This window comes from Bactrocera neohumeralis, chromosome 3 (assembly GCF_024586455.1).
Source record: "Bactrocera neohumeralis isolate Rockhampton chromosome 3, APGP_CSIRO_Bneo_wtdbg2-racon-allhic-juicebox.fasta_v2, whole genome shotgun sequence".
Lineage (NCBI taxonomy): Eukaryota > Metazoa > Arthropoda > Insecta > Diptera > Tephritidae > Bactrocera > Bactrocera neohumeralis.
In genome coordinates this window covers 53,375,180-53,634,127 of record NC_065920.1, presented here as the reverse complement: position 1 = coordinate 53,634,127, position 258,948 = coordinate 53,375,180, and the positions used below count along the sequence as shown (strand labels likewise).

Below are 258,948 nucleotides of genomic sequence, written 5' to 3'. Positions count from 1 at the left end.
GTAGAAGCAGATTTAATGCCCTTGGATCCATGTACGTGGACAGGGATCATACCGCCTCCATCGCGCACAGCAAGCTCCTGCAATTGTTCAGAGCTCTGCACCTTTGTGACCATAAGTGATATAGGAGAGGGTACTAATAGACCATAGGTCGCAGTGCAAAATTTCAATTAATATCTATCTTTCTATCTATACCATATTCTCTTCCAAGGCTTCAATCATATCTGTCTTATCTGCTTAGACAAGCGACTCCAAATAGCCCCAGAATTAATACACTTTAACATTGTCCAAATTCGGATACGCAATACTCATTAGCATTCCCCATTGACTGTAACATTATGGCCGGCTACATTTTTGATACGATGAAACCGAATCATTATATCTTTTTTTTTTTGTAATAAATTTGCACGACTTGCAAACTTTTTGCCGAAGTAAGTATTATGAAATGGCAATCAAAGTCCTCTCTCGACGAACAAAAACCAAACTCTATAAGTCACTCATAACTCCCGTCCTGCTATATGGTGCAGAGGCTTGGACGATGCTTGGACGATGACAACAACTGATGAGTTGGCCACGGCGAATATCGCATTCGATGGAACGATGAGCTGTATGAGATATATGACGACATTAACATAGTTCAGCGAATTGAAAGACAGCGGCTACACTGGCTAGGTCATGTTGTCCGAATGGACGAAAACACTTCAGTTCTGAAAGTATTCGACGCAGTACCCGCCGAGGGAAGCAGAGGATGAGGAAGACCTCCACTCTGTTGGAAGGACCAGCTGGAGAAGGACTTGGCTACGCTTGGAATATCCAATTGGCGCCACGTAGCGAAAAGAAGAAACAATTGGCTGTTGTTAACTCGGCTATAATCGCGTAAGCGGTGTCTACGCCAATTAAGAAGAAGAAGAAGAATCAAAGTTGGTTTTATACTCTAGTAATATCTGTCAAAAATACCAACTTCGAAAAGAGTATTGCCTGATTGAAAACAAGATGTTTAAAAACACACTTGTCGTTTTTTTCAAAATTCTCAGTCTACATACTTACTATGTTCGGGAGAACTAATTACCAATTCAAGCATTGATAGACGATATCCAATATATTTTATATTACAAAACTGTTTGATTTTACTTATTTCTATGAAAATATATTTTTCTTATGATCTTCAATGGAAGATGGGAAGTCCAATATTTTAGGAAAGTTTTATTTCGAAATACTTATTTCTAGATTAGAATGATTTACTACAAAAACGAATACTAAATAAATTAACTTAAATTATTAATTATAAACGGTTAAACTTAACTATATATTCATATATCCGCTAATATCACGTGAAACATTTCTTATTGGTTCCAAATAAAATTCGATACTCTGGCTGAATAACTTGTTTGATAAGCTTATTCGTGGCTGGCACAAAGCTGAGACGTGGCGAATTTTTGTCAAAATATTTAATGCCTGGTGAATGCACCAAAAAAGCCGGATGTAACACAAAGTAGTCATATTTCAGCAAGCACATAGCGTAGCCCTGTAAAAAATGATTTAAAATATGTAAATATATTTTTTAGTAAATTTACGAAACATTTCTGAGTATAGCAAATGGTTTATTGGACGAAGTTTATAAATATGAAGTCAAGATTAAATAACGTGAAAAAACCATAGTTATTATGATCCTTTTAATAGAAACATATTAGTCTTCTTGGTCCCTTATTTAAGAGAGATCCAAAAAATTTACAGAATAATGCCCACAATTTCAGAGAACCACGACCGTTGGTATACGACTCACATAGACCCAGCACTCTGATAAATGCCTGTATCCTACTGGGTGCTATAGAGGTGATGTGATCGCTATTTCTTAACTACGCCGCACCAATATGGTCGCCTGAATGCAGTGAAACACAGACGAGGAAGCTACAAATATATCATAACACTGCACTTCGGACTACGACAGGATGTCTCTTGTTGTCTCCCATCCAACACCTATACAGTGAGCCTATATGTTCCCAGTTAAGGAGTATAATGAACTCCTCTCCAAACAGTTTCTGCTGGGATGCTTTCACAAAAATCATCCCTGCAGTCAACTACTTGAAGCAGAACCGCCTCCTAGGAGCGTCAAGAGGTTCTTCCTTAACTAAGTTCACGCCATAAAACAATGCGCCGAGCAGACATGGCTCGCAACAAACTTCAGACATGCACTGACTGCCATTCATCGGGCAGGCATTAACACCTTCACCGACTTTCTTTCAGTAAATGGTGTACTTGGCGTCAAACCACCACCCATTGCAGACGAAGGGCTCGAGTTGCTGCGAGAATCGAGAGTGACCCTTGCGCAACTTCGTTCTGGATACTGACGCAGGTTAAACTTCTACTTATACAGAATAGACCCTGGCATATCAAACATTTGTCCAGCGTTCATTGAAACACCACATGACTCTAGCCACCTCTTTATGTTTTAAACCTAGTATGTTTGTGACCACCTATTAGCAATTTTATTTGGTGCATTCCTGAGTGTTGTTGACAATACTTTTCCTTACACACACATCCTCTTTTATGGTATGGGAACCAATCGCAATGCAAGTTTCGGGTTCTAATGTTCTAGTAGCGACTGCAGAGCAGGAAAGCTCATCAGTCAGTTCAATCCCAGCTACTCTTATGTGAACTGACATTCAGTTGATGTGCACTTGGTAGGTTACGCATGGACTCCGTTACTACTTACTGGGTAGCTTTAAACTTCTTTGTCAAGTTTACCTTTTCGATAATGCTGTGCCTCGGGAGAATAACCAATGGTGTCTCTTCCATACCCTTTTGCTGTCATTTGAAGCATTGTAGTTTTAGCTGTCTACTTGATTATCAAGTACAGTAGTAGTTCAAACACGTATGCGTTGAACTCACGCCCAGACTCGGATAAGTCTTTACAGTTTCGATAGTATTAATACCAAAATTTTTCGATGCCAATTCCCTGCTTTATATATAACAGTCGGAGAGCAGTAAGAGTGCATCATTCAGATCTTTCAAATTATCAAAGGCAGCCCAGTGCAGAACAATTGAAAACCGCACGACTCAAGTTTTTGTTATAGTGTCCCATTTTTGTTTTTAAAACCTAAAACTATCAAAGCCCGCAAAGATGAAGCTAAGCTATGGTGTAGCGTTTGGTTTTTTAAAGAAAGCATAGAGTTGGTCCAGAGCTATTAAATCCCACACAGACGAAACCAACAACTAAAACGGTAAAAAATGTCCTTCTTCATAGAAATACTTTTTATTCTTCCTGAAATCCAAAACATTATGTTGCGTTCTAGTCCTCTAAATAACAACATAAGAACTCTTAAATTACATGGTGTGAAGATTTCTAGTTTTAAAATCGTATGTTGTTGTTTTGTTTTAGCGGCAGAAGATGACAGTCCTGCGGGTCCATTGCAGTTTCGTAGACCCGACTGTCGGGAGAACGGTTTTCAAATCGTATCCTTATCTTTGCTTTCAAACCCCGTTAAAAATTGTCTGGTCTTCACGAAACAGATAAAAAACAAAACTTTGGATATTCAACGCGACGTTTCGAATAGGTTTTACCAGAAACGTCTTACAATAAGAAGCTTGCCATAAAAAAAAATATTACACTAATTTTTCAAAACAATTTCAATAAACCTAACTCATCTTCTAAATAATTTCATATCACATAGTAGATCTGAGTTTTCCTGTTTGTCACAGTTAGATTCCTAGTCATATGATTCGTGATTACCACTCTATAGCTCTGAAAATTTGTAAGCTCATAACATGAACTTGTCTACAAAATTTCAATGAAAGATATTTGAAGAACTCACCTGTATCCGCTTATTCGACTGTCCCTCCCACGTGACACGCTCATCGAATATTGGTTCCTGATTATCACTAATGTAGAATGGCTCCCAATAATGGAATTTACCTTCACGTTTTGTTACCGAAAAGAGCGACAACTCATTGGTATCCGAGGCATTAACCCATTCATTATGTTTCGGCACTAAATGGCAATTCTTACAGATTTTCGAATGAAATGGTATCGCTTTATGTGTTCGTAACATTTCAACTAATTGTGTTTTGGTTTCAGGTACTTGACTATCCTTAGTTACTTCGAAAACAGGTATGGTGAAGACACTGTGAAATTGAGATAAAAAGTAAGTATTTTTATAGCACTTCTTTTGAATAAGTACCATTCATTAGCAATAAGCTTACCGCAGTTCTTTATTATCCAAATACACACTACGATTCCGCTCCACCATCTCGAGAAATAATCGCGGCAAATCCGGCATTGGATACAATTCAATATCTGATGCAAATATAAAATATGTATTGACCGATTTACGTGCAATATTGCGTCCAACATTTATTGGATAAGTCATATTGTGCTCCGTTTTATACATTGTATTGCGATCGACATCCATATAAGGCGGCACTGCCTCACAGTCATATGGCCATAAGAGCGCCTCTTTTTCGGTCAATGGTGCATATTCAGGCATATCCGTTGGTGGGAAATATATATGAAAGGTGACATAATCACGTATATATTGACTCTCACGCAGACAATTACGCACAAATTGTATGGAACTTAGTGTGGCATTGAAATCATAACCCGGCGAGAATATGGCGAAGCTGATTGGGGCTTGCCAACTGTGGAAAGAAATGAAAATTTAATATAATAAATATGGGCAGATCTTACGGCATCAGATTTGAATAATATTGTGTATCTACTTTGGAATACAATTAAAGAAATATTTCACTTATTCGCACAGCCATGGAGAATAAGTCGTTGATGGTCGAGAGGTTTGTTTTTGGACATTATCTAACCTTTTCCTAGCTGAGCGCTAAGTATTTTGAGATGCACAAAAACTATCTCCTTTCGCATTTAGTTCTTTTTAAAACTTACACTTAATATCAAGATCTTGGAAATCGCTTAGATATGGGTTCAAGTTTGTGGATGATCTTCAGAACCAACTCAGTGGTAGGAAGTTCTTTAGGTTAGGTTAATCTGGTGGGGCAATAAGCCACGCATAGGCCAGTTTGGTCCAGATGGAGTTCAGTTGCTAAGTCCAAGAGGAGTAGTCACATTTAGAATGTCTGCGCTTGACGCGAATTTTAAGAGACTCTTGGAACCTCTGAACACTTTCCATTGACTATCGGTAGATGGATTTCCGTACGCCTGTCTGCCATACTACTGCACCGTAGAGCCGAATCGATCTTACAATAGCTGTGTAGCACAAGTAGCACAAGTGCCCCCACGTTGTACCGAGCATCTTCCTACACGCATATAAAGTATTGCTAGCTTTTCTCACTGTTGTGCTTCCACAGCTTACTGTCCAAGACTACCCAGGTACTTGATGCGGTCATTGTGAAAGAGAAGTGTGTCCCAATTATCGAAAGAAACATCCATAGAGGAATTTTGTGGTTTCTTGTGAACACCAATAGATCCGTTTTCTCCGGGTTCAACCCCAGACCACCTTATGATGCCCAATTCTCGACTGCATTTAGAGTAGTGGTCATAATACTGCTAATGGTCTGTTGAAACCTACCCGTTATTAAGATGGCAATGTCGTACGCATATGAAACTATATTAGAGGCTTTGGCTGCCAAGTTTTTTAGCAGTTTATTCAGCACTAATGTTCATAAAAGCGGATATGACATTCTAGCGTCATTCCATTCTGCTCTTATTCGTCTAGAGGTCAAAAGACTTCTGATCCAACGTTGTATAGCAGGATAAACACCTATTGACTGGAACTGTTCAAAATAGATTCCGTAAAGACGTTGTTGAATGCTCCATGAATGCCTAGGATTGCTCCAAGAGCGTATTCTTATATTCAAGAGCCATGGATTGCAGTTTTACTGATCTGTCCAATGTCCAATGAGCGGATTGGATACAAATGAATGTGAATGGGACATAAGAGAGTTCAGAAAATGTGAGTCTATAAAATTTAAACTTTGGTGTGGATCAAAATTAGTACGTATTACTTTAAGGCTGAATATTTTAGCCTTAAACCCATTTCATAAGAGGAAAGTATAGATCATAAATATGCATGGAAACTTGATTTAAATCCAAGAGAAAAGAATGTTTGGTATTTACATGTGGTAGAAGTCCGACTAAAAACATGAAAAGTATGAAAGCAAGAATGAAAACTTGACTTTAGCCTAAAAGAAATATATGTTTGAGTCATATATTAGAAAAATTATCGACCAAACAGAGGAAAAGGTAATTGATTTCAAATGTTTAACCTTTTAAGTATACATATAGGTAGGTATACCCAGCTTCATAACCAAGCCACTACACTTACCGTTCCGTTAAGAATGGCAAACTATCGAAGAACGTGTAATCACCATTCGTAGTCAATGTAATTGTGTCGGCACAACCAACCGATGTGCTAATCGTGCCACGTATATAATTGCGCAACAGCCAATAATTTCCATATTGTATCTTCTCCAACCTCAACTGCCGATCGTTGCATTTTAGTAATTTCTTCAAACGTTGTCCCAATGTCGGTGGTGCTTCGGTTAATATTTTCACTTCGCGACTGTCCTTCGGTTCAATTAATTTACGCCGTTGCAATTCTTTCTCGAAAAGTTCATCGCCGAAAAAAACTTCAACAGGAGCAGGTACGGCTTCTTCGACATTAATGTTTCTCATATCTTTTGATATGACGCCCTCTTGTATGGCAACGCTGGCACGAAAAGCATGTTGCATAAATACGAAGAACCCACAAAGGATGATCAGGGAGAGTATTAGCACGGGAAAGTCACGTTTTAGCATTTTGGCATAGGTGCTGATGTATAGCATTGAAGGTGGTTTTGCAGCGTTATACAATTTTTAACCGCTATTCTAGTTTTTTGAGCATTACACCTATAATTAATATAGAAATTTATGAAAAATTATTTTTTTTTTTAAAGAGTAAAGTGTTCAATTATGGATATAATATTTATCTAATAGAAAATGAATACTAAAAAATAATTTTCTATATATGCATACATAGAGTTGCCATTTGTTAGTTAGAATTTAAAATTGTATTATATGAGAATTATTATCCGATTTCGTCCATTTTCGCACTGCAACATAAGATTATCAAAAGAATGTTTCGTACCAAATGTAGTCGAAATCGATCGGTCGGTTTTTAAAATATGTGATATCACCTTAAAGTGGGTGATGCAGCACCCATCGTCCAATTTTTACCCCAGCTCTAATAAAACCTTTTTATACCATCTCGGGTGTGAAATGGTATATCTCTGTCGTGTTTAGTTATTGATTTATCGCGCTTTTAGTAGTTTTCAACAGTACCGTTATATGGGGAGTGGACGTGGTTATTTTCCAATTTCAACAATTTTTACCGTGTCGGTTAGGGTGCTTAAGGGATTTATCCTGAGTGAATTTTGCTATTGTAGCTTTTGTTTAGCTTTAGCCTACAGGTGCTTCTACCCACTGCGATCCTCTGTACCAAATTCGAGTTCTATAACTTATTTTAGTGCTTAGTTACGGCTCTTTATTTGTTTGCGGTGAATGACGTTTTGTGGGCTTGGCAGTGGTCTGATTACACACATTTACGAACTCTCCCTTACTTTTTTGAATGAATTTGTGCACCAATTTTCATCAAGATATTTTCATTTTTACTCAAGTTACAGTTCGCACTAACGAATGTATAGATAGAACGTCTTATTAAACTGATCATTTACTATACTTATATATATAACCCTATATTTACTTGTATCTCGCTTCGTTTTAGGTGATACATACAATCGTAGGTGAGAAAAACTATTATACTCTGTTGCAACATATTGCAAGAGTATGAAAACTAACTATGTATTGTCAAATAATAAGGATATAATTTATTAAATTTGTGACTAGTTACTATTTGCAACACAGTCCCTTCTTCTTCTTCTTCTTTACTGGCAGAGAAACCGCTTATAGCCGAGTTTAACAACAACGCGCCAGTTATTTCTTCTTTTCGCAAAGTGGCAAGAGATATTCTGCATTGAATTTCGAGGCTGACGTTGCTGTTGGTGTTCATCCAAAGATAGACGAAATTATCTACAACTTCTAAGTTATGAATGTCAACAGTGACGTCAGAGACTAGTCGGGAGTCCGACGACTGTTTGTTTGATGACAGGAGATATTTCGTCCTGCCCTCGTTCACCACCAAACCCAATTGCTTCGCTGCCTTACCCATTCTAAAGAAAGCAGAACTACAGGATCCATCACTCGAAGTGTAACCAATTAAGAAAGCCAAAAAATCCCGTTTGGAAAATTATTTTTATTTATTACGATGACTTAGATTCTCGTATGAACGGTCGGTCAAGTAAACCCTATCGTTTTGAGAGTTTACGAATTGCTCAATTGGAAAAATTTTTTCGTCAGAAAACACAATGTTCGGAATTTGACCGCTTTCGGCCAAGCGAAGCAACTGTCTTACTTGTTGCTGCTTTGGTGTGAGATCATGGGCCTTTTGGGACTTGTAAGGCTTGACCTTGAGCTCATTTTCAATATGCGTCGGATTCTGCGGGCTGATATTTTCAGTTCTTTAACCATTTGATTGGCACTTCGTCGTGGATTTCGCTCAAGTCGCTTCTTCACTTTCCGAACCATCTCACGTGACGTTGCAGTCTTTTGATTACCACCTCCATGGCGTTTTGCGATGCTACCAGTATCATTGTAACGAGTGATGGTGCGATAAACAAAAACTTTATTCACATTAAGGTGTTTGAGCTCACTAACAATTGCTGGCTGTGATTTTCCAGCTAAATATAAAGCAATCACACTAATACGTTTGAATTCCATCGCTGATCACTTTTTTTGCGTTCTCTTTTGGCAAAACGCTTTTGTACACTTGTAAACAATACTCCGAAGTGTCATTCAGCAAATTTATAAACAGCTGATTCCAGTGCGTCAGCTGCGCGAACGGCCTGAAGTTGATCACACTTTGAGTGCCGGACCCTGTAATAAAATCTAAGTTTTCAAATATAATTGAAGAGCGTTGCGAGCTTACAAACTTATTAAATACCGGGAGGTATAAAATTATATAAAGAATTTTTTATTTTGGGGGAAACAATTTAGTTACAATATGGAAACAGTATTATAGTGTTGCCATAAATCTGAAATTTATTCTGTTAATAAAATTATGTTAAAGACCGCAACTTAAAAGTGAATATTTAAGAATATTCGTTTCAAAATGGTCTAAAGCATTGCAAACAAAATTGTATACCCTGAACAGGGTATAGAAAGTTCGTTTATAACACCCAAAAGCAAACATTAAAGACCCTATAAAAGAAATTTGGCAATTAAAAACTTAACAATCTATATAAATAAAAATGAATACCAAAAATGTATGTACGCGCATAACTCAATAACGCCTGGACCAATTTGGCCAATTCTTTTTCTTAAATGTTTGTTGAAGTTCAAAGATGGTTTTTACGGCGAGAAAAATTCGAATAATTTCCGGAAAACCCCTAAAAACAGCCTTTTTCTTTTCCCCATACAAACGTTATACATACATACATATATGTACATACATATAAAAATGAATGTTTGTTTGTTAGTAACACTAAGAGAACGGTTGAACCAATCTTAATGAAATTTTTAAAAGTTGTTTGTTGTGGATCGGGAAAGGTTTAGAAACAAAATACCTTATACTTTTCATGAGGAGAAGTCGGAAAATTGGACAATTCCACAAAGTAACATTTTCCATACACATTTTTTTCAATTTTTGTTTGTTTTGTTTTTCAATATTTTGATTTGTAAATTATTTGAATCGTTCAATTGCGGTCGCTTGCTTTTTTATTCCGGCTATCCAAAGGAAAAATTATTGAAAATTATTCAGTGAAAACTTTATGTATGTTTGAGACGATGTGATCAATTACAGATTGAAATTTGTTACGAAGCCACGAAGAAGTCGCGCTAATATTGGTCGGCGTTATTTTTGCCCTCAACGTATGGCAGCCCAAGGAAAGGCAAGAAGTATTCCCAAAATGCGATGACATACATACGTGCGGAATTATTGATCGCGGTCAATCAGCTAGCGATCGTAACGATATCACAGCACGACTTTTTAAACAATAGCTGCAATGTTTGATGATTTTTATCTTGAAGCAACCTATGGTATATATGGTGCTGTTAGATGCTGAATGTATTCTGTTCAGTAGCAGAAAAGAGTTTGCCGCACGCACACATTCTTCTTTGGATGCGGATGGTGATTACACCAGATCAAATTGATGAAATCATTTCAGCGGATATTCCTGATTCAGAGATAGAACCAGAATTATACGAAGTGGTGAAAACCAATATGGTTCATGGACCTTGCGAACCTTACAATCCCACTTTGGTTTGTATGTCTGACAATAAATGCACGAAACACTACTCATGTGCTTTTCTTTCGGAAACGGAAATGGGAAATGATGGATATTCACCAGACGACAATGGCAGAATATTTAGCATTTAGAGGCGTAAATATCGACGTTAACAACACATCGAAGTTGACAACACATGGGTCGTACCATATTCGCCCCTTTTGTCTAATTCACATTCAAAACTCATGTCAATATTGCAGATTGGTGAAATCGATCAAATACGCTTGCAAGTACGTCACCAAAGAAAGCAACATAGCGGTTATTGGCCTTGAACGATATGAGATCAGCAGTATCAAATGGGTCGATATGTGAACTGCAATAAAGCGCTTTATAGGATATTTACTTTTACAATTCATGAAAGTTTTCCGACTGTTCTGCGTCTCGCGGTTCAACTTCATTTAAGTCATCGCGTATTGTGAATGGTACAGTGTGTGCAACTTTTTGAGAAGCATGCCAGCAGTTGAATTTGCTGGAACATGATAATCACTGGAAACAGATGAAGGACAATGCGATAGTTACTTCGCATGCCACTGAAGTTCGCATACTTTTCGCGAAGATCATTTCGACATATCAGCCTTCAAATTCGCGTTAATTATGGGATACGAAAAAATGACACTGCCGATGACATTTTACATTGTATTCGCTAAGAATTGGAAATGGGCAAATTTCGGTTGATACTTTACCAGTGGTTTGATATCAATTTCACCACCCTTTTGTCAATTCACTTCAACGGAAGATGTACTCATCACGAATGTTTATCCGAACATTGGCCAAATTATCGTAACTGCGATAGCTTGAGTGCACGAGCAATTTTAGCAGACAAAATTACCGATGTTAATGACTTAAACTGGAAGATTCAAAGTCAAATTCTGGGAGGTTTGCGCTCATATTAATCGATCGATCGTCTTGACAAGGAAGACGAAACCGTAAATTATCGAGTGGAATTTCCAAATTCTTTGGAGAGGCTTGGTATGCCCCAGCATTATTTGCGTCTTAAAGTTGGATCTGTCATTATTATATTTCACAATCTTCATGCGCCGAAACTGTGTAATGGAACCCGACTGATTATGATGCAGTTATCGAATACAAGGGACAGCCATTTCAGTTCAAACGTATTCAATTTCCAGGGAAAATAGCCTTTGCGTTGACAATCAACAGGACACAAGGAAATCGGGAAATGCTATGTTTTTCACACGGCCAGATATATGTGGCGTGTTGACGAGTTGGAAACCCATATTCTCTGTATATTTACGCACCAGAACAGAAATCAAAAAATTGTTTATTAAGCTACGCTACATTAAAAAAAAATGTAGAAAAATCGAAAATAAATCATTTTCGACAGAATATAATTTCAACTTTTTTTTCATTTCAAAACACATAATTTCACGCAGGACAACGGCTGCGGGGTCAGCTAGTATTTAATAAAATAAAATACAAATTTTCATTAAAAAATTAATAAATTTAACTGATTTTCTTTTCCTCACATGTAACTAGTTTGCAATTAGTTCGTCGCTCATACATACCATGCTGTTTCGCAGTGTATCGTAAGTCGTGGATTCATAATAAAACTCAACTCTTGCTTGCATGGTATTGAGCAATGAAATTAATATAAGTTTTTATTTACTGCTTCGAGCTACTGTTGGCAATTAAACGAAAGATAAGTAACATTCGCTCGTGTGCAGTTTATCAACGAGTGAGCATGGGCGCTGTCACAAAAATATGTACCTATTATTTCCTATAACGGTACAATGTAATGCAACATTAGGTGGCGGTCATTGCCGCTGATAAATATTGAAAATTACTTTGAATAATTTTTTTCCATGCACACATTTTTATACCCTGTTGTGACAGATTTTCTTAACTTGAAAGTAGAAAAGTTAGCGAAAACACGCAAGGAAGATATGGGTTAATTATATTAATATATGATGTTGGTGCCAAAATGTCAAACATAAGATAAGATCTGCAGACGAAGTTTAATGATATAGAAATGTTTGAAAATGCTTAATATTTTTGCTTAATAAAGGGTGACCCATTTCGAGGTTCTTCACTTTTTTTAAGAAATAACACGAAAAATCTTTCTTTGGCATTTACTTTTTTAAGATTATCTCTTTCAAATGTTGGCCGTGGCTATGTCTCAGATGGTCTCGTTCCGTTAGAGACGGAATTGGCTAACCGTGCGATTCTGTACTGTGATACAGTATCAAGTCTAAATTTGAGATTTTAAGTTAGAGACAATTTTTGAGACTTGAGACGATTTTGCTATTCTGTAAGTGACAGTCACAAAATCTATTAAATTTCATTATTCAGAGATGTTTTTATACTTGAATGAAAATAAATATGTAAATAAATATTTCTATAACATAGTCAAAAAACATAATTATCAATAAAAATAAAAATATATGTTCACTTTGTTTCATAATATTTACGAAGTTTATGTAAAATTGATTTATTTTTAACCCTTTCGTGTTTGAGTTGCTTACAAAATATAAAAAAACGACAATCGATTAATATCTATGATGATCTCTATTCAGTACATTCAAAATGACAGAAAAAGTTCTTTTTAGCTTTTTGAAGATTATCTCAAATTTGAGGCAATATTTTGAGTCTAACTCTAGAGACTGTTTAGTGAATAGTAACTAGTCACAAATTGAGACTTTACCTCAAAATGCCTCAAATAGAGACTAGAAACTGGTTACCGAATCCCGCTATAAATCGACTTAACTCGACTCCCTCAGCATTTATATGTATACTTTATAGAGACTCCGACATATTCGTTTGCGTAATACTAATATAATAATGCAGGGAAAAGAATATGAAATGTCTATTTAAGATAGACAACGTCTTTTCCGCACTGTCAGAAGAACAAATAGTAGGTATTACTTAATTTTTTTTTAATTTCTTAAAGCTTAACGTATAATCCCAATGTCGGCGATAGCTCGTAAAATAGGCTTACCAAATCTTAGTTATGTTGGATAAGAGTGTACAATTCTGGTACTTAAATAAAGCGATAATAATTTAATTTACCACTGAATTCGCAGAAAAAATTATTAACCGCGTTGAATGTTCGTTTACTAATCATTTAAAAGAGAATACTGCTAACCATACATATTATAAGCTACAATAACAGTTAATCTTTTAAAGCGTGATTAACAATGTTGCTCTCTAGCTATCACAAGTACCATAAGTGTACATATCTACATACATATACAAGAATAGCTCTCTCTGCAATACAAATGACGATAACTGAATTAGATATTTATAACTTTTCTGGTATGAAGACTAAATACGAGTTCATGTACAAGTTTTCACATTTTGTTCTTAACATTTTGACTTTTTAGAAAATAAAATAGAATAAATCGCTTAGTAATGGAACAGAGCATCGAAGACTTGAAAAATCTCATCATTTCAGTTGATTTTATTACGGAATAGTCAGCAGGTAGGCCGCAACCTTACTCGTCTCGAAGGTTTGACAGGTTTGAGCTTGACAATAAGGTGAAATCAGACAACTATCATGGAGGGGCACAAAGCATCCTGTGAAGGTAGAAATTTTATGATGTTCTCACCACAGTACGGAACGGAGCCGTACCATTTTGGTTAATAGGTTAATATGTCGGGTGTGAAGCGTGTCAGAAACGACTTCGCAGCTGAGGACCTTACACTCATCAAAGGCATCATTACTGCTGACGAGACCTAGGTTTATGAATATGATGTGGAAACTGTCCAAAAATCTAACTAATCTAATCTAATCTAAATAAAAAATTGGCTGAAGACACTGACGGCCTTTTCCTTCTGGCCGCGGCTTTTAACAAGTATATAGAAAATTGGATTAAGCCTTGGCAAGCTTTTATTGGCTCAGCACCCTATTTTGAAGGCTATAATATAGATTTGAATTGAAATAATAATACAGTTGAACTTCCATAATTCGAACTTCAATAACTCTAAGTTCTCTAAACTCCAACTATTAAATTGGCACCAAAATTTAGAAGCCAAATTACATACACACTTTCTTCCATAACTCAAACTTTCTTAACTCGAATCTATTTATCTCTTCAAACATTAATAGTTATTACAGATTATATTGAAGTAGAGGCTGAGATTTGCTCAGTCGGACTTATAACACATGATATTGTAGAACCGAATATTTCAGGCCTAACTAATATGACTTCTAGCACCATGGAAAACGATGAGGATTCTGAAGAAGAAATTTTTCAACTATCATCCAAAAATGATGTAAAGCAATTATTTGCAATTTTAAATTCCTTTATAATTACGAGTATTAATAGAACCGGTGAACACCACAAAGCACTAAACAGATTGAATGTCTTTTCACCGAAACCAACAAGCAAAAAATATATGTTGAGCCAAAAATTTCAATACACTACTGTGGGCAAAAAGTAGTAAGACTTTTAAATTTACATTTCCTATGAAAATCCATTCGTCAAAAAATTTTTTATAAGTGGGTGTGAGTGTCAGTGACAAATGTGTTTAGTATAGTACGATTGTCTTTCTGAAGTACATAAAGTACAATCGGCGATTTTTACGATGAGTGAGATTATTCAATAAAGAAGTTCCATTAAATTTTGTGTGTGGAATCAAGTTTCTGGTGTCGAAAAGTGCAGCATGTTGGAAAGGTCTTCGATGATAATTGTTTGCGGCGAGCCAGTGCTTTTGATTGGTACAAATTATTCAAAGAGGGTCTACAAGTAGAACTCGTTAACGACGAACAACGTCCAGGACGGCTAACAACATCAACTGATGATCAACACGTCAATAAAATAACTGAATTGGTGCTTAAGAATCGACGATTAACAGTCAGAGAACGTACTGGCATCGTTGGAATATCGGAAGGATCAGTGAAAACCACTTTGACAGATCATTAGGGGCTAAAAAGGATGAAATCACGATTGGTAGCAAAAAATTAAATTTTTTCGAAAAACAGCGTCGAGATAACGTCTGTGAAAAAATGCTTTACTACTAGAATGCCATGAAACATATTTTTACTGGCGAAGAGTCTTGGATCTATGGTGAGCCGTACCCGAAAAAACCACGTCAAAGTAGGTCAAAACTCAAGGTTATACTGACAGTTTTCTTCGAATATCGAGGTGTAGTGCAATCCGAATTCCTTCCGTTCGGCCAAACTGTCAACAAGGAATACTATTTGATTGTAATGCGTCATTTGCTAGCACGGCTGAGCTATTCGTGAAAAGAGGCCGGATTTTAGGGCCGACAACTCTAGGTTTTTTCACCTCGATAATGCACTATCGCATACTGCATTGATTCTTCGTGAGTTTTCGCCAAATTTCAACCAATATTGTGCCGCTACCATCTTTTTTGTATAACTTAGGTCCATGTGACTTCTGGCTACTTAGCACGAACGCTCCGGGGAAATGTAAATAGCTACGCGCATTGAAGGCTTTTCCGGATATTGACTTTATAACTGTTTTGAGCATTGGAAAAAACGTTGACACAAGTGTATTGGGAAGCAAAACAAAACACTTTATGCGAAGTAAATAATAAAACTGTGTTTATTTCTATATTTTACATTTTTTTGTAAAATTTTGTTTTGATGAAAACTTCAATAACTCAAAGGCTTTTGTGAATTTCGGTAATTTAAGTTAAGGAATCCGAGTTAAATTTGACCAGATGGTACAAAACGGTCGCACAAAAAAATGCATCATATCACCATTCACCTAGTCCAAAACCAACCGCCTTTTATTGAAAAACCTATTTTGGCTTATAACCGAAACTCCTTACGTATAGTGACTCTGCTAAAAAGATTTTATAAAAGTGCACAATTTGACTTCTATTGAATTTGTTGAGTAGATAAGGTAGGTGTTTCTTTGAGTTCTCCAGAACTGTATCACATTAGCTCTTTAACAACACCATAATCGTGGCCACTGCGTTATCTTTAACTACGTCAGTAAACAAATTTGCCGCACCAGTGAAACAATGGCTTCACAGTAGACCCTCGAAGCATCGTTGCATGACCGAAAACTCTACTAAACCCTTTTTTTGTGTAATGCTTCTTCGAAAAGTGTGAATATTTTCGGATACTTGCTCTATATGTCTCTCCACGAATACAATTGTGATGAAGTCTGAATTCTTCTTTATTTCTGAAAGATTGCTCCGCATGCCACCCTGTATCTTTATACGTTGTTCTTTCTTAGAAGTCAATGAGCATAAATTTGTGTGTTATACAATCGGACTTCTTTATATGGTTTGATTTGAAAATTACTTGCAGAAAGTTGGAAGGCAAAACTGGCGGTTCTTTATGAAAATTATTTACAGTCACTCAACACCAATTCACAATTATCGCTGTATTTTATGACGTGACTGGCTCGAGTGGCCTTTATCATATGTGTTGTTAAGTTATGACGAAATTTTCGAAAACAGGAAATAATACTTTACCAATAGACGATTTTCACTTTCACTTCATTCAAAAAAAAAAATATATCATAGAAATTTGAGACGATGACTTGAAAACCATCGCATGAAATATCAAGAAACTACGAATTAGACAAGGCTCTCTAGTTTGTGGCGCGATCTCTTCATTATGCTCTCAAAAATATACAAGTTGAAAGTTTCAAATTTCAAATTTCACCGATATTTATTTTTCACAGTTATAAAATTTTGATATTTACACTTGTAAGATTTTCATTGGCATTAAATACTTTACTTGTGGGTTTCTGGTATCTGGACACAACTTGAACACATTCGATCAAATCATATAAATATATATGTAACATATATAGTACTTATGTATCGTCACCTAAAATGCAAAATAACGTAACATCACGTTTCATAAGTTTACAGGCGAAGGAAAAAAATATAGTCGAAACCACCAATATTGAAACAAAATTTGAGTTTTGGTTATAAAATGGTTATATATTGGTTATCGTACACTCATATTGAAACAAAATTTGAGTTTTGGTTATAAAATGGTTATATATTGGTTATTATATCTGAAAACGATTCTCAATTTTTTTTGTTGATACGTTGTTTTGCATTTTAGGTATTACATACATATATATAATTTTAACACGATATTAATATTTTTATTAGTGAAATTTCCCGGTCTACCGTTAAGCGTGCGAACAGTTCACGGCAACTTCCGCGCTCATACTGTAGGCAGAGGATCAGCACACCAGCGTTCTATGGTCATTAATATACAATCAGCTCGGTAATCGGAAGTTGAGTTAAGTACATACACACTCATGTTCAGCGCGATAGTGATAAAATAAGGAGCTCTCTAAATTATCGCGCACTGCGTTGGACATTTAAGAAGAATTTAAATACACAGTGAGTACATGTGTGTATGAGTTTATATTTTTAGATAAAAATTTCACACTAACTATGAATACATACATATGTGGGATTGCTTATTTTGTTCCCGTTAGTTTTGTGTGTTTTTGACGATTTTCTGCTTTTAATTTGTGGATAGCAACAGCTACATATGTACATATAGATGAAGAAATCTTGCCTACACTCAGCGATATAAAATTCACCATACCCAACCAAAACTATAAATATACTCTAACTAGCACTAACTTACAGACGTCGCCAGCGGTCAAATCTAACGAATATGGCGAATAAGCAACAGTTCGTAGCTTAAGTTGTAAGCCGGAACACATTTTCTATACACAATCGATCCAATAACAGACCAATCTGACCTAACAGAGCCCTGTGAACGCTTAGTCCTTCTATGGTTAGTCGATGTGGCAACGGAGAATGGACATCTACTTAACTCTCAATTTGTCCTGGATTTTCTAACAATCGATCCAAAGAAACCTAACAATATGAACGTATTTTGATGGTTTTATTTATTATCATCTTCAATCTAGACCTTTTTGGCCAATACAACAATTCGTATTTTAACAAATATTTTTCAAAATAACTTACATTTATAAGCCTCGGCTGTGATGATCTACAGCATCTTCAACAAAATTTTGGTTTTTCTGTCAGTTCCGGCTCATTTTTGGGGTGCCATTGGTTAGATTGTTGGACAGTTTCGACGTCATATTCAAAAACTCACATTTCCCCTTTTAATAATGCGTTTGATAAATTTTGGGTACTCAGCTGTTTTGCCAAGCATCTCTTTTGCGACCTCTATTCGACGGCGTTTTTCGCAAAAAACCGACTTTTTGGTACGAGTGTATCATTGAAAGGTACATACCTAAAACACCAAACAAAATGATGGAGTCGACCTATAAGAGGTGTTCCGATCTTCTACTAACTCTCAGGTACCAACACGACGATTTTCGAGCACTGTTTCTTTAACTTTTCCGATGCTATCCTCATTGAAAGAGGTAGAAAGATGGACGACTTGCCCGAGTCAAGTTTTAGTTGACATCACGAACTTTACTGAATGTTTTTGTTCTTGTATAAGCAGAAAAAATACCTGAATAAGTTTGAAGGTATGCTGCCGAGTTGACAGATGGACGAATAAAAATTCGGGTCCATTCCGATTACGTAGACCCGACTGTCGTGCGAACGCCATCAAGTATCGAGCTTCACTGAATGCTTTATTTCACTTCACTACTTTTTCTCGTTATAGAGTATTATACTCAAAAAACTTCCGCAACATTTTTAACGATTCCGACAAACGGTTCGCGTCGCAAATAGACACCTGCGAAGCACACTCTAATTGTCATATGGAGTTCAAACTTGGAAGAATATTTTTATCACTTCAGTTTGCGCGCGAAGTTTAAATGGACAAGACCAAGTCAAATTTGATCTGATGGTATATCTGAGTCCTTTAAAACTGTGGTCTTCACCTTTCCGGGCAATAGGATAGTCTTAACATTTTTCGGAGTAGGTTAAAGTTCACTATTTCGATTTAACAGGCTCGAGCAGGTCCGCCGTCTTTGCTGCGTACCGCTGAATACAAACAGATTCGCCGGGTAAAGTCCACTATTTTGACTTAACATTTTCCGAAGCAGGACCCCATTGTGAAGTCCGCTGTTACATCTGTTCCATGGTCTTTGGCGCGTATCACTGAATGCAAGCAAGTTCGCCGAGTGAAATTCACTATTTCAACTTAAAATTTTCCCCAGAATGTTCGCCGAGTCAAGTCTACTGTTATGACTGTTCCTTGGTCGTTAGTGCATACCAGTGAATACGAGCTTCATTGATAAACATTTTGCCTTTCTTTAAGCAATCGATGTATGTACAAGTATATCCCACTTTGTGAATTCCAAAAAAACGGCAACCATCACACTTCCAGTCGATGGTACAATCTTCGCGTTCGCCGAAGACGTCAACTATAACAACTGTTCCTTGGTCTTCAGTGCATACCAGTAAATACAAGCTTCATTGATGGTTATTAAACGAGACATATTCTCATTCAATTTGCCAAATAGTTTCATACTAATTATTAATAATAAGTACTTTTGACATGTTTTCGGAGAAACCGGCCGATAGAACAATCTACGCCTTTTTGGTGACAGGTTTGTCGAATAAAGTCCACAATTACGACTTTTCCTTCATATCTGGTGCATAGCAGTGGATACACGCTTTGCCGACAGTCATGATGGGTGGCAGAAACTCCTTCTGTTAGCAATATTTGAATATTAAATATTACACTGAGGAACTCAATTGAAACTAGTTAAGTAAGTTTTTGAGAAACTCTACTCCTTTTTCAATAATAATAATCGTATTATTGACTGATATTTGTTTTTAATATAATAATTTTTTTACTCGCCAACACGCCTGTTTACTCACGCCGTTAAAACAAAACAGAGGCTCCGATTCGGCTGATATTTCGACAGTAAATTTCTCTTGCGATAAAGTTGCAGACATTGTCTATGGCTAAATATTTATTGAACCTCGGGACACCTAAAGCATGTCCCGCCTACTCAAAAAAATAACGCGAATTAACATTTCAATGGATAACTCAAAAACTAGATCGATTTATTTACACCTTCAATTGTATAGCGTTATTTATTGGTCTGATTATTTTAGATTTATGATTCTTCAACATCCCAGATAATGGTAAACAAAGCAATACTTAATGATAAGATACGAACTTGAGCATGTGGTCATACAGCATAGCAAAACAATTACACTATTAACTAGTTACGCTCAATCGATTGCGCGATATAAGGTCGAGATAAGAATGGCACATATCAACAACAACATTAAATACGAGTATTGTCATCATGCCTTATCATAATAGTTGTAAGGTTGTAATAATACAACCAAACTCAAATACTATGTAAAGTAAGCTGTATATCTCTGCAGCAAGGTAAGAAATTAGCGTAAGCTGTCTGCTTTTAACCAAAGTTTTTAGAATAACGAATCGAACAAGCAAGTGGTACAAATAAAATCGATTAGAATAATATGTAGACTAAAACTTTAAATAACATAAAAGAGCTTGATAGCAACATTTAAAACAAGAAATAAAATACCAAGGAATTGGTCTAAGCAACGATTACTACTACCAGTAGGACAAGTAGCACAAGCACACAGCTGAAATTATAAGGCTTTGGTTACTGTAAAATATATGCTGTTCATATATGGGGGCGAGGCAAAAATATGAAAATATATAGAAAATAAATGCATGACAATGTCAACCAGTAGTAAATGGCAATTATTCACGTTATTTCGGCTGAGCCACCGAGAACCAGATGGTAAATTTGTTGCTGTAATCATTTTACAACAAAGCGGCGGGGGCCGATGGATTGCCGGCCTAGCTATTCAAACACGGCGGCGAAGAACTGATAAGGGGCATGCATCAGCTTCTTTGTAAAATATGGTCGGACGAAAGCATGCCCAGCGATTGGAATTAAAGTGTGCTATGCCCAATCCATAAAAAGTGAGACTCCACAATCTGCGCCAACTACCGTGGGATAAGCCTCCTCAACATCGCATATAAGGTTCTATCGAGCATATTGTGTGAAAGATTAAAGCCCAACGTCAACAAACTGATTGGACCTTACAACCGGCCAGATATTCACCATGCGTCAAATCTTGGAAAAGAACCGTGAAAGAAAGAATCGACACACACCACCTCTTCGTCAATTTCAAAGATGATATTGATATCATCGGCTTTAACACGCCGCGCCATTAGTTCTGCTTTCTCCAGACTGGACATGGAATCAAAGCAAATGGGTCTGGCAGTGAACGAGGACAAGACGACTTGGCGCTCACGTCACTGTTGACAGTCATAACTTTGAAGTCGTAGATAATTTCGTCTATCTTGGAACCAGCGTAAGCACCACCAACAATGTCAGCCTGGAAATCCAACGCAGGATAACTCTTGCCAACAGGTGCTACTGCGTACTGAGTAGGCAATTTAGAAGCAAAGTCCTCTCTCGACGACAAAAACCAAACTCTATAAGTCACTCATAATTCCCGTCCTGCTATATGGTGCAGAGGTCTGGACGATGACAACAACTGATGAGTCGACGTTGCGAGTTTTCGAGAGAAAGTTCTGCGAAAGATTTATGGTCCTTTGCGCGTTGGCCACAGCGAATATCGCAATTCACGAATTATGACGAAATTGACATAGTTCAGCGAATTAAAAGACAGCGGCTACGCTGGCTAGGTTATATTGTCCGAATTGACGGAAACACTCCAGCTCTGAAAGTATTCGACGCTGTACTCGCCGGGGGAAGCAGAGGAAGTGGAAGACCTCCACTCCGTTGGAAGGACCAAGTGGAGAAGGACCTGGCCTCGCTTGGAATATCCAATTGGCGCCACGTAGCGAAAATAAGAAACGACACAGTCACAGTACAATGGTCCCTTGCCAGTGTCGAGAATATTGCTGCCGCTAGCGCATCAATTGAGAATGCTAACATCCTTACAAGATAAAACTGACGTAAGAACTGTAGCCGCTTGACCACCAGAATCGTCGTTTGTTCGCGAATTGGGCTGAGCAAAAACTTGAAAATGACCCGGATTTTCATCGAAAAATCATCTTCAGCGATGAGACGCATTTCTGGCTGAACGGCTTCGACAAAAAGCAAAATACGCGTTATTGTTCAGGCAACAATCCACACGTACTCCATGAGTCACCATTGTATCCCGAAAAAATTATGGTTTGGTGCGGTTTATGAGCCCGTGGCGTTATTGTCCCGTACTTCTCCGTGATGATCAAGACCGACACGATACTGTGAATGGGATTCGCTACGGCTCAATGATAACAGAATATTTTTGACCTGAATTGAATGATATGGACTTGGACAATATGTGGTTCCAACAGGACGGCGCCACAAACCACACAGCGAAAGTCACAATCGATTTATTGAGAACCAAGTTTGGTGAACGTGTTATCTCACGAAATGGCCCAGTCAATTGGCCGCCTCGGTTGAGCGATATGACGCCGTTAGACTATTTCTCGTGGGGCTACGTCAAGTCTATGGTCTATGTCAACAAGCCAGAGACGATTGATGAACTTCGTACGAATATCGAACGTGAAATCACAGCAGTATCGGCTGATTTATGCTTGAAAATCGTCGAAAATTGAGTTCAGCGTCTGGACTTCTGCAAGCGTGGCCGTGTTAGCTATGCAAAAGAAATCGTATATTGGTCAATATGTGGAGGTATTTTAGTGAAACTCAGAGAAAATTTTTTTCTTGTGAAATAATTGTTTTTTTTTTTCTTTTGGGTCTCTACTAAGTTCACGGTCACGCTCTCATAAAAACAATAGGAAGTTTATAGTCTGTCTGTTATTTAGAGGTCAGAAATTTTTTGAAGACGTATGTATGTCGCGCACTGTGCTTTCATTTGTTGGTACATACTATATGCCTAAGTAATATGATCGTTGCATTCATTGCACTCGTCAGCGCTTATTAAAATTTGAAATTTTAATAGACGTTTCTATCTCAATATGGTACACACTGCGCTAAAATAATATGCTGAACTGCAATGATTAACTGTAATACACACATATGTGTGTGCGTGCGTCTATTTGTACCAGGTTTAGGCGAGACAGCGCAAATATGTCATCATACAAGTTTCAAGTGTATTAATTATAATTTTAAAATAGATGGCATCTACGCCCACCTTCTAAATAACGGTATATTTAGCAACTGTTAAAATGTGTAAGGGTGTTCTTGCTATAAAGTGAATATGTAGACGAAAAATTTTTATTACGAACATTTTGAAATGTTGATTTATGAGCAAGAAAACTGAGAAATATTGTCATCATCATGGAATGAAAAAATTCACTTACCATATAACCACACTTTCACTTTCATTATTATGGGGAGAAAACTAGTGAAATATCACACAAACTTTGCCAAGATTATGGAGCAGATCAATTGAAAAGTCGTTCGTTTTTTGTTTACCGTAGTTCCCTTCAAGGCTGATACATTGCTCATAGCGACTCTGCAACTTTTCGATACCATTTTCGTAGCACGATTTGTCTTTTGGTTCAAAATAAGTGTCACTTTCGGTGATCACCTCTACATTCGTCGAAAATCTCCTCGCAGCGAACATTATTTTAGGATCTAGGAACAGAAAATAGTCGCTGGTAGTATCTGGAGAATACGGTGGATGCGGATGCAACTTGTAGCCTAAATTAGGTATATTTGTCATATATTTCTCTGACTTTCTTTTTCTTCAATGCCGTTTTTCGGCGATTTCATTCTTCAAACGATTTAATAAAGCTGTGATACTCATTATTAATGATCCTTCCTTTTTCAGGGTAGTCAATAAAAATTATTCCATGCGCATCCTAAAATGCATACGACATAACCTTGCCAACCTACTGATGCGTTTTTTCACGCTTTGGAGTGGGTTCATCGTGTGCAGTCCTCTCAGACGACTGTCGATTGAATTTCGGAGTGACATGATGTAGCCATGTTTCATCCATTTTCACATATCGATGAAAACAACTCTAGCTTTATACGCTTGAACATCTCCAAAGACTTCCGAATCATCAACTCATCGTTGTTTTTGGTCGCGCGGAATCCACTTTAAATAGAGCTTTGTCATACCTTATGCTCAGAGTCCAAGTAATGTTGATCAATCCAAGCCTTGGCTGTAATAGTATAATATTTCTCCCCCAAAGAGGAATACTTTTTCAACACACGAAATTCCTTTTGTCTATTCCGACAGTCAGTCCACAGTTGAAATGCAGGCATGGGTTAGTTTATAGCTTTTTACCATGAAAAAAAAAATAAACAACAAACACGGAATCGTTTTAGATTTAGCAAAATTATTTTGGTGTGTCTACTTTATCGCAAAGGAAGGGTTTTGAGTGGCAAAAAGCATTCAGTGAAAACATGTCTAATGCGAGCCGTTCATTCACGTCTGTTAATGACGAAAAAATTAATTTTGTCATTTTAATCTCTATCGGACTACCAAAATCAACCAGCGGAACATTTACATAGATATAAGGAAGGTCTAAGGAATAATTACGGGAGGATACTGAAAACAACCATAGACCGGATAGTTAGGCGGCACAGACACATCAACTACTCTTACTTCCTGAATCTTTCGCAAAAACAATGTCTAGTAGAGGTCACAAAAGAGAAGCTTGGCAACGTATGACGAGCTGGTGGCGAGACGTGGATTTATGAATATGTCGTCGAAACTGTGCAACAATCTAGAGAATGCCGCTCCAAAAATACGTAAAAAACTAAAATTAATTTGAAGACATTGAAGGCCATTCCTGTGGAGACTCATAATAAATATATGTTCATGTTACTGGAACAAGCGTACTTACAATAAAAACTTATTTTATAAGCACCTATTTTGAAGGCGATAATAAAGGTTTGTGTTTGTGAAAATGTAGTTTTCTTGTCAGTTTGATGGTAGATAAGGGATCCCTTCACATTTCTGCTGTTTTAGCGATCTATGATTCAACATTGTTCAAGGTTTGATTTAAATCTAAAATCATTTTAAGTAAAGAGAATAATTGGTGATCAAAAAGTGTCCAACTACGCTTGTTAGTACCTCAGAGATTGCAAACAAAAGCTCAAATGAAGTTATCTTCGGTTGTACGTAATAAAAACTACAAGAGAAGATCTTGAAAATAGGTTTATTTTAATACTTGATTTCATTATAGTTGGGTAATAATCTTATTTAGGTCAATACAAATGAAGGGGTATGATCTATTCGGGTTGTGATCTGTGTGGATTGTGAGTAAAACCTAAACTTAAGCTTTAAGTGTTTTTAAATCAAGTATCTCTTTGAGAATATTAACCAATCTAGAACTTAACTAGACACATTTCATTTAGGAGATTTTAAAAAATTTTCTGAATTTTTTGTCTATAGTTTTATAAAAAATAATAATATTAAATGAGATATTAGCTTTATTGTTAGATATGGGTAGATTTCATTGCTGATTCCTTCGATCAAGCACCCACAAGGACAAAACCAAAAACTCCTCTATACCTGTATTATCAAAGGACTCTCATGTAACCGCAAAGGACTCCGAGTCTGTTACAAATCTCTTGAGCATGTTGATTTCAAATCTATCAATTTACCCGAAGGAGCTAAAATAGCTAGACATCGCCACTTCCACACATCGCATCAATCAATGGATTTATTGAGAAAACAATTCGATAAGCCGATAATTTCACGTTTTGCGCCGGTCGATTGGCCACCAAGATCAAGTGATTTCACACTGCTAGACTTTTTTCTGTGGGGATATGTAACTGTAATATTTCTAAAGCCTATTTTGGAGCAAAATATGAGGAGTGTCATCCGTCATTTACCAGTCGAAATGCTCGAACAAGTCGTCGAAAATTGAACTCAACGGATGGACCATCTGGGACGTGCCCGCGGCGAACATTTGAAGGATATAATCTTAAAGAAATAAATGCCAAAGAATGTTCTTTCGAATGTTAATAAACATTATGCAATACATTTGAAGTTTTTTGTTCTTTCTTTGAAAAGATACGGGACCTAGAAATTGATCACCCTTTATTCCGCAAACTTAGAAGCATTCCCTCGTAACTCATGCGACTTATTTCCAAGAGAAACCTTCAGAAAATATCAAAATTGTTCAAGCAATTGTTTCATTTTTATACCCTGAACAGGGTATATTAAGTTTGTCACGATGTTTGTAACACCCAGAAAGAAGCGTCGGAGACCCTATAAAGTATATATATATAAATACTCAGTATAGCTGAGTCGATTTAACCATGTCCGTCCGTTTGTCTGTCCGTCTGTTCGTCTGTATATATACGAACTAGTCCCTCAGTTTTTAAGATATCCTTTTGAAATTTTGTAAACGTCATTTTCTCTTCAAGAAGCTGCTCATTTGTCGGAACGGCCGATATCGGATCACTGTAACATATAGCTACCATACAAACTAAACGATCGGAATCAAGTTCTTGTATGGAAAACTTTCACATTTGACAATGTATCTTCACCAAATTTGGTATAGATTATTTTCTAAGGCAACAATGTAATCTCCGAAAAAATTGTCCAGATCGGCTTACTATAGCATATAGCTTCCATACAAACTGAAAACATAGTTACTAAAAGAAATGCACCTGTGAAGGGTATATTAGCTTCGGTGCAGCCGAAGTTAACGTTTTTTCTTGTTTTTTCTAACTTTTCTGACCTAAATTAAATAAAATGCGTGTGTTTTATTAGCAAACAGAGTAAAAACAAGTAAGGAAGGGCTAAGTTTAGGTGCAATCTAATATTTCTAAAAATTGTGAAAACATATCGATTGGTTCGTGCCATTCGATTTTAGCCAATGCTTTGGGTGCGAGTCGGATTTCGACGAAGTTTCTGCCAAATTTTGCTAACCTTCGACCAAAATCAGCGCAACATTAAAGATATGTTGCTTCAGAAGACGTTGGATTTAGTCCGCGACAACCGAGATCTGCTCCAGAGGGTCATAACTGCCGACGGATCCTGAGTTTATAGTTATAACGTTGACAAAGCGTAATCTTTCCTATAGAAACTGCCAAATGACTCAAAAAAGCGCGCTAAGTTAGGTCGAATATGCGGGTTTTGCTAAATGTTTTCATCGATTGCTGGGGAGCGTGCATCATGAGTTGTTGCCACATTGTCGAAAAGTTCCGATTTGTGGAAGATCAAAAATTGGCTAAGCTCCACTAATTTTGTGTGCGAAATTAAATTTCTGGTGTAGAAACAGAATGAAATGTCAGAATGTTTTGGTAATAATTGTTTGACGCGAGTAAGGGTTTTAATTAACATAAATTATTCAAAGAGCGTTCAGAACGCGTTGGCGACCAACCAGTACGGCCATCAGCATCACCCGATGATCAACACGTCAAAAAAATAAAGGAGTTGGTACTTGAGAATCGCCGATTAACAGTCAGAGATCTTACTGGCATCGTTGGTCTAAGAAAGTATAAACAGGATTAGTTCCAAAATTACTCAATTTTTTCGGAAAACAGCTTCGCGTTAACGTCTGTGAAACAATGCTTTCCGACTGTCATGTATTATTACTGGCGATGAGTGTTGGATCTATGCTTAACTCGTAAATACTTAGATAATCAGTCGACCGAATACCGTAGCAAAGGTGAGGGGAAGCCGAAAAAAACACGTCAAAGTTCTTCGATTATCGAGGAGTGGTGCACTCCAAATTCCTTCTGACCGACCAGACTGCCAACAAGGAATACCATTTGAGTGTAATGTGTTGTTTGCGCAAAGCTATTCGTAAAAAGAGGCCGGACTTATGGGCCGACAACTCTTGTTTTTACACCACGATAATCCACCATCGCATATTGCATTCATTCTTCGTGAGTTTTTTTGCCAAATTTTCAAAATAATTATATCGTGCCGCAACCACCGTAATCCTCTGATTTAACTCCTTGTGACTTTTGGCTATTCAGCAAACTCAAACGACCGTTCCGGGTAAACCTTTGTGAGTCCAGTACGCACATTAAAGGAACCACGAAAAATTTGACCATTTTTAAATGAGGGCTATCACAGCTTGATTAACAGATATCCAGAATTCCACCGTCTAGTCATCCTATTCATTTTCGTATTATACTATATAACTTCATTCTAAGCCGATTAGTTAGGTGAACAAGACTATTATACATTGTGGCAATATATTGCCAGTGTATAAAAATATCGCATAGGTGTCCAAAAGCAACAATTAGTAGTAACATCCGCAAAACTTTATCGCTTGCTGTTTGAAGTAAAAAGTAGTAACTTAATTTCATTTACAAGAGCATGTCTTAGAGATTAAAAAGTTAAAAAAAGTGACTAAAACGAGCTGGTATTTCGGGTGTGTCAGTACTAATCTATAAAAGTGCGACACTTTCTAACTAAGGCAAACAGTTCGGAGTAAATCACATAAGCGATTGCATCATCTCCAGTGAGTCAGCGAGAAAATATTTCAGTTTCCACAAAATGTTTCGTGTTTACAAATACTTTGGAAAACAAGCGTTCTTCGCCATTATAACGGTTCAATTGCTTGCATTGTCGCATGCAAGAGTGATCAGCCAGTGTAGCTCCGAAGCAGTAGGATTTCAGACGAATACCGACGCAACATGCAACACACAATATCCTTACATTTACTGTAACGGAGCAAGTTCGACCTATTGTACGCTTGAACTGTGCTCAGAAGAAAACGAGTGTAACAGTGAAGCTGTTGCTGAAGTACCATCTGCTCCTGTAGCAGCTATAACACCCCCGACAATTGCCCCAGCACCGGCAACAACTACACCGACCCCGGCTCAGGCGATATCATCACCAACAACTACACCGACACCGGCTCAACCGATAACACCACCAACAATTGCACCGGCACCAGCTCAACCGATAACACCAGCAACAGTTGCCCCAGGATCTGTTCCAGCGATAACACCAGCGACAGTTTCACCGTCACCGGCTCAACCGATAACACCAGCAACAGTTGCACCGGCTCAACCGATTGCACCGGCACCGGCTCAACCGATAACACCAGCAACTGTTGCACCGGGATCTGTTCCAGCGATAACACCAGCGACAGTTTCACCGTCACCGGCTCAACCGATAACACCAGCAACAGTTGCACCGGCTCAACCGATTACACCAGCAACAGTTGCATCGTCACCGGCTCAACCGATAACACCAGCGACAGTTGCACCGTCACCGGCTCAACCGATAACACCAGCAACAGTTGCACCGGCTCAACCGATTACACCAGCAACAGTTGCACCAGTGCCGGTTCAAACTACGACCGAAACTACGGCTACCATTAGAGAAAAATGCACAGTTAACAAGAAATTTTCTGTACCCTACTTTGGCAGTTGCCGTTATTTTTACCATTGCGTTAATGGCTACTTTGGAATTGGTGATTGCGGTTTCTACTTGTACTTCGATGTCAACGAAAGCAAATGTAAGATTAGAACACAAACGAGCTGTCAGTAGAAGAGTCAATCTGGGAACATAAATTGAACTGCGGTCTATTCATAATAAAAGTTCTATAAAAACTAATTCGAAAACCATAAACAAATTTTGAACGTACGGATCTCGTACGGATCGCTGATAAAAAAAGAAAATAAAAATTGAAAATTATTGAAGTTCTCCGACTCTCTTTATTGCTAACTTTCATAGCCAACTCGCCAGTGACAAAGTTTCCTGGATTCTCTTTATCTATAAGTAAACGTAGACACCGCCTTCGCGGTTATAGCCGAGTTTACAACAGCGCGAGATTCCAAGTGTAGTCAGGTCCTTCTCCATCTGGTAGTAGAGGTCTGCCTCTTCCTATGCTTCCCCCGACAGGTACTGCTTCGAATACTCTCAAAGCTGGAGTGTTTTCATACAACAGGACAACATGACCTAACCAGCTCAGCCTCTGTCTCTTGATTCGCTGAACTATGTCAATTAGCCGTATATCTCGTTCTATGGACTGCGATATTCGCTGTTGCCAATGCGTAAAGGACGATAAATCTTCAGCAAAACCTTTCTCTCGCACACATAAGGCCGACTCATCAGTTGATGTCATTGTCTATGCCTCTGCACATATGGCAGGACGGGAATAATGAGGGACTTGTAGAGTTTGGCATTTGTTCGTCGAGAGAGGACTTTACTTCTCAATTACCTACTCATTTCAAAGCAGCAACTGTTGGCTAGAGGGATTCTGCGTTGAATTGCATGGCTGATATTGTTGTTGATGATGAAGCTAGTTCCAAGATAGACGAAATTTCTACTTTAATGTTAATGTCAACAGCGAAGTGCGCGCCAAGTTGTGAATGCAAATACTGTTTGTTTGATGACAGGAGATATTTCCTGTTGTCCTCGTCCACAACCAGACCCATTCGTTTCGCTTCCTTATCCAGTCTGGAGAAATCCGAACTAACGCCGCGGTTTTTGAGGCCAATGTTATCAACATCATCGCCGTATGCCAAAGGTGTACACTCTTATAGAATATTGTAGCTTCTCTATTTAGCTCTGCAGCACATATTGTTGTAAGAAGAGAAAATCTCAGTTGACGTCAAACACAACGTATTCTTTCCAACAGAAACAATATAGAAATATTTCAAGATCCATAGCATAAAATCTTTACGCTTCCTAGAGTTCCTTACAGCGGCGAACGGTTGAAAAATTGAACAGGTCCTGAAACACTAACAACTCACGGCGAGCCACAAATTACTATGGGTATTTGGAGCTTTCAATTTTAGAAATGACTGAACTAAAACGTAAGGTCGGGTTTATAATAGGGCACTTATTTTTGAAATCCCACATTCAGAATCTTTGTTATGTAAAATCGACAGATACAGAGCATACGCGGAGAAAAATGAGACGCTAGAATATTGCCTTTCCGAATGTCCAGCCATCATTCAGTTAAGAAAGAATATATTCCGTGACAATGTACCAAATCCAAAGAGATTAAGCAGCGAGGAAATACTGAGAAGTGTCGTAATATCAATCGAGTAAGAGCACAGTGGTCGTAATGATGTTCTAATTGCAGCCGCTTGCGATCTCGCCTTTTTGCGGTCTGCCCTTTCAGCCAACCAAGTCCCTCGAGAATAACAATGTAATCTCCATATGACCCACAGTCGCTCAAACTCAAAATCTGTTATTATTAGTTAGTGGTTTTGTGGTATAACAACTTGAGCTCAAATTGAAAGGTGAATTTTGTCCATTTCATTTCCTTCAAAGTAATCCCTCCCGCTGCAATACACTTATGCCAACGAATTTTCCAGTCATCATAGCACTTGGAAAAATCCTCCGTCGTGATGGCCATCAGAGCCTTCTTCGATTCAGCTTTTATATCTTCAATTGAGTCAAAGTGGTGTCCTCGGAGTGGTCTTGTGAATTTGCTGAATAGCCAGAAGGTACACGGAGGAAAATTAGGCGAATGCGGTGGTTACTGCACGATATTAGTTGAAAATGTGGCGATATGATCACTAATAATCAATGCAGTGTGAGATGGTGCATTATCGCACTTCTTTGTTCAATAAATTCAGACATAGTAAAAATCGAAGAATTCACTTTTAGAGCCTCTCAAAACGACGCATATCTCAAAGTAAATTAATATTTTGACGTGAAATTTAGCTTAGATGTCACTAAGAGCACTACCAACCTACAGAAAAAAAATTTTCTTTCAATTTGATCATAGTAGTATATCTCCTGACATCCATTCTCGCTTCTATGGAGTGCGAACTTATTTCTCTAGTATCTCCAGACCATTGTGTTCAACGGCGACTAATGGTTGATTCAACATTCTTTGAGCCGGGCCAAACCATACGACAATTTGAAAAAAGGTATTCATGGGAATCTATACTCTTGACGGTTCCTCTAAATAATATCCACTATTGTAGCTCAAAAAAAACGGTTTCAGAAAGTCATGACCTATCTTTGCATGTTACTTTTTCTAACTGTCTGATGACGAGATGAAAAAAAAAAAAATTCGATGACTTTTCTTGCATACGGTTGCTATCATTACGAACACAACTGTGCTCGAATAAATACTCGTCAGCAGATAACTATTTGTCAATTGATCTCAATTGAAAATAAATATTACAATACACCTTCATGCTAGCAAAAGCGATAACAGACTTCTTGCTTAACCCAGTTACAAATACTCACTTCTAAGATATTGAGACAAAGCACGCTTATCAAAAAGAAATTAAATCATACTGACATAAAAATTAGTCTTTACCTGCAGGAAAGAGGGCGAACTGATATGTACTCAACCTCGCTAACCGATCGCAAAAGAAAGTACTTATAGTACATTCTTTTAGACTATCGCAAAATGGGACTACCGTAGTTTTTTTCCATTACAAGTGTGTTCAAAAGAAATAAAAACAAACGAGGTATATTCAAAAAAGTGATCGAGTATCTTCAGAAAGTTTTTATTTATACGAATATCTACTTTGTTCCCTTCCTTCAAGTATTGCACTTCTGCCAGCGTTTTTTCCAATCAAAACACTTAAAAAAGTGATCGCTCTTCCTTCGAAGCAGTTTTTATCTCCTCAGTGACGTCCTTTCAAGGGTCATTAATGTGTTGTTTTTGGGCAAATATTCGCGCACAAGCAACGATGCGGGAACAGGATAGTTATCATGGTACAAAAGCCAATTTTTATTCTTCCACAAATCCAGGTGTATAACTTGCTGGTCCTTTATCACCATACCATACGACCTTTTGGCAAAAACGCATTATGTACGACGCTTCTATCAATACAAGGGAATAAAACTTTTAGCAAAACCTTCTCATTCGAACTAAATAACTTGACGCGCTCCTTTCGGTTTTGGCTTGAGCAATATCAACGTGACTCTGTTTTTGGTCGAAAGTGAGAAATTTTCGGAGAAATTTTGCGGAAACTCGACTTATGCCCAAATCATTGAGTACAATCAAATGACACGTGCCAATCGATATGTTTAGTTCCTCATCACCTTCTCTAATGGTAATTGGATACCCAATCTATTGTCTTCACATCATTCTATTGTCTTCAATACTATTGTATTCACATCACTCATGTTTTAGTCTTTTCTTGACTACTCGACACCTCGACCTTCTGAGAACACTTTGCAACACTGATAAAAGTTTATTTTGGCTTTACCATTAGCCACATTGAACATTCGCGTTGCGTCCGTGCATTTAATTTTATTTTTGATACAAAATTTATATAACCCGAACAACAGGCTTATCCGCGATACCATACCATCACAGTGTTTGACGCTGCTTAAGCGCAACCTGAAGGTGTTTCAGCATCGTTTCGTGGCCTTCAACAAAACTTGAATCCATGAAACAATCGGAACTATGGAATTCACCTACTGTCTGCTTTGCAGAAGGCGAAGGCTGTCTTATAGGCATAAAAGAAGTTTAACACCCTTTTCTAGACTCTACTGATTCGAAGAATTGGGTTGATTGGACTTGGATTTTCAGATTAAAGGCCCAGTTTGGATGACATGGAGAAGGAAAAAAACTTCAAAAGACCCTACTGGTACCACGCATTGCGTTGATTGGACTTCGAATTGCAGAAATTCTTGTCCGGTTTGGTGGAAAGTAAGTGCTCTTCCACCATGACATCCCATTGACTCACACCCTGTTACCACAGCCATCATATTTTTCAGGTTTAGACCCATGCGACTTCTTTTTTTTTCGAATTTAAAAAAGAACACTCGTCAGTCAGAAATTGTAGTCAACTGAGAATAACCACCTTGCCTCGCCTACGTTTCATACCTTCAGTAAACACATTTCTCAGACAGGTGGAATAAGTTGGAGCTTCTTTGAATCAAGTGTATCGAGCTATAAGCAGACTTCTCCATAATTTTCCATAATTTTTCTCTTATAGATTAAATACTTTTTGAACGAACCTCGTTCCTATATATGTATATGGGCATTTCGGGGGTTCTTACCAGATTTCGAATGAAATGAAATCACATTCCATTAAAATGCATCATCAGAGTAATCAACTACCTAGATACCAAAATGTTGCCAAGCTATCTTTCATTGATTAGAAATGCGTAAGCGCCCTTGGGCACCCAACGAGCTCTTTAGTTCGCTCATATAAAAGCGTCACACTGAACGAAAAAATATAGTCAAACCATAAACGAATCAGTGAACGTGCATCGTTGGAATGAATTAAAGCAAAAAAATGCTATTATCATTTATATATAACTTTACCGTTATAACTTTAATCGCGCTACAATTTGTTGCACCGTTACAGGCGAGAATTATAAGCGATTGCGACAGCGTTGCATTGGAAACAACGGAATATATTTCAAATTCAAATACAGCATGCAGTTCCCGTTATCCATATATTTATTGTGATGGTGAGGCGTCGGCTTACTGTACACAGGATGAATGTTTGGAAGATTACCAGTGTGAAAACGAAGATTTAAGTGAATTATCAGAAGAGGATCAGGTGTCAGCCACAACCGCTGAGCCCACAGTAATAATAACGGAGGGTACGGCCACAACACCCAAAGCAACAACAATAGTAACAACTACTAACATGCAAAGTACAACTAGTAGCGGACAGCAAACAACGGAGGTGACAACAACAACAGCGAAAACAACAGCAACTACTATAAATATCTCAACCACAACAAAACCCCAACTCACGAGTACAACAACAATAGATGTACAAAATATCAAAAGTCTTTGCCGTGCGGGTGTCTTCGCGAATTATGCTTATCCAAGGAATTGCCGCTACTACTATCGTTGCACTAACGGTTATTTCTTACTACAGGAGTGTGGCTTTTTAATGTTCTTCGATGCGTACGATGGTTACTGTAAGAGCGCCAAAGAGGCGCGCTGTGTAGGCCGGTTGATTAGCGTATAATTTTGATTCTAATAACAGGTGTGACTAGCGCCCTTGAAAAAGATCTAACTGTTATGAAAGACGTAAGGAAAGAAGGAGCGAATTTCTTACTTTCTAGATTTATTAAACATGCCTTTGAGTGTATAAAAGAGGGTACTGGTTTACGAAGTTGGATAGTTTGTTTGGTAATAAATTATTTATTGGGAAAACTTAAAATTTTTACTTTCAATTCATTGACTCTAATCGTATTATTCAAAGTATTTGTCAATTTGAAGCTATAACATTTTCTCATCTTCTTTCTAGCAGTTTGCCGATTCCATCCCAAAAGAACCGCCGCGCTTGGCGGCCAAGAATGAATCAAGCCAATTTTTGGCACCTTCTTTTAATGTGAGCCATACTGGAAGTCAGAAGGAGCAAGATCTGCGTAATAAAGCGGGTGAGGAAAACTTGACAGCGCTGTTTACCCAACTAGTTTTCAACCGATCTCGCAACATGAGACCGAGCGTGGGGTGATGGAAAATTATTGTCTCATGTCTAGTCGCGAATTTCGGTTGTTTTTCGGCAATCGCTCGCTTCAATTAGATGTGTTGTCATCGGTAGTGTTTCCCATTAATAGTTTCAGCCGGTCCGAGTGTGTCCAGAGGGAATGTGAAGCATCTGTGATCAGAAATTGTGAACCCTTGTTGCACATGAAGAGAGAGAGGTGTCGACGGCGTGGTCTTTGGCAATCTTACTCAGAATAAAAACTGTTCTTTGATACCGGTTATTCCTCACTTGGTTCAGAGACTTCTTCCTTTTCTATCGCTGATTTGCTCCTGGAGCAGCCAATATACTTTGGTTGGTATTTACAGCTGCTTTCGAGGTGGAAGGTTCCATATTTATACTTTACTTTCAGCGCACCATGGAGTACTCTTATTTCTCTAGTAGCTGGAGGCGAGGAGGATGTCTTCGTCGGACTCCGTTATGGGTCCTGGCGTTTTGTTCTCTGTTGTCGTAATCGTTGTCCCTGGCAAAGCGTAAGTCGTCAATATGTTAGAAGTTGTTGTTGTTTTACATTTTTATTTTTTGTGTTTATTCTGTTCCCACGAGTCACCCGGAAGGGGTTGGTTACTGGTCGCAGAGGCATTAGAATACCTCCGTCCTTCTTCAGGCATCGCATTCACGATCAGCTTTCGATTACCTGATCATCCAGCCATTAGCGCGGATACCTCGACCTCTTGGTATTGGTACGGATGTCTTTACACTTCCACAAACAGGTGATGACCGTAAAATCATCCACATTGAAATCCTAATTATGGGAACTATGAGGCATCCCTCTTAGTTCGTAGTAGGAATGTAAATTTCCATTTGGGTTGCGCCTATTACTATTACTTAAGCCCCTTCAACACGGCTAGGCTATTAACGCTGAAGGACATTAACTACAGTCCGATTGGTAATACCGAAAATGTTTTCATGCGAAGTTAGCTGTAAATTGCGGAGATAATATACTCCAAGTGGAATATACTTGTATAATCCAAATTTTAGCATCCCAAAAGACATGTATGTAAATTGTCCTAATATGATTCCCCATCAACCAAAACCCAAAAACTTTAAATAACCTAAAATAAGCTAAATAATGAATGTTTTTTGTCTTTTCGAAAGCTGTTATGTGATTTAAACTCACTTTGGTTTATCATTTCACAATGAACAGACTTGCTTCAGAGCAACGCTTGCAAACTGTTTTTTTCATAGTTTTAACACTTTCTTATCCGCTTAAGCTTCTCGCTTAAGCTTCTCGTTCTCCCTCTGTTGCAATTCTTAAATTATACCCGAACTCAACTCCTCTCCGCTACAAGGCCTAATTTCACCTTAATCAGGGAAAAAAACGCAATTTGAATAACTTCTGTACGTCATCGAATAGTTTATCAATGAATCTTCGTCATACAACAATACTTGAAATAAAGTCTCACAGAAACAAGCTATTACAGTTATGTACTTATCTTGACACTAATTACACCAATTTTCATATTTTTATACACATCCTAAGTGGTCTTTCTACAAGCTATTTCTGTCATTATATTTTGATTGATGAGTTTTTAATGTACCCGAAGGTAAACAAGTGCATTAACTATTAGTATTTATCTTAATGACTTTGTTCGCATACCTTTTAAGATAAGCTGTATGTAATATGGCAATTTAAAAACCCTTTAATTCATTAAGATGACCATAGCTTGAAACCACGAAAATCAAAACGTTTTTTCTCTTCTGTACTTATACTCTCGGAGAAAGCTTTCAACTGCTTGCTGTTAAGATTTCCACTTCGGAAATGGTAAGCGAGACCTTAATCGTCCATGAGTTACATCATCCATGAGACCATCAGTAATTGTACGGGCTTCTGTGACAGACTCCATCATGGGAACCGTATCAGCTAACGAAAAGAAAAGTGGAAACAAAGAAGCTAAAAAGCCTCCCACATTACTCTCGTAATCCCCATCGCATTTGCCGCCCATCTTGGTGCACATGCACTGAACGCATGATAAAAAGGTCTTATCGATCTCGTCTTATTCCAGAAATACATTACCTCGTACTTCAATTGTCGAGTGTTTAGTCGGCGTAAGCAATGATAATTCAGTTCTTAGAAAAAAATTTATTCAATCAACGCATATTGTTTCCAATAAAAACTTGGGTAATATACCACTGAGTACCTACTATATATGTACTATATGCTTATCAAATATGTACAATAGCCATTAAACTTCAATTAAACTGCGTACTAGCCATTTAATCTGTTGAACATTAAGGAGCGGAATATTTGCGAGCTAATACAGTATAATCCGAATATAACGACCTCGCTTACAGCGTCCGACCGCTTTTAGCGACGTAAACGCAACTTAAAGTTTGGTTTTAGTACAAATTTTTGAAAAAACATTGCTTAAAGCGTCACCGTTTTTAGCGACATACCGGCTTTAGCGACGTAATTTCACGAAATTTTAAGATAAGTTTACTGGTTATAACGACGACGCATGCTTTTTTATTAAGAATGAATGTCGCCGATCAGTTGCGGAATCAATAACGGTAAAGTACGGTACAATGTTTTTATGTCTTTCGCTAGTACTTATGTACATATGTATTTCGTAAATTTTTGTAGATCAGTCTCGTCTTCAATGTATAAATGTCAGTTAGTTAGTTATTTTTTCGCGGTCAGACAATAAGAAGATGCGCCGCAATGAGTGCTCTGAAGAGAAAATGTTTTTCTATTGAAGAAAAAGCTGCAATTATATCGCTTAGAAGCTGGAGAATCAAATGCACTTCTTGCAAAAGAGTTCGGTGTTAGTCATTCCATAATATCCACAATCAAGAAAAATAAAAGCAAAATTGAACCTCTATTCAATGAAAATTTTCTTAAAATTAAACGTGTGAGAGTTTCGAGTCAAGATGATGAAGATAAAGCATTATTGCAGTGGTTTAAAGTGCAGCGTAACAAGGGTATACCTATAAATGGGCCTATACTACAAGAACAAACAAATGATTTTGCTAAGAAGCTTAACATTTCTGGATTCGAATGCTTAACAAGTTGGATCAGCTGATTCAAAGTAAGACACAATATTGTTGCAGGCAAAGTTGCTGGTGAATCTCTGTCAGTCCAAAAGAGTGATGTGAGCGACTGGTTAGAAAAAGTTTGGCCAAATTTGAAAGCCCAATTTAGCGATGATGAGATTTTTAACGCTGATAAAGCGGGATTATTTTATAAGTTGACACCAAATCAAAAATGTTTAGGCGGAAAGCTGTCGAAAGAAAGACTAACTGTGCTAATTGCAGCAAACATGAGTGGTACAATAAAAAGAAAATTGCTTGTAATTGGAAAGTCAAAGCGTCCAAGATGTTTCAAAAACGTACGGTCGTTACCTGTCGATTATGTTAGTAATAGCAGAGCCTGGATGACATCTGATATTTTTACGAAATGGGTGCGTGATTGGGATCGTAAACTCAAGAAAACGAAAAAAAATCCTACTTTTGGTTGATAATTGTCCAGCTCACCCTAAAATCGATGACTTGAGAAGCATTACTCTAGTTTTTCTACCACCGTATACTACATCCATATTGCAACCTATGGATCAAGGAGTAATTCGTGCGTTTAAATCATATTTTCGAAAATTCCTTGTTCTAAAACTAATCAACGATCACGATAACAATAAAAATAACAAGGTTGGGCAAGTGAAGATTACAATACTTGATACCATTCTTATGATGTATGATGCTTGGAACAAGGTTTCTGAAATAACGATTTCCAACTGTTTCAAGCATGCTGGATTTTCTATCGCGAATGTAGGCGTTATCCGCACCTCAATATCATCTGATTTTGATGATGAAGATGATGTTCCGCTCTCAGTTTGGGCAAGTGCTTTTGAAAGTAGCCTACCCATATCAACAGAAGAAATCGAGGAATTTTCTAGTATTGACAATAATCTTGCAATATGTGGAGAACTAACCGATGAAGCAATTGTGCAAAATGTAATTGTCGACAAGAGTCATAGTGATGACAGCGCTGATGAAAATGACCAGATTTCTTCATCTCCAAGCGTATCTGAAGCTCTAAGATCTGCAGAAATTTTAAATCAATTTGTACATACTAATTTCGTTCATGAATCTGCAAAAAATATGATGTCTATTCTTCATAATGCTGTACGCGATTCTTATTTTCACCATAACAAGAAAAAACAAGGAAAAATTACAGACTTTTTGAAGTAAATTTGTATAATTGTACATATGTATATTACTATGTACGAGTACATATGTTGATAATATGTATGTATACATAATTTGAATTGGAATAAATTTTATTTTTACTGAAAACGGTTTTTTAATAGCAAAAAAAAAAAAATATTCCAGCGTACTACAGTTAGTATGAAAACACTAGGGGAAGCGTAAAAGCAAAAAAAAAAAAATCTCTAAATTCGTTTTGAACGTCGACCGGTTACAACGACGTATTTTCATCGGTCCCTTGAATGTCGTTATAACCGGATTCTACTGTATCTATGAATTATCGCGTGAAAAGTTATGAGAAGACTTGTTATACCACCCAGAAGGAAACATCGGAGACCCTATAATATGTATAATTTATATATTTGATTGATTGATATACTATTTGATGATTCGCGAGACGAACTGAGATTAAGCGATATCCATCGGTTCCTCTGAATGTACTGAGAACAAGTCCCTTAGTTTTTGAAATGTCCATATGAATTTTTGCACACGTCTTCTCTACATAAGAAACTGCCATACAAGCTGACCGATCTTGTATGGTAAACTTTATTCTTCGACAAGATGTCTTCACGAAATTTGGTATGGGTCCAAAGAAATTGCGGAGATTGGACCTCTATAGGCTATAGCTGCAATAGAAATAATCGAAACCTAGACCTTGTAGGGAAAATTTGTTTATTTAACAAGTTATCTTTAAGGATCGCACGAGATATCCACTATAGCATAAAGCTGATATTAAAACTAGGCTATCCAAATCAAGCTAAAGATCTTTTTATACACATGTATGCCATAAAAAATGTACCTACAAAGGGTATTATAGCTTCGATACAGCAGAATAATGTTTCTTTTTCATTTTTTTTTAAGAAAGAAGAGAAACGCAAGCGAAGAATGGTGACCTAGTTTCAGCCCGGCAAGTAAGAACCTAAGAAAAAAGTCAAAATTTAGAACATAAAGCATAATACTACAACAATAATTTAGCCAAAAGAAAATGTAATCACTGGTACAGTTAACTGAGAAAGGTAGAGTCTAGGGAGTCAATGATATCCTTTTCACCCAAGTAGTTCATAATAGAACTGGAAAAGATAAATCACATTTCCGAGATAGTGACAAGATTGATGAATTATATGGGAAAGGTAGAACTGTGTGAGCTTTATAGCTGTGAAGTTAAATGAGAAAAATTTTCAGGTTTTGAAACGAAAGAAACATTTTATAAACATCGATGAAATCACCGTTCCAGTATGAACAGAGGTGAGACAGCTGGTGAGGCATTATACTATCCATTTACTCTTAAAAGTAATAGTAAAGTAATATTTTTAGATTAAACTATTCATGATTCCTAACTGTTTATGGCTTTATTGGTAACAATAAAATAATTGATATTCTGATAATAGTGAAGCTATTCTAACATTGGTTTTTTATTTTATTTTAATAGACTTCTTATCTTCTTATCAATACTACCTTATTTTTTTAACTTTAACTATTAAGTGTATGCGTGTACATAGATATGTAACTGGTGATCCAAGTAGAGATACTTTTTCAATAAGTTTTTTTAACAGATTACGTCTGAGACATGCTTTTTTTCAGTATTTTTGGCATTCCATCGTGAAAACACTTACGCCTAAACAACGTTTACAAATCGTTCAACTTTTTTTCCGAAAATTCACCTTCTGCAAAATTCGCGTTTCGGTCAACTTATTTTCAGCATAATCGACCGATTAGACTACGTCCAACAGGCAGTAAACACGAAGACGAAGTTGATTCGACGCCGCTCGCGGCAACTCAAACTGATGTATACTTGTAGAACGTCTTGGAGCATTTTACGTCGAGATCTTAAATTGAAAGCATACAAACTGCAGCTTGTATAAGAACTTAAGCCGCTAAACCTTCCCAAGCGACATCGCTTCGCTTTATAGTCTTTTGAAAAGTTCCAAAAAGATTCGACTTGTTTAAAGCAAATTTTGTTCAGCGATGAACCTCATTTTTGGCTCAATGGGTATGTAAACAAACACAATTGCCGCATTTGGGACGAAGAACAACCTGAAAAGATTCAAGAGCTACCATTTCATCCAGAAAAAAATAATGGTTTGGTGTGGTTTGTAGGCTGGTAGAAACATCGGTCCATATTTTTTTCAAAAATGATGCAGATGAGAATGTAACCGACAAGAAGACGACGCCACTTCCCACACACGGCATCAATCAATGAATATATTGAAAGAACACTACTATGAGCAGATAATTTCACGTTTTGGTCCGGTCGATTGGTCATCAAGATCGTGTGATATCACACCATTAGACTTTTTCCTGTGAGGATATGTAAAGTCTAAAGTCTATGTGAACAATTCTGCTTCGATTCAGGGCTTGGAGCAAAACATCACGCGCTTCATTCACCAATCGAAATGCTCGAACGATTCATCGAAAATTGGACTCAACGGTTGAACCATCTGAGACGTAGTCGCGGCGAATATTTGAAGGAGATAATTTTCAAAAAATAAATGCCAAAGAACATTATTTCGAATGAAAAGAAACATTCCTCATTATATTTGAAGCTTATGTGTGGTTTCTTTATGAAAGTAGGAAACATCGAAAGAGATCACCATTTAAATTTTCTGGTATTTTACATTTTTTTGGCGAGAACTCTTTGGTAGGTAGGTAGAGTAGCTAACTGACGATGTAACGAGGCCTTTAGAGAGTTCATTCTGAAGCCACCTGGGCTAAAATTCCTTACTCCCCGTACCATCCCGTGCTTCTGATGTAGTTCATCAGTGCAAAAAGTTTTGCACCCTCGCCAAGATACCCTAAATAAACCCTAAAATATGATGTTAGTTTCACCAAGAGATCAAGACCCTAAGAGTCTTCAGTGATCTCAAAGCCGCTTAGCTATCAGTATATGTACATATATTCCTTGTTGTGAGCGCACTCCAAGTCAGAACAAGAAGGCTTTCTTTAATTGGTATGATTTCCACTTGCGATTTTACTATCTGATTTTGCTTAAAAGACATCATCTTCCACTCGATTATCTAGTTTGGACCCATCCGCATAGATACTAGCCCTGAGTCTCTGTTCACCTCGCCTCTGTCCCACTTTTCTCTGGACCGAATTTATGTTCAATTCTATAGGATTACGAAAATGTCTTATTGTTATTTTAGAATGCCCCTTATTACAGGCGACTGATACGGAGGATTACTTCAGTCTAAGGGCTGAATTCGCTGCCAGTTGCTTACAGAACAAATCTGTTCGCAGTAAGTGAAAAATAACGCTTAGTTCCTGACTAGGCGTTGTTCTAAGAGTTCCACTGATGCATATACTGACTGCTCTTTATACATACTCGTATACTTTCCATACACTTTACAGCGTATTTCTTTTTCATAATATTATATATCATATATCAACTTACAAGCTCTGTGTAGTGTCAATAAAGTCAGCTCTGATGTAATTCAGGGTAATTTCTGTTTTAGTTTCCAAGCAAACGAATGACGTCATTAGGCAAAAAGATGTTTGTGAAATGAAGGTTTATAAATCATTCAATAAATTTGTGATTCTGAAGTGGTCTGAGTGTCCGGTCTAGAATTACCTGGATAGTATAATGTTGTAGTCAAGGACATCTGTTGACATTATCCAACAATTTCCATCCCTTTAAGTGGAAAAATTGTAAATAATTGATGTTCTTTAAAAGAAAGTCTTCCAGCTATATTGTAATGATAATTCGAACAAACTTTTTGCTATAATTAGGATCCATTAGGTCCAAAGATTTAAGTGTAAACGCCTTGCAGTAGAGATCACATCTATAACGTCGAACACATGTAATAAGTGTAGGGCACTCTTCATGCAAATGCGTGCAGAATTGATGTAGTATGTAGGTGACAGCAATACGAATACATGGATACCGCTTACGGAGGGTTTTGTTACGGTTTTTGGTTCTTTAAGAAAACATGCATACTACGGTTTGAGGTTGGTTCTCAGAACCCCTGCATTGTTTATACAACTGATTAAATACTATAGGTTCTGATCGACCTTCTCCACCATAGTTTGAAATATAATCCATATCAAGCAGTACTGTCCTCTCAGAAGTATTAACTTATTTCGTGGCGTGCTGCTCTGCTAATGGTGCTGGGAACTTTATACATTGAATTTGAATGTGTGACTTTGGTGCGAACAGTGTGGATTATCAAAAGTTTAAGACTGTTCAGTACTGTTGAAAGGAAATATTGAGTAACTATTCATGCATAGCAGATTTCCATAAGTACAAACTATTACTGAGACCATCAAATTGTTTATCTGTAATTGTTTTTTAAGCGGATGAAAACATTCCCAAATAATTGTATGAATGCTACCAAGTTGATCGTCTTTGGTCCGATAAAAAACCGTCACCGTCTCAGGGACGAAGGTCTTAGAAGTTGAACGGAACTGTTTTCTCTCAAGGGAGTTGATGGATCGGCGGATTCAGAGAGATACTATTACTTATGGGGGTATTATGGTCTAGAAACATGAATTTCAGTGGAAGGCAATTAATAACTTTTACTATCCATTTTTTTTATTAGTTATTTGTTAATTTTAGAGGAGTACAGAAAAAAATTAAAACTAAAAAAAGTAAAAAATTTCAAAAATTATGAGCTGACGAAGTGGGGGGTCTCTAAAAATTCCACGTGACCATACCCATGATTTCAATCCTCCTAGTTATTTGAAACCAAAAAAAAAAGATTATTAATCTAGAATAATGTCGCAATGGTCGGAACTACGGAAAAGTGGGAAAAAATTTTTTTCACAAAATGGCGACTGCCTGAAAAAAAAAGTTTTTTTGGATCACTTTTTCTGACTATTTCGAATTTTTTAAAAATAATAAAAATAAAAATTTGGGGATGGAGCTAGTTCCAACCATAGACAAGTCTATAAAGAGACTCTATAAAAATTTCAAGTAAATCGGTCCAGTAGAACCTGAGAATCCGTGGGTATCGTTCCGAAAAAGTCAGTTTTGAGAAAAACGCGTTTAAAGTTTTGCGTAAAGTCTTTTGTTCGATTAGTTGCGGACGAACCAATTTGGATGCCGGGTCAGAAAAATGCCTATATCTCTGAAAATGACTTGAATTTTTAAAAATCCTCTTGTACACATATTCTTGAATAGTTAAACTTTGAAAATATAAAATAAATCGATTTTTTTTAATTTCTAGACCAGAATACCACCTTATGCAATTACTACATAAGTACTACTTGAGGAAGGTAAGTGAGCTGCTTTCATAACATTACCGTCCTTGAAATCTCTCGAAACGGAACTTGTTTCTCTTAGCGGCACCGTTGTCTTAGCGGATATAGCACAGATATTATCTCGGAAGAAACTGCGTACTTGTTGGGAAGTGGGCTGTGTTGATTGCAATCCTCAAACGACCAACTGTCCTCCGACCATGCTGTTGCATTCAGACTAAGGGCTTGAGTATGTCATTGCTGCAGAATGTTGATGAGAAGGATATCTAGGGAAGATGAGGTTTCTAGTTGATAGGATCAGGTGTAGATGACAAGACCGTTGCGACAATAACTCTAACGGTCGGGTGACTTACGAGTACATGTTTGTTCAGTGACAAACTGTGAAGTCTTAGATGTTAGCGGTGTGATCTCCACTAATGCCGAACAGCTATAGTGCTTGTACTACCACGGAGAGCAGGAGCCCTTGGTAGTAGAACGTACACTTTATCAGCTGAATGTGGAGGATTGACTTCCAAAACTTTCTGATACGCTGTTTACGGAGATCAGGAGAATTTCTGCGAAAAAGCTAAAGATCGGTTTGAAATTTTCAGACATGCTTACGAGATAGATTTCATACGGGAACAAAAAATTTTCAAAAAACATTCATCCACCTGGCAGCCTGGTTCTTTAAGTTCCTTCAAAAGGTCGTTCACCACTCAAAAAAAAAAAGCGAAAGGACTTCCTTGTTAGGTGTACCTATTTACTTTCCGTCCATAGATGATACGTTTGAGGTTAGCTTCGACCTCAAACTTATTAGGAGCTCCAAAAATAGTATCCGCCGTACGTTGTTAAGGGCCCTCTTGAAAACAAGGAAAGTTCTTACAAGTATTTCTGAATAAGTAACTGATAAAAATTTCTTCATATTATTTTCGTAAATTCTCGATTATAGCCAAATTATTTATTAAATAAAGTATGAGTAAAGTCTAAAATTACGATTAATTGATATTTTTGGCGCGCTAAGATCGCCTACTAAGCAGACAGTGCATGATCTAACAGCTGCTGCACAGATGTGGGCAGCCAGTTTTTCATGCTGGCATCGCTGAGCATACAAACATTGCGATCTATGTAACAGTACAGCTTGCCCACACGGTAAACCTGCAAAAACAGAGTATTATTATAAGCATGCAACAACAAAAATTACCAAACCAACACACCTGCTTGCCCAACTCCCGACGACCTGGCAGCGGCGCAAAGAGTATGCCGCGTTCGGCGCACTTCTGTGAGACCAACTCTTTGAACTCCAATTGCGCCGGCGGCACCATCTGCATATCCAACATTGTGGGTGGTGGTGGCGGCGGTGGCGTCGACGTCAATATGGGTGTTGGTATGGACGACAGTGTGGGCGGGGCTAGAACGTCGGTAGCGCGATGCATCATTTCAAGCGCGCGACGCAAATGTTCCTTGATGGCGGGTTCACGTAAGATCTCCTCCGGAGAACATACTCTTCCAGCCGGTGTACCAGCGTGAGATTTCCGCAAAGTCGGGCGATTGATTTAGCCACAACACCAACACTTGCATCCATTTCGGAAAGAAATATTTATCGAGTAATTGCGCCATTTGTGGCGTGGGCACAAGTTCATGCCACTCCCATACTTGATTCCAGAGTTCCAGCTGTTGTTGCAGCGGATTTATAATGAACTCGTTGAGTACCAATTGCAGTTTGGGTATAATGTGTTGCGAGAGAAAGCGTTGCATTTCGACGTCGTTGAAAGCGCCCTTCCATGGTGTGAGCATGGCGCGTGCGGAACGATCTTGTGGCATCCACGCTTGCAGAGCGGCGGCCAATTTTTCGCGTATGGTTGGAAATATGAATTCCTCCATTTTATGGCCGAGTATATTGTTCCAGGGTAGTATCCAAATGTGTATGGGGACGGTATCGGTGAGTGGATCCCAATCGCGTACGCCGTTACTGAGTTGCGGCAACACCAACTGCTCGAGCACGGAATCGAGTACCCATGTGGGAAATAGGGGTGCCCAACAGTCGAGTAGCGCAGCCATGGGTTGATGCAATTTTGGATTCCAGGAGGCGGCGCATGCGCGGAAACTCGGTATAACGCCAGCCCAGACGAGTGATGAGTACGGATCGAAAATGTTACGCGACTCATTTTGTGGTTCAGCATTCGACTCCAGTATGCCACGCCACTTTTTAATGAGTTCCACATGTTGTGTGGGCTGCTCGATGGGCTTCCAATTCTCCAGCGTAATCTTCACGAGTGGCGCAATAACCCCTGCTGCTAAATCGCCTAAAGCGAACTCTTTGTACTCGGCAGCGTAGTCGTGCTGTAGCGTGACGAAAATTTGCTCTGCGCGCTGTAGTGTCATATCATTGCAGCTTGTTAGTTCTTCGACAAGTTTTAGCGCTTGTTCGAGCGTGTCTATGTGATTTTTTTCCAGGTGTACGATTTCTTCAAGATTTTTGCGCTCATGCTCTAGTGCTTCCTGCCGATCAGTGGCCTCACGTTCTGCCTTATCGAGCGAAATTATATCCTGTTCACACATATTCACGATCAGCTGTAGATTGTGCATCAATTCGGGCAAGGCAAATGTGCTGCCTTTCTTGGCGGTAATGCTACTGCTAGCCACAGCTTGTTCTAGGTCGTAGAGTTCTTCTTCGGCAACTTTTGCTTGTCCCAGCGCATGATAGCCGCTCAGCACACGCTTCTCAGGTCCAGTCATGTCGATGACGGGAACATTGCCAATCTTTTTGCTGCAAAAAATATATATATTGAAAAAATCTTTTAAATCTTTAAATTGCTCACAACTTACCTTATTTTTTCTGATAACATGAAATTACCCTTTTTGCCCTTTTCAATCACCTCTTCAACGGAGCGATAATAATAACGCTTGCTCTTGTCTTGACGCGTGTCACCGCTCTTCTTCCATTTATTAAGCTTCTCTTTGAACTCTTTTGCTTCACGCACGTCTTCATCCTCCTTTACCACAGGCTATAAAATTTAATTATATAAAAATAATGTCGATTTCTTACACATAAAAACACAAAAACCACGCTCACCCCTTTACCACCCACACTGGCTGCCGCCTCTGGTCCGTACGCGCCGATTGCACCACGTCCCTTACGCACATGTGCCTGCACCGGTTGTGATATACCCTGCAGATCTTTACCCAAACCTTTACCTGGTTTATAACCCATTTGCAGCAGCAATTTAGCGCCAATACCGCGTGTATGCTGTTCCCAAGCGCCAACATTTGGATTTCCCATTTGCCGCGCATTATTACTACGCTGTTGTCTGCCAATTTCAGCGCGCTGCTTTTGTGAGCGTTCATCATCATCCGAAGTGGTTGCTGAATCACTGGTATCACCATCAGCAGCCTCCACTTGTTTTGGTTTGCGTCCGAAAGAGGGACGCGCATTTGCTTCATCACTTTCCTCATCGGTTATTTGCTGTTCAGCAGTATCTTTCTCAGCTTTTTTATTTTTCTTGCCCGCTTGTTGTATGCCACCTGCGACAAAACTAACTGGTGCGGTGTAATCTTTTGATTTGCTACCACCACCGCCGCCACCAAGACCGGCACGGCCACGTCGTCCACGACGACTGGACTCTTCTGCGCTATCATTGTCACTGTCATCGGCCCAAATGCCTAAAAGGTAATTATATTTTTATAAAGTAGTTTTGTTAACTTTTGATTTAGAACACTCTATATAATTTTACCATAAATTTGTTGATTTTTCGACAGATTCCGCCGGCGACCGGGATTGAACTCATTGTCCAAATCGTAATCTGTTATTTCAAAGCGTTCATATTCATTATCCGACATGGCGCTGGTGGTTTAATTTTTTTGTTATAATTTTTAAAGAAACTTGACTGCAATTTTTAAAAGAAAACCCGAAAAACAATCAGATGTTAAACAAATGTGAAATCGGAGATTTGTTACTGGAACAGCTGATCGTTGCATTCGCAACAGTGTCCGTCAAACTGTTTACAATAAGGGTTGCTGTGTTACGTATTATAAGAAATGAATTATTGCTAACTTTTTTAGTTTTTAATATATATGTATATAATGGATCATTGTTTGAGAAAAATATTTTCTTTATTAAAAAAATTGAATATTTAAATCTAATTTTTGATATCAAACATTTTGAGTAAATAAGAAATGTAAGTATATTTAAGTACTGTTTTTCTTTTTTAATAAAAAATACTTTCATATTAAAAACTTAAAGAAAGGGTATAAAACAGGAGGGTTTGTATATTTCTTGAGTGTAAATGAATGAAAAGAAAGAGATAAGCCGTTGTAGTATTTTACTAAAATAACTGTTCTTTTCACAACATAACAAATTAAATTTTAAAACAATTCCTTTTTTTATTTTTTTTTTCCAGAGTGACATTTTTTATTTTCATAATTATATATTCCATATTTAGGATAAAAAATTTTTTTACGAGTAAATATTCTTTGTTTTTAAATATTTTCCAATCCTGCACTTCAGATTTAAGACTTGTTCCAAATTGTTTTCAATCCTGTGTGTTTGACAAAATTATTCTTATATTTTTCAATTCGGTATTTGATATTAAAAATTAAAAAAATAAAACTTAAAACAACCGAATTAAAAATCAGAAAAAAAATTAAGATTTTTTTAATTTTTAATTCGGAGTAAAAATTTCAAAGCGGTTCTTAATTAAAATTTTCGAAATAAAAAAATAAAAAAATTAATTCAAAATTAGTTTTCTATAATTAAATAATTCTTTTATTTTTTTCATTTACTTTTTTTATTTTTTTTTTTGGAAAATTATATTATTTTCTGAAATTTATCAGAAATATTTCGCTGCATAAAATTTTCACTAAAAAAACAATTTTCTTGCAGAAAACGTGTGCTGCTTCACAGTCGTACTTAATTTATATTTATTTGTTAAATATTTTTTAACCTCAAAAAATTACCTTGCTGCTTATTTACATGCATACTCCTATCTGTTTCACATTATATACCCCAAACCATATATGTTTTTATCGCGTATGCTCTAACGTAATTACAATAAATAAGCAATTAAGTGTATTAAAAATAGTAATATGAATTTGTTATTGTATTTAAACAGAAATATTTTTTTCTCATCTTTGCCATTTACATCCATCCATGCTCACAACCACCACTCAACCGCTTGAATCGCACATGCGCTCTGCTTATTCCGGTCTCATACAACCCTGTTTGTGCGATGAATGCAATTCTTTGCCGTTTCTGTTTTGTCTTCATTCGGTGTTTGACGTGAGCGCACGAGTTGTTGCAATTTTTAGCGAATAGCGGAAGATACGGTTCTTTTACAAATCCATTGCACAAAATAATGTGTAATATTCCGGCAACTAAAATAAAGTTTTAAAATTAATTATATAAATTATCAGAACGCTTTGTTTATTAATCTAAAAAGTATTTATTGTTGTGTTAAAAGCAAAGCGCCAAGTGACAAGACATTCAGTTAAATTTCTCCAAATATTCTTGTAAGAAACGCGTGCTGCTTCACAGTCGAACGTAAACGGCGCAACTTGAAATCGAAAGGTGTTGTATATGTGCGTGTGCTTATGTGCTGGCAGAAGAAAGATAGGAAGGAGATAAACAAAAAAGTGCATTTTATATGAATGGCAATTAAATAAATACGAGCAAGTATAAAAACAAAACATATAAAAACACGTGCTATTCACCGAACACAACAAATTTTAAGTTGGAACCGCCAAGAAATTGAATTTCTTTAGCAATTTGTGGAAACATTTGGACGACTCAATAACAACATATTAATTAATAACACATATTCACCTGTTTGTCGTAATTTTTGACGTGTAAAAGTATACAAAAATGGTGCAGGTGAGTAATTTTGGAAATAAAAAAAAAAATCGTTTTATAACAAATTATAAATGTAGAAGGTGAAAACACATATTTTATGTGCAAAAAATTAGTTTGAAATGGATTTACAACTCGGTGTTATATATAGAATTTAAAATATTTATTTAAACTAAAAATGTGTGTGAAACAGGAAAAATTTAAAACATTAATATTCAAGAATTTTTCTACTTGGATATAATATTAAACTGAATTAACAAATGTACTTGTAGTTGTTTAATAAACAACTTTTAAAATTTTGAATTTTATGTGGTCTTCAATAGGAGATATGTTATACATGTGCGATTTCTTATAACTGCTTATACATATAATTAGTGGACTCATAACTTGCCATAAATCATCGTAAAATCATAAAATCATAAATTTTTACATTTGTTTAAACAATTTTATTTTGTATTAAATACAAAATAAATTTACGCAATTACAATTCTCAACGCTATGTTTTCGGTTTGTTATAACTTTATGAAACTATATGATACCCCTCAATAATTAAAAAAAAATTTATTATCCGTTGCATTCTGCAATTTGATTGAAATAATACAGAGGCCAAGTCAACCTTAAAAAAATAAATTTAAATTTTTCGTAAACGTACAAAAATTTGAAAAACTGTTAGCGAAAGGTGTTATATTGTTTTAAGAATATTTGGAAATGTTATATTGTAGAAGGAGTGTTCTAAAAATTGACCTATTATAAAATTTCCAGTATATTCTACAATTAATTCGCTATAAATTTTCAAAGGTTTTTCGTTGGTTGGCTGATTTTTTTCTCAGATCCAATTCGAATTGGAAAGTAAAGTTGGGATTTCTAGTCTTTTTGGTTGTTAAGTATAGACCAGGGTAGATTACTTTTGATAGCATAAAAACCTTAATAACATGAAATCCATTGGCAAAGCAAGATAAAATTACAAAAATTAAAAGAGAATTAATTTACGGAAGATCTGTGGTCGGGAAGAAGAAAGGGAGGTGCGTGGTTGAATTTTTAAAAGTTACAAACGGTTTATCTCGACTTCCGACAAAACTACGATTTCTACGCGAAAAAGTTATATGGCAAAGTTGCGACTAATTAAGAGATTTAGTACTTTTGTATGAATATCTTTTCTACATAACCTCAAAATGTATGTAAAACATTAATAACAAAGTTTTTGTGTTTTATTTGTTTCAATTATAACTTCCCTTTCATGAAATTCGGGATAAACTAAACTTTTTATGTCCAAATCATTCATTTTTTTTTATCTTCAATTTTTATCTTATCACTTAATATCGACAAAAAAACTTAATTTTAAACTTAAAATTCTCAAAAGCGTTAGTTAATGTTAGTTTATGAAAAAGTCGTTAGACTTCTTTTCGTATTTTTGATGGTGCAAAAAATATACTTTACTATGGAAGGTTTGCTCAGCGAATGCCAAAGAAGATCTCAATAAACGAATAAGCCTGTTTTGTTTTACATCTGCTTCTAATATAACTATAATAGTTAGATGAAATTATAGCTTTGTTTTGGGCTTCAACTTACAATGATTTTTTTTCACTTCTTATTAATTTTAAAGACCTGCACTGGCCAATCAGAATTTCGAAGTCAAATAAAAATTTTTCTTGGACAAAGTCTAGGCATTTCTTCCAATAAAATATATTGGATAGGTAACTTAAGAAAATTTACTCAAATACGATATATTTGTTAAATGATATTATTGAAGTCTTAACGCCATCATCGGAGATCATAGTGCTGCTTCGGAAAATTATATTACCAAATTTAGTGAAGATAACTCGTTAAATAAAAGAGTTCTCAATAAAAAGACTTGGTTTTAAATGATCAGTTTGTATGGCAGCATTATCTTAGAGTGATTCAATCTAAACAATCTCTTCGGAGATTGTACCTTTGTTTTGGATAATAAACCCTTTCAAAATTCGTGAAGATATATTGTGAAATAATCGAATTTCCATACAAGGACATGATTTTCATCATTTAGTTTGTATGGTATCTACATATGTACATACATACATATGTGCTAAAGTAATCAAACCTGAAAATTTTTTTCGAAGATTACACCATGGCTTCGAAGAATAATCCGTTACAGGTTTCTTGAAAGTATCCTGTCAAATAAAAAAGTTTTCCATACAAGAGTTTGATTTCGGCTGAACAGTTTGTATGGCAGCTACATACATACATATATCGAATAGCGGTTCGATTTGAAAATTTTATTTGGATACTGCAGTGTTGGCTTAAATAAAAATTTTGCGAAATTTCGTAAAGATATCTAGTCAATTAAAAAAGTGTTCTATACAAACACTTCATCGGAGCATTCGGTTTGTATGGCAGCTATGTGCTATAGTAGTCGGATCTGAACAATTTCTTGGGAGACTATAACTTTACCTTGAATAACAATTCATGCGAAATTTCGTGATGATATTTCGTTCAATAAAAAGGTTTTCCATACAAGAACTTTTTTTGATCGTACACTTTGTATGGCAGCTATATGCTATTGTGGTCTGATATCGCCTTTTTGGACAAATGAGCAGCTTCTTGTGAGAAAATGAACGTGTGCAAAATTTCAGATCGGCATATCGAAAATTAATAACATATTTTCTATAGTAAAAGTCAACTACCTTAAATATAATCCACCTAATCATATCAAAATAAAATAGTTCAACAAAATCTTCTTTCCACTAATAAAAAGCCAGTAATTGAAGCCTATACTGGTTACATAACAAAGCAGAACCCTCAATCTAATACAGATTATTTGCTATTTACGCACTTTGTCCGCGTGAAAAAAACAAAAAAAAAAATTAATATAATGCAACAAATTTGTTACATTGCAGGCATACATGTATGTATGTGCTTGCAAACATATGTATGTATACTCCCTACAGCCATGTGCAATATCGAAACTTTTATTAGCAGACAGAGTCCACTTTGGCGGAGTGCGCACCCATTCATTCAACCCCGACTTGGCTAATTTGTCTGACTTGCTGCTACATATAGCATTAGAAGCATTTTTCATATTTATAAATATGCATTCGAGATTTTTTTTCTAGAATTTTCATCATTTCCATAGCGCTTTTAATTGCGTAAAGGGAAAATTTACACATACAAATATACAAATTTCCGCGTGTCCCAAACGAGAATTTCTCATTTGCATATATCACAGCACACTGTTTTATATACATATAAGTACATATATTTCTATATAAACATACATACATACATACATATATTTATGCGTCATTTCTGCTTGGGGGTTGCAACCCCATGCTGTTTTTATTGTGTGCATATGACTTTAAAAATCATAAAGCTGCCGCAACTATCCCGTATTGGAATATTGATGACACCACCATCTGCTCACCAACACCGACAACAACACCTTCTCGCTTTTCCAAACGCATTGCGTGAAAGTAAAAACTGCCCATACACACTTGCATGCATACATACATACGTAAATCCATACCCGTTTGCATTTCATTTCTATTTTTATGCTCGTGCTTGCCCTTGTATGTGCGCAGATTGAATGAAACATCATTCTATTGCGTGCATTTTCCACGTTTACTGCTGGGCGTTGTTTTTTTTTGCAAAACTGTTTTTCTAAGCAGCTCATTTGATTCTCCCTATCGCAACGCAGCAAAGCGTAGCGTGGCTCCTGCTCGGACCGATACGTTTTAGTTCAATTTACTCCTTTCCTTGTGCGTACTAATAGAGTTGCCACGTCGCGTAAGACAGCTTTTAGGCATTGACTGTTATTTATTAAATCACATTTAAGTTTTTCCATAAATAAAATATCTTAAATATTTTTATTAAAAACATTAAAAATACCCTTCACAGATACAAAAATTTTGCATATAAAAACTTGATGTTGATAATTCAGTTTGCATGGTAGCTCTATATTTGGTTGTCAAATATCTACCTTCCGTTTTTTTCTCTTTATTCATTGCTTTGTAAAAAGTGTTACAGTGTTCGGATTTAGTTCTAATATGCGCCGTTTTGTTCGATAATCTGTTTCCATCTAGACGGCAACTTCATAACACCCTCCTCATAGAAGCCCACCTCCTTATTTGCGAAGAACTCGGACAGCCACTTTTCACAAGCCTCTTTTGAGTTCAACTTTACAACCAACAAGGGCGTTCGCCATGGACAGGAACAGGTGGTAATCACTTGGCGCTATGTCCGGGCTATCTGGTGGTTGCAATAAAACCTCACATCCGAGCTCCCGTAGCTTTTGACGAGTCATCAACGAAGTGTGTGGTCTGGCGTTGTCCTTGTGGAATACTACACCCTACCTGTTGGCCAATTCTGGACGCTTCTGGTCGATCGCCTGCTTCAAGCGGCCCAGTTGTTCGCAGTAGATGGTAGAATTAAGCGTCTGGCTATATGGGAGCAGCTCATAGTGGCTGATTCTCTTCCAATCCCTCCAAAAACACAGCCTGGCCGTCAATCCCGGCTTGGCCACTGTTTGGGACAATTCACCGGCCTTCGACCACGACCGTTTTCGCTTGATATTGTCATATGTGATCCATTTTTCGTCGCCAGTCACCATAGGCTTCAAAAATCGGTTGAGTTCGCTCCGTTTTAGCAGCAAATCGCAGGCGTTGATTCGGCCCAGAAGGGTTTTTTGCGTCAAATCATGCGGCACCCAAACATGAAGCTTTTTGTGTATCCAGCCTTCTGCCGATGGTTTAAAATGGTTTGGTGACTAACTCCCATCTTCTGGGCGATGTCACAAGATGCCACATGCCGGTCTAGCTCGATGTTTTCCATGATTTGATCGTATTCGTCGTCACAGGTCATCATCACAAAATTAAGTTGGCATTGTTATCAGTTAAAAAAATTTATTTCTCTTAGAAAAAAATTAAATTTATTTTGTTTTAAGTTTTTTTCCTTTAGATATTTTGTACACATCTTTATTTTCAGTTTTTGAATTTATTTTTTATTAAAAAAAAAAATCTGTTTTAATTGTTTTCTTAATATTAATTTTTTTTTTAAATTAATTTAAAAAAATCTTGTTTTAATTGTTATCTTAATATTTTACATTTTTTTTTTTAATTTTTGTTTAAAATTTTTTAAATATATTTTATTTTTAATTTTTTGTTTGATATTTTTAAATTTTTTGTTTAATACTTTTTTCTTTTCCTTCTGAATTTATTTGTTGCTTTTCTCAATGAGTAGTCTTTTTATTTTATTTTACTATGATATAAAGTTTAATTTTTTTAATTAAAAATAAACAAACTAAAGATATACATAAATACTATGTACATATGTATGTATATATACTTTAATAAAATTAAATGTGTTAATAAAATGTTTCTTGCAATAAAAAAATCTTTGTTTTGAGTTAAAAAAATTAGCCTCATAGGAAAAATTTAAATTACAATAAAACATTTAAAAAATTATTAGTCTTTTTTTTATTTTAGTTTTTTTTTTATTTCAGATTTTTAGTATACATTTTTATTTTCAGTATTTAAGAAAAATGGTTGTAATTTTTTTATTTAAATTTTTTAAAAGTATTTTTTTGTATTCAAAATTTGGAATTTTATTTTGTTTTGTTCTAATTAAAAATTTATAATTTTATTAATTCATTAAAAATTTAGATTTTTAATGTTTTTAATCAAATATTTGGAAGATTTTTTTAAATAAAACCTTTAGAATTTTTTTTTATTAAAAATGTACATATTTTTGAAAATGTTATCCGATATATTTTTTAATATTTTCTTTTACATATTTGTTTTAATATATTTTTTATTTCAATTTTTTTTATATTTTCTTATTTTGTTGTAAATTTTAACTAATGTATAATTTAATTTTTTAAATGAAAAATTTGGAATATTTTTTGTTTGATTAAAAATTTTATTTGAAATTTTAATATTTTAAGTTTCCTAATTAAAAATTTAGTTTTTATTTTTTTTATTTTCATTAAAAATTAAATTTGTTAAAAATTAAAAAAAATTTAAACTAAATTAAAAATTTTTTTAATTAAAAAATTTTTAACTTTTTTTTTAAACAAAATTTCTTTTTATGATTTTTATTTTTTTCTGTTAAATTTGTTTAATTCAAATGATTTTTTCTTTTAAATCATCAAAATTGAATTTTTTTTTTGGCTAAAAATTCAAAATTTGTTTAATTAAAAATTAATATATTATACATTTTTTCTATTAAAAATTTAAAATTAAATTCGTTTTTGGTCAAAAATTTTAAATTTTTTCACTACAAATTTAGATTTTATTATGTTTTTAATCAAATAATTGGAAGATGTTTTTTTTAAATAAAACCTTTAGAAGTTTTTTTAATTAAAAATGTACATATTTTTGAAAATGTTATCCGATATATTTTTTAATATTTTCTTTTACATATTTTTTTTTTATTATAATGTATTTTTATATTTTTATTTATATAGATTTTTTAATTTTTTTTTATACTTTCTTATTTTGTTGTGACTTTTAACTATTATTGTTTTTCATTTTAATGTTCCTCTTTGAATTTTTAAAACACTCTTTCCTTCAATTATTCCACCATTTGGTAACCCTACTTACACGCACTATTTGTTGTTGCACGATTCTTACGCCACGCTGCTGAAGAGCATTGATATTTGCTGCAATTTCTGCCGTTTTATTTCTTGAGTATTTGCGTGCGCTTGTGTACACACAAGTGAGCATGTGTATGTATGCCGTAACTTTGTATGCCTGAGTCTTCCTGTGCGTGCGTTTTTCCAATTGCGTAAATTTCTACTTGAAACCTTTCAATACACTGCTCCTCTGCCTTACGTGCGCTCCCTTTGCTAGTGCTTTGCTTTGTGTGCGTGGCTTGTTTTTATCCATATGTTTTCTAACATTTTTCCCAGCCAAGCAATGCCGTACGCAGCACGCACGCATGAAATCAACGCACACACGCGCCATTTCCAATTGGATGCCATTATGCATCGTTGACCTACCACCATGAGCAGCAAAGCGAGGCACAAAACAGTAATGGCAATAGCAATAGCAACTACAGCTCCAACTCCGGCTAAATAGATGGCAGGCACAAGTCAACCAGACATTCTGGGACGCGTAGGCCGTACGCCATAAACCAAGGCGAGCCGCATACTCGCATATAAGCAAGGCAATTCAAGTGTCCGCCATACCACCTTTATCTAGCCGCTTGGTATGCGCTAGTACGGCAATGCGCGCAACCTTATCGTGATGCTCCTACGAGTAATGTCCTTTTACTTGTTCTTCTTCTCGCTGTTGTTGTTGTTGTTGTTTATTACTGCAATGCTGTTTGTCCGCCTCCTCGGTGTCAAAGTCGCCATCGCCATCGTCGTGGTCGTCGTTGTAGTCGGCAACGTCTCGCTGATAGTTCGAACTTGCTTGCTAGAAGATAAGCAACAAAACTACCATACAACTGAGCATTAGGCACAACCCTTTCGTAGACTACCGCATATAGTACATACGTACATCGACAAGTATACACCGCTAGCTCGCTTGCCATTGTCTTCTCATGTGCCCAAGCAGCACTTCAACTGCACTACACTCTGGTTTCGGCTGCAGTTAATTCGATTTTTGCATTTGCGTTCGCCCAGTTTCCTGTCTTCCCCAAAAGAGCGTTGCTTCTTCTTTTCTTTTTCGCCATTTTTCCCCCCAGTGCTGCGTCCTCTCCTCGGCTACTTACCTCTCATGCATAGTTATAGTAGCAGCTATCTACGTATAGGCAACAACGCACGCCTAAGCTAACCACATTTCCCAACTAAGTAATATTCTCACTTATATAGCGGTAGTCTACCTACTTGCATTATACTTTGTGTAGACGAAATTACACCAACAACTACCGCAACTATCTAAAACTTCCGATGTTTGATTTTTCCTTTTTTTTCGGTTGCTTATTTCCAGCTCATATTTGTCCGTAACAAGCAAACGAAAAGTTCAAACATAATGCGTTTAAGCGTCGCTTCGCTATGCGTCTACCCTTGCTGGCGTTCATTGGATATTCGTTCTTCGTTGACTCTTAGTTAGCCGGTAGTTTGACCGGATGTTAGGCGGAAATTTTCGTGTAGCCACAAAGACTTCAATTTGTTAGTGGCTGCTTTACTTATTATTAGTTACTTGTAGTACTTTGCCTGTTATGCGCGCGAGTGTGAGCTCGTAAAAAGGCAAGGGAGTCGTGTGAGCGAGGTTTTTTTTTACTGCTTGGCATCACTGAAGGGAGGTAATTTGTCTTGCTTGTTCGCGTAATTTTATAGCTGATTTATCACAGATAAGTCTGAGTCATATATCTTATTCTCAGTTTCAGCTGTTGTTTTTGTTGTTGTTGTTGTAACTGCAGAATTCTGCCGAGTTGACAGTCCCTGGCCGAATAAAAAATCCGGGTCCGTTCCGGTTACGTAGACCCGACTGTCGTGGGGACGAGTCAGAGTCGTAGAGCTTTCTTATATACCAAAAGTTTTTGAGAAAACTTATCTTCTTTATCTCTATTTCTTTCTTGGTTTTATTGTCCCTATTTCTCTCTATCATCCCCTCTAGTGTTATCTTATCTCCCTTGCTGTATCGATATCAATTTCTCACTATCTTTCTCTTCGTCTATATTTACCACTTTCTATCTCCCTTCCCCTTTATCAGCGTTTATCTCTCTCAATCTCCGTCTCACCCTAACTTTGTGTCTGTCTCCCTCTCTCTTTCTCCATTTATCTCTTTCTCCCTATTCCTCATCCTACACCTTTCTTAATCTTGCTCCTCAGTCTCCAAATGCCTCTTTCTCTCTCACCTTTCTCCCAATATTCCTTTCTCTCTCCTTCTTCTCTCCTGCACATCTATCTTTCACTTGCTCAGGATCAGTTCTCCTATTTTTTTCTTCAAAATCTTCATCCTGCTCTCTCTTTGTGTTTGTCTCCCTTTCTCTATCTCCTTTTATTTCTCTCTTTCCTTTACATTACTCTCTTTCACTCTATTCCTCTCTTTCTCTCCTCAATCACCAAACGCCTTCCTCTCTATCTCTCAGCTCTCTCTCAATATACCTTTCTCTCTCTTTCTTTCTTCCTATGAAATTATCTCTGTCACTTCTCAGGATCAGTTTGTGTGGTTTTTATCCAAGATAATGTAGATTAACTCACTAGTTGCTCTCAGAAAAGTAGACCTGATCCATGTTTTCGGAAAAGATATGTCAAATACTCGCTTCAGTAGCGTTGAGACTGTCTCAGTCAATCTAATTTCATTCATATTCTTCGATAGCAACTCTTTAGTTGGTTTGGCAATGCCAGTTATGATACATAATATTTAAAAATGCATGTTTCTAGGAGCGAATGTAGACAGCGGCAGCTGGATATAATATATATGAACTCTTGAGTAAAGAAAGCTTCGAAAAGTTACTTTTTTTTCCACAATTTCTTTCACATTACTCTTCGTACAACTTTAATTTTAATGGTTGCTATTGATGGATATATCTCAATAACAGATTCGATGTCTATCTTTTAAAAAAGTATGCTTAAGTACCAAACAAGTTATATCGATTTATTCGTAAATCTAGTTTCTATTGCCTCTTCCAATGCAATTTTCCGTAAAAACATCTACCACCTCCACGCAGTTTTGGGGTTGAAGCCGAAATCGTCATCGAATCTCGACAATTCAAAATAGGTTACAAAGACAATAATGATTATTATTTGTTAAATGTGGTTGGTTTTGAAAACTCCATACCAAATCCGCGGATACTTTTCTAGTATAGCTTGTAAATCTTCAAGTTGTCGTAGCGGCAAAAAATGTTCCTGTAATTATTGTACCGTAAAGGAATGGTAAAAGCTACTTGTATGTGATGCTTTTGTTAGAAAACACTGAGAAAGGCTTAAGAATTAGTGGACAAAATTTGTCAACCCACCAGTACAGTTGATATCGGGTTAAAGTTTTGTAACACATCTCCGAATGGTATCATTTTTATATCAGTACCCGAAAATGTGCCAGTTTAGCGCCTTTCAAATTGAAACCATTGAAAGTGAATGCACTCTGATTTGATGGTTATGCGTTTCTCATCAATTTCAACTCAAGAAGAATAACTTATAAGTTGAAAGCCTTAAGATGACTTAGGCTCTCGCTAAATTCGTGTCAAAAGGATGGTAAAAAAATGTCCAAAAACAATCACAATGTGATCATATCCTCACACCTAGTTTGAAAATGTCTGAGTCTTGGATCTATGCTTACGACACGGAAACACCTTCAATCGGCCGAATATCGTGACAAGGGTGAGCCGAAGCCGAAAACACCACATCAAAGCAAGTCAAAAATCAAGGTTGTGTTGACAGTTTTCTTCGATTATCGAGGTGTGGTGCTTTCCTTCCTTCCTTCCGGCTTAACTGTCAACAAGGAATACTATTGGAGTCTTATGCGTCGTTTGCGTGAAGCTGTTAGTAAAAAGAGGCCGGAATTATGGGCCGACACCGTCGTTTAGTCGCTTTGATGCTTCCCGAGTTTTTCGCCAAATTTTCGGCCAATATCGTGCTGCAACCACCGTATTCGCCTAATTGAGCTCCGTGTGACTTCTGGCTATTCAGCAAACTCAAACGACTGCTCCGGGGAAACCGTTTTGAGTCTATCGAACCCATTAAACGCGAATCGCTACGAGCATTGAAGACTATTCCTATGGAATTTAACAACAGTTTTAAGGATTGGAAAAAACGTTGGCACAAGTGTATTGAGGCCAAAGGGGATTACTTTGAGGGCGACGACATAGATTTTAAAGAATATATGAGGAATTTCAAAATTATGAACAAAGTCTTACTATTTTTTGCTCATAGTATAAAAAATATATTTTCTGATTCGGTTAAAAATTTTAGTAATTTATGTATAGTTTTTTGAGGGCATAATAGACTTTAGGTCGCGGGGCATTCCTCATCTATTTTTCTCATATATAGTTTTCCTCTGAAAATTGGCTCCCAACCGTTTTTTCGTCGAATTTCCATCTACAGTAGCGGAATCCTCAACAGGTTTCACTAATAGCCTGAACTTTCGGTCATCGGTGTAATCAATATTTCGTCCAAAACACATAACCTCTTTTAACAGCTTTATCTGCTACTAAAGTTGCACAATGTTCATGAAAAACAATTAGTAACCCCAATCAAGAGGTGTATCGATTTTGAAGTGGTCTGCTTGTTAAGATGTACTAACTCCAATAAAGCACTTTAAAGTTCGTAAAAAAGCAACAACAAAATTAGAATAGCTAAACCCGAGCATGGCTTGCCAGGATTTGTCTTTCGTTTTTGTAATTTTTTTTGTTTCTTATAAAATGTGTGTGTGGATGTTGGTCACAACAACCAGCAACACGCCACAGGAGAAAAAAGAAATCATAACAACAGCGAATATGTGTGCTCCAAATAACGGAATCAAACAAGAAACATAGAAATTCAAATTGAAGGAAACTGCACGTAACGAGGTGAACGCTGACGACTACGACGACGGCGACGACCACTATGGGACCCAATAGATAGCTGGGATAGAAAGATAGGCATTAAAGGGTTACGCGGTAACAGGATGAAAAACGAGCTATAAAACAATAAAGTAAAACCAACAACAACACAAACACACCGAGCCAACATAAGCAAGGAGTGGCGGAGAAGGATGACGAGCGAGCCGCACAACAAAGGCGAATGCCAAACAAACAGAAAAATCAAAAGCAAAAAAGTAGAAATGGAGAAACGTGGAAACGTAGAAATTGGGGGAAAACTTACCTCAAATGCAAAACAAGCCACGTCAATGACAAACGCACACACACACACTCGCATATTAATAACCATACATGCAAAGAAGTATATATATATATGTATGTATATGTAGAAGCACATGTGAGTCGACACGAGTATTTGTTGTGCACTGCGAGTGAAGTTGTATGCAGTTAGGAAGCGAACGTTAGGCAAAGCATCGAATTGAAACCATAACCATGGGCACGTAATTCGCAAAAGTGTAGCTTGTACGGCAAGGCTGCCTGTGTGGATGTGGCAGGAATAGCTGAAATGTTCGAAGCACAGCAAAATCGCAGTGAAACGACGAGCAGCATAGTGCGATGCGTTGCGGGGTCATGTGTGTGTGTCCAGCACATAAGCGCTGGATAGCCGTGCAGCTAGCAATCGAATCGAATTTTTGTATTGAGTGCGTGCAATGCACGCACAGTGTGTTTTGTGCGCAGCCAAATTTAGTATTTGAAAATTTTAAGAATGAAATGCTTTGGTAAATAGTTAAAATAGAAGAAAAACAGCCTTCAAGTTGATTTAAGCTGACCTAAAACGAAACAAAAATCGTTTATAAAGATTTTGTTTTTGATCTGGCAGTTTGTATAGCAGCTATATGCTATAGTAGTCCGATCTGAACAATTTTAGCGGATATTGTAGAGTTGCCTTGGACAATGCTCCATGTCAAATTTCGTGAAGATATCTTGCCAAATAGAAAAGTTTTCTATATAAGGACTTGTTTTCGGCCGGTCAGTTTGCATGGAAGCTAATGCCATGGCAGTCCGATCTAAATGATTTCCTCTGAGATCATACCCTTGCCTTAGATAATAATCATTGCCACATTCGTCAAGATATCTCATCAAATAAATTCTGATAAAAAAAAAAGCAACTACTTGAGGTGAAAATTACATGTGCAAAATTTCAGATCGATATGTCCAAAACAGTAAAATTGGCAAAAGTTCACATATATACATACAGACAGTCTTGGCTATATTGCCTCAGCTCGTATTTCTTATCTTGTACGTATATATACATATGTATATGTATACCTTATAATGCCTAATCCATTTCGAGGTTCCCTACTTTTTCAAAGAAAAAACACGGAAACTTTAAATTTAATAGAGAATGTTTACGATCAAAGAACATTGGAATTTATTTTTTGAAGATTACCTCTTTCAAATGTTGGTCGCGGCTACGTCTCAGATGGTCCATCATCCGTTGAGTCCAGTTTTCGAATGACATCCATGTTGTTTTGCTCCAAGGCCTGAATCAAAACGAGATTGTCCACATATACTTTACATATCACCACAGGAAAATGTCTAACGGTGTGATATCACACGATCTTGATCGCCAATCGACCGGCCCTAACGTGAAATTATATGCTGACCCAACTGTTCTCTCAATGAATCCATTGATTGATGCGATGTGTGGGAAAGTGTCTTGTTGAAACCAAATGTCGCCGAGATCACGAACTTCAATTTCAGGCATCAAATAGTCGGTTATTATGGCGCGATAACGGTCGCCATTGACGGTTACATTCATTCATTCCACCGGTTCACAAACCTCATTAACCCATTGGTTTTTTTTGGATGAGTTGGCAACTGTTGAATCTCTTTAACGCTCTTCTTTGAAAAAAGTACATCTTCTGGGTGATCCACTGTTATAATCATTGTCTGATCGATTATATTATCATCTGATCACTGTCTCATTCAACATCTGATATTTACGTAATTGTTTGTATGATCATCTGATCATTTATGATTGACGTGTGGTTCAGGCGTAAGTCTTTCCACGAATGAATCAAAAATAACAGGACCACTTGTCACGACTCACGCGCGATCCGTCAAAAAAGGCTATTGAAAAAAGTACATCTTGGATCACCTGTTATAATCATTGTCTGATTGAAAAGTGATAATCCTATCATTGTCTGATCGATTATATAATCATAATCATCTAATCATTTATGATTGATCATAAGATCATCTGATCTTATTGGTTATGTTATTATCTGATCTTTACATAATTGATTATATGATAATTTGATCATTGATGATTGATCATGTGATGATCTGATCTTTAGCTAATTGATAATTTTCATTTCATTTTTACCTAATTGATTATGTGATCAGCAGATCGTTGTCTCAATGGTTATGTGTTCGTCTGATCTTTACCTAATTCATTATATGAACGTCTGATCATTGTCTGGTTGATTACATGATCATCTTATCATTTTTTGATAGAGTAGGAGATCATCTGATCTTTACCTAATTTAGTTTATGATAATCTCATCATTGTTTGATTGGTTATATGATTAAGAGAAATTTGTCTGCTTGATCTTGAATCGATTTAATCACTTTTTCAACAAATTTGATTCTACGATGTTTAGTAACCTATGACAAATCGACCACAAAGTTAAAATTTATTAAAAATATATTTATTTTGAAAATTGAAATATCTCTTCTTTTTTTTAACAAAATCGCCACACTGTACCAGGTCATCATCATTACCAATGGCGATATACACGCGCGCGCGCCACAGTCATTGCTGTCTCTGTCGGTTACTTTGTTATTGTCCTCATGCGAAACGTAGAAGTGGCATTCATATGCAATACAAATTTGTTATGGAGCTGAGCGCGTACAAATGCAAATACAAAAAAATAACGAAATGGTGGCAGCACCGTCATTGACAAGCTGACGCCGAAGAACGCCGCCTGCAACTGATGGCAAAGCATTTGAAGAAGCACTGTGGCCGTGGGGGGTAGGTGGTCGCAGTTTTATACGAACAGCTGTATAAGCTAACGATAACGTTACCAACAAGAAACTGCCACAACAATAACAACAACTAAGCATAACAACAAAAATACGCAACGAAGCGTAACGATTTTCGTGCAGTATTGAATTTTGAATGTTCGATTGGCAATAAATGAACGCGAGCGCACGCGAAGCGGTCGCTCACGCTTGCTGCTTTAGCTGGCGATTGTTAGAACTAACTCATATGGTCGGCATTCATATGTATATACATGTGTGTGTGTGGGTGGCAAATGATGCTGTGATGGCTTTTCTACTACATCCATGTGGTGGACTTACATGTGTGTGTAAAAGTACTAGCTTTTATGTCATCTCGTACACTTGTAGATTTATATGTGTGTGAGTGCAATACTTCTTCATATACGTATACATATATGTATGTGTGTGTTAGTGTATGTTAGAGTACGCAACATGTACGCCAATGTGTACACTGCACTCGAAGCGTTGATGCTGCCCACAACGAAAAATCGTTGCGTCACTTCAATGACAACAACAATAACTGCAACACACAAAAATGTTAGCACACAAAAATCTCGTTCGATGACTGCCACATAGCCGCACATACACATAGCTACACACAAATAACAAAGCCAAACATAAATGTTGGATTATGTTGTTTTCCTATTGGTATGTATGTATGTAAATGTCTCTGTCCACACAACAACAATTTATATTAAATATTATTGTTGCCACTTGACTGCAAAACAAAAAAAAAAATATTATAATAACAATAAAAAACTAAAAAAAAGTTAAAACCACAGAAAGTTATGTTCTTCTCCACATAACGTGTTCATAAATAAAGCCCAAGGTTGCCTAATTAACATCAATTTTTTTTTGTTCGAAATCAAGACTCAGTACAACAACTTTTGTATTATTTCTTAAAAATTTATTATATTGGGATATTATTCACTTATAAGTATTTAGCGAAGAGAACAGAAACAATTCCCATAATCCCATAACGACAAGATGAAATCGTTGTGCGGTCGAACTACTTTTAGAGTTGCCATGTTTGGTTTTCGCAAAATGTCTAAAATCTGTTTTAGGATTGTTTTTGAAGTGCTCAAACCCAATGTATAATTTTTTTGTGTTTTTTTGTTTCGGGGTTGCCAAGTTTTTCTTCCAGTAAATTCGTAAAAAATTGAATTAGTTCACCTCGAACCCACTATTTCACCCACCTAAGAATAACCACATGTAACTTAATGGTTCAAAATAAGTAATTTTACCACGGTGGACACATTTTATGGGGTTGCCATCTTTTGTTTCAAAAAAGTCTGCAACCAATTTTTATAAGCTTAATGTCGAAGTTTCATTTAATTTGAAGGTTTTTTTTATAGGGTTGCCATGTGCTTCTACCAACCGAGTCGTAAGAAATTGTTCTTAGCATAGTTTATAAAGCATAGAACTCATTGTTTCACCTTCCTAAGGATACCCACTAGTTATTTAATGGCTCAAAACAATTATTTTTCACGATCGACACACTTTATAGGGTTGCTACATTTTGTTTCAAAAAGGTCCGCAACCTATTTTTGTAAGCTTAATATCGCATACCTCAAACCCTTTGATACATATAAAGCCTCGAACTCACTTCTTTATAGGGTTACCATCTTTTTTCCAAAAAAAAATCGATAAAAGATTTGTCTAAAGATTCTAAGTATAAAAATGGCCTAAGAATGGCACCAATTACTTCACCGCGACCGACTTACTTTATAGGGTTGCCACCTTTTCTTTTCAAAAAAGTCCGTAGAAGATTTGTCTACAGATTCTAAGTAAAAAATTGACCTAAGCATGGTTTCCACCTTTCTAAGAACACACACGAATTATCTAATGGCTCAAAATAATAATATTCCCACGATTACTTCATAGTGTTGTCATATTTTGTTTCAAAAAAGTCGGTAGAAAATATTTCTAAGCTTGATCTGTAATGTCCCAAACCCATTGCTTCACTATGGCTAAACTTTTTATAGGGTTGCCATGCTTGTTCCCTTGTCAAGTCTGCTTCATGTACTGCTGAAAAATTTCATCTAGTATTTGAGGAATGATCAGAGAATACCGATCCTGTTTTGTCTACTAAAACGATCCGAGCACTCCAGAGTTTCCAAAGCCTGATCGTCAAATTCGATTGCCTTATGGCGCACAAGGTTTACAGTGTAAATGTCCACAATATAAATCTACCTTTCTTCAGCTACAATGAGTGGTAGACAATTTGGAGCTGTAATATCTTTATGTACTTTCTCAAAGTTGTTTCAGTTAACATTCCACTGTCTTCGTTGCAACCTACTTTCTTTCGTTTGTCTGCGCAGTTTTCTCAGCATAGGTACTTTTGTTCTTTTTAGCGAAACGAATTAGCTTTCGTATTCTACTGGTTTCTAGTTCTGCTTTTTGCATTAATTTTGCTCAGTTTTTCTTATGGATCTACATTTAGCTATCCTATCCACCTAAAAGACTTGATATCTGTCCAATCAATCAAAGGGTGGATAGATAATGAAAATTAAAACATTTAAATTAAAGACAAAAAAATAAGATTTAATTTCCAACACAACCTGATTTGGGTGTGTGACTTCGCTAAAATAAATAAATGCTCCTAATTGTAGGTTAATATATTTCAGTTTCTTTATTTATTGTTGCTCATATTCGAAAAAAATTTTAATACCTTTTAGTAAGAAAACTTGTAAAAATATTCACAGCACAATTATGTGGCAGCATCTTTTACGCCAGCGCCTAAAATGCTGCAACATCTTCGAGCGATTGGCACACAGCATTAAACCTACCGTAATACATATGCAAAGTCTAAAAAAATCATCGTCATCGTCATCTGCCCACATATTCAAAATCAATACAGGCCATAACTGGGGTCACTTGCAGTTGCAACGTCGACGCTGGCATTCAGTTAACATTGCAAGCATAGTTTTATGTCACTCGCCAAAACTTTTTCCTATTTTCTTGTGCGCGCTTGTTAGCCGTATGTGTGTATGGTTGTTGTAGCTAACACATGTGTAGGCATGAAACTGTGCGGGAGATATATGTGTGTGCGTCTGTGTGTGTTCGTGCATGTATGCCACAATTGCACGCCTAAATGACCAAACGACGAGCAACTTTTAGCCAAAAAATCGAATCAAGCAAAATTTTGCAACTCTTCCATCTCCCCTTCACCGCTCTACGCGATTTTCTCACCGACCTTTGCAATACGCAACTTCCTTCGGCCCTTGTCTGCTGAGGTCTGAGTGTCATTGTTGCAACTGCTGACTGCCGGCGCCCACCCACAACTATATGCCAAAGCATTTTTTGTTGTTGTTGCCATTGTTGTTGAGTGTGGCGTAGAGTGCGCTTAATCATATATTACTTGTAGCGTCCAGCTGATGGCGCACAAATTGCCAAAGAAGTCGGCTGGCCGGCTGCTGAGGCACAAGGTAGGCGATCAAGTCAATTGAGGCGCCGCTATGCAAGCTGGCATATTTGTGTGTGTGTGTGTGTGTGTATGTGGGGGGCAGAAAATGGTACATAAATGCGTGTGTGTGTGTTCGGAAGTGCGTAACGGTACTGTAGTGTGGGTTTTACATCTGCCACCTGCGAGCGCTGCTGCGTCTGGTGGGGGCGAGTTCAGCAGGAATGAGACATTTATGCAACCTGCAACGAAAGCTGCTGGTCAAATGCTCGTTATGGCCAAATAGCCACATACAGTTACATACATATGTATGTACATGTACATATATACTCTCACATAGGCGCGCACGCATTGCGTAGGCAAAGTCCGTACACATACATATGTATACATGCGTATGTATGTTTGTTGTTATTGCTGTTGCCATAGCTTTTGCTCTCATACCTTGCTGTATATTCGCACTCATTGTACTTGCTCTTGTTGTTGTTTTGCGCTTGTTGCGATGCGTATGCATTGCGTAACTGCCAGCCTCTCCCCCTTTTCTCCCTCATAACGGCAATGGAACATATTTTGTTGTTGTTTCAGCTGCAACTGCCGCTGCCGCCCTGTGGGGCATATGCAAGCGTGCCTATGTATGCATGCACCGTTATGCTGGTATATGCATTTTGCATGTAGCGTTATCAATATGTGTCTATGTATGCATGTAGTTGCATGCGTATGTGTGCATGTGCGTTATGCGTATGTGTTTTTGCTTTTGGCCGCAATTGGAGTGAGCAGGCGCCAATTGGAAAGAGAAAAAATACTTTATGGCCGTTGTAGGCACATTGCGTAAGTGCGTGCGCCTGAAAGTAGGCACAATTTGTACATAAACTATGTCGTTTGCATATGTATTGCTGCTGACCAGTTGGCACAGTGGCGCAACATTGACACAAATAACGCATGAAAATCATTTTTTTTTATTTTGAATTTTTTTAATTACCTATATTAATTAATTATTTGTGGAAAATATTAAATAAAATTAAATATTATTGAAATATAAAACAAAAGAAAAAAAACACAAAAAAAAATAAAAAACAAAAAAATAAAAATTAAAAAAATTACAATTTCTATTAACTCGCTAAAAAAGTTTTTGTTATAAAATAATATATTTAAATATAAATGAAAATAATTTTTAAAATCGCACATTTTTTATATAATTTCAGTAAATTTAAAATCATACAAATTTATATTTTTTTTAATAAAATTATTTTTTTAGAATATTTCTTATATTAAAAATAACAAAATTTGTTAAATGAAATCGACGAATAATGTTATTAAACTTACATTGAAGTTGTTTAAGAAGTGTAATTGTAGAAGTTTGAGTTCAATTTAAGGGGTCAATAGGGCAATCTGGCCTGTTCTTTTGAAATTTTTTTTTCATAGAAATTTTTATTCTACAATAGAACTTTTTTCACAAATATATGTATAAACAAATTTTTTCGGAATTTTTTGATGACATTTGTCCGAGAAATGGCTGGGTGAATGAGATGCGTTTATTCACTGGCGGACACGATTTCTCATGTTTGGATTATCTGAAACACAAAAACCCAATTTCTTCTTAAAAAGTACGTGAATGGTTATCGTCCCTACTAGAATCCTGAAAAACTGTTGATAAATAAAAAAGTAATTAATGTTTTTTTTTCTAATTTTTCCCCATGTTTTTTTACAAAAATTTTATCATAACATTGTCAATAAATTATAAAAAATATAAAGATGATAGCCAGGCGTTTTGTGAACATTTAAAAAAAAATTAAGCAAATCGGTTGAGTAGTTCGGCCGGAATCATGTCCGCTAGTTTAAAAAAGTGTGTTTTGAGAAAAACGCGTTTAAAGTTTGAGGTGTGCACTCCGAGCGCTCCGAACGTCGAGCGGTATTATTATTTTTGGGTCTTCTTCTAAAGTGGTTTTCTACATTAATTCGAAGGGTATAAAGAAAGAGAAAATGCAAAAAAAAAATTTTTTTTTAAAAGATTACCCTACTGACCCCTTAATCGGAAGTAGACGTCTAGTGGGTCTTGTCTTTTCAGTCTGCTGTATTGTTTACTGTTGTCCAAAAAAAAAATCAAAAATAATTTTTATAACCTCCAAAATTTATGAACTCGACAATATTGTTTAACCTTTTTTATTTCTCTGACAAAATTTTCGCTTGATTTCTGAACTACTTTAATGAGTTTGAGCATAATTTGATCAACTACAAAGAAATAAATGACGATCTGAGTCCATTTAGCAATTACGTCTGTCTGTATCCGCGAAATAGCTCCCAGTTTTTGCGATATCGATCTGAAGTTTTGCCGACAACCTTTTCTCTCCAAGAAGCTGTTCATTTGTCGGAATCGCCAATATCGAACCACTATAGCATATAGCTGTCATACAAACTTTACTACCGGAATTAAGCTCTTGTATGGAAATTATTTTTATTTAAAGTGATATCTGCATCAATTTCGCATAGAATATTATCCAAAGCATCGCTACAATCTCTGAAGAAATTGTTCAGATCGGATCACTAAAACATATAGCTGCCATACAAATTGACTGAACTCAATTGAGATAATGATATCTTTTTACTACTTTAAGTGATAAGAAACGCAGCTGTGAAGGATAATATAACTTCTATGCAGCCAAAGTTAATGTATTTCTTGTTTAAATCTGAATTTCGATAATAAATATTTTTTGCGTATTTCATTTTAGTTTTAATTTTTTGTTCGAATTTCAAGAAAAAAATTATAATTATTATTTGTCAATAAATAATTTCGTTGCGCTTAAGTTTTTACTACATCTTACAGTATATTTATAATTTATTAATTTTTTCTCTCACTTAATGAGTTTAAATATTATTAACTACATTTTTGTACTAAAATAATCAGCTAACATATTTTCGCGCCCTCAATTATGCAACATTAAATCACAGTCGTAACCTCTAGCCAGGCACACACACAACACTGCAACCAATTTTAGAAAAAAATATGAACAGGAACCATTTATGCAGTCGTACATAGCAACAGTATGCACCCAGCCACTTCATTATATGCCACACCAAGGCATTTTCGGTAAATATGTAAATGTTTATATATGTGTGTGTGTTCGCGCAAGTACATTAATGTGCATCGAACGTTCTACAATGGCGGCATAGAGCTAGAGCAAAAGTTGTGCCTTCTAGCTGCTAATAAATCTATTGTGAAGCGCAGTTGTTATTTTTTATTGTATTAATTTCCACATTATATTTATGTTGCCAAAGGCTGTTGACTAACTTTAGCGCTAATCGAAGAGGCAAAATTAGTTTATTGACTATTCAGCCTCTCTTTTTATATAAATAGACATGTATTTACTATACAAACAGTATATAAATATGTAAAAAAAAACGTTAACTTTAGCTGCAACGAAGCTATATCCTACACAGATGCATTTCTTATAACATAAAAGGTGTAAAAATATCATTATCTCGATTTTGATCGGTCAGTTTGTATGACAGCTATATGTTATAATGATCCGATCTGAACAATATGTTCGGAGATTATAGTGCTGCTTCGGAGAATTATCAATGCCAACTTTTGTGAATATATCTCGCCAGATAAAAAAGGTGTTCTTACAATGACTTGATTTTGATCGGTCAGTTTGTATGACAGCTATATGTTATAATGATCCGATCTGAACAATATGTTCGGAGATTATAGTCATTAATCGGAAAATTGTTTATGCCAAATTTTGTGAAAATATCTCGTCAAATAAACAAGTCCTTCATACAATGACTTGATTTTGATCGGTCAGTTTGTATGACAGATATATGTTATAATGGTCCGATCTGAACAATATGTTCGGAGATTATAGTGCTGCTTCGGGAAATTATCTATGCCAAATGTTCTGAAGATATCTCGCCAAATAAACAAGTTGTTCATACAGTGACTTGATTTTGTTCGGTCAGTTTATATGACAGCTATCTGTAATAATGCTCAGATCTGAACAAAAAGTTTGAAGATTATAGTGCTGCTTCGGAAAATTATCTATGCCAAATTTGGTGAAGATATCTCGCCAAATAAAAAAGTTTTCCCTACAATGAATTAATTTTGATCGATCAATTTGTATGGCAGCTATATGTTGTAGTTGTACGATAGCAGCGGTTTTGACAAATGAACAGCTTATTGAGAAGAAAAGAACGTGTGCAAAATTTCAGATCGATATCTCGAAAACTGAGAGACTAGTTCGTGAATATACAGAGAGTAAGACGGTCCTGTCTAAATCGACTCAGTTCGTCACGCTAATCATTTATATATAGAGCATAGGGTCTCCGACGTTGATTTGCAGGTGTTATAGACTTCGTGGCAAAGATAACATACCCTGTTCAGAGCATAAATATTTTCATATAAACATATTTTCTAAATCGTTAGACATGAGGCATGTGTTTATGCTGTGTGCTTTGTGGCCTTCAGCTGATATCAAAATTGACAGCTATTTAATAGAGACCAAAGGCCGACAGCCTTGCCAAAAGACAAACCACATACATATGTACACTAATATTCCTTCATATAATAGCTATACATATCGATATTAGTTTATATGTCACTAAGCAGTTACAAGCCCACTTCTCCTGCATTTCTCTGCTGCAGCCAAATAATGTTTGATACTCTCCACATTCTGCTCTCTTTTCAGTATTATTTCACATTCTATTGTGCTCCCAAATATCTCTACTACTCAACTGCCCTGTGTACCATAGCACAAGGTGGCTTAGTTGCATATATTCTCATTTGTATTTACTCTAGTTATTCAGTTGCCCACATAAGCAGACATCTATGTTCAGCTACAAAATGTTTGTTTGTGTGTTTGCGCATGTTTGACGACTTCCTTTTTCCTTATTTGCCTGACTTTGGCAACACTTCGACACTTTTGACTTCCAGCTTTGAGTTGTAGAAAGTGTTTTGGAAATATTTGAAACTGTTTACTTAGCTAAATATTGGAGTTAGGAGTACTCAGATGTCTACGTATGTATAAGTAAGTGAATAAAAAATTTATTCAATTCTACTCATTCAATTTGTTTTGCTAATGATTATCTTACGATGTTTGCATAGCAGTTCTTGGATTGGATTACGGTAAGGGGTTGCACTTGTAACTCAGGAAAACGCGTTTTTTTTAATTTTGAACAGCTTTTTTGTGGGAAGTAGTACCTGTTGACCTGAGAAACGGACGTGTGCAAATTTTCAGATCGATATCTAGAAAACTAAGAGACTTCTCCTTTGTTGACACCGCTTATACGGTTTTAGCCGAGTTTACAACAGCACGCCAGTCGTTCTTCCTTTTTCCTTTTTTGGCACCAATTGGAGATTCCAAGTGTAGCCACTTCCGTCTTCAACTGGGCTTTCTAACGCAGTGGAGGACTTTCTCTTCCTCTGCTTTTCCCGGCGGGTACTGCATCTAATACTCTCATCGTTCCATAAATAAATCACCATAAATCTTCCGCAGAACCTTTCTCTCGAAAACTCGTAACGCCGACTCCAATCAGATGTTGTTATCGTCCATGCCCCTGAACCATATAACAGGACGGGGATGATGAGTAGAGTTTGGTCTTAGTTCGTCGACAGAGGATTTTACCATACAATTGCCTATTCAGTCCAAAGTAGCACCTGTTGGCAAGAGTTTTAAATCCGTTTTTAAAGGTCTCGCCGTTCACCGATATTGGTCTTGTTCCATTGTGGGAACATCGGTCATTGTCTAGCACTGAAAGTATGGCTGCCGATGCCGATGCTACTTTAAAGAGCCGATAAACTATCCTAGGGTCCCATCTCAGTCTACGATTACAACGTATAGCTTCGAAGTGCAGCCTTCTTTAGCGAAGTGGCCATTCACGTCAGCAGCAGAGCAGACGCTACTTAGAGATTCTCGCCCTGCGGTTACGGGATTAGAATTTACCCGTTGTAAGGCATGCCTGTCGTAAAAGGCCACTAAAATCCATATGCACTATGTCTTTCTTTCTGGGCTTGCCTTGAAATGTCAGCATAGTCTATGCCAGAAATAGTGCTATAATACTCAGCTTGAAATGATATTATAGACTTCAGATCTATAAATGAAATTCCTAATATAAAGACATTTGACGTTCAAGCGACAAATGTCACCAGTCAGTGAGATGTGGGCGCTCAACTGGTAGTAGCAAAAGCTACAAGGTGTTACCAGAGACTTTAACCTGGTACCACGGGGAGCAGTAAGTCCTTGGAGTTTACTCCAATCTGCTCATTGTGTTTGGCCCTTTGTGGAAATTCGGGGTGGCTGTGGTTGAAACCTAAAGGCAGGTGGGGTTAAAAAACCCAATATGGAGTCGCACTGCGGCCGGCTGGCGGACCCAAAGTATGGTAGAGTTTTTAAATACGTGCAAAATGCATTTATACTTCAAAGAAAGAAGCGTGAGGTGAGGTGAGGTAATCATAACAATTGTTGTGACCTAGAGATCCACTGAACATTTTCTCCTAGGAAGGTTCATCTTGTCGCAATCATAAGAATTCTTACTGGACATTGTCCAACACAGATTCATGTATTCATGCAGTAAGACTACAATTCTTATTGGACGCACATTGGCAAATTGTCAAAGTTGTATGGAAAAAGGTAAAATGGAAACAAACATGCATCTCCTCCAATGCCAAGTTTTGCAATACTGATGTTCAAACATCTCGGCAGTCAAGTCTTCGGTGAAGCAGCAGAGATAGCAATTGATATTATGTGCCTCAGCTAATTTGTGATATTGTCAAAGGACTTTCTCGATTTATGAGAGTTTTTATGGTCAATACCTAAGAATTTGGGGTATCACAATGGAACGGACAGCTGGAAGCTGGAGCTGGAGGAAGGACATCCAACATTAATCATCAAAAATGAAAGAAAGATTTTTCAAACAAGATGCTTGTTGTTTGATCTCTTTTTCTTAAGAAAAAGGTGACATTAGAAGGAGGAAGTAGTGTTCAAACTATAATAAAAAAAGATTTTTCGATGTCTTTCATAAGTAGTAGTGTTCAAACTATAAGCATGTTTGTCAGGTAGTCTTAGCATGTTTGATAACATTTCCATTACTTTTGTTACAGATTATGTGACAGTTGTAAGGTAGAAAGTAAGGTTTTTGAGCGCAAATTCGAGTTTTAAAAATAAGTGTTTAGAATATTGAAGTACTTAGAACTGAAATGTCAAACACATGTGTTTACTTAAACTATTCTGACAGTTATCCCTCTAGGAAATCCAGTGCTGTGTCATACACATGTGCATATGTGCTTACTTTGACAACAATTTTGACAGCTATTTGTTTAGGAAATCATATGCTTCTGAAATGCATCAAATGTCAAACACGTATGCTTGCTTTGACAGCTCTTCTGAGACAACTATTTTGACTACTATCCTTTTAGGTAAGCCTTACTTCTAAACACCACCAAATGTCAAAAAGTCTGCTTACCTTGACAGCTGTTTTGACAACAATTTTCTTTAGGAAATCATATGCTTCTAAACAGCTTTAAATGTCAAACACATATGCTTACTTAGACAACTATTTTGACTGTTATACCTCTAGGAAATCTTATGGTTCTAAAAAGCATCAAATGTCAAACATATGTGCTTGCTTTGACAGCTCTTTTGAGGTGTATTTCTTTAAGAAATCGTATACTTCTGAAAGTCTTTACTTTGACAGCTATTTTCACAAAGGAAATTTGCTTTTTAAAAGCCTTAAAGGTCAAACTCATCTGTTTGCTTTGACAGCTCTTCTGACACAACCATTTTGACAACTATCCATTTAGCAAAGCCTTACCTCTAAACACCACCAAATGTCAAAAAGTCTGTTTACTTTAGGAAATCATATGCTTCTAAAAAGCTTTAAATGTCAAACATATGTGCTTGCTTTGACAGCTCTTCTGAGGTGTATTTCTTTAAGAAATCGTATACTTCTGAAAATCTTTACTTTGACAGCTATTTTCACAACTATCCTTTTAGGAAATCATTTGCTTTTTAAAAACCTTAAATGTCAAACTCATCTGCTTGCTTTGACAACTCTTCTGACTCAACTATTTTGACGACTATCCATTTAGCAAAGCCTTACCTCTAAACACCACCAAATGTCGAACAAATCTGCTTACTTTGACAGCTTTTCTGAGATACAAGTATATTCCTCTAGGAAATCCTATACTTTTAAAAATGCTTACTTTGGCAGCTCTTCTGAGATGTTTTCCTCTGGGAAATCCTATACTTCTAAAAGTGCTTACTTTGACAGCTAATCTGACAGCTATTTCCCTAAGTAATTCCACATTTCTGAAAACTATAAATTGTCAAATATATGTGCTTACTTTGACAGCTCTGACAGGCTCATATTTCTAAAACCCACCATATATTTCAGTCCGAATGGAATATGAACTATTGGATATTATAATAAAATGCTATATGTACAAGTATACCATAATTGTAGTACGTGCTGTCAGTAGAGTGTTTGTAGTGTTTTTCGATGTCATACTAACTATATACCTTCCGCTGAATCTGGTTTCGATATTAATATTTTTTTTTTTTTGATGTCATGAAGTTATATATACTTATGAAAAAGGGACATGCATACTGACTCTTCCCTCCTTATTATTGGCTATTAATGCATTATCTGACTGGTCAACTGTGGCCTCGTAAGTACGCCCGTTACATATAGTTTTGGGCGTCACCACCTGCAACATTGGCATCCGATTCGTTGTTATATTTAAAATATTTTACACATTTTGTAATATTTTTTTTTTTACATTTTTGGACTGCATTTTCATGCGACACGGCCAATATTGCGTACGCATTTTAATTTCAACAATTTTTGTGTTCCCTTTTTTTGGCTACAAACGCCGTTATTCCGTTATTATGTATGCACTTACATATACTATATTGGGTTCAATTTAACTGTGTAAACATGCATTTATATACAGCCATACTGGTGTGTGTTAAACTGTATGCATTTTACTGCACTTGGCCCCACCTCTTCCACCCCACACCACTGTGCGCAACTGGCAGCGCCACTTCATTGGCATTAATTTGCTGCATTTAAACATTTTATTTTCGACTTTTATGCGCTGTGTATATGAAAATGATTTTTATTTTCGCTTTTTGTTGGTCACGTGCAGCCGAAAAAGCCTGCGCTTCGTTTTTTGGTAATTTTTAATGTGCCGCCATGTTTCATGTGATTTTATTTTTTCGTTTTATTTCATTGCTGTGTATTAATTTTTATTTTTATTTTCATTTATTTTATAATGAAATTGTTAACATGCGGTCGTTTGTACATATGTATGTGCATATGCATATACTACATACATATATACTGCCATGCTTATTTACTTATGTGCTTTATGTCCATGCTTGTCCATCCTGTCGCTGCTGCCATCGCTTTCCGCATTCCCATTCGTCGCTTTGCAGCCTCCGCCTCTTTTTCGCTTAACATTTGTATTTGCAGCTGCTTTTTTTTTTGCAATTTTTTTCGTATCTTTTTTTGGCGCGCAGTGTATATATGTATGTGTGTGTGCTGCTTTAAATTAAAAATTGCATTGTTGCAAATATTTATATTTTTCCCGCAACGCAGCGCACAAATGAGTGCATTCGTAATAATAATTACTTGACTCTTTTTCTATCTGTTTCCTGTGTGTGCTTTAGTCGACGCTCTTGTTGTTGTTGTTTACTTTTCTTTCAAAGGCCAATTCGGCTTGCAACCTTTTTTGTGCGCGCGTATTTTTATGCATTCATCTGAAATTGTAATTAAGCGCTTAAAAATGTAATAAAATGCGCTTGTTATATTGTCTGGTGTTTGTGTTGTTATTGTATTTTGCTGACTTACTATTTTTTTTTACTATTTTTTGGCATGCCAAGCCTGCATCCATTGCAGAATTATGAGTTGTTTTATTGGTTGGCGTAAGCTTTATGCTGCTGTTTGTGCTACGCCCGTTATTTGCCGCAGTTTTTGTGAATCCCTGGAATTTTTTTATATTGTGAGGTTAAATCCGGCTTTTCCATACATTGTATCTTGTCAAACTCACTTTTTTTTTTTTTTTTGAGGAATTCGTACCTACAATTTATATTCATCAATATTTATTTTGTCGCCTTCAAAGTAATCCCCATTAGTTGTAATACCATATTTTTCCAGTTCTCGAAACACTTTTCACAAGCAATTTTTGGAATGGTCTTCAGCTCCTTCAGAGAATTTTGTTTTATCTCTTCGATCGACTGAAAACGGCTTCCATGGAGTGGCAATTTCAGTTTGGGAAACAAGAAAAAATCACACGAAGCCAAATCTGTTGAATACGGTGGTTGATCGATGGTATTCATTGCCTTAAATTCGGTCACAATCGTACTATTTTTGAAAAAAAATCAGCTTTATCGCGACGAATAGAGAAACAACGCGTTTCATACCCAAAATATCCACCAAAATCATTCGAATGGACTCCCGAGAGATGTCGAGCTCTTTTGCCATCTCTCTAACACTTGCCTGACGATTTTCAAGAAGTTTTTAATTTTCTAATATTTTCATCAGTTGGTCTTCCAGTAAGAGGTATGTATGTACGTCTCCAACGATCTCTCGACCGTCGTTGAAGACATTGTACCACTCGTAGGCTTGTGTTTTTGATAAAACTGAATCAAAAAACCTTTTCCAACATTCCTAACGATTCCGCACAGGAAATTTGGTTAGAAATACAAATTCTTTGTTTGATAGCAGCTGTTGTAAACACACTGGTTGACAGATCGCGCTCATATTTGGCTTAGTAATTAAGGACTGTCATACCAACTTAGCAAAATACATGTTTTGAAAACTCAGTTGCCAGAGAAATTTAAATTACTATTGCCGCGTACTTTTTTGTCACAACGTATATATATAATATATTCGGATTTATATTTTGCTGATTTTATGATAGTACGCCCTACGTTCTTCTCTAATTATTCCCGGACTCTTATTTGGGCGATCTAACTCTATTTTTATCTTTTCTCCAACAAACACTATAAAAATATAACTCCCGCCTTGTGGAAATTTGCCGTTCCTTAGTTAAGATTCAATATCACTCATCAATTATTCTTTTAGTTATGGCTCCAGTATTATTTTGCACATCACCGTTTTTTTTGCTAATTCCTTAAAAACAGAACTTCTCAAGTTTATACTCCTCGCTTCCTCACTCTGTCCCTAACTCTTGAGTTCTTAAGCCCAAATAACATCCATCGTTTCTCCTAAATCTTATCTTTCTGAGTTCTCAAGTTGACATCCACCGCTTTTCTTCACTCTTTCTCCAAATCTCGAGTTCTGAAGTTTATATGCATCGCTTCACCTCTAACTCCTGAGTTCTCAGGCTAATATCCATCGCTTCTTCTCACTATTTCTCAGACTTTTGAGTTCTCGGTTTTCAAAATTTACTGCTTGACACAAACCAATGAAAAGATCGATAGCTGTGCTATCTATCACTATACGTATAGGCTATCTTGTTCCTGAAGAAGAATGATATGTGCTTTATTAATTGCATATATTAATTAAAGAGAAGTTTATAACTCAGGCAAATTAATTTTCAATGGAAAGCTTTTCAAACCCTCCCAATTTTATTTTCTTAAATTTTTTTTAATTGTTTAGTATTAAGGGGGTATTCTAGTCTAGAAATACTATTTAACGGCATTTTTAAAGTCCAATAAAAAAAAAACTAAGAACATTTTTACCATCCAATTTTTTATCAGATATTTATTGATATTTTAAGAATACAACAAAAAAATTAAAAAAAAAATTTTTGTGATAATTTGGGGGTTGAAATAAGGGTGAGCCCTTCCTGACACGATTCCAACACTTTGGGTGATCTGAAAAAAAAAATTTTAATCAGTACAAATGCCGCTATCGTCTGAACTAGGATAAATAAATTTTTTTTTTTATGTAAATGGCGACTGTTTGAATTTTTTGCCCGTTTTTTGGCAAAGATCAAAATTTTTTAAAAATAGTAAAAATCAAATTTTTTTAATAATCCTAGTTCCAACCACGCTGCGTCACTAAAATAGCTATAAGTTGGTAAATAATAAGAATTTTAAAAATTCCTTTGGGGAATATATTCTTAAAGGTCCAGTCTTTAAGAATATGCAATTCATTTATGTAGGTCCTGTCTTACAAATTTCTTCTTTCTTCAACACATCCCTGGAGTTTAGTTTTATTTATTTTATAAACAAAGGCGAGATTTCGATCTCTCAAATATTATTTGGAACAGCGGGGTAACCATGAAAGTTCGAGTACTTGTCAACGTCACCAGGATATATTTAGCAAAATTGGATATAATCTGAAAAAGGGGCAACGACTTAAAAATATTTTTTTATAAAATTATCCTCAAAATGTATATTTTTCTAGTGTGAAATTTGCTTTATCGAAATATTCCCTTTTGAGGGCGGAAATAATTCTGTTTCTCAATTATAAATCACTAATGCAAAATTTTAGTTCTTCGAAACACATTTACAAGTATGTATAGTCGTACAAAACGTCTTAAAATTGTATAGTGGGAGTATTCGTTCAAAACGAGAGCTCACCACAAAAATTTAAGAATCTTGAGAATAATGCAGCTGCAAATATGTGACCTGGTCTACGAAAAGGGGGCTTAGGTGTCAAAAAAAAGGAGAACAATTAATGAGATAACGAGAAACTGACGATTATTTTTAACAGCTTTTCCCAGAAAACTAGTTTTCGCACCTAAGCCCCCTTTTCGTAGATCAGGTCACATATATCGAATTAAAGAAATAACCTTTTTCAACATATGGGCTCGAAAAATGCAACACTGAGTAATAAAACTATCTTCGAAATGTGTATTGTTCATGTTCGTGTTTTCGATTTCGAATGTTTCATGCCAAAAAAGCACTTTTTAACATATCGACTCAAAAAAATACAACTTGACAAAAAAAATAATCTCTTTTTTTGAGTTCGAATTTTCGATATTGATATTTTTTAATCTTTTTAACACGAAAAATTTATTTTTTGACTAAATTTGTCTAAAAAAATATTTTCGAAAAAGGTCTTTTGGAGTTCGGTTTTAAATTTTGATTTTTTTTAAATCTTTTTAACACGAAAAATTCTTTTTTTTTTTGTTTATGTATAACATTTTAAAGTCTTTCAAAGAAAAGCTTTCTAATAGTTAAGAATTTCTTAGAATAAATAGTCTTGTGATGAAATTTTGCCTAATCTGTTCGTTTAAATATTGAAATATTGCTTTGCTTTATTAATACATTGCTCTGCTTCACATTGAGATTATTACTACTATTATAAAAATATATCGACTCGAAAAATGCAATGCTGAGCAATACAATTTTCATCGAAAAGTGTATTTTTCGACTTCGAATTTACGGTTACAAATTTTATTTCTGCCAAAATAATATGTTAACATATGGGATTGAAAAATGCAATGCTGGGTAGTAAAACTGTCTTCGAAAAGTAAATTTTTCGAGTTCGAATTCCATTTTTTTCTCTATCAACACTTTTAAAACGTTCGAAGAAAGTTTTTTATCTATTCTTCGTGAATATATCGACTAAGCATGCATTGCTAAGCAATAAAATTTTCATCGAAAAGTGTATTTTTCGACTTCGAATTTACGGCTATAAATTTTATTTCTGCCCAATTAACATTTTAACATATGAGCTCCAAAAATGCTATGCTGGGTAGTAAAACTGTCTACGAAAATAAATTTTTCGAGTTCGAATTTACGGCTACAAATTTTATTTCTGCCAAAATAATATGTTAACATATGGGCTCGAACAATGAAAGCTAGGTAGTAAAACAGTCTTCGAAAAGTAAATTTTTTCGAATTTGAATTTTTGAGTTCGATTTTTTTTTTACCAAATAACTCTTTTAAGACAAAAAATGCTTTTTCATAAAAGGTATACAACTTTTCATACGTTCGAAGAAAATTTTCTTACTTATTCTTCGTAGATATAATATTTATTATACAGCCAAAAATGTTCTACAATATTTCCTGTTGAATATTGAAGCTGCATTAGCTTAAAGTTTAACTAGTCCCAGCGGTTCTGCTTTAAATTAAATTGAAATCGTTGTACAAGTATGTTCATATGTGACCTTGACTCAATTTGATTTCCCAAAAGCAACCTTGACCTTTTTCAAAGTATGTGCACAACTCCAACACTTCCTTGTTTGTAATATTTATAAATACAAATACCACACAACCATAAGCATTTGAAAACCCAACAACACCATACACTGCCTTTCCCAACTTATGGGAATTCTAACTAATCACCTTACAGACATGACTGAATAAAATTATACCGACTATGCCGGCATTTTGTATACTAAATAGCAAATAACACAGCAACAACAAATGCAATAATAAAATGCCGGCGAAAACAAAAAATTACGCACAGACCATTTGCTTTTGAGAAAATTCGCAAAAAGGGCAAGATACTGCCAACGCACACACAGACACACACCCACACGACCTTCGTCAACACAACGACCTTGGGTGCAATTATTACACCAAATAACATGCTTGCGTGCTTCAGATATACATACATATATGTATGCACAACTGTGAATGTGTGGTCAAGAGGCCAGTGAACCTTAAACAAAAGGTAGCCATCAACTTAAGCATTTAAGTAATATTTAGTACAAAAAACATTTCGACCGCATTCAAGCAGGTTTTGACCTTGCTGGACTTTTGTGACTTGAACTCTGTGCTTATTTTTGTTGAATTTGCATTTAACTTACAGCCAGCGCTTGACCTTCATTAAATGTGAAATGTTGTCAAAAATGGGTGTTTTAAATGGCGTTGCATACGCACAGGCGCACACACAGCGTTATATCGTTTTCTGCTGGAATTTTGGGTGTACAGACATACATATATACATATATTTATATGTACTTATTATACAGCACTCGCTCTCTAGCTAAGCTATTAAAATGTTAGTGCAAAGTTTGTTGCATACTTTCGGGCATAGACACACGCACTTACCGCCAAGCTTGCTGCCTTTGGTTTGCTTTCCTTTTGTGTGTTTTGCATACGTGCGAAAGTAAAGTTGTTTTTAAAATTTTCTATGCATGTTTTATTGCTTTACAACATATTGCACATTCACACACACATACACCCTTACTGCTATGCACATGTACTCGCTTGCTTGCACACAATTGCTTGGTAGACAATTTTCCTGATATAAATGTATATATTATATTTGTTGTACATACATTTGCATTTTTGACTCACACACGCACACCAGATGCGTATGTGTGTGTGTGTGTGTAACACCGAAAATTTCTACTCCTAAAAGTCATGTCAAACTCGTGCATTGTTGCTGTTCAGTGGCCGGTCGTGCGGTCAGTCGGTGGTCACTTGGCTAAACTTGACCTAGAAAAAACTTTATCTATCTAAAAATTTATATATGTATGTATCTATGTATATACATTGTATAGACACGTCTGTGTGCGGGCACTCACGCATAGTCTAACACTTACACACAGCCTTCCACAAAATACATATGCTATGCATTCGTTGTGCATGTGCACTTGCCATGCGTAGAAATGCATACCGGTTGCTTTAATGAAGTACCGTTTCACCTTCGAAAACTTTGTGTGCTCACATGCTTTGCATATCAACTGGAAACTTTTCCTAACTTTTTCGTTAGTTTAGTTGTGAGGTCAGTGTACTGTGCTTGTAGTAATAAAATTTAGTGTTGTCGTTGTATGTTGGTATGATGGTGCGTAGGTGTTGCCGTTTGTTCTTATTTTTGTTTATTTTAAATTTTAATCTCCTGCACTCCTTTCGGTTTCGTTGACAAACGAACACACTAACACATATGTCAATATTAACACTTGCTGCTTAAAATTACAAGCTTGTCGATTTAAATTTGACCTCAACTGAAATATATATTTTATTGACGAAAGTTATGACTGGCTTTGTGCTTTCAAAGTGGTTAAACAGTTTCTCATGTATACATATTTAAAATGGTAGCACATAAGTTCACTCTGAGTGTGCCTTATACTATTAAGTTATGAAGTGGTTTCCAAATTGCTATTATAGCCATACATAGCAAACATTTAGTGGCGAAAACTTAGCATACATTTAGCAGCAATATATAATATGTTCTAAATAAAGAGAATTTTGTTAGTTCATTGTGTTCGAAATACTCTTAAAGTTAGACTGGACTCTACAAAGCCAATGATAGTTAAATGACGAAAAAGACACTTGTTTTCGGTATGAAGCGGGTATTATAGAAGTGTTAAGAGGTCCGCATAATGTTGAGTTGTTAAAACTGATATTTTTGCTCACCATTTTCTCATTCATTTATTCATTTTTAAAGCCCATCCAAAATAAAATATAAATATATATTTTTTTTCATAATGTTGTGCGTCCTGGTGGAAGTAGAGGAGGAAAAAATGCCGTTGTCACGATTTTTGCCCTTGAAGATATTAAAAAAAAAAACAAGAAAAAACGTTAACTTCGGCTGCACCGAAGCTAATATACCCTTCACAGGTGCATTTCTTTTAGTAACTATTTGTCCAGTTTGTATGGAAGCTATATGCTATAGTAATCCGAACTGAACAATTTTTCCGAAAATTATGTTATTATCTTAAGTAGTAATCCATGTCTGAACAATTTCTTCGGAGATTACATTGTTGCCTTAGAAAATAAGCTGTACCAAATTTCGCGAAGATATCACGTCAAATGCGAAAGTTTTCCATACAAGAACTTGACTCCGATCGTTTAGTTTGTATGGCAGCTACATATATATGTTATAGTGGTCCGATATCGACAGTTCCGATAAATGAGCAGCTTCTTGAAGAGAAAATGACGTTTGCAAAATTTCAACACATTATCTTAAAAACTGAGGGAATAGCTCGTATATAAGTTAAAAAACGTTTAGTTATTTTTACTAAAAAAAATGTTTTCTGGGAGCTATGCTCCTTTATTGAATCCCGCTTAAGAACTATAATTTACAATTATCTATACTTAACTCTAGACCTATGTTTGCCGCTGCAACGGGTACGGAGTTTGCTGACGCTGCGCTTCCCACAGGTTGCCACTACACGTGTCGCACTCTCAGCGATTTAGTGGTGTCATATTCTATTACTTTGTATCATATGATATTAATGCATCATATGATACTTTTTGAATGTAATGAGGTGCTAACTTATATACAGACAGACGAACATGGCTAAATCGACTCAGCTCAACATACTGATCATTTATATACAAGGTCTGTTGCAAAAGAAACAGGACTGTTAAAAAAAAAACAACAAAAAATTAATATTTTTCAAAAGTTATATTTTTTTATTCAAAGTAGATTCTTTGTGCTTCGATACATCGTTTAGCCCGGTCAATTAGCATTTCAAATGGGTGTTTAAGGTAATTTTTCGGAATGCTCTTGAGAATATCGGTCGTCGCCTTTTGGATAGCTGAAATGTCCTGAAACCAGTGTCCTTTCATGGGCAAATTAAGTTTTCCAAATAGGTAAAAATCACAGGGTGCCAGATCAGGTGAGTAGGGTGAGTGACTAATGGTTAATATGGAGTTTTTTGTCAAAAAATCAGTGACAAGCGTCGACCGATGACACGGCGGATTATCGTGCAACAGGCGCCAGGACCCTGTCTCACGGTATTGTGGTCGAGCACGACGAATGCGTGACAAAAGACGCTTCATAACACCAAGGTAAAACACAGCATTAATCGTTTGGCCAGGTGGGACGAACTCTCGGTGTACAATACCCTCGGAATCGTAAAAACAAATCAGCATTGTCTTTATTTTTGACTTCTGAAGACGACCACGACCTTCTTGGAATCGCTTAAACCACTCATGCACGTTACTACGGAATAGGCATTGATCACCATAAACTTTTTTCATCATTTGAAATGTTTCAGTAAACGTTTTCCCAAGTTTAAAACAAAATTTAATATTTGCTCTCTGTTCAAAATGCATTTTACGACCGATGACCAAAAGCTGCTGTCACTTTTTGATCGATAACATCGATTGTAGTTATCCAATTGTCTTAAAATTTTTACGAAATGTCAACAAGAGATCAAACTTTTTATTTCATATATCCACCAATAGGTGGCGCCACCAGAAACAGTTATATTTAAAAAGTTCTGTTTCTTTTGCGACAGACCTTGTATATACTTTATAGGGTCTCCGACGCTTCCTTCTGAGTGTTACAAACTTCGTGGCAAACTTAATAGATATACACTGTTCAGGGTATAAAAATAACTGACTTTTGATTACAAATGTCATTGTCGTCTCAACCACTAAAACAGAAACAAAATTTTTTTTTTTTTGGTTTAAAGGGTTATATACAATTAGAATTTTGAAAAATCGTTTTTTTTTTGTTTTTAATTTTATTTCCTTAATGTACATATATTTATGAATATACACAGAAAATTTCATATCGTTCCGGTGAATATTTTCAAAGTTAAGTTCAAAATGGTGTTATCAAAGTCGGTGACCAACATTACTCGAAAACTGTTAAACCGATTAGTCTTAAATTTAAAAGTTTTCTCAGGAAAAATTATGTAATATGCGCTTTTTTCGGTCTTCTAACCATATACAACCCCTTAAATGGCAGCACTAAAAACAGTCTTTTTTACAACATTTTTTAACTGTCGAAGTTTCGAATTATTACAAACTATAAATTTTCAATTTTTGTTGGTTCATACGATTGAGAGATATTAAAAAGTATTCATGCCAAATTTCAAGTAAATCGACTGATCAGAACTTAAGGTATCGTGACGTGGTATCGAAAAAACCATTTCAAAGATACTTCTTGCGCTCAAACCGGTATGGTGTCAACGACACTTAAATGGCTATAACAATTGAAATTATTAAAGTTGATATACATATATTTTATTTTTATATTTTTTTGATGTACAATTGAGTTGAAATAATTTGAATTTTGGAAAAACGCTCAGGGAGATACATATTTTTGAATATCTACTCTAAACTATTTCAAATTTCTAGACTAGAATACCTCCTTATAGCAAATATAAAGGAGCCTAATTAATTCCTTCATACAAAATAATCGCCACTGCTTTATGAAACTTATAAGTGAAGACCCGAGTAATACCTCAGTAACATATTACAAAGTTGCCCAAGTGAACCGTCATAATTTAAATTGAAGAATCACCATCAATGTCTCTTCAGAGAAAAAATGGCAATATTTGCTAGGACTTCTTTTTGTATGTTCTAGAAATTTAGCTCCAAGTGATAAAAAAAAACAGTTCAGAGCATTTTTATATATCGATGTCACCAAGAGACAGTCACTGCTTACAGACTTTATTGTCAATTGATGAAAACCCGACTGGAAAATTAAGTGTATATATGTACAAAGGTCATAACATATGTAACTAGGGTAAGTGTAAAAATGTTCACAAGAAGAGAGGTACTAAAAAATACAGAGTTGATTAAAACAACAAAGGCAATGATGGCAAAAAACAGCCAGTCCAAAAATTATCGGCGGCTGTTAGTCTGCCCGTTTTCACTACACACACGAATGCGATTATGAAAAGAAAGCGCAAATCGTCAACATTTAGGAAAAAGCAATGAAAAGTTGATAATTACAAGTAAATTGAGCGACCTTACCTAAATTAGATTTATGAAATAGAATTTTTGGATATCTGAATATATAAAAAATAATAGGATTTTAACTGGATATCTAAGTTACTCGATTGAATCCATGTCATCAGTTTATATACTCAAACAATCTCAGTTCAATACATTAGAATCTGGTTCTACTGCTGTCGAACGTGCTATTTGACGACGTTCTACGACTCCCATTAGAAAAGATGGTCCAAATTATCGGGTACGCTGATGGTATTGCGGTAACGGTGGTAGGAAAGGAAATCAGGTGGATAGACTTTAAGGATGAAAAGCTGGCTCACTGCGAAAGAGCTCCAATTAGAAGCTCATAAAATGGAAGTAGTGCTAATTACAGGCAGGAAAAAAGTAGAAGATGTTACACTTAATATCAATGGCTATAATATACATAACTACTCTGCAGTCACATTGAGAAAGCATGTGAAAAAGCGACACGAATAACCGTCGCCCTATCGAGGATGATGGCTAATATTGAAGGACCAAGCCAGGGCAAGCGAGCACTCTTGGCCGAAGTCAGCCAGTCAATACTAATGTATGCAGCGCCCATATAGAGACCAGCAATGCTGATTAATACATACGTAAAGAATGCAAGCTCTCGGACGCGGTTATTTGTGGATTGCGCACGGTGTCGGACGAGGCACCACAATGGCATTAGGTCTCAAAAGAGTTTACAAAAAATCCAGAGGCATTGAAAGAAGACTTATAACAGTAGAGTGAAACGAAGAAAGGCAGAAAAGTATATCTGAGTGGCAGAGGCGCTGGGACATGGCAGAAAAAGAAAGGTGGACGTACAAACTAATCGTTAAGGTGCAAGCATGGGTGGAGAGAAAGCACGGCGAAACTGATGACTATAAATACGGTCACGAATCAATGAACGTGTGACTTCAGAGAATATTGTGTAACACATGTTACAATAGTAACTCGTGTGGAATAAAGTGAAGAATTGATCCGCAATCTCCAGTAACTGAGAAAAAACGAAAGGCAACCAAGTAGCGAAAACAGAGGAATTAGAGAAGTGTAGTCCAGAAAGGTGCCCATGAAGAGGCAATCTTGGCTGAGCATGGTCTTGCGAAGAAATGTTTATGGATCAGTGAACTATAGTCGGAGTTAGGGTTAAGTACGTAGGTGTACTGTTACGCAAGTTCGGCATGGTAGTTCCTTACTAGGCGTGGTTCCGAAAAGGGTGTACTCTTAGCGTATCTATGGAAGATTCCCCCTTCGAAACCAAAACGAAAAAAACACCCTCAAATAACTTAGTCCTCAAATTTAAAAAGATCTGAGAAGATTACAATCTTTTTTAATGTATTTAATAATCACAGCAAATAAGACATTTCAAATATATATAAAAAATTACCACGTCATCTATATGAACCAGAATCTTAAATTCTCTCAGCTTTACACTACTTGTGGCGCACATTTCACACCACTACAAACACCATTACTACTACATGCCAGCAGACAGCCGCTAGACTAACCGACGTTATTAAATAAAGAAGCTGAAAATAAACAGAGAACACAAAAAAATAAGTAAAAAATAAGAAAAAGAAATTAATAGAGAAAAACTTTTACTTTCATTGCGAATAAGTTGCGCTAAAAATAGTGGCACAAAACCGGCAAGAAGCATAAGAAGAAGAAATAATTGCAATAAAATGTAAAAAAGTGAACGAATATCCACTCAAGCACTAACACAAACGCCAGTTATGCCGGCAACTAACTTATTTACACTTGTCTGCACACCACGTGACATACTTTCCGTCACTTGGCAGCGCCGCAGAAAATTTTCGAGCGCATTTCTTATGCCACACCAAGCCACCACCTGCCACATACTTACATATATATACATTGCAGTTGCTGTTGTTGCCGTACCCCCACACAGCGTCGCAGTTTCTCTATTAGTTGTTGTTTTAGTTGTAATCCTTGAAACCGCATAGTGTCTTCTGCCAAGCGCACCGCCTTCTTTGCCAGCTGCGCGCTGACACAGTTTGGTGTTTGCCATTTCTTTTTGGCACTGCTCGCCACCAGCTACAACACCACAAGCGCCTTCTGCTGGATGCGCGCCACTCGACGCTGCAGTCTTTCGTGCATTAATTCTCCGGCTTTTTATTTCAAAACTATTTCTTTTATATATCCATATATAGTGGTATAAGCAGATATATACATATATATTTGTATGGCATTACATGACAACACACTATCTTGCCACACCTACTTGCTTTCATGCCACAATTGTAGTACAGGCACTCTCTAACTGCGCTCAGCTGCCTGCCTGCGCTGCTCCTCCAACTGTCTGTCTGCTGTCTGCCTTTGCTGCTACTTAAACTTTTATTGCCACCAACAAGTGTTTTTCTTTCCTTCCAACACTTTTTTTTTAAATTTTTTTTTTGTTGCTTCTACACTCACTTATTCTTCGTCGCTTGCTTTGGCTGTGGTTGTGTCGGTCCGTGGTGTCCGTGGTTGTCTCTCTTGTCGTCGTCGTTGAATTTCACACATTTTTCTAGCCAACTGCTGGCGCTTTCTGTGCGCTTGGTCCATGGACGCCAAGCCAACTCGTGCTTGCTCCTTTTCGCCGTTACAACATTTGCTCCTCCATTCATTCTTCGCTTCTTCATTCATTCATGCATTTATTTATACAAGTTATTCTAGTTATTCTTGCTTGTAAAAAACGCTATTTTTTTATTTCTGCTCCTTTGTATCTTTACGCGCTTGGCGATCTCTGCAGCTAAGTGAATGAAAGTAAATACCCACACACAGCCACAGATATACATATATTATATAACTGTTAGTCTATGTCTTCGCTGCAACATAAGCTTTTGCATATTTATTTGCAAGCTTTTTTATTTTATCCTTTTTATTTGCCGCTTCTGACTGTCTCTCGACACTCTTAAGTTTGCCATTGCCGCAGCCAGCCACGGCAGCTGCTGTTGCCTGCTTGTCTGCCGGCGCTGTCTGCTATTTCCGAAGTGTGTCAGCACTTTCTTCTGCTTTGTTTTTATGAATATAATTTTAATGTACTAGCTGTCTCGTTGAGTCTATCTATGTATATACATATATGCATGTATGTGTGTCTTGCTTATCGCATCCTTGTCCTTGAACCTTGACGCCTTGCCTTGCCTTGACTTGCTTCCGCGTTCGTTACTCTCACTTATATAGATATAATATATATGTATATACTGTATATTTCACACAAAGTCTGTATCTATTGCTTGCTTAAAATGAGCATAATTTATATCAACGCTATGATTGCTTCCTTGTCTGCATTACTGTTATCGATTTCTTATTTTTATTTATCCAGCATTTGGCCTTATTTTGATGAAATTCATAACTGTGTGATTAATTTCTGTGTTATTTTTATTTTATATTTAAGAAGATTACCTTGACTCAGTTCTTTAATCTTTCAGTCCAACTCTTGCAACCATGCAAACCATAACATTACCCCCACGCTCTACCCAATATTCTTGACTCTTCATTGATCTATTTGATCATTCGACAAATTTATTATTTTTGTAGTGAACACAATGTTTTTCAAAACAATACGGTTTGTTTCATTCATTTCATTTAGCAAACGCCGACATTTTTCTTTTATTAACCTTATATATGTATGGTGACGCGCGATCGTCTATGATAACCAGCACTCTTCAACAAATTCCTTACTGTTTGGGGATTTATTTTTTTGTGTACATTTCAAAAATGTATAAGCATATGTATCTGAGCATTTTAGAAAAAAGATTTATTTTAAGTTGATCGGCTGTTAATAGCAGCCATTTCTATTTCACAGGAAAACACAACTTATACTTGGAAATAAAAATAACTCCATATAATCGCTAGACATTAATCCTATTCAAAATATCTGAACTTTTTGGATATTCGAAAACATCGAATTTCATCAAAATAAGGCCAAAAAGCTGGATCATGGATGGGCAAAATAAATAATATAGTAACGATGTCTAACACTAATAGCAACAAAATGGCCAAAAACCGTTAAAAGTATTGTAATTACTTTTTTTTATGTAAACAATCATAAGTTGAACTTTTTTGAATTTGGCGATTTTACTCACGAGAATTTTTGTTAAAAACGGATATATTTAATGCTAAATATATATATGCGACAAATTGTCGAAATAGAACTAGGTGTATGTAAACTTTATTGGTCGGTGTATAATATTTCACACAAAGTCTGTATCTATTGCTTGCTTGGCGCCACAACGCTAGTCGCTTCCTTGTCTGCATATTATTCTTATTTATTTATCATAACTGTGTGTCTGTGTTTTATATTTGAAGATTACCTTGACTCAGTTCTTTAATCTTTCAGTTCCTTTTTGCTCGCCTATTCTTGGCTATTTGCATGACATTATTCTTGTAGTCGCTTAACAAATGATTTAACTTGCTTTCATTCATTTCATTGTGGTGTCGTTGGCTTTTAAGGTCGTGAAGTAGGTTGATATCAGTAAAAATAAATACTTGCGATAATCTGGATAGTGTTGAAATACTACCGTGAGCAAAAAATAGTAAGATAAGAAATAACGAATACGGTGCTGCACGATATTAGTTTCGGCGAAAAACTCCGATGGAAATGCATTATGCGACGTTGCATCTTCGCGGTGTAAAAATCAAGTGTTGTCGGCTTACCACGAACTCTGTTAACCTCTTGCTGAGTTTAGCCGATTCACCTCGATATTCGAAGAAAACTGTCAACATAACCTTTATTTTTGATCTGCTATGGAGTGGTTCTTCCGGCTTCGGTTCACATTGATCGTCTGTTTCCGGGTCGTAAGCATATATCCTAGACTCTTCGTCAGTAATAATACGTTTCATGACATTCTGGTGGTCAAAAAGACAGACGTTAACGCGACGCTGTTTTTCAAAAAAATTGAGTAATTTTGGAACCAATTGTGCTTTCAGGTTTCGTAGACCTAAATGATCTTTCAAAATGGTTTGCAGTGATCCTTCCGACATTCCAACGATGCCAATAAGATCTCTGATTGTTAATCATCGATTTCAAAATAAATATCTCACGAAAAATAAGTTTTTTTCTTTCAAGTGGTGGGTGGGTTATGAATTTTTTTTTTTTTTTTTTTTTTTGAAATTAATGGAGGTTGAGCTAAGTGATTTATTTGACACCAAAAATTCAACCAATAGTCCTAACCTTTCCAATCCTAAATATACATATGCTTCAATAATTGAAAATTTTATAAACGGTTCAAAACAGTATTAAATATCAGTATACTATGTGTACAACTGAAATAGCTGAATATCCATTTCATTTTTTTTTTTATTTTTTGCATATTTTTATAGTATAACCGTTCAAAAATATCTCCCTAAGAGGATTTTTCGAAATTCAAATTATTTTCCGAGTTACAGCGCATTTTGTGACTCCGACTGCGCGCGACTAGTTCTCAAACTTTAAACTCGTTTTTCTCATAACTACTTTTCTAGAAACGGTGTGCATGATATCTCAAGTTCTACTTAACCGATTCACATGAAATTTTACACAGAGCTTTCTTATACATTATAGTATCGCACTACGAAGAGATTTCGAAAGATTTTTTTTTTTTTTTAATTCCGAACCACAAAAACACGGAAAGTACGAAACTACACTTTTACTCTTCACGGATTTCGCATAAATTTTCATCTTAGGTCACGGAAAGGATTTATATCCTGCACACCAGGACAAGCCATTGTTTCATCAGTCTCTACTTCGCCGTCCTGCAGTTTTTTAAAATTAAATTTTTTTTCTTATATTATTTATGTTTTGTATTCTTAGAATATCAATAAAAAGCATGTAAAAAAATGGATAGTCAAAATAATTTTTAATTTTTTTTTATCGCATCAAAAAAATAGCTGAAATTCGGGCTTCTAAACCAGAATACACCCTTAAAACTATATTTATATATTACGAATAAGTCAAATAATATTTTATAAATGTTAAATAACATAATTATTTTCTTTATTTTTAGGTAAGTGCATAGAATCATTAACCATATATACATATCTACATATCTCCAACATTACGATGACAACCATAAATTATGATATATTGTAAGTACTTAGTGTGTACGAGTATAAAGAAATATTGAGCGAATCACATCGAATTCCCGTAAGTAAATGATGGCTCGGTTATAACCGGGTAAGCGGTGTCTACGCCAATAAAGAAGAAATAATCGCTTTATGTACACAGAAACTATTTCCTTCATTTCCTTAAATTGGCTTGTTGCATGCAAGGCATTATTTAAAAACGTTGTGAAGTTAGCTGCCTTTTCCGACATTTTTTGGACATATTCGCAATAGTTGAGTTCTTCTCTATTTTCCTTTACAACATTTTGATTCAAAGCGGATATTTTTCCACTCAATTTGTGTTGTTGAAGAAGAGTACAAAACCGGTATATACCATAAACTCTCATAAGTAAGGCAAAAATGTTTAACAGATGTAAAAAAAAAGTTTGATACTTGATTCTTTTTTAGAAAAGTTTAGATAAAATTCAGATATTAGCTGTTTGAGTCAAAAATTTTAGAATTCCAATTTCTTCTCAATATTCATCCTTACTCAGAAAACATATGTATGAGTTTTAAAGTTTTACAAGCTTTTCAGAGCTCTTTGCCTTGGTCTCCTAAGTAACATATTTCGAAGACAACATTTTTCGTAGAATGCGTTTAAATAAATAAACTATTACAACCTCATATCAGGAGATATAAATATAAACAAATTTAACTAAGATGAATAAAAATATATCTAAATTATTTTAGAAATCCAAGTTGTTCACACAACTTAGATAAATTTCCAAAAAAGGTAATAGAAAATATATGCTCTTTTTTTGAATTTTTCACAACATTTTTATTTAAGTTATTTTAATTTTTTTTTTTTTTAAATATTACACTGAATTTGCTTGCTACAAAACAATTTTTTCTGAAAACATATTAAATTTTTAATAAAGTCTTTTAGTTGAGATTTTTGTATACTGATTCATTTTACTTCCGTTGTTTCAACTTCATAATAAATGCTTCTTTATTAATTTTTTGTATGTAAATTGCTTAGACTCACTGTTCAAGGCAATTGCCCCGCAAAACTTCGAAAAATAATTATTTACAAAGTTCAAGTACTTCATGTAAGGTGTGGCTTGCAGTTGATCTGCTGCATTGTATTTACTTCAAGTTTTTCTTTTGCTTGGTTTGATAAATCCAACATTGTTTTCGCCGAAGTCAAGTTCAACGCAACGAGTCAAGTTCATCATCAAGCAAGACAATGAAGATTTGTGAAAAAGTGTTAAGCATAACTCAGCGAACGTAGCATAAAATTATGTATTATTTTGTAATAAACACATTTAATTTAATATCTTATACCCTAAGCAGCGTATATTAAGTTTGCCGCAAAGTTTTTATCCCCAGCAGGAAACGTCGGGGACTGACCGTTCAAACTGAAGTTATTGTATGGAAAACTTTTATATTTGAAAAGGTCTCTTAACGAAATTTGACGCGGTCTATGGTTTAAGTCATTTTTAGAATTTTCGAACATATTGATCAGATCGTACCGCTTTAGTATATAGCTGCCATACAAACTGACCAATTAAAATTAAATCCTTGTATAGAAAACTTTTTTATTTGTAAAGAGATCTTTATAAAATTTGTCATGGATAGTTGTTCAAGGCATTGCTACAACCTCCGAGGAAATTGTTCAGATCAGACCACTATAGCATATAGCTGCCATACAAACTGAATGACGAAAATCAAATACTTGTATGGAAAACTTTTTTATTAGACAAGATATATTCACGAAATCTGGTATGCATTATTGTCCAAGGCAACGGTGCAATCTACCAACAAATTGTTCAGATCGGACTAGTATAGCATATAGCTGCCATACAAACTGACCTACCAAAATCAAGATAAAGGTCTTTTTATACCCTTTAACTATATGAAATGCGCCTGTGAGGGGTATTAAAGTTTCGGTGCAATCGAATTTAACGTTTTTGTTATTGTTTTTATGAAATTTAATTTTTTTTATCTAACGTTTTTATGCTCTTGCAACCAGTTGCTACAGAGTATTTTAGTTTTGTTCGCCTAAAGGTTGTACGTATAACCTAAAACTGATCGAGATAGGTTTAGAGTTAAATATATAAATGATCAGGGTGACGAGGAAAGTTGAAATCCAGTTGACTGTCTGTCTGTCCGTCCGTCCGTCCGTGCAAGCTGTAACTTGAGTAAAAATTGAGATATTTCGATGTAACTTGGTGTATGGGTTTCTTAGTACAAAAAAACGAAAAAAAAATCAAATAATCGGACCACTTCTACGCCCACAAATCGCCATTAACCGAAAACATATAAAATGCCATAACTAAGCACTAAATTAAGATATAAAGCTGTAATTTGGTACAAAGCATCTCAGTAACAAGGTGCACTTGTGGGAAATTTTGTTTTGAAAAAGTGTTCGTAGCCCCTCCGTCTAACAAGTTTAATATACATATCTCCTAAACCATATCTTATAAGAACTTCTACAAACAGTGTGGGTGGAATCGGAGGATATCCCCTCTCACTCCCTATATAACGGTACTGTTAAAAACTACTAAAAGTGCGATAATTCAATAACTAAATACACCAGAGACATTAAATTTCAACTTCGAAATGGTATTAGAAATTAATATTGGACAACGGGCACGTGGCACCGCCCACTCTTTGGTGAAATCCCATATCTCGGGACCCGTCCAACCGATTTCGACAAAATTTTGTACGTGGCATTCCTTTCATGTTCTTACCTCACATTGTGAAAATAGACAAAATCAGACAACAATCACGCCTACTTCCCATATAGCACAATTTTAAATTCCATTTGATTCGTTCAGTTTCCAGTACACAAACCAAGAAGCAATTAATATAACGGCATAAAACTTTGCACGAATAATGTCTTCAGTGTGTGCCAACTTATAACCAAAAATTGTTTAAATCCAATAAAAACTGTTCAAGACCCTAGACACCGAATATTTAGGCCCCATTAACTATAGTTGACTTTTGATCGAAAATGTCGGTCAATGTGTGATATATATAAGTATAAATGAAATGAGGGGATAATCCTTCTCTTATTATGGTATGACTGTATGTCAAAAATGGTTTGAATCGGACCAATACTTCTCTTAACCCCCATATACTTAATACAAAGATTTTCGAACTTCGTGGTGACTTTGTAACGCATATATTGGCCGATATGTGAGTTATCTCAATGAAAATGTGAGAACGTGTTTTACACATGACAGTTTATCTTTGTGCCTAAAATAGATAAATTTAAGCTAAAACCGGGCCTAGCCCCTATATAACTAATATCAGGATTTTCGAACATCCAGCTGACTTTACTCTATATGATTGGTTTTACACTTTAAAGTATTTCCCTGGCTTTGATTCTTGCAAGTTGCAAGAGTATAAAATGTTCGGTTGCACCCGAACTTAGCGCTTCCTTACTTGTTTTTTTTATTATTTTTATGCTATATACTTCCTTTTAATCTAACAAAATATATTTATTGTTTATTTGCGATTTTATGTTTTATCTGACATTTTGATGTATTGCACTGTTATGTATAAAATGAGTGCAAACAAAAACATCTAAAGCACATGCTTTGCCTCGTGTTCGCATATTCCAGCGCTTGCTAAGTACCGTCCATTAAGAGAGACTTTAAGTAACTACTTAAACAATTGTTTGCGCAAAAAAAGCCGTCTAAATGTGTCTGAAATTGAAATGAATTGAAGCTCAAATACTTGCTGGAGTTAATGTCAGCGCACAAACGCACATACATACATATGTATATGCATACCCACATACATAGATGGCCAGCACAAAGGCACCCGTAAGAGTTGCCCCAACATCTTTTGTGCGGCTACTTACTCCATTAAAGTGCTGTGTAGTCAACTGTTGAACGGAATGAGTTGCTTGAATTGAGTGTAATTGATAAGTGTATACACCCACATACTACAAACATATCGTACATATGGTTTTCTACACATAATTAAATCAACACATAGTTGTGGCTACACACATAACTCGATAAAAAGATAGCTGTTACACTTATATATGTATATACATATATATATATATGTTTGCATATACACATATGTTTACATAGTAGCGCAATTCCATTTGTTAACAAGACTTAAGTGCTTTTAATGTGGTTAGTGTGGCGTATGTATTGTTTACTGGCCACTACACTTATGCTTTTATATTATAATTTGTTTGCTTTTATTTATTTGTGTGTTTATACTTCGTGTAGTTTCCCGCTACTCAATTGCTGATTACTCCAACATGTTGCAATTTAACTTGACAACCATAATTATGCTCATTTATTATAAAGTATGCGAAAAATGCCATAAAAAATTTTAATGTTTTAAATTTATGCTTTAATTGAAATTATGCGCGAATTTCTGTAAGGGTGAGGGAGAGCTTATAAAGTCTACGCGCAGTTAACTATATGCAGAAATTTATTGCTATATGTTATAACTGAATATGTATAAAAACAAAAAATCTGCTGCTTCATATTTTTATTATTTTCAATACGTTTTTATTTTCCAATTTCGTTAATAAATTTTGTTTTGGAAATTTTTTGTATACTTTACTTCACCATGTGATCAAATTTGACCCGGACTGAAAAAAGTAACTTTAGCGAATAACTTCTAATTGCAGTTTAAGTTAAAGTTTTTTTCGACTTGTTTAAAAATTTTTTGTATACTTAACTTCACCATGTGATCAAATTTGACCCGGACTGAAAAAAGTGACTTTAGCGAATAATTTCTAAATGCAGTTTAAGTTAAAGTTTTTTCCACTTTTTTTCTGCTCACAAATTCGGTCGTATAGAACGAATTTCACGTTTTTTTCCACGTAGTGGCCTTACAACCGCAAAGTAGTATTCCATATTCCATTTAATTCCATGGAATGATTACATGGTAAGCCACATCACGATAATCTATGAAAACGATGAGCATCATCTTGATTTTCGACTGATTCAGACGTGTTTTTTGGACTACGGCTCATTTTAGGAGCGTCATTCAATGGATTTTTGAACAATTTCGACATCATATTCTTAAACCCACGTATCGGTACCAATTTCTTGAATGTAGAGTTCTCCTCTACTTCGTCTAGCATTTTTTTTTTGTGCTCCACTCTTGCGGGGATATTTTTATACTCTCGCAACAAAGTTGCTAAGGAGAGTATTATAGTTTTGTTCACATAACGGTTGTTTGTAAGTCCTAAAACTAAAAGAGTCAGATATAGGGTTATATATATCAAAGTGATCAGGGTGACGAGTAGAGTTGAAATCCGGATGTCTGTCTGTCCGTCCGTCCGTGCAAGCTGTAACTTGAGTAAAAATTAAGATATCATGATGAAACTTGGTAACCGTATTTCTTGGCTCCATAAGAAGGTTAAGTTCGAAGATGGGCAAAATCGGCCCTGCCACGCCCACAAAATGTATGTACATAAATGGCGAAAACCGAAAACCTATAAAGTGTCATAACTAAGCCATAAATAAAGATATTAAAATGAAATTTGGCACAAAGGATCGCATTAGGGAGGGGCATATTTGGACGTCATTTTTTGGGAAAAGTGGGCGTGGCCGCCCCCTACTAAGTTTTTTGTACATATCTCGGAAACTACTATAGCTATGTCAACCAAACTCTATAGAGTCGTTTTCTTCAGGTATTTCCATATACAGTTCAAAAATGGAAGAAATCGGATAATAACCACGCCCACCTCCCATACAAAGGTTATGTTCAAAATCACTAAAAGTGCGTTAACCGACTAACAAAAAACGTCAGAAACACTAAATTTTACGGAAGAAGTGGCAGAAGGAAGCTGCCCCCAGGCTTTTTTTAAAAATTGAAAATGGGCGTGGCGCCGCCCACTTATGGACCAAGAAGCATATCTCAGGAACTACTAGACCGATTTCAATGAAATTCGGTATATAATGTTTTCTTAACACCCTGATGACATGTACGAAATATGGCTGAAATCGGTTCACAACCACGCCTTCTTCCAATATAAAGCTATTTTTGAATTCCATCTGATGCCTTCTTTGTATAATACGAGTATAAACATTAGGAACCAATGATGATAGCGGAATAAAACTTTACACAAATACGGTATTTGAAAAATATGTAAATGACGGATAGTAAAATCTCGATTATCACTTTATCATGCGATAGTATAAAATGTTCGGTGACACCCGAACTTAGCACTTCCTTACTTGTTTTCATTAAGAGAGGTGAATCGACGAGTCACGTGAGATAGGTTGTATGTTTTTAAGCCGTCACCACAGTAATATGATGCGCAATGATCCCATTCGTGACTTCCTATCCTTAACGGTGGAAATTCGCGGCTGGTCAGCGTGCCTTTTATAGGTCAAAGGGTTAGGGGTTTGAATATACATATGCACCATACACTTAGAATCGGTCACATCTGAGTTATACTTGATAACACCAGTCTACTGAAGTTTAACAGTGATATCACAAGATTAGCTTGAAGAAAAATTCATTTGAAATATCTCAATTTTCTTTTTAAGTTCAATTTGTATATACAGTACATCTATACTACATGGATATTCCGGAAATTTTTTTCTTGAACAATGAAAGTTTTTGGATGATAGTTTGCCCAACGTTAGTTTCTAAGAGTTGGAGAGGCTCGAGATCTCAACAAACAATCGAAGCAGTATGATTATAACTGCTTTGTTTGCGCAATCAGGAGGAAAAACCTTTCCCTGGCAGAAGTATACTATAGACATGTATGTATAAGTATCATCAAAAAGATCGAAATTGAGATTCCTATTGCTTACGAGTCACTACATCAGATTACATATATGTAGCATAAAATTTTCAGCTTCCGTTTTCAGATATAACCAATATATAACCATTTTATAACCAAAACTCACATTTTATATGAAAATGATATTACGTTATTTTGCATTTTAGCTGACGATATAATCATTTACAGTCCAAAAAGCCTGTCCTAAAAAAGTTCGAAAGTTGAAGTATCCTCCAATCTGTATATCAGATATATGTATGTACATATGTATTGTAAGCAACTTTGTCAATAGCAAGAGAAAAATCACAATCCGCGGCGCTAGACTTTTTATATCCTCCTTCCTTTCTAACGCGCAGAAGTATTCGAAGTATTTCAGCGAATTTTCAAGCTACCAATGCCGGTGTGGAGACATCGCTCATTGCCTGCGCTGCAAGTGACATTTTTGCTATTAGACTGCAATCCCTCGCAGTTGGTCCTTAATAACAAATCGGTGCTTTCGGTTGACAAAGAATGTGCGCACATTCCTTATGTGCTCGCAAACACGCAGTAAGAAACTAATTAGAAGGCAGTCTAGAACTGCATGTGCTACACAAACGTGTGCAACATTGGTATATGCAGGTATATAAGCGGTTTTATATAGTTTTATATATGTATTAAGGTTAGTCACTGCACTTAGTCGCTGTATATATGTATAACCACAAGCCAGCAATGAATACGAAAACTGTCGAAATCATTAAGATGGGCATTAAGAAGCATGCACACAGCCACTAATTTCATGCATATGTATATAGTAGCTACATACATAAATATGTATATACTTATATACATACATACATACATGTATGTAGAAGTACTTTTGTTGGCATACCTCACATACATCAGCTTCGAGACAGCCTAAAATATTGCTGCGTTGTGCCTGTAAGGAAGACTGAAATCAGTAGATATTTATTGTCAGTTGTTTTCGTGTACATGCAACCCTTTATATACCGTTATTAAGCGTTGCATAACCACAAATACATGCAGGCATGCAGTCTCTAAAAGTCTCGTGCACGAAATTTGTGTTGGCTTGCTGAGCGGCTACTGTTTACAAACATACATATGTACGCGCCTATAGAACAAATCCACATTTGAGGTTATGTAAGTTTAGCTGCACTTTCCATACTTCCGTTGCGCTATTTACTATCAATACATCTTATACTTGTTGTTTACTGCACTCTTGCCAGTAAGAGATCGATGTGCTCAGCTGCTGCTGTTACTGCTTACCACTTTCTCTACCTTCTCATGCTGCGCTGCTTTGCATAGGCTTGCTTATATGCTTTGCTGAGAGTGGAGTTGCCCCCTTAAAGTCTTCTCTAACCTGCTGTAAGCTTCATTGCTTTATTTCTTGTATATTGTTTACTGTTTCTGTGTGCTGCTTATTGGGCGCCAGTTCTCTAACACACACATTCTCTCTATGTCCTGCTTGTTGTCGTACAGGGCGTATGTGCAACTTTATTATTACTTGCACAGGGTTTGTTAAGTAGCTTGTAGCACCCAGAAGTAAACGTCGAAGAGCCTATAAAGTATATTTATGAATGATCAGCGTGATGAGCTAAGTCGCTTTTGTTGGAATTGCCGTTATCGGACCACTATAACATATAGCAAAACCAAATGAAGTTCTTGTATGGAAAATTTTTGTATTTTACGAGATATCGTCACGACATTTGGCATGTACGATTATCGAAGGCAGCTCTAAAATGTCTGAAAAAAAATTTATATAGGACCACTGTGTCAAATAGTTGTCATGCAAGCTGACCGTTTTAAAATAAATTATTGTATGAAAAACTTTCTTAATTCACAAGATACCTTCACGAAATTTGACATGCATTATTATCCAAGTCAAAGGTAAATGTCCGAAGAAATTGTTCAAATCGGACCGCTGTGCGATACAGCTGCCATATAAACGGACCGTTTAAAAACAAATGTTTGTATGCAAAACTTTCTTATTTTGCCAGATATATTCAAAACAAAATTTGGCGAAGAAATTGTTATATTATTATCCAAGTTCAAAAATATAATGATATCTTCCGAAATTTGAAGAATTATTTGTTCAGATCGGACCACTTTACGATATAGCTGCCATACAAACTAATCGATTAAAACAAAGCCCCTGTAAGAAAAACTGTTTTATTTGACAATATATTTTCATGAAATTTTGTTTACATTATTATACAAGACAACGCTACAATATGTGAAGAAATTGTTCAGATCGGACTACTGTACGATATAGCTGCCATACAAACAGATCGATCCATACCAGGTTATGGTATGAAAAACTGTTTTATTTGACAAGATATCTTCACGAAATTTAGCAGTGAATATTGTACAAGGTAGCACCATAATATCCGATAAAATTTTGGTGATCGGACCACTATATCATATAGCCACCATACAAACAGATCGATGCATATAGTTCTTGTACGAAAAACTGATTCATTTAACAAGATATTTTCATACCATACAATCTGTCCGATCAAAATCAATACAAAGAAATTATTTTATATCCTTTTATGCTATAAGAAATGCACCTGCGAATGGTATTATAGCTTCTCTACAGCCGAAATAAACGTTTCTGCTTGTTTGTGCCATAATATCAAGTCTTCACACACAAGTAAATGCCATTATTTGCAACATTAAATATTTAGCAAACAAACACGCTCCCACAAATATATTTATAGCAACAATAATTTACTGTATTGCCATCCTCTGTTCACCTCGGCTGGCTTAAGTCACTGGCCAACATACAAATCCGACTGTTTGTTTGCCAGATTTTCAATTCTCTGATTTTCTATAGTCAATTGGTGTATGTGTGGCCAGCCATATATGTATGTATGTATATGTTTAGTTGTGTATCTCAATATATACATGGATGTTTGTATATATGTTTGTGTGTGGGTGTTTTTGTGCCCATGGCGGCCTTCGAATTTTAGCAAAGTCCTCTTGCAGTCATCTATCGACCCTCACACACATACAAACACACGAACATGCATCGATATGTATGTCCAGGCGTCTGTTTGCCTGCTTGTCTGTCCATTGCACCCATCGTCTGGCAGTTGCTGCCACTTTACCTTTCACCAACGCAATGCCGGCTGGCCTGCCTTTCCTTTTGGCTACCAGAAAGCTGCTGCTCCCTACGAAAGAATGCCATAAGATTTAGTTATAAAACTAGAGCAATAGGTTAATATACATATGTATGTATGTATGTTTAATGCACTTGCATACATTTACCGTAATCATTTATTTTCTATGCGCACACACACAACGCAATTATATATATATATTTGTATGCCGGCAATATACACATACATATGTGTTAATGAATAACTACGCAGATGTGCGTTTGTGAGTGCACTGGTGTGCTGGCATGCTGCAAATCTTCACATTCATCTGTTTGTCTGTATGTGTGTGTTTGCGTGCACAAAATTCACACTTGCACTTGAGTTTCTCGACAACTGTCTGCAAAACTTTATATGTGCGTGTATGCTCGTTCTTGTTTGTGTTTGTATGTGTGCCTTCTGCAACCTTGAAAGTTGTATAATAAAATTAAAAGAACGAAAATAGCAAAACCACTCACAAACTTTTAGTTCAACGTCTACATATAAATATATGTATGTCTCTATATATAGTATGCATATTGCCGGCATGCACATTTATAATATACTCCCGCTTGTGTGTGTGCTTTTGTATAATATATGTATGCCAGCATAAGTTTGTTTATCGTTGCCAAAGTTTAACACTTGGCACATTTTCTCTATTGCCGGGTTTTTATGCAGACGGCGTGTCTGCAAAGTTTCAATTGCCTTGCACTACTTCACTCGTCACCCCCCGCTGTCTTTCCCAACGCCCACACACACATACACACACACACAACTACTACACCTCATTTAGTTTTCTTGCACTTCGGGCTACTTTTGCACTACTTGGCCTTTTTTGTGCGGCAAAGTCACTTCCGTTTGTTGATATTTATTTTCGTTGACCCAATATAAAGCCAGAAATATTTAATGGTTTACCAGTTTAAGGTGTGTTAACTAGTTTGTGGGTTTTGAGGCACTTTAATACTTTCGTTTTTGTTGCCTGTGTGAATGTAGAGGCGTCTTATATATATTGAATGTTGTGCCTGGTGTATTTTAAGTAGTTCTATTTTCATATTCACGTCAATTCATGAATTTTATTCGACTCTAACTAATACCCAAACTGATGTGAGCAGATTTGTAAAATAAATTTGTTAAGGAAAAATCGGAAATATAGACTTTTCGCAGCCATAAATTCCCAGTATACATCAACAGATCTTCTGTTTCGACATACTAGCACTTCTTTTTTTTTTTTGTTTTATAGCAGGAGGACGCATCGCAAGCCGGAGTGCGGAACTTTAATTCGCTAAGCCTAACCTACTTCCATCTCGTGTCTCTCCCACATAAACACTGGACTAAGTATTACTTCATGGGAGAGAAAAAGACTTTAAGTCTCATCTATCATAAGGACTGACTAACGCCTATTCTGTTGTAAATGCCTTAATCTTATCGTCATTAGACCTACCGCTTCGCTGACAGCTTTGCATTTTATAGAGGACTCGCACATAAATGCAGTAAAATTTTCCACCGTTAGACTAGCTGCAAGTGTGCTTTTTACTTTACATGGCCACTGAGTATTTGGGTTAGAAGATTGTATTTATTTTGAAAATTCTTTATTTATTCTTCCACATCAATTTCATCCCTTTCAAAGTAATCCCCTCCCGATGCAATGCACTTATGCCAACGGATTTTCCAATCTTCGAAACACTGGTTGTAGTCACTTTCCGGGATGGCCTTCAGTTCCGTCTTCGCTGCGGCTTGAATCTCCTTTATCGTATAAAAACGGTGTCCCCGGAGCGGTCTTTTGAGCTTGGTGAACAGCCAGAAGTCGCACGGCGCCAGATCAGGTGAATACGGTGGTTGCGGAACAATATGGGTTGAGTTTTTGGAGAAATGATCACGAATTACGAGGGCAGTATGGGATGGTGCATTATTGTGGTGTAAAAACCCTTTTCCACAATTCCGGCCTTTAGGCGGAAGCTTTACGCAGCAATACAGGTCCCTATGTTGTCTATCTATCAACGAATGTATGTCCGGAATCAGTCTGTGGGTCCGCTGTCCTTTGCATGAAGTTATCCATCGTTGTTTTAGTTTTGCTCCTCTCTTTTTGCTGCTATAGACATCTCTGATAAGTTGTATATTCGCACGAATTCGTTTTCCTTGGATGTCAATCGGCGCCATACTGGCTAGCACTACGTTAATTGGTTTAGCATAAGAGTTTATGTCTAGCCCCTGTATCCAATTGGAACCGCATACAGTATAACTGATCTCATTACTTTAGCTATTAAAAATCAATGCCTGGAACGCACACAGCCTCTGTTTGCCATATTTTCCAAGTGCTCCTTAAATTTAAGTCTTCTGTCCACTATTACACCAAGGTACGTCAACCGTGGCTGTGAAGTAATTTCACATTTTCCTATGGGAAGCGATAATTTTCTTCAATTTTCCTGGAGCTTTTGAGCAATACTTCTGTTTTCTGCTCAGCCAGCTCTCTAGACTTATGGTTGCGAACCATCGACGCAAATCATTTATGCAGTCATTTCATTTGATCAGGCGGTCATCCAGATGTTTAGCCACATTTTTATTCCTTTTATCTGATCTCCAGCAGGAGCTCCGCAAAAAGATGTCTGGCGTTGAGGACGGGATTTTCATCTAATTAACGTATAGAGCAAACAATAACAAATTATATGTCTCATCAATATTAATAGAATACAACTCTTATAAATATTGTATCATATCCTTAGCTAATACCATGTTCCCACAGGCCCTTAATCACGAGATGGTATAATTTTTATCATAATATATAACTCTTCGTTTATCAAAGTCACAAACCTGGCTATTTATCTTAGTTTCACTTCATGCTGTTTTTTCAAGTTCTTATTCAGGTTTATTTGATGTGCATTTGCTTCTCAAAACTACTTACATATATATAATTTTTATGAAATTAATTCATAATGCATTAGGAAAGACAATACAGATATATAGTATGTCCAAAATAGTATATTATGTATTGAGAACTGGCTTAGTTTCGCTAAAGTGTTATTTGGAGATTTAAAAATATTGTAATTTTTTGTTTTTTAAGAAATATACATTTATTATTTTATACTTGTAGCGCTTGAAAGAGCTTTGAGACAAAATTATGAGTTTTTGTGTTTACTCAACATAGTCCCCTTATAGGGCAATAGCGACTTTGCAAGTTTTCGATACCATTTTTGTAGTACGATTTGTTCTTTGCTTCAAAAAAGGCCACAGTTTTCGCGATCACCTTTTCATTCGACGAAAATTTCTTCCCAGCGAGCATCCTTTTGAGATCTGAGAACAGGAAATAATTGATGAGTACTAGACCTGGAGAATACGGTAGACGCGCAAGCAATTCGAAGCCAAATTCATGAATTTTTACCATCATTTTCACTGGCTTGTGACACAGTGCAAGGGTTTGGTGAAACAGATCTTTCTTTTTTTTCAAATGCGGCCGTCTTTTTTTATCGATTTCGTCCCTCAAATGGTCCAATAGTGCTATGTAGTAGTGGCTATTGGTGGTCCTTCAATAAAAATTATTCCACGCGCATCTCAAAATGTCATAACCTTGCCAGCCCACTGTTGCGTTCTTTCACGCTTTGGAGCGGATTCATCGTATGTAGTCCACTCGGCTGACTATCGAATGTACTTCGGAGCGGCAAAATGGAGCCACGTTTCATCTATAGTTTACTTATTGACTCAAAAACTCGGATTTATTACGCTTGCACATCTCTAAACGATGCTTCGAATCATCAAATTGTCGTTGGTTTTAGTCAAAAGTGATCGCGCGGCACCCACTTTGCACAGAGCTTTCTGAAAAAATCATGAATGATGTGATGTACGTGTCCAGTTGATATCTTTAGAGTACCTGCTGTCTGAACTTATCTTACCAATCCTTGATGGTTAATTTTTCAGGGGCAGCGTAGAAACTGTTTTTGCTTCAACTGCATTTTTCCTTTCGAAAAGCAATATTTTATCAAATTTACATTCTCTCCTCAAAAAGCAATATTTTTTTTTACAATAACAAAAGTTACTTCATTCAAAATGATATAATTCGCAATCTAATGATCCGACAGCTGTCAAATAAAACTTTTACCGAAACGATTCAATTGATGAAACAAGTTTATGGCGATGATTGCTTATCCCGTAGCAGAGTGCATGAGTGGTTTCAACGTTTTCAAAGACATAAATGACGATTAACATGTGGGCCAATCAAAATCCGTGATCACCGGAAATTCCATCGAAACTGTGCGTGAATTCATCAAAACTCAGCCGAAATCGTTATTGAAATTCATGGAAATCATTGAAATTCATGGAAATTTAACGCATTTTGATCGAACATTTGGGCTTACGAAAGGCGTGTGCACCTGACTGACGACCAAAAATTGTTCAGAATCCAACATTCGAAGGACGATTATTTGACCAAAAATCACATTTTAACCATTAACCACTACCCGTATTCACCTAATATGGCACCGTGTGACTTCTTCCTTTTCGGAAAAATGCATTTGCCCATGAAAGGAAAGCGTTATGCAGACGTAGAGGCCATTCAAAAGGCTTGCACCGGCATACTGGCGGCCATACCGGCCAACGAGCTAAAACACTCGTTCGACATGCTTTTGGACCTTGCAAAAAGCTGTATTGAAGCAGAAGGAGACTAATTTGAATAAAATAAATTAATTTTGCCGAAAAAACCATTTGTTCTGTTTTTTTAAGTCATGTTTATTTTGGAACGCAATTTGTATATACATATATACATACATAAATTTAACTAAAGTTGCATTCATTCAGAAACGGCAACTATACAGTTTTCTGGACTTTGAGTTCCCAAAATTCATCTAATTCCATTAAGAAATAATTTATTTTATTTTTTTCTTGTATAAACTTTAGCTTTTATTTCCAAAAATAAAATATTAAAACAACAAAAGTAAATATTTTGATCGTTAAAATCCGGTAGCAAGGTAAATTACAAGTCATTCAATCACTTTGAACCGCCTGTAGTAATTTTGAACTTTTGCAGCGATTTTTTTTATTATTTTTCTTCGAATTTATTTGTCTCAAAATATTATTTACAGTAACTCATAATCTGTATGTAAGACCGCGTGAACCTCAAGTTCAAGAGCATGAAAGCGAATTTCATTGCACCTTGTTAAGGTGTGTTCATACGTTTGCGCGTCTCTGTGGTGTGTGTTTGTTTGTGTGTGTGACAGTGATGTGAAGTGTTTGTGCTCGGTCAACAAAACCTAAATGAAACGAAGTTCTAAGCGAGCGCCAGGCGTCGTTAACATGACATTTATGCCATTTAAAGTGCCACACTAAATTTACTTAACTTTTTTGTAGCAAACTTTTTGGTTGTTGTACCGCAATAAACACAGCGAGTAATTAAGCGTTGTAAGGACAGTGGATTGAACTTGCTTACGCACACTTTGGGGGTCTACAAATACGTATGAATATTTAAATTTTTTTTGTTTTCTACTTTGTACTATTCTGTTACTATTTTTATCCGCTGTGTTGTTGTACAATGTATTGAAGCTAAGATTTATTGCTATATCGCTGATCTTTCAGTGCAAATATGGGAAAAAATATAAAAATTTAAAAACAAAGGTACTTAAATGCCTCGCATTTTAACTAAAGTAATTTTTGAGTTTATTTAGCCATTTCATTTATTCAACGCGCGAGAAAGCGTTAAGAAGTCTCGTACCGGGTTGAATGAAGCAGTTGCGTTTACGAAGTTCTTCAAAAGCGGAAAGGCAAGCCTTTATTTTTTAGTGATGTGAAGAAAACTTTTTAAAGGACTAACCAAAATTAAAACAATTTTTAAAAATATACAAAAAACCCGATTTTTAGAAAATAATTAAAAAAAAAAATTAAAAAAAAATTTAGTTTTAAAAAATATTTCGAAAAAAGCAACATAAAAAATCGAGTTTTAAAAAATATTTCGAAAAATAAAATAAAATTGAAACATCTGAGTTTTAAAAAATATTTCGAAAAAAACAAAATAAAAAATCTAAAGGTTTATATGAAATCTTTTAAAAAATTTAAGGACTAAAAAATATAACGTTTTCTAAAAATATATCGAAAGACTACAGTTATTTAACAAAATAACAACAAAAATTATTAAAAAAATATTTTGAATTACTACACTTATAATATCTTATAAATAAAAATTCAAAAAAAAATAAAAAAAATTATCAAACAAAAAAATTCTTTTAAAAACTAAATGTATTATTACGCGTAATAAAATTGGTATAAAAATGAAAAACTAATATTGGAAAAAAGTTTTTAATATTCGAAGAAAGTTAAAAGTTGATTAAAAATAATTAAATTACTACACTTATGTTTTAAATAATAACTAAAAAACAATTTCGGTTAAAAACTAAATTTATTATAACTCAAAAGAAACTTACTACAAAAATAATAAAATCTAAAAGAAATTTAATATTCGAAAAAAAGTTTTCAATATTCGAAAAAAAATTTAATATTCGAAAACAAAAAACATAATTAAAAAGTTTTCAATATTCGAAAAAAACATTTTAATATAATATTCGAAAAAAAACATGATTAAAAATTAAAAAAAAAAACTCGAAGAAACTTATTATTTTTATTCGAAAAATTATTATTATTCGAAAAAAATGGACTAGAAAAAATTAAACTAAATTAATTTTAAATTAAAACTAAAAAAAATTCTAAATAATACAATTTCGCTTAAAAACAAAATTTATTATTTATTGACCGAAAGAAATTTTCTTTAAAAAATTTGAAAACAAATTTGGAAAAAAAAATTAAAAAATCTTCGAAAATTGCTTAAAAGTATGCAATAAAAGCATACAGTATACTTTCAAAGACTGTGTTCAAAAACATCTCAATACAAGTGAAAAATAAAACCAAACACTTTCGTTTTCCACCAAAAAATTGGCGAAATTGAAACAACATATTGCCAAAAATATATTCAAACTAATATTTAAGTGATAAAAGGAAGATATTTATTAAGAAAAACTGGCCAAATTAAAAACAAATAAAAAAATCTACAAAAAAGTTGTCAAAAATCGGTTTTATGCTCCCGATAACAGTAATATACCAACTGATCAAGTTTGTTCCGGACTGATTGAAATTTTTTTTAAATAAATTTCTATTTTATATTCTATTATCGCCTTTTGTTTGTGCCAATACCAGCATGCCAACCTAAATGACCTAAATTGCCTTCAGTGAATGAGTTTTAATGGTTTCATGGAGTCAACGCGTTCGCGAAACGAATTTTTCAGTTTCGAAATCAGAAAAAAAAATTCGCAGGTGATCTGTTGAATACGGTGGATGAGCGATGATTCACATTTCGTGTTTGAAAAGTCAGTGATGAATGTGTGTTCATGGTGAAAGATCCATAAATTATCTATCCACAAATCCAATCTTTTACGACGAATTGCTTCATGTAGAGGTCACAAAACGTTCAACTAGTATTACTTATTGACAGTTTGCCAATGTTAATTTATAGTGAACCACACCACTGCAATCAAAGAAAACAATGAGCATGACCTTAATATTTGACCGACAATGACTGATTTCGCTTTCGGCTCATTTTTGTAGCACCATCCGCTAGATTGTTTAGCGTCTTATTCATAAATCCACGTCTCGTCGCCAGAAATAATGCGTTTGATGAATATAGGGTCCTCAGCTGCGGCAAGTATATTTTTTTGCGACCTATACTCGACGTCGTTTTTGCAAGAGATTGAGGTCTTTTGGTACCAGTCTTGCATTGACACGCTTCATACCAAAAACGTTAACCAAAGTGTTACAGCGATCCAAAAGAGATGTTGAGGACATCCTCTAACTCTCTGATGCCAACACGAAGATTATCAAGCATTGTTTCTGAAACTTTTTCGTTATCGTCATTAACAGAGGTGCAAGTTGTGGTTGTGATAGAGTAGACTCCCCAAAACACTTCACAACATTTTGAACGATTCCGAAGCCGTGATTCTATTGAGAACACAAGCAAAATCGTTGTTAATTTTTTTTTGTTTTTCATGGTAAAAATCGCCAGACAAGCTTTCCGCATTCACAAACAAACACATATCTGGTACTGGATATTTATAACCTATCTGGCGGGATGCTCAACTTGGTTATTCTTTTCCTATCTGTTTCTTGTCAAACAGAGCAGAGAGAGTTCTAAGATTTCATGCCAGCATTTTATGACCAAATTAGTCTCTTGCAATTAAGTCCAGGTGCATTATAATCCTTTGGCTGCCCTTGTAGACTCTCTATTGAGGGATCAAGAGTCTTGAAAGTATTCAATTTGAATTTCTAGTTAGTTATATGGCTTGAAAAGTTTGGGCTTAGTGTATTGGCAATTGGTCTCAATCATGTTCTCAAGTCCTCATTGATCAGTCGCAGATTTCTGTGGCTTTCACAAATTGGTACTAATATTATTCCTGATTAAAAAGTATTTCCTTTGGGGCCTTTGCTTTCAAATTTTACCGATTTTTGACAATTTCTTGTGGAGAGAAAAAAAAAGCAAACAACTTATATAATATACTTTGTATTCTACCGCAGATAGATCTAACTGCATTTTGTATTTCTTAAAGGAACCCCATTCAATAGAAGAATATGTCAACGCTTCTACGCATGTCACCCACTCAGGTGATATTGCTGCTACTCTGCCTCTTTTGCCTGCAACACACAACACAAAGTTGGGAATTTTTTCGTCGTCTCCGACAAAAGAAAGCCGATAAATTTTGGGCACGCCTAATTGGACAGAAGACTGTGGATGATGTGCATGAAGCGTTCAATGGCAACTTGCTCATTACGGATTTGGATCGCAACATGCGTCACCTTTTCGTCAACATACGACGCTACGGCATGGAACGCGCCGATATGGATCAAGTATTTGCAAAGAATCGTGCTGAGGGCAAAATGCAACCCGTCATACCGCCAACGGAACCCTTTCCTTGTGATCTCAGCTATGCGCGCTCCACATTTCCACCCACCTCGGTGCATGAGCTGCGGCCGGGTGATATCGATGTGATTGCATCCGTCGGCGATTCGCTATCCGCTGGCAATGGCATTATGTCCGATCGTGTGCTGCATATATTAAATGAATTTCGTGCATTCTCCTTTTCGGGTGGCGGTTATGGCGATTGGCGCAGCTATCTGACACTACCGAATATTTTACGTGTCTTCAATCCGAATCTCTACGGTTATTCGACGGAAAATGAATTGACAGTGGATAGCACATCACGTCTGAATATCGCCGAACCGATGATCATGTCACGCGATCTGCCGTTTCAAGCGCGTGTACTCATCGATCGCATGCGTCAGGATCCCAATGTTGATATGGAGAATCATTGGAAATTACTCACCATATTTGTGGGCAACAATGACGTTTGCTCGGACATGTGTCATCATGACAATGCGACAGAGTTTGTACGCAGTCATGAACTCGATATGCGTCGTACGCTCACCTTGCTGCGCGACAACGTGCCACGACTGCTGATCAATCTGGTGCCGGTACCGAATATGGTTATCACCATCTATCCAATGAAAGATGTGCCGTTTGGTTGCTTTGCTGTACATCATCTCGGCTGTCATTGTATATTCAGTCACGCTGTCGGCGAAAAGGAACTACACGAAGCTTACGATCGCATAACACGCTGGCACGAAGCCGATCAGTATATTGTTCAGTTGCAAGAATTCCAAACAAATGATTTTGCCGTTGTCTATCAACCGTTTACGGCGCATGTGCCGCCACCAAGACTTAATAATGGTGAAATAGATTACCGTTATTTTGCTAGCGATTGCTTCCACTTTAGCCAGTTGGGTCATGCCGCCATGGCGAATACACTGTGGAATAACATGTTGCAACCAGTGGGTCAAAAGCAAGCGAATATGGTGCCGCCGTTCAGTCATTTTGAGTGTCCCACCGACCAGCGGCCCTACATTGCCACCTTTTACAATAGTTGGGAGCGGAAGTGAGCCTTGAAGTTCCTTGTTAATATTTTGTTGTCTTAATTTGTTTGTGCACAAAATTATACAAATTATTTTAAAATTTAAACACTGTAGTTTAAGTAAAATACTGTTTCATACTAAGTAATGGTGTATATATAATAAAAAAAAAATAAAAGTTGTTGGAAATTTTTGCTGTGTTTTTGTACTATTTTGATAGATATATTTGGGTAGCACCAACAATAATTTTTGTTTGAGCCAACTTATTCTGAGTGAACTCATATGAGTTGAAAACATTTAGGCCTTGGTCCAATTGGATTACCATTTTTTTCCCAAAATCTTTCATACTAAAACATTTTAAGGTTTCTCTTCACATGACGATGTTTCAGTATATTCGTGTGCCTGACTGCTACGCCTTTGACTTTCCAATACAATATCTTTGGATTAAGAAAAACTCCCCTGGAACTCTTTTTCGTAAGCATAAACCGAATAATTTATCTTCTACTGTCAAAAATAAACGCTAACCTTACAAAACTGGAAATCCCTTCCTTAGATTTTCGCGATTTTTGTAGGGGAAGTATGTATCGAATCGGTTGCTTATCATTTTGTCATGGTGGTAGTAAATTTCTAGATGAAAGGCGTTATTAGCGAGGTAAAATGTACCAATGTCCCAGAAAGTTTTCCTCTACAAAAAATAGTTTTGTCCTCACTTTCTTTCAAATGAAAAAATACTAATGGCAGAACCATGTATATAGATATAGTTTGTTGGTTCATAACGGTGGGGTTGACAAAAGCGCTTCAGGCATAAATATTATTTATATCCAGAAGAGCAAAACTTTCTTCATGGTATTAGAAAGAATATGACATATTCTTTATGTAATATTTAAACCAGCTCTGAATAGTTACTTATTAGAAGTTACATATTAGTTAGCGACCAGAATAACTTCCCAACTCCAATAAGCCCCAAAAGCTTTATTTAACTAAAAAAAGCTCAAAAGTTCAAACCAACAGTTTACGAGTATCATCTCAAATTTGAACGGGGTGATGAAAAAGCTCACCTATCAGAAGGATCACGTTCAGCATATAGCTCTTATAAAAATAATTGAAAGCTTTAGATGTGTATCTCCTCAAAAAGAACTGTTTTTCTTTCTTGACTATGTCGCTATTCAAATAAAATCTAAAATATAGAACTTGACTTAAAAAGCTTAATTTAAGTAAGAAATCTCAGAAGATTTTGGAATGCTTAAATGAAGATATCGCGAAGTGCTTCTCAAATTTGAAAAGAAAGAAGGAAAAGCTGAACTATCTGAGAAAAAATCAATTATAGTGGCAGTATATACCAGTAGTTCCTCTAAAAAGATGAAAATGCTCCTCTGGTCTATACAAGTTTTGTTTTTCTCCTGCTTTTATCGCCATTAAAATAAACTTCAAACGAGAGAATCAAGTTTAAAAAGCTTATAATTAAGAAAGCTGAAAAACTTTTCGAAAGCTTTATTCAGGATTTTACAAGGAATATCTGAAATTTAAAAAGAAAGAAGGAAAAGCTGTACTATCTCAGAAAAAATCAATTATAATGTTAGCATACAGCGCCTCCAAAAAAAGTAAAAGCTCAGCATGTTTCTCTATTCTGTAAAGTTTTTCTTCTTGCTTATGTCGCCATTAATATAAAAAAAAGAGAGAACCAGATGTTTCTCTGGCTTAATGTAATTCTTTTCTTTTTACTGGCGTAAAATAGACAAATGTAATTAGAAAAAAGCTAAAAAGCTGAAATCTGAAAAGGTTCATTCAAGGTTTTGAGGAATATTTCAATTTTGAAAACAAAAAGAAAAACCTCATTCTATTTAGAAAATACCATTAATAGTGTCAGTATAAATAATCAAAATAATGTCAATATGATAATTTTTGGGACAAAATTTTTTTTGGACTTACACAAAATTATCTGCATTTATACAAGAGCAAACTAAACTTTAAACTGATTAACAAATTGCTTAGGAATATACAATAATAGCAAATAAAATGGTTGGGACTAAAATAATTTTGGGACATAAAGAGCAGTATATTATTTAGTCTCGAATCTCAAATATCGTAATCAAAATAATAAAATTTGTGCTGGTCTATATTGGTTTTGTATATTAATTTTATAAATTAGATAAAAACTGTTTTTTTTTGTGTCAAATAAAGTTTTGGGACAAAGATAAAACGATTGACTCCGGCTATATACAAGCGCAAACCAAGGTTTCAAATGGTAAACAGTTGGTAAGAGAATATCAAATTTTAGAAAAAAAGTTAAAAATTTGGGACATCAAAGTCAATAAACTTTTTAGAACAAATTTTTAAAATATATTATTTTATTTACTTGTATACTATTTGACAATTTATCAATAATATTTGTAACAAAATTATTTTTCGGACACGGGAATATTGTCCCAAATTTACACGTACCATTTACACTGGTCTACAGTGGTTTTGTTTCTGCTTTGTAAGATTTGCTTTTGTTTTATTTTATAATTAAGAGGATAAATTTATAATGTTTTTTTTTATTTACACAATTTTATTTACTAATTTCGAATAAGATTTTTTTTTTGGGACAAAGACAATAGATATAATTATCGTTAAAAAAATGTGTAAAATTTTTTTTTATATATTTTGTAAGGATGTGTAAAACAGTGAACACTAATATTATATTTTGAGTTTAAAATTTTTTTATGCCAAGCTTTTTGGGACAAATATATATTCTAAAGTTTTTATGTTAATAATTGCGTGATCTAGCTTAAATTTTATAAACTTTTTGTATTTACACCATTTATTTTGTACTAATTTGGGACAAAATCTTTTTTGGGACACACAATAAATTTGTGATAAATGATTTTCTAAAAGAAATGGTCTGTAAAATTTATTTTAATTTATTTTGTGAGAACACATAAAATGGTGAACAAAAAATTACAAATTTTGTGTCTAGAATGTTTCTTATTTGAAGCTTTTGGAAAAAATATATATTTGGAAATTTTTATACTGAAAAATTATATTTTTTTTTGTATTTGAGATACAATTTTATTATTATTTTTTCTTTTTACATAAATTTTTTTTTACTAATATGGGACAAAACTTTTTTTGGGACACATACAACAAATTGATTATAAATGGTTTTCTATAAAATATGCATCGAAATTTGTTTTTTTAATATTTGAGCTTAAAAATTTTGCTTGTTCGTATTTTTTGGGACAAAAATAATTTTGTATTTGTTGAGTTTGAAACTTGTGTTTGTTTGCGTAATTGAGCTTAAATTTTATAAATATTTGTACTTGCACCATTTTTTTACTAATTTGGGACAAAAATTTTTTTTGGGACACCAACAATTAATTGATGATACATTTTTTTGTACTTATTGTGTTCAAAAATTAAACTTTTTGCGCAATCGAGCTTAGTTTTTAAAAGTGTTTTGAACTTCCACAATTTCTTTACTTATTTGGCTAAGAAAAATTTTTTGAGACACAGACAATCGTTATAATCTTCGAAAAAAAATATGCAGCAAACGTACAAACCTCACCAGAAATTATATATTTTTTTACATATTTCTTATTTTTGCAAAATTAAGCTTAAAACCAAATTTGTTCATATTTCTACCCCCTTTCCCATAAATCCATCACACAGCGTGCATTTACAAACTCAATATTTAATAACCCACACCTTGGCATAATTGTCAACAACACCCACTTTGATTTTAATTTAAAATGTTTTCCATACTTCCCAATTTTACGGTTTTATTTTGTTTTAAATTTTTAATTAAACGAAATAAATTATAAAAAAGAACTGCTTATAATGCAGAAAAATAATATGCATGGCAACGGCGCAAACGAGGCTGTTGGGTTGGCGGCCAAAAATTTGAGGAGAGAGAGATCGTGGGGGTAAACGCGGGCTGTTGGCGGCCGCTGCTAGATATGATGGCAGTGGCGACTGCTGACAACGCCGTCCGGCAACCGGACAACCGGACCCGCCCCAATAAGTACATACACATATGCAGCTATGATTTAAATAAAAAATCATAAAAATTGCGCAATACTTTTTTTGTGTCTTCGTTTTTTTCGGCGGTAAAGCTTAAAATTAAGGGCGAATGGCATATAAAAAATCAGAAATCCGAAATCCTTGTCATGATTGCGCACAGATAGATGTACCAAAATCAGTCGGCGAATACAACAATGCACGCCCACTTTGTATGTATTATATATACATACATACATATGCCAAATACTCTATGTGTGTGCGCTGAATATGGAGGCCATATTTATGCTTGTACTCACTCGACGCGATTGCATGATTAAGGGGTCAAAGCGACAGCAGCATGGGCCAGATTTTTCATGATGCCATTTTAAATATGTAGCTGTGTATGTGCTTGTGCGTTTGTATGCATATAGCGCTGTTAGTTTGTATGTATAATTGTGTCTCTGCGCTTGTTATATGCTCATGCTGAGTGTATGCATATGTCACAACGTGTGCTCGTGCGCTGAATAAATCACAAAAAAATTGAAATAAAAAAATTTCACCAAAAAAAGGTATTTAAAAAATGTTGCATGTAACGGGGCAGAAAAAAATGAAAAACGAAAATAAAATCATATTAAAAATGCAACGCCACGCTGAAATGAATACACAGCGAAAGTAAAAAAAAATATTAATAACAACAAGAAAAACGTTAACTACAGTTGCAGCAAAGCTATAATACCCTTCACAGCTGCATTTTTTATTGCTTAAGGGGTACAAAAAGGTCTTAAACTTGATTTTAATCGGTCAGTTTATATGGCAGCTATATGCTATACTAGTCCGATCTGAACGATTTCTTTGGGGTTTATAGCGATGCTTTCCATAATATTGTGAGCCAAATTTCGTGGCGATATCTTGTCAAATAAAACAGTTTTCCATACAATGATTTGAGTTTGCGCGCTCAGTTTGTATGGCTGCTATATGCTATACTAGTCCGATCTAAAAAATGTCTTCGGATATTATAGAGTTCTTTAAGATAAACACCTATGCCGCATTTCGTGATGATATCTTTTCAAATAAAAAAGTTTTCCATACAAGGATTTGAGTTTGATGGTTCAGTTTGTATGACAGCTATATGCTATACTAGTTCGATCTGAACATTTTTTTCAGAGATTGTAGCGATGCTTTAAATATTAATATATGCCAAATTTCGTGACGATACCTTCTCAAATAAAAAAGTTTTCCCTATAAGGATTTCAGTTTGATCGTTCAGTTTGTATGGCAGCTATATGTTATAGTGGTCCGATCTTAATAATTTCTGCAGAGGTAGTACCGTTTCGGCAGGCAATAATTCGTGAAAATTTTCTGGTAGATACCTCGTCAACTAAGAAAGTTGCCCATGCAAAGATCTGATTCCGATCGTACAGTTTGTATGACAGCTATATGCTATAGTGGCCCGATATTGGCGGTTCTGATAAATGAGCAGCTCCTTGGTGGAAAAAGGACGTGTGCAAAATTTCAGTTTGATATCTCAAAAACTAAGGGATAGTTCTATATACAGAAGGACATGGAAAAAAGTCCCTCGGGATATTTTAAAGGATCTGCGAAGTTTCCTTTTGGGTCTTACAAACATCTATATACCCTTAATATACCCTGTTCTGGGTATATTAATAAAAATAAAAGTATTAAATTACAATCACACATACATATAGACCACATGTATGTATGTATGGCGCTAAAAAAGGACACACAGCGCAAATATTATTGTGCAATAAATGTGAGCGACAGCAGTGGGGCGCGTACCGCGTTGAGGCAGCGCGGGCAGGTTAAGTGGCAAAAACAAATGGCAAGAGTGAGAGCAATGTATGGACAGAGCGAGCTATGATGACGCGACCATAGCAGGTGGTTGGAGGGTGTGGCAGGCGGTACGCTGATTACGCGATGCTGGCGCGTACGGGGTTCCGAACACTGCGCAGGAGGTGGAACAGGTGGTAGAAGTGTGACAGCTGATAGAAGGGGTATAGTTGATAGAGTAAACGGCAGTTGATACAGCGGATGGCAGCTAGCAGAGTAAGTGCTGGTGGAGCGGATGTAGAGAGGTGTGGCACAGGCGACGGTTACATTATGAAGTGTCCGAAAAAAGGGCGATTGCGCGCGCCAGTTTCCAAATGACAACAGCAACAAGAACAATAATAAATAAGCGTAGCAACAACAACTACAACAGCAAAAAAATGACAATTGCAGCAGCGAAAGCCATTGGAAAAAATGGAATAATAAAGTTAAGAGGGTGCATTTTTTCGCGCTTGTTAACCAGGCGCGCGCACAAACACACATGCATACAAACACAAGTATGCATGTCGAAAAATATAGCTGTATGTGTGTGCGCGCATGCATATTAAAATAACGCCAATGCATGTACACTGGCTCGCGCTCAGCATACGCCACCATATATGCATGCATATGTGCGCGCAAATAAACCACAACAACAACAACGGCGAAAAATTGTATATTTGCGCGCAAAAAACGTTAAATCCCGTAAAAATCGACAAAACTGTCCTGCATGTGTCCCAGGCTAGCATGACCAAACCGTAACGAAATATTTTACGCTGAAATGGAGCGACGGCAAACAACCTGCATATGACTGTAACAATAATATCAAAAAATAATGAAAATTGCAAAAAATAAACAACAACAAATAAACAAGGAAATATATATGTATGTACTATGAAAAGCTAGAAAAAGGTGCAGTTGGCGCGTTACAATTGTCGGTGCATACTTTTGGGGGCAATAATTTTTCACACACACCCAGTTTTATTTTGCACAACGAGGCAACAAGGCCGCCGCTGTGATGAAATACCACTGTTGCTAGCATTTATATATGTATGAAAATATATATAGAAAAAATATACAAATGTATGTATGTGTAAGTAAAAAATTATATAAGCTTATATTATGGTAGTTATATGTAGTAGTATAAGCTTATAAATTTTTGATCGCGCTTTTTTCGAAACTGCACTTTTCGAATCGGGCGATTTTCCCGAACGTTCCGAAGAATATAACAGCAAGCTAATTTACTGAGAAAAATAAATTTACTGCAACAAAAATAAAACAATTAAGGATAATTTAAAATTCGAGAAAAATCATAAAAATTGGTTCAGCCCAGATGGATAGTGCAATGATAGCGGACGCAATGTTCGGCATTCGAAAGGCAAAAAAATGCATTCGCGGTTTACAAAAAAGACCGTTGAACATATTGGCAGCAACATATTGCTCTGATGCTGCTTTTCAAGGTGTGGTTTATGACTAATATATCGTATTACAGACATGAATAGATTCCAATATAAAGATACCTTGGTGAACACAATGCTGCAAAATGTTAAGGAAAGTATGACAGTAATAGGAACATTTCGACACGACAACGATCCTAAACATACATCGAAGTTGGTAAGAGATTGGTTCCAGCACAACGGTGTGAGTACCACTAATTGGCCAACTCAGTCCCCCAACTTGAATCCAATTAAAAACCTTTGAGGGGAGTTGAAACAAACGTTTGGTAGGCAATCATTCCCAAATATGGTAGAGTTATGGAAATTGGTAGAAAAAACCTGGTATGAAACTTCAATTGATACGTGCCGCAAACCTCATCACCTTCTTATCTCCATCTATACTAGATACTGATCAAAGCAGTAATCAAAAATCAAATGCGGTACGAGAAAACTGAAAGTACATTTACAATACTTTTACTCAGTCACAGATAACTGACTAAATATTTTGCCTAGCCATTTTTATTATTTTAATTCCGTAACAACTTAAGCGTATGGCTGTCAAACAAAATCAAGTCATTGTATGATAAAGGTTTTCATTTGAGGAATTATTTTTTGACGAAATTTTGAATAGGTTTTTGTCGAAGGCAACGTTGAAATCTCCGAAGAAATCGGATCACAAAAGCATATACAAGGTCTGTCGCAAAAGAAACAGGACTGTTAGAAAAACAGCAACAAATTAATATTTTTCAAAAGTTATATTTTTTTATTCAAAGTATTTTCCTTGTGCTTCGATACAGCGTTTAGCCCGGTCAATTAGCATTTCAAATGAGTGTTTAAGGTCATTTTTCGGAATGTTCTTGAGAATATCGGTCGTCGCCTTTTGGATAGCTGAAATGTCCTGAAACCAGTGTCCTTTCATGGGCAAATGAAGTTTTCCAAATAGGTAAAAATCACTGGGTGCCAGATCAGGTGAGTAGGGTGAGTGATTAATGGTTAATATGGAGTTTTTGTCAAAAATCAGTGACAAGCGTCGACCGATGACACGGCGCATTATTGTGCAACAGGTGCCAGGACCCTGCCTCACGGTATTGTGGTCGAGCACGACGAATGCGTGACAAAAGACGCTTCATAACACCAAGGTAAAACACAGCATTAATCGTTTGGCCAGGTGGGACGAACTCTCGGTGTACAATAACCTCGGAATCGTAAAAACAAATCAGCATTGTCTTTATTTTTGACTTCTGAAGACGACCGACTTCTGATCGTCACAGAGGTCCTCACGACCTTCTTGGAATCGCTTAAACCACTCATGCACATTACTACGGGATAGGCACTGATCACCATAAACTTTTTTCATCATTTGAAATGTTTCAGTAAACGTTTTCCCCAAGTTTAAAACAAAATTTAATATTTGCTCTTTGTTCAAAATGCATTTTACGACCGATGACCAAAAGCTGCTGTCACTTTTTGATCGATAACATCGATTGTAGTTATCCAATTGTCTTAAAATTTTTACGAAATAACAACAAGAGATCAAACTTTTTATTTCATATACCCACCAATAGGTGGCGCCACCAGAAACAGTTATATTTAAAAAGTTCTGTTTCTTTTGCGACAGACCTTGTATGTAGGTTAGGTTTGGTTAGATAGCTAATCTAGAGAGATCGCACGTGAACTGCTATACATAGTCCTTTGTGAAGCCATAGAAATGAGAAAATCCTGTATTGGAACTTATAAATTAGCAAAACGCTTAGTAGCCAATACAAATTTACACAGTCGTTGTTTTCTTTCCCGCCAGTTCGGTGGAATGTCTGAAGGTATGCGCTCCCAATTATTTAAATCCTGACCACCCAAACGCAGGACAGTCTAGAAGGAAGTGTTGAGTTGTTTCCATTTCATCTTCCATACGATTTCAGGAGATTTAAGGTCAGCTTTACAGCAGGGACGCCAATAGTGCAATGGTCCGTTAAGAGCACCGCAACTAAGAAGAGGCTAGCCTTACTGAGGGTAAAGAGATTACTAAATCTCTTGCGATCGATCTTGGGCCAGAAGGCTTTTGCGACTGCATAAGTAGCGATGGTGGCACAGCGTTGGCCAAGCTTCTGCGAAGCCCAGCTATCCAGTAATAGAACACTAGAGAGCTCCCGACAGTAAACCCCTCCACCAACCTTCCCCCAAAGCTTTGACCCATCCGTAAAGAAGCTCACTGCCCCTCTCCGCCAACGGCTACTTTCCATCCATAGTTTCCTCGTCGGTATATGGGCAGAGAAGGAGTTCGGTATGGCGACTCCATGATATAGATGATCCTGTATGCAGTCAAAGTGTGTGAGGATATCGGAGTGTTCTTTTAATATCCCAGATTCCCTGAATCGAATAGCCACTTTCGCGGCCATAGACCTTTCTGCGATGTCCACGGGCATTATGTTCAAAATTCCGTTAAGTGCCATGGTTGGAGTGGAACTTAGTGCAATGGCTCCTCTACAGCAGTATAAGGCAATCGAAGCCTTTTTGTCTATTTCTTCGATATTTGGCTTCCATGAAAGCTTCCTATGCAGGATGAACCCTAGATATTTCACTGTATCCGCCGGTTGCAGATGGATATCTCCCATTTGCGGCAGCGGTGCTATCGGGATGTTATATCTTCTAGTAAATAGAGTTAAGATACTGAGATACCCTTGCGTCAACTCGTACACGGTACTCAGAAACTTTCCTTTGACCATAAGTGCTAAATCGCATGCATAGGCAATTACCCGGCAGCCACGATCCTTAAGTTTTTTTTAAGCAGGTCGTTAACGATCAGGATCCATAGAAGAGGAGAACATCACCTTGTGGGGTTCCCCTACTCACATTTTGTCTTGGAAATGTGTTGCACCATTCCGTTTCAATCACTATGTCGCACAGAAGATTGAATATGAGGTGTTTGATTAAACCCCAAACCGTCCAGAACAGTTACAACTGCTTTCGGCAGGACGTTATTGAAAGCTCCCTCAATATCAAGAAAGGTCCCAACAGCGAATTCCTTAACCCCAATAGCTTCCTCAAGCTTTGACACGATAGTATACTGTCCATTGACTTTCCGCTACAAAAAGCATGTTTCGCTCCTGATAAATGGTTCCTCGGAATGCACCTTCTTCTTGTAGATAAATCCATCAGTCTCACCAGAGTTTTTAGTAAGAAGGAAGAAAGGTTGATGAGCCTGAAGTCCTTGGCCCTGCCAGGTTTCGAGATGAACGTAACTCTGACTCGTCTCCAAGAGCATATATGTATGTAATTGTCACATGTACTAGACGGTTTGCATCAGAATGTTAAAAAAATATCTTTTTTGCGCCCAAATAACTTTTTAATCTGGTCTGATAAGGAAAAATCATTTCATTTTGTGCTAAACCCCACCATAAATGGCCAAAATTAGGCATTGTTTGAGGACTCTAGGCTAGCATAACCCCTTGAAGCTAAAAGCTGCTGTAAAGTAGAATACCATATTTACATACATACATATATGTATGTATATACCAAATGTACATAAAATACACATATAAGCCATACGACTCTCCCATCTGAAAATAATCATAAAAAACAATTAACCAACAACATTAATAGTGCGAGCGGCGACTACTGTACTCCAGCCGAATGACAGCAAATCGACGGCCTAGAAAAATACGTGCTCATATAAAATTTAAATCCAACACATGTACAGCATACAACAATTTCATACATAAACACATACATATGTATACATATACCGCTATAGTTGCGCGAATTCATATCGCGCGCAACTGTTTTCATATCCGTATCCGCTTGACTGACATATGAGTACTACCTACAAACCATATACATACAAATGCATATATACTATATGGTGTGCCTGGTGCTGGTAGGTGCGTGGTGTGGTGTGGTGCGGTGTGTTGATGAAATGAAATGACAGTTGGTTGGCGAAAAAATCACAACTCGTGCGCTAGTGTAGCCGCTTTTTGCTTTTTTTTTTTTGCCGCATTGTTAATTTTATGTTTGGTGTTGTTGTTTTTGTTATTGCCAGGGTTTTCGTAACATCCAACAGCCTCTCCCATCAGCAGCAGCAATGTGTATACTGTCATCAGCCATCATTGCACCAACAAAACCATCATTCAGTCTGTTTGCTGAAGCTAAGTGGGTGGTGCGTTGGGTTGAATGCAATTTTTATAACCAATCTATCAAACTATATACGCCCATTTTTCGCAATTTACGTCCCTATGTACCTATGTAAATTGCTGTGTGGGCAGTTTTTCGATATGAAAACGCCATAAAAATATTAAAATGAAGCAGTTACTTGGAAAGGAAATGTGAGTTGGAATTCGGAAAAAAAGTTTCTTTTTACTAAAAAAAAAAATGATTTTAGCTGAATTTTCAAGACTATTGTTGTATATTTTTGGCGAGACCGCCACGCAAAGTAAAGACTAAATTGGTTGAATTTATTAGATTCTTCTTCTTTAGGCGTAGACACCGCTTCTGCGGTTATAGCCGAGTTTACAACAGCACGCCAGTCGTTCTTCCTTTTCGCTGTTTGGCACCAATTGAAGATTCCAAGTGTAGCCAGGTCCTTCTCCACATATTCTTTCTAACGGAGTGGAGGTCTTTCTCTTCCTCTGCTTCCCCCGCCGGGTACTGCGTCGAATACTCTCAGAACTGGAGTCTTTTCATCCATACGGACAACATAAAATAGCCAGCGTAGCCGCTGTCTCTTAATTCGCTGAACTGTGTCAATTTCGTTGTATATCTCGTACAGCTCATCGCTCCATCGACTACGGTATTCGCCGTTGCCACTGCGAAAAGGACCATAAATCTTCCTCAGAAGCTTTCTCTCGAAAACTCGTAACTTCGACTCATCAGATGTTGTCATCGTCCATGCCTCTGCACCATATATCAGGACGGGGATGATGAGCGACTTGTAGAATTTGGCCTTCGTTCGTCTAGAGAGGACTTTAATTCTCAATTGCCTACTCAGTCCGAAGTAGCACCTGCTGGCAAGAGTTGGATTTCGGGACTGACATTGTTATTGATGTTAATAATGGTTCCAAGATAGACGAAATTAGTCTACGTTTTCGAATGTTATGACCGTCAGCAGTATAGGAGTAAAGTCGCGGGACCCATTTGCTTCGCTTACTCATCCAGTCTAGAGAAAGCGGAACTAAGAGCGTGGTTGTTGAGGCCAATGTTATCAATGTCATCAGCGTACGCCAGCAGCTGTAGACTCTTATAAAAGATGGTACTTTCTCTATTTAGCTCTACAGCTCGCATTATTTTCTCAAAGAGTAGATTAAAGAAGTCGCCATCACCTCGTGCTCAGCAGGTTGGAGAAGTATTATCTCCATAATTTTAGTATGCTTTGAGCATCAGTCACTAGATCACCTCCTTGGGCTCTACAAGACTATGCTCCGGTTTTGAAAACTTCTGTTAGTCGCCGCATCTTTTCGTAGAATTTTCGATATTAGGCCGTCGGAGCGTACGCACGTCTGAAAGACTCGAGACATGTCTTCCATCTATCACAACATGATCCATCTGGATGGTGGCTTTTCGACCCGGAGATAACTAGGTAGCTTAGTGAATTTTCTTATGCTGGAATCTAGTACTACAGATAACAATCGTAATCCTTAATGCGTTGGCCATGGTCGTCATCGAAAGGGGAGTCTCTCGTCCGAGGCTCTTGTTTCCTATTCAGTGGGTTTTTTACATTACGAAACCCAGCGCACAACCCTGGGGAGGTATGGTTCGCCTTATCATTTTAGCTCGCGTTCAAATCGATGTCCTTTGGCTTCCCAGAGGATACTTGGTCTCAGACCAGAAGTCTTATGCTGCTAGAGCCATATGTAAAAGTGAGTGGGAGACGGAACTATAAGGCAACTAGCGCTATATTCCCAAGAGATCATGACATTTGCTGCCTGCACTGAATAATATTGAATTGGTTCAAGTTTCGTTTGAGAAATACCAGATTTTATAAGAACTGCAGCCCCTTCTCTTGCATTACCACTGGCATGGTTAGATTTGATTAGCTCGTAACCGGAGATTTTGAAATATGACCTAAATTGGTTTTTTGCCACAAGAAGTACACCAATTATGTTGGTTTTGATATACATAAGTTAGCATTTCATACGAAAATTCTTAATCTTGATTTACTGTTACAGGACCATAAACACTATTTTCATTTTCAACCGCCTAGCCTGCATTCTTACCATAAAGGAGCTACTCCGCAAGGAAGAAAGAGTGGGCAGGGAAGAGCACTGGCAACAAACACGTGTATGAGACATGCCAAGTTGCTAATTGGAGCATACAACTTGAGTAGGTGCAAAGTTGTAATAAACCTCCCCAGGAACAAACTCAGGCTACTGGTCGCATGGTATATGCAAGCCGGCCATTGCTAACTGCCGGCTGGGGAAACCCGGAACTGATCGACTGCACAGCAGTCCGGTGATGTTTTCGGATAGCGATCGCATAGCCTCATTAGCACCCGGAAGTCTATTGAACTTTATCAATGCGCTGGGGTTAGGTGAGTCTATGTGAGTCAGGAGAGGGCACAATAGACCAAAGGTCGCGGTGAATTCCTCATCTTTCAATCAATCATCAATCAATTCTCGCCTTTGTCGAAGAAAAACTGTAAATTATGCCGCATTTTCTCGTTGCTCCATCTTTGACGCGTGCTCAGACAATAGTGAGCCAAGTAATCACAAAACTGTCGATTTTTTTACCAGAATCTCTATATGATTGTACTGCCTTATCGCTTTGTATTAGCACTTTGCCGCTCAATATTTGTTCGCTATTTGCCTAACGCGCTTAAAAGGCATACAAGCAACTAAAAGTATAATTGCAAACAAAAATAATTGAAATCATTTTAAAAAATGTCATTTGGATTTGTTGGCACTTGTACCACGCAGTGCCGTCAAACTTTAGATTGTTTGTGTGTGTGTTTACATAGGCATGTGTGTAGGTGGGTGTGTGCGCCATTTTCATAAAATGTAATTCAATTTTTCCTTTTTTCTTTTGTTTGTTTTATTCGCTTACTTTCCAATTGTCGAGTGGCGCGCTATTGAGCCATAGAATACGCCGTCATTCATGCGCCTACTCAACCAAACATATGCATACTTGCCATATATAAATAATATACGATATTTATGTAGGTATGACTATATCCGCAGCGATCTAACAATATACAAACAACAAAATACATACAAGCTGGCATTTAGCGAGTTGCGAATAGCGAGTTATGTATGCAGTCATGCTCCTCATTTCACAAACTTTATACGACATTCATCACCGACACACCACCCCACCCACGCCTACCGGTGGCCGTCAGCGCCCGCCGCCACCGCCACCGCCGCCGCAACTAAACAACTGTCATTTTTTCCGTGTATCTATTCGCGTTCTGTTTACTTGCGTATTGTTCTGTCAATATAACAAAGCAAATACAAGTATGAGTAAGCAAGCAAACACACACACACACACATGCACTCGCCTGTATACACAGCGCCTTCATGTATGCTTGTATAACGTAAAAGGCTCTCATCCGCCACTTCACATTCGCATTCATGTTGTTATAAGCGCACAATATATATATTTTTGTTGTTTTTGTTATTGCAATGATACATATTTTTTATGAGATTGTGTATTTTTTGAAAAATCTCGTTTTGTCGCCGCTTTGTTTGCAACTGCCAAAAGCGTTTGCTCGGCTGGCAGGCAGACAAACAGTTAGACAGCCTGACTGACAGCCTTGCCAACCAGCTTGACTGCGCGCACCGTTAGTTTATACATACATACATATATCCGTCTGTTCGACTATGCGTTTATCTGAAAGTTGCAATTGCCTGCGGTCCATGCGCTCCCCATTGACTTTGTTTAGCCGGAAGCTGGCAAAAAGGTGGGCGTAAAGCGCGCAGATCCTGTTAGCGTGTTGTTGACAAACATGTTGAATCGGCGTGCAAATGTAAAAGTTTTCTATGCTCCGCACACACACACACACACCCACACACACATTGTATATACAAATATATATTTTGAGTGGGTTTGGCGGCGTGTTAAAGATTTTTGCTGGTATTTGACAGTTGCTGATGTCCCGTAACGAGCGGCTCAGGCCACACTTCAAATGTAACGCATATCCATCTACATAGTATCTAAGTGTTGTTGTTTATTTGGCGCTTTTTCTTAAACCCAAATATTTTTTTATTTTTGGTTATTATTTCGTTTTTTTTTTACGGTCATGCTGGTTCTTGAGACTATGCAAACAATACAAATACTCGTATATAGTTTCGCAATTAACCTTTATAAAAATGAAATAAAATATTTTCGAATGTTAGCGGAGGCATAAAATGTAAAAACTCAGACTTTTGCTTGCACAATTAATAGCTTTGAGGCTTGCTTAAAGAGAAGGGTGGTCAATACAAAGCTAGTAGTGAATCAAATTTCCCTTCATAGACGCAAGTTGTATACCTATTTTTTACCATAAGCAGCTTCAGTGACCATTTTGTGGACATTATTGAAGACTCTAAAAAATTTGCCTTCACAAATCATCGTTTTTCTGCCCGAAACACTGCATAATTACCCTTTTAACCTCACATATTGAGTTTTCTGCACACTTCTGACGTAAAAAGTAGTTCTTCTTCTTTGGCACTATAGCCGTGGCTCGGTCTGGGTCGAGAACACAAAACTTCGCCGGTTGCCTCTATCCTTTTCGAGGTCACGCCAGTTGTACATCTTAAGTGCAGACAGGTTGCTATGCACTTGGTCCTTCTATTGGATGCGTGTGTGCCCGTGCTTCCGTTGTCCACCCATCGATCTCTAGTCGCTGTCATTGCAGCACCATCTTCCATGCGAACATTATGACTTAACCAGCGCATTCGTTGAATGTACTTAATTATATTCATGTCACCTTAAACTGTTCGTAGTTCCATCTTTGTCGATACTCTGCGCTCACGCGGACGGCACTAAAGATCTTGCGAAGAAGAGTTCTCTCGTATGCTCCAAATGATTTCTCTTCTCGGGTCGTCATCGTACATGTTTCTGCACGGTAGTTCTATGAAGCCCAAAATGGTCTGTAAACAGCGTGAGATAGGAGTTTCTAGCAAATTTCACTTAAAAGACCACTCTAGATTGTCCCGTAATTGGCTGAGCTCTGATAAAAAAGCATGGTCTCTTTAGGTTTACCTTATGTTGCTGTCATCTTTCTACCGCTGCCGGCGGTCCTTCTCTGCTTTCATACCCGTAAGGGCGATGTAGGGTAGAAAGAAGTCTCTGGAGCAGAGAGATATTGAACTTCTTCACGGAGAGGTTAAGGATTGGAGGGAAGGTTTGCGGAGGTATCTACTATGTTAATATCCTGTTAACTATCCTTAAACAGTAGCTTCAGTCTATCAGACCATTGTAGCTATTTTTCAAATCGGGATTACTGGCATCGAAGTGGAACTACTGTTCCGGAGTTAAGGAGCAGGTCATAGCAGAACGGTAAGCAACTGCATTGCTGCTTAGTTCGACTGGGAACGAGTCACAGCTCCGCTGTTCTTATAGTGTCAACATGGAAAGATTAAACATCTTACCGGACTCCAGTTGCCATATTTCTGAAATCAATTGAATTCCACACCTTTAGCTGGCAAAAATATAAAGTAATCGCCTAGGAAGATTTCTAATGGGTATAAAGCGTTCTGTCAACACGCTATACTCGGATCAACCTAATGAGTGTTCTACATGCTTTACCTTTTAGCTGAACGAAAAAATTAAAGTCATAGAAGAGTAACGTTTGTGTAATTGTTATGATGGAATTTCCAAAACCTTAACGAAACATACTAAAACATAGTATTGTCTTGGAAGTAGCTGGATCCCCACAGTCATATTGCGTTCTAAAACTATGGACCTATGAACCACGCGTGCGCTTAACAGTCGTTGGTTGAGGACCAGCCACTGCGCGATGCTTCTGGCCTTGAGTAGATCGTAAGCGAACTGCTGAGCTACTTGCTCTTAGTAAAGTTCATCTTGTCGATCTCAAGCTGTCAAAGTTGTTTGGAAAAAGGTGAGCTGGAAATAGCAGTCACTTTCTGCTCGATTGTCCAGCTTTTGAAAGGCTGAATTTGAAACATCTCCGCAGTCATACCTTCGGCGAACCAGAAGACATACCCGAAACTGACATTATCCGACTAATGACTCATCAAATCGATGTTTTGAGTGCTCAAATCTGCATTTGCTTCAGTCGATGTGTGAGATGTGTACTAGGATCGTGGTAGAGAGATCCGTCTTCGGCGGTTGGGTTTCCTGATTTCTTAAACGATAACTGGCAAGCAAATGATTGTATACCACTCAAAATTTACAGTTCAGCATTGTTCCAGTGGTATGGTTGTGACATGTCCAGGTTTTCAAAACAAAAAAAAAAAACAATCATTAGCCTGGAAGAGTTTCGTGCGCGAACAACTTTTGTTGGATTCGGCTCATCTTGAAACATCCATACAGTCGACTGCGGTTTACTTTCGTAGATGTGTTTCGGAGCACCGCTATCGTATTTTTTAACTTTTTTCTCGACCAATCGACACGAGCCTTTTTTGAGCGATTGACAAATTGTGTGGGATCCAATGTGAATACATTTTTTGACAGTCAAATGGTCATGCTCGTTCCATTAATGTCTAAAGTTGTCTCTATCTCTCGATATATCACATGACTTAAAATATCAGTTTGAACACAGCATCAATAGTTTCTGGAACAACAATTCCTTTCATGGAACAAACTCTGCTGATTTTAAACCGAAATTCGTCTCTGAGTGATTTACCACCTTGATTGTAGTTTCTATGTCAAAAATTGAATGAAAGTTCATCTGTGCACATTGGATGAGTTAATCCACGTCGAAAATTATAAAAAATAACCGCGTGGAAATGTTCGCAGTTTAATTCAATTTTTTGGTCGAGAAGAATATTTTAAGTTACTGTAAAAAACAAAACGTTCTGAGTATGCATACCATCAAAAATGTCAAACTTGACGAAAAAATTGTGAGTTTCCAGATTGCAACACTAGTGTTGCCAAATCCTGAAATATAAAAGGCAACCTATCGACCTCTTAACTTGGGATTGAGTCAAACCTCAAACACCTAATTTGCAGTCATCTATGCGACAGAGTGATTGAAACGGAATGAGGAAACGCACGTGCTCGACGAAATGTTAGTAGAGAAGCCCCACAAGGTGAAATTGTCTCTCCTCTTCTATGGATCCTGGTCGTTAATGACCTACTTAAAAAACTTGAAGATCGTAGACATTGCCAGAAGGTGTATGGCTGCGAAAGTTGTCACCAGACTCAGAGAGTCTGTGTTCTTAAAAGAACAAGTGTCTTAACACTCGGAAATTCTCACCCACTTTGACTTCACTCCGGATCACTTGGATTATGGAGTCGCCAAACCGAACTCTGGCGGCTCCTTCTCTACCCATATACCGGCGAGGTAGTTGTAGGTGGGAAGAAGCCATTGGAGGAGAGGGGCAGGAGCTTCTTTACGGATGGGTTAAAGCTTGGTGGAGCGGTGCCAAGCCACAGCGGAGTCGCAGGAAATTGTAAAGCTGAGAAAAGGCACCCTAGAATCGCTATCGGTAGAATAGGAGATGGTCAGTGCTCCCATATCTTCTTGTATTTTACCGGTACATGCGTAGTTGGCGTCCACGCAGTAAGGCTGGGAATCTTACCAGGGTTCATCTGCAGAAGACTGTATAGAAGAAGATGAGGCTAGCCTCTCCCTAGTTTTCGGACTTTTAACGGGTCAAATCCTACCAGACGCCATCTTCAGAAAGTGAGGTGGAAACAACTCAACACTTCCTTCTTGACTTCCCGCGTTTGGCTGCTAAGCGTTTCGCGCATAACCTTTTATAAGTTCGGAAATTAAACGAGTTCTATCGATTTTCTATGGGCTCACGAATGACTACGCTAGTGCACGTAACTAACCTAACCTATACAAAAAATTTAATCTGAAAACTTCAACTCAATTTTAAACCTACAATAAAATACTTTAAACTCAAATCTTAAATTTGCATAAAATCCATTAGCATGAACCACATTCTGCTTTTAAATACTAGCCCTTAAATTACAACATGTGGTGCGAGCGGGGCTTTACATTAAATTGTAACATATTCAAGCTTTAAGCTATCAATATTTCGTACGGCTGTCTTTGCATGGGCCGAAATTTTGACGCATGTACATATGCCTTTCTGATGAACGGCTAACAGTATGTAGTATACATACATATACTACATATGTATGTAAGTAGGTATAGAGGTACCGAAATAAAAACCAGGTAGCAGGCTAATGTTTGCAACTTCAATTTCCAGAACACATTTTCCTGTTTGCAGCTATACAAGTATATATCTTTATTTTCTCTTTTTGAGCGCTGCCAACTGCCTCGACCCGTTCCACTTTGTGCTCGAATGTTTTTTGTTCAATATCGAACGTCGCTTGGCTCTACAAAAACTAGCAAAGAGTTAGATAGCAGAATATACACGCTTACACATACACATACACATATACAACCATACAAGTGCGTATATTTATGAATTTGTGCCTCTACGGCTACACATCATTGCTGTGATGCGCTTGCCGATGATGATGATGATGGTGATGACTATGAGGGGTTTGGGTCACCAGCCACTCATATATGCCCGCCTACGTTGCGATTTCTCGTACATTTGCAGGATTTGTTCCATGAATGGAGCACCTGAACGCAATAACGGCGTAACTGCACACGTACACACACACATACATATTCCTTAGTCATTTGTAGTTTGGTTTGAGTTTGATATGTTGAAATGTTGCGCCTACACCAGTACATTATATGTATGTATGTAAGCACATCATACTCGTACACATGTGCTCCGTCGGGCATTTCATCATCCATCAATTCAATTCTTTTGAATTTTCTCGTTGATGCGTGTAACTTATTGTCTAGTTTATTTCAATATGCTTTTTTAGGCTGAATTACACAAAAAAGAATTAGTGTTTTAGTGCAGTCTTCGTGTTGAAGTCCAATCATGTTTGATATAAAAAACAATTAGTTTTCCAGGTATTTGAGCATAGCTTTAAATTTTGTCTCATACTTTATATTTTCAAAGGAACTGGGTTTACGTGGCTGGGTCCAAACCCAGCGCACAACCTTAGGGAGGGATGTTTCGCTTGCTCACTTTAGTTCGCCTTCAAACGGATGTTTTTTGGCTACTCAAAAGCTACTTGGTCTAAGGACGGAAACTGCTTGAGCATTTAAAAAAATACATATATCTGACAATTGAATGGTAAGGTTAAGAGATCGGTCTTACTTAACACGTTCTACCCGGCGTGGACCACCGGTGGTTCACAGGCAAATTCATTTATCCGGCGGCGTGGACCGTGGAAATACATAAAATAGATTGGGGAATTATATATTTATATTTATTGTAGCCATTTTCGGCATATATAAAATTTATATTTTATAGCTCTTTCTCAAACAAAACAATTAGAAAAGTGCCGTTATACGAACAATTTGACATCTTGTGCAAACAATGTATAGAAACATAGATAAAACGCGCCGGGTAGAACGTGTTAAACAACTTTGAACGGTACCTAAAACTCTTATATATTTCGTCATAAGACCCTCAGAAATTGGCAAAGAGCTTTGTTCAGGTCGCTAAAGTCAGTTTCCGCTATACCTTAGCCGAAAGGAAGACCTCCATGTTGCAAAAGCTGGCCAATGAAGAAGAAAGTACCTAGATTATTCCAATTCACCTTCTTCCATACATATTCGACAACTTGCGTCCGACAACGTTTTTAGCCTTCAGCGTATATAAGAACTTGACTCTTGTCTCTTAGCTTTTTTTTATCAGAATTTGGTCAAGTGGTTACCGCTTTTGAAAGACCAGAAGTATTGTGCATCCGTTTTCTATTACAGATGTCCTTATCTCGACAGTATCTAGCAAAATCTTGGTTTTCAATTGGTCAATCGTAAATGGGTTATGATCGTAGCTCATAGTATTTATGTACCCTGAATGTCAATGTGATATCTGTGTATACTACGGCAGCGATAGCTCTCTCCATCTAGAAGTTTACTTATAAAACCTAGCCATTAAGCATATATCACTGTTGATTCCCAAATGTTCCAATCAAAGGGTTTTTAGCTCACTAAAGCTAGTACTGCTTTCGGCATAAATTAAACTTATGGAAGGCTGTTATGTATGAATTCAAGCTTCGCTTGTACGAGACTCGGGTCAAAACCGTATCGAATTCGAATTGGCTTCCAGATGATGACTGCTAACTCGTCAGCGTTGACGTTTTAAGACGTCAACTCGAAACAAAACAATATTTGGTGAAATATGAGAAGAAAAGCTGAAATCTTCACACTTTAATTTCATTCCAAAACGTTACGTCTTTCCGCGATTCGAGCGCTGGTCGTGTTTTCTCTCCTTACATAGCTTCGTGGGAGACAGGAAGGGAAAAAGTCGGTAAAAAAGAGGGACGGTGAGCTTTTTTACGGATAGATCCTAGTTTACGGGGTGGATTGGTGGAAGTAGTCATTGGACAGTAGAGGCGGTCAGCTTGTTCGCGGACGTACTTCCACTTTGGTCGGTTGGTGGAGGAGCATACTGTTGAGTGCTATCAATCTCGAATCAGGTTTTCTGACCATTTCAACGTTTTCCACGTGTAATTTTGCCGGATGCCAGCTGCATGAAAGAGGATTAGATAATATAATCTTAACACTTCCTTGTCAATTGTCCCTCTTACGATTTTGGACATCCAGGTAAAATAGCGCAATTAGAAAAAATTTCTGATTCGAGATTCTTTTATCTGGATTCATAAAGAATTGTACTGCTATCAAGATTGATTCCCCGCCATTCTCGAGTGAGCAGATTTGTGACAGGTTCAAGCGCTTTGTTGTTTGTAGTTAATATCCAGTTAGCAGTTATTTAATGGCTACTCAAAGTGCTCGATTTAGCCAATCTAAGTTTGATTCCCTAACCTAACCAAAGCTGCGATCTTTCGAATACTGTTAGGAACTTCAAGCTAATTTCATGCTTTCAAAGCCTTCGAAAACTTGCTATACATTCCATGCATCTGCTTGTTTTCCATGTATACCTGACACTGAATATTTGCTCGTCAGTTTTGTTTGTTCATACTTTCAACGGGGCAACTATTCCTTTGAAAGTATGGACTACACCTGAAAGAACTTTACTGACTATCAGCGCTTCCTAACTTATACTAATTGTCTTAAACTTCTCAATGTCAAATTTACGGCTTGTTTTGACTAAAACAAAACTGCAATATGCATTGGAAAAGAAATTTAAATTCCAGCGTTTCCCAAACTATAAAAAAATCCTATTTCTTCAAAAATTGTTTGCCCGATAGTTCTGTTTGTTCGTAATAGTTGCCGCGTTGAAAGTATGGACTATACCTAAAAAAACTTCACTGACTTCCAGCGCTTCCCAAACTTTCCTAAGTCTCTTAAACTTCGCGATGTCAAATTTAAAGCTTGTTTGGATTAAAGCAAACCTCGTACATAAATTTTAAATTCTCAAAAGCCTACCACCGAATTCATGTTCACATTTACCGTCATATCCATTCAATTTCCCATTCATCCATTAGCTCGTCAGCACACCTGCCAAAGTAAGCCAACATCACTCCAGCTTTTTTTTCAAACAAAATTTACTAATTTCTCCAGCGTGCATATTTGCTTTTAAATTTGAATAACACTTTTTCCTCAAAAAGCATTTTTTCCGCACTCTTCAATTTCTTCCAAAGCGTATTTTCTTTGAACAACACTCCGCGCCTTTCTCTCTCCTTTCTGCTGCAGCTCTTTAAAATCGTTGGCATTTCCATTAGAAAAGATTTCTGTGTCTTAAAAGCTACGCACTTGTTTTTGCAGATCTCCGCTGCTTTGCTGTCTTTCATTAGTTTCCTGTGAGGTTTTTGCTTCCTGTCGAAACTTTTTTTTTGTATTTTTTCATTACTTTGCCAGCCGCCTTCATCAGCATCGTCGTGTTTTTCTTCAGCGCTTGCAGCAACGTCTTCTTCAATTCTACGCACTGTCATTGCCATTGATCCTTTCATGAAATGCTGGCACTTTTTCTGCTGGTTTAATTTTCTTTTAGTCTCTCTCGCTCTCTTCTTCTTCTCATTTACTTACTTTGACAGAAAGGCGTGTGCACGCACGTGTTTTACTCTTTCTTACATAATTTTTTGTTGTCACCATTTTTTTTTATTAAATTTTATACCCTACTCGATTTTTGTGACATCGCTCTAAAATTTCGTTCACGAAATTTGACATGGATTTTTCTCCCAGGCAACGCTACAGGTTCTGAACAAATTTTCCAGATTGGACTGCTATAACCTGGAGATGTCATAAAAACTGAAGGATCAAAATTAAATTCTTATATGAAAAACTTTTTTCGTTAACGAAATATCTTCACGACACTAAGCACCGTTACAATATCCGAAACAAATTTTTTTGATCGGACAGTTAAAGCATAAAGCTGTCATACTACTGACAGCTCAAAATCAAGTTCTTCTATGGAAAACTTTTGTATTTGACGAGATGTATACACGAAATTATGCATAGATTAGTTTCTAAGGTAACCCTATAACATCTGAAGAAATTTTCCAGATCGGACCACTATAGCATATAGCTGCCATACAAACTGATCTTTCAGAATCAAGTTTTTGTATAAAAAAGTGTTTTATTAAACGAGATATTTACACGAAATTCTGCATAGATTAGTTTCTAAGGTAACCCTATAACATCTGAAGTAATTTTCCAGATCGGACCACTATAGCATATAGCTGCCATACAAACTGATCGTTCAGAATCAAGTTTTTGTATAAAAAAGTTTTTTATTAAACGAGATATCTACACGAAATTCTGCATAGATTAGTTTCTAAGGTAACCCTATAACATCTGAAGAAATTTTCCAGATCGGACCACTATAGCATATAGCTGCCATACAAACTGGCCGCTCAAAATTAAATTTCTCTATGAAAAAGTTTTTTATTTGACGAGATATCTATACGAAATGTGGCATGGATTATTATCTAAGGCAGCTCTACAATATCCGTAGAAAACTTTCGGATCGAACCACTATATCATATAGCTGGCATACAAACTGAGCGTTCAAAAACAAGTTCTTGTATGGAAACTTCATATTTTGTGAAGGGTATTCTAACTTCGTTACAAATGTAGTTAACGTTTTTTCTTGTTTTTCCATTTTTTGTGTCTTCTGCACTCATTCTACTTTGACCATCTCGTATTCATCATTTTCATTATTGAATTTTTTAGCCTACACTTTGTATATGACGCATGTTGTCCAATCTCCACTCATGCCATACTTCAACGCATATCATAACAATTCCACTCAGCTCGGCCGTCTGCTTATTGCCTTAACGCAGGGGGTTGCCACCTTTTCAAACTGTCAATTATTTTGTTTTTTTTTGTTTGCTTTTAATATTTTTTTCTTTTAATTCTTTTTCTTCGCTTTTTGCTCATCACCATTTCCCGTTCATAGTATTTTTCTAGTTTTTCAGAAATTATTTTCCATTTGCATGTGTTTCACTTTAGTTGCGTCTCATATAACTCATATGTGATGGTATATGTAGTTAGTTCCTAGATGTATGCTTTAGCTTCGTACGTCTTCCACACCATCTACTCCCTGTTGTCCAATTGCATAGTATTTTATAAAAATGTTGTAGTTGTAATTTTTTATATATCCACGTTTATTCGGCAGCTAACGAATTTTTCGTGCAGTTTTGTGTTCCATTTGAGTTTTTTTTCGACACTTTTGCGCTTATTTTCGTTCTTCATTTGAAAAACGCAAAAAACATTTTGGCAACCCCCCGACAACGTGCGCGCGCGTTGACTCTCCCCCAGCTGGCTCACTGTCATATATTCGCTTGTTCTAAGCTTTAGCTGGGGATTTATATATGAGTTTTTGTTTTTGTTACTGTTGTTTTTGTGTTTGTGCGCTGCTTTCGCAATCTACTGGGGGCATTTTGCTGATGTCGTGATTTTTTTTGCGCTTGTTCACCTTGCTCTCACCGCAGCACTTTAACCCGCTCTCTCCAATGCATGCGTGTATGCATGTGTGTATTGCTATTGTTGTTATGTTTGCTAGGATTTCGCATTTTTTGCATTTTCTTTGGCGACCACTGACTACTATGCTATTAGTTGTTATTGTTGTTGTTGTTGCCGCTGTTTGTTATAATATATTTCCATGGCGTTATTTTTGCCAACCCATTTTTCCATTTCCTTGTTTGTTTTCCGTGCTTTTTTTCCTTGCTGGCGTTCGTTAGCTGCCGTTCACGCTCGCTGTCCGGTTTTCGGATGAAATTCCATTTGTATTTTTTCAATATTAATTTTTTTTCTGCCATTCTACACCTTTTACTTACCCGTTATTGCACGTTTGCTCAGCTCGGCATTGCCTTTTATGCCCCCACCCCCACCCTCTTCTTTGGTCTATGCTGAATTTGCTGAAATTGTAATGGGATTTCCGCCACTGCTCCACTGGCTCTGCCGCTTTACCGCCTGCTGCCTGCCGCCTGCCTATTGCGTGCCGTTACTTTTTTCGCTTAGCCGTACCGTTACGCACATTTCCTTTGACGGGACATCAGCAGCAATTTTCCGGTAATATGCTTTTCTTACCCGGCTAATGTGTATATTTAATTTATGAAATTTATATGATCCTTATCAGCAACATGTCCCGCCATAAGCATGGTTGTTGTGCATATGTCCTGCTTATACGCTGTTTTTTAATATCATTTCCGGTTAGCATTTATTTGCGCTTTGTATTCCTACTTTTCACACATCGCTTCGCACGCAAGTAATGCAACAAATATCGCGCACTTTTTTTCGGCTTCACTTGTTGTTCTGGTTTCTAATTTAATTTATCTTTTCATACCCTGCACGGAGTATATAAAGCTATCAACGAACTAGTCGCGCAGTTTTTGAGATATTGAACTGAAATTTTGCACACCTTCTTTTCTCCACAAGCAGCCGCTTATTTGTCGGAATCGCAGATATCGGATCACTGTAGCATATAGTTGACATACAAACTGAACGATCGGAATTAATTCCTTGTATGGAAAACTTTTTTATTTAACGAGATTTCATCATGAAATTTGGCATGAATTATTTTCCAAGAAAAAGCTTCAATATCTGTTGAAATTTTCCAGATCAGCCTATTATATCATATAGCCGCCATACAAACTGAACAATCAAAATCGAGTTCTTGTATAGAAAACTCTTTTATTTCAGGAGATATTTTCACGAAATTTGGCATAGATTAATGTCCAAGGCAAGGCTTCAATCTTGGAAGAAATTGTTCCGATCAGACTATTAAAGCTTATAGCTGTCATATAAGCTCGACGATCGAAATGGAGTACTTGTATGGCAAACTTTTCTATTTGACGTGATATCTTCATGAGATTTGGCTTGAATTAATATCCTATACAAAGTTGTAATCTCCAAAGAAATTGTTTAGATAGGACCACTATAGCATATAGCCGCCATACAAACTGATTAATCAAAATCAAGTCCCTATATAGACAACTTTTTTATTCGACGAGATATCTTCACGAAATTTGACAGGGATTATTGTTAAAAGAAAAGCTACAAACTCTGAATAAATTGTTCAAATCGGACCTCTATAGCATATAGCCGCCATATAAGCTTAACGTTCAAAATCAAGTCCTTGTATGGAAAACTTTTTTATTTTACGAGATATCCGCCCAAAAATCTGGTTAGTTTATTGTACAAAGTAACGGTACAATCCTACGCACAAATTTTCCAGATCGGACCACTATAGCATATAGTTGCCATATGAACTTAATGTGAAAATCAAAATGTTTGTAATAAATAAATAATTTTGTGTTTTTTGTTTTTTTTTTGTGAAGGGTATTATTGCAACGGTACAATCGTAGTAAATGCCCTTCCTTATTTTTTTACTTGTTTTTGTTTTATTAATTTTTTTTTAATTTTTTTATATATTTTTTTATTTTTATCCATTTTTAATTTCACTTTTTTCTGGTTTTATCACTGTTTGTATGTTAATGTCTATTAAAAAGGCTTTAGCGGCCCACATAAGTATATTAGCTTCGGCCAGCGGTATTTCAATTGTTTTAAGTATGCTTCAACATCCATTTGTCGGGGTTTACTGCCGCATAAAAGTTTTCTATTTCGGGTAGATTTTAAATATTCATGATTGTGGTTTCGGCATGAGTGACTTTTTTAATTATCCTGTGGCTTCAATTGAATGCACATATGCCTTAGATAATAAGAGTTTCTAATTAAATATTACTGATGCTGCTGAGTAGTTTTCCAAATCTGTCAGTCTAACAGTAATGCTTTTTTTTTGGTTTTCAAAACACTCAGTGTCATTTATGAATTTTGGATTAGTAAATCGTGTCTTTGGTATTTTCCAAATTAAAAATTAAAAATAATAAAAATAACACTAGAACAATGAGGTCCATAACAGGTGATAATATTCCGTCATTTCATTTAAGAAATTTATAATTTACTTTTTTTTAGTTTGCAATAGTTGAGTAAAAGAACCAGCGCGTAACGCTAATAAAAGATCTAAGCACTATTCCAGTTTGATATATTTTTGTGAGCTTCAAGGCTTCCGTGACCACTGCTTATCACATCGCAGCTCTTGCAACTCTAATTTTGTCCCCTTCGTATTCATATCCTTCCATGATTCAGTTTCCCTCCACACGATTATTCATACGCTTAAGTGTCTTGGATAGGCAATTCCTGCACATCAGTGTACCATGACACCATTCAACATAATTATAAATGTTTAAAATACTGGCTGCAATCGAAAAAAAGGCAAGCACTTCCGTACTAACCTCTACTCATCCAATATCATTTATGATAAAGATTCTATTGGCAGTGGGAGATTAAAATAGAGTGATCACAGTTGCCACAACTCACACTTCCACCGTTTCACACTAAAGTAGTAGTAGTGACCACTTCAAGGAACTGCAAGGACTCTGCGTATCCGCACAGTATTCCGCAAGGACTTTCAGAAAACTAAATATTGTTAGGTACAAAAATACTTACATATATTACTCCCCATCATACCTGACCATCCTGCGACTCTTGCATCATCGTATCGACCAATGATTGTTTAAGGAAAGTCATAGGGATCATCTCAATAGTTATCGATACAACCAGACCGTCTATTTTTTAATAAAAACAACTTTTCCTTTCTAAAAATAATCGCTTCGATTTTACCGCGCCTCAAGTTGCCGAAAAAGAATTCTTGTGCGATAGTTGATTAAAAACATATCCCGAGATCCTTTATTTGAAAGCTGAGTGGTAATGATGGATGGGCTTGTTATTCCATTTAATTCTAAAGGATACAGTTTTCTCTCTTTGCCTTAGAATACTGTAAAAAAGTTCATGACTTTTCAACCAAGAGTTCTTAAGTTAATGGTCTCAAAGCACCGCTAAATCTGCAAATCGTATTATCCAATACAAAAAGTAAATATTTTTTTTCTTTTGATAAAACCTTGTTAACTGATATGAAATCACCGGAAATTCTTATTAAGTTTTAAAGGAAATCTGACCCAGCATACCAACGGTTCTTGTACTGGTTTTGTCGTAACACTTCCAGCAAACATGACGTACGCCGTTCAGGAATAACACAAGAGTCATTAACATCAGAAAACTTCGCGAGTTCGAGGATTGAAAAAGCGTTGAGCGCAATGGATGCCGCGATTTTGATTATTGAATGAAAATACAAAGACTGTTCGTATTTCAAAGGTCAGCCAGGCCGTAACCGTAATAAAGTGTTCATACTCGTATTTGTATCAAAACTGAAACATGGTTGCATCGTTAGATACCTGATCAATCCAATCAACAGGCCGGTTATTGGTTGTTGCTGCGTGAAAACTGTCCAAACGGAAAACACACAAGCAGTCGGCCGGAAAGGAAAGGCTTTAGCCAGAGCATTTGCTTAGATTCTTCTGGAGGCACAGAATTAATCTTATCAACAAGCCTTTTTTGACATGGTCAGCGATAGGCCTATTTCTCAAAGTGTAAACAAGCAAAATTAGTCGTAAATGACCAATGGCTTTTTGTCTGAATGCGAAACGAGTGCCATCGCTCACCGCTTTCGCCAGATTTGGCTCCCTGTGCCTTTTTTACTGAACCGTAACTGAAAAATCCGTTTCGAGAAACACGACATGAGTCCATTGAAAGTAATTAGCTGAAGGCACAGAAGGCCATCCCTACCCAAGGTTATAACAAGTAACGGGTGATCCAAGAAGAGGTACTTTCTTCAATAGCCTTTTTTTGACAGCTTTGTAAATTTTGTTCAGCGATGAGGCCTATTTCTCAAAGTGGACTGTAAACAAGCAAAATTGCTGCATTTGGGAAGAAGAGCCACCTGAAGAGATTCAAGAGCTGCCATTTCATTCAGAAAAAAACAATGGTTTGGTGTAGTTTATGGACCGGTGGAATCATCAGTACATAGTTCTTCGAAAATGATGCCGGTGAGAACGTAACCGTCAATGGCGACCATTATCGCAACATGATAACCGACTATTTGATGACTGAAATTAAAGCTCGTGAACTCACCGACATTTGGTTTCAACAAGACGGCGCCACTTACCACACATCGCATCAATCAATGGATTTATTGAGAGAACACTTCGATGAGCAGATAATTTCACGTTCTCGGCCGGTATACTTATATATGAACACCTCAGTGATTTGGTGAGATGCGCCCCATTGTCAGTTTTGCTACTTAGAAGTTTTGACTTTATCATTGATAAATTTTTACGTATTTCGATACAAAATATACTCGTTTGATGCCAATACAAAAGGAACCCTCTATTCGCTAGCTAACATCGAAACTCACATGATTTTTGACTAAAAGTAAATATTACAGTTTTAATTTTCAAGAATTATTATTATTACTTGGCATATAAAGCGCTGTCTATGTCAATAAAGAAGCAGAAGACTTACCATATAAAGACAAATTCCCATCAGTCGCCAGCTTTCCAGCCTTACCATTTTATACCGTTACATTTTCCATAATTAATTCCATACATTGTTTATACATCCATTTCGCCACTCAATTCTACTTAATCCTGTCCAAAAATTTCTGGTTATCACTGCTATTTACAATAATCCAAATATCTCCACAGCCAATCGATAACCTTTTTAGCCAGCTTGTTGAGGCAGTAGACAAAGCTGTCGCCCCTGTCGTCCTTGCCACCCCTGTCGTCCTTGCCGCAAATGTATTTAAATACAATACATATTTTCCAATTTCCATTTACACACGGCCATTCTGTAGAAAGCCAGTCCGCAGCGCTGAAAGAGAAAATAAATCGCGCTTTTCGATGCCAGCAGCTTGTTGGACACATTGATCGCCGCCATTTTTTTTTTTTTAGTTATTATACATCGTTTATATCTCGTTATTTGTATGCCAAAGCGAAATCCAATTCAGGCTCGCATGCCGACTGAAACGGCTGACCGCCTATCTGCTTGCCTGACTACACGCCGGTCCAACAAACTGATTAACCAAACCACTCAACTGCAGTCGCGTGTGGATGTATAGTAAACGCGGCGGAGGGCGCTGCTAACTGTTGATGCTAGCTAGCAATCCATGACATTTGTCGTACATTTGCATGTGCCGACTACTCTTACGGTGTCGATGCAGGATGCAGGGGGGTTAGAATATGTAGAAACAGCGGCAGTTATACGCGCCAACAAATAAACGTTAGGTCGTTTGGTTGAGAGATCAACTGAAGTGGCAAGCTAAACCAACCAATATACCACCACCCAACCATAAAATTCCATACGCGACGACTGAGCTGCCAGCTCCATACTCACACCTCGACCGTGAAGAAACCTGAACTCAAGTGGAATGCCGCGGAATTGGACTGCTGAGTGGACACAACGGCGGCCACGGCAGACGAATTGTCTGGCTCGACTGTTAACGAACGGCGCTGAACTTGTTTCATGCGGCATGAATACGTAGCGCGACTACTAGCCTACCCCAATACCAGAGTCGTCGGGGGTTTCCATTTCATTTCTTTGCTTTATTTATTTTCAGTTTTTTGTTGTTGTAAACTTTTTTTTTTTTTGTTCCGTTGCTTTGTATTATTGCTGCAAGCTGGCAGCCGCGCATACTACTAACCACCCGTCAAATTCATTTCCATTAAATATCGCCAACAGGCTCTCTTCCTTCTCCTTCCACGCCTATCAGTTTCGCGCCCCCATCATCGTCACCACAAAATCGCCTATGACGACCACCATCGTATTCGCGACCTCGACAATGGTTCGCGCGCATATCTGTCGCGTCAGTGCTAACAAAAACAAGTGCAACAACAATACTTTGCGCAAAAGCTGCACAACTTTGGTCGCCGCTAGTCGCGCATCCCCTACCATGTTTTTCTTTCGCCCATGCCAAATACTCCTTCGCGGAATTATCGGGTGGCAATGGCGACAAACCGGCATCAACATCGATGGCGCGTCAACAAACAGCCGCATCGGCGTCGTGTCTCGCGCGCATTCCATTACCCCTACTAACCCCATTTTGTGTTCGTACTCAAAGAAGAAGCAGCAACAAGAAATAAATAAGTAAAACCAAAAAAAAAAATCAACGTGTACAACAACAGCAACATCAAAAAAATGTTAGTTTGAGCCTCTACTCGTACAACGGTTGTTGCTTGCTTGTCGAGCTGTGCGCCACTTCTTCCAACGTTTTTGCGCTCGCACGGTCTTTGCCTTATGAATGAACCTCTTTAAATTGCCTTGTGTAAGCGATTCAGCGTCCACTTGTGGTGCCTACCCGCATGGCACCTCTGCAGTTGCTTTGCCATTTTGCGTTTACAATCCTTTTTTTTATTTATCCCATCAAATGGTACTTCTTTTTTTCTATTTCCGGTTACGTTGGATTATCCACCGTGGTTTATTCTGATTGTTGGGTATGAGGGAGGTAACTTAAAGAAACCTTCTAGTCTTTAAGAAATGCCACTATTGTTTTTAAACAACGCGTGATTCTACGAAGAAAGGAATATATTTATTTCAATTTCTAACGAGTTTCCCCACCAGACCTCGTTAGACAGATTTTAGTACAGTAGAAAATATTATAATTCAGTTTTCGTCGTTGAACTCAAGAAAATATTCCTCTTGCAGTCTCTACGATTCTAAAAAGATGACATTGAGCAGATTATGTGTGCTCCGAACTAAGCAAGCTCTCACTAGGCCTCGTCCGAGATTTGTAGTACAGTAGAGATTATAATTCGGCTTTCATGGTTAAGCTCGATATTCCCCTTGCAGTCTCTAATGTATAATGAATTCAGTTACAACAATACTTTCTTATTTTGGTATTGTTAAGAAGTCAGTTTTGTTATATAGCTTACTGCCTGTGATACTGTTGTGGTAACCGATGACAACTGTTGTTTAACGAACAGTTCTCGCCTGTTGAATCAAATGTCTAATCAATATATCTTCATACAAAAAATTCGTCGTCGGCTACTTTTGCTTTAGACTTGGTGAACCTACCTTAGAACACATATTTACTATTTGCATATATTTTGCAGAACATTCGAAGGAAAAAGGTTCGATAAAAGCTCTTATCCTTTTGCGGCGGCGTCTTTGATATAGGATGACGAAAGTTGATTCTTGATGTCATCAAATGATGATCAAATATGGCTTTTGAACTCTGAAGAGTGATAACAAGTTCGGAAGTTGCCATTGTAACTGCTATTTGATAAGCTTGTTTTTATAGTTTTCAATTTGGTTACAGTCCATTTGAATTCTCTACTCATTGACTATCATAACTCTTAGATTAAGCTGATATTCGTGAAGTCGCGAATGATACCAATTAGATTACAAGAAACTTCAGTTCGTTGAGATACTCAGAGCTCCGCAACAAAAGATCGTCGCATATTGACAAAGCGCTTTGAGCCCGAGGAGATATGACTATTTACCGATCCAAATACTTGTAGCGTGAGATCGTCGATAAAACAGACAGTGAACAGGTAGATCCGGCTAAATTCCGGTAACGTAGAACTGGCTGTCACGGGAATCGGTAAGGGTATGGCTACCGGGATGCTCAAAACTCTTACGACTGCAGGATTGGCCCGCGATGATGTTTCACCACCCTTGTCACAGTTAAACAGATTTTTCAAACTCTTTGATATAAAGTTATAAGTGGGTCTAATAATTATCATCAACTTTTCTAATGCTTATAGTATAGCTTAGCAAGATTAACAAGTGTACAAAAGCGTTTGGAGTTCAAACGTAATAGTGTGATTTCTTTATATTTAGCTGGAAAACCACAGCCAGCAATTGTTCGTGAGCTCAAACACATTAATGTGAATAAAGTTTTTGTTTATCGCACCATCACTCGTTACAATGATACTGCTGGCATCGCAAAACGCCATGGAGGCGCTCATCAAAAGACTGCAACGTCACGTGAGATGGATCGGAAAGTGAAGAAGCGACTTGAGCGAAATCCGCGACGAAGTGCCAAATCAAATGGCTAAAGAACTGAAAATATCCGACCGCAGCATCCGACGCATATTGAAAAATGAGCTCAAGGTCAAGCCTTACAAGTTCCAAAAGGCCAATGATCTCACATCGAAGCAGCAATAAGTAAGACTTGAGAGAGCGAAGCAGTTGCTTCGCTTGGCTGAAAGCGGTCAAATTCCGAACATTATTATTATCATTTATTCTCTCTGGGCCATTTTGAAGAGCAAGGTTCGAAGTAAAAAATACACCAGTCTCGAGATGCTGAAGAAAGCCATTGTGCGTGAGTGGGCCAAAATACCGGCAAGTTACATTCGGACAGCTTGCGATTCGTTTTTTGACCGTCTCAAGGCAATAGTTAAGACAAAAGGTGGTCATATCGAGCAAAAGTGAATTGGTTCTGAATTTATGATTATTTGTATTTATTTTTCTTGAAGCTCTGTAGTTATTCTGTTCGCCTATATGCTTGCGATTCATGAAAAATCTCGCCGATTATATATATATATATTTTTTTTTTACAATACATCTCTTCCTCGCTTCCAATTCCCATTCGTAATCACTCTACGCCTTTTCGCTTGTCCAAATAGTATTGCTTGCTCGTTCGCTGCATTAAACGCTTTAACTCGTAATTGAGAATTAGTTTTTCCACGCTTAATGCATCGTTTTTTTTGTCTTCGCATATTTTCGTGTGGCCCCTGCACACCACATTTCGCTCTACACACACATTAGCTGGAGACTTTCTCCATTTCCTTTCTATTTGATTATTTCGCTTTTGCCGCAGCATTGCAATGCGCCTCGTCTAACGCGGTGACAGCTTTACTTTGTCCGCCGCCGCAGTGCCGCTTTTGAGCGAAAGTAACGCGGTTATAAGGGTATAGGTAGTCGCCTACGGCCAGTCATATATGAGCGATTTAGAAAAAATAGCAAACACCACTAAGCGCGACTTCAGCGAAAAATAGAAAAACAGAGAAAACGAACGAAAATTAAATCTTGCAAAAAACTCCATTCGGTGGGGTGGCGAAATCAAATCGCGCTGCCGTCAAAGTGCCATATTTTTTCTCTGTGTTGTGCATTTTCATTTCTTTTGCTGTATAGTTTGCTGCCCGCCAGCACATTGTCGTTAGCGCTCAAAAAGCGCCACATTCACTTTCTCAAACCCATTTGTTTGCCCAACAACCCCCATATAGTGGTTGTGTGTGTGCGCAGCTATCCGCCAGCCAGCACCTACTTTTATTGTTGTTATTGGCATTGTGCTGTGCTGACTTTGCTCCTACTTGCCATCCAGCGCGCAGTGTTGCCACTTTCAATATAAGCATGCTGATTTCGCCTTCATTTATATGCTGCGTTTTTATCCCCTTTCCTTCATTCCTTTTTTCTCTACTTGCGCAACATGTTGCACTGGGTATGTTAGTTGTATAACCTAACGGGGTTTCGTATTAAAGGGCTATAAATATTTTTCAAAATCACCAGCATGTTGTGAACAATTGATTTCTCGTTGCCTGTTTGCCTAGAGATAACTTGACCTCTGAAACTCGGTATACAGAAAATGTTAAATGAGCGAAATCGGGGACCTTGTGTTACTTAAGACTTTATTTAACACCTCTTAAATTTTGTAATCTTTCAGGAAAAGGCAAGTGCTTATCTTGAATTTGTTTCTCAAATTGTTTCGGCTAACAGCGTGTGAACCTAACTATATCTCTTTAACCTATACCTTCAAAAAAACATGCAATACATCCACTCCAACGTATCCCTCACCATGGTTCTAAAAGTTTAGTCTAGTAATGCATCAATAACAAAGTCTATATCACTATTTCGTATTTACTGAAAATGTTTGAAAACTCTAACCAATCCGTTTAGAATCGATATATTGATATATATCGTAGATATATTTGTACTTCCTTCAGTCTATTTCATAATTTACATATTTATTAATAAAAAATTCACTTTTCACAAGTCACGTGACTGTTCTAAACTAAATGTGGAGCATTCTAAATGTTTTATCTGCTATCGACATGTTATGAAAATAATCACAATCGTACCAAAACCACGCCTAATTTACATACAAAGCCATTTTGAGTCCCCACAAACTTATTTGGCCATTATATCGATAACTACAGAGAGATATTGAAACAAAACTTACCAAAAGTATTATTTCAGACTTGTGACCAAAAGTGGACATTACCGAGATGTACTTTTCCTTAAGGAATTTTATCGAATGTAATATACAGTTGGCTTAGTATCTTATATATGGGTCAGTATGTGAAATATCTCAATAAAATTATTTAAAGAATGTTTTGATTTAACATGTTGGACTTGGTACTGATAATGAAGCTTAGTATAGTATATATTTATATTTAACATACATATTGGACTTGGTACTGATAATGAAGGAAGTCGGTAAATATATTCCCCTAGTGCAATTATACCACTTACAAAGTTCTCAATCGTTTCGATTGACTTCATGACTCGTAAAACGGTTTTATAACTCAGATTTTGATAAAATTGGGGAAAATGCTATGCTTAATCTAATATGAGTTGGTACCAAAAATGGGTGAAACAGCACCGTTTGTTTAGCTTTTTTATATATATCAAATATAATGATCACCGTTCGGCTGATTGGTTCTATACCTTATATATGAGTTAGATATGGCCCACCTTTACAAAATTAGGTAGCAATGTAATGTGACTTAACATTGAAAATCGGTGAAATTGAGTCATTTATAGTCTCCTTTCCTATACATTTATCATATACGATGATCACCGTTTGGCTCTAAGCCTTATAGTACATATATAGATTGATAAACGAGAAATGCACCGCGACCTTGGGTCTATTGTTCTGGTGTTTCAAGTCTCAGAAACGGCAATTTACGCAAGAAGCTAGGCCCATGTTGTATAAGTGCTTTCTTAGCTGGCAGTGGCCAGTATAGAACGCGACAAGTAGTCTGAATTTGTCCCTAGGAAGGTTAATTACATATTTGCTGCTGAGGTTGTAACCCTCCATTAACAACTTGGCATGTCGCATGCCTTGGAGTTGTTGTCTACTCCTTTTTCTTTGCGGTGCAGCTCTTTTTATGGTATAGGGACCCACCGCGACGAAGGGTTCAGGTCCAGTTCATTCCCAGCTATATCTTTGTGACCGGGCACTCAAATGAGCTGATTTTGGTTACATTGCGCTAGGCTTTTCAGCCGTTTTCTACATTCCTGCACCAGTAGCGATCTGTTCTCATAGACAAAGATTGCTTTAAGTGGCCGCTATCGCTAAGTAATGGTATACGTTCGTTGCGATAGTTGCTTTGGAGGTTTATCTCTATGCACCGACTTATGGCAAAGAGTTCTGCTTAAAAATTGGTCGGAAAACTTCCCTTAGGTTTGGATAATTTGGTGCGTGGTCCTGCGACTCCTGTACCAATTCCCTCCGACCTTTTCGAGCCGTCAATGTACCACTTGATTGTACTATTCCTAAGCAGTAGCTCGAGAGTAGAATCATTCCATTTAACTTTGCTGCTAAGGGTAGCCTTGAACTTGTTAGTGAAGTTTACCCTTTTGGTAATGCTGCCCCTTGGAAGAAGAACCAATGATATTACAACATTTAACTCTTTCATCCGCTAGGACGAGATTACCTTACTACTGCTATACCCTTTTGCTGTCATTTGTAGATGGTTTAAATCGGCCCATATAAGTATTTATCTAAATTTTTAGCCAAAATAAAGATGTTGGTCTGTCAGATGTGTGGTGATATCAAAGCTTTATGAAAATAGGAGACAAAGCTTCGGTCACCTCGAAGGGGTTTATACTGAAAATGGGTGAAAAAGGTTAAGCTATAGACCTATTTCACCCCTTTTTATACCAAGTAAACACATCTTCGTCGATCCGATTGGCTTTGTGTCTTTGGGATATATCTCAATATTATTATGTGAGTGGGTTTCTCTAAGCATATTGTGGTTTGGACCCGAAGATGTATGACAACGGTGCTTCTATTCCGCTAGACCTCATATGATGATTATATGGCTTTATTTCCGGTCAGATCCCTTTGAAGACAATGGCTCGGATAGTAACTAAGATATTTTAGAGAAATTAAATAAGTATGGCATCACTTGATAACAAAAAATTTAAGTAATCGGTCCTGCATTTCGCCTAGTAAAAATACTACAAAATCTGTAACTTGAATGAATTTTTGTTGAAATTTCGAAATAATTCCCAATTCCAGAACTATAAAAGTTTTTGTTGGTAACTATTTTTTGATTACACCCGAATCCAACCTCTCCTTATGCTGATTTTTTACTACTTCACTTACACCACCCTTCCAAGAATCCACTAGGTGGCATGCTTTAGCCGCGATACGCTACTTGTCAGCTACTTTACTTGTTGGTCGCCTGATTTGTTGGTCAGCAGTGGTGGCGGCGACGCTCATTTTGCCATACTAATAACAACACGTACAACAAAAACATGCGCAAACACCTTCTTTTGCATTTCTTTTTCGTCGCTTTGTTACGCTTTTAAGCTTGTGGCTTTTTAACGTGCATATCCACACTCACACATACTTATACACATAACCGACTAGTCTTCAGGCCATTCGCGCCTCTCAAACTCAGCCAAACCTCAACTCAGCCTGCGCCCGTGCCACAGCCATTTAATAACGAAAGCATGTTCGGCACGCCAAAAGGAACGCCGTTAGCCGCAGTATCCCTGTCGAATTATGCGACAATATGTTGCACGGCGTTGTTGCACAATATCCTGCGCTGCTGGTTTTGAGTGATTTTTTCGACATATTTTCAAATTTAGCGCTTGGTTTTGTTGCTTCTGATTTTTCGTTGTGTTTATACCCTGTACAGGATGTGGTGAGTTTGCCACCAAGTTTATAGTACCCAGTAGGTAGTCTCGGAGGCCCTAAAAAATACGTATGTACGAATATACATTAACTATCAGCGTGACCGGCAAAGTCGATTTATCCAAGTCCACCTGTCCGTCTGGATACATACACGCAAACAAGTGCTTCAATTTTTGAGATACCGTTTTGAAATCTTGCACACCTTTTTTACTCCCTAAGAAATCGCTTATTTCCTGGAACCGTCGATATTGAGTCACTATAGCATATAGCTGCCATAAAAACTGAACGATCGCCATCAAGTTCTTGTATGGAGAACTCTTTTTATTTGCAACGATATCGTGACAAAATTTGCCATAGTTTATTTTTGAAGGTAACGGTACAAACGCGGAAAGAAATTTTTCAGATCGAACCACTATAGCATATAGCTGTCATACAAACTGACCGAGAAAAAAGCAAGTTCTTGTATGAAAGCTTTTGTATTCGTGAACGGTATTCACATTTCGGTTGTGGCGTTTTTTCTTGTTGTTGTTTTTATAGTTGCGCATATTGCTTTCACTGCAAGTGATGTCCTTTCTTGCTAACGAACTTCTTTTGTTGCTTTCGTTTCCGTTTTCGTTAACTTTCCGGCTCTCGAAAAGTGCCACTTCAGTGCTAAATTGCAACCGACCGCGTGCGCTTGTGCGTTTACGTTGTTTGTGTGTACGCCAATCGCCGCTAAAGTTGTTGCCAAAGCAGCTGTAGGCACTTTTATCGTGCGTCCATTTGGCTTTCTGCACTTCCTTGACGTTTTCATCGCCTTTGATTAGTCGGTCGTGCGGAAGATATGCACGCGCATGCAAATGTATGTGTGTGTGTGTGTGTGTGTGCGTCGCCGTATCGTGTTGGCTGCAGTTTATTAGTTGCAAATCTCATACGAGTCAATGCCGCTACTTGGCTTGACTACGGCCTCACAAACAAACACACACACATACAAACAGTGCCGCATTGACGAACTTAGCGCGACTGCAGCAAACTCCATATATGTTTGTCCAGTCGTCCGTGTGTTCGTCAGCCATTGCTGTGCACCACACTCAATTAGTCCAAATCAAATTGTTCGCAGTCGCTGTATTGCTATATCGTATATAACTATATATGTAAGTGTGTGTGTGGCACCCTAATGTTGCTGCTGCAACATCATATGGCTGCAATCAGCAACGTGTATGTTGAGCCATAACGCAATAACGTGCGACGCGCTTTCATTGCTGCTCAACCATACGCATCCACACACACACTCTCCTTCTCCCGCACACACATGCTCACTTGCATACTTGCAGGCGCGTTACAACATTGCAGCACTCTTTGGCTCATGCATATGGCCACGTTAACCTCATCAGTCACAGTCTGATTTGTTAAAATGTTGTTTGCCTTGGCTGATGTGTATTTTGCTATTCAAAACAAATCAAAACATGCCAGCAAAAAGAAGTATAGAAAAATGTCAACTGGTAAATCGGTTTAAAGCGTGCTTTTTTACGCTGCCATCGCAGCGCGTGACCAATTCTCAACTGCTGGAATATTTTTCTGCTTCTTTTTCTTGATTTGTTGTTTTTTTTTTTTTGATTTTGCTATGGCATGCCTCAAATCACATTTAACTTCTTGCTGCAACGTCAATCATCCGTGTTATCCGTTGGTTGCCATACATATACACATTGACATGAGTACTCTCATATGTAAATGTATATACGTGTTTGTTTTTTGCTTTAAGAAATCTAATGCTTAAAGCCTTTTGAGGCATTTCATATACAAAAAAAGCATTTGGTCTATCACTTAAGTCTTTAACAAAGATAGTGAAGGATTGATACTGACTTAGAAGTCAGAAAAAGCATTTTTTAAGAGACATTTTATTTCATTATTAAAGAGATGGTTCGTCTGAAGAAAGCGATCTCCCTGAAGCGGCCAGCTTTGGCCAATAGAAGGGAAATTGTCTTCCATTAGGCCAACACTTGGCCATACACATCGATAGTGGCTCGCCGCAGCACCACTACCTTGGTTGGGAGAATCTCATGCAATTGTTATAACAAGTCAGATTAAATCCCACAAACTAATCGAACAAAGCATTGCATAGCCCAAGGTTCACAAAATTTACTATTTTTCAAGATTAAATCCCACAAAAAAAGCATTGCATATGTGATCCAAACTCTCATTATTATTATGTTCAGTGATTTTAGCCCAAGGTTTACAAAATTTACTATTTTTCAAGATTAAATCCCACAAAAACTATTGAACTAAGCAAAAACTCAAAAACGTTCCTTTCGAAAAGAAATCTGCGCAAATCATTATAAGATTTAACAAAAATCGAAAGTGGAAAATAATTTTCGGTGAATTTTTTAGTTCAAGATTTTTACAAGAGTACCTGGCTACACTTCGAATCTCCAACTGGCCAAGAGCGAAAAGGAATAATGACTGGCGCGCTGTAGGATAGGGTTATTTACATCTTTCTTCTTCTTTATTGGCGGAGTTACCGCTTACGCGAATATAACCGAGTTTACAACAGCGCGCCAGTCGCTCTTCCTTTTCGCTGTTTGGCGCCAATTGCACGTTGTAAGTGTAGTCAGGTCCTGCTCCACCTGATATGTCCAACGGAGTGGAGGTCTTCCTCTTCCTTTACTTCCCCCAACGGGTACTGCGTCGATTATTGTCAGAGCTGGAGTGGTTTCATCCATGCGGACCACATGTCCTAGCCAGTTTAGCCGCAGTCTCTTAATTTGCCGAACTATGTCAATGTCGTCGTATGAGTTATACAGTTCATCATTTCATCGACTGCAGTATTCGCCCTTGGCAATGCGCAAAGAACCATAAATCTTCCGCAGAACCTTTTTCTTGAAAACTCTCAACACCGACTCATCAGCTGTTGCCATCGTCCAAGCTTCTGTACTCACGGGGATGATGAGTATCTTGTAGAATTTGTTCTTTGTTGGTCGAAAGAGAACTTTACTTCTCAATTGCCTACTCAGTCCTAAGTAGCACCTGTTTGCAAAAGTTATTCTGCGTTGGATTTCGAGGCTGACATTGTTGTTAATACTGGTTCCAATATGGACGAAATTATCTATGGCTTCAAAGTTATGACTGTCAACAGTGACGTGGGAACCAAGTCACGAATGCGACGACTGTTTATTTGATTGTAGAAGATATTTCATCTTGCTCTCGTTGACCTATTTGCTTCGCTTCTTTGTCCAACCTGGCGTGAGCAGAACTAACGGCGCGGTTGTTGAGGCCGTCACTGTATTATATCGATGTCTTCGGCGTACGCCAGCAAAGAACTCGAAGTTGCTATAAACACGTGCGAAACCGACCTCAAAATAAAAACAGAAAGAAGTTCGAGAACGCGTAAGCAATTGCAAAGATCTTCAAATACAACCGAATTGACGAATACTTTGTATTTTTTACGGTTATTTTGCTTCTTACAACGAAATCCATTTTGGTTGAAGTTTTAAGCTTGCGGAAGTTTGGTCGTTGGGTTAGATTATGTTAGCCTGGCATGCCAATAAGCCACGCATGGACCAGCTTTTCCAAATAGAGTGCCGTTAGATAGTTCATGAGAAGTAGAGATTCGATAGGATGTCAGCGCTTGAAGTGAATTTCAATAAATTCTGCCGCTTTGTACATGACTTTTGTAGTTTTGTATCCCGGGAGATCATTCCATTGTGTTTTCGCCTTCCTTGCCATACTCTTGTCCAGATCGTCGTAAAGACAATGCATGGGTTCGCCAATGCCGGTCACGTTTTCAGTTGACAGCCGTTAGGATTTAGAAATCGATTGTTCAAAGGTGATGTTTTATCCTTCTGAGGTTATAAAATAAAAATATAAAGAAATTGTTATTAAATATTTTATAATAAATAATATAATATTATTACCATTTTCTAGTTATATGTTTCTAATCAAAAATGTATTTTTATTTTTCTTTTACAGGTAAGTCCATTTTGATCGTAATGGAATGCTTGACGGCGTGTGATAATCTGGAGTGCAAATGCTTGTTTGGATTGCGAGATGTTTTTCTTACACGCAGGTATTTATAAGACTGATCCCTGTTGATTAGGGTATAATATAATAAAATAAAAAAATAATATATAAAATAAAAAAAGGAAAATATGTCGGCAGTCGCTTTGATGTTATGGTTGTGTTAATGCCACTAAAAAACATCTGGATTTTTTAACCTTAATGACCTAATGGAATTTTTTAGTCGCTGGCATCGGGCGTGAAAAACCTTCTCACAACAGACCCGTTAGTCGCTTAAATGGCCACAGATGGCACGAGTAGTTCGGCCAATGATTTAATTGCCATATTTATTTTTTTAAAAGTAAAAAATGTATTGATTATTTTCAATCGCTTCTTGCTTATTCCTTTTGCTTAAAAAATGATAGAACCGATCAAAAATAAGTTCTCGATTACTTTCGATGTTTAATAGTCAAAAATTAATCGATTATTTGCAATATTTTTGTTGTCGCTTCGTCCTTATCTATAAAAAAGCGGATGTGTAGTGTTACATATATTAACAGCCTTAAATACATTTGATTGTCATAAATAAGTTATCGATTATTTTCGGTGTTTTAGTTATCATTTCGTACTTATCTATAAAAAATCGGACGTCTTGTTTAGTAATCGCTTCTTCCTTATCATTAAAAAATAAATAGAACCAACCCAAAATAAGTTATCTATTATTTTCGATGTTTAATAGTAAAAAATTTATCGATTATTTTAGTTGTATTATAGTCCATCCATGAGTAGTGTTATATTAAAAGCTTAAAATACATTTTATTGTCAAAAATAAGTTTTCGATGTTGTAGTTATCGTTTCGTATACATCTATAAAAAATCGAACGACTACTGTTATATTATATGTCTAATACACATTTGTTTGGCAAACAGTTATCGATTATTTTCGACATTTTACATATCGATTCGTGGTTGTTTACATATTAATCAGTACAATATTGCGCTTAACTATTAAGACTCTACGTACATATGTATGTATGTGATTGTCAAAATGTTATCGATTATTTTCGATATTATATTTATCGATTTGTGTTTATCTACAAGAAATCGATTGAATATTATATTTAAGAACTTATACACAAAAACATATGTATGTCAAAATAATGTTATCGATTATTTTCGATATATTAATCGATATATCGATATATAAATCGATTGAAACTATATTAAAAGGCTCTATGTAAATATATACATATGTGATTTTCAAAATAAAGTTATCGATTATATTAATCGATTTGTGTTTATCTGCAAAAAATCGATAGAATATTATATTAAAAGACTCTATATGCATATTTGTTGGTCAAAAAAATGTTATCGATTATTTTCGATAATATACTTTTTATCTGGCCGAGATGTTTAAATTATTTATTAGTACCTATTGTGAAAATCAAATTTTCCTCTTAACTGTCTAAATCATTTGTTTGAATGCTTTGTGCCGGCTCACAATCTGAAGAAAATCTCAAAAACTAGAATGATAGCTACCTCGCAGTTAGACCATTTACTGTTTTCACTTTGGATTTGGCAACATTTAGTAGCTGTAATCATACTATTGTATTTGTGGTCTTACTTTGACAATAAAAAATTACAACAACAAAAATAAATTCAAGGTATCTAAATTTTAATTCTATCGGCTTTATTTTAAAATATCTGCTTATATGAAACATCGTTAATTCTTAAAAATACACACGCTTGCAAATCTTCCATTAGCATTAACAAAAAAACATAACCGAAAATACATTCGGTTGAAAAAACACAACACCAAAGCGATTTTAAGTGCTCGTAAGCATCGACCACATTCAGCACTCTTGGCCAAAATGGCAATTATTGGCTGCCATTTGTCGTAGAACCGCTGGGTGGCACGTACCATACAAAGCAAAAACAAAAACGTCAATGACAATATGGGCACAATAAATTTTGCCAACCAACGAACCAAACAATAATGCTTTTTTCATTTCATCGGCGAATAGCCGCCTCTGCATACGCACACATACATACATGTGTGGCAAAGATATTTCTGCCATATTAGCAGGCAAAAGAGTATATATGTATGTATTGGATAAATATATTATATACTCACTTATTGCCTGTCATAAATAATTTAAAATTTTGCTGAGCTCGTAAAGTGACAAAAAGGAAATATTAAAAATTTGTAAAAAATTGTATAAATAGGCAACCCTTCATGTGTCCCCATCGCAGAATCGAATAAAGAGCGAATAAGTATAATAATGTACAAAAAAAAAATACATATTTGGCGCTTCCACTACCGTTTGTTAGGTAGCTGGGTAGGACATTTTGATGCATTATTCGTAAAACCTTCACAGAATCTCGTTTTATTGACGTGTTCAAACTATTTGGTATCGTCATGGAAACTATTTATCTCCGTTCTACTTTTTCTAGATAGACATTCCAAGATTTTCTACCTGATGGGTTTCAAGAATTCTACGTCGTATTTATGATAGAACTGGACACTCACAGAGAAAGTGTAAAAGCGTTTCCTTAGTCCTTTCGAGTTTTCAGCTGTGACAAATATTGTTAGTTTCTAACGCATGTCCTCCAAATAGCCAATGTCACGTTATGATCTTAAGTCTTGTCTTGTCATATTTTGGACATACATATCTGTAAAAGAGAGGCTTGGAAGGTACCTGAGATCACAAATTAAGGACTAACCGTTATCGACTTAAGGGGGTATTCTGGTTTAGAAGCCCGAGTTTTAGGTATTTTTTTTTTACGCAATAACGAACGGTTATAAAAATCGATTTTTTCGAATTTCTAAACCATTCAAATGTCGAAAAGTTATCGATTATTTGAAATATAATATTGCCTCATGTTTATCTAACCAAAAAACCCGTAAATTATTATAATAAAATACTTATATTTATTTGATTGCCTGAAAGATGTTATCGATTATTTTCTATATTATACTTATTGCGGCATTTATTGGGCTATTTTAGTTATTGCTTCATGCTTATCTGCAAAAAATTGCATAGCTAGTATAATCCTTAAAGTCTGGTACACATTTGTTTGTGAAAAAGTTATCGATTATTTTCGATATTTTATACATCGACTTTTGCAGATTTATAAAAAATGTTTTGACTTCTGTAGTAAAAGATTTTTGCAGCATATGTGATTGTCAAAATGTTATCGATTATTTTCCATATATTATACATCGATTTGTGCTTATCGATTATTTTCGATATATTATACATTGCTGTGCACTAATCTATAAAAAATAGTTTGGCTATTATATGAAACGACTTGTTCAACATGAGTGACTCAAAAGGTTATCGATTATTTTCTATGTTATGCTACACTTATCGCCCGTGCTTATCGATAAAATCGATACTCTATTATATTAAAACTCATATGCATGTCAAATTAACACCAATATTAGTATATACAGTTATATAAAATACTTCAATACACCAACAACAACATTTTCCATTAGTTCGATGTTTGCTTGTTCAGCTACGGCGAAAACAGAAAACATTCGCTACAAAAATTGCGATTAAATTACGCAATCATTATTATTTTTTAATTTCAAAGTGGTGGCTGTGGCGCACAACAACCAAAGCGGTAACTCAACAACAGCGCGGGGGTAAAGTTTCTACATACTCAAACATATTTATAACAAATCAACAATGGAAAACATATAAATGTTTTTGTTGATATGGTTGCTGCTGCTGTTACTCCCATTGTTGTTGTTTTTGAAATTTTTGCTGTTTTTGTTACTTTTATACGCTTGCAACATGTTGCTATAGAGTACAATAGTAGCCAAAACTAAGCGAGATGGATACAGGTTTATATTTATATAAATGATCACGATGACGAGACGAGTTGAAATCCGGGTGATTGTCTGTCTGTCCGTCCGTGCAAGCTATAACTTGAGTAAAAATTGAGATATCTCGTTGAAACTTCGTGTGCGCGTTCCTCGAGAAAAAATTACGAGTTCGTAGATGGGCGTAATCGGACCATTGCCACGCCCACAAAACGACATTTACCGAAAACCCTACCGATTTCAACCAAATTTGGTTTTTTCGTATTCCTCTGACATTTTTATGTTACAGTGTGGAAATGGGCGAAATCGGACTACTGCCATGCCTACTTCCCATATAACACAATTTTAATTTCCATCCGATTGTTTCCTTTCGAGTATACAATTCAAGAAGCTATTGTTATAACGGGACGTTCCTGGCTTTAACCCTTGCAAGTTGCAAGGATATTAAATGTTTGGTTATACCCGAACTGAGCGCGTACTTACTTGTTGGTTTTGTTTTTGTTGTTTTAGACGCGAAATGCGACCGAATGAACATTTTATTTTAAATACACGCCACCACAAACATGTCCGCTTTTCACCCGATAGCTCAAGCGAACCATCGAAACTGTTCAATCCATGCATGCATGGGTACCCAGCCTGGGATTCTATGGGTTGGGAGGGGATCGCGAGTTTGTTGCTATACCGTTATGTGCGGCAGTTACCAGCTGCCACAGCATATGAGTATGCCATAGCGCCAATCAGAAATGAAACTGAAAATGAATCGATTGCAAACAACGTTAACGAAAGCCCAAAAATACAACAACAACCAACTGAATTGAACGCGAGAGAGAATGAGGAAGGCATACACAAAAAAAAAATGAAATAAATGAGAAAAAATTGCAAACATGAAATGCGCGACAATGTGCAACTATGTATGAGGCGGCACACACACACACACGCACAGTCACTTGACAGCCTGCCTGCCTATGCCCACAGTATGCATGCATGACTTCGGTGACACACGCACACACACACACACGAACACATATCGTCATGTATTTGATGCTGATATTGATGTGGCAGCCGCGGCATAGCGGAAATGGCTTTGAGCCGAAAATGTTGCAACCACCGCGAAATTCAGAGTAGCCTCCCAGGCGCCCAACTACCTGCAATTACCCCCCCGCCAGTGCCGGCATTGATGCTTAGCCCACATACAAAATTGTGTATTTATATGCCGCGACTCACGGCTTTTTAAGGCAGGCAGCAGTCGGGGGGACTGGACCGTTATAACTGCGCGGCTGTCGCATTTAAAATTGCAAAACCGAAATTTCGCGCGAAGCCTATGCGTATAACTGCATATAAATGTTTATGTATGTGTGCTGTTATACCCAGAGCAGGGTATATGAAATTTGCCATTAAGTTTGTCCCATAAGGAATGTCGAAGACCCTTAAAAGTATGAATGATCAGCATAACGAGCTGAGCGCACTAGTCCCTTAGTTTTTGAGGTGTCGATCTAAACTTTTGAATATGTTCTTTTCTCCACAAGACGCTGTTTATTTGTCGGAAATGCCGATATCGTACCGATATAGTATATAGCTAACATACAAACTGACCGATAAAAAGAATATCCATGTATAAAAAACTTTTTTATTTGTCGAGATATTGTCACAAAATTTCGCAAGGATTTTTATCCAAAAGAGCACTACAATCCTCGAAAAAATTATTCCGATCGGACCACTATAGCATACAAACTGAGCAATCAAAATCATACCTGGTAGAGAAAACTTATTATTTGTCGAGATAACTCCTGAAATTTCGCACGGATTATAGACAAACTTTTACAATTTGAACAAAATCATATACCATACAAACTCACCCACCAAAATCATATACTTCAGGGGAAAACTTATTCATTTGTCGAGATAACTTCATGAAATTTCGCACGGATTATAATACAAGACAAGGCTACAATCATTGAACAAATCATTCAGATCGGACCACTATAGCATATAGCTACCATACAAACTCACCGACCAAAATCATATACTTCAAGGGAAAACTTATTCATTTGTCGAAATAACTTCACGGAATCAAAGTAAAATTTTTATATGGAAACTTTTGTATTTGTAAAGGGTATCATAGCTTCGGTGCAAGCGAAGTTAACGTGTTTTCTCTTGTTATGCACTGAAATAAAGGCATGCATGCATAGATTTGCCTATTTGCTTATATATGCAGGCGCTGCTGCATGTGCCTGTGTGTGTATTTTTAGCAATTTGTATGCTGCACCCACCGCCCACTTCATCTCTTCACACATACACCATACTGAAACTTCAAATTTCTATTTATTTGCTTAGCTATGTGTCTGTGTGTGCGTGTGAAAGAGCGCATCGTGCGCGCAAATGAATTTTTATTATGTTTGACGGCGCAAATTCACTAAAAATATATACACATATATATACTAAAAATATGTACATATGCTTGTACACATACATGCCATATATGTAGGTGCTTTGTATGTATTAGTCGAGTTTTATATTCGCGCATAACCAATATACATAAATTGGCGCTTTATGCATTTGCCGCTTGTATGCCACAAGGCGCGGTTTAACTGCACTTTCACACACACACACACACACAATCATACCCATTGGCAGCAAATCATGCACTGCCGTTGCGCCGCTCCCTCCGTCAGCGCATTGCAAATATTTGCTTCATTGCATTGCGCAAACTTTATGGCACTGTTTTGTAGGTATTTTAATATGAATGGATTCATGATTTTTTAACTAGGCACTGGCAAATATTTCTGATTTGTTTTTGTTGTTCTATGTTCATACATTTTTTTTTACCTTCGACTGAACTCGCTCTCTAACTTTGTAGGTATAATAAAATGTTGACGATAACGAAGTTATACTCGCTGTGATGGGCTTGTGAATCGAGAGGCTTCAATGTGGAGCCAACCAGCTGCTCCTATAGTAGCTTGGAGCCCAGCTAGAGAGCCCAAATTCGATATACATAACAGAACCCTCCGTACGGGAGTGAGAATAGCAAGTATATATTATTTGATCCGATCTGACAAAAAGCAAAATCTTTTTGAGATCCTCTGTGCTCTTTCTGATGCCAACAAGACAATTTTTAAGCACTGTTCGCGTTGGAGTAGACTTCCCAAAACCCTTCTAATTCCATTTGAAACACAAAATTTCAAGCAAAATCGTTGTTATATTATTTTTCTCTACTAAAAATCGTCAAACAAACTTTGAAATTTGGCAAATGGAACATAGAAAAGGTTGTTTTAGAACTTTCCTTGTGTTTGTTGACGTGCGTTTCTGCGGCACAGAGGCGGATGCGTATCTTCGCTAAAACAAGATAATGGTTCGAGTCTATGCTATTCCGATATAATTGGTGCTTTTTCGATCTGGAGACAGCCAGATAGCTTGATGAATTTTCCTTTACTGAAATCTAGTACTACATATAACCATATTTCGGGGCCCCGCGAAGTCAATCAACTTCAACCCATTTAGGGATGTTTCATCGTGGAGGCTGAATTTACCGCCCGTTGTGCCAAAGATACCTTCTTTGCCCTGGCATTAAAGTCGCCAAACACGACATCGTGACGGGGGCAGCTCTTATAGGTGTGCTCCAAGTGTTCATAGAAGGCATCTTTATTCACATCGTCCTTTTCTTCCGTCGGGGCGTCGGCGCAAATCAGCGATATGTTGAAGAACTTCGCTTTGATGCGCATTGTGGGCAGACGTTCATCCACCGGGGTGAATGCCAGAACTCGGCGACTGAGTCTTTCTCTCACCACGAATCCCACACAGAATTTGCGAGCCTTTATATGGCCACCGTAGTAAATGCCACAAGGACCTACTCGTCTTTGTCCTTGTCCCGTCCATCGCATTTCTTTGACGGCAGTGATGTCAGCCTTTACTTTAACGAGGACATCAAACAGCATTTTTTTTTGTTTTTTCAAACATTAATCGGCCGATACTGCTGCAATTTCATGTTCGATATTCGTACGAAGTTCATTAATCGTCGCTGGCTTGTTGGCATAGATCATAGACTTGAAGTAGCTCCACAGGAAAGAGTCTAACGGCGTCAAATCGCACGACCGAGGCGGTCAATTGACTGGGCCATTTCGTGAGATAACACGTTCACCAAACTTGGTTTTCAATAAATCGATTGTGACATTCGCTATGTGGCTTGAGGCGCCCTTCTCTTGGATCTACGTACTGTCCAAGTAAATATCATGCAATTCGGGCCAAAAATATTCGGTTATCATTGAGCGGTAGCGATTTCCATTCACAGTAACGTGCCGGTCTTGATCATCACAGAAGAAGTACGGCCCAATGACGCCACCGGCCTATAAACCGCACCAAACCGTAATATTTTCGGCATTCAATAGTGACTCATGGAGTATGTGTTGAGGCCACAGACTCCAAATTTCGTTAGTAAATTTTAATAATTTCGACCCATCGTTGGATTGTATATTTTTCCATGATAAAGTGGCAAACCTTACTGAAGAGAAATGTGAAAAGAGCAGAAAAAAAGGCGTCGTTTACTGTTCCTATCGGTCTATTTTTTTGTACCGTCCCTATAAAAAAGCCCTGTATTATGCTATGATACTCTAATTCTGGTCAAACATTCTATATTCAATGCTATTTTCTATCTTTTTGGCACTTTTCAGCCACTTTTTTCTAAAAATCTTGGCCAGGCCATTAATGTGTCAAAAGGAAAATTGATGAGCTAAAGAAAATGAAAATTGTTTTTGCTTTTGCTTTAGCATCTTCTTAGAATGACATTGAGATTTTCGAAATATTGCGAAGTCAAAATCAGAGCACAAAGTTAAGAGTAATAGGAATGATGAGTGCAAAAGACGTACATGTTAAATGAAAAAAGCGAAGAATTAAGGCCGTAAAGCAAAAAACGAACGACATTCAAGCAGCGAATGCGTCACAAAAGGATAGGAAGCAAGCAAAAAACAAAAAGTAAAAATTCATTGGATTTCAAAAGAAACAAAGCAAATTGTGTGATAACAAAGTTAATTACATTTTTTTTCTGTTGCCACTGCAGCATAACTGTAATCAACATGCAATGCATTTAGCTCCAGAGCATTCGTAATGTATGACCTCAACTACGCAAAAAGGGTGAGTAGGAAAGATGATACTTGTACATGAAGAAACGAAAGTGGCACAGTTATTGGAATGGTCAGGGTGAAATAAACCCAAACTTTCATTGAGAACATATAATTTTGAAATATATTATTTCTTCGAAATGTATACACTTTTCTTGTTAATACATTTTTTTACCACTTTTTGTTGCTTTACTATTCGTTCCAATGGAAGGATGTTCATTATTAGTTTGCCTTGTTTTTTGCTTTCATCAGTGTATAAAAGGTAAATAAGGTTTCACTAGGAACTACTACGAGCAAAAACTAGTAAGAGATTGTTCATAGTTTTAAAATTAATCAATTTATTCTTCAAAATCTCTGTCGTCCCATTTAAAGTAATCCTCGAAACAGTTGTTAAAGACAATTTCCAAGAATAGCCTTCAATGCGCATAGCGAGTCCCGTTTAATGTCTTCAACTATCTCAAGTCAGTTTCCCCGGAGCGGTCGTTTGAGTCTGCTGAATAGCCAGAAGTCACACGGCGCTAACTCAGACGAATACGGTAGTTGCGGCACGATATTGGTTGAAAATTTGACAAAAAGCTCATCAATGCAGAAACGTTTCATTAATGTGGTGCAAAAACCAAGTCTTGTCGACCCATAATTCCGACATCTTTTTACGAATAGCTTCGCGCAATCGACGCATAACACTCAAATAGTATACCTTGTTAACAGTTTGGCCGGTCGGAAAAAATTCGTAGTGCAGCACACCTCGATAATCGAAGAAAACTGTGAACATAAACTTGACTTTTGACATTCTGGTAGTCGGAAATCATTGTTTCACTGAGGTTAATGCGCCGCTGTTTTTCAAAAAAATTTAGGAACTTTGGAATGATTGGCTTTCACTTTTCGCAGGCCCAAACGGTCTTTCAAAATGGTTTTCACTGATCTTTCCGATATTCCAACGATGCCGGTAAGATCTTTGGCTGGTAATCGTCTATTCTCAGACACCGATTCTCGTCTGTCTTTGAATAATTTATACCAATTAAAAGCACTTGCTCGCGACAAGGAAATATCACCGAAGGCCTTTTCCAACATATCACAGTAGAGATAGAGTAAAGATAGAGACAGGGTCTTATAGAAAAATAATATAATGAAGGTGTAATCTATTAAAGATCGATCCTGATAGATATAAAGTTTGATAGAGATATAAATATTCCGATATAAACAGAGTATGAGAGAGATAGATTGTGATATACAAAAAAAGAGCCTGATGGAGACGAAGTCTAATAGATACAGATTGTGATATTAACATAATCTGATAGAGCTAAAGTATGATTGAAAAAGAGTCTGATAGAGATAAAGTCTGATAGCTACAGAGTCTGACTTAAACCATATGATATGAAACTGAGTATGATATAAATAGAGAATAGATCAGATGGAGTATACCAGAGATAAAAATGGATTTTGGTAGAAATAGCGTCCGATAGGGACAGAGATAGTTATAATATGATAGCAACAGAGTGTTTTAGAGGTAAACTGTGATAGAAATAAAGTCTGATAAAAACTCAGATATATTCGTACATGTAGATGTAGAGTGTGAAAGAAAATAGCCTTATAGAGAGAGAATCACGATATCGAGCTAAAGGCCGAAACAACATTTTTGGTCCTATGTGGGGTTTGCCATAGACTCACTTGTTAATTTTAAAAATATTACACCATCTATTATCATCGCCATATACTCGTATTGCACATAATAGAGTTAACTAGATTTTTAGTCCTTAACAATGCTTAGAACGCTTTGAACTTTATATGTGTATTGGAGCGATACCACAGAAAGGTATTTCTAAAATTCTATCTCCTTCAGTAAGTAGATATGCTATTAAAAGTTCTCACATGTACACTGACAGTTACTCTCACATTAATTAAACTTCTTAGTAAGTTTCCGAGATATGTTAAAAAAATAGTATGGCCACGTACATCGTTTGAAAAAGAAAGAGTCCAAAGAAGAGAGTTTCACTAATGTCGATCCTTTGTGCCAAATTTCATTTTAATATCTTTATTTATGGCTTAGTTATGACACTTTCCAGAAGAAATAGGTTTTCGGTTTTCGCCATTTTAATGGGCATAATGAGTGAGCAGTTGCCCATCTGGACTCGAACTTAACCTCCGAACAATCACTCAGTTTTTCTTATGGAGCCAAGAAATACGTGTACCAACTGTTCATTTAATCATGATACCTCAAAAGTTTGTCATGAACCAAGTCTACAGCTTCCAAATGGACGGACGGACAGACAGATTTTTGAAATTTTTTTTTTTCAACTATTTGAAAACTCGTCACCCTATATCACTTAGCTGCCATATAAATGACCGCTGAAAATTAAGACAAGAATATTTTTATACCATTTTATGCTATATATAAAAGGCACCAAAGAAATGTAGATTCCCTGCAGCCAAAATTAACGCGCTTCTTGTTGCATTTTTTCAATGTTTCTGCCTATCTTAGAGCAACGGCTGCAATTATAGCTTTTTTTTGTAACTAAAAAAGAAGTTGCGTGCTAGTTTCCTTACGAATCACACACACACCTACAGTTTATTTTATTACTGCATGTACACAGATCAACAAACGTACACCTTTTGGCAAATTATATAAAAGTTGTTTGATTTTTTATCAGTTACAAAAAAACGCGGCTAGAAATAGGCAACTAATCGAGTACTGCGCGCAATAGACACAGACGTACGTGCACATATATATATATACAAACACATAAATTTCCATAGGTATATGTGAATTTTAGCTAATATCTATACATATAAGCATACATACATACATACAGACCCTATTGAGTGCCTCATAAAGAATTTCGTTTGTGCGTGCACTTACATGTAAGCGACCAGCCTTTATTCTGTTTTTTGTTGTTGCTTTTGTTTGCTTTTTAGTTGTTTGTGTTTGTCCATTTCCTTTTCAGCAAACTTATTATCTGCTCTTTGGCCAGCTGATCTGTCGACCTGTTCGTTTTTGTGTTGTTTTCTGGTTGCTGCAACGTTCGAAGGCAGAAATTCTCACATAAAATTTTGAGGCAGCAAACGCTGGAGGAAAGTGAGCCTCTGTGTGTTACTAATATATGGAACTCTAAAAATGAGCGCGGGAGAGGGAGAAGGGCAAAGTGGAACTGGGAAGTGTCTTGCTGTGCGATTCTTATTCTATTTTCACAAACTTGCCGACCAAATTGGCTTGCTACGAGCGCACGTGCCAGCAATACGTGTGCTTTTTGGTGCACACACATCCAAAGGCAGGCACTTGGGTTCTCGCTGCTCTGCTTTAGGCTTACTTTAGCAACTCCTTTGACGTTGTTCTTGTCCATTTCCGTTAACTTTTTTCGTACTTCACTTGCATTTGTTTGATGTATTTGTAGTTACTATCGATAAATATTTGTGTATGTATGTATGTGTTTGTGTGTGCGTATGTGTGTACAGCTGCTACACCAACATCTTCCTCAACTAACTGCTGGTCGCCTCGCTTCTTACGCGCCGCCGTCACAGCTTACTAATCATGAAGCATAACAACCAAAAAAGCAACAAAAGCAATAACAACAACAATAAGTATAACAAAAACGATGACAACAACAACAACTATGACATAAACAATACAACAACAAGCATAACAAAAACATCTTTAACAACAACAACAACAACAAGCTTAACAAAAACAATTACAACAGCAAGTATAACAAAACAATTACAACAACAGCAAGCATAACAAAAACAATAACAACAACAAAACAAGCATAACAAAAACAATAACAGAAACAAAAGAAGCATTACAAACACAATAACAACAACAACAATACTAACAACATCATCAGCAACAACAATAACTATAACAACAACATGTGTATGCTTTTCTTGCTATTTATATCACGCTCGTAATCAACTTCGTGCTCCAACAGCAACAACAACAACAACAGCTTGACTGCAACATGACAATTCAATTTCAGTGCTGTCTATGCGGCAACTTTCGAAATTTCTTTGACTCATTTCCGTTTTGCGTACGTCTCTGTAGACAGCAAATAAAGTAAGCAACGCAAACAAAAATTAATAAAAACAAGTGAAAAAAACTCTCAAACGGTCTTCCATAAATTGTCAAAAATATCAGAAATACTCGGAAAGTGTCATTGTGTTGCATAACAAAAATTGCACTATGAAAAATTTGCATTCTCCTTCACCTCATTCTAATGTTCAACAGCGCAGGCAGTCCTTAGCGCGCCCGGCAGCACAGCTTGACTTTGTGTGCCACCTTACAATGCCAACATGCCACCATTTCGTTGGGTCTCGCTACTAACACGCAACAAAATTGGTGGTTTGTGCCAAAAAAAACGTCACTTCCTTCTTAATTTTTTTTGTTTTTTTTTATTTCTGCTTCTTTTTGCTGTCATATTTCCAAGCATATGCCTAAAAGCATAACTAGCCAATTGAACGGCATCGGTTATGGCCAAACTCTGCACAGTTGTAACCAGTTTCCCGTATAAATACACACACATACTTACAAATGTCTTTCTATGCCTTTCCACGTAAGCCTTTGTGCCGTTATATGTTTTGCAATCCTTTCAATATGCCACTGTTATACTGATCTGTTATTGTGCTTATGCCCAAGTCCAAGTGTCAATATTGAATTTGATATGCGCTTCATGAATATGCAATGACATGCGAGAGATATGAAAAGCAACAAAAACAAAAATTGCCAAAAAAAACAGGGTTTTTAAATTTTCACACTTAAAACCAAATTTTTAGTTACTAAAATTTAATATTTTGTTTCTAAAATTAATTTTTTTTTTCCAAATTTCATTTTTGGTTTTTTTTTTTAATTTAAGCTTTAGTTCAATTGTTTAAATTTGTGAGCAGCAAAGGTCTTTAATGCTCAGCTTTGAAATGACTACTTAAAGGTCAGTGTTGACGGAAGAGAACTCGCCTTCTTCACTTCTATGAATTTTAACCCAATTACAATATACATATATATATGTATAACTAAAATATATATATAACTGTATACATATATCTGAGCAAAAAAATCATTAAATTTTGCCTAAAATTTAAGATTTTATTTAGCATATTTAGAATGATCCGATTTTTGGTCAATTATGAACCGTTTTGTTCGATAAAGTATAGCAATATTGAAGGTAATTATATAACGCCACTCTCATAAAAACCCTCATCCCTAACGTCGAAAAACTGGAATTGTCTAGCTTCTCAAGCTTCTTTTGAGAGGAATTTGTCATCAGCAATACATATTCGCCATAGACAAGAGCAGGTAGTAATCACGTGGTGTCAGATTCGAACTATAAGACATAAGCACTTCACTATCGATGTGTCTGGACTGGCGTTATGCTGATGGAAAGCAACTACTCTTCTATTGACCAAAGTTGGCCGCTTCTAGACGATTGCTTCCCTCAGGCAGTACATTGGTTGTCTAAATTAAAAATATAATCGAAGGGGAGCAGCCCATAATAAATGAATCCTTGACAAACCAACCTAGCACATTGAAAACCATTCCTGTCCGTCAATCATAGCATGGCCAACGTTTGCGTCGGTTCACCACGATTTTGTCATACGCCACTTTTCATCAATAGTAACTGTATGCTTGAGTAATGGAGCCATATATTTTTTTTTGCTATTCAGCAGCGATTTGCGGATAAAAGCTCGGGCCATGAGATCTTTTTTGCGGTAACTCCTCGACACTCGAGTCTCATTTATATTCAAACGGTTCCAGCAACTGATTTTTTATATAATGTTCGGTTCACAGGCAATCGAAATGGTGCTTTCGCGATGGTTGGACTCGACGATTTCCATTATTTTATCGATATTTTCGACAATTGGCTTCCAGAGCCCGGTGCATCTTTCACATCAAAATACAGGTACGGATTCGATAAAACCAAAATTGCATAATTTTAAACATTATTCATTTTTTTTAACCGCCTGGCTTTCGTTTTCACCTTTACTGAAACAGAAACTGTAAAATATGATATATTTTTTCTTTGCTGGTGTTCATCTTTGATGCGTACGCAAACGATACTGAGTCAAGCAAGCACAAAACTGTCTCAAAAGGCTGTCTCCTGTCCTGTCCTTTCTCCTCCTGTCTTTCTAATGCTATGTCGCTGTAATACAACGCGAGATAATTACAAAACGTTGTCTAGGTGAAACATGATGGTCTCATTTGGTCATCGTTATAAGATGTGGCATTGAAGTTTTCTCATTATGGGTGATTCTTATTTGAATTCAGCCTACAAATAAAAGCTCAAGTGCAATCTTGACCGCATTTCAAAGCCGAACATAAAATGGATTGGCTAACTGCAGCTTTTCAACTCTGAAAAATGGCGAATCGAACGTGCAACTATTATGAATCATATAAACTCACTAACTGAATTGTTAGAGATTTGACATCAAGCGGTTATGTTACTTCACTGTCGCTCTTGTTCTGAATTCAACCATGTCTTGGTGTTTCTTTCATTTTTGTGAATTCAGAAAAGAAAGCAAAGATTATTGAGAGCTACGGTAAAAATTGGCAAATCAATGACACTTATTTGTTTATACAATTTGTGGTGGAGATATGCTGCAAAACCCAGTATCCAAAAATAAAGAAATTGATAAATAATAGCAAAACAAGAGTGAAAGATTGCTATATAATATAATTATTTTAATGAAATTATAAATAAAAAATAAGTATACCGTTAACTAACGTTCTGTTCGATAAATTATTATGTTGAGCTGATATAGTATAGAGCTAGGTAGATTTTCTTTGAACCTAGAGAACAGTCTAAGAGAATCAACATCTGTTATACTGCGCTTTCTTCTTAAATTTTACATTTCTCCCAGTTACTTTTCTGATTCACTATTCTCCAAAGTTTGGCGAATCCACAACATCTAAAATATACAGAATATAGTCGCCTCTGTCTCTCTCTCTCTCTCTCACACACACACACGAACTTTTTTGTATTATTTCTAATTGATTTTTCAATTATTTCAAAACATAAGTATGCAATTAGGACAAATCTTTATGAATTTTCTTACTAGTAGCAAATATTTATTTTTTCAGATGCTTGTACGCAATCTATCTTAAGTGAGAGATATTTGAAATGACATTCGAGTCTCGAAGAGTGTATTATATATTTATTTGCTATATAGAGGGCTGTTAGCATTCGCTCAGCTTTGTATCAACTTACAAGTCTGAAAATTTATTTTTTTGTGAATTTTTTTTTTTTTGGTAACGCATTTTGTATAGTAAAAAAATAAAAGGGAACATTATATTAACAGACCTTAATTTACTTTAATTATCGGCGATTAATTTTTAAACTTTTGGATCCTCTTGATTCCGTAGCCTCTCGCCAGGAAGTACACTTAAAAATGTTCTCTAAAGATTGAAGACTTTTCTGCTTAAAAATATTTGCCATTTTTGAAGTTCATCACCCCCTTAAGTGGATTATATCGCCCCACAACCCGTGTAGAAACTGCATTTAATCCTCATCGGAGACACAAAAGTTGTTTAAATAACTGCAAAGCCCGTCAATGATATGAAACATGCACATTAGGTGCGAAAAAATTAACTTGAAAATAATTTCAAGTATTAAAATAAAATATTTATATGCGCACATAACGGTATGCACAATGCTGTGGTATTAAGAGCTAGTGTGAAAAACCTTAAATGCAATTATGTATGAAAATCTATTTTAAAATCAGTCAAACATAAGTGTACCACGCTTGAAAAAGCCAATACAATAACATATAGTATATGTACTATATGTGGATGTGTAAATCGGATTAACGGCATGAATTTCCACTCGAACGGTATTTAATAGTAAAAATGCGTTAACATGAAAATGGGATTTGCACACCAAAAAAACGGCAGCTATTAACTGCAAGTGAAAAAAAATTTAAAAAAATTCAAGTTAGGGTTAAGAGCTATTTGAGGCATAATGGCGGCTATTTGCCGATGTGTAAACATATTGCATGGTAATATGCGGGTAGAAAAAGTTGTAAAGGTTAAATTTTATTTTTTATGCGCAAATAAATTAAACTTTTTGTGGAAAGTTATTTAAAAAGTTATTATTATTGTGTGGCATAAAGTAGGTATAAAAAGCTTTTGTTAAAAAATAGAGAGGAAATAATTTGTAATTTTTTCATGAAGAAATAAGTTAACGCTTTTATAAAAAGTTTAGTTAAAAAAGTAGCTTATAATTAATTTTTCTATGAAAATATAAATTAAGGTTTTTATAAAAAAAAAATGTTGGTTTTTATCATATGGAGAAAAGTAGCTTTAAAAAGTTTTAGTTACAAAATGAAAATATAAATTAAAATTTTTATAAAAAATTTTCGTTATTATTGTATTAAAAAAATTAGGTATAAGCAGCCATAGTTACAAAATAGAGAGCTTAAATTTAACTTTGTTACATAAAAAATAAATTATAAAAAAAATTTTAGATAAGCTCCCTGTAACTCCCTTTGTCATTTTTTTTATGAAAATATAAAATGAAGTTTTTATAAACAATTATTGTAATTATTGTCTAGGAAAAAGTGGCTTTAAAAAGGGAAAGAAAAAATTTAATATTTTATCAGACAAAAAAAAAAAATAGATTTTGTATAAAAAATCCAGTTAAATAAAAGAGAGCTTAAATTTAAATATTTACTAGTTTTTTCCATAAAAAAATTTCAAAACTGTTTCGAATTTAATTTTTCATAAATATATTTTTATTTCATTATAAAAACGTTTACATATCTACACACAAAAATAATTTTTTATAAAAAAATTTATTTTTATTTTTTGCTTAATATTTAAATTTATTAAATATTTATAATAAAATTTAAATTTATTAAATATTTACAATAATATTTAAAGTTTTTTATACAATAAATTTCACAATTTTTTCAAACTTAATTTTTCATGAATATGTTTTTTATTTCAATATAAAAAATTTACATATCTAAAAAATAAATAATCAATAAATATTTTTTAAAAAATTTTTTAATAAATTTTTTTTTAATTTTTTCTCAATAAAAAAAATATTTAATGTTTTTTTTTCAAAATTGATATTTCAATTTTTTTTTAAATTATAAATAACACATGTATGTATCTTCGCGTTAAATAAGCTCAAATTTTCTTTTTTTACCAATACATTTAAATATTTACTATTATCTTTATAAAAAACATTTCACAATTTTTTCGATTGTCAAACAATGGAAAGCTGAAATTATATTTTTTTTTTTATTTTTCTAATAAAAAAATATTTGAATTTTTTTTTTCTAATTTAGTTTTTTATAAATTTTTTTTTTCAATGTAAACTTCATATCTACATATATATGTACGTCAAATACAATAAAATTTATTATAAAAAAAAATTGTGTCAAATAATGGAGAGCTTTTTATTTATAACATAAACATTTGCTTGTTTTTTTTTATAAAAAAAATTCCAATTCTTTCGAATTAAATATTTTATGAATTTTTTTTATTATAAATTTCTTATCAGGACGTCAAATAAAAAAAAAGTCTTATAAAAAAAGTTTAGTCAAACAATGGAGAGCTCTAAAATTAATTTTTTATTACTTTTTGCAAGAAAAATTTTTACATTACTTTAAATTTATTTTTTCATGAAATTTTTTCAAAAAAATATTACCAAACTTTATTGAAATATATTTCTCTCATTCATTTATTATTTGTTTGTGCATTGTATTTGCTTATATTGTTCATATTTGTATTAATAATCACATACGAGAGTTTTACAGTTCACGCCGCCTAAAAGTATGCAACATTTAAAATGAAATTGTAAAAGTACTAGTACGTTGCAATAAAAAATGCTTAAAAAAGCAACATAGGATATGTGTATATACTACTACATATATACATATATACCAGTAATATATATACATATGTATGCTTATACTTACACATGTACATCTATACATGTGTATGTACAGCACTATAGCATACTCTAGGTTCGAAAAAATCGCGAGCTACTAGCAAACATGTAAACAAAATGGCAAAGAAAAAAATTACAACAAAAACATATACACGTGTATATAGCGAGTTGTTGGAATTGGCGACGTTAGCGCGATTGCGAAATTCGCGGATTTTTTCGCGCTACAACAACAGCTGTGCAGCAACAACAATGAGACATTAAAATTTCACTATGCAAGCGAACAGACTGAAATACAGTCTAAGCTATAGCCTCCTAGCCGACGGGCAGGGGCATTGTAAAGCAGCAGCATAAACATACACAAGCCCATATATACAATAGCTTTGTATGTATAACTGTGTATATGTGTTTGTGCCTATATTAAAGAGTTTGAAAAAATGCCGTCGAATATTGTTAGGTGCTGCGCGCCGTAGTTAGGGTCCGCGGTAGTAAGTGATGGCAGAGGGAGGAGGTGAAAAAGCTACACAAACATGCTCTTTCAGGCGCACAACGGCTATGCAGTGGAACGTAGTATCGCAGGCACATACACATATACCATGCATACTTGTATGTATGTACCCCTCTATTCTTTGTGTGTGTGTCGGTGTATGCGTTTAGCATTTGAAATGACATAAAAGTTGCAATATACAAACGTTTGCTGTTTTTGATTCACGTTTTTTTTTGTGCCCAGTTTACTATGCATCATTTTTTATGCGCGATTCTGCGGCACAGTGCAACGAAGTATGCAAACTCGAATGCTATAGTTTGAAAATATTTTCTAGAAACAGCATACAGGGTTGCTCGGCTATATTCTTTGAATGAAACTTATTTAATTTTTATATATCTATTATAATATTTCCTGTTAAAAGCTGTATTACGGCGCACACCTAGTGTGAAATTTTCATATTTCTATAGTTGATACCATTTGAGAGTAACATACTAAAATTCTAAATCGATATCGCAAATAGTTTTTGATTTACAGCCTTCTAAAGTGTAGTCGCTCAGTTCAATCAGCTCCGTACACTTACACACTCGCACACATCAATTAATTGTCGCACTAAACATTTATTCATATATTTAATCCAGTTTAGAGCTGATAAAACCTTCTGTTTCGTACTAATATAGTTAAATTTTATTTAAAATGAATTGGTGTTGCCACACTTCGGATTAAATTTACGCAAAGTATCCGTCTTTAAACTCATATATAGTACTACATATTATGTTTTTAGATATTGCACGAAATTGATTTTACATAGCTTCAATAAATTATTGGTGAAATTATTTTATATAATAAAAAGATGGCAACTCTGCACTGACAAAATTATAATTTTATATATTTATACCCTGAACAGGGTATATTAAGTTTGTCACGAAGTTTGTAACACCCAGAAAGAAGAATCGGAGACCCTATAAATGTATATAAAAGTTGTGGATGAAAAGTCTTGCCTTATTTTCTTGTTGGAGTTTGAAAGCGATTCCAAGAAGGTCGTGAGGACCTCGTGAGTTATAAAGCGTCGTCTTCGTCGCAAAAATAAAGAAAATGCTATGATTTGGAAAACTCGATTTAAGCAAAAAGTCGTGTCTGATTGATTGTCGTTTCTTTTAAGTCGTTCGTGAGTTATAGCGTCGCAAACATGGAGCAAAATGAAGAGAAAATTCGGCATATTTTACAGTACTACTACGATGAAGGCAAAAATGCATCTCAAGCCGCCAATAAAATTTGTGGAGTTTATGGACCCGATACAGTTTCCTTTTCCACCGCACAACGATGGTTTCAATTTTCGTTCTGGTGTACCGTGGTCGAAGATGCGCCACGCATCGGTCAAGATTGCGAGTCATCAAAATTCATTTCAATTTCAATAAAAAAAAAAAATTCAATAAAAATACCGCAATACTTTTTGACAACCCATTATATAAATGATCAGTATGTCGAGCTGAGTCGATTTAGCCATGTCCGTCTGCCTGTCCGTCTGTCAGTCTGTATATATACGAACTAGTCCTTCAGTTTTTAAGATATCGTTTTGAAATTTTGCAAACGTCATTTTCTCTTCAAGAAGCTGCTCATTTGTCGGAACTGTCGATATCGGACCACTATAACATATAGCTGCCATACAAACTGAATGATCGGAATCAAATGCTTGTATGGAAAACTTTCACATTTGACAAGATATATTCACGAAATTTGGTATATGTTATTTTCTAAGGCAACAATGTAATCTCCAAAGAAACTGTTCAGATCGGATTACTATAGCATATAGCTTCCATACAAACTGAACACATAGTTACTAAAAGAAATGCATCTGTGAAGGGTATATTAGCTTCGTTGCAGCCGAAGTTAACGTTTTTTCTTGTTTTAATATCAGAACAATTAAATGAGAAAATGACCTTAACATAATATATTTTAATGCAATTATGTTTGTAAAATATTTATAGTTGCAATAAGATAAATGAAAGAAATTAAGAATTAATAATTATAGTGCTTCAAAATTAACTAAAGATTTTCCACGCAATTTTTGTTTTTTTTTTTTGTTTTTATATTTATTTTATTCAAAACCAATTATCAATATTATATTACGCCATTTCATATTATTTTCGACGGTGCCAAGCAAGTACATATTTTATACATAAGAAAAAATAACTGATATCCCTGATGTAAAATTTGTATTAAGCCAAATTAGTATTTTTATATTCTATATACCAACCTAATAATCCAATATAATCAATTTTCTAATCATTGTCTCCTAAATATATGCTTTCGCCTATGTAGTATAGTTTTTTTGCCTGTTTCATTAATTTACAATATAAATCCACTTCTCAACAATTATATCGTCATTTCTGGTTGGATATTACTTTAGGTGCGAAACAAGTCCTTGCTAAGAGAACGGACTAATATAGGTTATATCCACTTGCCAAAAAAGCACACAGTGAGCGTTTTTTGTGAATTTTTTGAAAAACTTTGATTTTTGTACTTTTATAATTATATGTATAATTTTTTTTATCCCTTTAGCCAACCTTTAGTGTGACCTCTGAAAAAGTTATCTGGCGGTGAAAAAAGTTTTTTTCAAATTGAACTTTCCAAAAAATATTTACTCAATACATTCTTTGCCTGATAAAAATCCAGGTCCGTTCCGGTTACATAGGCCCGACTGTCGTGGGAACGGACTGGTAATGCTCAAAGCACATGTTAAAATTTTGATTTTTGACAAAATGTGGGCTTTCCACAAAAAAAGTGGTTTTGCTGCGAAAATTTTACACTTCAGGGTGGTTTCAAAAAATTCTTCTTCTAACAACCATTGGCTGACAAATATATATATATATATTAGGGTGCGTCATTCTGTGTCAACCTTTTTTTTTCAACTGAAAAACAGGCTAAAAACTTTCGAAAATGTGAAAAAAAAGAAAGTCTTAATATTAATATTTAAGAGGTGCCTCTTTCAAATTTTCTATTTTCCATATAAATAACATGGAAAAAAATCATTTTTTTTGTGGTGGTTATTGTGCGGAAGTTATTATATGTGCACGCGATGGCTGCCAGTAGGGAATGTAAACTCGATTCCGATTCTACTCGAGAATCGATTTTTCTCGTAAAATAATCGATTTTTCGAATGTCAAGAATCGATTCTTAATCGACTTCGACTACTGAAGATCGAATCCGAAAAATCGATTATTTTACGAGAAAACGCATTTAAAGTTTTGAAAGCGGCAGAGCAACGCTCGGAGACATCCTTACAAATACACTTATATTTTCTAAATTATTTGCCTGATCAACTTCAAGTTATACAAATGTACATTCGATATACATATATAAAAAATCAAATTTCAGAAATTTATTTATAGTTATAATACCTTGAGGGAAGTCTAAGAAATAGCCTCTTGAGTTAGTCGTATGGTTATCCTCAAAGAATTTGCCTTTCCTCATAAAGTTTCATAATTATTTAATAAATAACTAATATATTTATGCTTTGATAGATATACATACATATGTAAAAGTATGTGTAGCTGTCATTTTAGTCGTTCCACGTGATCACTCAGAATCTTTGGTTGATCGATAGATAAGCGCTACTGTGTTTATGAAAGCTTTCAATCAAAAATCCCCAGTAGCTGACAGATGGTGTTGACTTTATTTCTGCAAATACAAGTCCTTATGGACCGTCTCTCTCTCCGGAATAAGTTCATGATGCACCAAACCACACAAATCAAAACAATGAGCATCTCCTTGATTTATGAGCGGTTTTGTCGTTGGTTTTTTGGTTTCGGCTTGTTCTTTCATCCATTCCGATGATTGTTGACTTGTTTGCATGTCAAATGTATAAACCAATGTCTCATCGGCAGCTATAATGCTATCATAAATGTGGGATGGGAATTCGCATGATCAAGCATGTTTACAAAGACCTGTTTACGGTACTCTTTTTGGAAAAAAAAATTCAACTTAATCGGGAGGAGTCGAGCAAAAACGTGTTTCATGACCAAAATATCAATCAAAATCATTCGAACGAACTCGCGAGAGATTTCGAGCTCTCTTTCCATCTCTCTCACATTTGCCTGACAATTTTCGAGTAGCATATCCTTCACTTTTTTAATATTTTCATCAGTTGAAGAGGTCGAAAGATTTCTCGACCGTCTTTGAAGGGTTTATCTTAGGGGTATCGAGAGGCCGATGAAGACATGCTTCGTTCTGGACGACGGTGATTCAGTTTTACCAAAAACACAAGCCTACGAGTAACATTGGTAAAACTTAATCACCGTCGTCCAGAACGAAGCATGTCTTCATCGGTCTTTCGACCGTCTTTGAAGGCTTTGTGTCACTCGTAAGCCTTTTCCAAAATTCGATTCCTAAAATTCTTCTAATAAGATTTGAAATGTCTTATAATATTTATTGAATAACGTCTTATGCTCTTTGACGCGCTCAGTTTGAAGCTAACGGTTCTGTTGAGGAAATATCAAAATGTACATCTCAAATGCATAGAGGGATTGGCACAACAGTGCCTTATGATATATATGCATATATAGTATAGTTATGTATATGCTACATATGTATATGGCATAAGCATATCCAAATTGATTAACTATATTTATTTATTCATTTTTCCGCTGCTTTATCGCTCAGTGTATATAAGCGCACCCGTTAAATCCCATTATCACTCGGCAAATCATAACACTGTACACAGCGCTGGGTTTTGGATTACGAATACGTGTTTTCCCATCTCTCTGCGCTTTGTTGCAATTCGTTTTCCAGCGTTCTATGTGCATATATACACATATTGTTTTTTTCCCGCTATTTACTCGGCTATATTTACATACACACGACTGTGTTTGTGTGTGAGAGCATACATTTCAGCAAAAAATAGTTGGAGGAAAAAAATATTTTTTATAAAAATTGGATTTTTAGAAAATGAATACAATGGCGTGGCGGTGTGGGGTGCAGGAAAACATGGCTGCTAGCTTGTATTTGATGTGGTAAATAAAATATCACAGATATCCGGCTACGCGAGCACAAAATTGATGGTACACTGTTAGAGACATATACAAATATATAGAGATAGAAATATATATATGTGTATATATACAATTCAAAACTATATAAAAAAGTATATATATTTATTTATATATACACATATGCAGTATTGCACATGTAAATGCACACAGCAATACTAACACATCAACTTTTTTCTATACATTTTTATAGCAAGTCACAGGGCTTATAACAGGAAACAGTGGAATGCGCTCATATTTAATGCCATTTAGAATGCAACTCACTTATTTACAAATAAAAAACTCGAACACTTAGACATATGTATAGACGCACGCCGTTTTAGCGCAATAACAAAGCGAAGTATCGTTGACGATTGCAACAAGCAGAATTGCTGCCTAGCCGCTCATGTAACATAGACAGTAGTTTTCGGTATAAGCATTTTTTGAGTTGCAAATAAATTTGAAAGAAAACACTTTTCAAATATTCCTTTGATGGCGGAAATGCCAAAAATAAATGCATACATAAAAGTAGAAAACTGCATTTTGCACAGTTCTAATTAAATTTTAGCGCAGCAAGCTAACACTAAGTGAATTACAGGCAATTTAATTTTGTTAAATTTTGCATAGATTTGATTATTTGCGCGAAAAAGGTGTTTCATTCAAACATATTTTATAAGTTTCTAGAAGAGAACCTCAGAAAAAATTATTGACAACTTTTTAAAAGGTTATACTACTATGAGCAACAAATAGTAAGGTTCTGTTTATAATTTTAAAAGTCTTAATTTATTCTTAAAAATCTATGTCGTCCCCCTATTCAAAGTAATCCCCTTGGTCCCAATACACTCGTGCCAACGTTTTTTCTAATACTCGAAACAGTTTTTAAAGTTAATTTCCGTAATAGCCTTCAATGCGCGTAGCGATTCATGTTTAATGCCTTCTATTGACTCAAAACGATTTTCCCCGAAACGATCGTTTGAGTTTGCTGAATAGCCAGAAGTCACACGAAGCGAAATCAAGCGAATACGGTGATTGCAGAACAATATTGGTTGAAAATTTGGTGAGAAACTCACAAAGAATCAATGCAGTATGCGACGGTGCATCATCGTGGTACAAAAACCAAGAGTTATCGGCCCATAATTCCGGCCTCGTTTTACAAATAGCTTCGCGCAAACGACGCATAAAACTCGAATAGTATTACTTTTTGACCGCTTGGCCGGTCAGACGGGCTTCTAGTTGCACCATACCTCTATAATCGAAGAAAACTGCAAACATAACATTGATTTTTGGCCTAATGGTCTTTTCGGCTTCAACCCACCTTTGCCACGATATTCCGGCGATTGATCGTCTTTTTCTTAGACTCATCGCCAGGCCAAAATGATCTTTCAAAATGGTTTTGACTGATCCCTCCGATATTACAACGATGTCAGTAATATTCGAAATCGTTTACTGCAAATCGCCGATTCTCAAACACCATTGTTATTTTTTTGGCGTGTTAGTCATCTGTTGTTGTTGATGGCCGTCCTGGAAGAGGTTCGCCATCAACACGTCCTCGACTCTCTTTGAGTAAACACTTGCTGGCGAAAAACAATTAACAACATTCTGAACTTTTCGGCACCATAAACACGATTCCGCACACAAAATTTAATGGAAACTTTATTATTGAATAAATTCACTCATCGTAAAAAGTATTTCACAAAGAGAAGCGTCTGCTAAGCACTAATGATTATTTTAATATGACATTTGGCGCAGATGTAACTCACAGTCATACCAACCTAGACAAAAAAAATTTCGACGGATGAGTTTTTGCACGGAATTTCAATCCAAAAGTCTTACTTTTTTTTGCCCACAGTATTACTTTTTAAGGGGATCACAAAAATTTCGTTTTTCTGATTTATAAGTGAATATAACCCCTTAAGGCAGAACTTGAAGTAATAATACATATGTAGATGATATACATATGTATCATATTTTCCATGAGTGTTACCCACTGAGATTTAATTTTTTTTTTTTTGAGTAGCTTACAGTATCGAGAGCGCAAGTAAAAACTGCATTGAAGGTCAAGAGCTCGCAAAAGTTTAAAAAGAATTTTGTTCGAAATTGACCGTTTTAGCATTAGAGAGGCAAAGGTACTGCACTCTCGCTCGTGGTATTTTGATTGAATAATCGCCAAAGTAAGTAAAGTATAGGGTGTTATTTTAAATACATATGTGGTTTTCAAGAAGAACGCATATAATTTAGTGTTATGACGAACAAATCAGCTTCATTATAAAGATAAGGGTTTGCCATTATGCATTAAAAATGATTTCGGGCAATGACTGCCGCTGCTAGTTCGAATAAATTCCCGCTGCGATGCCCAATTTTCGGCTAATCATCGTCCAGGGCTTAGCTGCATCAGCAAACGACTACAGAAAACGCCTTAAAAAATAATAAAGAGGTGTTAAATAGCATAACCTTGGCACTCGCTACTGTCCGAAGACGCGCGTAAATGCGCACAACAAAAGTTTCCTTCAACACAATTATTGGTCGCTAGCTGCATAGCCAACTTCATGAAAACAAAGGTCGTCCACATCAACATTCTCTAAATTCGGGCACGAAGAACTGTAACATTATAACCGACTTGATTTTTGAAGACATGTGGTTCAATGATTGCCTCTGCCTATAAAGCACATTAAACACTGACTTTTTGAGGTTGTAACCAACCAAAAGTGAGCTTCATCGCTGAACAAAATTTTCTTATGAAAATCGAGATCGGCGGCCATCTCGTTTTAAGCACATTCTTCGAACGTCCGCCACGCTTGATGGGTCGCTCGTATTAAATTTCTAGACTAGTTGGTTTTGTAAGCCCGCAAACCAAGATCCATCCGCAATATCTGCCATAAAGTGGTGGGTGAGCTTATTCGGGTCTTCTTCAATACACTACGCCACAGCAGCAATAGCATTTTCAGTGCGCACTGTACGAAGTCTCTGAGAAATAGCGCTGACAGAGTTTTATACTCTTGAAACATGTTGCTATAGAGTTTTTTATTTTTTTTCACCTAACGGTTGTTTGTATCCCCTAAAACTAATCGAGACAGATATAGGATTATGTATATACACATTTAAATGGTCAGTATGACGAGAGAAGTTGAAATATATCGATCCATCCGCGCTTTCAATCGATAACTTGCATAAAAATTGAGATAGCTTTGAAACTTGGTACACATATTCCTTGACACCCAGGTGGGTTAGTATTACAGATTGATTTACCAAGGTAAGAGATTTTTGATTATGTCACAAAATCAAAAAATCTTGTTAAATTTTTCTATCGTAGACAAATTGGCAAGATGTTGAATTTGTCAACTACGATGAACAGAATGGCGATGTAAGCCAATAAAAGGTTACTACTCGGTCGCGATACTACTAACCAGCCAGTTCAGAGTTTTCGAAAACTGTCGACCACGCAGTGAGTTAAGATTTGCAGTAATAGTTTAATTTAATACCCAATAAGTAGATGGCGCTAACAACAAAAACAAACTTTTGACAATTATTAGATTTATATTGGGTTGTAAAAATACGGCAAGACTTTTCAGAAATTTTCTGAAAGCGCATAATAGTTATAGTTTTATATCGGGTCGCTGATAACTTTTAAAAAAAAAAGCTGCAAAATCTCATCGGTTCGAAACTAACACGTGTTTGATTGATTGTCGTTTCTTTTAAGTCGTTCGTGAGTTATAGTGGTCGCAAACATGGAGCAAAATAAAGAGAAAATACTGGCTTATACTTTAGACTTACGTAGCCCCACAAAAACTAGATAAAGGCGTTAAAAATGCATCTTGGTGGCCAACTTACGGGTCCAATAGAAATTTGTGAAGTTTTTATGGACCCGATACAGTTTCCATTTCCACCGCACAACGATGATTTCAACGTTTTCGTTCTGGTGTAGAGGTGGTCGAAGATGCGCCATCGCTCCGGAAGGCCTGTCGTCGAAAATAGCGATAAAATCGCTGAATTGGTCGAAAGAGACCGACATATGCATGGGCAGTTCTTGAAGCATCGGTTCTTCAAGAGCTGGCAATTTTGCATGAGCCTCATCAAAACTTCATTGAACAAAATTTGTCGATAAAAAAAAAACATTCTGATTTTGGTAATAAAAAATGATTTGCCGCAAGACTTTTTTGACAACCCAATATTCTGTCAATTTACTCCAGAATTTTTCTCAAAGCAACAACAAAACATGTTATATATGTATTTAACAGAGTAATAGGTAGTAGGCTCAGACCTGTAGAAATATGACTTTTGTATTCGTTTCTACTCTTGATATGGTTTCGAAAATATGGACTAAATATGTGTAAAGAAGGTGTCAATGTGTTTCAATGATTAAATCTATACTTCTATGAGCTACAGTAAATTTTTTGTAACTATAGGAAATTTAATGAGTAATTTTTATACTGTCTTCTATGACGATTAAACTATTATTTCATATCATTAGACTTTTATAGCTTGTCCTTGTCATCCTCAAACGATTTTAGTACACAAAATTTCCATTTGAAGTTTTATGAAGTGTGGTTTTTATTCCAACATAACGCATTTTTATACCTTAAACAGAGTGTTTTGAGTTTGTAACAGTCATAAGAAAACGTGCGAGACCCCAAAAAGTACAAATATGTTCAACATGACTACCTAAGTCGATTTAACCATGACCGTATGTATGTCTGTGAACACACGACCTCTGTAGGACCTCAGTTTGTGAGATATCGATCTGAAATTTTGTATACATTTTTTTCTTGACAGGAAGCTGCTCGTTTGTCGGAATCGCTGATATCGGACCACTATAGCATTTGGTTGTCATACAAACTGACTGAATAAAATTAAGTCCGTATATGAAAAACTGTTTTATTTGTCAAGATATCTTCACGAAATTTGGCATAGATACTTCTCCAAGGCAAAGCTACAATCTGCAAAGAAATTTTTTGGATCCGACCACTATAACATATAGCCGGCATACAAACTCAGCGGTCAAAGCCAAGCTTTCATATGACAAATTTAGTTATTTCACAAGTTATCTTTCAAAAATAAAACCTCTGTACAAATCGTTCAGATCGGACTACTTTAGTATATAGCTGCCATACAAACTCACCGATCAAAATCAAGTCTGTATATGAAAAACTTTTTTATTTGTCAAGATATTTTCACGAAATTTGGCATAAATAATTGTCCAAGGCAAAGTCACAATCTCCAAAGAAATTATACGATCCGGCCACTATAATATATAGCTGCCATACAAACTCAGCCGTCAAAGTCAAGCATTTATATGAAAAACTTTTTTATTTGATAAGTTATCTTCCAGAAATTTGGCATAGATAAATGTCCAAAGCAAAGCTTAAATTTCCAAAGAAATTGTTGCGATCGAGCCACTATAGCATATAGCTGCCATACAAACTCACCGATCAAAATCAAGTCTGTATATGAAAAACTTTGTTATTTCACAAGTTATCTTCCAAAAATTCGGCATTGATTGACAGTACAATCTCAAATTGTTCAAGACAAAGATCGTTTTATACATTTTTATGCTATAAAAAATGCACTTTTATAGGGTATTATAGCTGCGGCCTAGTCGAAATTAACGTTATTTTATATTTGAGTAGTTTGCAGTTTCATATTCTTAAAAAATTGCCTTAGCGCTAGAGGCAAATTCTCTCATATATTATGTATATATCTATATTGAATGCCCAATCATGCCATACTAAAATATTAATTAACCAAATCTCATTAGTAGCCAACGAATCAGCGTTTAACAGTAAATATTTGATTTATTATAAAACTGCAAACCAACCTACCAGACCCACATACCGCCACACAATGGCATGCTGCATGCATTGGACAGGTAGCCAATGTGTTGCAGCAACTAGTCTGTGCGCCAGCAATCCGACATTTCAATTAACAACTTATCTATTTGCGTAAAATACTGAAATTGTGCCTGCGAGGCAAACACGCATAAATAAACTAACTAATTCATGGCAAGTCCGTTACATAGCACACGCGCATGCAACACAAGCGGCGGCAGTGAACCGTGGCATAAGCGCAAACTAAAAACAAAAAAAGCTTACGCATTGTGGTCACATTTTTTGATTTCATTAATGCAACGAAAATTAATACCGCGCATAAATGCACACGCACACGCGTCGTCACATACATAAACACACATATTAGTTTAGCATACATGTAGGCGTTAGGCCATTGTTAGTGCTGTCGAGCCTGCCAACAGCCTGCGGCGACATTTTGCGCTGTCTATAGCTGCTTGTATGTGTGTGTCTACGTGCACCTTCCGCTACAACTTATTGCGCCAATCAGCCACTACACACACACCCACACCCACACGCTTTTGGCGGCGCCAACAACACCTTCAGCGCCGTCAGTCGCTACATTGCAACTCTTCCTGCCAGCGCTTTGCTTGCTTCCTAGCAATTTCCGCTACACGTACGCGTTTACCTATGTCGCTATCGCCATTCGAAACAATTTCGCTGCCACCCACGCACCGCCATCTTGCCACACGCGCTGTTTCTGTATTTATATATCTCGCTGTGTGCGTGTGTTTGTGTGTTGATTGGCTGGCAGCCGTTTGCGGTAGGTTTTGTTCGTGCCAAGCGGCCGTGTGTACTGCTGCTTGTTGTTGTTGTTGGTTATTAGGAGGCAAAAATTCAATGCTCGACCGCAACTGACGGCGGCGGCTCTGGTGACAGGCAGCTACAGCAGCAGCGGCGGCCCTGCCAGCGCCTGGCAGGCTTGTTAGTATTTGTTGTTCAAATGTATCGTGGCTCCCTGAACATTTACGCGTATGCACATAATTTTATTTTCGCGCCTACTTTTCATGCTTCACAATCGCCTGCTGTTGACCACCGTTGCTTGTGGCCGCTCAAAGCGGCTCAACTGCGTAGGGCGGGTGATTTTGTTCTAGGTGTAGCATAATAGAAAAATATTTAAGTTAAAGTTTAGTGTATGAAATCACTTTGTGCCTTCGGTGCCTCAATTTCGTCTGTTGCATAACGCAGAGTCAGCTTTCGAAAATATATGCGGGGAAAAGTAGCCTAGTGGCAGCACTGAAGTTAGAAATAAAAATATTTACAATAAAATTTTAGAAAATGTTTATAAACATGAACATTAACTAAAATGTCAATACTTTTAGATGTCAAAACAAATGATGCATGAGTTGTGTCATGAATCAAAAGACACTTGAGGGGTTATATTTTTGTGAATTTCAATAGTCGATTACTTTTTTAAGTTTATAGAATCTACGAGGTGTGTTCAAAAAGTATCGCGAATTTTGTGTTTTTTCAAAAATTATTTATTTATTCATGAATATCTATTTTGTCCCCTTCAAAATTAATCCCCATGAGATATTATACACTTGTGCCAACGGTTTTTCCAATCTTCGAAGCACTTCAAAAAATCATTTTTTTATCTTCTTCAGCTCCTCCTTCGATGCCGCCTTTATCTCGTCAAGAGAAGCGTAACGTCGTCCTTTCATGGGCCTCTTCAGTTTAGGAAACAAGAAAAAGTCACAGGGGGCCAGATCTGGGGAATACGGTGGCTGCGGCATCATTAGTGTGTTGTTTTTGGCCAAAAAGTCGCGCAAAAGCAACGATGTGTGAGCAGGGGCGTTATCGTGGTGCAAAAGCCGATTTTTGCTCTTCCACAAATCCGGGCGTTTCTGGCGGATTGCTTCGCGCAAATTGCGCATAACTTGCAGGTAAAATTCCTTATTGACCGTTCTTCCCTGTGGCAAGAACTCATGATGCACCACGCCCCTGCAATCGAAGAAAACTGTCAGCAAAACTTTCACATTCGACCGAACGGGCGTCCGGCACGCTCTTCGTCGTTCACATCTTCTCGGCCTTCTGAGAACATTTTGTACCACCGATAAACGTTGCTTCGGTCCAAGGTAGTTTCTCCGTATGCCACAGTCAACATTGGGAATGCATCCGCGCACTTAATTTCGTTTTTCACACAAAATTTGATACAGGTTCTTTGATCCATTTTTTTGAATAGGTAAAAATCGAAGACGATCCAAAACACGTGCTGCTTTGCTTGCATGAACATTCAAACTGACCGAGCTTGTCGGCATAAGTGAGAGACATGAGTACCAACATAACGCCACAAAAAAATCGAAATTCGAATATTCGTAAATTCAAAATTCGCGATAATATTTGAACACACCTCGTATATAAAGTTTTTTTTTCAATAGAGACGCTACAAAAGTAGACCGATAGGAACAGCAAACGACGCCATATTTTTTCCGCTCTTTTGACATTTCTCTTCAGTAAGGTTTGCCATTTCATCATGGTAAGATATATTATACAACAACGAGTCGATATTATTAAAATTTACTACCGAAATTCGGTGTCAGTGGCTTCAACTTTAAGAGCGCTACGTCCAATTAATGGTCGTCATAATCGTCCTGTCAGATCAATAATTGAGCGTCTATGTAGTGAAAAAATTTTAATCCACACGCACAGTACAATATGTCCCAGGCCAGTGAGAACAAGAAGTGCACGTAGAGTCGAGTATATTGCTGCCGCTACCGCATCAATTGAGAAAGACACAAATCAATCTCTCACACTCTCAAGCGTTGGGCATCTCTGTGACGTTGCTGTGGCGAATTCTGTACTAAATCCTTATCAGATAAAATTAACGGAAGGACTGAAGTCGCTTGACCACCAGAATCGTGGTATATGTATATGTTCGTGAATTGGGCTGAGCAACAAGTTGAAAATGATTCAGATTTTCATCGAAAAAACATCTTCAGTGATTAGGCTCATTTCTGGCTGAATGGCTTCGTCAATAAGCAAAATATGCGTTATTGGTCAGGCAACAATCCACATGTACTCTATGAGTCACCATTGCATCCCGAAAAAATTACGGTTTGGTGTACTTCTTCCGTGATGATCAAGACTGGCACGTTACTATGTATGCTATCGAATGTACTTTCACAGTAATTTACAGGTACTTTTGTAGCGTTCTTATTGTAAAATCCGTTGGTTTCGTTAGTATAAGAGCCTATTTATGAGGGGCCAGCAAGTGTTCTCAGAAACGTCGATACCGATGGATTCCACATGTTCACACGACCTTCTTAGAAATATTTTCTTGGTAATGATTGAAGGAATGTGATTTTTGTTAATCATTTAGATTTTATGAGCCACTCTCTTTGCACCAAATTTTTTCACAAAAAACTACTTTTTTTTTGGGAAGTCACCATTTTGCCGGAAATAAAATGTTTGGCCAGCCCTTCGATTATTATCTGTATTCATCTATAGTTATAATACATTTTTGGGTATTTGATTTTGAGCTAATTATAAGCAGAGCAATCTTCCTTACCGCCCCACTCATCTTTATTCGGTGGACTTCTTGGAGATCGAAAACGGAAACAAGAAAATCCAAAATTTTTCAAAATTAATCGCAAATTATTAAAGTACATTTAATTCTGTAAGTGAACATCTTTATTAATTATTTTAATTATAAATCTGACCCCTTCGAAAAAAATCGGAAAAATCCACTTTTTCTGGTTGAAAGTATAACCTCTCCTACCTGTTTTTTAATGGCAGATACTCGTTTTTGTAAAAAACGTTTATGCCTAAGTACTTGCCGTTGCCTCCGTGACGATAAAATAATTTCATAATGCCATTCTTATAGAAACGCTCATTAGCTTCTCTTGATGCGATCAGCAAAATCATTAACAGGTAACAGTTATTGACTGCTACACTTTATGTAATGGGTTGTCAAAAAAGTCTTGTGGTATTTTTATCGAATTTTTGTTTTTTTTTTTATTTTTGATAACTCATGCCCAGCTCTTGACCGATGCTACGGCTGCTACTATGCCGGTCTCGTTCGACCAATTCAGCGATTTTATCGCAATTTTCGACGACAGGCCTTCGGAGCGTGGCGCATCTTGGACCACCTCTACACCAGAACGAAAACGTTGAAACCATCGTTGTGCGGTGGAAATGGAAACTGTATCGGGTCCATAAACTGCACAAATTTTATTGGCGGCTTGAGATGCATTTTTGCCTTTATCGTAGTAGTACTGTAAAATATGCCGTATTTTCTCTTTATTTTGCTCCATGTTTGCGACGCTATAACTCACGAACGACTTAAAAGAAACGACAATCAATCAAACACGTGTTAGCGCGTGAAATGAGCTTTCCAAAAAGGTATAGCATGACCCGATGCGACGAATAAAACTAGAACTACGTGCTTTCAGCGCCAACTAGCGAAAATACCGCAAGACTTTTTTGACAACCTATTATAACAGTTGAAAAAATGCAACAAACATATCGAACTCCAAGCTTCTGGCTATTGACTATCTATGTGTGTGGCCTTTCAATTTTCATCAGCTCTAACTATCACCTTCAGAAATTGATCTATTTTGTTGCGATTCAGCAGCGATTCGCTGAGGGAAACCCCGTCCATCAGGATTCTTTTTACTGGTTCTACTTTAGTTTTGGGCTGTATAGTCGAAGAGGCCGACAACACCGATCGTCGTTTTCCTCGGACTCCGATTCCTCCTTTTTAGCTTCTTTCATCTCTTTGTGTCCAGCCTTATTTCAATGGTTCCAAACTGTATCTTGTCTAATGTTTACCACCTCCAATATCGACACAGTGCTTGGATGACAAATGGCGCTCCAGAGGCATCAATTACTGTTACGGAATCGACGAAACAAAAATTACTCTAAGAAAAACTGTTAAATATGGCGTATAATGCTTTGCTGGCGGCCATCTTTGACGCTTGCTAAAAAATACCGAGTCAAGCAATCACAAAATAATCTGAGAACATTTTCTAGTACGAAAACTTACCTTTCTAGCTGTGACTATATTTCCTTGCTGTTTGGAAGTATGCCTTTGGAAATGTCTATAATCTTTGTTGCCGCAACTTGAACTGAACTCAGGCAATGTTCTTCAACCCCGGCTACGTCTCAGATGGTCCATCCGTTGAGTCCAATTTTCGATGACTCGTTTGAGCATTTCGATTGGTAGCCGGCGAATGACACGCGTGATGTTTTGCTCCAATGCCTGAATTAAAGCGGAATTGTTCGCATAGACTTTAGACTTTACATATCCCTACAAGAAAAGATCTTACGGTATGATATCATACGATCTTTGCAGCCAATCGGCCGGCCCAAAACAGGATATTATCTGCTCACCGAAGTGTTCTTTTAATAAATCCATTTATTGGTGCGTTGTGTGGAAAACGACATCGTCTTAATGAAACCAAATGTCGCCAAGATCACGAGCTTCAATTTCAGGCATCAAATAGTCGGTTATCATGGCGCGATAACGGTCGCCATTGACGATTACGCTCTCGCCGGCAGCATTTTTGAAGAAATATGAATCGATGATTCCAACGGCTCACAAACCACACCAAACCATTGTGTTTTCTGGATGAAATGGCAGCTCTTGAATTTCTTCAGGTGGCTCTTCGTCCCAAATGCTTCAATTTTGCTTGTTTATATTCCCATTGAGCCAGAAACGAACATCTTCGCTGAGCAAAATTTTGCACAAAAACGTCGGATCCTCTTTGAACTTTTCAGGGGCTCATAGAGCGAAGTTATATCGCTTGGGAAGGTCGAGCGGCTTCTGTTCTTGCACAAGCTGTATTTGCTACGGTCGAATATTATCCAATAATGTATGCTGAGTCCCAAGATGGGTGATAGTGTTGCGAATAGTACGCTCAGTGGGCCGACTATGTTGACTATAAGCTGAGCAAAGCGCGCGAAACACACAATTTGCAGAACATGAATTTTCGTAGTAAAGTTGAGCGATTTGTAAACGTTGTTCAGGCGTAGATCTTTCCACGACGAAATGCCAAACAATACTGAACAAAAACAACATAACAGCTTTACATGATTCAGGCGTGATTTGTCAAGAAAAGGTTCTCGAAAAAAGTACCTCTACTTGGATCAGCCGTTATTTCGATTTGAAGACTAACTTTGAAGGATGGTAGAATTGCTTTTTTACTCAAAACTGAAGTTCTCGAAAAACAAAAATAATTTCGTCCAATAACCAGGCTATCATATTCGGAAAAAACAAAAGAATCTTCAAACTATCTTCATATTCGCGCTCTGCAAGGACATAAAGCTCTAATTAGGGTTTATAGAGTTTTTTCCAAAGCCTTTTTAGATCATTACTGTAACAACATGTTAAACCAAGAATGATTATTTTATGAAATTGGAACAATATCCAAAAACAAACAAAAAAAAACCAAAAAAAGAATTAATATAAAACATAAGAAATTCGTTTCTTGATCTTTTGTATGCAAATAAAACATATACCACATATTTTCTCTAACTGTGCCATCTGTAGCTGTGGCTGTGGCAGGTGCTCCGAGCTCAACAACAGCCACAAAAATACTTCCACAACGAATTTCGAGCAAAACTCCAAAAAAAAACTCACCGAAAAAACAAGCATATAAGAAAAAATCGCCAAAACGCCTATAAGTATGCCACCATTTTTGTCCCACTAACAGTTAGCCGTGCACAAAACAGCTCAAATGTGCCCAAAGGAACGCACACTGACACCCATGGGCGCCTCTGTGTACACAGAAACTACGCAACAACGCGCGCGCGCTCCCGCTACCCGGTCCACCATTTCATACGCCATGCCACATGCACTTTGCCAGTCCGCGAGTAAGCATCCCACATGCCACTGCGCTGCTGCATGTATACGCAACTGTATATATGTGTGTATGTGTCACATGTAGTGTATTAGTGTCCACCTAAATTTGCGAAAATTGTGCGTACGACGCAAAAACGCAGCATTCTCTGCTAACTACCTCCGCACACACACACACACCAACACATTTTTACTACTCATGTACATAAGCGTGTGTGTGTATGCGCTGCACGCACTTTTGCTCGCTCTTCGCCGCTCCACAATTTGCAATTTACAAAGCCTACTCCTTGCGACCAGCGCATATTCCAAAAATTTGTCCTGCCGGAGTGTTCGACAATCGTTTTATGTACTACTTTTACCGTTAATATGAGTGCGTGTGTGCGCGTGTGTGAGTATATGCGTTTACATACGTGCTTCCACTCTCGCTACAATCGCTAATGTTTATTGCGTACTTGCAGTTGTTGTTATTGTTATTGTTACTGTTGATGCGTGCACTTGATGTTGTTTCCCTTTCTAGTCGTCAGTCGCATTTCACTGGTATATAGAACCAAATTATGGCGCTCGACGCGTTTGTTTGTCCTCCCAATATGCATACAGTCTCCAACTGTCCGCTCTAAATTGAGTAGTGTTCGGGTTATATGGCATGTTTATATGCTAGATATACTTACAGTAGTTTCTGTATACGCTCTTCATATGTACCTACTCTATCTATTTACTTCTTTTATATATGTGCGTACATAAGGAAATACTCAAAGCGGCAATTGAAATAAGTGTAAATTTCTTTGCAAGTATTTAAAGTAAATCGCTTGGGTATTCAATGGGTATCTTAATCAAGGTCACCTCAAAACAGCTCTGTGCACTGATCAGTAAAAAATGGTAACATGATTTATTATACACAAGTCTGCCTTTGAACCAACTTAGAGTAGTCAATTCAATGTGAGAAGGATCAGTTAAAAATACCACAACAAGGCGTAAATACCGAACAAAGCTTAGCGTACCGTAATGTATGGTTATTAAGATACTATATAGGATATTGCTCCACTAAATTTGGAATCCTATATTTCTGTTTCGCCTAGGTTAAAAAAATCTTTGGACGATTGTCTATTAAGAATCATAGTGTTTTACTTGTAGTTCTGTATTTACTTGCAGTGGTAAATCTTGTTAACCAGTGGTGTATCTGGTTTCAATTAGAGTACAACACCAAAAACAAAAAAATAAATAATTGTGGCGAGAACTTATCGGTGACGTTTTTAGATATGATCCATTACTAAGAGTCCTTTACTTTTCACATTTGCTTTTGGAAATGATTTTTATTTAAAAGGCTGTCTCCTCAGATAAGATAGATATTAAATGGTTCTGATGATTTTTTTTACCTACTGACACTATTTCTGAGTATAAGTTTGAATTACCGCTATGAATAAGTAGTGGGTTACAGCATGCCTACAAACGACAGACAACATTTTGTCTACGAAATATTGAACGTCCAGCAAACTACGAATATTTAAGTATCAAAGCTGTATGATACATACATTTTCGGCAATTGTGCTGAATTTCACTCCATTCAATCACGCTTCCTATCCTCATGGAAGATGACCCAATTATCCCTACTGCGACGACAGACATCCAGAATGTTAATGTTGTTTCCGTGCGAGGTCCCGTGCTAATCACACTTCTATCCCCACTTAAGTAAGCTGACATGCTGCTCAGATACTTGAATAGTCTGTTTGCCACATCCACTTCCTTGCTGACGTCGCCTGCTTACTACTGGAGCTTTTTAACGTTGCCTCAGCCCCACTTACCCAAGCAGTCGGTAGCTTTCTGCTGACTGTCTTACCATACCTAGTCGGTAACAGCGTTTTCAAAAATAAGTTTTATCGCTGCCTTTGGTGTAGGACAATTTCGTCGTCTCAGGCAGTGACTCACCAGGGTTACTGTCCCTCAAGTTTGGTTGCGACCTACTTCAACACACATCCCTTTCGTTTTTTGTTGTTTTTACTGTTCATATAAATTGAGTCAGAACCGCTATCCATCTCCCGGAAAGTTGTCGCCTTTAACGGTTCCAAGGTGATCTCTGTTAAGAGACCAAGGCGAAGGTTGATGTACGCCCCAATGCGGCAATGCGTTCAGAGTCGACAAGCGCAAAGAGGGAGTCGTCTCAACCAACACCTACCCCAGTCGTCTCAACCAACGGGACGACGGAAGATAAACGCACTTCGAGCCGTGCCAAAGTTTTAACGGGATGGCGGCAGTCTCGGCAATAACCCGCCAGGCGTTTCTTTAAGGTATGACTCCCACATACTCAGGTGACGCAATAACTTGAACACCTGAACAGAGTTCAACCATATTCAAGAATGCAGCAATCCTGTAATCATAATCCGAGATCAAGATGCGGATGTTTATTACTTGCAACATTTTACTACTTCGCCATGAAGTTTGCTTAAAAGGTAAATTTGTAGACCCTATAAAATATATGTATGTATAAATGATCAGCATGATGAGCCGAGCCGATTTAGCCATATCTGTCTGTCTGTATATACGCGCATTAGTCCCTCAGTTTTTGAGATATCGATCTGAAATTTTGTACACGTCCATTTCTTCCCAAGAAGCTGCTCATTTATCGGAACCGCCCATATCAGATCACTATAGCATATAGCTGCCATACAAACTGAACGATCGGAAAAAGTTCTTGTATGGAAAACTTTTGCATTTGACAAGATATATTCACGAAATTTGGTATGGATTATTTTCTAAGGCAACAATGTAATATCCGAAAAAATTTTTCAGATCGGTTAACTATAGCATATAGCTGCCATACAAACTGAAAAATCAGAATCAAGTACTTGTATGAAAAACTTTTTTATTTACCGAGATATCTTCACGAAATTTGGTATAGATTATTTTCTAAGGCAACAATGTAATATCCAAAAAAATTGTTCAGATCGGTTAACTATAGCATACAGCTGCCATACAAACTGAAAAATCAGAATCAAGTACTTGTATGGAAAACTTTTTCATTTACCGAGATATCTTCACGAAATTTTGTATAGATTATTTTCTAAGGCAACAATGTAATCTCCGAAAAAATTGTTCAGATCGGTTAACTATAGCATACAGCTGCCATACAAACTGAAAAATCAGAATCAAGTACTTGTATGGAAAACTTTTTCATTTACCGAGATATCTTCACAAAATTTGACGTGGACTATTGCTGAAGACAGTGCTACAATATGTGAAGAAATTTTCCAGATGGGACTACTATATCATATAGCCGCCATACAAACTGAACAATCAAAATCAAGTTTTTGTGTGGAAACACTTTTTTGTGAAGAGTATTTTAACATCGATGCAACCGAATTTAACGTTTTTGTTGTTTATATATTTTTTTGTACCACCTTATCCATAGAACTTAAAAAAGTTCAATCTTAATTAGATGGAGCTGCTAACTTTAGCAGTATAGTACTTAATTTGTAGTCAAACTATGCTCAGTAATTCAGTGATTTTCGCACAAGTACAGCCCAGTTATATATATATATATATATATATGTGTGTGTGTGTGTGTTCTGATTTGTTTTTTGGTGTGCTTGTGCTTCGTTTATTTCATTGCCGCTCCGAAAACTGCCCATTGCAAATCGTATGAAGAGTTCGAACTACAACAACTACACCTTACATGTGCATAGTTGCTAGTAGCGTGCCAATACTGGCATATACATATATGTATGTACATATAGTGTATACAACCACTAGTGTGCATGTGTATGACGAGTGGTGGCTACATTTACCTACTGAAGCGCCGACGAAGCCACCAAATACATAATCTCCAATCAATATTCCGGCTATTTGGAAATGTATCCCGTATGAATATTTGCAATCTCTTTGCATGGGTGTTGTAATGTTGTTGTTGTGTTTATTTGCCTATGACACAAGTAGCCATAACAATAACAACTACAATAATAATACAAATTATTGAACGAAAAGCAAAGTTCAGCACTAAAAAATAACAAAACACATAAGCATATATCCATACAAACGCCATATACTATATAAGTACATATGTAGAGTGTGCGTAGATATATGTATATGTTTAGCTGCATATAGGCGCGTTGGCGATGCTGCGCCCTAAACCGATTTCGCGGTTTTAAACGCGTTCGCGGTTGTATAGGAAAAGCGTAGGGTGATGTAGACTAACTAATATTGTTGTTGTTGCTGTTTTATGCGAAAATTTGCTTTGTTGTTGTAATTCGGGCCGTTTTAACCACAGTCGTCATATATCAAACGCTATGTGTACATATACATAGGTGTAGTTATCGTCAAATAATTACTTTGTAACACTGAAGGACGGTCGGGTTGGGGTGTTACTTTAAGGTGATCCTTCCAAAATCAAAATCGCACAATATTAAGTCGAAACATTTTTGAAAAGTCATATAATAGAATTATGTTTCTGAAGCCGGGACCGGTTAGAGTCTATATGAACTGTGTACGAAATAATAGCAGTGGCATAATCAAGGGATTCAAATGAAGCAAAAATACTTTGTGTAAATAATACTGCTTTAGGGTGAACCTTAAAAAATCTAAATCGAGCGATATGTATTAAGCTGAACAGTTTTAGAAAACAACATTTTATATGGTTTCTCCTTCTGATAGAACTATGATCCTTGTCTAAGCATTGATTATTTAGGATCAACATTTAAAAAATCGGGTCTACTATATAAAAAGATATTATATATAAATATTTTCCTGTTCCGAGACCGCTTATATTTAAATCAGATCTTCCCAACTAAATAAAGTTTAACGAAAAATATTTTTTTTTTATTTAATACCACCTTAATGCACATACACCCACTCACAGGTAATTATGCTGCTTCCGCAGCTGCAAAGCAAGTGCATCCGTGCTTTGAAACAAGTTCTGTGTAGTTCAGTTTACTGTACTAAATAAGCGCCTAGTTGTATACTCCACTACCAAATCCTTTCTCTCACTCTGTCTTCAATTGCTGGCAGATTTTGTGAGCGCGCCAATATATCGATGATGACAACAACAAAGGCAAAAAGCAAACACAACGTCATATTCGATGGCAGTTATTTCCACGCTGTGTTGCTTTCTGCCATTTTTAGCTGCTTGGCATCGCTCTGTACGCTGCGCTGTTGGTGACAACTGCGTTGGCCAGCAAAATACCGTTATTTTTGCTGTTGTTGCTGTAACTATTGATAACTATATGCTGTGACTATGGCTGGCAGTATTATCGTCGCTTTTAATTTAGGCACAAGGTTCCCAATATTTCTAGACCGAGCTTAAGCAAAGTGACCTAAATTTCAGTGTTCTTAAGATTCCAAACGTGAGGTAGGAAAAACAAATTGCTTTCTGCAACAAGTTCTAAGAAATAATTCAAAAATAGATTTGTCACAATTTTTCAAGCTGGAATCCGTAAATTTTCTTCAAACAGCCAGGGCCAGCCATGTCACTGAACTTTAGAGCAGAAATCTTACAAAAAAAAACTTCTTCACTTGCTTCGTTTGCTATAATTTTATTTGTCTAAGTCACCCTTTTAACATAGCGGCTAGTTGTGTTATACGGAGGGTAGACAGATCCTGATCTGCCATAAATAATTTAATGAGTTTGTACAATAAAATCCTAGAAAATATTTCGAAAATAGATTTGTCATAAATAATTTTAACCTGAAAATAATTTTATTCAAAGGAACAGGAATCTGATAAAATACTTTCTAGATGGTTTTCTAATATTTTTTTTTTGTCTGATCCACTCATTGAGCGGAGTGATTAGTTGTTTTATCTCAAGGGTCCGAAGTTCTTGCTGTGACTATGGCATTATTTTTCATATTTATGTTAGGTTAAGCTAACGCTGTTGGACTTCTTCGTTGAAGCTACAACTATCCTCCGATTTGATGGCAAGGTTCTCATGACCAATTTCATTTCAATCGTTAGAATTTGACAGATTAAGCAGATCTCTGTGATATTTTAGTTCTTTGGAATTATTTCAATCTTTCTTTTGGTCGTATGCTTTATGAAAATGGGCCCTAAATTACATACATATATATAACTCTCTAGATCGTTTTTAAATATTGCCCATTTTTAATTTAATTTTCAATCTCAGAAATTAAATCCAAAAAGCGGTTGAAGAAAGGATTTGCTTAAGGAATATATATCAGTTTGGGTTTATTGTACCTTTATTTCTCCGTCGCTCCGATTTTCTCAGTTTTCTATATTTATGTTGCTCTCTCTCAATTCCTGCCTTGTTTTTGTACTTTTTTGTCACTTATTCTTTTATGTTTGAGCAGTCAACATTTCTGACTTTTATTTTTAGAAGCAAAATCAAAATGCTGAAGAAGAAAAAGTGTATTGTTTCTTGTTTTCTTTCTTACTGTATCTCGCGCTCTTTATGTTTTCCTCTCCTCTCTTTCTCTCTCTCTCTCTCTCTCTCTCTTTCTCTGAAGAAACGATTTGTTCAAAGAGCATATATCAGATTGGGTTTATTTGTCTTTATCTATATCTGTGTTGGTATTTCTTTATCCCATCCTTCAATTTAGACTGTTATAATCACTTATTCTTGTATGTTTTAAGAAGTCCACCGTTTCTGACTTTAGTTTTAGAAAGGAACACAACGTGTTTTGAAGGAATAAATATATTGTTTCTTGCCTTCTTCTTACCTGTATCTCTCTTCCATTATATTTTCCTCTCTATCTCTCCCTGCTGAAGATAATTTCTTTGTTTAAAGAGCATATATCAGTTTCGGTTAATTGTCTATATCCATATCTGTCTTCTTTTTTCTTTATCCCTGCCTTCAGTTTATACTGTTATAAACACGTTCTTGTATGTTTTAAGCAGTCCACCTGACTTAAGTTTTAGAACGAAGACAAAGTGTTTTGGAAAAGTAAGTGTATTATTTCTTGTCTGCTTTTTACTTCTATTCCTCTCCCTTTAATTATTTCTATCTCTTTCGTAATCCACGAATCTACATACATATGTATCTCTCTCTCTAAGAGGGCACAATAGACCCTAGGTCGCGGTGCAATCCTCATTAATTTATCTATCTCTCTCTCTTTGTCTCTCTTTTTAGCTCATAATATCTCTCTCGCTCTCTTTATAATCCATAACATCCGCTCTCTCTCTCTTTCTTATCCGTGAATCTACATATCTCTCTTTCCCATTATCTCTTCCATGAATCTTCCTATCTATTTCATTATCTATCCTCTCTCTTTGCAATCCATAATATCTCTCTCTCTCTCTTTGTTTTCCATGAATCAACATATCTCTATTTTTACCTTTATCTTTTCCATGAATCTAAATATCTCTCTCTCCATCTGCCTTCTATTACTCTCTCTACACGAATAATCTTGTAAAGTTTAGATATCTAAAATAACCTAAAAACTGATTTTACCGCAATTTGAGTTTGACTATTTTGTTAATTTCTTCTCTTTCTGACAGTAATTATCAACAAATCGCAAACCTTGGCAACTCTGTTTTATTTTAGCTATGTGGCAACTCTGTTTCTCACATACATATGAGTATGTGGTTGTATGCATCTCGTTGCAAACGCGCTTCCATTGTGCTTGTATTCACCAACCGCGACACCAAACTCACCAAAGCAAACTGATATCTACGCCTCATTCACACGCACACAAACACACTCATACGCACATACATAAATAAACTCTCGCACACACACAGCGCGTTGCCCAGATTTACGCGTTTCGCATTGTCTTCACGGGTGGCAGGTGCTACAAATTCGCTAGTTGTTATTATTGCGTATAGTGTACAGGCCGTTGTTATTGTAGTGGCATTGCAATGCTGCAGCGTTGCGGCCGCCACAGCCAACAACTGACCGCCGATCGGTTATCACCCTCTATTGTGTTAGTGTTGAGAGTTCAAAATCGTCGCTGACTCCACATTTCTATTTCACACATGCATTTATTGTCCACAATTTTTCGCTTTATGCCTCCCACCACTCGACTCGTCGCCCTATTTTATGCTCGCTGGTATATAAGCGCATGCACACACACACATATATAAATCACAAATACATATACGCATGTATCTCGTACTCCTCTCCCATCTCTAGCGGCGTAGTTGTGTGCACACGCTGCTCCGCTTCGCATTAATTCGGCAATTTTTCCTCTGATCCATGCCAATCGATTATTTCTGGGTAATAACATCGACGCTTGGGACGCACCAACTAATGGCATGTCGGTTCGCTAAGCGTATTTATTAGTCTGTGCCCCATGTACATATGCCTATAGCACATATGCATGTTGTTGTTGTTGCCACATTTGCATACTATGTGTGTTAAATGCATAACGGCGCATTGGTTGGTAGTTGTCAAGCCAAAACAAAAATAACACATATGTGACAAACAAGTTTTTTGCTGCGAAAAAAGCGCAATTGTAACCTCTTCACTGCAATTCATATGTCATAATCTGTAAATGCGAGTAACACGGCGCATTTACAGTTCGCTGCTGTGACTTCTAAGCTTACCTGATGTACCCACCTAAGCCGCTGTGATTTTAGACGCGTTGCACAGATTTGCCGTGTCATCTATCTGTCTATCATTTGTTTGTCATTGCGTGGGCACATTGTTTTTGTGTTGTCATGAAATAGTTGTAATGATATCAGAATTGAAATATTCGCATAATAATAATAGATTAAATCAACCAGCGAATAAATGACTTTAAATTAAATCAATTGATTTAGAAATTAATAAAAATGTAGCATAAGTACATGTTTTGACGCAAAAATGTAAAGTAACATAGCATAGCGCAGCTTGAAAAGCACCATATAACATAAAAAATAAAATAATATTACATAACGTAGGATAACATAGAAAACATAGAATAACACAAAATTACATTACACAGCATAACATAGAATATCATAATATAACATAGAAACAAATGCATAGCACAACATTCCAAAACATAGCATAATCGACAATTCATAACGTATCATAACATTATGTATATAAGTGAGGATAATATAATATAGAATAATACAAATTAACATTACATAGCTTAATGTAATACAGCAAAACATATCTTATCACAAAATGACAAAACCCGACATTACTTAACATAACATAGAAAAACATAGAATAGCATAATCTAACATAGAAAAGCATAGAATAGCAAAATATAACTTAGAAACAAATAGTTTGTCACAACATAGAAAATATAGAATAATACAAATTAACATTACATAGCTTAATGTAACACAGCAAAACATATCTTATCACAAAATGACAAAACCCGACTTTACTTAACATAACATAGAGAAACATAGAATAGCATAATCTAACAAAAAAAGGATAGAATAGCAAAATATAACTTAGAAACAAATAGTTTGTCACAACATAGAAAATATAGAATAATACAAATTAACATTACATAGCTTAACGTAACACAGCAAAACATATCTTATCACAAAATGACAAAGCCCGGCATTACTTAACATAACATAGAAAAACATAGAATAGCATAATCTAACATAGAAAAACATAGAATGACAAAATATAACTTAGAAACAAATAGTTTGTCACAACATTTCAAAACATAGCGTAATATAAGACAGAAACAGATAGCATAGCACAACATTCCATAAAATAAAAAAAATAAAAACAAAAGCACAACACAACTTTACATAACATAGTATAATATAACGTCTTGTGTTCTAACATAACACAGCATAACATAACACTTAGCCAATTCAGCATAAGATAGCATGTTATAGTAGCGCATAATTTGACATAGGAAAACATAACATAGCAAGCGTTAACATAACGTGTTGTGTCCTGACATAACCTAGTATAGCATATAGTGTTGCAGCCCAAAAGAGAGTAATTTTTAAAAATTTAAATATATGTATACTGATCAACCTGAATGAACTGAGCGCCTACACTTCAAAAAGCTGTAACTCAAAAAGTATTTAAGATATCGATTTATTCTGAAGGTATAGTTTATCAAAATATAATTTTTCAAAAAAATTTTCGCTGCGTGTGCTCCTCATGACCGAACAAATATTAAAATTAAAGCTGAGTTTGAGAGGCAACAGTTTATATCAACTATTGGTAACAGGAATGATACAGTTAACAACAGTTATATAGGGATTCAATTTCCCTACAAGTCTGTACTACTTTTTTGAGTAACAAAAAGTTCCCAGTTACCTCACTTATTATCCGAGATGCATATAATCCGAATTTGGTGTTGTGAAGAGTTGGCGCAGATATGTATCGGGTGATTTTTTAAGAGCTTGATAACTTTTTTTAAAAAAACGCATAAAATTTGCAAAATCTCATCGGTTCTTTATTTGAAACGTTAGATTGGTTCATGACATTTACTTTTTGAAGATAATTTCATTTAAATGTTGACCGCGGCTGCGTCTTAGGTGGTTTTTCGAGCATTTCGGCCGGAATAGCCCGAATTTCTTCGGAAATGTTGTCTTCCAAAGCTGGAATAGTTGCTGGCTTATTTCTGTAGACTTTAGACTTGACGTAGCCCCACAAAAATAGTCTAAAGGCGTTAAATCGCATGATCTTGGCGCAACTTACGGGTCCATTTCTTGAGATGAATTGTTCTCCGAAGTTTTTTCAAAATGGCCATAGAATTATTTAAGTGGCATGTAGCGCCATCTTTTGAAACCACATGTCAACCAAGTTCAGTTCTTCCATTTTTGGCAACAAAAAGTTTGTTAGCATCGAACGATAGCGATCGCCATTCACCGTAACGTTGCGTCCAACAGCATCTTTGCAAAAATACGGTCCAATGATTCCACCAGCGTACAAACCACACCAAACAGTGCATTTTTCGGGATGCATGGGCAGTTGGCCACCAAGATCATGCGATTTAACGCCTTTAGACTATTTTTTGTGGGGCTACGTCAAGTCTAAAGTCTACAGAAATAAGCCAGCAACTATTCCAGCTTTGGAAGACAACATTTCCGAAAAAGTTGCCCAAAATTGGACTTTCCGAATGGACCACCTAAGACGCAGCCGCGGTCAACATTTAAATGAAATTATCTTCAAAAAGTAAATGTCATGAACCAATCTAACGTTTCAAATAAAGAACCGATGAGATTTTGCAAATTTTATGCGTTTTTTTTTTAAAAAGTTATCAAGCTCTTAAAAAATCACCCGATATATACATTTTGTTTATTTAGACTTGAGCTTTTGGGTAACGAGATGCCTATGAATATAGACAAAAGCTTATGTCGATAATGTGACTAAAGCCAAACAACTAGCCATATAGCGATCGTTATGCCTATAGATCCTTGCTACTTTTAGGAAGAAACAAAACTTCTCAGTTACGGGATTTAATGACCACGATGTGTATATATTTTTATATGTTTCTTAAGGGGTCAGTAGGGTAGTCTTTTTTCAAAAATTTTTTTTTTTTGCATTTTCTGTTCCCTTATACCCTTAGAATTAATGTAGAAACCCACTTTACCATTGGAAAGTTTCGAAAAAGGCCCAAAAATAATAATACCACTCGACGTTCGGAGCGCTCGGAGTGCACACTTCAAACATTAAACGCGTTTTTCTCAAAACACACTTTCTTAAACTGGCGGACATGAATGACTCCGGTGGAACTACTCAACCGATTTGCTTAATTTTTTTTTTAAATGTTCAGAAAACGCCTGGCTATCATCCCTACTAGATTCATAATTTTTTATAATTTATTGACAATGTTATGACAAAATTTATGTAAAAAAATGGGGAAAAATTAAAAAAACAAAAAACGTTAATTACTTGTTTTATTTATCGACATTTTTTTCGTGATTCTGAGACGATAACCATTCACGTACTTTTTAAGAAAAAATTGGGTTTTTGTGTTTCAGATGATCCAAACATGAGAAATCGTGTACGCCAATGAAAAAACGCTTCTCATTCACCCAGCCATTTCTCCGACAGATGTCATTACAAAATTCCGAAAAAATTTATGTATACACTCCACGATATACTTCATGATATGTGAAAAAAGTTCTATTGTAGAATAAAAATTTCTATGAAAAAAAAAAAAAAAACAGGCCAGATTACCCTACTGACCCCTTAAACAATTTTGCTCATTTAAACTTCAGACTATAGATAACAAGGCTTAGGCATATAAATATGACATCGAAACAAGTAGAAATCCAAGGAAGCAAAAAGTTAGGTCAAAATCGCTCGCAAATCAAGACGCTTTCTTCTACTACCTTGGTGTGACTCACCATGAACTTAGTTATTTTATGTTGATATAAGGTTTTTAAATTATAAAATTATTTTTGTTGTGGAACCGGAAAAGTTTGAAGCAATTAATAAGTACACATAATGTCTTCAAATTACTTTTCGTTTCTGCGAAGAGGAACACGTGTACTCCGTATTTTTTCTTGATTACATTGCACTCACTAAGAAAAGCTGAAAAGTCCTTTGTTCCCATTCTCATTTTGCGTTGGATGCGTAACCGAACTCTGCCATTCTACAAATATAAATGATTAAATTTGCTTGGTCTTAAGGAGACGCCGTGAAGAGAGCGCAGTGCAAATATGAATTTCTGTATTGTTGAGGATCATAGTTTATTTGTTACTAATTTCTGACCAGGATGTTTCCCTTTTATTGATAAGCTACAGTTGCATTTTGTTAAATTGATATTATGAAAGTATTTGAAATATTAAACACCAATACGCAGACTGTATTTAAATCTGTACTACGAATAACCATGAAATATATAAACCCGGACGCTTCTCTCTCTTCATCCCAAAGCGCATGCTTTAATCTATTGCCAAAGTGAAGTACCTTGATTTTATCCTTGATAGAAAGCTTTCATGCAGTCAATCATCGAGGAAAAACTAAGGAAGGTATCGGTTACCTTGCATTGCTTCCTTCTGTATGCTCAGAACCCAAAAAATGTAAGTTCTCTTACTATTAATAGCATCAAGTTACTTCATTATCAGACACGTTTGGGTTCCTGATTATAGAAAAAACATTGAAAACTGCAAAGTCATAGAGGTGTTAAAATAGGTCATCCTTTCCCCGCTCACGTCGGAATGGGAACGTGCTAGGTCTCCGTTGTCATCTAGTGATCCAGCGCTTGACTTGTAGGCCTCACGTGAGCTTAGCATGCGTTGGTGAACCACCAGCTCTTGTGCGACTGCGAGATCCTAATGGCCTACGGTAGGTTAATCTTGCCGCAATCGTAGGTTTTTGTACTGGACATTTCCCAATAGGCATTCGGAGAATAATGGTTAAAAATCATCTTATTGTCAAAGTTGTATTTAGGAATGCGTGCTGGAAATATACAGGTACGTTCATCTCCTTGGTCCAGCTTTTGCAAAACTTAGAATAAATCATCTCAGCAGTCATATTTTCGTTATACCCGGAGAAAGAACGATACTGATATTAGCAGGCTCAACTTATTTGTAATAGCCTCAAAGCATTTTGTCGATTTATGTAGGTCTTTATGGTCAATAAATAGGTGTTATAGGTATTACAACGGACCCTCATCGTTCGAAGCTATGTACATAAGTGGTGTTAGTAACAAGGTTCAACTTTAAACCAAACCTAACCTACTTGTATAATAAAAGGAAATATATTCATTACATAAAATAAAAATATTTAAAAATCATTTTAGAAAGAATATAAATAAAATGAATTTTATGCAATAATAATCTTAAAGCAAAGGTATTTTTTTCTTAAAGCAGTTAAAAACAAAAAAACAAATTAGTAAAAAATCCTTTGAAAACTAAAGTATTACGATGGATTTTCGATCGAAATTAAAAACAAAAAATTAAAATTTTACTAAAAACTAAAAAAAAAAAATTGGGTTATATTAGAAAAAAAAAATTAAATATATAAAAAAATAAAAAAATTGAATTATTAAAAAATAAAAAATGGATATATTAAGAAATAAAAAAAAATTGGATATACATATTAACAATTAAAAAAAAATTAGAATATATTAAAAAATAAAAAATGAAAATATCCTTCGGAAAAATTTAACACAAAAAAGCTATTTTCCAATAAACGTAAAGATATATCAAAATGATTTTCAAAATAGAAAACAAAAATAGCACAAGTACAAAAGTGCAACTAATAGTATTACAAATGAGTACCTACTATAATTAAAAATAATTTTTATAAAAATTAAATTTTTTTTTTTTTTCATAAAAAAATAATAATTAAAAAATAGTCGATATGTTTTTGAAAACTTTTGTATTACAAATAACTTACAATCAAATGTACCATAATAGAAATAAAATCTCAAAAAATATTGAAGATGTTTTAAAAATAACTATCTCTTGGGAAAACTTGAACACGAAACAGCTATTATCCACCAAAAACCAAAAAAATAAGAAAATAATGAAAAAGTATTTTTCAGCTGCTGAAATCAAGTTCCACCAGTTGTTGCTGCGCATTAATGTCAAATTATGCTGACCGCTGACAGCATACCTTTGTAGGAAGCCAAAAAAAAAAAACAACAACATAAAACAAAGAACATTTTGACTTGATTGCCACGCTACGTGTAATTGCTTTTAAATTATTTTGTAACACAAATTTGGACAACCGCACCAATACATATACATGTATACATAAGTATGTACATTTGCGCTACCGAAGAATGCAATTAGTCGTTAATTTGAAAGACAGCGAAAACTGCAGCGATATCATTAATAAAATATGCATTTGTGTTTATCCATGTGTGTGTGCGTGTATAATTTCCATGCAACGCCAATAAATATGCAATAATGACAATTGGATTTTTGGCAAATAACAATGACAGCGACAACAAACGACAATGAGTATGACTGTGACAACGAAAACAACAACAGCTGTGAAAAAATCTACATTACTCGGACATGTATATGTGTGAGTGTGTGTATAATGGTTAATCGCAGTCGTACAACGGTATACGGGTGTGGCAAACACAAAAGCAAAGTCATCAGCGCTGCCGTTCGCCGTTGCCGTCGCCGCCGCCTACACTTCAAAGTGTCATTAAATGCACCGCAGAGATTTGGCTGAAAATAATAAAATTCGCGCAGTGCTTTCAAACGCGCACGCAAACGCACGCATAGCAACTGCAAACGACTAGCTAACGCCTACATGCACGACATGACAGCAACAACGACCTGCAAACAACAACAATACGCTGCAATGCAGAAATTAACAATTCATGTTGTTGTTGTTTTTCTATGTTTTTGTTGTTGTTGTTAATTTTGTTTCTGCTGTTTTCACTGTTGTTGTTGTTAACGTTGTCGTTATTTTTTATTGCTGTTGTATTCAGTTGTTGTTGTAATTTTTAATGTAGTTGTTGTAATTTCTATTGTTGTTGTAAATTCTAATGCTGTTTTTTGATGCATTTGCTATTTTCGATGTTTTCGTTGTTTTTATTTTTGTTGTTGTTTTTATTATTGTTGTTGTTTTTAATGTTTTTGTTGTTATTACTGCCAACATCGTTGTTGTTTCCATGCAATGTGCATTGTACGTGTTTTTCCCGGCGAAAAATCAACGTTGAAAGGTAGGCACACCCCATCGTTGGCAGGAAAAAAATCATAAATTGCATTAATATTTTATTCACGCATAAATAAGAGGAATAATCTCGTTGCTAAAAATCCACTAATAATACAAACATAAAATAACACCGCAATTGCAAACGCGTTCGCATTTGGTTAACCCATGCGCCTGCATTATGCAGCACAGACACATGCCTTCCTCGCCCTCTATATCTCGCTCTCACACTCTCTTAACATTCCGCTACTTTATTTCTCCCTCTCTCTTTCACGCGCATTTCGCGTTAATTTCGTTTTGTACTGGTTTATGCATATTGCCATATTTACATTTCACGTATACGCGCTAATGCACACTTTCCACTGCCTACTTTTAGGCGCTCCGGCGGATATGTCCACTAGCTGCTGTTTTGTTGTTCTGTTATTTTTTGCTGACAATTTAGCACTCGTTGGCGTTGCGTTGGCGACAACATTGTTAACGGCACTTCGTTGCGTTGGTGTGCACTCATTTGGTGTTGCTGAAAATGCAACAGCAACAGCAACAACAAAAATAATAGAAATAACCACTAACGCGTATTACGTCTAGCAATGCATTTGAAATTGCAATTATTTCGACGACTTGATTTCGTCCCGCACTGCATACTATATGAAGCTGTGCTATAGCTGCACAGTGGGTGGTTTTGTTGCGAAATGGAGTCAAAAGTAGAAATGTGGTTTGAGCTAATGCGAATGTATGTATGTGGGTGTTTGTGTTTAGAAAATTGTGGATAGAATATGAGGTGTTTTGTAGCTATATTTTTACACAAAATTTTTAGAAATTTTTTAAAAGTCCCTAATATTAAATATCTATTTTATTTTAATGAAAATAATTATTTCTGTGATAATGCCGAATGAAGCAGACAAAAAAAAAATTTATTTCAAAGTTTTTTAATCAAAATATTATCATCTTTAACCTAGGCTCCTGAGCCAATAACAGCTTGTCACAATTTTCCATATTATCGGTCTAAGCCTCAGCTGGGATGGCCTTCAGCACTGTCAGCGGATTTTGCTTTTTTCGATTTCGGCTCAATTTTGATGCGCCATTCAATATATTGCTAGACAGTTGCGACATCATATGTGACCTGGTCTACGAAAAGGGAGCTAACGTGCGAAAACTAGTTTTCTGGGAAAAGCTGTTAAAAATAATCGTCAGTTTCTCGTTATCTCATTAATTGTTCTCCTTTTTTTTGACACCTAAGCCCCCTTTCCGTAGACTCATTCATTCATTCATAAAACTCATCTGCAATTTTGCGTTTGATGAATGTATGTTAAGGTACTCAGCTACGTTGTCAAGCATCTCATTTGCAACCCTCTACTTAACATTTTGGAAAAGATTCAAGTATTTTAGTACGACTTCTACTTTGTCGCACTTCGTATTATAAATATTAGTTCGATTAGAGATTTTGAAAGAGTAACGGAGGTATCAGTTGCCTTATACTATTTCGTTCTTGGTATACGCTCAAGAGTCCAAAAAATGCAAACTCACACTATTACCAGTACTATTACTACTGCATTATGAGATTTGTTTGGGTGCCTGGTCATAGAAAAATCATTGAAAACCACAAAGCCGATGAGGTAATAAGAGAGGTCACCCTTGCCTCGTTCCAAACGGAGTCGGAAGGTGCTGGATCTTCGTTGTCCTCTTTTTGTTCTAGCGCTTGACTTAGGCACCTCTTATAAGCTTAGCTTACGTTAGTCAGCCACCAGCTCTTGCGCGACTGCGAGATTTTATAGCCTAGAATATCCACTCAACTAAATACTTGCCTTAGCAAGAACACCTTGCTGCAATCGTAGGTATTTTTACAGTGCATTTCCTTTTTCGCAAAAGATCCAGGTCAACATTGACACCCTTTATACCCTAAATAATCACCAGAATAGAACCCTAACTAATAACCAAAATGTGTTGAGTCAATCCATTAGAGATTTTTAGATCCTTTGTTATCTTCTTGATGTCAACACGATAATTTTCAAGCACTGTTTCTTTGACTTTTTTGATATTATCGTCCTTAACAGAGGTGTGCGACCCACAGTAAAAGTTAAGTGAGATAAGTTTGCGGAGACTTCACGACCTTCACTGAACGCTTTGTGCCACTGAAATACTTTTATTCGTGATAGAATGGACTCCACAAAACATTTTGAACGATTCAGGAGCCATGTTTTCATTGGAAACACAAAATTTCAAGCAACCTCGTTGTCTGTTTTTTTTTTTTTTCATCTTAAATATCGCCATAAAACTTTTCTCGTTAGAAACAATCAGTTGCCAAATACACATTAATTGCCATATCAAGATCAAACTTCACATTAAAGTGGTTGTAACATTCTGGAAAAAAGTTGAGTTATGTCAGTTTGGGCTCAGGCACACTTAAGTCTTAGAAAAGTGTGTATTATGATTAGAATACTAGAGCTTAGGTTTACTTTGGTTTCACAATACAACTCATGCTCTTTAGCTGGTGATAGTTTTATTCGCAATACTAGACTCATATATTTAGCGGTTTCACATAGTCTCATAAAATTATATGTTATAGCGAGCCGAAAACATAGCGTTGAGAATTGTAATTGGGTTGTGAGTCCCTTAATTGATTATATTGATAGTGAAAGATATCGAAACCCTTTTCTGTACGACACCTTGTATACGATGTGCTTGTGATCAGTTGATGCCTTTAAAAATGTTAATATTGTTGCTCCTGGAAGACTTATCAGCTTTAGGCAAATATCTTTTGGAATAATAAAATGAGTACTTGTTAAGCAGATAAAAAAAGTATAGTAATTATATTCGACCTTTTAAAAGCAGTTTTTGTATTTATCCAAATGTCTGTCAGAGTCATACGTCGTTTTTTGGTAAGTCAGAAAAGTTGTCAAATTTATGGTATTAACCTCTTATAATCATATCAGTTCCTACCTGGTTCCGGTGAAAAATAGAAGATGTTACTTTGATGTTCGCTTTTGTTTCTTCCCCATTTGTTTTTCTTTGCTCTCTTTGTGTTTTTAATGCTCATTCAGATAGATCAATTAGCTGAATCAATTAAGACTCAAATTAACTAAACGGGTTTGATATTCAAATGTTTTCCATTGAACAATTGGCATCATCAGACAGCTGTCAGGTTCTAAAAGTGCTTAGGTAAAAAGAAGTGGTGTAAATAAAATTATTAAAATTAAATTATTGTCAGATTAGCATTAAATTATTATCAGGTTACAACGAACAATTGAAAATTTACAGTCAATTCAACAGAGTTTTAGGTTGTAATTTCTTAGGTTGTAAAACACGCTTGAATTGACTGGAAATTGTCAATTGTTTGTCGCAATCATTTCTGTAAAAAATAAGAAAGTAGAAATACAAAAAAATATTGTTCCGCTGTCATTTATTATTATACTCTGAACATATTTGTAACAACGTCGGCATCCTATAATGCAAAAATGATCAGCGTGATGAGTTGAGTTGTTTTAGCCGTTGGTCTGTATATACGCGCACTGGTCCTACAGATTTTGAAATATCGATCCGAAATTTTGCACACGTCCTTCTCACTTCAAGACGCTACTCATTTGTCAGAACCACCGATATCGGATCACTATAGCATATAGCTCCCACACAAACTGAACGATCAAAATTAAGTTCTTATATGGAAAATTTTTTATTTGCCAAGATATCTTCACGAAATTTCGTACGGATAATTTTTCGATGCAACGCTACAATCTCTGAATATATTGTTCGGATCGGATCACTATAACATATAGCTGCCATACAAACTGAACGACCAAAATTTAGTGCTTGTATGAAAAAAATGTGTATTTGACAAGATATCTTCATGAAATTTGGTACGGATAAATGTTTAATACAAGGCTACAATCTCCGAATATATTGTTCGGATCGGACCACTATAACATATAGCTGCCATACAAACTGAACGATCAAAATTAAGTTGTTCTATGAAAACAATGTTTATTTGAAGACATATCTTCACGAAATTTGGCACATATTATAGTCCATACATCTACACAATCTTCAAAGAAATTTTTCAGAACGGACTACTATAGCTTATTCAGGCTGCTGGGTCAATTAAATTAAGATAATGATTTTTTTATGAGTTTCATTATATGCCTTATAAAATATGACTGTGAGGGGTTTTATAGCTACGATGCCGCCGCTGTTAATATGTTAGCTTGTTTTTTGTTTCTATTTTACAACAACTCTCCGCAAATATCGACTATCCACTCATAACGCCTAAAACGAGACACTTCAAGTTGGGACTTCTAGATCAATTGAGCGTTTGGAATGATTTTGGCATAATTTATGCATTGAACAAATCAAGAGCTCTTCTCCCTAGTTAACAAAATGCCCGCAATATAAATTCACCTATATGGTTTTGCGAATTATTATTAATTTAAGTGAGGTTTTATAAATTTTGGTTGACAGTACTTTGGTTGATTTGTACTTTATTGTCACAAAATTAGTTAATTTATATATAAATAAAATTTAAATTTAAATAAATAACTTCTAATCATATATACAAACTATGCATAAAATTAGAGAACAACTTCCAGTTTAGTTTAGGTTAGAATTTCGAAGCTCATACCCGCGACGTATAGCTGAAGCCCGTGCTTTGTGATACCCTAAACTCCTAGGTATGGATCAAGAGACGCTCAGCTATCAATTAATTACATTAAATTGCAATAAATTTCAAACTTAATCAATAGCAATACAAACGCAATTCGAAAACCTTAATGCGCGTCCTTTGACCTTATACAGTATCTGCAGCCCTAACGCAAATAACGAAAAATTCCGCGACTGCAATTACTGTCGTCATTAAATATGTATGCGTGCATTTGTTGTTTTGTTTTTGGTTTATTTCGTTTCGACAATTCGCACAAAATCGGACTTCTACGCATTGCATACGCGGATTCAATTGTTGTTGTTATTGAGCGCGCCGCTCCCAAATGCGAGCAAGCCTACGCCCTAACACCCATCGCTTGGAGTGCATTTGCACACACATACTCGCCGGCGCGCATGCATGTGAGTGTATGCATTTACAACAATGCATATGTTGTTGTACTTAGATGTGTATTTATTTGCATAAATGCTGCTGCTAAAATATGCGTGTGTTTAATTTAAAATGCACTTAAATTACAGCGCTCACTCGTGCGCTGCGCCTTTGCCTATGCTTCGTTCACCCTTCGCTCACACTGCTTGGGCTAGTGGCTGACACTGGCTTATGCATTTGAAGTGCTCACGCGTATTTGCATGTGTTGGTTTATCAAAAATGTCTGCTATTTATTTATTCATGCGCGTTTTTTTGTTGTTGTTGTTGTGCTTGGATTGTTAGATTTAATACCCAATATCATTGTGTATTTAGTTGTTGGCAACTTTTCACTTCATTGACAATCAAAAAAAAAATTAAATTAATTGCATACAATTTTCGCTTCGTGTGAGCTTCACCTCTCAAATATGATTGAGTTAGGCATTAATGTCTGTTAAACATCTATTAATTTGGAAATTAATGCCATTAATTTACATAACTTGTTGGTGCATTGTGCTGGAAACTATTTGCTGGTTATCGGCTTAACGATTTGGAGAGATTTGAAATTATTAAACCGAAAAAAATAACCGAAGTTATAATATGATATAACTATAACTTCGCTGGTGCATTTTCTGCAGCATAAAATAGTATAAAAAGTCTTTTTCTAGATTTCGATCAATCAGTATGTACAACAACTATGATAATGCTTTTGCAGTCTAATCTGAAAAATTTGTGCGGAGATTGTAGCTATGCTTTCATAATAATCTTTGTCAAATTTTGTGAAATATGAATTTCAAGGACTTGACCTTAATCAGTTTGTATGGCAGCTATATGCTATAGATATTCGATAAGAACAAGATTTTCGAAGATTATAGTGTTACCTTGGGCAGTAATCTATGCCAAATTTCTCAAAAAAATATTGTCAAATATAAAAGTTTTCCACATAACCTTGATTTTTATTCATCAGTTTGTATGACAGCTATATGCTATAGTGGTCCTATATCGGCAGTTCCGATAATTTAGCAGTTTCTTGGTGATCAAAAGAAGTCTGCAAAGTCTCTGACCGATATCTCGTTAACTGACTGAGTAGTTTGTTGGTATACGTGCAGACGGACGAACATGGTCTCCGACGTTTCCAATTAATTTATCCTGTTCAGGGTATAAATATAATACTTTTCAAAGCTTTAACATTTAGTAGAATATAACAACTTTGAAGCCATTCTTGTTAAAAGCTCATATCTAAACGAAAACTTATTTTTTTATATTTTTTATGCTAGAAACACACTGAAGTTATAAGGGACCAGTCTTTTGTAATAAAACGTTTTTTTATAGCTTTCGTTATAACTGGCGAAATAGCGGAAACGCAAAAAAATGGCTAATCCTTTCAAGATCCGTCGAAGTCTACTGCATGACCAGAATGTTGATATTTTTTTTTAAACAAAATCAAACAACCAATAAAGGTTGGTATCAAAGCAAATTGGTTCATTATATCTGTCCGCAAATGGGTTGGAAAGTACTTTTGTAAATGACAATTTTTTTTAAATAGACTATATAAAACTGCGCACCGGGAAACTATTCAGTTTCAAATCATCGAAATTCTCTGAACTTTTTGACGTCAGAAAAAAAATGACATCGACTTCTTCTTCTTCAAAAAATGGCGTAGACTTCCAACCGCTTACGCGATTATAGCCGATTATTTTAACAAAGCGCGCCAGTCGTTTCTTTTTTTCCTATTTTTGGCGCCAATTGGATATTCAAAAAAAAAATAGTCCAGGTTATGGCTATTTGAAACTATCCATTTTTTGATCCTTCCAACGTTGGACAAAAAATTTTGAAAAAATTCTGAAAAATGTTTTTCCCCCGGCGGGTCTTCTTGCATGGATAATACTTTCAGCAAAATTTAAAGGGGCGTTGGAGTGTTCATCCATCCGGGCAACATGATTTGACAATGTTTTTAAATGAACTAAAAAAAATCGTACAGCTCATCGTTCCATCGAATGGGATATTCGCCGTGGCCATCAAAGGTTATATAAATCTTTCGCTGAATTTTTTTCTCGAAAACTCGTAACGTCGACTCATCGTTTTTGTTGTCATCGAGTTGCCTTCTGCACCATATAGCAGGACGGGAATTATGAGCGACAAGAGTTTAGCTTTTATTCGTCGAGCGAGGACTTTATTGTTTTTCAATTGCCTAAAATCAGTCCGAAGTAGCACCTTTGGCATGAGCAATCCTGCGTTGGATTTCCAGGCTGACATTGTTGGTGGTGTTAAAATGGTTCCTAAATCAACGAAATTATCTACAACTTCACCTCTTAGTTTATGACTGTCATCTTAGTGATATATTTTATATAATTGACTGTTTGTTTGTGACAGGAGAATTTTTTTTCGTTATGCCAGACCCATTTTCTGTGCTTTTTCCAGCCTCAAATAAAGTGATATTTGATATCATCGGCATCAAAAAAAAACTTTCTAAGTTCTCCCAAAAGATCAAGTCGCCTTGTCTGAAACTCGTTTGGTATCGAAATATGAAAAGGTCCTTAAAAACAAAATCGCACGGATTGCTTTTGGTTTACTCAACGTCATTTTACACAGCCGTAGATATGATTTTGTATACCAAATTCATATATTCGGGCATAAACTTCCGGTATTTTTTGAAAGCAGCTTTGAAATCGACGAAGAGGTGGTGTGTGTCGAATTCGTTCATTTTCAAGATTTGGCGCATGGTGAATATCTGGTTGGTTGTTGATTTTCCAGGTTTAAAGACACACTGATAAGGTCCAATCAGTTTGTTGACGGTGGGCTTTAATCTTTCACACAATACGCTCGATAGCACCCTATTGACATCGACTGTTCTCCCATATCTCTAGACCAATACCTCAAAAGTAGGCTACCTCTGTAATGAAGCGGATAAAAGTGCTCTCTATTGCAAAATTTTTGTTCTAATAACTTTTAATTTCCTTGGAAAGCGAGGACTGGTCTTGAAGCATATTTCTCACTCAGCTTCATTCGGCTTACAACTTTTGCGATGAACTTGTAATATCATAAGAGCTTATATACAAAAAAAATTACCTTTAGCCACCAACCTCAATACTTTAATGAAGCTTTGTGCGGTTAGTTTGTTTGTTCATAGTTTAGATCTTGTAAGCACATCAAAGATATTAAATTCAATGCCTCATATCAAGGGTTATAAAAAAGTGGTTCCGAACACCAACTTATTCACATTTAATCACATACGTAAGTTGCCTTTTATATTCCGGGATTAGAGAACAAAAAAAAAGATTTATTCATCAGAAATCGCTTTATTGTTTTTCAAAATAGTCTCTATTAAATTCTATAGCATACACTTTTTGCATGCGTTTGAACCAATTGTCGAAGCACTTTTGCCACACTGATTGAGGTATGTCCAAAACATGCGTTCCAAAGGCATCAACTGCCTCCTCAGGTGTCGAAAAACGTTGACCTCTTAGTTTATTTCATATTTCATCTTAGTTTATATCATCGATAAACACTGGCTCTTGATGGAGCTTCATTGTAAAAATTTTAATTAAGTCCATCTATGGCCTCTTGCTAAGTTATTCCACATCGAAAGTGGTAAAAAATAATTGCGCAGAAGTCTTTGAGATCTAATTCCATTTTTGGGTCGAAAGGAATATTTTAAGTGACTGTAAATAACATAAATAGCGCTCGTATGTCAAAACTTTCTAAGTATGCACACCAAAAAAAATTTCGCGAATAGTTTACATTTTTTGCTCGAGAAGAATATTTTAAGTTACCAAGAATGAAAGTTGTGAGTTTGCAGATTGCAATACTAATATTGCCAAATCCCGAAATATAAAAGGCAACCTAAAAAACAAAAACAAAATCGCAAAAGAAATTGCTTTTAGTTTAAACGATTCTTACATTTAGATTCGTTCAAAGATATGATTTTGTATACCTTCAAGAAGAAAGATGTTTCTTTATATATTAGGTTGTCAAAAAAGTCTTGCGGTATTTTCGCTAGTTGGCGCTGAAAGCGCGTAGTTCTAGTTTTATTCGTCGCATCGGGTCATGCTATACCTTTTTGGAAAGTTCATTTCACGCGCTAACACCTGTTTGATTGATTGTCGTTTCTTTTAAGTCGTTCGTGAGTTATAGCGTCGCAAACATGGAGCAAAATAAAGAGAAAATACGGCATATTTTACAGTACTACTACGATAAAGGCAAAAATGCATCTCAAGCCGCCAATAAAATTTGTGCAGTTTATGGACCCGATACAGTTTCCATTTCCACCGCACAACGATGGTTTCAACGTTTTCGTTTTGGTGTAGAGGTGGTCCAAGATGCGCAACGCTCCGGAAATTGCGATAAATCGCTGAATTGGTCGAAAGAGACCGGCATAGTAGCAGCCGTAGCATCGGTCAAGAGCTGGGCATGAGCCATCCAAAATTCATTTCAATTTCAATAAAAATAAAAAAAAAGTCAATAAAAATACCGCAAGACTTTTTTGACAACCCATTATATATGTATATATATGTTTTCGCTCCATAATTTTCTGTACAATTTGCAAGTATTAATAAACCAAAAAAAAAATCGTATTAGAAATATTAATAATTTAATTCCACATAGAGTAATAAAAACTAACGTAATTAAAAACTTTGCACCAACAAACCCAACAAAAACATTTGAAATCGGCAAATACATTAATTATGTAATTAATAGTATTTCGCTGAGAATAACAAATTTTGCTGCCATTTTTCTACATTAAAAATAAAGCTTATAAATGCATAGGCATTTGCATAATGCAACCAATAATTCAATATTTTCAAATGTAATTACATGCCGTGCCCATAGATGCAGCACACAAAGACAGCGCTTGGCTGTGTAGTGTGCTTTGCGGCGCCTGCGGGTTGAATTCGTTTATTTGTTGCTGCATATGTTTTCCAATTACAATAGTATGCTTGGTTTATTGCGCATATTTGTTTTTATTAATTAATTAGTATTTGTTAATTTAGCATCTATTGCCGCGGGCATAAATGAACCATAGATTGCATTTCAGCTGCAATGCGGTAGTCGCAATTACAGGGTGCGAGAGCATACGATTTGTAGTGGGTGCAGGCATTGTACACAGCTTATGTAGAGGTGATTATGTTAGAATGACAATATTTTGTTAGTTAGCGGATTTTAGTATTTATAACGATTTGTTTAGTGGTTCCAAGTTCAAGCTTTGTTCTGCTCACATAACCCTTTTCTAGTAGATGTCATTCCATTTTGTGCTATAGTTCTAGTAAAATATATATCAAAAAAATTATGATGATACACAAACATTTATGCTACATACTCTATGGATTCATATTAAAGGGTGATCAATTTCGAGGTGCTCGACTTTTTATAGAAAAAACACAACAAACTTCAAATTTAATGGGGAATGCTTGTTATTCGAAAGAACATTCTTGAGCCAGAAATGGGACCCAGCGCTGAACAAAATTTGGCTCGAAAAGGTCAGATGGAACCTTGGAACTTTTCCAGAGCTCGTAGAGCGACGTGATGACGCTTAGGAAGGTCGAGCGGCTTCAGTTCTTTCATTTAAGATCTCGGCGTAAAATCTACCGAGTCATTCCATTCGGCAGTCCGAATTGCTGCGAACTGCGCCGAATCAAATCTTTACGGTCTTCGTGCATACTCTCAGTTACGGCTGTTATATTTCCTCACTGTGTGCTGAACGTGAACTCATGCGTAATCTGTCAAAAAAAGGCTATTGAAAAAAGTAACTCTACTTGGTTCACCCGTTATATTAAAAACAATATTTAAGAAAGTGTCTTCTACCGAGTTACTAACAATATTTTATCACTTAATCAATTTTAAACTAATTTATTTACCAGCACTACATTTTGTCACACCCTGTATGTGGATATGAAAAATATTTATAATGAGAAAAAGATATGTGAATATTTGTACTACCAAACTGCTAATACAATTTTCTCTTCGAAATAATTTTTTAAGTAATATATTTAACATCACCCTGTATGTGAATAGTAACAATATTTTTAATAAAAAAAAATATACATAAATGTCTACTACCCGTCTACTATTATTGTAATTCTCATCGAAATAATTTTTCAACCAATATAAAAGTTCACATAAGCACATTTTACCTCACCCTGTATGCGACTATGACAAATATTTATATTGGAAAAGATATATGTACTATATGTATATTCTACTACCAATCTACTTTCACTTCGTTTTCGCCGATATTAATTTCCAACAAATGTATTTTCTGTAACTACATTTGGCATCACCCTGTATGTGACTATGAAATTGAAAACAAAAAAATTGAATTTCTATCAATACAGTATCATATCTTTCTCATCAAAAAATTGGTCAACCAATATGTTTGCCATAACTACATTTTGCCTCACCCTGTTTGCGACTCTGACAAATATTTTTATTGAAAAAGATATATATATTCTACTACCAGTCTATTTTCATTTCTTTTTTTCCGATATTAATTTACAATTTTTTTCCATAAGTACATTTTGCCTCACCCTGTAAATTAAAAAAAAAAAAAAAAATATTTTTATTGGGACATTTTTTATTGAAACATATTCTATTGACAATATACTTTCATTTCCTTTTCACCGTTATTAATTGTCAATAAATTTATTTTTCAAAACTATATTTTACCTCACCCTGTATACAACTATGACAAGTATTTATATTGAAAAAAATTATATTTCTATGCTACCAATCTACTATCCTTTCTTTCTCATCAAAATTATTTTACAACCAATATGTTTTCCATAACTACATTTTGCCTCACCCTGTAACTTCAAAAAATATTTATGTTGAAAAAAATTTATTAACGTTTTTACTACCAAAATCATTCTCATCGAATTAAAGAATATTTTCAACTAATTTATATTCCTTAACAACATTTTGCCTCACCCTGTATGTAAATTTGAAATTATTTATATTGAAAAAGATATACATATGCGTATATATTCCATTACCAATCTAATATAATTTCTTTTTCAATTTTCCAACTAATTTATTTTCCATAACTACATTTTGCCTCACCCTGTATGCGTCTAAAACGTTACTGTTGTGCAGCTTAATATTATTATTGTATAAAATTCTTATGCTGTTTGTAGTGTGGGTGCAATTATATGACTAACTGTATTTATTTATGTATTTAAATGCATTTATACAGAATCATTAAACATACACACACACACACACATACGCGCATATTTACAAATTAAAGTCGATAAATAAGTAAATAGTATAAAATATGCTATTATTTATTTATATGCCTGTGAGTGCGCACCGAGCGATTGTGCGTTGAAAGTACTTTATTTCACTTAACAATTCTAATTACATTTTTGTGCACGCACACAGGCACAAACACACGCACACACTCCCATACTCTTGCGCATCCACTCAACTATGCACTCAAAATTATATGCGCCCCGGCACAAGTGCATTTAAATATTGACAAATGTACCGCACATCCGTTTGTGCCACATATGTACACACCAAAATGCAATTGTGTGCGTGTGCAGTTGGAGCGCGCCTATAAATATGCAATGCCGCTAACAACTGCAGGCAACTGCATACAATCATATTTTTGTATATGTGTGTGAGTTCGTTGTTTGTGTTTTACATGCGTGTGTGTGTGTGTTTTTGCGCATCTAATGCAGCTTTTTGTCGCCACCATGCTCCCGCCACTGACACGCTGATTTGCTGCAAGTTGCTTTGTAACAAACAATAAATGTACTTAGCAAACTAATTATGAATGTATTAGTTCGATGTAGATTTTTCCCTACGCCATTTTATACTTACTTTGCACGCATCTAATGTATAATTCATTTGTTGGCGCTCGTGTTGCCCTGCTAAAGTGCGCAATGGAAATGTGTGCGTATGCATGCCACACGCCGCTAAAATATATTGCTACTTTTTATATATTTTATTTCGTTTCACTTTGGCTTTGATTTTGGCATTCGTGTACGGGAAATTTAATTTCCAATATAGTTAATGCGCTCAAATGCACGCAGCGATTGGTACAGTGGGCACTACATAGTACAAAAAATACATTTTTATCTTTCTACTTTTTTTCCTCAATTTTTCTTTGGATATATTTTTTTTTAAATATACAAACCTTGTAAAACTTTAGATGAAATATGAAAATTGGTTTCGAAGCCTTTAACACCCAAGTGGAGGGAGGATGGTGTCATGTGTAGAAGTTCACGCAAGTGAGGAAAGTTCTCTGATCGCCATTCACTTGGGAGTGGCCAGAAACGCATATGACTCAAGCAGAAACGGTCTTTGACCAATTATTATGAACATCCGTTCGAAGGCGAGCTAAATGAGAAGGTATATTAAGGGTTGTGCGCTGGGTTTGGGACCCGCCACGTAAAAAGCTCACCCCAATGAAAAACTACCAACAGCCTCGGCCACGTAGCGAAAAGAAGAAACGACTGGCGCGCTGTTGTTAACTCGGCTATAATCGCGTAAGCGGTGTCTACGCCAATTAACATGAAGAAGAAGGAGGGTTGGAAAATCCAATGAAGCATGTACAAATAGTTCTGCCATAAGTTCTGTTACAAATTCAGGTTGTTATATAAATTAAACTATTATAAAGAGCGATACATTTCGAGGTTCCCTACCTTTTTAAAGGAAAAGCACAGAAACTTCAGATTTAATGGAGAATGTTTATTATCTATCTAAAAAACAAATTTTGGCATTTATTTTTTGAAGATTTTCTCCTTCAAATATTGACCGCGGCTACGTCTCGTATGGTCCATCCATTGAGTCTATTTCGACTGGTAACTGGCAAATGACACGCGTGATGTTTGACTCCAAGACTTGAGTTGAAGCGGAATTGTCCGTATAGACCACAGACTTTATATATCCCCACAAGAAAAAGTCTAACGGTGTAATATCGCACGATCTTGGTGGTCAATCGACCGGCGCAAAACGTGAAATTATCTGCTCACCGAAGTGTTCTCTCAATAAATCCATTGATCGATTCTATATGTGGGAAGTGGCGCCGTCTTGTTGAAACCAAATGTCGCCGAGATCATGAGCTTAAATTTCCGGCATTTAATAGTCGGTTATCATGGCACGGTAACGGTCACCATTGAAGGTTACGATCTCACCGGCATCATTTTTGAAGAAATATGGACCGACGATTCAACAGGTCACAAACCACACCAAACCGTTGTTTTTCTGCATGAAATGATAGCTTTTGGAATCTCTTCAGGTTGCTCTTCATCCGAATTGTGGCAATTTTGCTTATTTACATACCCATTGAGCCAGAATTGGGCCTCATCGCTGAACAAATTTGGCTCGAAATGTTCGAATCTTCTTGGAACTTTTCAAGAGCCCATAGAGCGAAGCGATTTCGGAAGGTCGAGCGACTTCAGTTCTGGCACAAGCAGCTCGAGTACCCTCTCAGCTATGCTGCTATATTTTTTTCACTGCGTGCTGGACATGGTCAATAATTAATTCTGGGTCTCAAGGTGGGTGTTGCGAATAGTATGTTTAGTAGGCCGATTAGGTTGAGCATAAGTTGAACAAAACGCGCAAACACATTCTGAATGAACATGAATTTTCGTAATAAAGTTGAACGATTTGAAAACGTTGTGCAGGCGTTAGTCTTTTCACGATGAAATTACCCATATAATACTATTTCAAATTCCATTTCATTATTTAACTTTCCAGTGTACAAATCAACAACAATTAATATAACGAGATACAATTTGCACGAATAATGCTTTTGAAGTAGGCCACCATATGACCAAGAATTGTCCAAATCGAACAAAAACTTTTTAAGTCCTTTCTTTTTCGGTTATGGCCAAGTTTACATTAGCGCGCCAGTTTCTTCTCCACCTGGTTTTTTCAACAAGTGTATAATTCCATAGGGATGCGGTACTCGCCGTTGTCAATGCGCAAAGAACCATAAATCTTCCGCAGTACCTTTCTCTCGAAAACTCGTGACTCATCAGATGTGGTCATCATCCATGCCTCTGCAACTGCCTCTTGTACAATTTGATCTGTGTTCGACGAGAGAGGACTATACTTCTCAATTGCCTACTCAGTGCAAAGTAGCACCAGTTGATAAGAGTTATTCTGCGTTGGATTTCGATACTGACGTTGTTGTTGGTGTTAATAATGCTCCCATAGCTCGAACATTTGAATTGACAATAGCAGTCAAATTTCATACAAATTTCATTCCATAACTCCAACTCTCTCTCTTTTTTTGTGTGTTCTGGTGATTCGAGTTGGCGAAGTTCAACTGTATATACATATAAGTGCTTTGATTCCGTTTCTCTGGTGGACGTTTTGCGCCTTAAGATAGTTTTCTGGCTTTGATTCTGCAAGTTGCATGAGTATAAAATGTTCTGCTGCACCCGTACATAGCGCTTCCTTACTTGTTTTTTGTTAATTTTAATAAGCGTAATTTACTAAATATCAGTATTTTCCATATTTGCTCGAAAATAGATATTTTTAATATTGCTGAAAGCTTCTCATAATTTTTTCTATTGACAGTAAGACATTAAAAAGTTATTTCATGCATTAATAATAAATAAAAAGTTTACTAAAAAACTATTTTATTTTGTTATTTTTTCACAAAACCCAATTAAATGTGCGCCAAATTTATTATATTTTTAAATGTGTAGTAATTTATTATTTTTATTATATTTTTAAATGTGTAGTAATTTATTTATTGTATGCTGCATTTAATAAGCTTAAAATAGTTTTTCAGTGGTTTTAATAATAAATTAAAGCAATTTTTTGATAAATAGTTTATTATGCGTGCTATGAATATGCTGATTAATATTTTTCCATAACGATGAGCCACGGATATATTTTAATAAATAGCAAAGCGCACAAATACGCATAAAACCGCAGGAATTTTTTTAATAAATATGCCATTTCATTTATTTTTATAAATATTAATGTGGAATTTTTTTGGTAAATATTTCTTTTGAAATTTATATGATAAATATTTCCTTTGTTTTTTTTTTTTGGAAATTAAATTTGGTAATTTTTATAAATATTTCTTTTGACATTTTTTTAATAGATATTTATTTGAATTTTTTTTAATAAATATTTTGATTAAATTTTTTTCACAAAACCCATTTGAATGCTTGCAAAAATTAATCTGCCGTTGATAAATGGCGATAATATTTAATTAGGAAAATTGCGCGCAGCCAAATGAAGCGCGCAGCGCTAATAAGCAACCGATTTAATTAGTATGTGCGATATTTTTGAAATTTATTTAATAAATATATTTTTTTTATTAATTTGTGTGGTTTTAGCGATTTGCGATTTATTTCATATACATATACATTATGACAAAAAAGCACCCGGAAATTTAAAAAAATCTGATTTTCTAAGTTGGTAAGACTGTCCTTAATTACTATGCCAAATATGAACGCGATACACCTCATTAGTGCATTGAGATTTTTACATTGAATAAAGATATCCAACAATAAATTTGTCTCTAACTTTATATTTTTAAACAAATTTCGTCTGCCGAATCATTGTGAATGTTACAAAAGGCTTACGGTGATTCAGTTTTATCAGAAATACAAGCCTACGAGTGGTACAGAGCCTTCAAACACGGTCGAGAGATCGTTGAAGGCATGCCTCGTTGTGAACGACCTTCGACCCCAACAATCAACTGATGAAAATAATAAAAGAGTGACGGATATGATTTTTGAAAATCGTTATAAAAGTGTTATGGAGATGGAAAGAGAGCTCGACATATCTCGCGAGGCCGTTCGTATGATTTTGGTGGATATTTTGGGTATGAAACGCGTTCTTGCTCGACTCGTCCCGATAAAGCTGAATTTTTTTTTTCAAAAAGAGTACCGTAAACAGGTCTCTTTGGACATGCTTGATCGTGCGAATTCCGATCCCACATTCATGGAGAGCATTATGACTGATGATGAGACATGGGTTTATGAGTTTGCCACACAAACAAGTACACAATCAGCGGAATGGAAGAAAAAAAAGAGCCGAAACCAATAAAAGCAAGCCAAAGCCAATCAAAACTCAAGATGATGCTCATTCTTTTTTTTCGATATTCATGGTTCGGTGCATCATGAATTTGTTGCGGTGGAGCAGATGGTCATTAAGGAGTTCTATTTTCTACTATCGATCAATCACCGTATTCACCAGATTTGGTTCCGTGTAATTTTTTCCTGTTCCCTAAACTGAAACTGCCTCTTCGTGGAACCCGTTTTCAGTCGATCGAAGAGATAAAACAAAATTCGCAGAATGAGCTGACGGCCATGTTGTTGTTGTAACGGTTACATAGTCTCCGTTAGATGGTACGGATTACATAAATTTTCGTCGAGATCATCCAACGGTAGGCCCAGAAAACGTTCTGTTTCGACGGAGTCGGACCATAGTGAGAGGAGTGTCAGATGTGTAGGGTTAGCAGGGCATGCAAAGAGGTGTGGTTAGTGTCATGCGGGGACTCATTGCATGCTGGGCATATGTTTAATATGTCAGGTCGATTCTGGATAAGTAGAGCTTAATCTGCTACAATATCCATAACAAAAGTGCGCAAAGGTTACTCTCGATTCTCGCAGCAACTAAAGCTCTTCGTCTGTAATGGGTAGTGATTTGACCCAAGTACGGCATGCACTGAGAGAGAGTCGGTGAAGGTGTTAATGGCTACACCGTGAATGGCGGTCAGTGCATGTCTGAAGTTTATTGCGTCCGAAGTCTGGTCGGCGTATTGTTTTATGTCGTCGACGTAGTTGAGAAAGGACCTCTTGATGCTCCTAGAAGGCGGTTCCGCTACAAGCAGGTTACGTTTTCTGCGAAAACACCCCACCTGGGAGCATACGGGCCTCACTGTGCAGGTGTTCGATGGGAGACCTCAAGAGGCAACCAGTTGTAGTCCGAAATACAGTGTTCTGACATGTCTGTAGCTTCCGTCTGCGTTTCATCCAGGTGACCATATTGGTGCAGCGTATGCCGGTCGATTGCCTTGTATGCTGCCAACAAGGTTTTAATTCCCACTACAGCCGTGTAAACATGGAGTTCACTAACGCCGAAATTCGCGCAATTTTAAAGTTTTCCTTCGTTAAACGCAAATCCGCTAGAGAAACGTTTCGTGAGATTAATGGTTTTTCGGTGGATGGTACTCTATCACTTCGAACTGCGGAGGAATGTTTTCGACGATTCAGAGCGGGCAAAAACGATGCCATGAATAAGCCAGCCGGCGGTAGACCTGTGACGACAAATACCGATCAAATCATGAAAAGCATCGAATTAGACCGGCATGTGGCATCTCGTGACATCGCCCAGAAGATGAGAGTTAGTCACCAAACCATTTTAAACCATCTGCAGAAGGCTGGATACACAAAAAAGCTTGATGTTTGGGTGCCGCATGATTTGACGCAAAAAAAACCTTCTGGACCGAATCAACGCCTGCAATATGCTGCTGAAACGGAACGAACTCGACCCATTTTTGCAGCGGATGGTGACAATATCAAGTGAAAACGGTCGTGGTCGAGGGCCGGTGAATCGTCCCAAACAGCAGCCAAGCCGGAATTGACGGTCAGGAAGGTTTTGCTTTGTGTTCGGTGTGATTGGAAGGGAATCATACCCTATAAACTGCTCCCATATGGCCAGACGCTTTCTTCCACCATCTTCTGCGAACAACTGGACCGCTTGAAGCAGGCGATCGACCAGAAGCGTCCAGAATTGGCCAACAGGAAGGGTGTAGTGTTCCACCAGGACAACGCCACACCACACACTTCGTTGATGACTCGTCAGAAGCTACGGCAGCTCGGATGGGAGGTTTTATCGCATCCACCAACTTGTATAGCCCGGACATCAAGCGCCACCTGTGTACACGAACACCTGTAAAGTTGAACTCACACGAGGCTTGTGAAAAGTGGCTGTCCGCGTTCTTCGCAAATAAGGAGGGGAGCTTCTACGAGGGGGGTATTATGAAGTTGCCGTCTAGATGGAAACAGATTATCGAACGAAACGGCGCATATTTGAACTAAATCCGATCACTGTAACACTATTATAAAGCATTGAATAAAGAGCAAAAAAGCGAAAGGGAGTTATTAACAACCTTATAAGTAAATGCATTCCATCTGGTAGGAATTGCTTTAAGTGCGACAAAATAAAGATTGATGAATAATTAAATATTTTGCGTTTTATTTAAAATTTTCCAGTTCTTTTTTGGGCCCAATGTATAATTATACCCTGAAGTTTAAGTTTGTCACGAAGTTTGTAACACCCAGAAAGAAAGGTCGGAGACCCTATAAAGTACATATATATATAAATGATCTGTATGTCGAGCTGAGTCGATTTAGCCATGTCCGTCTGTCTGTATATATACGAACTAGTCCCGCAGTTTTTAACATATCATTTTGAAATTTTGCAAACGCCATTTTCGCTTCAAGAAGATTATAAGACTATAACATATAGCTGCCATACAAACTGATCGGAATCAAGTTCTTGTATCGAAACCTTTTGCATTTGACAAGATATATTCACGAAATTTGGTATAGATTATTTTCTAAGGCAACAATGTAATCTGCGAAGAAATTGTTCAGATCGGTTAACTATAGCATATAGCTTCCATACAAACTGAACACATAGTTACTAACAGAAATGCACCTGTGAAGGGTATTTAGCTTCAGTGCAACCGAAGTTAACGTTTTTTCTTTTAATTTATGTGTTTTTAGCGATTTTATTTATGTATTTTTTTGTTGTATTTGGTGTGCTATTTGCAATTTAATTAATTTATATTTATTTTTTCGGTATTTTGTGTGGTTTTTGCATTTAATACAATGGCGATATTGTTGTTGCATTTTTTTGTTAGCTTAATTTTGTGCAATGTTGCATTTATGCATAATTTTATAATTATTTGCTGCTAATCTAATGGCCTTTGCGATGCGTAAATTCCAATGAATTATTGTGCAATAATCGGAGACAAAAAAACTGCTGAAAATAAGCCGAAAAAATGCAATATAATACAAGCGTGTATGTACGTGCTTGTATGTGTGTGTGAATCTGCATTTGGCAATATAATACAAGCGTGTATGTATGTGTGTGTGAATCTGCATGTATGCAGAATATTTTGCGTTAATTGCATTGCGCTGGCAAAATTTGCATAAAACATGAAATGAAATAATTCAAGTGAAAATAAAAACCAGCAAAACCGCATAAATAATAAACAATTTTATTTGCATTTGCATTTTATTATTTTTTTTTTTTTGTTTTCAACACAAAATTTGAAGCTGTTAGTGCTGGCAATTGGCGCTCGAGCGCCGCAACGCGTATTATGCATTTGAGTGCGGTTTATTAATATTTATTGGTGGAAAAAAGAAATTTTTGGCGAAAAATAAATGTGTGGATATGTGTGTGTGTGTGTGTACATACGTATGAGTTTGTGTGTATATGCGATTTTGCATACCAAAAACCTTATTAGGCAGTTAAATACACATTTCGGATAGGAATTAATTTTGCCGTGTTGCCATGGCAACCAACAGCCCAACCAACCAACCAACCAGCCAATAATGCAAAAAACAACAATAATCAAAGTATTTAATGGAAATGCATATTATTAAAATATAAGCAAATTTTTTTTTGCGCGCTGTAATAATAAATTAAAATATATAAGTCTATATAAATATAAAATCATGCAAAATATGCACAATGACAGCGCGGTGCGGACAGTGGCAAATGCATGCGCTGCAAATAGTGGTTAATGCTGTATTATTATTACCAAGCGTTGTTGTTGGTGTTGCTGGTGTTGTTTGCTGTAGCACTTTGTCTGGCGAATCGTAATGCACGCGGAAAAAACCGCAACATTTACAAAATGCAATAATTAAATGCCACCAATAAAATATGCAAATGAGTTGTTTGAGTGGAGGCCGCGAAATGCAGGCGAAAAATAGCGGAGCATACGTTTAGGCGCACAAGTGTACGAGCGGGCGCGCGCGCGAATGTATAATTTGATGCAATTGCAGCAAACCACTAGACGCCTGAGCGGACAGCGGGCACACACACACACGCATACATGCATAAAACACACACACACACACACACATACGCACAAATTGAAATGGAGTGTGTTGGCTTTGGTTGCTAATGCATTTGAAAGCACCGCCGCGCACGCACGTATACACACACTCACTCACACATATGTATGCCCACAAACAGGCTCGAAAATGTCAGAATCACTTCGGGCTGTGTTGATTTGTGGCATTCCGTGTTGTTGCTTTTGTTGTTTGCATCACTAAAGCGCTTTTATGATTTGCTGCGCGCAACATAATTCACACACACACACTCAGGCATAGGCGCTGCCTAACCATTGCGGCCTGCAATTGTGCTATAAAATGCTTGTAGCTAAATTGCTAAAAAAAAATTTGCATATTAAAGGCGTGCGGTGGCGCATGCAAAATGTTGGTGCGCGTACAATCGAGTGTGAGGTAGACATATTAATTAATAGAAATTACAATTTTTCCATACAAAAAGAAAAATACATGGAAAACAAGTAAGGCAGGGCTAAGTTCGGTTGCTACCGAACTTTTTATACTCTTGGAACTTGGAGGAATCAAAGCCAGAGAAATACCTTAATGTGTAAAACGTCAACCAGAGGATCTGAATAAGCAATTACCTTTGTATACAGTAAAACAGTACAGTCCTGACTCGAATTGCCACAATCCACAAAAAAGCTTCGAATTAGAAAAACTTTGAGTTATGCAAGATAATTTGTATGAAATTTTACTTCTATCGTCAATTCAAGAGTTCGAGTTATGGAGAACTTCGAGTTTAAGAACATTACCGACATATTCGACAAAAGATTTGTTAGTTACGCGATAATCATTATATCGTCACCTGAAATGCAAGACAACGCTGACGATTCACTACATCATACAGGGTCCGGCGCTCGAAGTGTATTGTACCAATTAAAAAAGCCATAAATTCGGTTTGGAAAAATATTTTTATTTATTTTAAAGTACAAAATGTGTGAAAATAATCATAAATTCAGGACCAATTCACTTTTGCTGGATATGACAACCTTTTGCCTTAACTATGGCCTTGAAACTGTCAAAACACGAATCGCAAGCTGCCCGAAAGTAACTTTCCGGTATTCTGGCCCACTCACGGACAATGGCTTTCTTTAGCATCTCGAGACTGGTGTATTTTTTACTTCGGACCTTGCTCTCCAAATAATCTATTGGATTTGCATGTGGTGAATTCGAAAGTCATTGTGTGGTCGTAATGAAGTTCGGAACGTTATTTTTCAGCCATTCTTGGTTCATTCGCGCTTTGTGAGACGGTGCTGAGTCTTGTTGAAACGTCCATGGTTTGTGACCGAAATGTTTGTTTGCCCACGGCTTCAAAGCAGCCTCCAGAACACTTTCCCGATAATATCTCGCATTTACTTTGATGCCAGGCTCTATGAAAGCAATTGGAGAGCGCCCATCTGCGGTGGCAGCGGCCCAAACCATTATTTGTGGCGGATGCTGCCTCCTGGTGGCCAACCGATGACTTAGATTCTCGTATGAACGGTTGGTCAAGTAAACCCTATCGTTTTGAGAGTTTACGAATTGCTCAGTTGGAAAAATTTTTTCGTCAGAAAACACAATGCTCAGAATTTGACCGCTTTCGGCCAAGCGTAGCAACTGCTTCGCCCTCTCAAGTCTTACTTGTTGCTGCTTCGGTGTGAGATCATGGGCCTTTTGGAACTTGTAAGGCTTGACCTTGAGCTCATTTTTCAATATGCGTCGGATGCTGCGGTCGGATATTTTCAGTTCTTTAGCCATTTGATTGGCACTTCGTCGCGGATTTCGCTCAAGTCGCTTCTTCACTTTCCGAACCATCTCACATGACGTTGCAATCTTTTGATGACCACCTCCATGGCGTTTTGCGATGCTACTAGTATCATTGTAACGAGTGATGGTGCGATAAACAAAAACTTTATTCACATTAAGGTGTTTGAGCTCACGAACAATTGCTGGCTGTGATTTTCCAGCTAAATATAAAGCAATCACACTATTACGTTTGAATTCCATCGCTGATCACTTTTTTTGCGTTCACTTTTGGCAAAACGCTTTTGTACACTTGTGAACAATACTCCGAACTGTCATTCAGCAAATTTATAAACAGCTGATTCCAGTGCGATAGCTGGGCGAACAGTCTGAAGTTGGTTACACTTCGAGTGCCGGATCCTGTATTATATATTTAATTAATAGATATAACAAATATATAACCATTTTATAACTAAAACCCTAATTCCTTTCAATATGAGTGGTTTCTATTTGGTCGTTTTTCCTTCGCCTGTGAACTTATGAAAAGTGATATTACGTTATTTTGCATTTTAAGCGACGAGCTGTAGTATATGGGCGTTGAGGGTAGTCTCCACCCTATTTTGTCTATTTTTTCCAATACTATATAGTATTAACATGTCACAGACTAATAAAATGTTTCCAGTGTTTCATCAAAGTGCCTCATGTACCATCATCAATTCTTCTTCTTCTTCGTCTTAATTGGCGTAGACACGGCTTACGCGATTATAGCCGAGTTAACAACAGCGCGCCAGTCGTTTCTTCTTTTCGCCAACTGGATATTCCAAGCGAAGCCAGGTCCTTCTCCACTTGGTCCTTCCAGCGGAGTGGAGGTCTTCCTCTTCCTCTGCTTCCCACGGCGGGTACTGCGTCGAATACTTTCAGAGCTGGAGTGTTTTCGTCCATCCGGACAACATGACCTAGACCATCACCAATTACATAGAGCAAAGTCAGACGGATGTTCGAAAATCCTGATATTAGTTACAAGGTGCTTTCCAGAGTAAACAGGACTTTTAGAATATGCTATCTTTATCGATTGTTCAATGAGAATTTCATGCCATTTCATAGATTGGAAGTGAAGTTATTGCGTTTTAAGTGTCAGTCTGTTTGTGTTATCAGTGCGAAAATGTGCTTCGAACACAGAGCCAACATTAAGATTTGCTTTAAAATTGGTAAAACTTTTACCGAAACGTTTCAATTGATGAAACAAGTTTATGGCGATGATTGCCTATCCCGTAGCAAACTGTCCGAGTAGTCGTGAGGACATAAATGACGATCAACATGTAGGCCAATCAAAGAAACTTTTTGGTCTGTCCACCATCAAAACTAACCCACAATAACTTTGTGATATGCCCTGTGTTGCTTGGTGTTCTAATACATGAGGTATTTCTCTAGGGTGGATTGCCCCAAATGGCCCTTGAAGGAGGGTTTAGGGGAATTGTGTTCTCAGCTGCCCACAATCGGGGGTCAAACTAACACAATAAGTCTTAGTGGCACTACTGATAGCTTTAATTGTCCCTTGGCTGTGTATTAGAAGGTTTATAGACTTGCTATTTAGTGCAGAAACCTACCATGCGGGTAAGCAATAGCAAGTCCATAAACCTTCTGTTACATTTGGTTCTTTGGTTACTGTTTGATAGATATTATTAGATATATAAATGAAGTGAATAAAAAGAGGGAAAGAGGGAGAGAGAGAAAGTGTAATAAAGCGAGAATGCTGCACAGATTTATACGAAGTGTATGATTGAAGGTTAAGCAAATGAAACTGGAGCATGTTTGAACTTAAATGAATAAGTATTTTAAGAAAATAATTGAAAACCCAAAGATAATATTCACGAACCCAACCGTTTTTGCTTTTCAGGCGCTCGACTATGACTGCCACGTGCAGCAACAGGACATCCCACAGGCCATACAATTGCTCGGCGAGATGAACAGCAATGTGAAACAGGTCACCGATCTAGTCGAAAGCATGTTGCAACGCGTCAAACGTGGCGAACTAACCACAGAATACGGCCTGAGCTTTCTCGAAGTCAAATATCACATGCTGCTCGATTATTTGATAAATCTAACTTATGTAGTGTTACGCAAATGCTCCGGCGAGACCATCGAAGGTGATCCATCCATTGAACGATTAATCGAAATACGCACAGTTTTGGAGAAAATACGACCAATCGATCATAAGTTGCGCTATCAGATCGATAAGCTAGTGAAGACAGCCACCACCGGCGTATCGAGTAGTACCGATCCGATTTTGTATAAGGTGAGTTTTGAGCTTATTTTAAAGTTATGTTGAGCTAGTTGATATACAACATTTTTGTATTGCAGCCCAATCCAGATAATATGCTCACAAATGCTGGCGGTGATGACGATGCCGATGAGGATGATGAAGACGCAAGCGAAAATTCGGCATCCGAAAGCGATGGCGACGATGAGGAAGGCGAGGCTGGCGTGAAGAAACCCAAAAAGGGCGCTACAGCGGGTAAAACCGGTATCTACGTGCCGCCCAAAATTAAGCCAGTCTACTATGATGGCGATGAGAAATCTGCGGATAAGGATAAGAAGATGATAGAGCGTGCCAAGAAGCGTGCCATCACGTAAGTTGTGGAAATTATTTTCTCTTAGGTGTAAAATGTATTAAAAATGATTTATACATATAGCGCCTCGATGTTGCAAGATTTGAAGGAAGAATATCTCGACGCACCTACCGAACTATCATCCGGCTCACGCGCCCAACAACTGCTCTCCAAACAACAGAAAGAAAAACAGGAATATGAGGAGACCTACTTGACACGTCTGCCGGTGACCAAAGCGGAAAAGCATCGTCAACGCAAGTTGACCACTCTAGGTGAGTTGTATATTTATAAAGAAAAACATAACCCAACATTTTTTTTCTAAATTTTTTTAATAATTTTTTTTTTTAATTTTTTTTAATTTTTTTTATAAATTTTTTTTCTTCTAAATTTATTTTTCTAATTTTTTTTCTGAATTCTACTAACATTATTTGGCTTGCTCTGCTTACAGCCACACTCGGCGATGAGATACTCGGCGAAATTAGCCGCGATCCGGCGTTGCGTGGTGAGGGCTCCAGTGGTGGCAGTAAAAAACGTAAATTGAAGGGCAAAGGTAAAAAGCGTGGTGGCAAGAAGCGGAAGTTCCATTAAAGCAAAGAGCACGTAAGATTATCGCGCGCGTATATAACAGCAGAATAACATATACGTACACACACTTATATTGTATGAGAAGCGTAAAATTAAGCAAGTAAAAGCAAACAACAAAAATGATAAAAACAGTAAAGCAGTAAATTTGCATAAAAAACAACAAAACAAAACAAAATATATAAGTAGTATCAAGCAAAAATGGTATGCATACATACATACATACGGTTTTTACCATTTATTAAAATATATATATAAATAAATATATACATACACAAAAATGCTGATGTGAATGGAATTTAAGCAATTTTTTAAACAAATTTATATTTTTCTATAGTTACATACAAAATATGCTTTATTACTTACAAACATTTTGTTGAATATAAATATATTATTGATTTTCATATACAAACAATTGTAAAATAAACTACATTTTTCTACTGTTTGTTTTTGTAATTTGTTTAACATTAATTTTAATGAATATTAAGTTTGCTTTTATTGCTTTAAAATTCGGTTTTGTTTAAGTTTGTATCAGTTCTGTGTATTTTCATATTTTAATAAAAAAAAATGTTTAAATAAAAATATTGAAAAAGTATTTTTCTTTTTTAATTATGGTATTTTTTTAACAGTTCATTTTAATTTTTATATACGAATCCAGCCCACTGTTAGTTCTAGCATTACATGCATGTATAAAAATGGAATAAAAATGTACATTGTTATAATTAATTTAATATTATTTAATTTTTTTTTAACTTTTATGTATGTATAGCTATATATTTTTTTTGTAAATTTCATATTTAGAATCTGTTTAATTGTAAAAAAAAAATAACTAAATTTCATAAAAAGTACAATTTTATTAATTATAATTTTTTCGATATGAATTTTTGTTCAATTAGTTCCGTTTTTTATTTATAATTAATATTAGATATATTTCAGTTAACTAAATTTTTAAAAACTTAATTTTCTTGAGAAATAAAATTATAATTAATATCATATTGTAAAATTAAAAAGAAATATATGTATATTAATTATAATTTTATAAAATTTAAAAAAAAATTAATAATAATTAATTATATATGAATTTTTTTCCAAATTAAACAATGAGTCAATTATAATTTATAACATTATTAATATTTCCAGCACATAAATTGTCAAAAGTTTATTTTTTTATTCATTACTCAAAGCAAAATTAATAAGTGAGGTTAGGGACAAACAGTCTGCAAACGTTTCGTAATTTCAGCCTTCAACCGAATGAGACGGGGTATATTCCACGGCTCTCAATCACCTGCGCCTCCCTTTTCAACCAACCAAAAAGGGAAATCAGACAGTGTTATTGAAATAATCCGTCAAAAAGTTTCCCAGATCATCAGGTCTCATAAATAGAACAACTATTAGATCCAATAAACTCTCTTACGCTCTAAGCGGTGAATTAATAATTAAATGCTACAGCGATTCGATTTTAACAATATGTTTTGTGTTTGTAGCGTTGTTTTTCTATATCCTATAGTGATCCAATCTGCACAATTTCCTTGAAGAAATGGCACTGCACAGTTGCTTTGGACCCATGCCAAAGATTTTCTATACAAGAACTTGATTTTGAACTGTCAGTTCATACATCATCTATATTACTATATATAAGTAGTTGTCCCATATTGGCGATTCCAACAAATGGGCAACTTTTTGGATAGAAAAGTACGTGTGCCAAATTTCAGAGCTATATTTCAAATGTGATGTTAGAGGCTGTTTCTTGCTAATCTAGAGTTGCTCAAACCGAAAATGGCAGTAAAAATGTTCTAACACGAAGGATTTTTTGTGTTGTGGTCAAGGGCTGTAGGGGTCAAACAAGCAGCATTTACTAAAATGACAAAAATAGCTGCATCTGTTTGCAAAATTTTTTAGCTAAAATTCGCAATCAGAACAACTGAAATTTTCTTAGCACATCAGTCGCAAAACTTTTCTTTGGATTTTTTGAGTAGTATTATTTTCAGAGATCTGCATGCGAAATATAATCGGTATACAAAAAATATCCATTTCCCATTGTTTCTCTAATGTTTTTTTGGTGTTGCGGCAGCGGCAGCAGAAAGTATGACCAATTTAGTGCCATAGCTGATCACTTTCTCAAGGTTGTTTTAAATATTTACACCCAACTGTAAACGATCTCAAGGCAGTGCAATCTGTGGGGTGCTAAGTCTAGTGACTAGTAATCCTGTCATACTTATTTTCTGAACTCCAGTTCAATTAATCAACAACCAGTTTTCTTCATTATTCTTTACACCATCGCGGTGCCCAATAAATTCGAAGGTATCCCAACGCGCGAAGACAGTTATTTCAAGTTATATCGCTCTGGATAATTTGTTTCTTGACAATACCAATGAATTTTATTAACGCAGATCTAGATATGCTCCTCTTTTCTAAACAATTTAACAACATTGATTATTCCTGAATATTTTTTTCTGAGTTGTCTGAATTTCTAAGGGAACTTAGCAGTTTAGCCAAACTTTTTTTTTCTCTTATATTCCTATTGAAGTGTAAGATACTCGGTGTTCCAATGCAGCATACACATTGCTTCCTAAACAGCCACTTTTCTGTGTGCAATGTACATACTCCCATTATCAACGAAATTTAGTCAGAACTAACATCATTATTTTTATATTGAGACTTTTTTTAAGAGTAGCGTTAGTACAGTTTTATATCACTATCTTTCTCTTCTCCTCAATTTGATCCTTGGCAGGTTTAGGGTTATTTGATTTAGATTTAACACGATATAATATGCCGGAATTATATTTTCTGAGGCAGGTAAATTTCTTAAATACAGTCGAAGATACCCAGTGGGCCAATACAACCAGCAGATTACCAGCTTCACCCAATGGCATAGTACGCTTCAAATTACTACGAAATTTAGCATTAACTAAAATCGATAGTATTGAGTAATAATTGTTGTTGTTATAGCGTCAGAATTCTACGAGTTGACAGCCCTTGCCTGATAAAAAATTAGGGTCCGTTCCGGTTACATAGCCCCGACTGACGTGGGAACTCTATCTCCTACTCTACCTGCTCCTAATCTCTTTTCTTCACCTCTCTCTCTGCTACCTTTTATGTATATTAGACTATTTTTAGCCTGTCTTATGTGACTTATTCGACACAGTATTCGATATCTACTTGACAATTTCTGAGTTGCTACTAAAGGTTCTGAAAATTCTTAAGAATAGAAATTCATATGTGGTACTCTGGGCAACTTTAAGCGGTTAATACAGGTTATGTGAATGATAATTAAACAAAGACACAAAAATTTATTATAAGTCAAGGTTTATTGGTTTGAGAATTTTTCTGTTCAAGTTCGAATATACATAATTCTATGTTGATTTTAGTTTTGAATAGTTGATAATTTTCTTTTAAGTTTTACATTTATAATTTACTGGCTACTGTAATTAACGTTTTTCATATAATATATTTTATTTAATATTGCTCATATTTGACTTCAAACACTTTTCGTATATGGCGCCTGGATTCGTTATAAGTAATTTAAGAACCATTATTTTTGGTATTTTTATTTATTATTTAATATTTTATTTTATTTATCTTTTTCATTTCTCGATTTCCCTCCAATTTACCAAAAAACTCACAACTCGCAATAAACTGCATTCATTTTTCGGCCACAAAATTGACAGTTATCCACAACAAACTATGATATACATACAAACAAAATACAAAATTATGCAATTTTCTAAACTTAAAGTAATTTACTAAAAAAAAAAATCAATTAAATGTAAATTACAAAACAAAAATGAAAATATTTCGACGTCAAAAATTAAGCAAAAAAAAATTAAAGAAATTTTGCAATTAAAGCAAATTTAAAGCAAAATTTTAGCCAAATTAAAAATGGCAAAAGCGAAAAGCATAAATGAAAAATGTTTCGTTGTTTTTAGGAGTCAAAATTTACGTCTTTGGCAATGGAAATTACAAATAATTTTGTTTAAGGCAAAAATTAACAACAACAACAAGAAGAAATTTTCAAAAATTATAACAAAAATACTAAAAATGAAAGAAATTGTACAAGTGTCTGGCGGCATAAGCAAAATCCGATTAACGCAACAACAACAACAACAAACGCTCTCAAACACACCAAACAAATGCACACATACAAACAGACAGACACACACTCACCAAGCAATAGCCCAAAATGCAGTTTACAAAACAATTCGATGAGAATTAATAAATTCAATGGAAACAAAAAAATTTCAAAATTCATATATTCCGATCAATAAGATTTCAGATCAAACAACAACAACAAAAAAATGTTTACAAAAACAGAACAAATGACGTTGCCTTATCTAATTGTACGAAAAAAAGTATTAAAACAAATTGAAATATTAACTAAAACAAAGTAAACTACAAGAACAACAACAAAAAAAGTGTCAAAGAAATACTAAAATAAACCAAAATAACAAGAACAAAACGAAACAAAAATAAAACAAACAAAAAAAGCGAAACCAAAAGAATGAAACAGACCGGTTATACAAAATATAATAAAAAATAATAAAATAATAATACAAAAACAAAAGTCGTAAGATTTATTTAACTTATGTAAAGTAGTAGTGGAAAACAAAAGCATTTGCAAACTCTAAACAACATGAATTTATTATTAATATATATAATACTATATAATTTACACATATTTAGTTACTTAACTAACAAGGTTAAGTTTGATAATGAAAATTAAGATGAAAGCAAGACTAACACAAATTCAGCAAGAAATTTACTTATGATGTAAACGTATAAAGAATCTCAAACAGATGACTAACTTTTAATGAAATTAGCAAAAATGAAATTTTTGAACAAAAAATAAAAGTTTAAATAAAACGTTGTGTAGACCCCACCCAAAAGCAGTACGAAGATAAATATCACAAAATTTAAACTTGAAATTTTTAATTTGAATAAAAATTTTTTTTTTTAACAGAATTTTGATTTGCATGAACAAATAAAAATATTTTGAATCAAAAATTTTGTTGTACATGAAAAAAAATTCTTGAATCGAAAAAATGTACATACATATGTACATGAAAAAGAAATTTGAATCGAAAATTCGTATTTACTTGAAACAAAAATTTTGATTTACATGAAAAAATATTTTTGAAACAAAAGTTTTGATTTAAATTAAAACATATTTTTGACACAAATTTTTTGATTTACATGAAAAAATTTATTTTTAAACAAGAATTTTGATTTACATGGAAAACATTTTTTTGAAACAAGAATTTTGATTTATGTATGTATATGAAGAAAAATTTTTGAATCGAAAATTTTGATTTGAATTAAAAGAAATTGATTCAAAATTTTTGATTTACATGAAAAACAAAGTCTGGTTTACATGAAAATTAAATTTTGAATCAAAAGTTTTGATTTACATAAAAAAAACATGTATAAAAAATTTTGATTAAAAAAATTGGATTAATTTTTATTGGACTTAAAAATTTTTTGAAACCAAAGTTTTGATTTACATGAAAAAAAAATTTTTGAAACAAGAATTTTTATTTATGTGAAGAAAAATTTTTGAATCGAAAATTTTGATTTGAATTAAAAACAAATTGATTCAAAAATTTTGATTTACATAAAAACAATTATTTGAAAAAATTGGATTAATTTTTATTAGATTTAAACATTTTTTGAAACGAATGTTTTGATTTACATGAAAAAAAATTTTTTTAGAGTAAGAATTTTGATTTAATTAAAAAACAAATTTTTTCAAAAATTCGGAAAAATATCATTGAATCAAATTTTTTTTTATATGAAAAAATTTGGAAAAAGTCATGGAATGAAAAATTTTAGTTTACATGAAAAAAAATTTGTTGAATCAAAATTGAAAAATCAATTTTAATCAAAAATTTTTATTTATATAAAAAAATATTAAAATTAAAACTAAAATTTTTCAAACAAAAATTTTGATTTAAGTCAAAAAAAAAATTGAATCAAGAATTTATAAAATCCTCTCTCTGTTCATTGCAGTATTTTGCCATAAGAAACGCATTATTTTTCCGTAGTCAAGGGAGTATTTTCGGCAGTTTTTCCTTTTCAGTTCTCATAGAGTTGCTCCTAAAAACAACTAAATTTAGCAAAGTAAACATTTTGAGCTAAAATAAAATTAACGAAGTATTAAGCAAGTACTAAGAAAAAATGTATATTTTAAGCAATTGCGGATTGCTGATAAATTGAGGCGATATACATACATATATGTATTTGGGTATTTTAAGGGTTGAGAAGGATGTGCCAATTTTTTTTCATAACTGATTGAAGAATTCCAAGCAAACTTAGCAAGTGCTGCTTCAAAATAATGAAACTTATTGTGTTCTATCAGATAAACTAATGACTGTCACAGTTTTATCTTCTTGAGAGATAATCTCTACCGATTTAATTATTATTGGATAGTGGATTAGAAACGTCGTCTAACAAATTGAGTGTTTCTTAAACATAAATAATCTACATATGCTACCAACAGAGAGCTTTCGTACAAGTCCTATAATATTTTTGAGTAAAAATCAAAGTTCCCTGCTTATCCCTCTTTCTCCACTTGACTCCTAGTTGTATATGTACTGTCAGAATATACTGAAAGTAATTGAGAAAAACAAAAAGCTACCGTACAGATCGTACCAAAGATTAGCCAAAATAATTAAATACTCTCCTTGTCTCTTTCTCTCTCTCTCTTTCTCTGACGTAACCCTTTCATTTAATCTACTCGTGTACCTATATCGAGCTTCCATACTGGTCATACGATAAATTTATGAGTAAATTATGACAAACATTAATTTGTCTACATGTCTCTCACTCTTTCTCTTTCCCTGCATACAATAGAGCGTCCCAAAACGCGAAAGTGTTCTCTCAATGAATCAATTGATTGATGCAATGTGTGTGAAGTGGCGCCATCTTGTTGAAACCAAATGTCGCCGAGAACACGAGCTTCAATTTCAGGCATGAAATAGTCGATTGTCATGGCGCGTTAATAGTCGACATTGACGGTTACGGCATCATTTGTGAAGAAATATGGACCGATGGCCTTCAAACCACACTCGGATTTTTTCTGGATGAAATGGAAGCTCCTGAATCTCTGCAGATTCATCACTGAACAAAATTTGGCTCAAAAACGTCGGATCCTTTTGTCGATGTCGCTTGGAAGGTCGAACAGCTTCAGTTCTTGTACAAGCTTTATTTTGTACAGTTTCTATTTAAAAAAGTTGGCTTAATTATTATAATTAATTTTTTTATTGGAATGCACGGCATATAGTACTTATGATGTGCTGTTTTGACAAGGTTTGGTTCAACGGCTGATCTTCAAGTTCTGTACTACCTTTATATACAGTTGGTTATGAAACCAAAAAATAGAACTCCTGTAATCAGATATTGTAAATCGACAAAACCGCCTTGAAGCCAATACAAATCGGGTTAAGTATGAACCACTAGTTGTCTGAAAATGTGTGAGTTTCTATAATGAAATATTGAGATGTTTTTACTTCGTCTACTTCCAAACAGCTCCTATAACTGACATCCGGTAAGATTCTTAACTTTACCACAGAGGTACTGATAGGGCAATTACTAATTAGAACCCCTACAACTAGAAATTGGTCAACCTTACTAACACGGAACAGCTCTATAGACCTCTTGCGATCCAATTTGAGCCAAAGCGATCAAATAACTATTCTTGCTATAAACTTCACTTCGTTAAAAAACTTCTCGCGCTTCACAGTATTGAAATTAGACGAAGAGTTTTAATATTAATCTATTCATTACTTTACCTGTAAAAATATTCTTAGCTGAATTTTTATACCCATTTAGCTCGAACCAATTGATAATAAAGGGGCTGGAATATCCTTGCGACAGCGTAACCCTAAAAGCCTTGTAGATATATGGTACACAGGAGCGTCATCTCATATGTCGATAGTGAAACAATGATGAACTTTAAAAAACAATCGTTTAAATTTGAGATACTTTTTACATTAGTTTCTTAAAACTCTTTGAATACAATGGCAATGAAATTTTTTCTGTGTCTTCCATTACTTTTTCGAGTATTTCGGGCAGTATAGCGATAAACTCGGAACCTCATTAAAGGTACAAGGATTGCTGATTTGTGTAAACAATCCGCCAAAAAGAAGTCAGCGGAGTCAAACCCCCCAAAAGGTAGTTAAAGAGAGACCAGTTAATGCCATTACTTTTTCTTAACAGACAACCGAGGACAATGTTCTTATTCGAAACACATTCGAAGAGCGTGAACGGTTCGTTGGCAATGTTTTTAGTGATAATTGCAATCTAAATGAAAAAAAAGTAAAATCCGCTTTAAACAGATAAAAATCTATGCCGACTTGCGTTACTTGGTCAAATAAATGAATACGAGGAGGTTTCTTTGGCGCCAGCAAATCAAGCTCACTGTGGTACTCCCTGACATTTCATTTGAGTATCGAGGGCTTCAACTTTAGCTAGTTAAACCATTAGGTAACCCCTTTAATTTAATTAAACTTGGTACATCGCTCCATCAACCCTGAAAATATGCAAATAAAAAGCCTCGAATCGCGTCTAGGAGTACATTTTTGGAACGTCCATATATTAAATGAGAACCAAACACTTATTAGTACAGCTATATGAGATAAAAACTTATAAATGGGAGCAAGGAAAAAAGGAAAAAACTAAAACAAAACTTTCGGATAGCTATAAATGGCCAAAAAATCTAGAAATGTAAGCAAATTATTGTGGAAACCCTTTTTGGCATGAAAAAATATGCGCGGTGGGCAAAATGGTGGTGAGAAGCTACACTTTTTTATGTACTAAGAATTAAGTAGTCTATGCTACGCCTAAGTATTAAGCAAAATTTAGACACATACACAATTTTTGGCTTCTAAGGACTAAATTTATACAAAAACAAAATTACAAAAAATACACAACAGAAGCTTTAAAGCTTTTCTAAACTTACACATACACACTAAGTATAGTATGATACTACTTACTAGAAAGTTAGAGATTGAATGCATAAGTTTCGGTAACAAAATTCAAAATTTTATTAAAATTAAAAATTATTTTGGAAAAAATTTTTGGCTATAAAATTTAAAAGTAAAAAACACAAAACAAACAAAAGCGAGCAATAGTGATAAATAATGATAAATAATGGCGAAAGCAAGCAGCAACTACTTGTAAATGGGCAAAATTGTGCAAAACAAAAACAATGTAACTACGACGAGGAGTAATTGCGAAGTGAGTGCAAACAGAAATTTGCCGATTAGTAAAAGAGAGTAGAGCGAACCACACACACACACACAGTAAAGGAGACAGCAACAGGCGAACGAGAGTGACAGCTGAATGTGAGTGGGCGAGTAAAACGCAAATGTTATTGTAATAATAAAAATAATAAAAAAACTAAAATAATTAGCACAATAATATATTGATTTGTTTGTTTTCATTCATTTTATTACAATTATGAAACAAACGAGGAAACAAGCAATGAAAACCGTTGAAATGAGTAAGAGAGCATGTATTTAAAGACTGAAACTCTGTTAAAAACACTTTTTTTTGTAGTATTATACCAAAGAATGAAGCATAAACGGAAGCATTAGTATGAAAATAAAGAAGCAACAACAAAAACAATAAAAGTATGTGCAGTAAATGCACATAAAAGCGATTTTGTTGAAAAACTAGATTTTTATTTTAAGTTTTCAAATTAATAGTTGAATTTTTATAGCGAAATAAAAACTTTAAATCATTTTCTACAATTAATAAATTATTTTGATTTCAGAAAAAATTATTTTTTGCAAACAAATAATGTCTATAGTAATTTGTTGCTTTACCGAATGATTGAACAAAAATGAAACAAATAGCAGAGGAAACTTATTTAAATTTTTTTTTTCAGATAAAAAGTATAAAAGTTATTTATTCTTCAATAAATTTAAAAAATATTAAAATTAATTTTATTTAAATCAATGTTTTTTATAAATACTTTTACAATTACTTTTTATATTTTTTTTTTACTTGAAATCAGTACTGTTTTATTAAGAGTATTTTATTTCATATGATTTTAATGAAGAAAACAAAATTTTTAGAAATGTTTTTTTTTTTTGTAAAAATTCTTTTGTTCTAATTCAATTTTTTAATTTTTTAAAGAATAAAATATAAGAAAATATTTTGCTCAATACAAAAGTAAAATATAAAAGAATTTCTTAAGTAAAAAATTAATAAATATATTTCTATTTTTATATTTTCATTTCTTCAATATTTCAACAGCATATACGAATTTTTTTATTTTAATGAAGAGAAAATAATAATATAAAATGAAAGTACATTTATTTATCTATTTTTCGGAAATTAATTGTAATTATATTTTATAGTTTTTTTTATTAATAAAATATTACGTTTTTTATGTGAAAATGTTTTTTTTATTTTTTTATACATTTTTTAGATATATTTTTTAAAAAAAGTTTTTTGTTTTATTATCTTATTATATTTTATATAATTATTATGATTTAATTTTTTCAATACTTCAATAATGTATACGAAACTTTTTATTTAAAAAATTAAAATAAACAAATTTTTTCAACTTCAACTTTTTATATAAAAAATATAAGACAAGTTTTACTTATAATCACGGAATTTAAATTTTTTTCAATAAAAACACTAATTTATAATTTTCTTTTTAATCAAATAGAGAAAAATTGCAATTTTTTTGTTATTAGAAAAGGTTTGTTTTATATTGTTTTATTAAAGAAAAAATATCTAATTTTTTTAAATAAAAAAAACTCTGTCAAAAACACTTTTTTTAATGTAATTATTTTTTTTAATATAGTTTTTGTATGTTAAATAAATTTCGTTTCATTCAAAGAATGTAAGACAATTTTTTTATAAAAATATTAAACAATTGTTAAAAAAAAGTAAAATATTTCTTTTGAATAATATTAAGTAAAAGAATTTTTATCTTTTTTTGAAAATATTTTTATAATGTACATAATTTTTTTTTTTTATTTTTTATTTGAAATTAATTTTGTTTTTACAAGTTTTTTAATTAAAATTAAGTTTAACTTTTTTATTATAATTTGAAATTAGTTTTTTTTTATTTGAAATTAATATAAATTTTTTAATTTGAAATAAATTTTTTATAATGAAAAAATAAAGAATATTTATTTTATATATAAAAAAATATTATTTTTGTTTAATATTTTGAAAACAAACAACTTGTGCTTTTTATATTAACAATTTTTTATCATTTTCTTTTTTAATAAATTTTTCTATTATATAAAAACATAGAAGAATTTCTTTGAATAATATGAAGCAAACCATTTTTATTATGTTTTATAATTTTTTATTTTTGAAATCAATTTTTTATAATAAAAATTGAAAGAGTTATTTTTTTTGTTGGAAATATGTATACGTGGCAACACTTTCCATCACTATTTTCCGTTATCCTCATCTCTTTGCATACTAGTTTGTAATCCTTTCTCATACTCACTTCATTTTTAGTCTATCACAATAAATCAAACAAACATTTTTTGTTATACAAATTAAAAAAAATATTTTGTTGAAACTAAAAAAATTAAAACATTTTTTTAATAAAAAAATATAAAAGAATTTTATAAGCATTAACATTTTTTTGCCAATTTTTTTAACAAAAGCTTCTGTTTTATATATTTAATATTATTGAAGGAAAAAAAATTATATTTTTTATTTGAAAAAAAAAAAATATTTTTTATGTGAAAAAAAAAATTTATAAAGTTTTATTTTTAAAACCTGCTTTTCATCATTAAAATTGTCAGAAATAATTTTTTCATTACACAAAAAATTAAAAAACAATTTTTGTTAAAAATAAAAGATTTAAAAAATTTGTTTAATAAAAAATATAAAAGAATTTTTTAATTTTTTTTTTAATTAGAAACTACAACCACAAATAAAAGACAATTATTTAAAATGAGAAACAAACAATTTTAGCAAAAATGCGTAGATGTTAAACGAAAATGAAGTCGCCTTAGGAAATGACAAGACAAACAAAAAATTGAAGAAGAGGAAGCATTAAAAGGTTTTAAGAACTATAATTGGATTTTCAAAAACGAGAAAATTGCAAAACATAAAAATATTGCGTAAGAAGAAACTAAAACAAAGTGTTCCAAACAAATGAAAACGAAATATATTTGAAAGCAAACGATTATTTTAAACAAAAAAAGAAAAGCCAAACAACCAGAACCCCCAGAAAATAGTGCAAACATACAAAATTTAAAACAAAGACAGCAATATTTAAATTGAAAATTTTTTAAAACACAACCATAACAACAACAAAGCAGTTGAAAACGCAATAAAAACGAATGAAACAAAACTGCAACTTCAAAACAATAACAACAACAACAAGAAGAACAGCATAATACAATGCAAACCTAATTTAATTTTTATAGCCAAAAAATTATTAAGTTTAAATTACTAATAAATTTAATTGTAAGTTATTAAAGCTAAGTTGCGCGCCAGCGGAATAATTGCGAGCGCATTTTTTACTTGCAAACAAATATTTAATAATGAAAACTATATATTTTTCGATATTGAAATATAAAGTAAAAGCAAAAAACAAACAAAAAAACGATTCGAAAACGTTATTGGCAACGATTGGCTATGATATGTGGTGTTATTTCATTTACAAACTAACGAATTCGAGCTTAAAACTAATTAATTTCTTGCTACAAGCGAAAAAGCAGCGCGTCGAAAGCGAAAAAGAAATTGCGTAACAACAAAAACAACCAAATTAAAATGAAAGAGCTAAAAAATTTGCGATTTATATATATAAAATACGAGTATAACATAATAAAAAAAAAAATTAACAAAAGAAAAAATGGGCATTGCGCACGCAAGCATTTGCTATATGTAAATAGTTAAAAATGCACACACACATACACGCACGCACACGCCAGCAAACAAAAATGCACTTAAAATATTTAAGAAGTGCAAAGCAGAGTGTTAGACAAGTGGGTGATTTCTTTTATGATCGCTTGAAAGCAGTCAAAGTCATCCTACAACTACACACTCACGCGTGAATCCCTACCAAACACACACACACACACACACATATGCACACACTCAACCACAACTCAGAACTTAGTATATTTAATCCTTTTTTCCCATACCCATATCAATTGCAATATATATGTATGTGTGGGTAACAAGCATGTTGCAAGGCAGCACAGCAGCAACAATAACAAATGAAGTACACAATTATAACGTAATTAAAAAAAAAAATATATAAAAACCAAAGCGCATGAAACCTAAAAGCAAAATGCAATGTAATGCATGACCGTGCAGAATTATTGAATGCAAATGCAAATGATGATGATGATTGTAAAATTAATTAATATTAAATAATTATTCGATAAATTATGAATAATAAAATTATGATATTAAAAACACACACACACGAAACGAATGTGTCTTTTCTTGCTTAAGTACTTAAGGGACTTCAGATTTCAGCTATATTTTAGTACTGTGTTGCTCGTGTTTTAGTAACCTTTCATTTGATACCAATATTGCAAAAATGCGTGTCGGGTGGCAACTCTTGTACTAAATTTTTTTAATTGAAGAATTCTTAATTCGCTTTATTTGTATACCCTTAGTGTAATAATTAGTCTTTTCAACAATTTTATTTAAGTGGCAACCTTGTTTAAAAATAATTTAAGCATATTCATCTTGAAATCCAAATTTGTGTGCTTTTACTTACAATTTGATTAAATTAAAATATTAGAGAAGGTGGCAACTATTGTTAGGAAATAATTACAGCTAATCAAAAGCATATTGATTTTAAAATCCATTTTGTTGTGCCTTTATATGAATTAAAAAATTAGAGAAGGTGGCAACCCTTATCGAAAAGTTTATGCACTATTTGTTTTCTTAAATCTCTATACTTTGATAACATTTTTGTAATTACTAGTTTTCTTAACAGTTTTATTAAGTTAAAAATTTTGAAGAGGTGGCAACCCTAATCTATATGTTCAGCTCTCAGGTTTTGTTAAACTTATTGAGTTTGCTACCCTATTGCTATTAATAATAATTAAAGTATTTTCGCTCCAACTTTATTTAATTTAAATATAAAAAGGTGGCAACCTTTCCCGAAAATATTTTGTAGTGTAGGCTTTCTTCAACTGCTTTATTTAGATACCCATATTATAATGTTTATTTTCTTAAAAATTTTGTGTACTTCAAATTTTTTAGAGTTGGCAAGCTTGTTCAAAATAAACAGCGGCATGCTAAATTTGTTCAGTTTGCTATCCATATTGATAATAGCCTAAGTTCTTTGCTTTGGATTAAAACATTTGAAAATGTGGTAACTTCTTCTTTTTATTCTTCTTTGCTGGCGTAGACAGCGCTTTCGCGGTATATAGCCGAGTTAACAACAGCGCGCTCGTCGTTTCTTCTTTTCGCTATTCGGCGCCAATTCGAGATTCCAAGTGCAGCCAGGTCCTTCTCAACCTGATCTCTTCAAGGGAGTGGAGGTTTCCTCTTCCTCTGCTTCCACCGGTGGGTATTAAATCGAGAATCTTCACAGCTGAAGTGTTTCTTCCATCCGCACAATATGACCCAGCAAGCGCTGCCGCTGTCTAATTATTCGCTAAACTATGCCAATGTCGTCGTATATCTCGCACAGCTCATCGTTACATCGACTGCGGCACTCGCCGTTGCCAATACGCAGAGGATAATAAATCTTCCATATAACCTTTTTCTCGAATACTTCTAAAGCAGGACGAGAATAATAAGGAACTTGTAGAGTTTGGTCTTTGTTCGTCGAGAGAGGACTTTACCTTTCAATTGCCTACTGAATCCAAAGTAGCATCTGTTGGCAAGAGTATTATGAGTTGGATTTCTCCAGCAATAGATTGAAGAAGTCACACGATAAGGAGCCTCCTTGTCTGAAACCTCGCTTGATATCCGACGACTCAGAGAGATCCTTCCCGAGTTTGACGGAGCTTTTAGTGTGGCGCAACGTCAGCTTACCCATCCATTTTAGCTTTGCGGAAATACCAAGTTCAGACATAGCGGCATAAAGGCAGTTCCTTTTCGTGCTGTCAAGGAACGCTTTTACATAAACCCAAGGTGGTATGTGTCGATCTTCCTTTCACGAAAAGCTGGTGGATAAAAGATTTTTCAGGCCGAAAGCCGTAATGATCAAGTCCAACTATTTTTTTGACGGTGGACCTCAGTCTTTAACACACTACATTCCATAAGATACTTTAAGCGATAATAAGGAGGCTTATCCCACGGCAATTGGCGCAAACTGTGGGGTCTCCCTTTTGTCGATTGGGCACACTTAGCTTTCAAACGTCGGACATGCTTTCATCCGACCATATCTTGCAAAGCAGCTGATGCATGCACATCGCCCGGTAATTCATCGGGTTCGCTAGAGAAGTGTTCAGTAAGCTTTGAACATCAGCCAATAGATCACCACTTTCGGGCCCACAAGAGTATGCTTCGGCATTGAAACCTTCCGTTAGTCGCCGCACCTTTTTTTTAGATTTTTCGAGCATTGCTCCTGTCGGATGTGGTAATCCGTTTCGAAAATATTAAAGCACTGTTTGTTTTTTTAAATCTCTTTACTTGGATACTTTTTTTGTATTAATTAATTTTCCTTAGCAATTTTTTAATATGTGGCAACTATGTACTGAAATTTATAAATGATACCTTTGAGCTAAGTTTAACTAGTTATTTAAGATAACTTTGATATACATAGGTCTATCGCAAAAGAAACAGAACTTTTTAAATATAACTGTTTCTGGTGGCACCACTTATTGGTGGCTATATGAAGTAAAAAGTTTGATCTCTTGTAGACATTTCGTAAAAATTTTAAGACAATTGGATAACTACAATCGATGTTATCGATCAAAAAGTGACAGCAGCTTTTGGTCATCGGTCGTAAAATGCATTTTGAACAAAGAGCAAATATTAAATTTTGTTTTAAACTTGGGAAAACGTTTACTGAAACATTTCAAATGATGAAAAAAGTTTATGGTGATCAGTGCCTATCCCGTAGTAATGTGCATGAGTGGTTTAAGCGATTCCAAGAAGGTCGTGAGGACCGAAGCCATCACCGAAAAAAAGTCGTCTTCAGAAGTCAAAAATAAAGACAATGCTGATTTGTTTTTACGATTCCGAGGGTATTGTACACCGAGAGTTCTTCCCACCTGGCCAAACGATTAATGCTGTGTTTTACCTTGGTGTTATGAAGCGTCTTTTGTCACGCATTCGTCGTGCTCGACCACAATAGCGTGAGGCAGGGTCCTGGCGCCTGTTGCACGATAATCCGCCGTGTCATCGGTCGACGCTTGTCACTGATTTTTTGACAAAAAACTACATATTAACCATTAATCACTCACCCTACTCACCTGATCTGGCACCCTGTGATTTTTACCTATTTGGAAAACTTCATTTGCCCATGAAAGGACACTGGTTTCAGGACATTTCAGCTATTCAAAAGGCGACGACCGATATTCTCAAGAGCTTTTCGAAAAATTACCTTAAACACTCATTTCAAATGCTAATTGACCGGGCTAAACGCTGTATCGAAGCAAAAGGAAACTACTTTGATTAAAAAAGCATATAACTTTTGATAAATATTAATTTTTTTTTTGTTTTTTTTAACAGTCCTGTTTCTTTTGCGACAGACCTTGTACAGGGAGAAGGGTCAAGGGGTTCGTCGGTTCTGCGGCATCGAGCCGGAACCTCCGTTTGCCTTTTACTTTTCGGAATTATAAAACAAAAACAAATATTAATCTTCGAAAAACGCTTTATTGTTTTTCAAAACATTCTCCATTAAGATCTAAAGTGTACACTTTTGTATTCGTTATATACTTTTCCACTCTGATCAAGGTATTTCCAAAACATGCCTTTTGAACCCATCAACCGCTTCTCCAGGTGTCGAAAAACGATAACCTCTTAATTAAATTTTGACGAGCCGAAATGAAAATAAGTCATTCGGTGCCAAGTCAGAACTATACGGAGGATGTCTCATCGAATCTCAGTTGCTTCAGTCGATGTGTGAGAGCTAGCATTGTCGTTAGTCGAGGTTCTGAGGTACTCGAGAAAAAAAGTCGTTGTCATCATCATCATTGTTAAAAGAACTTGTGAGAATGTGAAGGAGATTGCATATAAGCCCCAGTTTCTTTATTAGTATTTAGAATTGGCCTAATAACCTTCTTTAAATTAGGGTAATTTCATTTGAAACGATGCGGCTTAGTTCGGTAATATTTATATCACAAAATAATAATCATAATGGTGATTAGTCGGTTCACGCCGAATCATAGGACTTTTGAAATTTAACGTAGGACGTCTTTTATTAGCCCTTAAACTGAATGGTGTTAGACAATTGCCACATTCAAAATCGGCATTCAAGGTTTACTAAACACTTGTAATGACTTCCCAAAGTAGTTTCGTTTAACGGCTGTAAAAAACACAATGCTTCCAAATTGTTAATATACATTTTTAAGCATTTAACAGTAATTTTGAATTTTTAAGTAAAAATGTTTTGTTAATTGCAAGATTAAATTAAATTGCACCCATGAAGAAAACAGGTAAACGAACGGCGTCCATGACTTCAGCAGACAGGCTAACATAGAATAAAAACAAAAATTGCTGGAACTGTGATCTTTTACAAATCTTGAAAATATAATTTTTTGAATTAAAACCCAAAACTATGAAAAATCCTGTTTCGGGCGATAGCCATATGTGTGATGAATATATCCTTAAAATTTTAAGGCAATCGATAGAACTGTTTTCAATTTTCCAACTACATTCGAATTTGGAAAATTACTAAATTGTATACATAGCGGTTTATTTTAGAAATGTAGTATTTTTTCCCCTAAAAATTAATTCAAGTAAGCCGAGTAACGATATTTCAAAAAGTACCTGTATCACTAAAACTAGAGCTGTTAGAAAGATTGGAAATCAGTGACGTCAAATTAGTAAGAAACTTCATAAACCAAATATAGTTTAATTCTGTTTACCAGTGTTGTTAAAAGTACAAGTCCCAATTGGGAGTTTGGCGGTAGGAGAGCAGAACATAGTAGATAATTCTCTATCCATCCAAACATATTGCAAAACCCTCCTTGCTGTAAATTTTGACTTGGACACCGTTTGCCTCTTTTTGCCACGAATACGCGTTCTCGCAAATCATCCAGCTTTCATTACAAAGGATCGAGTTTATTGCAATTGAGCAGCTATTCGAAGATGGAAATTTGATCCTTGAGGTTTTTTGCTTATTTTTTATATTCAGCCTTATTTAAATGTTGCCATGGATATATTGTGCCATGTTTATCTGCTATGCAATCGAAACAACGTTTACATGGCGCTTACATTGACTCTACGTTTTCCATTATTTTATGGGACACGGTATTATGAATTTGACATGCAAACAAGTCCACACTCATCGAACGAGCTGAGGCAAAAAAAGCCACGACAAAGTTGTTCAAAAATCCAGGTGATGCTCATTGTATTTCTTCGATATTTGTGATTTTGGTGCACAATGAATTGGTTCCGGAGGGTCAGACAATAAGTAGTTCTATTTGCCCGTAGTGAGGCGTTTGCGTGAGAACACCCAGCGAAAACGGCCGGAATTGCGGAAGAACAATTCATAAATTGTACACGATGACAATGCACCATCGCTCCGAGTCACGATTTTGAACGAATTTAAAGCCAAAAACACAATAAATATCAACTATCCACCAACGTATTCAACAGATTTGGATGTGATTTTTTCTTTTTCCCCAAACTGAAATTGCTGCTCGGTGGAACCCATTTTCAGTCGATCTAAGAGATAAAAGAAAATTCTCTGAAGGCGCTGAAGACCAAGCCAAAAAGTGCTTATGAAAAGTGTTGAGAGGACTGGAAGAATCGTTGGCATTAGTGTATTACATCTAGTGAGAATTACTTTGAAGGCAACAAAATAAACAATGCTGAATAATCAAATATTCTGCATTTTATTTACAATTTCCGCGTACTTTTTTTATCACAATTTACATTTATTAACATTTTCAGCCACCTGGTTCGGTTTTCTCCTTTATCGCAGATATAATATAGGGTGTATATCCTATTCGCTGGCGTCCATCTTTGATACGTTCTCAAACAATAGTAAGTCAAGCAATCACATAACTGTTTGAGAACTTTTTCTTTAGATACAGACTGTTATTGTTTAAAAAAAAAATATGGATTTTTTTATAGTTTGGTCTTGTATTTGGATAATTCGAAGGTAAGGGCGAACAACAAACCAAAAGGATTGAATACTTTTCAACCTCGGTGGAACATATTTTTACAACTTATTGAGTACTTCCTTTCGCTCTTAAATATCTATGTACTCGTATTATCAGAAGAGATATTTGAAATTTATATTTAGAAAAAATTCTAAATGAAGACCTCATCTATTTAACAGAAATTATCTCAATATATCTGAATAAAGTGAGTCATCCAATTAGCATATCCCTAATTTATTGACGTACATATTTTTTTCTATGAAATGATAATATGCATATACACACATTTCAAAATTATCTATGAAACATTTTGAAAAATTATCATAAAGACAAAAGCCCACACCACATTATTCACTAAAGCAAGTGATTAGATATATGAACAAGAGTGTGTGTGAGTTGAAGTACCAGTTATTTTTGAGTAGCAATTCAAGAAGTAACAAATCCAGCTAATTTGTTATTCAAATATTGTACGCAGACGCAAATGCTGGAAATCTTGTCCGCGCTAAGGTGTCTGTCAGTGACAGTCCATGGGCAAGCACGTCTTACCGGTTCACAAGATCTGCAGATTGGTGCTTTTTATATTCCGTAAATTTTTTGATGATGGCACTAAACTTCTTGTTGTTGTTTTATGGCTTGAAATAAATTTCAGAAACAACGGTGTGTTGCCGCCTCAATTTTCCGCGAAATATTGCTTACGCATAATGAAATCAAGGGGATTCATATGTGTCGCGTTGTGCGCGGAGGTTCGTACACAGCCGTGCTGCTGTTGGAAGCTGAAGTTGTTGTTGTTGGTTAAACAAGTTAAGTCTTCAGCATAATGCGGATTACTGACCGTTGCGTGCGCCTTTCAACAGCTGACCTTGACACCTTAATGCCGCTGCAGAAACATGCATATTAATTGATTGGAAAAACTCACAAATTTTGGTTGGCAAACGACAAAAATGAAGAGCATAAATAATACATTAGCATGCGAAATAAATCAAACTTTTAGTTATGAAATAATAAAATAAAATTTGGTTGATTATATTAAAAATTTGCTTGTCCAAGTCAATGTTCAAGTAATCAAAAATTACCACATCAAATTCACACTTTGCTGTCAAAGCACAAAAACATACGAACTTTAAAAGAAATAGGGAAATGATAATTTTGGTTGCAAATGAACACAAAAGCTAAATAATCGGGATGCGAAAAATTTTCAAATACATCGAACTTTTTGAAAATCTTATATATGTATATACGTAGGTCGTATTTTATATTTCTTTTATATTAGAGAACAAAAGCAAATATTTATAATAAAAAGTTTCCTTATTTTATTTCAAAATATAGAATATTCTCCATTAAGATCTACCATACTATAGACTTTTGCATGCGTTTGAACCAATTGTCGAAGCACTTTATCATGATTAAAAGAAGTCATTTGGTGCCAAGTCAAGACTTTAAGGAGGATGACTCATCGAATCGATGTTTTGAGTGCTAAAAAATACAGTTATTTCAGTCGATGTATGAGAGCTTACATTGTCGTGGAGAAGAACGATCCGTCTTCGGTAATTGGTTTTCCTGATTTTTTGACTATTCTCCCGAAATTCGCCTTGGAGTGATCTACGACCTCGATTGGATTCACCTTACCATATACATATATATGTATATAAATTTAAGAATTTTCATAGATGGTATGTAATAAAAACGCTATGAAAATTCCATGCAGCCTTAATTAAAAAGCTGAATATCTCGAGAAGTATTAATGATAGCGATTTTGACCTCGACCCTTTTTGGTAGCAAATAAAATTTCCTACAAGTTTGGCATGTACATTTTTTCTAAAGCTCTTGTCATTTACGAGATATATTCAAAAAATGCGAATTTCGTGGAAAAGTCAGGTTTAGAGCCCCGTACTACTTCGCCGGTGTGAGTTACGTCTTTGCTGCACTGGGCACTTTTGTAGAGTGAACAATTCTGAGAAACATGCGTCTAAAGTCAAAGCGATGCCATAAAATACCTCTGATCTGTAGAAATTTAAAAATAAAAAATGTGATGAAGCTCAGAAAGAAATTTTAAGGGGGAGTTTTATGTAAGGGGCTCTCCCTTGATTTAGGCTACCGAATAACTGCACTGTATTTTAAGCAGAAGTGACTGCCACTAAGGTAACAGTAGAAGTATTACTTCGAAATGCAGCCTCTTTTATTGAGGTGTAAGCATTAGAGCTGGTCGATTTTTTACTACGGATCATTCTGAACATCTTTGCCTTAGAGTCTATGAGTCTAAAACCGGTTTCGAGCCAGCGATTTTCAAGTCAAATTATCCGTTTTTTGGCTCCCGGTAACTCAACCCGCTCTAGTGAGCGGCTTTCTCCGACATCAGAATGGCAATACCATCGTTGAACTCGCTCATTTTGCACTCAAAATTGGTCAAAAAACTTTGTTCTAAATATGAATAGCATCAGTCTATTGCATTATCAGACTCGTTTGAGATTTGAATCGCTAGAAAAGCGATGAACTTGCGAGAAGGGCCTTATATCGAAATGGAGTTATAAGGTTAGGATAAAAATATTATTGGACGCAAATTGTGAAAGTTTAATAGTGGAGTGGTGAGGTAGAAAATTCTAAAAAATTTCTCTGACATTGTACAGCTTTTGCAAGGCTTAGACCCAAACATCCTAGTAGTCATACTTTAAGCGAACCAGGAGTGATAGCGGTAGAGAGCGAAATTATCAGTATATGGTTAACCAAAGAACGAAAATATTCGATATATGAGGCCTTGATAAAGAAATGAACTAATTACGCTCACTTTGTTACCGATTGGAATGTGAGAGGCCAAGATAAATACATTTTAATTAAGAAAAGTCAACCGAAAGCATAAAAATCAATATAATGAGTATATGTATTAGGAATTCGGAAGGTTTTCGTCGATTTCATTAGTTTTTGGTTTTAAATTCCATAACACTCAGTTAAACCTACCTACTTATTTTTAATAAGGTAATTCACATAGCTAATAATATAGCGGTGTAAAGTCAACAGGAAGGTCAAAAAACACTATAGGCATTTCGTACACTGCTAACAGGAGAAAAATTTAACAGATTTCCTCCATTTTTTGGCTTGATATTCTGAACAAGGAGTATGGGTTTCCATTTTTATGGTAAAGTTAAGGGGTTAGGTGGGTTTTAGTGTTTTAAAAGCAGAGATATTTTTACGAATTTTTATATGAACAATCATACAGAAGAATGTCCCCTGAAATTTTGATATAAAAATATTGAAAATTCAGACGTTGAGACCTCATCTCCCTGGGTGTCTCACAAAAAAGTGATCTCGCCGTGGACAGCATAACTTATTATTGGTTCATTTAAAAATTAAACGAAAGAAAAAAATAAAATTTTAATTTTTTCTCAGACTTTGAACAAAAAATCTCATTTTTTGGTAAAATTTTCACCATTTATTGGCTTAAAAAAATAAGTTTTAATGGAAAACAAAAATACTTCATTCAATAACTTGATAATGTTAGTTTACAGATGTATACACAATTCGAACTAAATCGGTCCATAAATTTTCGATAAATCGTGTCCACCGACTTTAAAAACGGCACTAAGTGTGCCTAGCTAGCCTCGAGCGCACCAGTTTTCGAGACTGCATCTCCGAAACTATTACTCAGATCATCTTGAAAATTTATAACAATATTCTAGAGGTATTGTATAATAAGACAAAAACAAATCTATTTTTTGAAATTTACAGACCTAGCTAACCCTTTAAAAGGGAAAAAGGAGATCCCTACTTTCAACTTGAGCAAGTATAAGACGGTTTCCAATGTTTTTAAAAGAGTGTCCGGTTTAATGAGTAGATAATTTATTATCAATTTATAAATATTTTAAACTATGTAATAGATTGTAAAGAAAGACGAGGAATATGAAAAAGGCATTCGGCAACAAAATGGCATTATATGAGAAGTGGGCATTGACATTTTGGCATTCTTCGGAGCAAGTTCGCCAGATGAACATCACTGTTTCCATTATCCTTGAACTCCGATGCTGGTGTACCTTTGGTTTGCGCGTTACATACTGCTGTGAAGTAGTCTAACGGTTCTGCTTGTAGTTCGGGAAGAGCAAAAGCGGCACTCCTCGCGCACGATGCACGATGTAAACCACGCGGCCTTTTGAAATGCCTCTGGTATCAGCTCTCTTATGTACCGTCAATTTTTCGTAATATACTACACTATAGTAAATTTCTCTTGCGTTAGTAGCGGAGAAATTCTGAACATTTTGACATCTATCTACTTCCCCGACATTAAAAAAATAAGTGTTAGTTGAACATTAATTTTAATTCCTGAGTAACACGTGGCGAGAGCATTAAAATTCGCATTCGCATTAATCAGCTCATTCTTGCGAACTTGCTAACAATTATACAAAGTCTCGAAGTATGCAGAAAAATCGCCAGAGAAGATGTGCGTGAAATTTTTTTTATATTTTTGCTCTTCAAACAGTTTCGCTTTCATCGCTGACGACGTCGTTGTGAGCTTTCAAGCACAAGCGCTGCTCGGCGCTCTGCAGCATCCATAACTCACCCACTAAAGTGCAAGCTGCTGTTAAGCTTACGTATAAATATACACACATATACAACACAGATGTACAGATAAATATGGATATGGTATGAACATATGTGTGTATTTTTCGTACCCGTCGGTCACATCT

At 35.8% G+C, this 258,948-nt stretch overlaps 6 protein-coding genes across 11 annotated transcripts; 4 read left to right on the top strand and 2 right to left on the bottom strand.

Annotated features, from left to right (window-relative positions):
* Positions 1-1,180: 1,180 nt before the first annotated feature.
* LOC126753771 (beta-1,4-glucuronyltransferase 1) lies at positions 1,181-17,469 on the bottom strand. 6 transcript variants are annotated; one of them, XM_050465471.1, is made up of 5 exons: positions 17,422-17,469; positions 6,288-6,850; positions 4,198-4,632; positions 3,810-4,119; positions 1,181-1,522 (listed from the first exon to the last, which is right to left on the bottom strand). In XM_050465471.1, exons 2-5 carry the CDS (start codon positions 6,785-6,787, stop codon positions 1,325-1,327), a joined length of 1,443 nt encoding a protein of 480 aa, XP_050321428.1. In that variant the 5' UTR covers positions 6,788-6,850; positions 17,422-17,469; the 3' UTR covers positions 1,181-1,324. The 6 variants fall into 6 exon arrangements, with proteins under 6 accessions (XP_050321428.1, XP_050321430.1, XP_050321427.1 ...); XM_050465473.1 differs by having other exon boundaries at positions 17,361-17,434; XM_050465470.1 differs by having other exon boundaries at positions 17,365-17,434.
* Positions 17,470-28,632: 11,163 nt separating this feature from the next.
* LOC126753714 (ESX-1 secretion-associated protein EspK-like) lies at positions 28,633-29,743 on the top strand. Its single transcript, XM_050465388.1, has one exon. It carries the CDS (start codon positions 28,633-28,635, stop codon positions 29,632-29,634), a length of 1,002 nt encoding a protein of 333 aa, XP_050321345.1. The 3' UTR covers positions 29,635-29,743.
* Positions 29,744-34,286: 4,543 nt separating this feature from the next.
* On the top strand, positions 34,287-35,107 carry LOC126753781 (uncharacterized). The gene has a single exon (XM_050465488.1). It carries the CDS (start codon positions 34,311-34,313, stop codon positions 34,998-35,000), a length of 690 nt encoding a protein of 229 aa, XP_050321445.1. The 5' UTR covers positions 34,287-34,310; the 3' UTR covers positions 35,001-35,107.
* A 10,710-nt stretch (positions 35,108-45,817) lies between these two features.
* On the bottom strand, positions 45,818-48,878 carry LOC126753766 (septin-interacting protein 1). Its single transcript, XM_050465435.1, is given in 6 exon segments — positions 45,818-46,049; positions 46,109-46,384; positions 46,386-47,661; positions 47,721-47,899; positions 47,968-48,554; positions 48,626-48,878. Coding segments are annotated over 6 exon segments (2,550 nt in total). The 5' UTR covers positions 48,732-48,878; the 3' UTR covers positions 45,818-45,923.
* Positions 48,879-50,150: 1,272 nt separating this feature from the next.
* LOC126753776 (neuroguidin) lies at positions 50,151-235,185 on the top strand. The gene is made up of 5 exons (XM_050465484.1): positions 50,151-50,760; positions 233,753-234,151; positions 234,217-234,485; positions 234,549-234,736; positions 234,913-235,185. The coding sequence occupies exons 1-5, from the start codon at positions 50,752-50,754 to the stop codon at positions 235,050-235,052; spliced, it is 1,005 nt and encodes a 334-aa protein (XP_050321441.1). The 5' UTR covers positions 50,151-50,751; the 3' UTR covers positions 235,053-235,185.
* LOC126753774 (phospholipase B1, membrane-associated) lies at positions 112,679-114,135 on the top strand. Its single transcript, XM_050465482.1, has one exon. The coding sequence runs from the start codon at positions 112,729-112,731 to the stop codon at positions 114,091-114,093; it is 1,365 nt and encodes a 454-aa protein (XP_050321439.1). The 5' UTR covers positions 112,679-112,728; the 3' UTR covers positions 114,094-114,135.
* Positions 235,186-258,948: the final 23,763 nt, after the last annotated feature.

Bases quoted from the DNA above. Each gene is read 5' to 3' on its own strand.
- LOC126753771 (XM_050465471.1), bottom strand. From the start codon at position 6,787: ATGCTATACATCAGCACCTATGCCAAAATGCTAAAACGTGACTTTCCC. The intron at 4,120-4,197 runs GTAAGCTTATTG...TCAATTTCACAG, and splicing joins TTGGATAATAAAGAACTGCG to TGTCTTCACCATACCTGTTT. The intron at 1,523-3,809 runs GTGAGTTCTTCA...CATTTTTTACAG, and splicing joins AGTCGAATAAGCGGATACAG to GGCTACGCTATGTGCTTGCT.
- LOC126753781 (XM_050465488.1), top strand. From the start codon at position 34,311: ATGCTATTATCATTTATATATAACTTTACCGTTATAACTTTAATCGCG.
- LOC126753774 (XM_050465482.1), top strand. From the start codon at position 112,729: ATGTCAACGCTTCTACGCATGTCACCCACTCAGGTGATATTGCTGCTA.
- LOC126753714 (XM_050465388.1), top strand. From the start codon at position 28,633: ATGTTTCGTGTTTACAAATACTTTGGAAAACAAGCGTTCTTCGCCATT.
- LOC126753776 (XM_050465484.1), top strand. The intron at 234,486-234,548 runs GTAAGTTGTGGA...TTATACATATAG, and splicing joins GCCAAGAAGCGTGCCATCAC to CGCCTCGATGTTGCAAGATT. The intron at 234,737-234,912 runs GTGAGTTGTATA...CTCTGCTTACAG, and splicing joins ACGCAAGTTGACCACTCTAG to CCACACTCGGCGATGAGATA.